The sequence below is a fragment of the Arctopsyche grandis genome, chromosome 6 (genome assembly GCF_051622035.1).
Source record: "Arctopsyche grandis isolate Sample6627 chromosome 6, ASM5162203v2, whole genome shotgun sequence".
In the NCBI taxonomy this organism is placed as follows: domain Eukaryota; kingdom Metazoa; phylum Arthropoda; class Insecta; order Trichoptera; family Hydropsychidae; genus Arctopsyche; species Arctopsyche grandis.
Genome location: NC_135360.1, coordinates 11,772,087 through 12,060,444, shown reverse-complemented (window position 1 = coordinate 12,060,444; position 288,358 = coordinate 11,772,087). Strand labels below are relative to the sequence as shown.

The following is a 288,358-nucleotide window of genomic DNA, read 5'->3' as shown; positions in this document are numbered from 1 at the left end:
ACCCATCCCACCCCCACGAAATCGGCCGGGGGTCCCACCTATCAGAAAATTTGAGGGTTCAGCATCAACTTTTACTCGTCGCCGCAGATAACCGACGGTGGTGGGAAGATATTCGAGCTTATAGGTGATGTTATCAGCGGGTCCCGTGAGTGCGGGTGCCCCATAAAAACCAGAAGAAACACGCCACCCTCACTTTCGTCCCATATCTTGCGTAGGTGTACGTGTATTTTATAACGGAAATACCTTCGGTGAAAGGTCCTTCCTTCGTGGACGCCCGCGGCCATGTCCTCTCGACCAATCTACCCGAGAAATTGAGTCACTCCGGTTAATAAAATGAGAAAATACATAAGGCGCACCGCGTGACGCCCCTGGCACCAAAGAAAATATCGGCCAAATTCCAACCACACCGGCACTTCATATGTGTACATGCGACGTCACTGTTATATTACTTCATTTCTATTTTTTGCATATTAAATTAAATTATATTAAAATACATATCTACATATGTACATATATTGAGATTTGAAGTACGGATTTAGAGTCGTATCTGTCTGTATATTTGCTTTTCGATCGTAGGGGTGTAGGTGAATGGGTGGTTTTTCTCCAACCCCACAGCTTCCCCATCTACAACTGACCGCTACCTGAGGCTATTTGTGGAGACCTTCACAACGTACGTACCCACCGGAAACGATAGCCCCGGTGAAAAATAAATATACTTTATCGACGGAATTCAACTGTATTTTGTATAGGTATATATAGAAAATATGGAAGAGTATTGATTTATTATTAGAAAGGTTGTTCTGTAAACTAAAGAGGTGAAAAGGGGCATATTTGTGAAAATATATTATTATGGTGGAAATTTAAGCTTCATAATATACATGTACGATTATATTATGATTAAATTCAATTATTTTTCTAAAATTTAAAACGTGATAGGAAATTACTGAAATACTTAAATCCAAGCACTCCACTAAATAAAATAAATCCTGATTATATAACGTTACTAATTTTTACTTCTCTTATAAATATATGTACATCAAACCCTTATATTGTAAAGATAATAACCTCATAATACCTAGGGCAGCGTTTAAAAATTGTGATAAATCATGATTCACTCCAGTTTACTTTCTATCAATTGCCAATTTCTTTGACTTTATTATATTTTTATTTTATTGCAATTTCAATATCTTTCCATAATGCGATTAGGGTTTGCCCCTGAGCGGCACATGTGGTATTAAGCTTGTTCATATATAAATTTATAGATTATAAATTAGAATTCATATTAAAATAGTGGTGACATAGTGGGTAGTCAATCTAATGAGGAACCATTTCAACAATGAAATCAGATAAATTGACAAACTCTGATATTGGTGACTTGGATATTTGTCCAAGTCGATCGTTTCCGATCGACTTGGAGTCACAAATATCCAAGTCTGACCAGCAGCACTACAGAAATATTCCGAATAAATTCTCTTAAAATCGAAGTCAACCCAGGGCTCGAACTCGGCAAACTCTCGTTGGTTAACATTAATGCAACCACCGAGTTATACTGCGGGATTATTCTTTTATTTATTTCTTCTACGTTTTGCTTGTTACCATTTCAATGGTTGGTTTTGCAGTTTTATTCCTGTTTTCGTATTCTATAAGAGCACATTGCTAACTGTTCAAAGTTATCAATAATATCCTTTTTTCCGGCAGTATAATTTACATTAGTTACGACTCAATTCAGCCAAATTATATGTACATATATAACGCTTTTGCGCTCTAAATAAACGATATATGTAATGTAGGTATATAAATTTGATCCAAAAACGCCAAGCTCTCGAATAAAATTTAACTATAACCGTCGAATAATTATAATAGTAATGGTTGAGAAAATTATACCAAAACTAAATTACATTTATGTTATAAAAAGCGGCAATCTTCGAAAATTACACGAACAATTGCGGAAAATATCGTCGTAGAAAGCACCTGGCGCTGGAGCAATTCAGTACCACGCGCCGTCGTAAAAGGACGAAAAGGGATGCGAACAAGCGGTTGTGGAGCACCTGAAACACGCGGATGATGACCAGGATAACTTGGACCCCTTCCATCTCGTACATCAAGCAGTCAAGTGGCAAGAGAACCCCCCTCCTCCACGTCACCCACCCTCCGATCTTATTGGAATATTTTTCATACAAACACGGACGTGGACGATCTGGCCACCCCCGCATTATATACACGCGCATATGAAAATGTAAATACACACCGGACAATACTTATTTATATACATATACTTTCGTATACGTACTATGTACATAAAAAATTCAAAGTTGTTTAACATTTTATTTAATTTTTTTCGGTAATTAAAACACCTGTTTCATTTTTTATTTCTAATTTTACTTTTCATGTTATTTTAATTTGACAGTTTTTCGAATTTTTTCGTTTTCATTTTGGGCCGTGAATGGAAACGAGGTTCAACGCCAGATAATTTACTAAATTTATATAGATTTTGATATCGGCTAGATAGTTAGATTTCCTAGTTTTTATATAAGAATATGTATGTATGTGTGTACATCAATTATATATGTACTTTTGATTTATCTTCTAAATTCAACCATGAATACATATGAATTGTACAAAGCTCAGATTAGCAAAAAAGTGAAGTAATTAGCATATAGAGCAATTTTGCTAGTAATGCAGTTATAGATTAACCATTATCTTTACCTACATTCTGATAAAAAAAATCTCAACCTCATCCACTGCACCTGTGGAATATTTTGTCATTAAGAATTTATTGAAATTGAAATATGATTTAATTTACTTGTTAGGCTTTTCAACATAATGTGTAATTAGCTATTACCAAAACTTTTCAATATATAATTATTTAATTTAAACTCATTTTCGAACTTCATGCAAATAAAAAGTATTATTTAAAAAAAATTGTTTCAAACTTCCATTCATATGTATTTTATTTTGATTAATCTTCAGAAAATATTTCAAATTCCCAGATATAGAAATTAACTGGTATCGAATTGGAGTCTTTCATTAAAAGAAATAACAAAAAGCTATATAAGATATAAATTTATTGTTTATTACGAGAAAATATATATGTATGTACATATATACATATATAAATTGTATACAAAATGAAATCCAGCAATGACCACATTTTGAGATATACTAATCTGATAATTCATATGATAGAAGACTGTAAAATAGCTGTATTCCAATTTTAATTTAAATAATAGAAAAGGTTAGGAGTTACGTTTAATTTACAAAACCTATTTTTTTACCGTTACTTTACGAAGAATACGCGAATTCTCAAAGAGAATTTTCGATTATCAAAGAGAATCGGGCGGTCCACAATGTGTTACATAAGTGTATTTTATGTGACGTAATTACTTATTAATAGCTAAAAATGTTAATAATTTTAATATATACATAAAATGATTGATATATAATAAATCAATATTGACATAAACTTATTTAACTTTTTTAGTAACTTATTTAACGAAATTGATATGAATGCTGTCTAGTGTTGCATATGTGTGGTTCAGGCTTAATAAAGATGAGCTTGTACGTATAGGTGTATACGAATTAGTCTCGTTTGGTAGAGTACGTACGTGGCACACATGTATGACGGTCATAAAACTGGCCAATATCTTTTTACCTTACGGCGGGAGCTGTTATGTATTTTTTGGTCAGGCTGTCCGTCCACCCCCTCGCACCCTTATGGCGAGGTTATTTTTATAGGTGCGACCAAGTCCTGTAAAGGGGGAGAAAGACGTGGAGGCTGAGGAAATGTAGAGACGCGCACCGTAATATGACCGAATCCCGTATTAAAGTTTTTTGATTGCCGTTTTATATTTGCCTCTGGCACATGCCATCTTTGATGGCCAGAAGTGGCCCACCCGTCCAAAATTCTTATTACACCAGATCGCCAATAAAAATCTTATTAAGTGCGATTGGATCTGGCGACCTTCGAATTGAGACCTAACCCCCTATATTTAGTCCGCGATTGACATTTTGATATGAATTCATTCTTGTGTAATAATAAAATAATTTTTTTTTCGTATTTGTTGATCATACGCTATTTCTTGACGGACGCAACGGTGTTGGTACACCGCAGATTCCAATTTCAAATTAATAATCTGGGGTGTCCTTTGATCTGGATTCTGATATATGTAGTCTTGCGTGACGGTCAACAGCGAGTATTTCCCCGTGTTCAAAATAAGATATTCCCTTCGGCGCAAAATTCTGAAATATGGTCACCAAAAGAACGCACTCTAAAGGTCAACATTTTTATAGTACATATGTACATATATCGTCGAGGTTTGACATATGAATCGAATAATAATGATTTGTTTTAGATGAGTTATTCCATTTTGAACTGTTACTAGGTGCGATTCAGTGTTTTAAATACTAAACTTATTTTTTTATTTGATTTGACTTGTAGATTGTGTAGATTTTATTAATATTGTGTGCATATATATTTTTTTTATATAGTTTTGCACATGTTAAAGAAACGCTAGCACGCCTGATCTATGCTATGGAAATCCAGGCCAAAACTCACCCCCTGGAGTGTTTTCGGTGATATTTTATCCTTGTATTGACATAAGTTCGACGGTGTTCGATAACGATGATTCTTATATTTGAAGAAATGTAGAAGAAACTTGTCGAAATAATAAAATCGTACGAAATAGCAATGGAATCGGGATACGCCACCGATTCCATTGCTATTTCGTTACGTTAGGATCAAAATATTATATTTAATGTTTTGCGAAATATTTATCGAAATGAAGACTTACGCCACTTTCAAATGTAACGGCTCATATTTCGATCATTCAACTTATTTAAAAAATATGTTTACTATCGCGGTTATGATATATTTATTTTACATTTTAATGTTTTTTTTTTTTATTAATTTATTATATATTTTATACTTTTATTTTATTTATTAAATTACATTTTTGTATTTTATCTTATTCTTTTATACACAGAATTTTAATATCAAAATTATAAGTCGTTCTTCGTATTTTGTAGTCTACTTCCTATCTGAATACCGTAAATACAGACAAGATATTTATTTATTTGTTTGGAAAAATTCAAGTTTTCAACGAAAATTTCTTGTTCAATAAGCGAGTGCAAATTTTACTGCCCTTCTTTTATTTTTGTATTATACTTAATAAGAACTGAATTTTGAAGAAAATGAGCATATTTTATTGTTTGCCATATGGACGTATGTACATTCATAGGTATTATACATATGTACATAGATAGTTCTATAAAAAGATCTATCTAAAAGAAATCTAATATGTGGATTGAAAGACGAGAACATTATTTTTGTATCGTATAAATGCAAACTATTATATTACCTTTATATTTTAAAGTAATTATATGTAAATATATTGTTATTATTTTTCGTCAAATTGTGGATAACAATCTCTTTGCAGACCTCTGTACACATGTTTGCATAATGAAGTGCTCGTATCTACATACACATAGTATCTTGGCAATGAAGTCTCCAAAGATTTTTCCGTTGTGTTCTATAGTCAATTATATAATATATTAAATTAATTAATTAAATTAATTATTTTATTTTCAATGCATGCACGATTTGTAGGTGTATAATTTTTATGTACAAAATATAACGAATTCAAACATTTCCAATGTACTAAGTCATACTCCCTCGAAAGTCAGTATATTCGGCGGTTTCCCCGGGCAATGACAAAATTTTCACCTATTAAACCTAACGTACACCGACCGAACGTTATCTAAATTGCTCCCTCAGTGTATTTTGTTCGTACTTTCGTTTTTCGCTTTGCAATCCGCACAAAATGAGCGCATACACATAAAAACTTAAATATCGAACACGTATGTACATACATACAAAATAATTCGAACTTCAATAAATATTTATATATTCTCTCGATATGAATGCGTAAAGTTGCATAGTTACACACACGTACCACTAGTGGAATATAGGGGAAGATTTTCCTGGAAAATGCACCGGCGAGATAACGAGAACGTCTCGCACGGCGCACGTACGTCAGTGGTGTCCAACCGCCGCCAGGGGTAAACAACACCGCGAGTGAGAGACGAAAGTGCGGACAAAGGAGCACATCGCGAGAGCCACTTGCGCATAAAATGCAATTTCCTTTTATGTCCCCTGCACCGGAGCCGGTATGCTCTCTCTCTCCTTTCCCGTCTCTCATCCCTGGCTGGGATATTGTGTGATACGTGTATAAATAATACCCGACGCGGCTGACCATTGGCCTTTTCATATTGCGAGACGGCCATTTGCATGCCACCTTGCTGAATTTTTGCCCGGTTCTTCCCCTCCGGCCGGCTTGTATCGCGCGAGCCACACTTTTTATTCCGCATCTATCTATGTGTGTGTGTGTGTGTGTGTGTGTGTGTGTGTGTATAATATGTATATGGGGTGTATGTAAAGTAATGCGACTTTTCGCTGTACGTTCGGTTTAGTGTGTCTACCTTGTATAAAGAATGTTGGAAATTTGAATTTGAACGTTTCAGTTTTGTATGTATGTATGTGCCTTTGATGGTTTTTTGGTCTTTGAATAATTCAATACTGTCTTTTTCGTTTGTTATGACTTTTATATGAATTATTATTAAATTAAGAATACAATTTGATTGAGTTATATTTTATATGATGAGTTGATTGTTATTTTTATTAGAAAATTTGTATGGAATTTTGCCACCAATTTTCTTTCTGTTGTAAAAGATATTTTCCAAATGCTTTCAAATGTGATTTTTTTCCATATAAGAATAAGTTTTATATAAAAGCGAATTTTAATTTTTCTATTAATTTATATCAATGTATTCAAAGACTGAATGAGCTTAAAACAATTTAATTATGATTATAAAATTAAACGATGACTTTGAGACTTTTATTTGAATCGTAACAGTTCTCAACCTCTACCTTTTAAATATGTTTTCTTAATAGTTTTTGAATTAATTTACCAATACATTTTCCTATCATAAATTGGTCTAAATCCTAACTTGATCTTAATAATTAATTTCTATAGGTTCTAGTTCAAAAGAAAAATTCGAAAACTTTGCTGATTATTTACTCATTTATATGTTCTTATAGGCGAAAAATTGTCTATATACATATATCAGAAAGGCCTAGCAGGTAAACCCAATGCGCCTTTCTGGCCAAATGAGGGTAGGTTGCCAATTTGTTTGGAACCGTTTCAACAATGAAATCAGATAATTGTCAAACTGTAATACGAAATTATCGACCTGGAGTTACATATATCTAAGATCAGGCCAGCAATACCGAGCCAGGGATTGAGCACATGACCCCTCAGTTGATAGCATTATACGCTATCAACCACAAACCACTGAGCTACGTCGCTGAATTTTAAATCTCATTTTATTTAATAAATCTCAAGAGTATATTTTTCTAGAGTCAGTACGATTGCGATGATTAATTGACAAGTGAGATGTAACTTGGATCAATATTTATTATATGGAAAATTTATCCCAAGCAGCGCTGGGCTTTGGCGCCATAATTCATACATCGTGTGTACTTTTATGAATCATATTTTTTTTAATTTACTACAACTATTTCACAATATTATGTATACACATATATATATATATATATATATATATATATATATATATATATATATATATATATATATATATATATATATATATATATATATATATACATATTTAACTGATTTTATCAATGTTTCATCTCTTTCAACGAAAATGTTCTCATAGTATAATTTTGTATATTCATGCTTTAATATAACAGACTTTTCTTTTTTGTTTTAGGTGAGTCAAACCAAGTACACACAATATGAGCGCATACGTACATATTTCATTTTTGTACAAAATCCAGCCAAGCTCATCTCATAGATAATAAAGTAACAAGGAGTAGCAAGTAAGTGTTGTTAAACGCGCAAATACATATTTTATTCGACTCGATTCTCCCGAAACAAAAACGCATCTGTAAACACACACACACATACACACGTATAATATATTACACATATACATACATTACGGCCAATTTTTCCGACGAATCCGTTCATTTTAGTGTACACGTTTCTCGTCCTTATCCGATATTAAATCTTCTTTATTGCCCCGGCTCTTTTAAGTCCCCAGGGCGTATTATGATACCTAATAGATCATCCGCGCAGATAGCGGCGGTCTATTGCGACTTCGGTCAAATAAATGAGCACTTACTCCGGGCCCGGTTTACAAATCGACCTCGAAACGCGCCCTTTAAATGGCCGCGATGCACTTCGCGGACTCTCCTCCCCTTCCGGTTGCATTTGTTTGCAAGTTAACAAATCACTAGTCGGGACCCCCGCCGGCTCGTGTACTTGCTCGTGTGCAAGATGTAGTGTGTTCGAGATCGCGTTGCATCCCTCGCGGCTCGTCCCCAACTTGATTTGTTTATCAGTGTGTTGCGTGTGGACGAACTTGTGTGCGCGCCACGTATGACGAGTGCACCCTAATATCGAGACCACCCTCTTCTCAGAATTGCACTAAGTAATTGCCGAGGTTCACTTTTCTGGAAGAAATGAAATTTGAGCCAGATCCGGACTGTTCGTTTGATTGCATAATAGAATATTTGATTCATATGTGTAATTAAAAAATTTATTGATTAATTGTATGAACTTCGGAGTTCGGAGATACTATTTTGTATTACTTTTGAATATGTATAAACTATTTTAATTCGTAGATGATATATGTAATTGAAAGAGTAAAAATATTGAAATGGCAATGGGCGGGTAACGTAGCTATATGAATGGATGATAGAAGTGCTCGAATGTTACCCGAGATAAGTAAAAGGGAGGTCTCATATGGGCGGATGAAATTAGGAAAATGCGTGGAATAAATATGAACAAGGACTTTATCTTGCGATGGGTGCTGATGGTGAATGGTAGATGATTTGAATTTAGGAGAAGGTTTATGATTTCTTCATATGGTATTTGAAATACTCTTCATATTGAAGTATGACATGAAAATCTGTAAATATGTATGCTTACAAGTGAACTATGATGAAAAATCAGAAAGACGTCAAGTATTTTTAAGATTTTCTAGGAGACGATCACATAGGACAAATATCACATAGCTAATATCACATAGCAAAGGACGTATGTATGTGAAACTTGAACATTGAACGCCAAGATGCTATAAAAAGTCCAATGCACTCAAAGAAGTATGGCAGTAACGCAGTATGCTTTATGAAAGACAGGAAGCGGAATATGTGGTTGAGAAGTAGGACAAGGGTAGTGGATAGAACGAATATTTAAATGGCAATGGATGGGCCACGTGGCTGGAAGAATGGACGATATGTGGACAAAAGAAGTGCTAGAATGGTACCCAAGAGAATGCAAAATACTAAAAAGAGACGCAGGTAAGAAGGCAGACGAAATTAGGAAAATATGTAGGGTGAGTTGGATGAGAGTTGCACAAAACAGAGACGAAAGGAAGAGTGTTGAAGAAGGAGACGAAAGGAAGCGTGTGGATGTAGGCCTTTATCCAACGGTAGATGGTGAATGATGGCTGTGGCTGTAAATGATGATATTTACTTATTGTATTGTATCAAATTGAAAGTATTTAAAAATTAATTTCTAGAATTTCCTAAAAATATAGATCTGTTCCAAACTATATACTTTTTAGTTATTCTATTACTTAAAATATTCTGAAATAATTACATAGATGATTAGCACATACCTACTTAAAATAGCTTACTAAAAAAACGCTACATTGTATATAGTATAGGTATAATGCCACAATGACATTTTGTTTTTGAATGACCTTTTACCTACTTTTTTTTCTATTTCGACATCTCTAGCCTAATGCATAATTTCAATAATAGACAGGTAAATTTGATCATTTTACTTTGAATCATATAAATTATAAGCCTTTATATATTAATTATGAAGCTCTATGTATGTATGTATTTGCAAAACAGTAAAGTTCCTTGTATGCGAAATTTAATAACAGAGTATCTGTCTCGCGACTAGATTATATTAAATCGATCACGCAGACAACGTTCAAAATAAAGTTCTCTGCAAGTTGGTACGTTCAAATAGAATAATTCCAATAGGAAAGCGTACCTAGGATTGCGAGCAAACTAGCGATTTTCGAAATATCCAATATCGAAATGCGGTCCTGTGCAACTCTCGCTCAAGTGGTAATAGTGTATATCGGTTCGTTTTACCTTTCGGGCAATTTGACGTATCGGCACAGCAGACAGACAATACACCCAGAGTGCATCCAACGTTCGACCGACCGAGGGTGACTGGGGTGACCCGACTCTTCGGTGGGTGGTCGGGTGGGTGGGGTGCCGGATGGGTGGTAGGCCGCAGATTGAGCTCGCTCGCGTACCTACGTATCTCTGTGTATCGGCGGATGTATTGTGTGTGATGGAATCATTTCATAACTCAAGTGATGCGATCGGTTTTATGGGCGAGTGAACCATTGTCGGCTCCATCTACCTTGCAACAATAAATTTTTTCATCAATCTAATGCACTTTTGCGCTCACAGTACAAATTCACAAGGGTACTTACTCTGTATCTGCTGCAGGAAGGGTATATAGTATAAATTACAAAAGTTTTTAATGGAATTCAATACGGGAGGTTAGTTATTAGTATTAAAAATTATCGATTAATATAATTTTGGATGTGCCACATTAAATTTTTAGACTTTTTGAATAGTTCTCGATCACGCATATGTATATTTCGTTGAATTTGTCTTTTTTTTCATCTGATATATAATTTCGAAAGAGTCTTTGTAAGGTTTAATGTACATATGTAAGGTTTAATTGAATTTAATTTATGTTATCTTCAACATATTAGCCACAGTGACATTACAGACAGCTCTAACGCGTCACTGTGGCCAGCCATACAATCATAACATCATAATAATAACAACCTGTTATATCTTGATGGGAAAATCAACCACTGGCGTTGCTCAACAATCACTCGACCAGCTTAACACAGTTTACATTGAAGAGGTCAATTTCACCAGCAACCCGGTTGAGCAGATACATATTTGTTTGGCTCTAGACATTGAAGACGTTGCAAACATATTTGTGCGAACCACAGGAAGAGAAAACAAATCATGATTCCTCGGGTCCCTAAACTTACTAGGTGCATAAAACATAAATTCATTAAGAACCTGAGAATTTTGTACAATCCCATTTAATAGCTTAAAATAATGCTTTCCCAGAAACATAACACGACGAGACTCCAATGAGTTGAAGCCTAACACCCCTAATATGAATAGCCAATAGGATTTAGCCAAGGATAATAACCATACAATTTAATATAAAGATATATGAGAAACCGTTTTTGGATTCTCTCTATCTTCAATGAATGGGTCATATGAGTAGGACTCCATATAATGGAAGAAAATTCTAGAATGCTACGTATGTACTTGAGATTCATAAAGAATTTTAAGCACCAACGCACTCTGGAAAGGTTTACTAACTCGTAGTAAGCATTCCAAATATTATGTAGACTGTTGATAATTTACGAGCAACCAAAGGTATCTCAACCTGATTTTCACGACAATTTCATTTCATTTCCTTAGTCTGCATCACTGAGAACTATTCTTCGATTCCTCACCAAATTGGCCACCTACCCTTTCTTCGATCCTTTTGGAGTACACACATATGTACAATTTTGACCATAAGTATCGCCTTAAGGCAACCAGTAATGGTAAAAATAAAAATAAATGATTTAAGGTACAAATATATAAAGTTAGAACGATGAATTCCTATCGAAGAATTGCACTGTGCTTGCTATGGGGGGTCGACCAGGCTGAGTCGGTCGGAGTGCACGTATACATGCAAGCATGGGAATAATGTCACACCGACATCCATCATTCATATTTCTGTATAAATAGAAAATATAAAAAACGCAGCGGAAAGCCATCAACGTCCTTCGACGTCCAACTTATGTGTTTATACACCCGCCAAAGGCTTATAAAAAAACTATGCATAATGTACACTGCTAGCTAACCAGCAGCATAGATAATTGTTACATGTGATGCTTTCAATTGTGTGGTAACAGGTTCTATCCCTGGCTTTGTTGCTGACTAGACCTTGGATATGTGACCTCAAGGTCGACCAGTTCCTTTCATAGTTTGACAATTTATTTGATTTCATTGGAAACGATTCTAACAAATTGGCAATCCTGTCCTATTTCTCCCAGGATTTGAGTTTACAGCATCTCAAAATTTGTTGGTATTTAAAATACTGCAAAAATTAAATGATTAATAATAGATGATTATAATTGTCCTTGAATAATACTTACAATGTTTGACCATACATATGTAGATTTATTTATTTATTTATACCTGTATAAATAAATAAATAAATATTTGTGCTTTTATTATTTTCTTTTGGAAGAGGTAGGTTACACCTTGTCGTTAGACGATAAAATTCTTTCTGTTTAAACTGTCATTTCTACTATATCTATATAACTAATAGACAACTTCCTGTTAAATTACTAATTGAAATATCTATTGTAATAACTGGATTATATGTACATCGATACTTAATACAATTGTTAAGCCCAACTGTTTCACATATGTACATTATTGATATATTATATCTGCCTAAACGTATTAGTATGCAATTTTAGATTCCATTAGGCGAATTTGCTTTGGTATAAATGGAGCACTTTGAAAAATCGCTTTGGTATAAAATGGAGCACTTTTATACGTACGTGAACTTTCAACCCCCATACACATTTTTAATAAGCAGAACGGGAGCTCATAAGCCATCGTCGATCAAGATAAGCCCGGTGGCTCGATCGCAACCCCCATTGTGCGGAAACGGAAGGCACACGTCCTCTTTTATACGATATCGCGACTCTCGCATTATGTCAGAATTGTAATGAGGCATCAATTAAGATTATGGGGTACCCTGTTCTTCCGCTTCCTTTACATAGTCGTGTCTTTTGAGACATTGAATCGCTACCACCTACCTACCCACCTACCCTACCGTTAAAGCTACGCTACACATTTTTAATCATATAAAGTTTCTACGCGGTTATGTTTATGCGTGCGTAAGTTAACTACAGTAGTTTTATCCCTGAGAGTGCGACACTAAACAAAAGGAAACTTCTTGTTATTATGTACTTAGTATGGAATAGTAGGATACGTCCGGAACGAAGCCGGGAAAGTCCATTTATGTGTGTAATGTTTCATAATCAACTCGCACGAAATTTATATGTGTATTTAACGCACTCCCCCATCGTGTCGGTTTGTTTGAGTGGGATGAGGGGGTGGGGGTGGCCGGGGGAGGCGAGCCAGAACCCGAGTCGTATTATAAACTCGAAGAACAAAGATCACAAAAGACGTCGGCAATAATCTTAAATGTTTCTTGTTACGGGCGCAGTGTGTGCGCGCAACATTTGGGGTTAACGGGACAAAAGGTGGGATTGTTAGCCGGAGGTGGAAGAACAACAAGAACTCGAAGAAGAGCCCTCCGGGTGGAGGGCGAACCCATCCCCCTCCTCTCTGTGACATTAATTCTACCTCTGCATGGCCATATTGTATATGTTCGTAGCGTTTGGAATCGTCCTTTGTGCTTAGGTATCTTGTGAACAATTTTAATTATTCATTTACATGTATTGTAAATTTACCTATTAATTATTGTTTCCACCTATCAAATAGAAGTTCATTTTATCTTAAACCTACTTTTGTTTAGTATTGTTGCGTAGGGGTGGGTGGAGGATCCAAGTAAAAGGCCAACAGTCGTTTCACAGCATTTATTGATGATTAAGGAGATACACGCAGTGTCACGGCTAAGTCCAGAATGAATTATATCGCCTACGTACCGCCTTATAAAGGGTAGATCTCTCAGGACGCCGAATCTGTTTACCTGTTGTATAGTCACGTATTCGGATATGTATTTCCAAGACATTGGGTCTTCCCGTACCGATTCTGAGAAAAAACTAATAACGGTCATTGTTTAGCCTAAATGCACTTAGAGTCCAGATATAATCTTTGGAAGTAAGTGCATGCATTTAGTTAATCCGATAACAGATATCCGTTGGTCTAAGTGCAATTCGCTCAATCCGCAGCGTACGTAACAGTATCTTCCTGAAATTTTTACTTTCTTCTTTCTCATTTGCTCAACGCTTTGCGTCATGGTCATTGTTGTCGTCTTAAATTTGATGGACGATCCGGCTCCTCTTTTCCCGGTTCTGTGCCAAATTAAAGACAGCGTTAAGGAACGATCCCGCCAGTTCTTGAATTTGGTCAGACCATCTCTTGGGAGACTGTCCTTTTGCTCACCTTCCCTCCAGCGTTCCGGTGATTACCAGCCCCTTCAGACTCTCCACATTCTTCCTGGCCATATGGCCAAAGTATGAAAGAACCCATTTCCTACATATTGTGGAGAATCCTTCTGAGACAGCCAGCTCTTTGAGAATGAAGATGTTCGTGCGACTTCCATGGTATACGCAGCATCCTTTTTACCTACTAAACGTGTTTATGAGGTATCGGAAGTCTACAAATTTTATAAAAACCTCCCTACATAGACTTGATTTTTAGTAATTTTATTTAATTTTTTTGATACATACATGTGTATTGTAAAAGACAATCAAACCGCAATTCACTCTGAATTAAATAGGTTTTTGAGCTCAAGCATTTAAAAATCAAAAAATTTCTTAATTATATATATGTACATCAAAAATTCAACTTATTTATACCCATACATTTGTATTATATGTACATACATCTCGGTTAAATATTAAGCTGTTCTTATGCAATATATGTATATTCTATTTTACGTATTTTATATAAAAATATTGGATAAAATAAGGATAAAGTTATAGAAATAGGATAAATATACAATTATTTTATAGAAATAGGATAAATATACTTATACATATGTACATGTATATGTATATACATTTTTTATTTATATTTTCCATGATACCATTACGGGTTGCCCCTTAGTGAAACCTTTGGTATTAAATTTGTACACATACAAATTTATCATATTCAAATAGTCCTGATATAGTGGGTAAGATAATTATGCCAATTTGATGAGGAACCGTTTCAACAGTGAAATCAGATAAATTAGCAAATTCTGATAGGAAACGATCGACTTGGAGTCACAAATATTCAAGTCTCACTGCATCTCTGCATAAGTACTTCGGAATAAATTCATTTCAATCGAGGTCAACCCAGTTAGCATTAACCCAACCACCGAGCTGTTGGCTATGTATAGGTATACATGTATGTACAAGTTTATTTCTAATCAGTTTATCTCATCACGAGATCTTTTTTTTTATATCAAAATGCCATGACAGATTATACCAATCACTACTTATTAAAAACTTGTTAGCTTTTAACAGCTTCCCTCCTTCTTGTGACATGTAATTTTATATAATATACTCAGTTCTATGTATTATTATATTCACAAAACTACAACATTTTTCGTGCTTTTTAAAATATATGAAATGGTTGGTGGGATAAATCTTTTATGATGTATATTTTAAATAAAACTATTTTATCATTTAAGTCATTGAAATTCAATCAGAATCTAACCTAAACCTGTCAGTCTACATATATACTCTTATAGCTCAATACCACTACGCAACACTGTTACTACCTATATATATGTACATAGTACATACATATATTAACCGTAAGATATTCTTCGCCATAAATTGAATTTGATTGACGTATATAAGAAGACGCCGCGTTCAATTCGAAGGGGTCATAAAAGTCACCCCACTCCCACCCCATCCACAAACATCCAGCTACTCGTGCTCTTGCATTATCTGAACTCACTCCCCCCACCCCCTGGATTACCTCCATTATTGAAGCCGAACTGAAATCACTTAATTATTGTTTTCAAGTTTTGGCGGCGGGTTCACTTCGGCGTAGTCTCGGCGGTGAAAGTGGGAGGGGGTGGAATATTTGGGGTTGAGGTAAGAAGATATAGGGTGGAGGACTGTGGGGCAGTCACGCATCTCTAGTCGTGAATCAACCTTCTCAATTAGGGATCTCTTACCTTAATGTACACATCGTTATGATGGCGCGTTAAAGCCTCATGAGATTATATTCATTACGCGACTGCTACAAGGGGGCCCGCTTTGATATCGGCGTATCGGGTAATTAATTAATGCAATACGCTAATTATCGACTGGTGAATGCTGAAAGCGTTATATTAGATATATAAAGATTATTTTATTTATTCATATATGTATGTATGTATGTATGTACCTACGAAGTATTGATAGATAATGATTTTTATTCGTGAGAAAATTCGATCTTTAGATTCTGACTGAATTGTTCTATCGTTTCTTTCTATTAAATGTGTTTGTATATAGAATTATTATGTGAAAATTAATCGCGTTATGGATTCCGTTCTAACGCTGATGGTATTACGTGTAGTTGAAGTGAAACTTTCGCCGGACTCGCGACTGTTTTCGTCGTAAAGCTTCGCACACTTACTTACACAGATTATATTTTCAATGGAAACCTTTTCACTTGGTAAAATTTAACCCCTTTCCCGTCTCCCCCTCATCGTCTGAAACTCCGGTGGCTGTAGTAGTCGAGGAAGGCTTAGCCGTCTCTGTGGAACTTTATGTCGCTAATTTGTTTGTTTTCTCCGTCGGGTAGTTTGAGATGTTTACTAATAAAAATTATCATGTTTCATTCGTAGACAAGTTTCAGGGTTGAAATTGTACGCACAACGTGTTTATTCGTCTCTGCTGTAACCGCGAATGAGGCTTAACGCACATAGCCACGTACATATTATCCCACACGAAAGTGTTGATCAACTTTTCTATCATAAAATATAATTACATATTTATTTATTTATTATTAAGTTTGTACCATTGTGGCATTTCAGGAATTCCTAATGTGCTACAATGGTCGAAAATATAACAGAGATAAATATATAATTATACAGATAGAAAATAATAGAAGTAGTCACAAAACATAATAATAGTTAAATATGAGAAAAAAAATTGGCAATATCTTGCATCAACAGTCAGCACCAATATACATACGTAGATACATATGTATGTACACGAACCAGCCATGAATACAAACCATCCCCGTAAGACCAGAATGGAAGAGAGAAGTTCAAAATTTACTCACAAATCACATCCGATTATGAAAATAATGATGAGCGCAGGCTACCAGACAAATAATTTTAAATGATCACTGATAACCTACGCTCATTGAGGTGGAAATATCACATTCAGGCACGGCAGCAACGATTTTATTAAGAAGTCGGATAGCTCTTGGAATAGGAGCCACCCTATAAAGCACTGTGCGGGCAGGAGGTACAAGCATCAAATGAATATGTCTACCACGCACACACATACTTATTAGGGACACAAAGTCCCAACTGTTTCGGTAACAACGGGCATGACGTGCTACCACGTAGAAGCTGGAGTACGAAACAAATTAATAAGAAGTTTTTCCGAAGTTCAAGGGAATTATACCCAAGCATGCCCAAAAGGAACGTAGTAGGCAGAGCCGCGCTTACCATATGTACAAATGTGTGCAACGCACATAGGCGGCTGAAATATAAAGGCGGCCGAAAAAAATAAGAGTCGAAAATATTATATTCCTTAAAATATACGAAACAAGACATTGTACTTTTTTAAATGCACTTAGGTTGTCTTGTTGTATTCTTGTGAATTAATGTTGCAAGTTACAACTTGTAACACACCTGAACTACATATGTATGTATAATTCAGGGATTTAACGGGATAGCAGGTATAGCTTCGGTCCGCATAGAGTTATGTATTTTATGTTCTATTATCTTTACGACTGCCAGATGCATTCCTTCGAGGATTTTGAGTATTGGTTGTTCATCGAAAGAACAATGTCCTAGTTGTGGGATTGGGGGTAAAAACACTATATTTTCATGAATGAACTTGAAAACGTCCAGTCTCTCTTGTCAACTGGTCCTGTTCAGAACTAAGCGTTTTGGTTTTCTTTGTTAATTTTTATTGTGATTCATATTTTCAATATTATATTTCTCATACAATATACATACATATATCTCAAGGTAAGATTTTTGCACTACTCGCATGCACTTAATTTTCATTTTTTTTTTAATACGATTTATACAAATGCTGATAAGATTAAAAAGCGACCGATTTAACAACACACGTGGCAGAACTCCTAAGCGCGGCCCTGGGAGTAGGATAGAGATATGTATGTGTAATACCCATACTCTTTCCTATATAGGAAACGAAGAAATGCTTTTTGCAGTTTTTCAATCACTTTAATTATACAACTTAGTCTATTTTTATTGATAAACTAAACGTCGATGAAATTTGGGTAAAAATCTTCTACGGTTTAAGTTTGGGTGAGATAGTATACATACTTACATATATGTACATAAAAAGGTGCCTAGTTTATTATACTAAAAACTTTATGGATTGGATGAAAGTTCGGAATGATGAATCGTAAAAATAAATCGAAATAAAAATTATTCCGAGCAACCCTCTCACGTTGTGTATACGGATACGTGTATAGATTTTTTTTTGCGTTCTCACCGCCGCCGATACATGCCGAATTTGGGCTTTATCGTGATCAACATCGACCCTCAGCCGGGAGAGAGAAAGAGAGTCGTAAAAATTTAGTACACAATTATAGATATGAACAAAACACACCCCTTAATATAGAAACTTGCGGTCTGATACGGTGTCTCGCAGCGAGCAGGTCGACGGTAAGGTAAACAACACAATGTGCCCTTTGCGAATTTTCCGCGATCGTAATAGCGATCAATGATGATGACTTTCATCCACCGATCTCTTCTTCGACATTATTATGCTTCGCAAACAACTCAGAGTGTGCTATGTGTTTACTCAGCCTGATTAAATATTTTGGTGTGTAACAGGTATTTTCTTTTTTCTGGCCTCTCATGCTATCGAATCGATACGACTAATAAAGTTTATTATTATATCAACCACTTATATTAAATATTATACTTGTACGATGATACATACATATTTTGCGATGAATTTTGGTGAAATTTATACATAATATATGCTTAAAAAGAGTGATAAGAGGTGGGAAGAGGTACGACGAATGTCAACGGTAGTAAACACGGTGGAACGAATGTAGAGATTGGAATGAAAATGAACACGACATGTGGCTTAAATATTGGGCGGGAGATGGATGAGGCAGATACTCGAATGGTACCCAAGAGATTTAAGGAGTAAAATTAAGTAAGATCGTATGTGAATTGTTATGTTTATATACCATGTAATTAATATTATTTTTAATTACATGTGAACTAGTGGTTAGCATATATGGTCGCGAGTTTGAGTCTCACTGCTTGAGTTGCTGCTGGCCAGCTCTTGGTTTGTGACTCCAGGTCGATCGTTTCCTTTGAGAGTTTGCCAATTTATCTGTTTTTCATTCAAACGGTTCCAACAAATTAGCAACCTTTACCAATTTCTCGCAATTTCCGAGTTTTCAACATCTCGAATTTTGCTGATTCGTATAAAAATGCTGCAAATTTTGAGTTTTTCAGCATCTCAAAATTTGACGATTTTTATAAAAATGCTCTGAAAATGCATAAAAAAAAATTTCAAAATTTATCCATAGATGGCTTTTAAAATTATTCAAAAAATTGTATATCGATGTTTGTAATTGCGGAAACTTTACACAATTTACTATTTACAAGGTTTTTATTAGTTTCAATTTAAAGTAGACTTACATATATTTTCTATTCATATGGGTATTTATATTATATAAAAATTTAGATGGGTTTTTGATTGTGTGATCCCATCTGATTGTGAGGCTTATTTATGTCGGAAAAGAAGGCACGCATAATTTAATTGAGATTTTTGTTTCGATAAGGCAATAAGGACGCACTCGCGGCGTGATTGAAAAATAATCAGTCCCCCGGGAACCACCTTTATTTAAACGAGAAAATCCTCCTTTGTTTTTGCACCCGCCTCGGTTTGATGGCAGTGGGGATCTTCTGGAAATAATTTCATCACGAATTTACAGGGAAGCGGGGCAACTTTCTATTTCATTACGTTTTGTTTCGACGGTCGAATATCGCTTCCGAGATCGGGCAAGGTGGTGGAAGGAAAGCCCACGAATATATTTCAATTTTGCCGGTTGATTTTGATTATAAGCCCGTCTTGTTCTTTTGCGAATCGGTGGCGGAACGAATTGCGAAGGTAGTTCCTCTTTCTCCCTCCGAACCGAACCCCGAAACAGACTAAAATCGTCCCACCCCTCATCGAAGATGTTGGAAGAGGGAAGTACTACCGGTAATAAGAATGTTTTTAGATGGGGTGGGAATCGGTGTTAAGTTCGATAATTGGGTTTTATTGGAATTTCAAAGATATTTTAATTTCGTCCTCGTATACATACATTTGTACACGCACACATACCTATAAGCTGTTTCTAATAATTTACATCATTTTCATTTTAAAAAATAATCTTAATTTAATACAATTTTTTAAATATTATTTTTTCATACACATGAACGGGTTGGGTCAATGAGAAGGCAGAAATTTCTACACACAACATTGTTTAAAAAACTTATGTTACATTTTCTTCATATACATATAATTCATCATCATCATCATCATCGTCGTTTACAGCCATTCGCCCACCGCTGGATGGCCTTCATCCACTGCTGGGTGAAGACCTATCCAAGTCGTTTCTGTTTTTGGGCAACTCTCATCCATATCATGCCATACATTTTTCTGATTTTATCCATCCATCTGCCCTGTGGCCTTTATTGACCATATGCAGTATTTCAGCGTTTAATTGCAAATTTTGCATCTTAAATGAAGTCAACCAGTAAAGCCCTCTACATTTACCTACCAGAACAACAAATATATACACAAATAAATAAAAATTTAGAAAGAAAAAATAAGGAAAATATGTATATGAACACGCGTAGCACACATACATGCATGCGTACGAAAATTCCTTATAAAACTGCAAAGGTTTAACATCTTAAACCGCATAACATGATTTTATATATAATATAATATTTGTCCTTTTCTTTGAAAGCTCCAACTGAAGTTCCTCTCAAATAGATGTTTCAAAGTCTCCGTAATGAATTATACTCCTGTATTTGAATGCTAATCGGGTAAAAATATTTGCAGGTGGTGCTAGCGGTTTAACTATCACTTTATTATGTTTATAAAACATCAACTGAGAATATGTATTTGAGAGATCGCAAAACTACATTCGGAACGTAGCGATTTTAAATATGCCGGATTATATCGAAAATTGATTAATTTTATTATTGGTCGATGAGAAGGCAGGGGGAAGGGGTTGGTGGAGTTGAGGAAATCAGCGGCGGCGCACGCATCTGATTATTATTACAGGCGACAATAAATTATTGCGAAACTCTGGGCCGGTTTATGCTACAACTTTACATTTGGGCGCCCTCGTAAAACGAAAGTTCGACGGTGACAGCCGCTCGGAAATTGCGTTAAGTAAGGATTACGCGACGGGGGACCTCGAGCCCCTGACTCAACACCCCTGCCTACCTACTTGACAGCCCTCTGGTCAAATGCATTAAACTTACTTTTATTAGCGGTTGCGATTTTTTCATTTTACATAATTGCAAAACTATGTATGTATAAACACGTCTTGTGAAACTTAGTACTAAAACAAACTGCCACTTTCAGTTGATGGACCATCACCAAATACTAAACCAACAAATACATATATATGAAATTTTAGGTAGATTGATTTAACAGTTATGTAATATAAAATAGAGGTTACCCTTGTATAAGAAGACGTACCACTTCCAGACTTTTAATTACATAAAACCAGCAGCGTGGACTAGTGCTTAGCATATATGCTTTTGAATATAGTGGTCACGGGCTCGAGTCCCACTGGTTGCTGCTGGCCAAGCCGTGGTTTGTGATTTCACGTAGATCGTTTCCTATCAGAGAGTACCAATTTATTTGATTTCATTGAAACGGTTTCAACAATTTGGCAACCTTTACACATTTCTCGCAATTTTCGAATTTTCAGCATCTCGAATTTCACTGATTCGTATAAAATTTGTCCATAAATATTTCGAAAATTTTCGAGTTTTGACGATTTATATAAAAAAATGCTCCGAAAATGTAAGTTTATCAAAAATTTATCCATATATGTCTCTATGATGCTTTGTTAAAATTATTCTAAAATTGTATATCGATGTTTGTAATTGGCTTGGAAGGCGCATTGGGGTTTACCTGTTAGGCCTTTCTGGTATATATGTATGTAAAAAATATATATATAAAAAATATATATCCAAAATACACACACGCACACATTTTTATAAAAATATAAACAGTTTGTTCAATTTTTATGTGTTTCCGAACAATTACAGTGCGTTTATTTAAAAGTGTGTGCTGTTGCGCAATGGGGTAGTATTTAATCCAAAGATTTGTGAATATCCACGTTCGCCTAAATATTAACTTCGGATTTATATTTAATTACTTTTTTAATAATCTATCGTTTTGTAGCCGGTGGCTTGAATTTATAGGCAAAATTCGAAATAATAAAAAAGGGTAAGGTGGAATTGAAACGAACAAAAGGGAGCGAAAGAGGTAGAGAGTTCGCAAGCAGTAGGAAACATCTGGCAATTAAATTTGTAAAGAGAATTAATCCATTTCCCCCACTGCTTTTTATTTACTTTTTCTGGTCGCTGAATTCCGGATACAGAGGTTGCCCATCATCATTTTCCGATTGCGATTATTTATATTTTTCAATGAAATCAAGTACCACGTAAAATTCTCAAAAGAAAAAAAAATATTATTATTTAATTACGCACGCTATCGTCAAGATCGTTTGCCGTATGTTGTTATAGCTTTAACGTACAGCTTATTTTTCCATAATGTTCAATGCATCTCGGTAATACGATTTAACAGGAAAATAGGTCAAAACTGGAAAAGCCATTATAAAAATCTATCGATGACAACTGCAACATCATGCACACGTGTATAAATCATGCATTGAATTATATAATGTTTAATTATTTTTTTTATTAATAAAAGGTTTTGCGCTTCTATTGAGCTCTGGGTTAGGTAAGCAATAGGGGTGAAAAACCGCGAAAAAGGTGGAAAATGCTCGGCGTTCATAAATCAAGCGACTTTCAGATAGCAAAACGTTTGCTTTTAATATTCCCACTTTATTGGAATTACATATGTACACGTATGTAACGCGGATTATCGTTCGGAATCGTTGTTATTGAGTTTCCCGCTCATTGCCCCGTATTTTCCATATGTGTTTACGTGTTTGTGAATGTATGCATGTTTTTTTTTAAGTTTATCGAGATGAAATAAAAATTAAACGAACGAGGGTGCGCCAGGTGGTTGCCTGCGAAAATATATATATTTATATTCGACCCGAAAATAAAAACGCCGCTTTATTATTTCTCACAGTTTCTCGATTTTTAATAATCTCCCGTAATAAATATTATTCGTTAAACGGCAGTACGCCGTTGTGCGTTAATAAACCGATTTTGAAATTTATTTAGCGGTCGCTAATCCTCTTATTTGAGTATTGAGGCCAAAACCGCGTTCGTGGATTATATGTACAATTACACTTTTTACATAAATACCATATGGACTTTCCCATTAACGCTTGGACAATGTCTATTTCGTCTGTATATATGTACATACATACATATAACAGTCGAACCATGGACATTGTTTTGAAAAACTAACCTATGTGATTTTGAATATGTTAACATCTGCCTAATTATTTTTGTACGACATATGTTCATAATAAAATCTACATATGTTAGTCAAAATAAATAATTAATTTTGACAAAATATTGCTATTGTTGCCTACTAAAATATTATTATTTATTTATTTTATTTAAGTTTAAGTTTGGACCATTGTGGCATTACAGAGAGATGAGAGAAATAAAAATATATCCATATATCCACAAACAAAAATACATTTATACATTGTCATAAAAAAACAATAGCATTATAATAGAGCAATAGAGCGCAGGCTACCAGAAAATATGTTAAAATTAATTGTATATAAATATTAATTATATAAAATCATCATCATTCACCATCCACTGCACATGACCACTTCATCGCGGTGGCTTTTCATCGTGGTGACAAGTCACTGACAGATTTCACGCAGATATTTTTTATCTTAAATATTAATCTTTAATTTTTATGTTGATTCTTTATACTCTTTGTATACTTTTTGAAATGTATATTTAAATCTGTCAATATACATACATATGTACATTTCAATCTCTCCAATATACGCTACCTTATTATAATTCGCACCCACCAATTCCTTTTCCACGTATTCTCTTTGTTATTCTTAGCATACAGCGGTCCATAATTCTATAATTGCATTGGATTTTTTGTATTTTTTTTCATTCTACATATGTATGTCCAAGTTTCAAATAAATACATACTTCATTACTGTCAAAACACATTGATCGAAAATCTTTTTTTCTGTTTTAAATCGGTGTTCATTCGTCGTTATTTCATAAATACGTAAAAAATTGTATTAAAGTATCTATGTATGTATGAAAAATGATGGCCAATAGGAATTGCATATTTTTCTCCATACTGCATACATCTATGAAATAGAACATGATATATTCTTAACTAAAATTTCGTCACATCATCAATGCTTCTTTATTTCATTTTCATATTGTGCGCTGAAATTGAAGTATTTGGTTGAGTGATATTAATGGTTTATTTTCTTGATGAAGTAATACGACTCCAAGCTAAAAACGCATTAAGATTTACCAGATGTTACTGCGCTTGGCGCAATAAGAGCGAAAAGAATGACAGTATGCTTAAACATATGTACATATTAATACAAAAATTTTGTATACCTAAAGGTATACAAAATTCGTCTACCAAATAATGCCGTAGAACATCGTTGAAAACATGCTATAATAATCACATTTATTAGCTTGATTGTGAAGAAGCGACGAGTGAGACTACCGTTGCGTTGAACTTTCGATGGGCTTATAGCGTGAATGGATTTATTCAAAACAAAGGTATGGAAAAACAATAATAGTGGAACCATAATATTATTTATTTGCGTGTTCAACCTGTGCGATATGAGAAGTTTTGTGTGACACGTCTTTATCTCGTGCGTCACACGCTGTGCTCGTCCACTTCATGAAAAGTTTCTTCACACGGTTGATACTCCTGCTCGTGAAGCGACGATTTTTATTTCTGTTTCTTCTTTTTTTTATTTATTTTGTCGTTCGTGTACATATCAAGGACATAAAAAGTGTATAATAAACGGTCGGCCATGGCTTGTGATTGTCTTTAGGTGGCAACGAGCAGTCAGATACCGTCCCGTGGGAAAATCACCACCTGTTTGTTCAACTCACTTGCACTGGGGAACACTTATTGCTCACTGCATACCCAGCATATTAGTAGTAGAAGACGACCAAGTCGCAGGCAATGTCCCAAAATAGATTTGAATGGTTTTGGTATAAACTTTTGAGATAGATTTTGCTTTGGAATTTCGACCAATTTGCCTCGAATGCACAGTGCAGTAGCGCACCGAGTCACCTTTTCTTCCAAGCCCTAAGATAATTAACTTTTTACACATATGTATATATGTAAACAGGTTCAATCAGATTTTGTTCTTCTTCTTGATTGTATACTCGAAATGTTTACTTAATTATGTGAAACATATTTACTATTTGTCATGTAGTTTTATATGTATATGTATTCGAATGGGTTATTCTCATATTCTCATTAGCCAGCAGTATGGCTCAGTAGCCAGCAGTATGGTTCAGTAGTAGCGTGTATTTTTAGAACCAAGTGATTATTGGGTTCGATCCCGCTATACTGCTGGTTAGACTTGGATATTTGTGACCCCAAGTCGATCGTTTCTTATCAGAGTTTGCCAATTTTATCTGATCATTGTTTAAACAGTTCCTCAAAATTGGGAAAAAACTCATCCTACCTGCTGTCACAAATGTACTTAATGTACGTGCAGTTTATAAAAATTATGTACAAATCGAAATCTATAGATGTCTCAATGGATTAATTATTTAATTAATTAATTAATTGTTAATTTCGTGTTCTTCAGCTTCTAGAAATACAGTGATTTATGTAATAAAAAATGCTACATTGTTTATAATAAATTATCTATGAAGGCGCATCGGGGTCTTCCTATGAAGCCTTCCTGATATACATATATATCTATGTAAAATAACAATAAAAAATAATATTGTTTTTCATTGCCTTGTTTAGAAAACAATGCAATATTTTTTATATGTACTTTATATGCAAAATTCCGATTACATCGGTAGAAATATATAAATCGATTTTGTTCATCTGTAAAATAAATTTTACTGTAACAAATGATGACTTATAAATACTTTTAGAAAATTGTATTTATCAAAAATTGCTTATTTATGTCCATTATAGTAATAATATAAATAAAACATCTAAGCGTGTATGCGTGAATAATATTTAGAAGAAATTAAAAGAGGAAAATGTGAATGGGAAAATTGTTTGAGTCGGAAAACATAACACGATTAACAAAATTACAGGTAGTGAACAGATGATTTGATTTATTTAGGAATATGTATACTGAAATAATATTCAAAAGTCGGACGAGACTAAAAACAATAGGATAGGAATGATAATGTTTTGTTCCAAAAGTTCGATGTGATGATGAAAAAGTATTCATATCATATTCAATGGTAATGGAGTGTCTGTTAAATGCATTGATTTATTTGAGTTCAAGTAGACTCCCTTTACCTGGGGTTTCGAGTTCAATGTATTTACTTTATGAATTTATGGCCACCCATTTACTTAATAAATTTATGGTTGTAATCGTTTTGCAGCTCTCCCATCAATCGATTCTAATATCGCAATTTACAATTTGACTGTAACGCGGATGATGGAGAGATGTCGGGACGTTGACGTCACCTCGGCGCCCATTGCTGATGAGTGATTTACTTTTTTTTTTGTCATGACCGAGTTGAGCAAAGCCGTGTTTATTAGCGTGCGATCAAATTGTACTGTTTGCTTACATTTTAGGTGAGATGGTGGTGTTTCAAGGTGTCGAGACGACATGGCAGATATTGTAGTGAACGGTGACCATAGGCAGATGTTGACGCCTCGAATAAACACCGCCATTATAACAAACACCAAACATCTGCGCTGTGTACTACATATAGTTTTATTGGCAATAATAATAATCAACATGATTTAAATAACTATGTACGATACAACTTTATTTGATAATGTGTCGAACGATTGATAATACCATTTTAATGTATTGTATTATGTATGTATGTATATTGATTTGCTTGTAAATTTTTTGTCAGTTCCAATCTATTCTTTTGAGTGATGTGTTTTTCAAAGACATCAGTAATCTATCCAGAGGCGGCTCGTCCTAAGGAGCACTGGTGCGGTGAACCCCCAATCAAAATGAACAAATTTATATTATTTATTTACATATTAGCCACAGTGACATTACAGAATAGTCTAATGCGTCACTGTGACCAGACATATAAGCATAATATAAACACTATATATAAAAAAATAGTGAGACATCTACATATGTTATAGATAATAAATTTTTGAAATCATATTCAAATACATAGTGATGACATAGTGGGTAGGATGTTTTTTTACCAATTTGATGGAGGAACCGTTGAAAAAATGAAATCAGATAAGTTGGCCAACTCTGATAGGAAACGATCGACTTTGACCACAAATATCCGTCTGACCAGCGGCATTAAAGATTATAACTCAGAAGTACAATCGCACGTATATGCCGTTTAAAGCGTTCTCGGCACATGAAACATATATTTCCATACATCAAGATATAACAGGTTGTTATTATTATGATTAAAGTTATTATTATTATGATGTTATGATTGTATGACTGGCCACAGTGACGCGTTAGAGCTCTTTGTAATGTCACTGTGGCTAATATGTTGAAAATAAAATAAAAATAAAAAATAAAAGACTAAATGGGTCAGCGCTCCAAAGTCACTAAAGGGTGTGAAAGGATCTTTATTTTCGTTTTAATTTTTGGAACTAGGGAACTCCCATTGAAATTATTCACCAGCCGCCACTGAATCTATCGACTAGTAACTGTGTCGATAATATGAACTATTTTTGAAAAGGGATGACATTCTCCGGCCATAAATTAGTTGCGTAATAAATTTGGCCTGTTGTAGGTTTTACTTCGAAATGTTTCAATAATTTTCTATTTTTCTTAACATGCTCGAGGTTTCTTTTAATTTTTTGAAAAAACTTTGTTTTTGAAATGTTTGTAACTACATATATTTATTTATTTAGGTAAAAACAGTCATATACAATTATTGAATAAAACACATATAAACAAACAGACCTAAATTACCAATCTTATGAATAAACGGCAGTCGAAATTAAACAATATACTTAATAACTATGAAATAATAACAATATACTCAATAACTATGAAATAATAACAATACTTAATAACTATGAAATAATACAATATACATATGTATGTACTTAATAACTATGAAATAATAACAATATACTTGAAACTAAGAAACTAATGCAACAGCAAATCTATACTATCAACTATGAAACTAATGCAACAACAAATCACCTAATCTTTTCCTGAAAACAAATGTATCGGAAAATATATCAAGGTCATTCAAAACTTTATTAAAATGTAAACAAGACCGTCCGAAAAATGTATTTTTCGCGTAGTTCGTATGAAAAGAGGGGATATAGAATGTATCTTACATATATGTATGTACGTCTCACAACTAAATGATAACATTCAATTCCTACTAGTAATGCTAGATATGTACTTACATAAATAGATATGTATATGTATACATAGGTATTTATATAAATATTACCAATTTGAAATTTTTCAATGTGAAAGTTTATATAAAAAAACCTTGCTTTGTTTATAGTAATTTAAAATTCATCAACGTGTTTCTCATCTTACGTAAAAATCGTTAATACGAATATTGAAAGCGATCCAAATTTTTTTGATACGTTCCGTGCATAAAATTTGTATGAAAAAATATGTTTTAATGATGTACGCGCGTTGATTACATGTCACACGTCAACGAAACGTCAGCCATACATATGTACATATTTGCCAAAGAATAATGTTTTCCATCGAAGAATTACACATCATAATCAAAAGCACAATTACCAAATTATACATACGTACTGGCTATCTGAATAATGTTTATATTTTCCCACCGCATACGAGAAAATGCGTCGCATTTCAAACGGAATTTCTATTTTTTTATAGTCATAGTCGTTCAGATAAAACGCATATGTAACGTTTTTACCGTATAGTCGTTTAACGAAAGTGACTGATAAAAGTGTACACGGCAATAGACTGTGTACGGAGCAATTAATAACGATGTTAAATGTTAATGCACTGTGACCCAGACCTCACAAGTGTTCCGAGAAATGTTTACAATTACGCTATTGAAATAACGTGCCCGTGTACATATAATATAATGCTAATTAAAATTCTAATTTTATTATATTATAATACATACATACGTCTGTTCCAATTCCGACGGCGTCAAATTAATGGCAAACAATTTAAGTTATCTAATTATTACTTTCGTTTTGTTCGCATTTAACGTTTGACGTATTACATTATGTATTTTGACATTTTCTCTTCTTCGCGGCGACACTGTGTCGCCCATCGCTGTGAAGTTTCCTCGGTGAATTTTTACCGAAATAACATAATTGAGTGCACAATAATAAAATAAAGGAAAGAGCGGGGGTATCTGCGCGTCGAAATCAGAAGTGCAAGAAGACCGTATGCGCTTTCACAAATTGAATGCATTTCGAAGCGTGATGCATAAAAAGCTCTGGAGCTTTGCTCGATTGCAAAAAGTCTTCGGTAATAAGATTATGCAATAAACTTACACTGGTAAATGAAATATTTTACTCCATATGTACATATGTACATACATACATATGTGAGGTATAATTAGCAACTATGCAGTTACAATAACACTAGTAGCGAAGGAATTGGTTTTTGGAATCCAAAATTTTGATTTCAATTTTTTTTTGTATTTATTTCATATCAACCAACAGCGTGGACTAGTGGTTAGCATATTATAATTTCAAGCGGAGTGGTCACGGTTCGAATCCCACTAGTAGCTCCGCTTTATACCCACAAGCTATGTATATGCATTTCAATTATAATTGATAGTACATAATTTCTAGTGGCCATTACTTTTTATCATTCATTCTTTACACTGTAACAACTCCTGTGAAATGCGCCAAATTTAAATTTGAGCAAATTCTATCTGTGACGGTGGGAAAAGTTGAAAAAATTGTTAAAATTTTGAATAATAATTTATATCATGTAAAAATTATTTACTATGTATGAACACACAGTCAGTTCCATTGTATTTTTGTGTAAAAGAAACAATAAAAGCCCAAAAAACTATTAATAGTGACTTATTGTTTAAATTTAAGGTACATTTTTAGCCCATTCTCAAAGAGTGTTTGTCTGTAATAGTCCCCTGTCCAAACAATGTTCGTATTTTAGGTTAAACCAATGAGTGAGAGGTGACTACGAGATTGTTAAAATACAAAGTGTTCCAAAGCCCAAGTCACGCAGGGTTGTTTTGGTCCTCCGGACAAATGCATCTCCGGACTCCGGAGAAATGTATGCAGATAGATACAGCGTTTCACACCGGGTGATTTCTTAGTCGCTCACATTTTCATACATTTGGTCTGGTCGGTGTAGCCTAGAGCTACATATGTTCTGGGACATGTGTAATGAAATTAAATATTTATAATATAATACTGATTCTTCACAAGGTATAAAATTCCGACTGTTAAAATATTGATCAAAATGTATAAAAATAGCATTAATTTATGTATAAGTTATATGAGATGATCGAAACATATGTATGTAGTCATATTATACATAATAATATGTAAATTAAACTAAATTCAACATCCTTATTCAGCTGTCACTTTGACACTTGGTTATAATATAACACGCTGTCCAGTTCACGCATTCGGCAAAGAATTTGCCGAATCTGTGAACTGGGCAACGAGCTTGCATTTTTCATGCATTCGGCAATTCTCTTCCCGAATGCTTGTAATAGACAATTTCACGGATTCGGTGTAACAGATATATGTAAATATTAGGCGGTTTTGGTCCGTGTTTTAATCGGAGTTGTCAGACCGACGGATCAAGAACAATAAATTACCTCAACCACTACTACACGTTCACGCTACAGTCTATTTATATAGATATATATTTTTATTTTGACCATTTCTATTCATAGTGTCCGATTTCTTTTCAAAATAATGAATGAAGATTATCAAATAAAAAAAACGTGCTTTCGAAGGCTATATTTTCAAGTATGTACATATGATATTCCGAGGATTAAACCTACCATGAATAGAGCGAAGAGATTCAAATGGCAATGGGCGAGTTACGTGGCTAGAAGAATCGGCGAAAGGTAGACAAAAAACGTGCTGATATGGTATCCGAGAGAATGTAAAAGGATAAAAGGAAAGCCGCAAAGTAGATGGAGGATAAAATCAAAAAAAAAATGTGTGGAGTAAGATGGATGCGAGTTGCGCAAAACAAAGATGAATGAAAACGTGTTGAAGAGGCCTTCATCCAGCAATGAATGGTGAATGGCTGTAAGTGTAGATGATGATAATGAGAAATAAATCAATTACAATCAACCCTCCTATAAAATTTTGGATTGATTCAGCCAAAAGGTAAAAAATAATAAAAATAAAATGAAGATGATATAAGGCGTTATATCTTGTATCAAGTTTTCTTGTAACTGTTTCCCCTTCATACTTATTTTTTCGTTTTTTGTGAAACATGTCTAACCCACTATAAGAGAGTTGACTGTACTTTTGATACAAATAATGAAATTCAAATAAAATTCATTTAATATCTAACATCTCATCCTAATCTGGTCCTAAACACAATCTGCTTTAGATAGTCTTTAGTTAATATTATGGAAGAAAGCAAGCTGATACGAGACTTGTAAAAATGTATTATGAGCACTTATATGAATTTTAAATAGGTTTTTGAGCTCTTTTTTTCTATTATACTGTACATTAACAATATAATACTAATTACGAACATAAAAAATTAAAATAAAAAATGATCAGTAGATCAGTAGCTATTAAAATAGATATATGATGTATTGTGAACAATTATTTAGTAATAATAAAAAGCATCTAAAAATCAAAATATTAAAATCCTACTCTGGTTGATATTATTTTACCAAAATTTATTAAAAATCTTAACTATTCAATTTTCTGTACATATGTATATTCATATGACTAATGCGTGTCAGGTATCACAAATATGCATGTGTATACGTATTTACGCATTTATGTGTTTAAGTTAGGTCACATGTTAGCCAGACCACATTTTTATATGTAACAGTGACGCACCTCTTTGAAGAATTTAGTGTTGCCGCTCTATTATACTTTCATAGCTGTATATAGAGTCTTGAGTCTGATGATGGTCACCTTTGGCATTAGCAGTCGAAACAAAGAGGCTCTGGTTGGTTAGGACGAAGACGGGCGTTATCGGCCGTGGACCTGCCCTCGATCCATCAACTGTTTCCTCTTTTTTTTTTCTCATTCACCGTCAGCAATCACACAATGATCCCCGTTGATGGCCCCCTCCTCGTATTCCATCTTCGGGCCGATTTTAATTATAACACCAGTCGTATATCAATGCCAAAGGTTGACCTGACCGTTAAAGGTTAAACAATCATTCCCCGCGTTTTATTTATACACAGATCGCTTTTTCTAAGCGGTAAAACGTTTGCCTTTTTTACTGACATTTTTTTCTTTGAATTTATTAATTAGTTGGTAGGTAGGATGCTGTGATGACTCATTCTCAGAATATATGATTTTTGGAATCCATAGGACTGCCTACGAAACTTGATCGGAATATGTTGCCACACACACACGCACACCTATACAATAAAGAAGAAGATTATGTAAAACTACTGGCCTGTGTGCACTCGATGATATATGGCAATTCGGATCAACGGAATTAATAAATTATAATTTAATTTATTTTTTTGAAAAAAAATCTTATGTTTTTGTCGGCCACTCATGTGAACGAAGCGATATGCCGCGTCTCTTTCCCCTATATATGATTCCAAGGAGAGAGAGAGAGAGAGAGAGAAATGGAGCATGGTGTTAACAGCGAGTACTTCGTACACACGCACGCACGCACGCATTAGACAATTATTATATAAGATGAGCGGTTTTTATCATCATCATCCCCTTTTCATGAGAGTGTGATATGGACCCGCCATCGTCCCCTTTTTCACACTCCTCTGGCTAGAACTGTGACATTTAGTTATTCTCCCATTCCTCGCGGCCTCTGTTTCTTAAATTCACTGGATGGTGCCATTGACATTAGTCACGTCTCTCTTCATTCTCTGCACCACTTTCTAAGTTATGGAGGTCGCGACCATTTAGAAAGGTTGAGTTAGTGTTTTTAATTATGATTTTATTATGATTTCATGTTTTATTTAGTTATCTTTTCCTTATTTAATTTGTATATTTGTATATATAATTTGTTTATTTAACTTGTATTTTTTCCTTTTGTACTTCTTAATCTTTTTAGCACACTTGTCGCTTTGGAGCAATCTGTTAGACGAGTGTGCTTGATTAATTGATTTTGTAAAATAAAATGAAAAATTCATCAATTAGAGCCATTCATCATCCACTGGATGAAAGACTCTCCATCACGCTTTTATTCGTCTCTGCATTGAGCAACTCCCATCCATCTCACGCCACATACTTTTCTAACTTCATCAACTCATCTCCTTTGTGGCATTTTTTGCATCCTTTTACATATATACATATGTACATTTTCTCGAGTTTAAGCACTTGTATTTTGTCCATTCTTCTAGCTATATGATCCGTTCATTTCTTTTTAAATCTCTTCATTCGTTAATCGTTATACTATGTCAACTACCCTTACGGTAAGAATACACAGAATCGTACGGATCGACATGCCTAGGTAGACTCCAGCCATGATAGGCATGTCTTCGTGTCATGGTTAATTCGTACAATCTTATTATTTCGACAAGTTTCTCCTAAAATTCTTCAAATATGGCAATCTCTGTTATTTATCACTAAAGAGCGGACCAACTTTGCGCAGTCCATTGTTCATTGTTCGCCATGCTTTGTTTTATGATGAACCTTATTTTTATGCTCTCTAGCTTTGTAGTTTGCCCTGTTTCCTGGAAAATAGACCCAAAACGCCCTGTTTCCCTGAAAAAGCACGCTTCCGGTCCTACCTCTATTTATCACTGTCAAACCTATGTATATATTATATTATACAAGGATAACATATCAACGAAAACACTACAGGAGGCGAGTTTTGCCAAGGATCGCAACGGCAGAGATATCTAAAAACACTAAATAAAACACGTGCCGCGTACCTTTCTATATGTATGTCTCCACCTTTATAGACCCCTTTAAATCACAAGCTAATATTTATTTATTTGTTTATATAGACACCCATTTTTACATACCTCTTCTTATTATCAATTCGACATCTATAGTCAACATTGTACATAAGTATTATTATTCAAGACCAATTACAATCATCGATCAAAAAACATTACAGTCATCATAGACATTTATAGGCAAATTTTTAAATATTAACAAATTATGAGATACTGTAAACTTAAATTTTACGAGAGATAGGACAGGATTGTCAATTTGTTAAAACCGTTTCCAATGAAATCAGATAAATTGGCAAACTCTGAAAGGAAACGATCGACCTTGGAGTCACATATTCAAGGTTGGGCCAGCAACAAAGTTAGGAATAGAACCCTTGACCATATAATCGAAAGCATCACATGCTAAACACTGAGCTACATATGTTGCTGATTAATACATACAATATGCGAAGACAATTTTGTTATATTTATACAATTAATTTTCCAATATTTATGCAATTTCAATAATTGAAAAAAATGGTAGAAAATTTTCACGGATGAAATTTCACACATTAAAATTTGGCAATCAAAACATCTTCAGCGTGCGAAATAGCTTCAAACCGTTAAAACAAAATCCGCGATTTTGTCACGTCTCATAAAAAGTAAACAACATCTCACGTAAATATTTCCACATCACCTTTAAAACAAAGCAGTCCCAATCCGTGCATTATATCATCACGAAATGAGTCCAACAAATTGATGTCATGTATGGAAACCTCATAGGCAGAGATCTCGCGAGGTGCCGGAACCAGGGCTGGTCAACGCAGTTCTCTCACCTTACGGTCAACTGCGTCGAATCTGTTATTGACGCGAGCCGATATCGGACCCCGTTTTGATATGTGTCAACATGTCACAGATGATGATGAACAACAATTTTAATTGGTCGAGAGACGACGTCTCACTCCAATTATGCGCATGTGTCCACAAACACACCGACCGGACCGGGCCTCGTACTTTATTATATTATATTACACATCCAGCATTATGTTATAATACATATGATGTATGTACGTATGTATATCGGTGTGCTCCTTTGTTTTGTGAAGATAACGATTGTGAAGTTGCGGTTGACACGGTGTCGTTTTAATATTGATATCAGCCTCTATTGACATCGTGTATTGCGCATTTCGCCTTTATTGCACTGCCGTGTTCCGTTTACGGGTTTTTATTTATTGTATTGTTATACCATCACGTTGAACTTTGCTTTCGCTTTAGATTACATTAAATTCTTCGACAGATGCGTAGTACGTCTTATTTTACACGTGATGCTGTTTCAACGTTTGTACCTAGCTAAAAAAGGATATTAGACAACTGTGAGGTCGCACTGGCGTCGGTACGATTTTTTTTTCTTTTTCTCGTTTTGTCTTTGCAGGAGGCAATCGCACTGCTTCATATGAAATAATTCGTTTGCTTAGTATGGGTGTACTGTGAAGCACTTAGCCCACTCTTGATTTTTATTTAGTTCAGACTGAATCGTGATAAGTTCCCATCGTATCGTTACGAAACGTGCAGTACATCAATGTCGTCACTTCTCTACATATTCGATGCAATATCACTTGTCTCACAAATGTATATACATACGTACTCATTTTAAACACGTCACACCAAAATACCTTTTATATTTATATTAAAATTTGATTTTTAATCATATTGCTATATATATATTTAAATTTCGTACCTCAATTCATATAGATGATTTCATGGATTCTATCAATTAACTGATAGTTAGACAGTGCTCACTATGAAGGGCAAGAATGCGTGCATCAGGATACTAGTAATAGACAATGAATGATTCTATGATGTAAATTTCCATCGAACTTTTCTCCTAGTAGTATTCTTTGTGATTGAGATATCATTGATTTTTCTCATTATGTATATATGTATGTATGTACTATTTATCAAGCATACATAATATAAAAGTTAGCTCATCTATCCGAGTAGGAGATCTTTGACATCTGAATATTATATTTGTTACAGTGAATCTGTATTCCCCAGTGAAATTACACTTCACAATTTCACTACTAGAAGTACACTTTCGCCAACTCAATCGGTAAAAGCATATAACACAAATCAGGACATTCAATTTGGACGCTAGATCATGAGAGCACCAATTAGAAAAAAAGGACTGAGGACTACCCAATTTATGTAAAATAGGGCATTCCATCCAGGTATAAAACGGTCCCCATATGAAGCTGTATTTGGAAAAACTGCAAAATTTGCTTTCTGGTGTAATTAAACTTTTATACACTGAAGAAGTTATCGAAACACTTTTGTAAATACTTAATGAACTTTTTGTAAGAGGTAAAAGAAGAAGACATTCATATTAATAGAAGTTACACAAGTAAATGTAAAGTTTTCAGAATATGAATGCCCTAAAATGACAGTGGAAAGTACGAGTATACTTTCACTGCTTGTTTGAAATCACTGTAACATTATGTAAATGTTAAAGTCGAAGTCTATTTTCAGTTGTAATATATTCCAACTGGCGTTATAAGCGCAATACACTTTCAACAATGTGCACCAGTTGTAATTTGGCAATGCAGTTTTGACGGCTCTGATGTTTTTACGAAAGTATTAGAATTCAATAATGCGTTAATATTTGATAGGTATTACGAATAAACGTAATGAGTACCGTCTAAGAATGTGTCCAAACCAAAAATGTGACTTTCAAACTCAATTTACTAGTTTACTAAATCAATTACTCAATTAACTTCTCCATATAACCTGGTACCAACTTATAGTTGAACTGTATTTTCAGTTCTGATATATTTTGACCAGTTGGAATGTAATTCGCCATATGAACTTACATATACATATATTCCAACTATTCAAAATATATTACAACTGAAATACACTTCAACTATAACGGTAGTTAGTATCAGGAGAGATGGAATATATAAAATTACAACTAGTCAAAATATATTACAACTGGAAGATTCAATTGAATTGTAACGTATGTGTATACTACATTTAAATTTTATAATCTGTTGTTTAAATTATAATTTTCTTACTGCATTGAAACAAATAGAGAATATTCAAATCATCAAAGTAATACGGATCTTGACTTTGAATGCTATGGCTGAATTCTTCAAACCATGTAGATTCTTATTGGTTCGAATATTCTTATTGGTGGATTCTTATATTCTTATGTACTTCTTGGATTCTTATATAATTCTTACATACTTCTTATGGAATAAGTCACTGATTTATTTTCGATGATATTTTTACTCATAAAGAGTACCTTGTCAAAAAGATTTGTCAATATTCGATTTGATCTTATTCATATTACTTTATTACCAAGTAGAATACTCCTTAACTAAGTATTGATTTTTTATTAAATTAAAATTGTCGTAAGTGGTAAAGGGTTCCAACTTGGCATACCTTATTCAAATATAAATGTGTAACCGTTGATTGCTACCAAATAAAGTGGTTTCGTGACGATAAAAGATGAGCTTACACATGTGGGTTTCTTGTACGTGTTGAGAAAAAATCGTCGTGTGATGTTTTATTACACTGTGAAAGGTCACAAGAGCAATGACATGTGCTTCCAAGTTTTCCAATCCAAACTCGCATTATAAGCACTCATATTAATTCAAATTCAGCAAATAACTTCAAAACACACTTTCAACGCAGGTGAGATGAATGACCCGTCGCGTCGCTATCCACTATCTCGGCACGGGTCACAAACTGCGACGCGGTTTTTAACCTGTGTAATTACCCACGTTCGATGTTTTTATTTGTTTCGTTTTTTTAGTCTTCCTTTTTGCACGGCGAAGGTTCACGACCTCTGGCCGGCATTTATCATCTCGTGCGCGCGTGGTAATTAAAGTGCAGGCGTTCATTACTTTTTGTGGCCGGCTAATGTTCATTGTAAAAACAGGCATCGGTGCATCATGTGTGTACCAACCGTGGGACACGACACTCGGGCATCTGTACATCACACCTAAAGATCATTCACACAGGGACGAATCAGCAGACAAGTGGCTCTCAAAAGACACCCTCACATACTGCAGACGTCTCTAAAGATACCGTGAATTTCATCATTAACATTTAAATATAAATATGTATATACATATATAGATATGCATATATTTAAAATCAATTAAATACATATAAGATAAATTTAAATAATTGTGTTCAATTCTAATTAGTAATTACTCATAAACATACATATTTACATTCATACATATCTTCATTTATGATTAAAAGTATGTTTATAAAAGCAATCGATTAAATAAAAATTAAAAATTAAACATCACAAAAAGGTGGCCAGATTAATACAAAATGTTAAAAAAATTAATACATATATAATTTTCTTGCATTTGATCTGTCGTAACTTTACCTCTTTGATTAACAATATGTTCTCCAACAAATTTGGTTCACGACAAAATACAATCAATTGGGTGGTCCTAGGCAGGCCGTTCTTTGGGCATAGGCAAGTAGGGCTAGGGGCGCCATGCCATACCTATGATGGAAAAATATCAAAAATAACACCTTTTACACGGCTTCGCTCGGTATTTGTAATATAAATCGTTTAAACACTTAATAGTAAACATTTTATTAAATTTATTTGAATACTCATTTGTTTTTTTTTATTAAATTGACCGTCACGAACAAACAAACATAAATACTAAGTCTCTTTCGAAATCATATGTATACCAGAATCCGGCGCCTGCGCCCCGGTTCCTTCGCCCCCGGGAACTTCGAATCCTTTGAATCGAAAAAAATCGAATCGGTGCCTATGAATCTACGAACCAACCAACCAAGGTTACATATATGCAAAGTCTTTCGAAATTATATATTAGATTAAAAATAATTTGCCACTCATGAATGTACCGCCAATCTTCAACTGATATAAATGAGTGTATTCAATTTTTTTCATTATATGAGCCTTATATTTGAAAGTGGCGGAAGACCAATTTTCAGTTCTAAAAACACTTATTCTGTTTGACTTAATTCACAAATTGTTTTCACTTCTTTGAATTTGATATGTCCAGAATCTCTGAAAAGCAGAATAAACGTATTACAGGCCACCAGTATTTTTAAATATTGCTAAACGCAAAACATTATATTTAATGTTTTGCGAGATATTTCTCAAAATAATGACAGTGGACTTATGTTGCTTTCAATTATAACGGCTCATATAATATGTATTTTTAAATATCTATTCTTTAAATTATGATATATTTCGTCAAGATAATGAAGTTCATTTCGAACTTCATCTTAGCCATAGTCTCGGGATTGTTATATTTGTGTTCATCGCTATCTTTCAAAAACTCACAATATTACTCAGCAGTAGACCGAATATTATAATCGCAATATTTTCATTGTAATTTTTTTTTATAAAAATTTATACTCTCCCATGATGCCATTATGGATTGTCCCTGCGCGACACCTATGGTATTAAACTTGTGTATATATTATATAAATGTATAGATTATAAATTTGAAACCATATTCAAATAGTCGTGACAAATATTAGGTATGATGATTTTGCCAATTTTTATGAGGAACCGTTTCAACAGTGAAATCAGATAAATTGCCCAAACTCTGGTAGGAAACGATCGATTTTGCATCACAAATATCAGTATGACCAGCAATACTACAGGAATACTTACGAATAAATTATTTTCGACCGAGGTCAACTTCAGATTTGAACCTGGGAACCTCTCGGTGGTTAGCATTAACGCAACAACCGAGCAGTATTGCTATAATATGTAACGACAAAGTTAAATGATTTAGATATTAGATTTAGATATGTAACGACAAAGTTAAAGTTAAAAAATTTCAATTGATTCGCTCTCAAAAAGGAATTTGAGAAAATGTCTCTCGTAGAGTCTTTCAAGCGATAGATGTCGTAACTAAAAACAACCCTACGATATGGTCTTCAGTATACCGTCATATATTTATTTTTCGTCGTCACATACTTTAAATAGAGATCAATGATTTAATTGAAACTTTTTGCGACTTTTTGCTATAGCGTATTCATCTTACACAATATACTTTCGATGATACAACTTTTATTTTCCGATCCATCCCTGCCGTGAAACACATCCAGAACTCAAGCTGCTAAACAAATGACCATTACCGATATAGCTATGACCAGAGATGAGATCATCTCTAATAGGAAAAAATTACAGGATGACGACACGCACCTGTCGCCGAAAGCAGCGCGGCGTCTCGTTTCATTCGAAATGACGCCACCGTGCACTGAATAAACTATACATATTTTTATAACTTACAATCAAGCATACGACAAGTTCGCAGTCTGAATAAATCTACCTAATTTAACGTACAGAGTTGTACGTATAAATAGTTGGGCGAAAGTCCACGTCCACGTGAAACTGCAGTAGTTGCAGCTGCAGTTGCGCTCGTCTACCTACCTCTATCTACCCTCGCACTTGAATCCCGGTGGTGGGTGAGGTTGTAGGTAAACGTCAGTCCTGTGCAAAACTAATTATAAGAGTTGCAACGGGGGATTTTGCATTTGGAATGCACAATGCAATCTCGTTGCGCCAGCATCAGCACTGCCAACTGCACCGGTGCATTCAAACCGGCGCGCGCTAACCCAAAGTACGAATGCACCTCCACTCCGATACAACCAACAAAACATCTTTCAATCAGCAACCGCTTCGTCTTCTGTGTATTTTACGTGTAAATATTTATACGTAGGTTAGTTTCAATAAACTGTACGATTTCTATGTTCGTTTCCATAATAAGAACACCACAGAAGTACATAACTACATAATGTATTGAAAAGATTTGTCGATTGATTCTTTCATTGCAACTTATCTAATCATGTGTACACGTCGTAAAACGGTCATATATTATACATATTATGCATATGTATATCATTATGATTATTCATGCATATGGCTTTTTTTATAATCCATGACCAACGTGACATTTAATTTATTATTTTTAAAATAGCAGTTGAGACGGTGTTCGTATAATAAAGCAGTGGTGGGAAACTGGCGGCTCTGGATCCCTATTAGATTGTATGACAGTGCGGCTCTCAACATGATCCTAATTATTACCTAATCGTCACCCTAATAAGTGGTCATAGATGTCATAAAATTTAAATTATTAAACTGTATTGCAATTTTTGTGCAGAGATGATCAATAAATTCGAAAATATTTTGCGATAAATTTCAAAATAATCTGATATTATAAGGATATTCTAAAAATAATATTAAAACCGAATAAAAATCTAAAAATAATATTAAAACCGAATAAGTAGCAGCAGCTTAAAGAATTTTACCAATTTGTCGAACTTTTTCCAATTTTAAATCTATGCTTGAAAAAATGTACTCTTAAAGCTGTTGGTTGACTTAATAATTTGATATAAAAAAATAAAATTTTCATAAATATATTAAATTTAAATTTGTGTTACGAATTTAATGACAAATAATTCTAACTGGATTTGAAAGCTCCCGAATCAAGCTTTCAATTCTGAGATTAAATTATGTACTTGAAATTCGAATTTATGCATATTACCCAACTTTAAATTACGCAAGCTAAGCAATTACGCATTACTAAGATAAATTACATATACAATTTGTTAAGAGCTAACTGCTGACTGTTAACATTTCGTTTACATCATCAGTGCGGGTGGTCCCTCTGTAAACCCTTCAATTCTCCTTTGTCTAACGACAAGTAAACACGAAAATAACGCACGTACCTACACGTTCTTTATAGGTACCTAAACGTAATATTGTATTCTTTCACGAAATAAATTACAGCAGATACCTTCGTACAACGTGGTACATTTCCCTTCTTCCTCGGCGAATATTCATAGGACGAGATCGGAGGGCAAAAAAACGTGCGAATCCGGTACGTGTGTGCGAAATGTGTCCCCGTTTGCAGTGCCAAGACTTAATTTCTCATGGGGCGTCGTAATTTATGCTCTTGTTACACGTGTCCTATGCCGAGGTGATAAACTGACTGCTTTTTATCCGTTGCTTATTATAAATAAGCCCTCGCGTATCGTCCATGGACGCTCGATATCCATAATTCTTCATAGGTAATGATGCGACTCCGAGAAAAATGAGTACAGATATCGTTTCAAGTTAATATTATACGTTGTGCGCATCGTTACGTATATTACGTGATTTTATATAATACAATATCGTCTTGCGAATTGACTTATTGCTTTGAATAATTTGTCATTTATTATTTGCAGAAAGGTTGGCTTTTACGTCGATCGAAAGGTGAGCTTTTAAGTCATTTAGTAATTATAAATATTGTATAATATATTAAGGTTATTATCTTATTATACCATTATCTATTATCAATAAAAATATTGAATTAATATTTGAATATTATACATACATAGGTAGTCAGTTTTAACTAAAAAAAACTAACCTACATGCATACTTTTAAGAACATTTTTTTCGTGAAATTTAAAATTTGGTACATACAATACATATATTATTGTCAATTTTTTTTATTTCAAATGCGAATAAACTTTTTTTTTTAATTTTCATTTAAAACATTTTAAACAAAAAGCATTTGCCCCCCCCCTAGACTTGACATGAACATGCATTTCTGATATGAATGAATGAATCTTTCTAGACTGATATGAATTTTTCTCGACTTAGTTAACAACTCGAAGAGGTGGGTAGGAAGTATTTCTTTATGTGTAAAAAAAACTTTTAATATATTTATGTTTATTTTATAACTCCTCTGAACTATCAAAAAATTATTAACTACCATCGAAAAAAACAACACAACTTTTGTCCCTGGTTTTAGGATCATTTATGTAAGTTCAATGTGTATATCGCACACGGAGACTCATACAGGAACGTGACGATCATTTTGGCCTTTAATGACGGGGTTATGAACATTCCTACTTTAAATTGATTTACAAAAACACATTTAAAATATGATAATAATTTCTGCAGATGCTTCCATACAGATTGCTAGAATTTTTTTTTTTGTTTTATGAAATTTGCCTTAATCTGAAGAAGACTGCGACCGTTAACTAATATGTATACTTACTTTAACGTTATACAAAAAAAATCATGAGATTACAGCATACGTACGCATACAGTATATGTATGCATGTACGTATAAGATCAATTTTCAAGTATTGTATAATTTCATAGTTAAAAAAAGTTTCTAGAAGTGCATTATCTTAGTTATATCTACTATTATTATAGTTATTAGTTTTCTCTACGCGGTTGAAACTAGTCAAATTTATCTTTGGTTCAAATGTCAATATTTTTGACACACTGACAGTTTTCGTATCTAATCTACCTTATCTACATCCATGTGTAGGTACGTTTATATTTTCCTTAATTTTTGTCATGGGAATATTCGAGATTACGAGAACACATTTCGTCTAAAATAATCAACGTTGTTTTTTTAGAAGAACAATTCGACACATCGGTAAATCGGCTCCAAATTTGAATTTAAAGTTTAGTTATGTATGTCGGTGACGTGTCGCGATGAATTCGTGTAAATCACGTCACTAGATGAGTACAGGGTTGTACTCTGGATCAGATAAGTAGGGAGAGGGTGGGCAAGGTGGCAAGATGAAATCGTAAACATTTAACGAGTTGCGAGAGGTCCGCGACGCCCCGGAAACATAAATATTTTAAGGTGTTCGCTGGATCGTTCCTATGATTAAATTGCTCGCGGCGACGATACGGTTGAAGCGATTCGATTGTGGGAATTGCGCAATATTATTTTACGCACTTTTGATGCTTGAGGTGTATTTTTTAAGATTTTGTATGTGAATAAAATTGTTCTTTAAGATTTTTCTAGTTTATGCGCACTTTCAGGTATCGTAATGGTAATACACATATCCATTATGGGCTATTTTATAATATCGTATATGTGTTATAAATGATTTGATTGAATTTAACCAAAGATTCAACCCGTTTGTGTTATTTTCTTATGAGGAAACTGCGCCAACCCTTACAAAACGTTCAACTACACCCCGATAGATATCGCTCGAAGTTCTTAACAGTGCCTTCTTGGATTTTTGAGCTAAGATTTATAAGTTTTTAATTTTGCTCATTATATCTGCCGAAAAATCTTGGCATCTTATCTGTTAAAAATTTTCACTTTTTATCCCGTTATAAAAACCATAATGTTTGAACGTAACAGTATGAATTATTAGAAATTAATTGGACATATTTTCTTTTCAATTTTAGTACGTCATTATAGTACATATTTTATTCCAAAAATTGTACTGTTATCTATTTAAACGTAAATTTAAGATATGTCAGATTTATTGACCAACTTTATTGTATTAAATAATAACATTGTTTCTGAATTGTGCTATAGTATATAATATATATATTCTTTCCCAAACCATATTTCTAATATTCAAATTAAAAAACCTTGGTATGTATATTGTAATACTTATTGATTTTTTCCTACATATTTTCAAAAGTAATAAGGCAGGTGCGTTGATAACGTTGAATTTCATATTACTCATGTATAAATTTTGTATAAATTTTGCGAGAAACTAAAAGATTTTTATTTGAACTTAAATATGCTCTTCGGCAAAAAATATCAACTTGTAATATATTTATTTATTACAATTTTGCCATAGTTTGCATTACAGAGTATTTCCAAGTCATTACTATGGTTAAACAAAAAAGGATATAATGAGATTCTTAATGTAATTCTTTGAGTAATGTATGTATTTTCTTATAAATTAAAGTCAAAATACATAGACATCATTTGAAACACAAAAAAATTATAAAGCTTTACTAGTCAAAATATTATTTATATCGGTTAAGCTATTTTTGAAAAACTAACTTTGCCTTTTTTTGTTATAAATAAAATATGAATATTAGAACATTTTTAAATAGGTTCTTATTATTGTATGTAATACATGTGCTATTGAAATTATCAGCACTGTTTGAGAATCGACGATCTTTGCTAAAAGCTTCGTTAATTTCGAAAACGTTTTTCATTAGAAATCTATTGTTGCTTCTCACGGTGATGGCCACAGTCGAAAAAAAAACTGCAATGAAATCCAATGCAGCTGCAAAGGATAAACAGGACGAACAAAAAGGTCATATACATATACAATGGTATACCTTGAATTTTTTGTGTTGTGTCGAGCAGGTAGATTTCTCCAAGACATTCTGAGATCCTTCATCCATCATGTACGTCACAAATGAACACAAAGAAGCGGGCGTATCCTTTGGTGCCTGTCCCGCTGGGCGATCCCTTGCCCTTCCATCTTCCCTCCTGGCTCCCTTCGCCGATTTCGTGTGAGCCGTCTCTCTAAATAACTGGTCGTAAAAAATAATAGCGTCCCTGAACGAGAAAAAAAAGGTGGTTTTTGAGGTGGGTCTCTCGCAAGATGGCCGCCACGGACAGGCGTAGAGAATTCGAGATATTTACCGTCGCCATCGATGATTCCGGTGAAGTCCTCAGGTAGAAACGACTTTACAACAAGTCCAAACCATAAAGTTTCTGTCAACAAGTGAAGTGAAAATATTTTTAAATTTCATTCCGAATCAAAATCAAACGTCAAAAACGTTAGCAGACATAATATAATAAAACAATGACTAAATATATACATATACATATATCACGTCCGGTAATTTTCGAGATATCAGAGGTCAAATATATTTTTTTATATATACAGAGATGCGATAGTATACACGGCGATAGTTTACGATAACCTCTATTTCCTTTTTTTAGACATTTAAAAAAATATATGTACGGTTTAATTAATTCATTATCAGTTCATTGTCCTCTGTTATGAATGATCTCTTCTCGAGTCAAAATATTTATTTGTATTATTAAATTGATTTGTAGAGCACCTAATGTTGAAGTTTGACTTGAAGCGACATCCTCTCCAGGTAGGCTTCTTCAAAGGTGCTTATTTTGAAGAAGACGTAGAAAAAACGAACTATAAAATCTTGAGTCGTAAAACAGATTTTTTCTCTCGCTTAAATATGTTCCAAGGGCAAACTTTTTGTATAGATACAATTTCAACGAAATATCTTGTATTCAAAACAGTCTTGATTTACCGAAATAAGCTTATCTAAAAACAATTACGAAATCCAACATATGTATGCAATTTCTATTAACGACAGTATGTACACGAATTATACAAATGCATGTTGTATGCGATATTTATATACGAACTGTTCAATATACTGTGAATTTTTATTACATGATAAAATAGTAGAAACAGTCAGTAATTTTTTTTATTTAAGACAAATATTATACATTTCCGGTAGTAAAGAAGAAGAAATAAAGAGACTTACGATTAAGTGCATTTGGACGAATGAACGTTATTTTTAAATCAAAAATGTCACTTTGCGTGAAGAAAGAGATCTTCGATCAATGTGTTTTGCCAGTGATGAATCATCACTGGCAAAACACATTGATCGAAGATCTGATGATGTATGGATGTGATAGTTGGACGTTGAACGCCAAGATTTTATACAAATTTCAATGCACTCATACAAAGAAGTATGAAACGCTGTATGCTCAGTATAACGATAAGAGATAGGAAGAGGAATATGTGAGTGAGAAGTATGACAAGGGCAATGGATATCGTGGAGGGAGTGAAAAGATTGAAATGACAATGGGCAGGTCACGTAGCTAGAAGAATGGACAAAAGAAGTGCTAGAATGGTAGCCGAGAGAATGTAAAAGGGTAAAGGGAAGACTGCAAGGAAGATGAGTAGAAGAGATTTGCTCAAAACAGAGATATTACCGGGATATTTTGAGAATATATTATATTTATTTATTGAAAAATCAACAGGCCTCAGTTGTTAAAATTCATAAAAATAAAGAATAAATATAACAAAATAAGATCTGAGCCCAATTATAGATTTTTACAAAATACATATATCTAGTACATATAATATAGACAAACAAATGAAAAAGAAAAGAATAAAAACTAAACTATGACTAAATAGGACAATGCCTAATTAAACATAAAGTGATATAATATAATTGGATAAAGAATATATAATAGAAATAGAAATAGATCAATCAATCAAGACTCTCTTGATGGCAGTCCTGTATGATGTAAGGAAATACCGAATAGATCAACTTCATTCAGCTCCTCGTTAAGCATACGATAAATAATAGATATATAACTACATATACGAGTTTAAGTTCCTTATAAATAATTTCATTTTAAAATGCGCCACAATAATCTTTCATTTTATAGTTATTTTTTTTTTATGAAATACATGTTTTCAATTCTGTGCGCACACAATTTATTTACATACATAGAAACCTCCAAGATACACAGAGTTTGAGGAAAAAATAGTTAAATATATATATGTGTGTATGTATGTGTATACTTGTTGATTGATCGTTGGGAAAATAGGTATAAGTTCGGCGTACCTTGATTAGAATGATTCGACAGGAAATTAATCTTAGTTACGTGTTCGAAGCCATACTAATTCACACTGTGTGGATGTGAATATACGGTGTAGGTATAGGACGAATAAAAAATAATAATATTCATGGGAAGTGTTTTATTAAAAAAAAAAGAAGAAAATAACAATATACGTGCATTTTATATTTATTTTGGAATATCGATAGGAGTGGTGTCCACTTTAATATTTTGCATGTGTCGTGGGGAACCTCGAGGGTGCGGTACTGGAAAGGTTACCAAACTGTCCCGGGTTACATTTATTGGAAAAACATTCCGATACAACCAAAACAAAATTCAATTCCATTTTCATCTCGACATGAGGACGGACCCTCTCCTTCGCTGCCCGACCGCCATTCTTCCCTCCCGTCCGTCCGTCCGTCCGTCCGTTCGTTCGCTCGTCGGTTCGCTTGACTTGCTTACTTTACACATGCACACGTATGTAGACAACTCCGGCTGGCACATTTGCCTGTGTGTTATTTTTTTTCCAACGCTCTTAACACGACGATGATAATACATAAAAGGTGGCTTTTGTCCGTCGTGACGTATAAGTGCGTGCGGTGCGTGTTATTTTTTTCCTATGCGCGAAAAATGCTCCAGCGTCAAACAATAGGGCCGTAAATCGCCAAGAATAACAATCGGATTCCCTGCGGTGGTCGCTCGGGCAAAAAATATTATTGTTGCCTTGTGCCGGCCCTGCCAACCTACCCTCCTCCCGATCCCTCCCTCCATTTTCCGGTGTCCGTCACTTCGCCCGTCACTCCCGATTCTTGGAATCTATACACGCAAACAAATCTAAAAAAAATAGTACAGGTATTCAACTTACAGGTAGAAGATCACTCTCGCGCCAATCACCTGTTCAGGTGAGCGTCCAATGCATTGTTCAATCGCGCCAATCACCTGTTCAGGTGAGCGTCGACCAATCACACTCAGGTTTCTTTACAACCGGGTACAGGTGCGCTTGTGTACCTGTCTCCCCACCTGTGGTGTGGGTGTTTCCCAGCCGTGGGCCAATCAGATAAAGCCGGGTCTGCACCTGGAAAGGTGTGCGCCGACGCCTGACCTAGTTTCACCTGGCCGCGCCCAAAACCCGCCTCTTAGAGAAGGACAGGTGCAAAACGTCGAGAGAATACCCAATTTGTGTCTTCTTTGATGTGATTCGTCGACTGTGGTTACGTAATACCATACAAGGTGTGGTCATAATATATAACGAATATGATAATTAACCCACTTCCAAACGTACGCAATCATCTGTTTATTTATACTCGATTCAATATACATAATGTAAATGCAAATTTTTATCGTTCTCGAGCGTGATCTGTAACTTCTTATTTCAAGGTGTATTTGGACAGGCGTTATATATAATATATAGTATGTATGTACTAGGTAGCAAATACTTGTAAGTTGACAAATAATATAGTGACCAATTACTATGAAATTCGAGGTCATATTTCACATAGTGTTTATATTTAAACACGTCAAATATAGCAAAATTAATTGGCTGGGTAATTTATAGTAATTCTGTATTATAGCGTCAAAGTTATTCGAAATTTTGTACGATGTACCATAAATGATCGTAATCAAAGCACATACAATGATGATAACAATACATTAAATGAAATTCATATTAACCTTTCCGAATAAGTTATATTCATAAGCATTTACAGTCATTCGCCATCCACTGCTATGTAGATGAAGGCCTCTTCCATAAGCTTCCATTCGTTTCTGTTTTGGGCAACTCTCATCCATCTCATCCCAGACAATTTTTTAACTAATTTCATCCACCCATTTCCTCTGTGGCTTTACTTGCATCAATTTACATTATCTTGGGTACCATTCGAGCACTTATTTCGTTCATTTAATGTACGTTCTTCTAGTTAACTAACTCTTCTAGTTACGTAACTCATTCTTTGCCATTTCAATTTCTATTCTCTCCATCATAGCAACTTTATTTTACATACGTGAAAAAAGTAGTCTGAATTTTTGACTAACTTTCACTTAAATATAAATTCCTATTCACAATTTCAAAAATATGTGTCCCGTGTATTTTGGAGCTAATTTGAACACCATTAATTATAATTTGTAACACACTCAAATTGTATTGATCAATGAAATGATATTGTAATTTTAGTGGTATATTCCCTTGTAGGTCTGCTCTTTTTACTAGTTTTACAAGACTATTCTATGTTTCAATCATACATTATTACATGGTTTGACATACTGATTCTGATACTGATTCGATAGAGCACGTGTCTATTATTTTATAACCAAATCTACTCTTGCATACAAATAATATTTCTTACGGTATACATGTGTACATATACTTTATGTAGATTCGCGGTATTTTTTGATCGCACCTCGCATGCTCAGATAGATAATATATAAGAGAGGCCACACACAAAGGAGTCAAAAAGTTGAGTAATATATGTATCCACGTAAGCGACCCGGCCGACAATAACTCAGCATTCACACAGTGACCACGGAGTCCCTGGGCCGTGGTTCCTCCACTTTTTGTCGACCGAACTTTAGAATTTTCTCCTTTTGTGCTCGCTCCCCGGCCAGAATCAAAACTTTTCAATATTCAAGAGTTTTCTATGGACACGTTCCACCTAAGCAACTTTACATCGAAAAAAGTTGCTACCAAACCGTCTATGAATTTATATTTTTCGGACGACGTTCGACAACAGCGATTCTGTATCTGCGTCTGTATACGCATATACACTCGGACATGAATTTCGAATCGCGCTATTTTCGGCCATTTCAAATCTATACCTATTTATGTATAATGCGATGGATGTCCTCTTAGTAAAAGGTAGGTATTTCGTTTGTAAAGACGTCACCATTTCTCTGGCATTATATATTGTGTGCGACATTCGTCATAAATCATTTAGGTGAACTAGCGTTGTGTTCGGCACAAAACAGATAGTTCCACACACAGAAAAACAAAGAAACTTTCAAAGGTAGACGAAGCAGATATCAACCGTACAGCACGGATGATTTATTATGGAACGAGAGCTGCAAACTCGCTGAATGCAAATGCAACTACTCTAGCGAATGAAACGACATGGTTTAATTTTGCACGTTGAAAAATCATCAACGGATTTCGAGATAGAAATATATTGATTTTATGTAGTAATTCTGGGTCAGTTTACAGTTTATTCCTCTTTGAATACTTTAAGTACTATTTCACTCATCCATATTTTGTACCCGCTTAATTACATAAAACCTCTCATACAAGAGATTCAACGGAATGTTTCTTATTATTATTACTCCTAATTTTATCTTTGCTGCCTGCACTATCGGTCGTATTCAATAAGATTCAGAGTCAATTTTTATTTCAGGTAATCCCGAAACTCGCGTATATATGTACGTTTCCGAATTCAACTCACACCAGTGACATAATTTTAACAAATCAAATCTGTAACTTATCCAATTTATTTTAAAACACGACTGAAATTCACTACGCAATCTCAATTTTAAAGCCGATAAATTGTTTAGTTTGTACATATGGTACTTTTAAAATTCATTTTTGTGTCATACATCACCAGTAGTGCATCGTAATAAATCAATTTGCATCTTCTCAGAGGCGCTCTCCCGATTGTCAAAACATACACGAGGAATTTGAAAATTCCAACAGCACGTCCACACGCTCAAGCACGCGTCATCCGAGTTGAAATAAACGAGTGATTTTCACTTTGCAAAATGCGTGCTGCACCAATTTTTCGATCCATGCGAAGCAACGGCAATAACTCTTCGTCGGTCGGTGGTGGGTCCTCTTCTCGGCGTCACCGGCTAATTTGCGCGACTTTGATGTGATTTCTGATTAAATCCAAACCAGAAATGTCCACTACTAGTTCCTCTTTCGTGTGTACCTTCACCGCTCGCGTTTGATTTACGAGGCATTTTAATACGAACGCGCGTTTATTAGCGTTTTGCAACGCGCGCCATGCCAAATTCACCGGGAATTCCTAAGCACACTACAAGCACTTCAATCTACGCGTACATTGCCATAAAATGCGCCACTGGATTAAAATAAAAGCCGTACAAGATGATTCAAATGTATTATATGTATAATGAGTCACATTTTCGTGTCCGTTTCGAGCGTTGCCGATATTTGACAGAAACTCTTGATAGTTCGGTACAATTTAAACTGAACAGTCTAATATAATAATACTTATAATATGAAATGCGTATACTAATGAGCATTTCTTCATCCAATATACATATTTCGAAGATTCAATGAACATTATATATCAAAATCAGTTACGTAAATCATTACGCCATATGTATATTGCTATGTCTTTAGATTATTTGGGTATCATTCAGGTGCATATACGTCTTTCAAACAACTTCTTCATTTGCTAGTTAAATATCTAATATCAGCTTCTTCCCTTTACATATTTACATATGTAATTTTGTCTTACTCTCACTCAAGTGTTTCGATTATTTAAACTCTTACTGCATACTCATACTTTCGTTGCATTCGGTATTTTGCAGCACTCAATAATCATACTTTTTATTTGGCTTTTTGAGTTTTATTATTGTTACTTCATCTCCTTGTTTGAATGAACACGTTATGAATATGTTCGTATGAACACGTTTAAAATAAGTTTAAATTAATATATATATTTTTTTATATTATAATTAATAATTTTTTTGAATATTCTTAAATTATAATAATTTGTTTGAAAACTACATATGTATGTACATATCATAGTGACGACTTGGAGATAATCTGTAATGTCACAATGGCGAAATTGTAAATTAATAAATAACTAAATATCGTCATCATCATCATTTATAGACATAAGTCAATTATTGTTGGATGAAGGCCTCTCAAACACGCTTTCAATCGTCTCTGTTTTGGGCAACTCTCATCTGTATCATCCCACACATTTTTCTAATTCCATCAATCCATCTCCCCTTGCTCCCTTTTACGGTACAATTCGAGCACATCGATTTTTCTCAGGTACGATTCGAGCACATTCTTTCATCTATCTATCATCCGTTCTTCTAGTTACGTGACCAGCACACTGCCATTTCAATACCTTTATCCTCACCATTACATCAACCACCTTTGACATACCTCTAATGTGCGTATGTACATATATATACATATGCGAGTTCAATTATTAGATTTTTCTTTAATATTGATCATGATGTTTGTGGGAATGGATTTTTTCGATCAATTTTTAACCCACTTTACTAAACTGGTTTATTTTAAAATTTGCAGACTTACTTATATAATACATACATATTTCCGATTATAATACAATTTTTTGTCTAAATTTGATCTCCCTACCACCTTAAATTATTTACAAAGTCTTTGAATTGTTAACAAAAGTGGTAGAAGCTACGTTGGAAAATAATATTTGTTTACTTGGTTACCATGTATGTAAATTAATCAACATTTAATACTTGTATTTATAATAGTGTATGAATATGCAGTATTTTCTAGTAGTCGAGGGATGAAAAATGAAGCATTTAAAGCCGTGTAGTATTTTTACACGATATTATTTTCTTTGTTCTGCTTATAAAAATTAATTAAAATATTCGAGCGCGGCCTCGGTGTATATTCTTCATTCACATTCGCAACATAACGGGAACGTTCTTCTTTTATTGTTGCGAAACGTATCTGGCGGGATTAGGCGGGACTCAACGACGTCAGGACGACATCAAAAACATTATTATCCTTCATCGGGAGCCGGCGCGAAATCGGCAAGTGTTTGCGGTGTCAAAGCAATATCAATTTAATTTCATCCCCCCTTCTGGGCCACAATAACACGAGGGGGTGCGAAAAAAGGCTAAATGGGGACGAGGGGGAGCGCGTCTTTCGCCTTCGCTCTTTTTTTCTTCGTCTCTCCTTTCGCCGCTATGATTACAAACAAAATAGGCGAGAGGCGTAAACAATGCACCGTGAAAAATTGCCAAGAATAATTCCGTCATCGCTTCAATTATCATTAATATCCGCGCAGAAGGGTTCCCTTATATCTGCCCGGCCGCTCCTTACATAATGACGGGATATAACCGGGAATAATGCGACACTGGGTGAGACAAAGCGCGCTTCCGCCGCGGACGCCTACCTACAAAGCCTCCATTGTCGCGACAATAAAACGTATAAAAAAAGTTCAAGAAAAAACGAATAAAATATACCGTGGAATGGTACGAATAAGAGTGGAACCAAAGAAGGCATTAAAGATGAGAAAAATTGCACGCCCGACGGAATGAAAACGAAACAATAGAACCAAGGGGCCGAAACGCACCACCCCCCACGTCCACCTGATGTACCAAATTAATTCTAGATTTATATTATATGTATACGAATATCCTCAATTTATTTTTTATTTCATTTATAATTTTTAAATAATATCATAATTTTGATTAAAAATCAATTCAATAGATACTGAACTATATCTTGTACACTCATGATTTATTTGTAAGCAATTTTATAAAGCCGTAGAGTCACAGAAAAATCCGTGCTCATAGTTTTTGTAACCGGTTATATCATAGAACAAGTAAACGTCATACATATGTACATATGTAGTTCATCTATTAGTTTGGTCAGTATTGGATTCATCAAATATCTATTCTATAAAATTGATAAAAATTCATATGTTTTCGGTTTCAAAAATTGCCAATTACCAATTTTATATAAACTAAATCAAATACATTTTCGACATCGAAAAAGCAAAAAAATGTTTTTTTTGTCATTAATTTCCAAATCATTGATATAAAAATTGAACGTGTATTGAAAAATTGGGATTTTTATCTGACACTATTGTTATATAGGTACAACTGTCAATTACCAACAATTACTTTTACAAGTAATTGAAGTAACAATTACAAGTAACAATTACTTTTACAATAACTTTTAAAGTACAATTACCAACTGTCAAAATAAACTAACCATTTAAAAGTATTGACCATTAAAAATAAAATACTGAGAAATCCATGTACATAATTGTCCATTCATAACGATAACTAATCAAAAGCATTTACTGATCAATTAAATACAGTTCATTTATTTTTTTATAATAGTCCTACTGGCAATTTTTCGTCAGTTGAAATTTCTTTATTGCTAAAAAAAGATGCATATAATGCAATGTAATAGATATCTGTGGAAAGAATTTTAAGTGGCTTTTTGAATTGAATAACAAAAACTTTACCTGATTTCTGTATCTACTTCGTATTTGAAAAGACCCTTCCAAAAATATTTTTACACAAATAAACTTTTAGCGGTTCGAGATGAGTTTGGGGTGGTATAATACGAAACACGTGTTAAAACAATTGTTCCATCCGAATCCGAAGATTCAGGTATAGTGTTACAAAGTTTCCCAACCAGTCAATTTTAGCCAATTATTATACACTTTATAGGCATATAAATTTGTCGCCGGATCGGCGATTAAGATTCGTTATTGTCAACATTTAATAATATAACGATGCTATTGTTTTATGAGAGCATAATTCAACTTTTATGCGACATATTTTATATTGAAGATTTTGTATGAGAATAGATTTTACGATTGTACGAAATCCCTGTTGAACTTAAACATGTACGATAAAAAAAATTAATCTCAAAATTAGATATTTTTATTGTCCTCGTATTAAACAAATAGCAACGTGGTCATTTTAACGATCGAATTAAGTTTTCGCTTGTTTTTATGAAACCTTGTTTAACTAACTGTCAGTCACTTATAGCTGTTTATTTGGCAATACGAATGTGTTTTTAAATATTTTACCAGCAATTTATATAACATATACATAGTACCTTTATATAAAAGTTCTATAGTTTTATGAAATATGTACGTTTGAAGCTGATATTTTTAATAACTTTATTGTTTTGACGATTATACCTATATATGTACATATGTACCTACACTTACTATCGCTAATTTACTCTTTTTGCTTCCCTTTTATTTATTTATCTATGTATATGTATATATTACTAGTGTTTTTACCCGGCTTCGCTCGGTATTTGTAATATATGTACATAAATAAACCGCTTAAACATGGCCAATCTAATAGTAAACATTATATTAAATTTATTTGAATAGTTTTATTTTATTTAAATTTATTTGAATATTCGTTTGCTCGATGACGTAACGGATTTACGAATCAACAATAGTTACATATGTACATACATACATACATAATTACTAGAGGTAGGATAGTCACAGTGCTATCCATTGTTCGGCAAACCTTTAACAATGCATTTACAACCTTTGAACAATACACGGCCCCCTCAGGCTCCGATGACTAATAATTAAATACAAAGTCTCTTTCGAAATACGTAATATATTAGATATACGAAGTATCAATAGATTTGTGATACTAAAAAAAATATGTAATATTGTTTTATTTACATATCTTGACGATTTTGTATATGGACAAGGACTCTTGCAATCAACTGTTTGCCCACCTACACCTAATCGAATTTACTTGAAATTTTGCATACCTACATAGAAATTTCCCATTCGAATCCCCCTCCCCTCTCCACATGCTTACATAAAGGTATTTACAAATGTTGGAAAATACTGCATTTACTTGGTTCCTACATAAAGTAATCAATATTTAGTACTTGCATTATATTATAGTATGTGTTTTTTGATAGTTGAGAGGTAAAAAATAAATTAAATTGTAATGTAAAATGCTTTTGTACGATATTATTCAGTATCAATTTCAACTATTAAATAAGTATTCTTATTGGAATGTAAAATAATGATTACCTTATCCATCATATGGTGTACATATAGCAACATGTTAATTAAAGCAAAACGTTTATGTGCTGCTTAAAGTAATAATTTATAGTTTGCAATGTTTTAACAGTAATATAATATTAAACACGTGTGTGCGAATAGTCGTAGGTGGCTCATCGTCTATCTTCTATGGGGAGCGGCTTAAACCGATGTTTGAAAAGCGGAATATGTAATGAAGGCCTTCCCGTAATTAAGGTTTATAAGATAAGCCTCTTTTGGAAGTTTTCAAGGGCGTGTGCGCGGGCTTATGATGATTTAAATCTGAGAGTTTCACGTCCAAACACTGGCGAACGGCCAGAAACGAAATTCAGTACAATTTTGATGCTCCAATAATTTATGCGCGTCTCCTCCTCACTTCTCGGACCCGAAACCCGAAAACCCGACCGCCAAAATCTCGAACAAAGGAGCCCGAAAAACTAAATAGCCGGCGCCGCGTTCAAATCTCCGGATACATTCCGCTAATAGGCCGCGGCGGCTCTTCTCTCTCCCCTCCCACCCCACCCCCCCTCTCTCTCCCTCACCAGGCCGAATCGATAAACAGGCCAATTCGCTTTTACGATCACCTTGTTAAATGCGAATAGTGATTGCTCAATATAAAATTTAATCATCGCGTCTCGATTGCTCATAAAGGCGATTAAGTTCATCCCCCTTTATTACTGACGAGGTTGTAAGGACACGCGGAAATCGCGTCGCTGAAAATGTCGCGCTTACTTCAAATTTAAAAAAAATACACGATAAGAAGATACTAGTACCTACTTAATGAACTTTTTTAAATATCCTATCCTATACTATTAAACGAGCTAATCTTTTAGTACATTTGTATATATTATTTCAATTGAACATGTATGTACACTCGCCTTTACAGATCGCTCCAAAGCAACGAGTGCACTAATACAAATACAATATAATAATACAAACAATACAATCATTTTATACAATGCGAATTTAAGAATTGTAAATAGGTTTTTGAGCTCTTTTTCCTATTATGCTGTACATTAACATTAGAACATTATAATACTATGATTACTAACAAAATTAAATTAAAATAGAAAATGATCAGTAGATCAGTAGCTATGTATTAATATAGATAGAGATGTATTGTGAACATAATTTCAATAATTCAATGCGTTCGACTGGATAACTCAACCAAATTTCTGAATGGGAAAAAATATATAAAGTCCTATTGCATATTTATAATAATTAAACATCGATATTGCTAATACTGAGATTTTATGTCAACTCAATGGTCCAATGATTCTAATGTCAACTCAATGGTCGGACGAAAGAAACAGGTGGTCGGTCAGTGGAGACAATTGAAGCAATTTTGATTTGTCATTATATTTTGAAAATTACTTAAAATACTTAAGAATTTTGGTATAAGTATATTTTTTAAAACAAACTTAATTTATAAAGACAATTTAATAATCTTGTGCTAACTCGAATTTCATATATGGTAAACACTATCTGACCAAATATTGGCAAGTTTTTCCGTTAATATAATACACATTAACATGGTTTTTTTGTAGTGTATGTATTATAATTGCATCAACAATATGATTATAAAACCGCAAGAGAAAATACCTGAAGCTGATAAACAAAACCATGATAAATATAACAAAGGATCGCACATTTGCGGTCGCGTATAGCATATGTATGTACAATGTCGTATCATGTCAACGCACGTTAAAAAGATAACACAAATTTGAACCTATGTACATATTTATATGTATTTTACGATAACTTTAATTATTACCTTTTTATTTAACATATACATATATAATTATATATAATATATAATTCATTAGAATAGTACATACATCGTTCTTGTGTATACAAACATTTTATTATGATACTATGTTTTATTATATACGAAATCAATTGATCATTATAAAAATAGATGTTTGATACCTTTTGAATATTTTTTATCGTTAGGGGTGATTCGCAAGGAAAAAGAGAACGTATTCTTTGTCTTTGAATCTTGAATCGTTAACAGAAACCTAGAGCTAGGCTAGAGGGATCTCAACGTAACTAATACATATACGTCATTGGTCGGAAACCTATCGGATCTCAGAATTGGAATATAAAACGATCATGAAACATAATTTTGTTTCCGTTTCAAAATATGTATACTTTAGTACATATACACATATAATACAAATGTATGTACATTCACTTGTATACGTATTGTTTTTATGGATGTCAGATATATGGAACGCTGTACGAGTGTACGCTTTTTGCACGGCATAACGAATAAAGACAAGAAACGGAATACGTGGATGAGAAGAATGAAAAGTTTAGTTGATATAGTGAAGAGAATGAATAGATTGAAATGATAATGGAAGGATTATGTAGCAAGAAGAGCGGACGAAAGAAGTTATAGAATGGTACCCGAGAGATGTATGCTCAGCATAACGATAACAGATAGGAAGCCGAATACGTGGGTGAGAAGTAGAGGCAGGACTGGAAGCCTGATTTTTCCAGGAAAAAGGGCATGTTGGGTCTATTTTCCAGGAAATAGAGCAAACTACAAAGCTTCATCATAAAGAAAGCAAAAAAAAAGATTGCAAAAAAAAAGGTTCATCATAAAAATGAACAATGCACGGCGAACAATAAACTTCCGGTCCTACCTCTAGTGAGAAGTATAAAAAGGCAAGTGGATATAGTGGTACGTGGCGCGTGTTATTTTTTATAGATAGTTTCATATTTTTTAGATAGATATAGCACGCCTAATTTAGGCCAAAACTCACCCCTGAAGTGTATTTTATCCTTGTATTCCAATAGGTTTGACAGTGATCGATAACGTTCAATCCCATATTTGAAGATATATAGGAGAAATTTGTTGAAATAATAAGATCGTACGAATTAACAATGACATGAAAACACGCTCATTTTACCTAGACATGCCGTGCTGTACGATTCCGTATGTCTGCGCCTTTAGTTAAATTTCAAATGTATTGTATTTTAGAATGTTCCAAAAATCAGGTTAAATTTAAATTGGCATATGTATGTGTTTATTAATTAAAATTAATTTTACACATTCAACAAGTGCACTATTGATAGCGGTAAGTTATTGCGTAGTTTGCGTCGTTGGACTTTATATGAATTTTTGATCGCCATGATTTTTTGCCTGCTTCGACAGAGCGCGTCGACGGTTTCGCAAAAAGCTTCATCAACCCATGAATGCTGAAAGCTGAAAGCGAAATATAATCCGCTTTTTTTTCTCTTCTACATTCCGCGTTAAAAAAACTCTTTTCGGAGCTTGTACCTGCGACAGATGGCGCCACCGGCTTTCGACAAAAGTTAGCCGTAGGTGAATACTTTATGAGAGCGACACTCAAAACGGATTCAGTCATCATTATGTGTATGAACAAAAAAAAAGTATGGAAAAAAAACTCGTCGGGGAGGGATTGCGTAATTGAAATAACATTTACATATTTTGAAAAGGGATTTTTCCCGTCGCCGCACTGGAAAAAATATCGTTTTTCTCAAAAAATGTATCAAAACTCCATTTAAAACCTGCCTGGTTGTCGGCGCTCTAACGGAGCAGGTGTTCCATCGTACGTTTTTACAGAGCCGTGTGAAATATTCGAAATTCATCATAACGTGAATATTCGGGATCGTTTATCAAAATGAGTCAAGCTTTAATCCTGGGAGATACACACTTTGGCTGCTGCTGCTTCACCATGACAAACATTTTTGATGTAGTGAAGTGTTTTGGAAGCGTTAATTGGTTTTCCGTTGTCTTCTGTGGGGGATTGAAAAGAACAATGATTTGGTGATTAGGAAATGTATACCCTTATATGTATATGTATATTTAGGAATATTAATTTTGTATGAATTTAATAACAAACTTCTTACGGAAGACCTTCTCCAATGTATCAATAAATTCTCAATGAAATTGTTTTCATAAATCAGCTTTTACAATTGGCAATTATGTCAGTAGAACAGGATTGCAATACATTTGACCAATTCAGTATTCTTGAAATCATAAAGCATTCCAATGAAATTACAACACTGTATTAAAATTTGACATAGCCCCCCTTCCCTCCTCGAAAATACTATTTACAAAGTCCTGATTTGAATCGTCAGCTAACTGAGAGTTAATAGAATATATGTTCGATAAATTGTATCTATAATATTTAATTGGTTACTATATAAATAATTCAACTTTCACTATACATACATATATGTATGTACTATGGACTGGCAGAGCTATTGTATACCAGTACGGAGGTCGTGGGTTCAAGTCTCAGCCAAATACGCTGCTGGTGAGATCTTGTGGTTACGAAAAAACACAGATCAACCGTATCCTGTTAGAATTTTCCAATTTTTCTAGGTTAACTGTATCAATAAATCGGTATCCTCCCCCTAAGTTTCTTGCAAATTCAAGCTATTAGCATCTCAAAAATGTTGAATCTTATAAAATGCTATCCACATCGCCTTGGGGTAATTTCTGCCATGGCACATAATGATTTACTATGTATGTATGTAATAAAATAAATATAATAGTGGGTGAATATGTCGTTTTTCCAATAATTGAAGGATGAAAAATGAAAATTTTTAAAACTACAGACTTATATAAAAAGAGATTAAACGACTGATTTTGTATTTACATACATATGGGCCATTATATTTGTGGTATAAATGGTTGAAGTTCAATTTTCTGTTCCAAAAACACTAAAGGTGCTAATTCTGTTTGTTGACTTAATTCACAAATTGTTATCACTTCTTTTAATTCCAGATTTCCATAATCTCGGAAAAGCAGAATAAACAGTATTATAGGCCACTAGTATTTTTAAATATTGTTAAAGCTATATATAGCGGCCCATATATAAAGGTGTATATATAAAGTAATTTAATTTTAGACCAAATTTTGTAGAAGCTGATTCAAACAAACGGTTGAACTGTAGTTCAATAATATCAATCTCTTCAAAATAAGATAATAATACACATAAATATGTGTATAATCTTTCATATACCTATAAAAAGCAAACCATGCGGGTATTCTACGGTATTATAACATTTGTGGCAGCCGTCATAAAGGACCGTGCTACGTCATAATAAAGAGTGCACTAGCGAAAGCTTTCCCAGCTACACGAATGTGCAATATTTTTAATCCGGCTTACCCGATGCACCGCACAACTCTCCTGGATCCTGGAAACAGTCGAGACGACCACCTTTCAACCTTGCGATTTGAAATTCCAAACGGGATCTCTATCATTTTTTTTATTCCAATTGAAATTTTATATACGTTGATACTATATGCATCTATATTGTATGAATTTTTCAATTTGCACGGTTCGAAGTCGTCCCTGTTTTAATATCCCTGTGTGGCGGATTACGTGCCGTCAGTGTCACCCTAGCGGCGCTCATTAAACGCGGATTAAAAAAGGTGCTAATTCCGGAAATGTTCCGCACATTCATACGGAATATACTCTCCGTCACCCCACACACTAATTACTTCTTACAAACAATGGAAGGTAATATAGCTGCCGAGCGTAATCTTTTTGTCGCTTATTGCTAATTTTTAACGCGCCAAATCTACCCCTGGGTGTATGAAATGTTTTGTAAATGAAAATTATTTTTAATATGTATTTTTTTTGTTCTAGGTATGTGCGGAAAAATCATTTCAAGTTTTCTAAGAAAGTAAACAGTAAGCATGCAGGTACAACTTGGAAAGCATAACAAAGGTAATATGTATGTAAATATAGTGGAAGGAGTTAAATGCCAATAGGCGGGTTACGTAGCCAGAAGAATGGACAAAAATACTGGATTGTTAAAGGTGCAAGAAAATAATGATTAGTTCAAATAAATGTGTGCGATGAGATGAATGAGAGTTACTTAAAACAGAGGCGAATGGAAACATGTCGGAGAGGCTATTTATTTTTAATTTATAATAGAAAGGCCTAACAGGTAGCACCAATGCGCCTTCCTGGTCAGAAACATTGTGCATTTGATACAAGTATTATTAGTATTATACAAAGCACATCTACAGATACATATTTAGTTAAATTTGCAAAATTTTTTAACAATTCAGCGAAATTCAGTAAATACATATCTATCAATTAACATCCATAGAGACATTTATGGTCAGATTTGTAAATTTGTAGCATTTTATACAATTCAGCGTAATTCAAGATTGCGGAAAACTCGAGATTCGAAAACTGAGAGTTTCAATAAAAATCAGATTAATTAGCAAACTTTGATTGATCTGAAATGATCGACTTGGTGTCACAAATCCAAGGTCTGGCTAGTAGAAACCAGTGGGATTTTAACCCGAGACCACTTTGTTCAAAGCATTATATGCTAACCACTAGTCTATTTTGCTGGTTTTATCATGCAGTGAATAGTGAACGACTATGTACATACATACATAGATATGTAAATGATGAAATGAAATAGAACTACATATGTATAATATAATAAAATTTGAATGAAAGTCTGAATCTAATACGTTTTTTATTTGAAATGAATTCCTTCTTAATATTGATTTGTATATATTTTTAAATATTATTTTAGATTTGAAAATTATCATTTGTTTTTTATTCGAATAAAATTCAGTGTAGTGAAAAAAATTAACGGGGATCGTCCATTGCCTTAATGTGGTGGATAATTTGCGTTTATATTCGCATACAGATTTAATTTCTTAGTACATAAAGTGAATATGCATTTTCCGCATTCGTATACATATACGGTTTTCATATTTTTGCGTGAGTGCCAATGACGGTGATCTTCCACGGCTTCTCTGCACGCGATCATATTAAAGGTACATATTTTATAATCATTACATATGCATTAAACTAAATGTTGATGAAAATTATTTGCATATATACATATGTATATGTAGATCGATGAAGATGCTAAGTATTTTCATTTAATCATTAAATGTGTTTTGATATGCTAATATAATTTTATTTAAAAAAGAAATCGGCGCTGTTCATTTGTTTGGTTTCTGCATATTTGAATAAAAAATGAAAAGCTTGATTGGTTACCAACACAATAATTGAATATTAATTGATATTTGCCTACATCCAAATTGCAATTTGTGGGAATGCTATAATTTGATTGTTAACAGTTTTTTCGTTTTTTGTTTTGACATTGCTATCATATGCTTAAATTTTATTTTATTGGGAGAGGATTTTTTTTACCATCTTTTCAACGTGCTGTACAAGAGGAACTTTTAATTTTTATATTACGTTTCTGTATTGTACTATAGGTATGTACGACGTACTTGTAAAGAAAAATTGTTTATCACTACAAATATTGTAAGAATGCAGTACTTCATACCTTTCAATATATATTTTTTCACAACGATAGTGCCATATAATTAGGTAGACGTAATATCTGTTTACGCTTAAGTATCTCTTTTACGTAAAAATTATTTGTAATTTGAGGAAAACATTTCAAGTACAATCTTGAATTTACTCAGACATGGAAAACTGCTATAGGTCAAATGAAGGCCAAACCATATTATGTCGGAATTATTATCAAATAATTATAGTGAAATCAAAATATGAATTGATATTTAATTCTTTTATTTATTAATAAGTATGTAGAGAGTTTTTACTTTATACATATATATTTATGTATATATGTATATATATTTTATATACCAATATTCATATGTACAGTCTTACGAAAGCTTGAAAAACGACCAAATTTTTTCAATAAATTTTGTCTTGATAGAGGAGATATGTTTTAATAAGATCAGTACGCATTAATATGAAAATCATCATATACATATATATAATATCGCTATTATGTGTGTCTGTGTGTGTATCTTTATATCTGCGATAATGCTCGTCGTATTATAATAGTCGATTCGACTCGACATACATAAATATGTACATCACAGCTAAAACACAATATTCAACAAAATGTACGAATACAATAGCGAAAGAAAAAAAATTATATATATACTGTTTGCTACCAATGTTTCCTCTAGACAAGTCTCTGAGCATCAATTGAGAATTTATTTAATTAATTAATTAATTTTTCTATTGGTGTTTCATTGTTTATACATACATATGTAGGTAGGTTGGTAGTTTTTACCATTTTTTACCATTAAACAATTAAATATAAATATCAATTAAATATATTTAAAAAAATTCGACCGCGTGCGGATCGAACACAGGACCGACACATTTCTTTTATTTTTTTTTATTTAATAACTTAATATGGCAACACCCATGCGATGATATTTCATCGGGTACAACACTAGTAAGGATATGATTGCGATATAAGCTAAGAAGAAAATCATCAAGAAGTACCAATAAGGTATGTGAGTGGCTGACATTGCAAGATTTCATAAGAAATTTACGTTGACAATTTGCACAATTTGATGTACATATGTATGTATGTATTTTATTAAAATAAATAAAAAATCAGCACTACAATGTATGTATGTATACATATAATATTGACACTAAAAAGTTTCTAAAAATTAATAACAACAATGAAAATATAACAAAGAAGAAAACCATTGAAATTTGGAATATATGTACATACATATGTATGTATATATTACTAAGAAAAATGATCGACCAATAGAAATTTAAAGCAAGAAAAATAACAATAAAAATAGGATAGGAGATATTGTTGAAATAATAGCAAGATCTACATATATAACAAGGAATTACAGGAATAGTTGGTAGAAATGGGCTTAATTTGAAATAATTAACTGATTGGATATTGAAACAGGATCTTATTTAATAAATAAAAACTATAAATTGTATCATTGAGAAGCTTAAACAAAAAAAAAAAATCATAAATTTTCTTTCTAGATTGTAAGAAAACAAAACGATCATTGTGAAGAAATCTGGAATTGCAGTAGGAATCAATTTTTTATTTATGAGTGTATTACTTGCAGGTTTCTGAAACGAATTATGCTCGTAAATCGAGGTTCCACTATATGTATGTATGTACATATGTATAATCTTATGATTATGATTACCGAAAGTTAAAAGTGTTATATAATACATTGAGAAACTTTCGCGTAATAATATAGTAACATATGCATACATACAAACAGAATTTGTTTAACTTCAAATTAAGATATAATATAATTTGATTAATTCTTTGCGGTACCTGCCGTTGCGGTATCGCGTCCGAGTCGCAACAAACTTTACTGATATCCTCGCAGAATCCGGCCACGACGTTTGCCAGGGCGGTGGAGGTACAAGAAGGGAGGTCCAGAGGGTAGGAGGCAGGGAGAAAAGTGGAGGACGACCCCTAATTTCGAAATAGATTTCCATTAGAGTGGAGGTAATTACGAGTGCGGGGCCCGTTAAGAGCACACTTCGCCCCGAAATTAAATTTCAGATATCCGCGCGCCGAGCGAGTTTTCCAAGTTTTACTTTCGCAGCGGCTTCCAGTTCTTATCTACCTCCGATGCCACTTAGTATCTCTAGGTACCGTCGGTTGGTAGCCAGCGACACAGCCTCCCGTCGCCGAGACGATCCAGTATGTCTGTACATACATATGTATGTATGTAATCTACTCACCTTTGCCAACGACGAGCGCGGCAGATGTGCGGAGATTCGATTAGATCTCGGTCGAAATCTCGTTAAAACTCGATTCATCACCTCGATTTTTAACAGCTAGCGTATTTTACGGTGATTTGTCTGCGACGAAAATCTAGGTTGTTTTCCTTTTTTTTAATGATTAAATGTTGTAATTCGTATGAGCAGGCGGCCGTGTATTTAAATTATGTCCGTACATACATATTATAGGTGCGTATTAGGATTTGTGTGTGTGTGTGTAGGTATATGTTGTTGCTCTTGATTCGAAGTTTTCCGGAATTAATTTAGATCAGAGTCACAGATAGAGGTGGTTTATATTTAATTTGTTGGCAGTAAAAGTGTTCAAGATTCATAAATTACGCGATATCTGATTGAGAATATTGAATATACGATACCGACTCACCGATTTTGCACTAGAGCAGCGGTGTTATACAATTTGAGAGAATTTTACAATATATCAGAGATCTGTAATAAATATATTTTTACTTTTTTTCTTTGTTACTTTAGTCATTCTTTAGAGAAATTTAATTCATCAACCAACCCCCCTTTTAATTGCATTCAAATCATTACTTGACTATATATGTACATACATACATACATGTATGTACATACATATGTACGTTAATTTTTGTACACACATTGTAATTTATATTCAATTTAATTCGAACTACATTAGTGTGTATGTACATATGTCATGATCATTATCATTTAGAGTCATTTACTACCCAACACGCTTTCGGGCAACTTTCATCCACTCATCTCCCTCTTGGGCTTCCTTGTACCCTTTCACATTATTTCAGATACCATTCGAGCACACCTTTCGTCCGTTCTTCTAGCTATGTGTGTATATGCAAAATATTGATAAATACAGTATCGTGATTGTGAAAAAATTTGAACTTAAGTTTTGTCTGATATATGTACATATGTATTTGATATCGATCATTTTAGTGGTTTCTTGCTTTTCTTTAAATAAATGTTTATAAAGTTTCACTTTGTGATTGTTTTTTTTATCACAAATGTTGTATGGCAATGTTTTTGAAGGCGAAATTTATAAATCCTTTTATAAAATAAATTGTATTGGGAAATTTTTTCAAAATTAATAATTATTATGTACCATAAATTTTGTTCTGTGGTACACAAAGATGTATGTATGTATCAGTGGCGTATCGTGAAAATCTCCCTGTTTTTGTCTCACAGCCTTACTTTTGTGTGTGAGCAGGATACAAGGATGTTATACCGAGTTCCCTTGTATCCTGCTCGCGCACACGTAAGTAATGCTTTGCGACAAACATGGGCAGATTTTCACGGAACGTCATTGGACTTTATATTTAGGTGTTTAGACAAAACTAAAACTAAGTCAATGCTTCGATGATCACTAGCCAAGTATCAAATACTACCTACAAAAAAGTGTAATAAAATAACGTAAAATTACTATTAGTGTTTAATTTTAGGTCGCTTTGGTTGTTTTGATTTGTTTGTGTGTGTGTGTGTGTCGGCATCTACCGCGATATGATATTGGTGGTGATAAATTTGGTAAAATGTTTATTTACCGGACAGTGTAGTAGGCAGGCCGGAGGGTTAGGTCAGGGGTGGCGTTGGTATCGGCGGGTGGAAAGGGGGTGGGATGGTGTGCGGTCCACGCGGAAGCTTTGTTTGTCCAAGCTTATATTGTTAGTTTAAGATTACGGGTGGGCTTACCAGCCGGCCAGATGTCGAAAGGGTTATCTAAGACCGGAGTGACTAACTCGTTTGGCCACCTGCTGCCGACCGGATATCCCGTTACGGTCAAACTGACCCAACAAAAAGCGGGTCGCGCTCTAAACGACAATTCAAACAATCTTCCTGTGGACTCTCCTACCGATTTTCCTGCATCTCTACGTACCTATGTATGTACATATGTATGTATGCACATAGACACATACCTCAGTCTGCGCGAATCCTAGCCCTGCCCCCTCCCGCCTCATTTATTTGAAGAATTTGAATTGTTTTGTAATAATCGTCGGTGCTATTCGTGTGTATTTTCTTTGTTATATCGAATCACGCGGCCGTAGTAATATCGAATCTGACTCACAAACGGTAAAGTTTCCCAATAAATTTTTCGCGAGTATCCACCGAAAGCGCGGACGATTCATTTGCGTTAGCAAATCGCGAAAGCTTTTAATTTTAATTAAACCTGCTTCGAAGGGGGCGAGGAACGATGGGGGGGGGGGGGGAAGGTCGAGGATGATGGGTGGTAGTGGGTCGAACGAGGGCGGTGGGCCCCAGTACAAAGTTGTTCGCTTTTGTAAATATTTTCAAGGTATTTTCTTTGATATAAAATGATTAATTAAATTACGCAACGGCCCCGAACTCCGATACCTAATATTTATTTACTGCTCGATCGTCTTGTTTCCAATTATCGCGAATTTAATAATGAATGAATAAAAAAAAGTCAGTGCGGCCTGACTTTGTAATAAGACAATTATTTTGTAATATGCGAAACTTAATTCAATATAAACTTTATTAAACATATAATAACAGATTCAAATTATATCGATGAAAACCTTTTTCATGAAATTAAATTCAATATTCTTCAAATATTATTATCAAACGTGTAATAACATTGATATTATTGTAAATGGCAATTATTTATTCTACGAATTTATAACCATTTGTGTGTGATGTGTGTAAAATTTGTATGTTATACTGTCGATATTACAATTTTTGTATTATGGTTTGTATGAATATAACATTACTGAATTAAAAATCAAGAATCGTATTTTCTCAAATGGTTGTTTTAAGATATGTACATACATACATATGTCTCGCGGATAATTTACGTATATATCGAATATTCAATACATTCCGTTTCTGATTTACATTACAATATACATATTGATTTGAATTTTAAAATTCAATTTATTATTCCTTGAAGAACGTTGAGCATTATTTTATCGCACATGTACGTTACATATGTATATGTACATATATCTACATATTTTTCTTTACCCTTTATTCTTTGAAAGAGGCATTTTGACAGCGTTGACGTGTGAAAGTTAGACATACGAGTACGTGGTATTTGAATGTGAGAAAAATTCAACGAATTATGTACATATGTATGTATATATGTACATATGTATGTATATATGTACATATGTATGTATGCTGTAACTGGAAAATTACATTCGTACATATTATTTACTAGTGGTTTTACCCGGCTTCGCTTGGTATTTGTTATATTAACCGCTTAAACATGACTAATCTAATAGTATTTAGTAACATTTTATTAAATTTATTTGAGTAGTTTTATTTTATATAAATTTATTTGAATATTCGTTTGTTTTTTTTATTAAATTGACTGTCACGAACAAACAAACATATACTAAGTCTCTTTCGAAATTATATGTATACCAGAATCCGGTGGACCCCCGGCGCCTTCGCCCCCGGGGCTTTCGAATCCTTTGAATCGAAAAAAACATCGAATCGGCTCCTATGAATCGAAAAAAAATTAAATCGAATGTGTTGTGTACGAACCAACCAACCAACCAACGTTACATATATATGTACATATGTATATGAAAAGTCTCTTTCGAAATTATATATGTATTTGATTTAAATTGTTTGAATATAAATTTTATGTATGTCGATCGAATGAAGCGGTGGAGAGATCCGTGCGGTACTTACGTAGTTTTCCACGTGAAAATTTGACCATCCCCTCGCATTTGCACGCGGCTGACTTCTTTTAGTCGCTTCTTAATACGTACGCCGATCGGGCAAATTGTTTTACAAGACGTTTCGTTTGCCGGCAAATTGCCCCATTACACTCGCTGCACACGAATTTTCCACCTTAATTCCTCGGCTCTCGGTCGGTTTGCTCGCGCAAAAATTTCCCCGCGATGTTATTAATGCCCCGCCGTGTGGAACTAATGTTTAATATTCTCTTCTTCTTCGTCTGTTTCGGGACCTCTCTACCTCTCGCTCTCTGGGACCCCCTCCCCACCCCCCCCCCATCTGCACCTACATACTACCCACTATTACATATTACATGCCGTGTAACTGCTGAATTTCACGTCGCATAAAGACGTCGTGATTTATAAACCGGCGATCTTATTGCGATTTCGTCGGCTACTCTATTGCACTTCCGCGTATTTTCACGTTAGAGGCTGCGACGACGTCTAATGGAATATACGTCGTCGTATGTATGTATGTATGTATCGCAATTTTGAATGGACGGTTTTCATATCTCTATTTGAGCTGAGTTCGCATTATAGTTTTCTGAAATGTTAAATAACAGATTTTTGGCTAATATTATATACATATTTACGTAATTTCGACTGAAATTCATCTATTTGTCCTTACGTGGTCCAAACCATATCTATGTATGTATGTATGTATGTTGTTAATTGAATGTATCCCATCATGTGTAGGTATAATATGTTATGTACATATGTACATACATACATTGAAAGGCTTTACGTGTATATAAGTATACGTGTGTGTGTGTGTGTGTATGTATGAGGTGTGCGCAATTTTCCGGAACTGCATTTACATGATGAAAAATTAGTGAAAGTGTCATTCGCACGTCGGTTCCGGTGATCTTTATGCATTTTTTCCCCGTCGTCTCGATCTGAACAAGACGGGCAGATTTTCTTGACAAAGCTCTCAGCGAGGAAAGCCGCGGACACGAAACTCGTTATCCGTTTTTGTATACATTCTCGCTAATAGAAAAACTGGGATTTTATTAGTGTGTCGAAACACGTACGATATTTATGTGATTTAAAAAATATTTTTCCATCACAATTTCAACACTGTATGTACGTAGGTACAAACATATATTACATATACTTTGTTACACATGCAATACGATCACAGAAGTCGTTTAATTAGAAAATTTAATTTTAATTAATTTATATTGTACGGTATGTATGTGATGGTTTGCATTTGAATTGTTCGCTTTTGGGGTGAGTCAATTTTATATTAAAATTATTAATAAAATTTGTTAAATAAATACTTGCACAGTGATAAATTCCCAGGCAAAGGGCATTACATTATTGCGGGTAAAAATAATTTGATACAGCTCAGGCGCAGAATAAATTTGTCATCATTTTTCCGTGATAGCTTCCATAATGTAACGTTGTAACGAATTATACGCCGACAAACCTTTCGCGGAAAACTAACGGGGGGGGGGGGGGGATACTGAAAACTATCCGAATAATGTCTCAACGGCGTTTTTCAATTTAGTGCTGTTTAGGTGTATATATGCTATTTAATGAAAAGCGTAACAATATCAGGAGACAAAGAGTACACAACAGGATTTGGCTAATTATTGCGAGAGAAGAAAGAGGAGTGACCCATTTTTCTCACATCAGCATTCAGCCGCCACGCCGCTTATCGCGTAATTAAATTCGCCGAAGAACACACTGTAGACCGGCTCCGTCTTTCTTTTTTTTCTTCTCTTTTTTATTTTCGTTTTGTGTAATGTATATACATAATGGTTAGGTATATAGGTGTTTATTTTTTGCGAGGCTGGGGTAGATCTAATTAAAATTCAATTAATCTGCATAGGACGAGGCCACGTAGCGAGTTGTTAAGGCAGTCGGTCGGTCGGTGTCACGGCCGCGATACCTTGTTACTTGGACCCCCAAGAAGTTATTAATTCGAACTAACTGGATACGTCAAATACAAACATTGGGCGCTCTGTTAAGTTTTATTTCGAGCTTGGGCTCGGGCACAACGGGGGTGGCTCGCGTTTCAATCGACTAGAAAGTTTCGATTTAAATTTTCGCAATTCAACTGGTCTATTCGATGCGAGCATTTTTAATGGGAGAAGTACTTTAATTTGCACTGTGAAGTACTGTGATTAAGTAGTATATTTTTTATGCAACATTGCATTCTTATAATTTGATGTGGGATGTGACTAATACGATTAAAATACTTACGTGCAAACAAATCAACATTAGTCAATAAATGAGGCGATATAATCAGTTGGTTGATTCTAGCCAGCAGTATAATTCGGTGGTTGCGTTAGTGCTAACCAACGAAAGATTGACGAGTTAGAGCCTTGGGTTGAACTCGATTGAAAAAAAAATATATTCCGAGTATTTCTGCAATACTGCTGGTCAGACTTGGATATTTTTTGCAAATTTATCTCACTTATTTATAATCATATTACTTTCTTAAGCAATGAGCTTCACAAATATTTTGAATGTTTTACCTTTTTCCTGGCAGAGGGAGTAAATCTAGACCGGGTGTGAAGTGAAAGGCTTTTGATTTGCAATGGGGATGCTTATTGGTTTCACAATTTATGTTTCGCCGCTGACGTTACTATACACATTTGGTATTATTTTGTCGCTCGCTTATGTCTGCGGAGTGGTGTGAAAAGCGCGAATTCGTCTCTCTCATCTCGTGTCACGACAAAAGTTACACGGACTACAAACTCTCTTTCACAGTTCAATTTATTTTCATATTTTATATCGACATATAATAAAATGTATTTTTTTATTTCGGAACATTGTTGTATTTGTCATTAAAAATGAACAGTAAATTTAAATTTCGCGGATAATTTTAGGTATCAATTATCTAAAAATTATGCGCAATTCATTTATCTCTTTTAAAAAAAAACTTTTTGAAATTTTGACTATGGCCGTTATGTTGTTGGATCTAATGGCGTGTGGATCAATGGTCGCCTGGATTTTTGCCGTGGATGTTTAATCGTTAAACGATATATCCGTGGAGCTTTTATCGTGGAACCCTCTTTTCTATAGCTATGAAAAATTTCGTAGTCAGAATTTCTACGAAAGTCTCATTTTTATTGTTGTATTGTCGCTGAATATGAAATTATTATTATGTTTTTATGGATGTGACATTACGTAAACGTACTCTCATCTCGTTATTTGTGTTTAAATATTGTAGATTTAAATTTCGCAATATAGAAAATAAGCGAACGTTTGTAGTGAGTCGTGTTTGATATTACCGCGAGTAATGTTCCTGTTTGGTGTCCTGGCTTTGGTTTGACATCGGCGCGCCTGAGCCCGAATACTGATGAGGTCGAACGCTGGAAAACCTCACCATCCCTATCTCCCGCCCGTCCACCCCACAACAATCCGGAAAGAAGATGAAGCCACCCTCCCCCCTCCGCCTCCCGCGACCCAAGACTTCATCATAACTTCACTTGCGAACGACGACGACGACTCTGCTATGCTGCTGTTTCTTCTTCGTCTGTTAAAAGCGACGACGTGCACGGATGCACCCTCGATTCAATTGCAATTAAATATAACACTCACGGATCGACTTAGATGTCGTCATTGTTATGTTGGTTATTTTTATTGTATTTTATCTAAACATGTGTATGTATGTATCAAACACATGTACATATGTAATGAAAATGTTGTATTTTCCGTCTTTAAAGATTTCATTGATGGTTGTCATTCTCAATGTTTCATTAATTCTTATATATGTAAGTAAATATAATATATCCATTCCACATTAAACCCGAAATATATTTAGTATTTATTTACGCAATCTCAATTAATTGCTCTCCTAATATCAATTTTAATCTTGATTATTGATACTATGTATTTATGTTCATTTAAGAAAGTTATTAAAGGAAACCAATTTTATTTTATTAATAGAATCTCATTTTGGGATAATATTAACATCTATTATTAATAATTTTGACTCGAATTGGAATACTTTTTTCTTTTTTTTTTGAAAAATTGTTTTTACTTCGTCATATTTTTACTTTATTTTTTCTTGGGAAGGGGGAGTTCATATATTAATTTAATAGTATTTTCAGTGGGCACAGTGAACTTTTACAAACGAAAGCCTAAAAATATGCGATTGTTATTGTGCAGAGCATCTTAGCTGACCAACAAGAATTGAGTATTTTTTTTAATTCGTGAAATAAAATTCAAGCAGCCTTGTTTTTTCTGCCCATTAAATGGAATGAATATGTATGTATATATTGATATACATATATGTACTTTGTATATTAAATATTGTTTTTGAAATCTGAGTAACTTTTAACTTCATGTTATAATAAAAAAGGCTACATATTAAAGTCTTATCCAATTAAGTTAGATGAACCACGAATGTGTTTAAAATGATTTAAGGGTAAATAAATTTCTAATCTAATAGTAAACATTTAATTTATTTGAATATCCATTTGTTTTTTTTTATTAAATTTAACGTTACGGATTCTCTCACCCAAACCTTACATACAAAGCCTCTTTCGAAGGTACTTATTTATATTATAGTTGTCACTAAATAGAATGCTTTATACCAATGACTTTTAATATATGTACATACATAGTACATACATATGTAGGTATTGGGATTATTAGACCTGTTTGTTTAATTCAATTGTTGAAATGATTTTCAATTGTGAGTGTAATATCATATAATTTTTAAAGATCGGTACAAACTTCGATCGACGAGTCACGTAATTTCATTTCCGTTTTGTCGATCCCGTGTCAATTTTATTCGTTGTTGTGAACTTGTCTGATAATGCGACCGTGCGATGTTTCGTAGGAGGGCTTTCACCGCGTCGAAATAATTAAAAGCCCGAAAGTGGAGGAAGCTTTTCGCGAGTTTTCCAACGACCGAACGACGGCTCGCTTTGTTATGCGAGAAAAACTGTGCTCGCAAAGATTGAGCAGAGCTAACACGTTCTGACATGTGCCAATATCCTCAGAGAAGCAATTTATAATGTGCCCATTGGCAGCAAACAAGTTTCAACCTCTTACCGACCAACTCTCGCACCCCCTGCCCCTCCCCCATCGCCCCACCTCCGTCTGCAATCTTATTAAGCTAAACGATTTTTTTATTCATCCCATTTCACGAGTCTCGTGCTGATTGAAAATTATTAATAGACATGTATATATGTACATACATACAGATGTACGTATGTATGTATATGAGGGGATGTATAAGAAAATAAATAAAAATTTTACAACTGGGATAGAACCGACGTAAAATTGTCGATTTAATTTAAGCGTGCGTTCCGTTTGTCATCTCTCGGTTGCAATCCGCAGATTGAAGTCAAACCTTCGATCTGTTCGGCTGCTGCTCAGGTCGTATCGGCCATATCTATTTACGGTACGGTCATTCGATGATATAACATCTGGGTTTAGTGCCCGTCGCTGGTTTTATTCGCGGGTCGTCTTCTTCTTCCTCTTCTTCTTCTTCTTCGTCGTCCTCGTCTTCCTCCTCTCCTCCGTCGTCGTCGTCGTCTCCTCATCGTGCTTCTTCTAAATTCAGGACCGGTCGAATTGAACAGTCGGCAGGGGCGGCCGTTAAGTTTTTGTGCCGTCGTAATTTCTCGAATTTATTGTGCCGCATAAAATACATAAGTTTATTACGGCCTTATTTCCCTTAACGAAAGGGGAGAGCTTCCGGTGCAGGTCTCAAATATTACGCAGAATTATGTATACAATTTGATCGTATGTGCGTATGTACATATGTATGTATGTTCCCGAGATAAAATCAAAATTGTCGGCATCGTGTTTTACTGTCGCTTGATAGGTATTAAAAGTTTCTTTTTTTTATTTATTTGCATTGGCCTGTCAATATATTTGGGCCAATGCGGCAAACGTATGAAAGAAATTATTGCACTATTTGTGTGTATTTGCATATGTATCCTATGTATGTATATGTATGATCATAAACAAAAGGGAAGTGTCTATTAAATATGTAAATTTAAGGTGGGTATTTCCGCAAACTTCTATGCAATATTTTATAAATTAAGAAAAATGATTATCAATAGTAATTATATGTATATTAAAACTGTGGCGCGGCAAAATCAAAATTTTAACAGTTTAAATTTTAATTGTTGAATCAAAGTTAATAATAATTTACTATAATAATTAAGCAACATCACTAAAATTAGCTGTCAAATTAATATTAATGTATTTAGTTTTATAATAGGTGAGTTCTAATATAATTATATAACTCTTAATGTTTGTATGTATACATATGTATGTGGTGCCTATATTTTAAAAATGTATTACATTTAAGTTTTGCGAAATGGATTAAACTCCAACTTATGTATGTACAAATGTATGTAGTATCATTTTTGAGTATTTAGTTTTTTGACCATGATAACTCTTCATTCTTTTGTAAGAAGTCATCTGGAATTTGCTAATTCTGTTTGGAATCCTTTCTATCAAGTGTACTTATATTAAATACCTTATCTAGAACGAATAAACAAAAAATCACATTCTAACCACAATTCCAGATTTCTTCACAATGATCGTTTTGTTTCCTTACAATCTAGGTCTCTTCCTCCTAGATTCTAGGAGGAAAATTTATGATTTATGTTTTTTTGTTTGATTTTTTTAATAATATAATTGATAGTATAATTATAGTTGATATGCAACCAGATCCCTCCGTGATCCTTCATTATTTTAAATTAATCCTTGTTCTACCAACTATTCTTGTATTTTTATACATCCATATATGTAGATCTCACTCTTCTCTTAACATTATTTCCCATCATATGATCCATTTTGTCGTTCCTTTTCATTATTCTTCGTATAACAAATGTACATAATATCTATCACTATTTAATGCTTTCTTCTTTGTTTTTATTTTATTTTATTTTTGTAATTTATTTTTAAAAACTTTTTTGGTATATGTTGTAATGCTGTTTGTTTCTGATTAAAAAAAAATAAAACGAATCAATAAATAATATGGTTTGTAGTACAGCTGCCTACTATTAAGTGCTGTAATTAAGTTATAGGTTACATATTCTGCACTCAAATTGAGTTTCTCAACTTAAAGCGGCCCAGTAAACATGAAGCAAGTAAATGAAATAAATCAATTTTGCATCGGGAGCTCTTTAATTGTGTGTTTTTGATGAAAATATTCATATGATGTAAAATAGATTTTAATTCATTTTAAGTACATACACACATATATAAATATGTTCTTGTTACCATTGTTCGACAACTAAAATTGATTCGAAAGTCAATTTCAGTATCTATGCACAAGTGTACATATATGTATAGGTATAAAGTTTATTAATACCTATTTAAGATTACGTTATGTTACTATATTTTCATGACTTCAAGTCACATGCTATCTGCACGCAATGTCCAGTCAGGTTAGTCACTGCGGTTAAACAGATAAACCATTTTTATCATTAGGCAACCGCGATTCTCTTCAGTGTTACTCATATGTATGCACATACGTACAAACATGCATACGTCTCACGTGCAACGCATAGAACACAGTATATGTATGTATATTTTATGTATGGATATATGTGTGTAGTTAAAATGGTTTGCGATACCGCAACGTAACGGATACGATAATGAACTCTATACTTATTCGTATTATAATTCAATTTTCTTTTGCGTCAATAACTCGGAGGGCTATGAATAATTCACGCAAAATGTCACGATGCAAATAGAAATCTTACGTGTCGATTCGTTGTAATGTTTTTAAATGACATTTTCGATACAGAATCGAAATAGATATCGGTTGCGGTTTTACGTCATACATGTTTTGATTAATGTTTTTGCTCATTCGACCGCACAAATGTATGTATGCCCGTCAGATTAGGCTCATATGTAAGAATGTACCTAATCTGACGGGCATAAATTTTGATTTTAAAAGATTAAAAGTGAATATGTGTGTATAAGTTGACATTGATTCGCTGAAATTAATTTAAAATATTATTTTTAATCGTTCTGTCAGTCAATCGTAAATTCATAATTTCTCGTAATTTATCATATCAGCGGTTTCTATGCTTTTTTGACTGGAACTCATTTTCAAAAATTGTTCTCCTCATATTTAATAAGCCCTTAAATGCCCAGCTCCCGTTCTGCTGTTCATAATCATCATCATCAACATTCACAGCCATTTGCCATCCATTGTTGGATGGAGGCTCCTCCAACACGCTTCCATTCGTCTCATTCTACATATTTTTCTGATTTCATCCATTCATCTCCCCTGTGGCCTTCTTTGCACCTTTGTACATTCTCTCGGATACCATTCGAGCACTAATTTCTTCCATCCATCGTCCCTTTTTCTAGCTACGTGACCATTGCCATTTCAATTTCTTTACTATCACCATTACATCAACCATCGTTGTCATACTTCTAACCCACATATTTGGTTTTTATCTCTCCTTGTTATGCTAATTATACAGCGTTCCATAGTTTTTTGAATGCACTGGAACTCGTGCAGTTTTGCATCCATACACCATCACATCATATGGATCTGTGCCATGCATACTTAATAAAACAAATCTGCAGTCGATTTTTGTAAATTTGCAACACCACAGATACAGAAAAAAATATATAGAAAGTTTTCATATATTCATGCCGCCAATCTATTTGATGCGATACATTGTCAAAATTCTGTTAATTTTCAGTTTAAATAAATCTTCAGTTGACATAGTTTCTTCATTGTCATCTTGCAATCTCCCGGTTGAGAAATACTACATAAAATTATAGATGTGAATGCACTTCATCGAAATTTTGAGTGTCAAGTCTTCCGGCAATAAAGTGAGAATCGTAAATTGCAAATTTTATAAAGCCGGTTAAAATTTTGCCCACGATTGCAGTATTTAAGCAATAAAATAGGCTATTTTATGCGAGTAGGTAGCTACTGTGCACTGATGCGTGCATCCATTATTCGTTCTGAAGTATGTTTGTTTTGTATAATTTGTACATGGATAGTTGGCCGACGATAAAAATGGATAGCCGTAAACGCGCGCGCGGTATCTTTTTATGCGAGTTATTTACACACGAGAGAAGTAGATTTTAGGTATACGCAGAATCCGTATACGCGTAATCCACGCAACAGTCGATCCGGTCGAAACGAACAGGCGAAAGAAAACGGGCAATAGGAAGTGGGTATAGTATGTATGTAGAAAGAAGCGCGCGTTCTCACTCGAGAGGAGAGTCCTCGGCTTTTAACCGGTCTGCGAACTGCTGATGCTGCGAGTCTTGAAATCACTCTAAGGCTAAATATGCCTTCGACGGCGGACTGCTGAGCCGGCTGATTTTTAGATGTTTTGCAAATGTGGGACGATCGTTGTTATAAATTTTGGGCATGTCGAAATAAAATAACGACAAAAAGAGATAATCTTCGGATACGTCGATTTCGAGTGCCGACAATCTCGAAATGGCCCCCCTCTCTCCCTCGGTCTCTGTCTCCGTTGCTTGTTTGTACATATGTATGTATATACATAGATCGGTCGGAAAAGTTAATGGAAAGGAAGTCACAGATCTTATATTGTAAAAAAATATTTTTTTTTTATCTGGTGTCTACGATTCAATAAACCCAATTGCATCCGTATGAATGCAAAAGTGTATTAGACATCCGTGAGTAGTTAACCGTTTTACGAGCTAGCGATTTCCCTGGGTAGAGATGCACACAAGATGGCAGATATAAGACAGATACTACCTACACAGTAACGTCGTTTGTTTCGGAGACGGTTTATTACGCACTTTTCCGTTTTTTTTTCTTCGTTCTTTTGCTTTTTCTGTCAGTCGTCACAGTTTTGTGTATGCCTCTCATTTAGTTACCTATAAAACGTTTCGTTTTATGGCCACCTCCGACCAGTGAGAAAGCAAGAAGGAACAAACTTCTCGATTGTTGTGTGTGTGTGTTTCTTCTTCTTGGGCTACGAGCCGACGGAGACCGCATACTCTCTCTTTGCCCCAATATAAAAGCGATAGATCGTAAAGTTTTACGAGATGCGCGACTGATACATTCCCGCGTGTGTATGTATTATTTTTAATGCCGGTGTAGGTACCCATCGCGTATCTCGCGGTTTGCCGTTCAACGAAGCTGGAGGTTTTACCTATAGACAAACATACATGCATGTGTAGATATGTACAGGCTTCCACTCGATATCTACAACAATGGTTCGTTTTCGATTTAATGAATTAGAAATGTATAAATCTTGGTTTATATAATTTCAGTATATAAACCAACTAAGTGGTAGAACTCAAGTTAATGTACATAAAAGGATGCTAAAAAGGTCACAAGGAAGATGAGTGGATGAAGTTTGTGAAGAAAAGTATATGGAGTGACATGGATGAGAGTTGCCTAAAGCAAATATAAATGGAAGCTCTTCTTGGAAGGGTCTTCATATTATATATCAGTGGATGGCGAATGACTGTAAATGATGATGATGATGATGATTAGTTGCTAGAAATATCTTTATTCTCAAGATTTGGCGTGTCGATTTATGTTTTGGAATCAGGAAATATTTCTTATTAGTCCATATGTTCCGAAATATAATTAATACCTAATAACAGAAAATAATCGGGGCTCTTTTATCAATAATAAATTGTAAATTTTTTCGTTACATGTGTGTTTAATCAATTTCTGTGTTATATATATATTATTATACCTACTTAAAAACTCAAACTCACGTAACCTTTTCATGAAAAAAATCTAAATTTTCCGTGAAATTTCTATGTATGTACATACATACGTAAAACGATTATTATTTTTTAGGAAGTTGTTGTCTTGTCGTGTAATATAAAAACAATGTTCATCTCTTTTGTTACGTACATGCGTAAAAATCGTATTCAACTGGGGTGTACGTTTTGCATTTTACGTTTTCTGGGATCAGCAAGATTCTGTAACCCTAAATAACAACATATCCACCGACGTGCATATGTACGTCATTTCGCCGTTTTTTGTACATTTTCAAATACATACATATGTACATATGTATGTACATATAAAACATAATTGAATTTGGCATTTCATGAATGTATTGAATTCTATTTGGAGTTATTATAGAGTAGTACTCGAAAGGAAAATATCTCACATATTTTATAAACATGGATTTATTGTTGTTAACCGGTGCTCGCATTAGCTCCGGCGACGTGTTTTGTTTGTTGTTATACACGCGATGTTTTACATTGATTTGTTGGCCATAAATTAGGGGTGGACATTGCGGCGTGCTTCTTCTTCTACTTCTCGGTTGGTATTCGGATATTTCAGCGAACACGCTCTGAAAGGAACTCGCAGCATGAAATACATACCTTGGACTCTCCGTCCCTCTCGCTCCTCCTTTCCGTCGGTCGACGTAATAAAATAAAATCCGTGAATAAGTAAAGAAAGGGAACGGCTGTCGGACGGTGGGTGGGCGGGCGTGGGCGGTTTTGTACTCCGCAGAGTTCGGCGGGAGGGTATGAGTGAGGGGGGAGGGGGTGGCGAAATGTATTTTGTTTATACCACCTAGAACCTCTTGCCCTCGCGATACTGCTCAGCTACACCTCCTTCTCGTCGCTCAGGAGCCACAACCCCGACTCGGGGTCGGTCCTAGGGGTTGGGGGTGTCAGCGAGCAAGTTTAAGGTGTGGGGGGTGGGATTGCCGGGGGGGGTTTTGCTCCCCAACTCGGATCTCATAAAACTTCTGTCGCGATAAACTCGATTGAATTCCAGATACACACGGGAGAACAATGTCTTATTTAAATTTTCCCCGGAAAAAGTGAAAATTCATTGCGCCTTTTATACGCACCGGGCGCGGCGACGTTTTAACCCTTTGCATACGCCAGCTGTTTCCGTTCGTTTCGTTCGATTCAAAGCGTCCGAATTTTAAATAATAATTTATGTATGGAGGTGTTTTTGTGTAATGTAATTGATTTCATTCCAGTTCCATTAACTTTATATGTAGATATGTGAATCTAATGGCTCTGCAAAAAGGACTCGACACTTCTGATTATGTTTTGTTTTAAAGTACATACATAGGTGCATAAGTAAGTAGTAGGCGATAGTTATTATGTACATATACAAACATGTATAATATATACAAATGAACATATGTTATTGCTACTGTTTCCAACTACATACATACATACATCGAGTTTTCAAAATTTTACAAATTTAATTAAAGTTATTTTTTAATTAAAAATATTTTTTGTTAAAATTAAGTTGGTTTACTTTTTGAGAAGTACTTCCGTCGAGTTTAATGATGTGAAGATTCGGTTGACTCGATCTCATTCGCGGTATATTTTTATTTATTGCATGTAAACAAAAATATTTGATGAAGTTTTTCGTGCTGCTGGAAAGTTTTGATTGTATTGCGTATTTGATTTGACGTTGTAAATGAGAGCCTTTCGGCGATGCTACGGTGTTGAGGGTACGCCTCCACATTTAAATCTATAATATATGTATATATATATATATATATATATATATATATATATATATATATATATATATATATATATACATATATAAGACGGCAGTGAAACAAAATTATAATGAATAAGCGGAAAACTGCTCCTGGCGTAGCGCAAATAAAACTTTTGCATCTCAACGAGGATATTGTAGGGAGACGAGAGGTGGCCTACCTACACCTACCTACCACCTACCCAACTCTCCTTGTTAGACCTGAAGATGTTGGCGATACATCTTCACCGCGAATGTACGCGGTTGAATCATATATTCCATGAATTAAATTAATCTGTTTGAACTCTGGGTGTAACGTTTCGAATAGAACACGCGGATACGTCTTATTTTATACGTGATGGTTATTGTAAATAGGTTTTTGAGCTCTTTTTCCTATTATGCTGTACATTAACATTAGAATAATATAATACTATGATTACTAACTAAATTAAATAAAATTGTAAAATAGAAAATGATCACTAGATCAGTAGCTATTAAAATAGATATAAGATGTATTGTGAACATAATTTCGTAATAATGAAAAGCATTAAAAAAAAAAAAAAAAACGCGATGGTTATGTATTCTACATGTAATATAATAATTTTTTTTTATATTGTTTCAGGTGAGGGCAAATTTCAAAGATCTCCATCCAAATCAATATTTTTCGAACAGTCGGAATTCACTTATCAAGTATGATATGATCAACTGTGATTTTTATTAAACAAATTTGTAGAAGTTCCGACCATTTCTACAAACCTCCTTTTTATTGGAATTCATTTGATCCAAAGCAATGTATTCGAATAGACATTCTATCATTTGATTTTTTCTGCTCCATGCAAAAAGCAATGGGAGCTTATTAGATATGTATAAACATCATCATCGTCTACAGCCGCTCTCTGTTTTGCGCAACCATCATCCACTCACCGACACATTTTCTTAATTTCGTCTACCCATCTTCCCCGTGGTCTTCCTTTTACCCTTTTACATTCTCTCGGGTACCATTCTAGTACTTCTTTTGCCTACCTTTCTTCCATTCTCCTAGCCATGTGGTCCGCCTATTGCCATTTCAATTTCTTTACTCTATCTATCCACTATGTCAACCTTATCATACTTCTGACCGACGTGTTCCTCTTCATGTGTTTCCTCGTTATGCCAAAAATACAGCGTTCCATACTTATTATATTGCATTGGACTTTATGTAGCATCTTGGCGCTTCACATTCATACGTCATCACTGTCAAAATACATTGATCGAAGATCTTTTTCTTCAGGCAGAGTGGCATTTTTGATTTAAAAACAACATTCATTCGTCAAAATGCACTCCATCCTAATTTCATACGTCTCTTTATTTCTTCTTCTTTACTATCGGACATGTCAATTATTTGACCTAAATATAAATCTTCTATATATACTTCTACTATTTTATCATCTGATGAATTGCTATATATATTTAAAATTATACATATGTAAAATTTGCGAAAAAATGTACGTACCTACTCATAGTTTAAACTAGACTTCACATAAATGAAATTATATCTATTCAAAAATATAATTGGTAGCGTTGGATGCGAACAGAGTATACGGCAAACGTAGGTATCCGTTGAGAGGCTGTTGTTTCACATAGCTGAGTTTGCATAGCTTTGCGCAATACTTTTGATGTAAGCAAAAGTTTCCCACTCTCCGTGCCGTTGTTTGGTTGTTTATGTTACTCGATGAAAGCCCTCTGAAAAACGAAGGTGTCCAATTTTGGGAGGCACTTTAAATCTTATATTAACAGACAATTTTAAATCTTATATTAACTTTTAATTTGGACATTGCTCTTCTGGGTGTTGCGCAGTGCGCCGTCTCACCAGTGGTGGCCAATAGAGTTGTGGGTGCCTCGGCCCACCTGCGCGGCTCACCTGCGCACCTGCCATTGGCTCACCTGGCGCACAGGTGCGCACCTGTTATTGGACGCGGTGTTGTCGACACGCCCACGCTTATCGATCTGCAGGTGAAACGTCTTCTCATTGGTCGTTTGCCGTGTCGTCAGGTGAATTCGGACCAATTGCGGCGATGAAAGGTGTCTCGTTGAATCATCCCGTGGAAAACACACGGTTTTAGATTCATTTTTCATGTGGAACTACGTCTATTATCATCATTTGGGTACATATTAATCTCTCGCATAACAATAACATTTGTATCGTTTGATAAACGCCAGATTTAAATGGCCTAGTGGCCAATAGTCAGTCCGCAGTAGTCCTCTCTAGAATATAGTGCCTATATATACACATATATATGTACATATCTAGGTAGGATCGAACTGCATAATTCGTAAATAATACATACATAATTAATTGCTAGCTAATCGATCTCATGTTTTAAATCTGCTAGCAAACGAACGACTATACTCGAGAGCAGACCCAGTCCGTTGGAGTGGGTTCAAGCTGTGTGGAAGATATTGTATGACGTACTGTATAAAATGAACCTAATAAACGAAACTATTGTTAATTCACAAAGCTAATTTACAAGAAAATGGATATGTTTTTATTTTATTTTATTTTAATACACATATACCAGTGTCTACAGGTTACCCCAATATGACACTGTGGCCAGAAAATACAGAAAAAACAATATATAGGTACATCATTATCACCATTATCTACAGCCATTCACCATCCACTACTGGAAGAAGGCCTCTACCCATCTTCCCTGCGGTCTTCCTTTTACCCTTTTGCATTTTCACGGGTACCATTATAGTACTTCTTTTGTCCACCTTTCGTCCATTCTTCTAGCCAAGTGGCCCACCCTTTGGCATTTCAATCTCTTCATTCTATCCACTATATATTACTTATACTTCTCACCCACATATTCCGTTTCCTGTCTTTCCCCGTTATGCCAAGTCAATAGCGTTCCATACTTCTTTGAATGGATTGGACTTGGTGTAGTATCTTGATTTCAATCCAATTTTCACATCTATACGGTTATCAATGTCCAAGTTTCACATCCATATGTCATCACTGGCAAAATGCATTGATCGAAGATCTTTTTCTTCAGACAGAGTGGCATTTTTGATTTTAAAACAACATTCATTCATCCAAATGCACTTCACCCTAATTTCATACGTCTCTTTATTTATTCTTCTTTACTACCGGACATGTCAATTATTCGACCTAAATATAAATAATTATTTACCATTTCTACTATTTTATTATACATAGATGAAATTAAATCTTTGTGAAACAGCAACTTCGGTATTTATTGTATTGCAAATATTTAGTATATTGTTTTTAGGCACGTGTGCTTGTTTACATCAAAGTGGCGCGAAAACGTAAAGATGAAACGATTTTACCTAGAAATGAGCAATAAAATCAATATGCCAAGAGAAAATCGAATAATCTTTGCCTCATTAAAATTTAATTGCTTCGACAGTAAAAATTTGTAATAATAATGGACATATGCATAAACCCGGTGATGATTGTATTCATAGAGATTAATGTACATACATATTTTAAATGTCGACTTTCGTCAGTGAGTCAAGTAGCGATGAGGCAATCGAAGCGATTCTAAAGAAACAGAAACGCTTTTTTAAAATTAATTTTAGATTGCACAACGAATTTTGTTGAGGTGAAGAGATGCTGGTAAATTATCAATGGATTCCTGTACATATGTATAAATGTATGTAAGTAGATACCTATGTATGTAAATACATATGTATGATCGAAATAACATTACGTGGGAGAACAAGAAGAGCACTGATACGCCTTCCGAGTACGAGGCACAAAGTAACATTCACAATACGAGTAGGTGTGTTTATTCAGTTGGATCCGATCGGACTTCGTTTCTGGCCCTTCAATTATTCCTGTAACATTTTTGAGAGTCTGTATGTGTGCGTCGGATGTAGGTGTGCATGGTCGGTTATAAAAGGATTCATGATATTGGAGTAACATCCTGTGTCAGTGGCTCGTCTGCATCCTGGCGACTGTAAATAATTAACCTTTTCAACCGAGCGTTACCTTCGTTGTATATCGAAGTGCTTTTTGATCGTTCGAATAAAGCACATGTTGTTGTACGTACTTCTTCAGATGACTACATACATATGTAATTGCGATTGAATTTTGAATGGACCTAACAATTATTGCTGCAGGTACACCTACCTGTCCTTCGTTGTCTGTATGATAACTATCATTATTGAAAAAAAATATACTTTTGTCTCGTTGGCTGCTTATATTCAAAATGTGGTGTGTTTCATCTCCGAAGTTATGATAACTTTCCTGAAATTTGATATTATTAGTCTTTATGCGTCGTGCCGCGTGTTATCAAGCGGAAGTGGCAGTTTGACGGTCAGATTTCTGCGTAAGAGAGTATGGCAGCTCGTGGGTCGCGAAGATAATCGCAATTATGCGAATGACCGACCGTTTTGCTCTGTATTTACCCCTCTTTGTTCTGGTACCGACGTGTTTTCACTCCAAATCAAACGACTTCCTGCCGACAAACGTCGCGATAAGAGGACCGTTCTCTCTCCTCTCTCGCTCGTTCATCCCAATTTGCGTTTTGCACTCGGCAAAAAGACTGGCCCCTATCCGGCCATAATCGCGAATCGGCAGTTTTGTTCTTTTCTTATCGCAGGTCAAAATTCATCCGAATTGGGTCTTATATCAAATTTAAATTTTCAAAATACATACATATGTATTTACATATATGGTGGACTAAGCATGTGCATGTACGTACCTATGTCGATTATAAATATGTATGTATTTTGATCTTTGAATCACCTTCGTGTTTGTTTCTATCGCATACAATTGTATGGAGGAAACTTTGTCGTAAAAATTTGAAAGCGCCGAGGGGTGAAAACTTTTCGTACGATTATTCGCGGATTTTGTTTGTTATTTGGGGAATGTATGTACATACATACATAGGTAGGTTGTGACTTTGTGAGGGTCATTATTTGTGAATCAGTGTCCTGGCGACATGTGATCTTTTCTACTCATCGTCGTTGACAGACGATTCGCGTCTAGGGAGGGGGTGGAGACGATCGGACCGACCCTAATGGACGAGACTCATCCCACGCGGGCGGAAACGACGATTTCGACTGAAATGTCGATTAAATACGTCTCATTCAAATGAAAATGTGAGATATATTTATAAATTAGAACGGGGCGTATGTTTTCGGTGAAATTTCAGATGATTTGCAACACGATACGTCGCTCTTCCAATTTTCGATCGCGTCACTTTGGGGTCGTTTCAGTGTTTGCAAAGCGTTTCATCTTATTTGTAGGTGGGCGACGTTCTCTTATACTAAGTGGTTGTTTATGGTTGTCTCCTGTCAGGGGACATGTCAGTAGGTGAAAGGGAGGAGTGGGCGATAAGAGAGGGAGGCTCGAATGGGTCTGGAAGAGTGATGGCCACTTCTTGAAGTCAAGAATTGATCAAATACGCGGACGGGTGTCCAAACGCATTATGTCACACGATAGTAGTTGGGAATAAATACAATATATTCGTATTATATTTTCATGCTTAGGTATTCCATATTTTTGTATTTATTTAATTTAATATGCTAGTTATTGTATTCGGTGTATTTAAATTTAATTTACAAATTACTAGTGGTTTTACCCGGCTTCGCTCGGTATTTGCATGGCTAATCAAATAGTAGACATTTTATTAAATTTATTTGAATTTTCATTTGTTTTTTATTAAATTTAACGTCACGGATTCTACGAACCAAAATTTACATATACATAGGTATGTACATACAAAGTCTCTTTCGAAATTATATATTAGATTTTATTACATTTCCGTATTAACTTTTTAGTATGAAGTTTATTCCTCGTGTGTTTTAAGGAAAGTAATTTTTATATTACTGTTTACTGGAGAATAATGATTTCAGTTTTTAATTTAAAAAATTCAAATTATTTTCTTAAACATATAAAGTATAACTTAATTTTTCTGAGTTACTATTTTTCATGTTATTTTGCTATATTTGTATTTTATATTTGCTATATAATTTAAAATAATCATACATAAAGTGATATCACATAAGCAGTTTGTTTGTAAATTCATATTTACATATGTACATACATACATAAGTACGTACATATATATGATCATATGTGTATTTAGATAGATATATAAATATGTAGATACATTTGTACGTACATATATGGATAAAATCGAATGTTAGCTACACGTGTTTGTTGGAAAATTCATCTTTTTTTTCATTCGCAAAGAAAATTCTATGGCGAATTTGTAACGAATTTATTACCAATCCATTAATACGTGTTGAAAGCGAATATTCTTTCCCGTTTTCTGAAGCTTTTATTCCCGGCTAATAGAGAAAAACAGGCAGACGTCAGACCGTAGACCAAGATGAAAGGTTACCCGCGGCTCCACCTTCCCGTCGTTTTCAATTTTTCATGGATAATTTTCCGGGTATTTTCCTCTCGTTTTTCCACGCGTATATTTTTTCCCTGCTTGACCGCCGGCGTACATCTGGCACCGGCCCGGGCCCGGCTCGCTTGTTTTATTGGAAAACTTTTGCGAAGATGTGCTATTTTCTATACGGTAAACTTGTTTGCGTTGTAGGTACTTTGAAAAGCGATACGTCTTACGCACAGCCTAATTTATATTGTATCGGTGTATCTTTGACACACACGGAGAAAAAAAAAGAAAAATAGAAAAAATACGAGTTTTGCTATTCGGCTTCGTGGCCTCGTGGCGGTCCACTGTCCAAGTCGACAGGGAGGGTGAGCGTCATCAGCCTTGATAAGAGTCTAAGGGGGGGAGGTGGATAGGTGGGTGGGAGGGTCCGTGCCAGTATGGGGGAAAAAACATGTCGGTCGGAAATTACCGCGACATGGGTTTCCTGATTTATTTCGGTTAATTGATGTACGCTTACTCAGTCAGATATCGTTCGTTCGCTACGGAGCCGATCGGTAAAAAGTTCAGTTAAAGTTAATCTAAGCAAAACTGTGTATTCGATTCGACAAGATAAACGTCGAATAAGCAGTTCTTCTCAAATTAACTGGTACATAATATCTATATAAATCACCATCGATTACTTGTTGTGTGTACTTTCAAGTATAAGTTTTACAATCTCCCTCTTTCTCTGTATCTCTCATACTCCACGATGTTTTAAAGGAAAAAGCTTTACTAAGAAGTTTCTTAATACGTAGGTATACTTTCAGTTGGTTGTTACAAAACAAGCTCGAACACTATTGTGCCATAGATATGTAGTAAGTAAGTCAAAAATAGTGAAACCTAATTAATTTTATTGATCATTTGTTTCATTGGTTTGATTAATTATTTGGTTACAATTTTTGTTTGGAGTGTGGTGTTGAATAAAAACAATAATTTAACTATACATCCCGAAATACATATGTATGTTGTATGTAAATACATTAAAGAATTTTACTTTATAGTTGGTACGTGGATATGTACTTAATCATATGTAATATACTCTTGTAGGTATATAAAATGAGTTTAAAAAATTTGATGTTCAAGAACACTAAAAAATATCAAACTGTATATTTTATCAGCATTTGAGCATGCTGCAAATGAATTGCTGGCTTAAGATGTTATTAGTTATTTGTATCTGAAAACACTTATAGTCAGATCGGTGGCCCGGATTCTTTAATGAACAAAAAATGGTTCACTATTGTCAATTCCTATTGTCCTACAAAGCAAGAGAGCAAAAAAAATGGTTGACAATAGTGAATCAGTTTTGATGCATTTAAGAATCCTGGCCACCGATTTCTGATTATAATATAATAAAAACTCAATTGAACGACCTAAAAAGTTTGTCTTGTAATTGTTATGAAATTACCCGTAATTAAAATTAATAAATTTAAAATTTAGTTGAATGCGAATTTCATAGCCAAGTATATTTAATAGAAGCAAAACTTCTTTACAAACAGTATAGATAGTTTATTTGATAGTGACATCAGCATCACGAAAGGTTGTAACGCTGAAACATTGCACAAGACTCTACCGCGCCCCCCCCCCCCTTCTCTAGACTTTGTTCTACGAAGCTTTATTTTTGAAGTAAAATTAATTATAACACAAATTGATATAAATAATATAGATAAATCGTTTATTGACGGCAATAACTGACGTCGGACAGTATTTGTTAAAACATAAAACGAAAATAATATCAACATCAGCTAGTAGATAGCACGGTAGTTGTGTTAATGCTAACCACCGAGAGGCTTCGGGTACGAGGCCTGATTTGACCTGGATTGCAAAAAGTATATTTGTGACTCCAAGTCGATCGTTTCCTATCAAAATTTACCAATTTATCTGATTTTATTGTTGAAAATTGGTAAAAACAATCCTACCTATTTGTCACCACTTATTGAATATGATTTCAAATTTATTATCTATAAGTGTATATATTTACAAGTTTAAAACCATAGGTGTCGCTTTGGGGCAGCCTGCAATAGCACCGTGGTAAAAATATAGCAGACAGCGTATCCTATTGTGCAGTGTCGTATATCTTCGTGTCGATTAAATGCAATTTTCACATCATAAAATAATCTCATTATATAATATATTTCGAAGTGGAAGGCCTCACGCTCACACACTTTTGTACGGCACGTGTCGATATCGGTTGGCTCGGTATTTTGAGTCATCGCCTAATAGGTTGTATATCAGTGAAGCCCACGCGGCCTCGTGATGGATTGATCGGCGGCTTCTTCGGCGATCCGATCTGCGCCGGTGTTTGCCCGCCAACCGCAACATCAATTTATCATTTCAACCCTGAGGGATGTGCTCTGCGAGTCTCGGCTCAGCCTCAACCTCAGCCTCAGCCCTGGCAACGTAGAAACCGAGCCAAAGCCGCAACTTTACGCGATCTCCACCTCGAATCGCGTTCCACAGTATTCCCCTCGTTCGACAGTAATTGGAGCGTAATTTTATTTATTTTTTTAAGTTAAACTTGCTTTACATCGCGTCACGACGCGTCAAGGTCTAACCGCACTAGGCGATACTGCGCTACAGCGACGCAGCACAGCACGTCAGAGTTGGTACAAAAGGCAACTTTGACGCGCCACTCGTAGTGCGTTCTATCTTATACAATTTCATACAAACAATATTTGGCTGAGCTGCCTCGCTGCAGTGCTGTGCTACCTAGTGCGGTCAAACCTTATACTCGCAGTTGAATAATATTAAACAATCGACGCGAGCTAGTGACTATAGCCTAATATTGCTTCCTATTAGGCAACATTTTGACCACGGCCAATGTTTGCATAGGTTAGCATTTACTAGTGTTGTGCTCATTGATTTTTCATTGGATGGTTTCCCAAAAAGAGTTGATAAATGCATTCAAATAATGTATAATAATAATAACAAACAACAACAATCGTCATCGTAATCGTAACTGAAGTCGGAACCGAAGTCTCAACCGGACTGAAATAGGAGTCCGGAATCGAAACTAAAATAGAAATCTGGAACCGGAATTGAAATAGGAATCCGGAACCGGAACTAAAATGGGAGTTCAGGATTGGAACTGAAATAGGAAACCGGAACCGGAATAGAAATCGAAATCGAAATAGCAGTCGAAATCGTTATAATAACTTTTGATAATTCTGAAATTTGTTATTTGAAATATCCGTACACTCCGATGCACTCGCACATACATACATACGTACGTACATAAATCCCGTCCGTTTTTTTATACTTATATGTATATATATACAAATTATTTTATATATGTTTGTTATTATTTTAAAGTTAATTGTAGTACATACAGTCAATCCATAATGCGCCATAGTGTATTATAACTAGAGATCGGACCGGAAGCGTGCCTTCATTGTTAATTGTTCGATTTGCTTTGTCAAATTTTATAAAGAACCTTTTTTTTGCACTCTAGCTTTGTAAATAGACCCAAAACGCCCTGATTCATGGAAAAAGCACGTTTCCTATCGGCCCTTTAAATATAACTATAAACTATATATTTCAATACTTAATTATATCGTAACTATTTCTATATTTATGTATGAATCGATATCAATTTGAAACCATACTGAATAAAACAAAGTAAAATAATGTTATCATAAGACAGTTGTCTCTTTTCTGGAATATGAATCTATGGAAACTTCATTCATGAGATATACTCATTGAGAATTACCACACATACCCAACCAGTTTCTTGCCTGCCATTTATGTAAATTTTCACTTATGTTATGTGTAATTTTCAAAAGCTTTTTTTTAATATTCAACGATATAAAAATAAATAGTATTGCGATTTTTTTATATACATATGTACATATGCACATATACCTAAAAGTTTGTATATTCATATAAGACGTTGATGCGTATTCGAGGTTAAAATTAATTCATATTCGTGATTGATGTTTGACAGCTCGTTGATATTCAATAGCGTTGTAATTTTTCATCGAAACTTTGATCGATTTTTCGATGCAATTAGCGGCGAATTTTTAGCTTTCAGTATGGTACATACATACATACATACATATGTGTGTATGTACATACGTGATTGCATGAGAAAATCGATCTGACTGTTCCTGTGGGACTCATTGAGCGTTTTCGTCTTCGGATGTCGAATCCGATACGCCGAGGTTAAGTCAACACGGAGTGTGCAAAAATAATGGGACGCACAGGATCACAAGCCTTTTGATCACAAGCCGGTTGTGATCAAAAGCAGAGCGACGTTCGCTAATTGTTCTGCGTTTGTTTGCTTTGGGCCAAAAAAGTGATGTTGGAGAGTGATGAAATGAAAAAGCGAGAACAATGTTTGCATGAAATTTTGCGTTCAACAGATGCGCAAAACCACACACACTATAATTATATTGTACTTAAGACTTTTTTTCGCGCGCTTTCAGCTTTCATCGTCGAGTTTCCGAATCTCACTGTGCCCCGACACATCGGACAGGATACGTGGATATAATTAGATAGTGATGAGTGGTTTCCTTTTTCGTTTTGTATATATATATATATATATATATATATATATATACATACATATGTATATGTATGTATAAAATTTTGAGTACCCCGTACAGATCAACCAGATGAAAGTTTTCAATTATGTTTTAAATTGCCGATATATTATAATATACCTCGTTCTTAATAAAATTGATAGTTTTTTGGTTCATCTTTTTTTTTTCTCATTTCGAAACTTTCTTTCTAGAAAATTCTTTGCATTATGCGATACATTTTCTCTATTTAGCATTTAATGATGTGCTCCTGGGATAGCCAAATAAGGAAATAATTGAATCCATTTTAAGTATTTTATGACTTCCTCTGTATCGTAAAAAGTCTAAGTTTAAATGCTCTTTTGCTCTCTTGCTTTGAACACAAATGGAACTGTCTATTGTTATTTGCAAAAGCAACTACGACTATCCGCCCTTTAATGATGATTCGTTTCTAATTTACTTGTGTCTTTGAATATTACACCTGTCCCCTCTTCGTGATCGCCCCACGTAACCGACCACGAAAAGTCACTTATAGCCTCAAAAACCAATACATATTCATGTTTTTATATTGATTGCTGCTATTTATGTTTGTAAGGAACTATTTAGCTCTGTTCAGTCGAGTCTATTATGTTGTTCAGAAATCCGACAAGTACTGTAACAGTACCCCGTCACTATGATTCGTCGAATCTACAATGTCTGAAGTGTTAAAGCACATCGTAAATATTCTTCAAGTTGTCTTCTCGTACGTACATTGTCGTCGAAATTGAATTAATTTTCTCGATAATGACTAAAGAGGAAGATCGTAAGAGAGAGAGAGAGACAGAGAGAGATAGAGAGAGGGAGAGTGCCGGAACAACATCGACATGCCGAGACGGCGCGTAGTACACGCTAACTTGTTTTGTATAAATGTTTTTTTGGCGTATTGGCACGCTGCGTGCTCGTCTTCGGCAAGAGATTGCTTTTACACGATTGCTTAATGACACGTGCCAGACGGGCGTTGATGTTACGCGTTACGGCCTACTATAATTTAGATGGATGAGCCAGTCAGATTTATGACACATTGTTAATCTTACACACGGCTGTCTTGCCCGCTGATGTATTCGGCTGTGCCGCGACCGAATCCGCCGAAAAACTTTCTTCTGAACATCATTAACAAGACCGCCGCCATTGTGCAGGAAAACTCCAAAAAACTCCCCTCGAACCACCTAGCCTCTCGCCCCTCCCTCTCGCCGCCCTCCCTCCCTCCGCGGCCCATAAAAGAATTTTGGCGCGAGTTTCGACGAGCCGCGTATCGCGTTTTCACTAGTGTGAGCTTGTTTTGTGTGTATCATAAGAATATGATATAATAATAATGTACTCGTTGAAACCATTCCATTGATATGTCATTAATTCTAGATTTCGGCTGAAAAATTACGTACTAAAACTTGACCTGCCGTTTCCTGCCGAATACAGTAGATTTTTGGTAATTGTCAAAATCGTTTCAAAGTTGCTTCACTTCGACGAGTTGTCATGCTTACATCCAAGTCGTAAAATTGCATTCAAGTGCCTGTATTATGCTCATTAAAATTCAAATTAAGGCAAATTTGACTTTGATTTGTTAAATTATCAAAATGAAAGTTGATATTTTTTATAAGAATACTACATTCATATGAGCTATTATGTTTGAGTGGTGGAAGTCCAATGTTCAGTTCTCATCTCATATTATATTACCTTTAATTTATGTCCGTACACCCCAAGTCTTTATATTTGGACATATAAAGAAATTATTTTTATACTACTTTTAATATTCAATTTATTTATTTACACTAAAAGCCAGTATACATATGCATGTATTAAGTTCATTACCAATTCGTGTAAACAGACATGCACTGTTTTCACACAGTGTTTTTTCACGATGCGACACAACGGTAATGGTAAGCAGTTCACGGCACGGTGGTTCACGTAAATGACGGAAATCACACGTAAATTCATACCATACAGCAACGAGGATGCGGTGCGTCCGCTCTAAAATCGCCAGACAAATTGAACGACAGATTAACGGACGGCTGCTTTAAATGCAATTCTCATCTTCTCGAATGATAGATTGCACATCAGATGACGGGTAACCTTTCGATGTGCACAGATGCAATTATTAAAATGGTAATTATTAAAATTGAGTTGGATCTTTCAGTCGAGTTTAAAAAGGCAAGATTCGATAAGTTCCGAATCTTGCCTTATTAAACTCGCCAGAAAGATCCAACTCAATTTTAATAATTGCATCTGTGCACATCGAAAGGTTACTCGTCATCTGATGTGCAATCTATCATTCGAGAAAACGAGAATTACGTTTAAAGCTGCCGTTCTGTGAATCTGGCGATTTTAGAGCGGATGCACCAAACCCCGCATTAGATTAATTTATAATATAATTTTTCCATTTTCACCCAAGATCAGTGCGCCGATGATAAATTCAGATTCGTATATGAATACCTGGGTATGAGTAATTTAAAGTTAGCCTAATTATTATGGTATATATGTAATATGTAAGAAATAAATAGAAACGTGTGCTATCGAATGCCACGATTTCTGACGTGGGCTCTACTTGAAAATGAATTGCTGACCGGCGGGAAAAAATGACATTCGGTCGGCAAAGTCCGAAAACAAAACAAATGGCCTAGTTATATGAGAGTTAGTGCCACAAAGCCGACGCGGGTAAATATAAAGGTGGAATGGATTCGGCCGCAAAAAATAACGGTGGCCACCGGAAGTGGGTGGCGGAACCCGTCCGGCTCCACTGTTCGGTGATGGACCAAATATATCAAATACACCTTATTTTTTCGCAGAGGGGGGAGACATTTCATTCCCCATTTCACGTATGTATGTATGTAGGTACGTGCGTACTACTCAATTTTTTAATGCCAAGGTTTATTACATTTACCTATGTATGTATGTATGTGTTGCGTACGTTTAAGTGGAAAGTTTCACGGTGGATTCCTACGGATCCTGGGAAAAATTTGCATTGAAGTGGGAGGCGGGTGGAATCAGTGTAGGGGGTTCGGTCCCTAGGTGTTATTTGTCCCAGGGCGGCCTTCGGTGGACAGCGTCGCGACGCGGACAAATCGGCGTCGTTACGCGACTGCCGACGTCTTGAGAATACTTGATTAGTTCTGCTCCTACCTCCTTCCTCGTGGGGACTTTGTAGGCTACGTGGAGAAAAAATCCTGATCAAGTCCGATATAATACCTTTTAATGACACCGTTAAAAAGTTCTTCCTTTTGAATAAGAAATATTTTAAAATTTTTTTTTTTGGATTAGTATCAAATTAGTTCGATTGTTGTTGATGTACGAAAATTGTTGGTTTTTGAAATATCAAACAAACTTTACACAAATGCGCATCAAGAGTTTCAAGTAAATCAACTTTCCACAACAGCCGATAGGCTTCGTCCAAAGTGTTTCGTTTCACATCCGCTCTAGACTTAACCAAACTGTTTCGTTTCACATCCGGTCTAGGACGAAAACACACTGAGTGGTATGGGACGTCTCGTCCCTGCCCTGGCTTGTAAACATTGGTTGTTCTGTGACCGTAAGCAGTGGGTGTTCCCCAAACCGAATTCGAGTGTAGTTGCACGTGCAGAATGCATACATGTGTTTGGGAGGTCACACGTGTGTGCATATCCATATGCAACCGGCAATTTTCTCATACATTTCTTCAAATATGGGATTCACCATTATCGATCACTGTCAAGCAAGGATAAATACAAAAATAAAATATCACCGAAAACACGCCAGGGGGTGATTTTTGGGACCGTGTACCATGTACATACATACATATGTATATGGGCTAGGGATGTTGCGTTTTTTTTTGCATGTTTGAAAGTATCTAAAAACAATACGTACCATGTATCACTCAGTGTGTTTTCGCTTTTATTCCCATTGTTAAAAAAAATTTTAAAAACACCTAAAATTGCACTCAAATAATCAATTTCATATATATATGAACATACATACCTTCAGGGAAGTTTTGATATAATAGATTAATGCCAGAAATTTAAATTTTATAAATAAAATAAATTTTTTACATTTTATAATCGGCCGGCATGCATTAAAACTGCTGCGGCTATCGCGCAGAAGATTGTTTGCAAACGGTGATTCATACATTCATATGAATCATAATTGACCATTGAGAGATTTAGAGTCTTAGAGATTTAGAATATCTGAAAAGTGGTAATTCGTTCAACGCCAAGTCGTGTGACGTATTTAAATCTAGTACATTAAATGGCGTCATCATAACCCCTCAAACTTTATTAAACAATCATATGTATTTATTTACCAATGTATTAATTAATAAAATTGTGTGGTTAAATAATAAGCCTTGAATTTCATGTATTTGAATCAATTTGTATTTTAATTTCTTGTAATATATAAAATTATTATAATTTCATTGCGTTTTTTCTAGATTCATTTTTGTTTGCCATGTAAAAGTGTCTTTTTTACAGCATCTCTCATACAGTATGTAGAATTTTTTGTAACGCTCCATCCCATATAATCGTTATTTGGGTGTGTATAGATTTTTATATTCATTGATGATACTTCAAACCTCTATGTGTGTATGTTCGCATTTTCTCAAAACATTTCCGTGCGTCCGTGAAGAGGGTATCTCAGACGTCGGGTAGAGAGCGGCTACACTCCTGAGGAAAAATGCATACTATTTATTTTGTAGATTTTTCCTCCAGGAAGGACAATTTTCTACAACATTTCGCCCGTCTATCAAGTCGGCAGGGCCAGGAGGGCTACGTTGAGGGCCCCCTCCACCGGCTCTAATGTAAATTGACCGTCTTTATTACGGCACTGCCAAGACACGCTACTATTTAAATTGATACTGAAATTTTCACCATCAGCTTAAGCTACAATATATAATGTATTACGTAGTAAGATTTTCTGATTCAGTGTGACAAACTATAAGATTATTTAATTATAATGAGAGCGCAGAGGTGATAAAGCGTAATTAGTATCCTTTTGGGGCGGGGCAAGTTGCCAATGGGCCATATTGGTGACACATTATATAAATTAAATAATATCTAAAAGCTAGCGGAAATACAAAAAACAACGTTATCCTCTTCTACTATCAATCTAAACAATCTAAACTTGACACATACACTACTTTTTTTAATAAGTCAGGAGGAGGATTTTGGACCTCGTGGTTCATAGAAAATATTCAACGCTAATGTTTTCCATTGCCAGATGTCTATTGATACGGTATTAATGATTACAATCAATATATCGTCCCCTTCTTTATTATATTTTTTTAAATATTTTATGTGAGCTGCCTATAAGCGACACACCTATGGTATTAAACTTGTACATACATACGAGTATGTACATATATAAATCATAAATTTGAATTTTGTGGTGATAGTGGGTAGGATGTTTCAGGATCAGACAAATTGGAAAACTCTCATAGGAAACATTTGTCTTTTAGTCACAAATATTCAAATCTGATCAGTAGCACTACAAATATACTCGAAATAAATTATTTTTAATCGAGATCAACCCACGAGGCAACCTCCTGGTGGTTAGCATTAACGCAACCACCAAGCTATGCTTCTGGCTAGTTAGTTCTGATGAGAAAAACTAATTATGAAGATTTCAATCAGTTGCTCTGTTGCTCTGTTGCTTTTACAAAGTTCTTTTTGATAGTATAGATTTGTATATGTATATATATACATATATACATAAATTACACCGACTTTTTCTACTAGTATTGTTCCCGTTGGAATTTCAATGAGTGTTTTGGAGATATGATTTGAAATGAAAGCTAAAACTTATTACATGTACCTACTGTTAAAAAATTTGGAATATTCAAGCCGTTTTAAAGTGCAATTTGATCCAAAAACCCTACATTTGAGCCCCCCCCCCTATGAATATAGTTGGCTTTTGACCGTTTGGTAGTTTGGCCCGCGAATATAATATAAGACATTTCCGTCGGAGATTGAGACAGTTTTCCAGATATTTTGCACTAGGTTTCCAATGTGCTATACGAGAAAGTCGTTAGCAACAATTCAAATCAAGGTCGTGGATATTACAATCGTCAAAATCGAAGGAGCGACTATAAATATTTATATTTTGTATGTGGTACTACATTAGCAAGGTATGAATTCTATTTATTAGGTACTTAAATATAAATAAAAAATATATATGAAAGTGAAATAAGCTCATAGATGATCTCATAACATATATATGCATATGTATGTAGTATATGAAAAAAATCGCATTTTTATTCATCGCATATTGTATACCTACGCTTATATTAAAAGGGGAAGCGGCGAAAAGAATAAAATCGCTTTCCGTCGAAATCATACATTTCCACTAAATCTGTATAAATATATACTGGCGTCGTAAGTATGACATAAAAAGTCGATAACATATTTTATGACCTCCTTTGAACGTTTCGACCGGCAAACCACTATATCCTCTATCTGTACGGTTCTCCCGTGCCCGTCTGTGCGAAAGTTAACATCGTCGTAAAGTTCCACCTGAAGTAGTTATTCCGAGGGGGGGTGGGTGTGTATACGTATATAGGGACTCTCCTCCTGGGGATCGGGGTAAAAAGAACCCCGTGGCGTGTCCCTTTGCCGAACAAATGACCCGGTTTATATTTTGGTGCTTGACAAATCGTTTGCGGGAAGTCACGACTTTGCATCAAGATTGCGGCGTGCCCTTCGCCGACGAGGAAGGGGTAGGGGTTTTTTTATACTCAAAACCACCCCTTATTTCGCCCTCTCGCGAAAAACCCTTTTCTCCTCGTCGCACTTCCGCAGCTACCTTCCGATATGACACCTCTCAACCTTCTTTCTTTCTTCCGCTTGCTACTACTTCTACTACTACTACCTTGGGACACCTCTCCCGCTTCCCGACAGATAAATGCTCTGATTCTAGAGCAATCGCTCGGCACAAACTGCTCTGTTCAGGCAAACTCTTCATATTTCCGACTTATTTCCCAATTTTTATTCGCTCCCGCAAGCGCTTTCTCGCATTCTGCGAAAATGCCATTATATGTATATATATACGTATACATATGTACTTTTACGTATATTTTTTATATCTTTGATACGTAGGTATTATCAAAATGGAATTTTTGCAATGTGGCCCTGTCGTAGGACACGTGAACGGGACGTTAGCTCGGATATTTTAATGTTGGGGTAATTTATCACACGTGTTGCTCTCCTCGTGTTGGCCGAGGAAGCGATCCACACGTGTACTTTTATAAAACCATCCACCCACCCCCACACTACCCTCCTGGACGTTCTGACTTTACACGGTAATTTCCTCGCTTTTATTGGACCTAAATCAAAATAAATGTTTGCGAATTTTATATAAAAGCATTTTTTCAAAATAATTTGGTTACGAATTTATTTTATATTACATTTATAAAATAATAGACATGAATTTTACTAATACTAAAATGTATTACCGAGCTACTGAGTATTTTAAATATTATAACATTTATATCTAGACGCCATTTATGAGATATTGAATTACAATGCTGTATGAGGCAGTGAAAATATAAAGATGCTAGAGTGGTATGTTGAGTAGCTTATTATGATATAAAAATTTGAAATTATGATATAAAAAGATAAATGTTGTAGTTCTGTTATGTAAATCTATAGTTTTAACTAAGATCCACCTAATTCGATATACTATTTTATGGTACTTAAACTTATACCTCAACTATCATATATCACACTGGATCGTTTCAAATTAAGAAAAGTTGAGAAAAGCCTATATAAATAATTAAAATCCAAATGTTACATTTTAGCTAAATTGAAAATATTTTTAACGCAAATAAAATCGAACGCTAGCCAAATTTACATTACTCTTTCAAATCAAACCGAAAATGTTGAACAGGGAATGTGTTTTTTTTACACTGAATCGCCACATCGTGGTTGTTTGCTTTGGAATTTGTACCTTTTTTTCATTAGTGGACGTTCGTAATCAAATCCCTCCCCCAAGCGAAGGTATCTATCAGAGCTGAGAACAATGGAAACGAGTACCTGACGAGGTGGCAGTACTGACCGGACGCAAACCACCCTTAGGGGTAAAATTCGAGTTTCCACGTAACGACCGATTTTTCATACCAAAACTCGTCTAATTTTTTCTCAGTGAAAAAAAAATAGCTTTCGATATAATTTTATTCGGTCGTATAGTGAGGTAATTTTATGCGTTCTGTAGTGAATTTGACTCTTTTTTATGTGCTTGCATTGTGTTTATATGGGCATTTCGCGGGGCGATATAGTATTTTGCGAGTTTTCCGTCATTTACGTTTGATAAGCATATCGGATGCTGGGAATGAGCTAGCTCTCGGCGTGCATGAAGCAATAAAAATTCAATGGCGGGAAAATATGATTCCTTAAGTACCGAAGCACGTACGAAAGCTATGCTAGGTGGGAGGTTATTAGAAGCCCACATGCGCGAGGAAATGTGTAAGCTCTAAATATGTACAGTCACGTATCATAAGTGCAATTTCATCGCTCTCGATAAAAATAGATTTAAAACGTATAATGTGATTAGGTATCTTATTTATTATATAATATAATATTAAGTATATAAGAGATAGATTGTGATTTTATATATGGTATCTGGAAATATTTTCATCTCTTCGAATATGTGCTTTCTGTGTTGCAATGTCCTTTGATTTAAGCCGAGGGTTTTTATCTGCACATCGGTAGCTTTGCAACTTTCGCTCTGATTATTTCGCTAAATAAAACCGAAGAGGGAACGTGTGCTTGATTAACACCGGCACACTTTGCCCGCTCGTGCGACTGGAGGTTTCATTAAAAATCGTACGAATTTCGGAGGGTTGATAAAGATGTGAGTATTGATATGTATGTATGGGTGTTTATGTTGTGAAATTTGCATGAAAATTAGTAATAGCAGTACCTCTCTATTTCGCTTGTATTGAATGTTGAGCACTGGCTAGACAAAATTTACACTTCGGATATTCAAATTTATCAGTCCTTTTGAAAAACCACTCGTTGATCTAGCAATGGGCAAAGAAATTATAATATTAAGGTAGCTAAAAAAGGGTAGAAGATAAAGGAAAATAAAAAGAGAAATGTATTTTTAAATATTTCTATATAACTAGTTGTTTTACCCGGCTTCGCTCAGTATTTGTGATATAAACAGCTTAATCATGGCGAATCTAATAGTAAATATATATATTTTTTTTTTATTAAATTTATTTGAATCGAAAAAAATATAATATTCAACCAATTGAATTGTCGTCATAGAAACTTTTTTTTGTGTACGAAGTTCCCAACCAAAGATACTTATAAGTATCTTTGGTTGGGAATTGGTTGGGAAGTTATACATACTTACATACAAAGTTTTTTTCGAAATTATATATTAAACTAGCTGTATTACCCGGCTTCGCTCAGTGTTTATAATATAAACCGCTTAAACATGACTAAGCTAATTTAATTAAAAAAAAAAAAAAATTTAAAAAAAATTTAAAAATTAAAAAAAAAATAAAAAAAAAATAAAAAAAAAATCAAAAAAAAAATTAAAAAAAAAATTAAAAAAAAAATTAAAAAAAAATTAAAAAATTTTTTTTTAAAAAATCAAAAAAAAAAAATCAAAATTTTTTTTTGCCTTCTAGGGCTTCGCCCTCGGCGCCCCCCTGAGCCTTTGCCTTCTAGGGCTTCGCCCCTCCACGCCCCATGAGCAATTGCCGTTTAGGGCTTCGCCCCCCTTAGTTAATGCCTTTTAGGGCTTCGCCCCTCCGCACCCCCATGATTAAATGCCGTCTAGGGCTTCGCCCCCCTTAGTTAATGCCTTTTAGGGCTTCGCCCCCCGCGCCCCCAAGATTAATTGCCGTTTAGGGCTTCGCCCCCCTTAGTTAATGCCTTTTAGGGCTTCGCCCCTCCGCGCCCCCATGATTAAATGCCGTCTAAGGCTTCGCCCCCATGATCAGTTGCCTTTTAGGGCTTCGCCCCCCGCGCCCCCAAGATTAATTGCCGTTTAGGGCTTCGCCCCCCTTAGTTAATGCCTTTTAGGGCTTCGCCCCTCCGCGCCCCCATGATTAAATGCCGTCTAAGGCTTCGCCCCCATGATCAGTTGCCTTTTAGGGCTTCGCCCCCCGCGCCCCCAAGATTAATTGCCGTTTAGGGCTTCGCCCCCCTTAGTTAATGCCTTTTAGGGCTTCGCCCCTCCGCGCCCCCATGATTAATTGCCGTCTAGGGCTTCGCCCCCCCTTAGTTAATGCCTATTAGGGCTTGCGCCCCATGAGGCTGGGCCCCCCGGGCCCCCTTCGGGGCTTCATGGGGCTGCGCCCCTTGTGGCACCCCCTTTTGAGCCCCATGGGGCTGCGCCCCATGAGGCTGGGCCCCCCGGGCCCCCTTCGGGGCCCCACGGGGCTGCGCCCCTTGTGGCGCCCCCTTTTGAGCCCCATGGGGCTGCGCCCCATGAGGCTGGGCCCCCCGGGCCCCCTTCGGGGCCCCACGGGGCTGCGCCCCTTGTGGCGCCCCCTTTTGAGCCTCATGGGGCTGCGCCCCATGAGGCTGGGCCCCCCGGGCCCCCTTCGGGGCCCCACGGGGCTGCGCCCCTTGTGGCGCCCCCTTTTGAGCCCCATGGGGCTGCGCCCCATGAGGCTGGGCCCCCCGCGCCCCCTTCGGGGCTTCACGGGGCTGCGCCCCTTGTGGCACCCCCTTTTGAGCCCCATGAGGCTGGGCCCCCCGGGCCCCCTTCGGGGCCCCACGGGGCTGCGCCCCTTGTGGCGCCCCCTTTTGAGCCCCACGGGGCTGCGCCCCTTGTGGCGCCCCTGGCGGGGCCCCATGAAACTACTCGCTTTGCGCCCCCGCGGGGGTGAATCCATTGAATCGAAAAAAACAAATCGGCGCCCATGGATCGAAAAAAAAAAAAATCGAATCACGTGTTCGATGACGTCACCGATCTACGGACGACGACGACGACGACGAAGACGACGAAGACGACGACGAAGACCAAGGATATTTACATACATACAAAGTCTCTTTCCAAATTATAGATTAGACTAGCTGTATTACCCGGCTTCGCTCAGTGTTTATAATATAAACCGCTTAAACATGACTAAGCTAATTTAATTAAAAAAAAAAAAAAAATTTAAAAATAAAAAAAAAAATTTAAAAAAAAAATTAAAAAAAAAATAAAAAAAAAATAAAAAAAAATCAAAAAAAAAATCAAAAAAAAAAATTTAAAAAAATCAAAAAAAAAATCAATTTTTTTTTTGCCTTCTAGGGCTTCGCCCTCGGCACCCCCCTGAGCCTTTGCCTTCTAGGGCTTCGCCCCTCCACGCCCCATGAGCAATTGCCGTTTAGGGCTTCGCCCCCATGATCAGTTGCCTTTTAGGGCTTCGCCCCTCCGCGCCCCCATGATTAACTGCCGTTTAGGGCTTCGCCCCCCTTAACTAATACCTTTTGGGGCTTCGCCCCTCCGCACCCTCATGATTAAATGCCGTCTAGGGCTTCGCCCCCATGATCAGTTGCCAATAAGGGCTTCGCCCCTCCACGTCCCCATGGTTAAATGCCGTCTAGGGCTTCGCCCCCATGATCAGTTGCCTTTTAGGGCTTCGCCCCTCCACGTCCCCATGGTTAATTGCCGTCTAGGGCTTCGCCCCCATGATCAGTTGCCGATAAGGGCTTCGCCCCTCCACGTCCCCATGGTTAAATGCCGTCTAGGGCTTCGCCCCCATGATCAGTTGCCTTTTAGGGCTTCGCCCCTCCGCGCCCCCATGATTAACTGCCGTTTAGGGCTTCGCCGCCCTTAACTAATGCCTTTTGGGGCTTCGCCCCTCCGCACCCTCATGATTAAATGCCGTCTAGGGCTTCGCCCCCATGATCAGTTGCCGATAAGGGCTTCGCCCCTCCACGTCCCCATGGTTAATTGCCGTCTAGGGCTTCGCCCCCATTATCAGTTGCCTTTTAGGGCTTCGCCCCTCCGCGCCCCCATTATTAAATGCCGTTTAGGGCTTCGCCCCCCTTAGTTAGTGCCTTTTAGGGCTTCGCCCCTCCGCGCCCCCATTATTAAATGCCGTTTAGGGCTTCGCCCCCCTAAACTAATGCCTTTTGGGGCTTCGCCCCTCCGCACCCTCATGATTAAATGCCGCCCAGGGCTTCGCCCCCCTTAGTTAATGCCTATTAGGGCTTCGCCCCTCCGCGCCCCCATGATTAAATGCCGTCAAGGGCTTCGCCCCCATGATCAGTTGCCGTTTAGGGCTTCGCCTCATAAGGCTGCGCCCCATGGGGCTTTGCCCCATGAGGCTGCGCCCCCTTCGGGGCCCCATGCGGCTAAGCTCCATAAGGCGGCGCCCCATAAGGCAGCGCCCCATAAGGCGGCGCCCCATATGGCGGCGCCCCATAAGACAGCGCCCCATAAGACAGCGCCCCATAAGGCTGCGCCCCATAAGGCGGCGCCCCATAAGGCAGCGCCCCATAAGGCGGCGCCCCCCTGCGCCCCCTTCGGGGCCCCATGGGGCTGCGCCCCATGAGGCTCCGCCCCCCTGCGCCCCCTTCGGGGCCCCATGTGGCTAAGCTCCATAAGGCGGCGCCCCATAAGGCAGCGCCCCATAAGGCGGCGCCCCATAAGGCTGCGCCCCTAAGGCTGCGCCCCATAAGACAGCGCCCCATAAGGTTGCGCCCCATAAGGCTGCGGCCGATAAGGCTGTGCCCCATAAAGCTGCGCCCCCTTTTGAGCCCCATGGGGCTGCGCCCCATGAGGCTGGGCCCCCCGGGCCCCCTTCGGGGCCCCACGGGGCTGCGCCCCTTGTGGCGCCCCTGGCGGGGCCCCATGAAACTACTCGCCTTGCGCCCCCGCGGGGGTGAATCCATTGAATCGAAAAAAACAAATCGGCGCCCATGGATCGAAAAAAAAAAAAACGAATCACGTGTTCGATGACGTCACCGATCTACGGACGACGACCAAGGATACATACAAAGTCTCTTTCCAAATTATAGATTAGATTATATTTAAAATTTTGCCATAGTGACATTTTAGAGTATATCCAAATCGTCATTATGGCTGAACAAAAAAATGATACAATAAGAAAATAAAATAAAAAAATAGATACACTAATAGAACTAACTAGTCACCATCTTAAATTAAACAATCCCTTAACTATTTCAGCATATTTTAAATTAAACAAATCCGAGTTAACAGAAATCTGCTTGAAGAACTTAATACCCCTTGCAACGGACGATGAATCCATCGGATTGTCCAAATCGGATTGAGGATTGAAGGGCATCAATAGATTTGAATAGTTTGACATTGTCAGCAAACAATAAGAATTCAGAGTGCTTAATGACCTTAAATATATCATTTATACTGTGGATATTGAAGAGCAAAGGACCTAAATTGTAGCCTTGAGGAACGCCAATATGTGGTTCGTGTCAATATAATGTCTTCCTTTTTAAAACTAAATAACGCACAATTTTTCACCGCCATATGTACATAATAATATCTTCCGCAAGGGAAGATTTGCAAAAAAAAGAACGGATCTCGTGATGGATGTTAATATACGTTTGCGACAGTAGCGCGGAAGGTTTCAACGACCACAGAAAGGTAGACATGATGAGGATGATTATAGGGGGTGGATGAGGGGGCAGTTACCGCTTTCTACCCCTCTGAGTTGCCCATTACCTCATCTCATATGATGCTGCTTTTAAATTCGCATACACGGGGTTCGGTATGTGCCACCAGGCGGTGCCGGCGTTCTTTATTGGATCAAAATGATTCCCTCCACCACGCTGCAGTGCAGGGAGTGGGTGGAAAACGGGAGTTTTACCACTATGGAGGGTGGACGTTGGAGTATGGATATTCACCATACAATTAATCAATATTACGTCTAATGTGATTCTAAAAGTAAATATACAGCCCAAAAATGACATACGATATTAATGTGTTTGTTTATTTTTTGTTACAGGTATGTTCGTGTAGAGTTTGTTTGTTCCGACGCTGTTACTTCCAAGGTAAATTCGTTTACGATAAATAATATTTGTTTCTTAGGCATTGTTGTCCAAGTCGAATAATAGACATGAAAGAAAATAGAGAAATGGCGAACGAACAAGGAATTCAGCGGCAATGGTTTCGGTCAATAGAAAATGAATGATCCGCTTCATTTGGCACATCTTGTGTGTTGACCAACGGCTCTTCTTCTCCCCGATTTCTATACTATTATATGTATGTGTATATCCTTTCACGTGTACTCTGTCATTAGTTTAGTCTTGTTTTATATCCACACGAATGAATGTGATACGTCTGCTTCCTATTGACTTTTTCCCGCTAATTGATCTGTGTTGAATTATTTATGCATTGATCAATATTTACGTATGTATTTAATATGATTTCATACTCCGAATGCACTTTCGCTGAATCACTGAATATATGTATGCCACCTGGAATATTAGATGGTCCCTTCCCCTAATAGATAACATGTCATAATGTTTCAATAACCAAATTTTATTCGAATCATTACCTCTTTTCCTTACTACCTTAACTCTTTCAATCAAATCCATCTACGCAGCTTTTTTGGTTGCATTAATAATAACCACCGGGAGGTTGCCGGGTTCAATCCCGTGGATTGTCCTCGAATGAAAAGAGTGTATTCCGAGTATTATCTGTAGTACTGCTGGTCATACTCGAATATTTGTGAATCCAATTCTTCTTTTTTCCAATATACCTGATTTCAATATTGAAAAGGTTGCTAGTCATATCGGTAAAGACTTAAAAATGTATATATGTATGTACAAGTTTAATACCATAAATGTCGCTCAGGGGCAACTAGTAATAACATCATACATAGATAAATATAATATAAAATTAAAAAAATCTTTATTTTGTGTTTTAGAATGTTCATCATAACGTAATTTTTCTTTGTCGTCAATTTTGACTGTATTTTTTGAAACTGTTTCTCACGTTCTTTCATTGAGTTGTTTAAAGAATTCTTAGGAATATTTGAATAAATAATAGAATTACAATTAAATGCAATATGTGATACGCTTTCCTCGACTAAATTAGCGAAAGTATACTTCTATGTACTAGTGAAAGTATATGTATACTTTCACAGTAGAATACAGATTCACTGTAACATAACATATGTATATTATATAATATATACAGGTAAATTCTTAATTTTTAATAAAAGCAACTTTGTTTTCTTTTCATTATACAAAATTTTCACCAAACTGACTAGTAGCTTGTAGATGTAAATTAGTATTTTTTATAGTTTTTCTTTGGGGTTGATAAGCGCTAAAAAGGAAAATTGCATTTATTTTTATTATTTAACCGTACATTACATATAGATAGATACATATGTACGTATGTATTTCATTATGAAATCGCCTAGTCTAATATCATATTTTATACGTATATTCAGGGGTAGCCAACTGCGCCGCGGGCGTCCCGGTGTGCCGGACGCCGCCCGGTAACGAGCTACCACCCCCCCGTGCTCCTCATTATACCCCTATATCAATACCAACCCCATATACTTCATTTCTCCATCTTTTCATCATTGGTTTTTTTAATATGATTTTTTTTACTATTTTATTGTGACTTTTTTCATCGTGGAAAATGGAAAATATTTAAACTATTAAAACTTTTTTGTCGCATCTTTCTGTACTTTCCCCCTCCGGAAGGCTACAGACAGCAAACCTTTTAAAACTAAGTTAAAGCTACCTATGTACTTATGTATGTACATACATACAATGTGTGTCTACTTCAGTTGGTAGAATAAAAACTGTCATTGCATTATTTGGTACGAACTTTCGATATTTGATTTGAAAACTATAGAACTTTTAAAACTACATACATACTAGACATTGATAGATTCCAAATGAAATATTTTGACATTAATTTATACCTATAATATTGTTTCTATGTTGTCTTTTTTGTCCCTGGTGTATTGAAAGAATTTCTTTCCGAAGACATTTCACTAAAAATCACGATGTCTATCACGGAAAATTCTGTAAATATTTGAAAAATCATACATTATTAATAAAGTTTTAAAAGAATAAAAATTATATTGTTCCTTTGTACATATGTATGTATGTACATACATATACATAACATGTTAAACGAGCACTATGCACTAAAACGGACGTGTGTTGTATAGAGAAGTCGTACTCTTGTACGTATTCCAATGTTTTGGAAAAGGCTGTTTTTATTTATTTTTCATAGACAAGAAGTCCACATTGTTGTCCTACTTTGCTTAACCTCCCGAACGTCGTAATTCATTTTTTCCCTGTAAGGCTTTACTGAGCGTATCCACCGACGACCGGCGCTCTCCAGTTTACAGTCGCCAAATGGAGATAAACACCCCCCCCCCCCCCTCCCCCTACATATACAACACAAACAAACACATGCGCGCGTGTTCTTTCGCTTTTTCCATGCCACATTATTCTCGTGTCCTGCTATGAAAATATTAGAGAGAGCATTAGAGGCGTTTTGGCGAAGGTGGCCCCCGTGCACGGAGCTCTGGTTTAAGGGCGGGCACAATGGCCGCCTCCCTCTAGTGCGTCTTTTATTCCCGGCACTCCGCCACTTCCCGCGATGCCCTGCCTCTTCTATTGTTGTTTATGTCAACAATAACTTTAACTCCATTTCGGTCCGGCAATATTCTTCCTACTGCCCGCCCGCCACCCTCTCCCGGTTTCACTGGACCTTTGAACTAGGGTCACCATATCTTTCGCACCTCGAAAGAGCACACACGGTACAATATACCTCATTAATTACTGCAATACGCGCTATTACTAAGTGTAAGTAAATACAATGGTGGAAAACCTTCACTACATTATCACATTAAAATTGTGTAAAATCGTTTATTTCACAACTGCGCGTAAACAGCAGTAGGAAAAATATATATAGGGTACGTTTTAACGGTGTATTTAAAAAAAATAGCTTTGCTCCTTAGTACGAATCATCTACGCATTAGAATAAAAGAAATTTCACTTTAAATAAATATATTTATGTAAAATAAAATATGTAGCAATATTTTATTTGCAGTAGTGAAATAGAAAAAAATGTTTCGTTCATTTAACAAATAAAAAGTACGCAGTTAAAGGTAGAATTGAAAAACTCCGGTGAGTTTAGTTACAACAAATTTGCAGTTAAATTAACAAATTCTTAACTCGCTTAACTATTAAGATTAAGCACCTATTATACAGAGTGGACCAATTTGGTCGGTTGCCGTTTGAGACGTTGCCGATCCTATATGTGAGTTCTTTAATGGTCAGCATTAATCTGCATTTCATTCATTTTAGGTTGGTTTATATTTTTTCTGTTGTAAAATTAACTTATCAAATGCCCGCGTTTGATATTAAAATGCTGACCTAATTAAAACAGTGAATTTTGAATTTTAATGAATTAGTATTTTTTTAGTCTTATTGCTGATTTAATTTTAAGTGTACATATAATATATTAAAAGCACATAAGACTTTTTATGTATTATTTTATTTTCATAATCAAATTATATATTTTTTAAGATATTATAAATTATTTTTGTAATGTATACGGCGACGCCGTATAGTATGAATAGAAGTAGTCTTTCCCGTGCAGCTGTGCCGAGCTGTTGACGTAAACTGCTGGATGATATTTTACTTACATATATACCAGGAGAACCTAACAAGTAGACCCCAAATATCGACATACAATGTTTAGAATAATTTTAACAAAGCATCATAGACACATCTATAGGTATTTTTTTATAAACTAATAAATCGTCAAATTTCGAGATGCTGAAAAACTCGAAATTCGCGATACATTTTTATGGACAAATTTGCTGCATTTTTATACAAATCAGCGACATTCGAGATGCTGAAAACTTGATAATTGCGAGAAATGGATAAAGGCAGATAATTTTTTTGAACTGTTTCAATGAAAATCAATGAAATTCAATGATGGGAAACGATCAACCAAGGTCTGGCCAGCACCTACCAGTGGGACTAGAACCCATGACCACTATGTTCGAAAGCATATATGCTAACCACTATTCCACGCTGCTGGGTAGGTTAGGCTAGGTTATATTATATAAATATACAAAAGACACAGATATAAATAGGTAAGGACATTTGCTACATTCAAAATCACAAGCCTTTAAAAGGTTCATAAGTGGTTAAAAAAATCCTATTTCGTTTATACAAAATGTGAAATGGTTAGAGTTCATAATTTCCATAGCTCCGAAAAGACTTTATGCGGGTAGTGTTAAAAGAGTAAGGATGGTGACCCCACGTTGAACCCTCACCCTCCTCCTGTCCAGCTACCCTTCCATGGAGCTTTCACGGAGTCCCCCCAGGACCCCACCCGAGGTTCTTCTGCTCGCGGTGGCCATTGTGCGCGTCCGAACTAACCTTGGCACGGCAACCTGGTGTGCTTTTCGCCATATTTCTTCGGTCGGCGAAAGTGAGAAATATCGCGTTACGATCGTATCGATAAGTGCCGTCTAAAAGCCGGGCTCCGTTCTAGGCGGGTCAAGAAGCCAAATATGTAATGTACCATACACGAGTAACCTTTATAATTAATGTACCTATCAATACACTGTGTACATCGAAGACTCTTAACCATTCTGAATATGTATATGTAGACCGCTTTGGCAATCGCATGCAAGTCACGGATCCCTTATCTGAATAAATTATAAATTAAATCAATTATGCATAATCATATTTAATTATCTCCATATATACTATTCTAGTTTAAATTGAATAGAAAGTATGGTGTGCTATTTGACAAGGCAACACATGTTATGTTGGTCATTTAATCAATTTCTAGTTTTCGTTTTTATTATACTGCTAGCGACTGAAAGGTTCGAACCCCCGGTTAGATTTCGATTGAAAAAAATCATACGCTGTATGATTTGAAGTATATATATCTGCGGCACTGCTGGTCTGATTTGGATATTTGTGACTCCAACTGATATACATGTATATAAATTTAAAATTATGTGTATTCAATCAGACAGTGGTAGACATTGTCGAGACTATGAACAAGGCCTAAAAGGAAACGATTGACCTGGAGTCACAAACCAAGGTCTGACCAACAGCTACTAGTGGGAATTGAACCGTGACCGCTCCGCTCGAAAGCATAATATGCTAATCACTAGTCCACGCTGCTGGTTTGAAAAGTTTGAACTACATATATATGAACAAGTTTGGCTATAAGTGTCGATTTTTGATCAGGTTGACAAAACGAGGATAATCTTCTCTTAATAATGCTTATATTAATAAACATGGTCAAAATTCCTAAAAAACTTTTTTTGTTAAATTAATTTAATTTGTTAATGTGATCCCAAAATTGTATTTAACAAAATTCACTTTATTCGAGAAAAGATTATCAGAATCGAAGCCAGGTAATCAGTCGTTTGGTAAATCGCTCGTAGTATTATAGCCTGCTACGATTATTGCCGGAATTTACTGAGCGACTTATCTATCTATGCCTCGCATGTGGTCTCCTTTGTCTATTCCAGGGATTCAAAATCTATGTGTTGTGAATTTTTTTTAACATATATGTTTGAAATAATCAGTTATTTTATACAATCAATACTCCTAAAACACAGTTTTTTTTTAATTAAGTTTTGAGTTAAGTTTTATTGAAGTTGGGCTTATCTCCGTTTTTTTTTAATTATTTAAGATCAATTATTTAATTCTTGGTTAGAGAATTGCAAATCCATAGTTCTCCCCCGGAAAATTTTTCACAAACGCGCAAATAGCCCATGATTAAGAACTCCCCTTATTTTATTTGATTAATAATATGTATGTATATGTATAAAATTATTGTAATACACATTTACGTAAATATAGACGATATTGAAATATTTTCCCGAAAAAAAATGACAACTTCTGACTATATGTATGTATGTATGTATGTATATTCATATGTAAAATGGGTCATGGGTTACCCTCCTCCTGTCCGTTTTTCATTAAATTTTCGCAATTTTCTCGCGTTTTAATTCGGGTCGATTATGTTCAATTTACACGCATCACGTCGCTGTGGTGGTGAGTTGAGACGAGACGGACAGACGGACGCTTCTGGCATATCCAGCTACCTTTTCCACGTTGCGTAATGCTACGTGACGGAGCTCACAATGGTGGGGCCGCGGTCCACGTCCGGTCCTGCATCATCATATCTGACTTTATTTAGGCGTCCCGCTGCGCGTCGGATTCAGCGTCCAGCTGTCCCATATTAAATTTGTATTGCCCTGGGGCGGCGCCTTATCCCGGCACAGTGGCGTGCCGTCCCGATTTCGCTAGGCGTTCTTTTGTGACACCCGAGGTGAGATCCTGGGATTACGACGTCGTCCTGGCCCGCGGTCGAGAATCATAAAAAAGTGTATTTGTGTGCGTGTCGGATTTCATTCATATACGAAAGTAAACATGTATGTATGTATGTTTTCACCCTTGGAATGAATTTTATTAATATGTATGTACACATCACTTGTATGTTTGACAAAGTGTAATGGCAAAGTATGAATGTAGTTGTTACTTATTATCTCAGAATTATAGATATTATACATATATTATACTAGCTGAACCCGGCATGCGTTGCAATGCCACAATAACGCGTGCAATTCCCGTTCCCTAGCACATTCGAGTGCGAGGTAGGCGCGGCGCGATTATTGTCACACTCGCGGCGTGATGCGTTGAAGGCGGAAGGATGGCGTTTCTTTCGCGTCAGTAAAATTGTTATTACAAATATTATTATTAAGAGGTTTTTTCACAGTAATCTTCCCGGACATGCATACAACAAATCCTGAAAGTTCCATCGTAATCGGTTCAGTGGTTTAGGAGCCTATTCGAGACACACGCACACACACACACATTCTTTATATATCATCATCATCATCATCATTTACAGCCATTCGCCATCCACTGCTGGATGAAGGCCTCTCCAACACGCTTCCACTCGTCTCTGTTTTGCGCAACACTCATCCATCTCATTCCGCACATTTTCCTAATTTCGTTCACCCATCTTCCTTGCGGTCTTCCTTTTACTCTTTTGCCTTCTCTCGGGTACCATTCAAGCACTTCTTTTGTCCACCTTTCGTCCATCCTCCTAGCTACGTGACCCGCCCATTGCCATTTCAATCTCTTCACTCTATCCACTATGTCCACTACCCTTGTCATATTTCTCACCCACGTGTTCCGCTTCCTGTCTTTCCTCGTTATGCCAAGCATACAGCGTTCCATACTTCTTTGAGTGCATTGGATTTTATTTTGCATCTTGGCGTTCAGTGTCCAAGTTTCACATCCATACGTCATCACTGGCAAAACGCATTGATCAAAGATCCTTTTCTTCAGGCAGAGTGGCATTTTTGATTTAAAAACAGCATTCATCCGTCCAAATGCACTCCACCCCAATTTCATACGTCTCTTTATCTCTTCATTTTTACTACCAGACATGTCAATTATTTGACCTAAATATAAATAATTATTTACTACTTCTACTGGTTTATCATCTAAGGGGATGCTATCAGGCATGCAATAACTATTGAACATTAGTTTAGTCTTATCTACGTTAATTTTTAATCCTACTTTTCTACTTTCCCTGTCCAGCTGTGTTAGTCTGATAAGTAGGTCAGCTGAATCACGAGCTACTAAAACTATATCGTCTGCGAACCGAAGGTGACTCAAAAAGCGACCATTGATGCTTACTCCGGCTGTATCCCAATCCAATTTCCTGAAAACTCCCTCAAGCACCGCATTGAATAACTTGGGCGAGATTGTATCTCCTTGTCTTACTCCTTTTCCTATGCTAAATCTATCTGTACCTGAAAAAATTTTAACTGAAGCTGTGGCATTCTTATATATTGTAGCTAACAGTCCCACATAGGGTTCCGGCACTCCCTGTGTTTTTAGAGCGTTAAGTACTGCATTATGACTAACTGTATCGAAGGCTTTCTCATAATCGACGAAACCTAGGCACAGTGGCCGTTGATATTCGTTGGCGCGCTCGATTAGTTCGCCAACTACTTGGAGGTGGTCCATTGTGCTGAAATTTGCCCTAAACCCTGCCTGCTCTATAGGTTGGTTCTCGTCGAGGATATTCTTCAGCCTTTCTGTAATAACCTTCGTGAAGAGCTTGTAGACCGCTGAAAGTAGACTAATGGGTCGGTAGTTCTTGATATCGCTTTTGTCGCCTTTTTTGTGTATTAAAATGATAGTTGCGTTATTCCATCCTTCTGGTATAGCTTGGTTCTGGATGCATTTGCTGAAAAGCCTAGCTAAGATATTAATTAGGGGGGGGCCGCCACATTTTAGTAAGTCGATGGGAATATTATCTTCCCCTGGGGTTTTACCATTCTTTGCAGTTTTTAGCGCGGCCTCTACTTCGCTAGGCAATACTGCAGGAACCCTTTGGCCGTGTGTCGATTCCAGAGTGGGGAATTGGCCGTTGTCGTTCTCGTATAGTTTTGCATAGAACGTGTAAACTCTGTCTATGATTTCTTCTCTATTCCTAATTATTACTCCGCTCTCTGATCTGATTGCGATCATTTGGTTTTTGCCTAAGAAAAGATCCTGTTTGCACTTTTTCAGGCTACGGTTATTCTTAATGGTATTTTCTATTAGCTTGCTGTTAAAATCCCTGACATCCCTGACTATTCTCTTCTTAATTTCCTTATTTACTAGATTGTATTCTTGCTTATTATTATCCCTATCTAAATTCCTTTTATGCTTAATTAGGTTTTTTGTTTCCGCTGAAATTTTGCTTAATTTAATCTGTTTCCTGAAACCACCTAATTTCTTACCTGTTGAGGTTAGAACCGAACTAATTACAGTGTTCAATTCCTCGATGTCTGCTTCTGGGTTTAATTTCCCGTATCGATTTCCAAGTTCGAGTTCGAATTCCTTTTTCCTAGACCTTAGTTGAGCGAAATCTGGAGAGTTACTGCATCCTTTTATTAATTTCCTACGTTCGCAATTTATATTAATGGCCATCTTGGCACGGACTAATCTGTGATCGCTGCCTATATCTACTTTACTTAAAACACTAACGTCTTTAACGGAGTGCAGGGCATTTGTTAGGATGAAATCGATCTCGTTTCTGTCTCCTTTAGGACTCTCCCAAGTCCACTTATTGTTGGTGTTTTTCCTGAAAAATGAATTAGTGATGAAGAGCCTGTTGTGTTCTGCGAATTCTATGAGGCGATCGCCTCTGTCGTTTCTTTGGCCGGTACCAAAATTGCCTACTGCTCTTTCTGTGTTTGCCTTTTGTCCTATTTTTGCGTTAAAGTCGCCCATGATTATTTTAAAGTGGTGGCGGCTATTATCGTATGCGCCCTGTAGTTTTTCGTAGAAGTCTTCTATTTCCTCGTCTGGGTGGCTAGATGTGGGGGCGTACACTTGGAAGATTTGACAAGTGTACCTGCTCGAGATTCTTAATACTACATAGCAAATACGTTCCGATATGTCGTTTATTTCTATAATATTTCTTTCTATTCTCTTATTGATAAGAAACCCTACTCCTCCTATTCTACCATTTGGTAGCCCTCTCCAGTAGAGACAGTTACCACTTTTTAGGATTATTTGGTTTTCCTGTTTTCGTCTTACTTCGCTAAGTCCTACTAAATCCCATTTGATACTTTCTAGTTCATTCTCTAATGCAAGCACACTTCCTTCACTCGATAACGTTCTTACATTGTACGTGGCTAAATACAGGTTTCTATTAGCTAAGCTATCATCCATCGTCACTCTTACCTTGTTGGAGGTTTGGATATTATTTTTCTCGCATTTATCCAAGATGTGTTGAGAAAAAGGCGGTACTTGAGAGAGATTTCCATTCAAGGAGTGAGTTCTTACCGCCATAAACTCTTCTCTGTGGTCAGCTTTGACATATAGTCATCCTAGGTATCACTTGGATCACTTATGAGTTATTACATGCCATTTAACAGGGTTACTTTGTAAGTGAAAGTAGTTAGTTATGATAATAATAGATTAGCAATTGTTATACTACTTTTTTACAGATCTTTATCGTGAGACGCCTCTTTGGAGACAACGGATTTATATATGTGAGTGCGGTTTGCAATTTAATATTTTAATAATAACTTTAGTAAAGTATATAAAATTACACGAATTACTTTAATATAATTTAAATATGAAAAAGAACTGATAGACAGTTGGGAAACACCGTTTCTGTTTGCTATTATTCTATTAAGTAAAGTTCGTTAAAGATTTTTGGCTGGAAGCAATTATGTGGAAGATTTATTGCTTCTGTGGGACCGACTTGGCTGGCGAAGGACCCTTTTTTTGTATTCAGGTAGGGAGATGTATCTCGTTTGACACCGATTTGACACAAAAATTAGCACAAAATTTTTCGAAATAACTGATATAAAACCGCTTTTTACGACCGATTTGCTGTTTATTTTTACACTTAAATTATACTAGGATGCAATTAGTAAAATAAGTGATTAGATGGTTAAGTTAAATTTCGTGCAATAGCCGGGTTTAAGCGAGTAATAGCGGGAGGAACGCAGAAGCACGTCCTCCTCACATGACACGAAAGACCGAACTCTTTATATATATATATATATATATATATATATATATATATATATATATATATATATATATATATATAGATATAGATATAGATGTACACAGATAATTATTAAGACATCGATATTAATAAGTACAAATAAATAATGCTTACAATATATCTTTACTAACTAAATACATATGTACATACATTGTATATACTAGTTTATTCATTCTATTATTTTTAATTTTCATACATTTAATATATACATCGACAGTACATTTACATATATTTATTTATTTTTGAAAAAGTTTAAATATAAATGTAATGCTTAAATATATTTTTTTAGAAATAAACCTTCGCATATGTGTATAATAGATACTACATATATGTATATAAACATGATCATGTATATATTTTTACTAATGTCCATCCGTCTGTACAAATCAGATAGCGGTGCATTGGTCGAGTCTTCCGACCATAAATATATTTGTACTAAGGGCTTATAACTTATAATTTTTTTTTTTACTTTTTTAAGCCCATCTAATTCTTATATCTTTTATAATATATTGAAATTCCTTTATAAAAGCACCTGTTGAAATATCAACGGCCACAACAACAATTTATGTTAGTTTCCATAGTTCTTTTATTTAATTCAAATGAATTCATTTTATATTTCATATTTAATTTATAATTGAATATGATGTGTGAGTGGAATTTTGATCTTCTCTCTTCCATTTGAGCCTCGCGGAGATGTTTTTTATTTGCGTGAATAAAGAATTGCAGACGAACGGTTTGAATAAAAAATAATAATTCATTATAATATTCTGTACAAGAGCTGATTACGGACTAACTTTAATTTTAACAATGACGAGTTTATACATACATATAATCTTAACAATGAATGTGTTGAAGACACGTGTTGTACAATTTCGGTTAGTCAGTGCTTAATCGATATTATTATTTATTAAATTAGGTGTGCCACAAATCAATGGTGATATTTATTAAATTAGGTGTGTCTTATCTCTACTGGTTAGTCGTTTTATTGTTAATATTAATTACACATCATGTGACAATGAAGGAGTCATATATGATGGTGTCATATGTATACGTGACGAATTGGTGATATTTGAATATAATGGTAGAGGGTTGTCCTCAGCCCTTAACTCGTGCAAGACATTGCCTAGTTTGTATTTTATTATTGGATATTTTTACTTTATTTACTATTATTTTAATGCTATTGTTTATAATTATGTATTTTTTGTCTGTGTATATATTACATATGTATATATTTTTGTTTTTCTCATTTCTTTTGTATTTTTTTCGATCAATTTTTGACCAACCCAGGTCACCAATAATTTACATTCATTTTACACACGAGTAGCTGTAGACTCAAACTCATTGGAATTGAATCGTGAACTTTTCAGTTATATGCATTAAAGGAAAAAAATGATATTTTTGTAAAACGGTCATAATTTCACTTGGCGTTTTCTTTCTCTGCCGGAAAGAGTATGTCCAGTTGTATCTAAATGCAATTTCCTTTACGCGAAGATATGTACATTGTACAGGGTCAGTTGTTGCATTTATACACGGGCCAAATGGACCTCATAAGTATGGTCTCTAACAAAAACATATGAAGCCGGTGGGTCGCTAAGTGAACCTATAGCTCTTTTCACCCGCCACCACCCCCTCTACCCCACCCGATGCACTTGCAAGCACCCCGGGGCACCGGTGCATTGTGCATTACCGTTGTTCTCGTGCAATATTTATTCATGATATATGACCGAGTGATGCGATCTGTCAATGGCCGAATTTCTCGATTTGATTTATGAACAATTTTTCAATATTCTATATTTTATTTTTCGCTTGGATCGCGTGACGTACGACGTGTGCAATAATATATTATTTTTATTGTTGAATTTGCGAGAGAGAATGTTCGCTTTTTAATCAAATTTTTAGGATTTCCCATCGTTTGTTCGTGCGTTCGGGATGATAATAATTAATTGCCGGTGTATTTTGGGCGATACCGGTCGCTTGTTTTTTCAGTTTTCAGATAAATTAAATGTGACAAACATACGGATAATCGTTCAATGTTTACGTGCGTCAAAACTCGACAAACCTGAAAATGCGCGATCGGGGTACAGAAAGACGCGTGTCGTAAATCTCGAAAAAGTGTGACATTTTCTCGGATTAACAGTTTCGAAAATATCACGAAAATAAATCAAGGTGTACCAAAAGTCGTGATGACTAATTAATAACTATTTAAATACTCGTATCGGAGTTCGTTGTTTCGTTTTGTTTATTTCCACGAAAATATATTCTCCGATACAACTCTGAAATAACATTTGCAATACTTAATATAGGGTGTGTGCGTGACAAAGATCTCTACACGTTGACTCACTTGCCGTCTCATATTCGTGAAATTGTTTCCAGGTAAGTTATTTGGCAATGTCTCATAGGAGTTCGGAACTGACTCACAACACAGCATCACTTAATTTTATTATTCCCTATACGCTGTGTTTTATTTGATTGATCGTATAGGTGGTAAATTTGTTAGTATGTACTATCCCATATAAACTTTTTTTAGTACCAATGTTATGTTATGTACGTTGTAATATATATGTACTTTCGTCACTTCGTACGTTTGTTTCTGTTTTAAAAAAAAAAGTCGACTTCTTCTTGTATGTAAGATCAACTGTCTTAGGTAAAATTTTCAGTATATGATAAGTGATTTATTTGGTTATTTAATTTCTTGCAATCGAAAGATTTCCAACGAAAATGGTTGATCCAATTTTGTAATAATCCACAAAATTTGTATTTATGTACATTCGACATTTTATCATAAAACTTTTATGGTATCAAACCTTTTACGACTGAGAATCGTAATTATGAAGATTCTTAGCCAATTATTCAGAATTTAAAAAAGCATTTAAATAGAGTCTATTGCACGAGTTTTCCGATGATGATTTTCTATTTATGTACATGGTTCATATTTTTCTCTTAGCTCAGCAGTAGGTACAAAGATAAAGCACCAAAGTACAACCTTCGTGAACCTATCTTCTTAGTTCAGTGTTTAGATTGCGATCTGCTTCTTCCTCGTGTTTCCTCGATGCCATCTAATGAGTCGCTAAGTATTCATATAGTATGTCAGGTGGTAATAAAGAAGAAGAAATAAGATTTTTGAAATTATACTGTAGAGCATTTGGTAGAACGAATTCCGAATTCAAATCTAATAAAATCCCACTGTGCCTGAATAAAAAGACATCTTGCCAGTGATGACGTACGGATGCGGAACTAGACGGACAATAGATGGATGAAAGAAGTGCTCGAATGGTAGAGATGGAGGTGGAAGTGCACAGGGAGATGGTTGGATGAAATTAAATAAAATGGGTGGGATGAGATGGATGAAAGTTGTTCAAAACAATGACGAATAGAAGCATGTTGGAGAGACGTGCATCTAGCAGTGGATGTTGAATGGCCGTAAATGATGATTTTAATTTAGGAGAAGGTTTATAATATAAGCACCCTATCATTACAGTGGATTTCGAAAGGTTGTAAATTATGATATAGATGAAGCTAAAAGTGAAAGTAAATAGCAGATTCATTATTGATGATGATATTTTACAATCAATACAGAATCAGCGTCAATATTCTGATTCGGCATACCAATCCAACGTCACAGTGTATCCACCAAACGCTATTGAACAGGACTCCATTCCTGGTATCCCGTCAAATTTACACCTATGACTATTTAAATTGTACGTTTGGTGAGTTTATTTTGTACTTCCCTAGGGTGAATTTATTTCACGGCGATCATTGAAATTCGTCGCGCGCTCGCTCGCGCCACGCTCGATTCTTTTCCGTTCGTTCGTTCGTTTTAAATGTGAACGAATGTCTTTTTTATCCACAAATGACCGTTCCCAATGCACAAAAGAGTAAATCTGGCCAGTAATCCACCCTTTCCCTCCGCCCTAGCCGGTTTTACGATTCGTTCGCAAACATGCATACATATGTATACGTACATACATATAAGCAGGGCTCGGAGAGTCGGAATCGGAGTCGTCGAGTCGTGGCTTCTTGACTGAAGTCGGAGTCGTTAAAAATTTGACTCCGATTTCGCATTTAAATCGTATCTATTTATAATTTAAAATGTGTATGAATATTGAATTACTAACTAAGAGTTACTCAACCAGTTACCAGCTTATGCAGATCTGAGATACATTTTTTCTACATATCTTTGTCTTTTTCTTATGCTTAGGTCAAATTGATATTTGACTGATTTTTATCAGCTACATATACCGATATACGTCACCTTATTTTGTAAAGATTACTGCACCTGTTCTACATAACTGTTAGTTAGAACCTTTTCAAAGTCAGGCAACGATATACATATGCGGCACATTGTATTAATACTCCAGTGATATTCAAAAATTAACCCAATGGAAAACAAATTAATTCTTCCTTTTTCATATTTTTAAAATCTGATCCAGAGTCGTCTTTTTTTCAACGACTCCACAGCCCTGTATACGAGTGTAATAATATACATAAATACGTTACACACCGAGTAAATGGATTACGGGGACGAGCGCGAGCACATGGCCACTCGCGTCGAACGCACGCTGGGAAAGCCAAGCCGAGAGAGCACTGATGAAAAGGTATAATCAATTAACCTTGAATGGACGATTATTGGGATATATGCGACGAGGGGTCGCTCTGCACCCCACCGCGAATGGCCAGGGGTGTATTCCGACGATGCGCGTGTCGGACACGTGCCGCTGCATAGTCGTCTCGTCGTTGTCGCTAAATGCTATCGCTTTTTACTCTGAGAGATTTGCGAGTAAGGGTTGTTGTGTACTAGGGTGAATGGTGTTTTAATGATCGAAGCCGAAGTCGATGCGCATGGATTGACAATAAATTAAATTTTGTTCTCATCGTTTTTATCGTGTTATTCTTTTTCGTTGTGATTTTTTTAGGGTTTTGATTGAATGGCCATTGCTATACATATGTACGTCATAAAAATGTAAAGATTTCCGCGAACAAGTTCTAAGACTTATATTAGGTAGAAATATAATAGTCTAATGTTAGTTCTTATTTTCATAAAGGCCCACCCCCACTTCTTCACCCACCCACTTCATCCACTTCAATCAGCATATTTTTCGTTGGGTGAGGGTAGGCCTTTATAAAGTGGAACAACTAATATCATTTATGTAGTATTACTATTTATACAAAAAGAAAGAAGGAATAGTATATTTATTTATTATTTTAAACAGAAACATACAGTATTTCAAAATTTTTTCACAACATTGACACCGAAAAGGTTCTATATATATTTATATATTTATTTATGTATCCACTATATATTAACCACGACCATAAGTGTCACTACAAGTTGCTGGATCAAACTTTTGTACTTGATTACCAAATACCATAATTACATATAACGATTATGCACAAAACATGAGTTGAAAGCACTATGCGACAACCCCTGCCACTCAACTCTTCCACTGCGGAAGACGCTATAGCGCTCTGTCATATGTATGCTGCTCTTCCCAATTCATTGAGCAAAACTAAATGGTTGATTGTCAAAGGTTATACTTTATATAAAGGTTATATTTATACTTTAGTTTAGTTATGTAATGTGCTATTTAATCATATTATAGCTTTCATTCTTTTCCTTTTCATTTGTTTATTTTGTATTTACCTTTTTAATTTGTTTTTTATATTTGTAAATTTCAATTTCTTCTTATATTCTATCTTATAACCTTTTCCAAATATTTTAATACTATAGTTTAATTATGCAATGTACTACATATTTTGTCATGCCTTTATTCTTTACTTTTTAATTTGTTTTCCTTATATTTATCTTTTTCATTTTTGTAAAAATCTATTATTGGACTCGGATGTTACATATATTATTTATTTACTTTTTGTTTTTTTTATACCTATCTCTGTACATCCTGTCTGTTGATTTTTCAATTAATAAAATAAAAAATAAAAATAAATAAAGGTGCAAATGAAAAATGCAGTTCGACTATCAAACTGCACTTTGCAGCCCTTCTTGCAAAATATTAAGATTATTTATTTGGTGCGAATTAACAATTTCGAAACATGAAAGATTTTATTCAATTTGTTGAACAAACCACTTATTTTTAATACGATACTGTTAAATTATTTAATAAAAATTAAATTCTTTTAAAATTTTGTAGGTGATGAATTCTTTGTTCTATGAAACCATTAAATCTCGCAGGTTGTCTAATTTCTCCAGCAGCTTTTTTCTACTTAACATTGTTGTAAAAGTGTGGATCACCTATGTACATATGTACACACAATACATAGGTGAATGAATATAAAAGCCCTTCCATTAAGGGTACAAATTTTCGTATAAGCTAGAGTTATTGTCCTATCCGCTGCGTATTACTTACTCGGGATAGGTCACGTGTCGGCCCAGTTTTTCCACATTGATTTGTCGCGGAATTTGTACAAAATTAACCCTTGTGAATGTAAACCATAGATTCTGAACGCTTCGAACGATTCAGTACGTTAATGGCCAATCCATTAAAAATGCTAATAGCTTTGCGAGAATTTTATTTTCTATATATTGATTTTTTCCTAAAGATTCCCATTTACTAAATTAGAACGGCGTTCTCATTTTTAGTATAGGTGTATAATATTCACTGATAGTTGAGCATCTCGCCTCTCGACCATGGCTATGAGGGAATTAAATTAATGAAAGCTGCTGCATAAAGCGTCTCACCCACTTGTTATCCCACGTGGGGGTTCCCTGTAATGAAAAAATAAATGCTTACACGAGGGAGTGTATGCTTCAATATATTGGGTGATTTTTTACCGCGCACGAATAATGAACGTTATACCTTTTTCACATCGCCGTTTTGTTTTTTTAGTGAAATTCATTCTGAAGATTTCTGTTCGACTCTATGCGTTTATTTCATTCTCGTTCCTTTGGATTTTTGTGAAAATCAATTGTATATAATTCGCCGCTCCCCTAAGTTTGACCATTCATCTTCGATAACACACCCCTTCAAAACAGACTAACCCCTACCGTTCCAGAATGGAACTTTCAAATCAAAGGCCATCAGGTGCTTTATATTTTGCAATCATCTCGGCAAAATTATGTTTCCATTCTTCTATTATATTCAGATGTCATTTATAAACGTATACTATTTGAAAATGCTTCATATAATTCTTATATATATTTTTTAATTCTTATATTTAGTAGGTAGATAGTAGGGATTGCAATACCGGTATACCGGTAAATCGACAAAATTTCAACATGGGTAAATACCGGTAAATTGAAAAAATTACCGGTGATTACCGGAAACTATTTTATCACGAATTAAGTATATATATACATATATAGAAGCATAATATTACATTAAAAATCGATGCAAATGGCGTATTGTGGATTTGGTTGTCTGGAATTCGTTTATTTTCAGTATTTAATGTGGCTATTTTGAATTGAACCAAATCGTAATAAATGAGATCAGACGGATGTTTCAATTATGATCGAAACTTTCAAATGGTCCAACTTTTAAATAGATAAATATGATTGGTTAAAAATAAAAATCAAAAAAATAAAGTTTATTTATTAAGAATTTATTTAAATGCATTTTTATGTCATAATTCATCTGAGATTTATTTATTATTCAATCTAGAATAAAGTTTTCAGGAAAAGTAACCACATACAGTTATTGAAATCCACGAAAAAAAACTTTTTTTTAATTTACCGGCATATAACGATATTCCGGTATTGGTGAAAATCATTTACCGTTTGCCGGTTTATGAAATTTGACGATAAATTGCAATCCCTACTAGAAAGACAGTCGATGCTTTTTCAAAAATTTGATCTGTATTTACATACATACATACATATACGACTAATCATTATTTAGTAAGATAAAGAACCGTTTTAATATATTTAATCATAATACTAATTTATATTTTATACAAACAGAGTTTGAAAGCTCCTGACATGTCGATTCTCCCTCTTTGGTGGATTTGATTTCCACTCCACGTGTTCTCGTACGTGGAACGAATCATCGAACATCGTACAGGCACGTGTCGTATCGTTATTAGTTTTGTTCGGTTTAATTGTGAATTTCTTTTGTATTATCAGCAAGTGAGTTTATAAATTACATATAAATAATAAATATTAATATTTATTTAATATAAAAACTGATTTTTTCCACCGTAAAGTTTATATCGATCCGCGCCCTGAATAGATCCCTCGCGTAGTAAATTGTTTTCGAATCGTCATTGTTTCGCGCGTGTGGCACTGACGGATCAGGTTACCTCAACATTTATTGTACGGGGAACTCTTTTGTTGTACGACCTGGTTATTTTATTTTTATTATTATTATTTTTTTCGTTCTGTCCTGCCCGAATCTTTTGTGTGAGACGCGCGATTGATTCACATAGGGGTGTACACGAACACATGTATAATACACACGGCGTGTATTGTGTGTGTACGGGATGAATTATTATTTAGGCACGTGATATGGGGGTTGCTTTTTGAATTAAATTTAATTTGAATTATTCTGATTAAGCCCGTAAGCGTGCGCGTTTGCGCAAGCATTTGTGCGAACGCAGCCAAATTGATAAAGAACCGAGACAAAGGTACAGAGGGCGAATCAAATATGTATGCGGATTGTTTGTAGAACGTTGAGGTGAAATTGAAATCTCATCAAAGCCTGCCCCCAAATTATTAAACCAATCGTCGGTGAATGTACTCTACTTAGTTTCTATTTATGGTTCGTTTCATCCGTGTACATGCATTAATGGATTGTATTGATGTACATAAAACGAGGTTGTCATGTATGAGGCCAAATGCAATGTACATATGTACATATATAGGAATTGATGACGAGCAATACCTCAATGTTTTGTGATCGTGTATGAAAATCAATTCGATTTTTTTACCTATATCGATTATCAACCACTGTGCTCTAGATATTTTGACACTAGAGCCTTTTCTTGTTCACCACTTGCTTTATTACCTACAAAATACATATGTTTGCCATACGATTCTACATGTATTACTCAGCTTCGAATTTATATTTTAATTCCTTCTTGATATTTCAAGTAAGTATTCATTTTCCCATTCTTTGGATGTTGCTTTTAAAATATTTATAAGCACATTTCGCATACATATCGTCATATATTATATACATACATATCGTTGTATAGAAAGACTTTTTTAACAATAATAACTACATATGTACCTATATTCATAGTGAATTTCTGAAAGTCACTCCTTTGCATGAAATTTTGTATGAATTACCATAAATGACCGTGATAAGTAAGGAGAGGCGGACAGGATACTTTTGCCCCAAAAAAGATTAACTATTGTCAATTTCTATTGTCAATCTTTTTTTTGCTCTTGCTTTGTAGGACAATAGTAATTAACCATTTTTTTGGGCAAAAGCAACTTGACCGCCTTCCCTTAGTGATAAGTGAAACTATTGTTAATTACAACGATTTTTACAAAGGCAATAGTAAAATCAATGAAATAAATAATCTTTGTAAAATATGATAAAAGGCAAATCCAAGCTAAAGATGTACGTAACTCTATATCATCATCTACGGCCACTCACCATCCACTACTTGATGAAAGTCTCGCAAACACGCCTCTGTTTTGCGCAATTCTCATCCACCTCGCTCCACACACTTCCTTGCGGCCTTGATTTCACCCTATTACATACTCTTAGGTACCATTCTAGCACTTTTTTTTATCCATCTTACACCTACTCTTCTAGATACGTGATCTGCCCATTGCCATTTATTTCATTGCTGGATGAATGACTCCAACATCCTTCCAATTCCAATGACTCCAACATCCTCCAATTCGTCTCCGTTTTGAGCAACTCTCATTCATCTCACTCCACGTATTTTAATAATTTTATCAACTCATTTCTTCGTTCATTCCATATATTAATTTCTTTGCGACCTTCCTTTCACCCCTTTACATTATTTCGGGTACCATTCTGACACTTTTCGTCCATCTTTCGTCCATTCTTCTAGCATGACATTTCAATCTCTTCACTCTCTCCACTACTCTTGTCATATTTCTCATCCACGTATTACGTTTCTTATATCTCCTGGTTATGCCTAGCATACAGCATTCCATACTTATTTGAGTGCATTCGACTTTGTGTAGCATCTTGGCTTTAAATGTCCAAGTGTATATATGTATATTAAAATAATCCATATTTTTCATTATTGATTAGTATTATGTATTGTGCGTATCTAAAAGTCAGTTAGGATGCGAATAAAGCTAGCCAGCGGTGTTCAATTCGGTCCCGCAGTCCTGCGCGATTAGACGCGCGCGTGCGGCACAAGTCAAACCGTAAAAGAGAGGGTTACCGGTCGCGGTTCGACCGATTCAATTCCAAAAAGTCCGAAAGCCACCCCATCGTACGTGGAGGGTGACTTCGCGCTTACTACCTTTCACCTCCGAGTTCGGGGGGCGGTGGGGTGGTCCGTGTGACGTCACCGCGCCGTGACACACATACAGCATCCCCGGAGGGAGATAATTTGACATTGTGTCCGGGTGAGTCACCCTCACCCTCGCTCGAAAGGGCCTCCTACCCCTAGGTGACATTAAGCACACGTATTGTAGGTGATTATGGACGAGCGCAAAGTGAGTCTAATTCTATTTGTGAGAAATGTTACGTCGTTTTTTTTTTTCATTTTACTTTATTTCCTCCCCAAGATGGGAATTTCATTGGAATTTTCGCACTTTTCTTAGACCCTTTATTTTGTTTTGAATTTGAGCTAAGCCTTACCACTTTAATATTGAATATTAGAATGTTGAGATATTCACATTTATCTATTTCGATTGATGACGTTCAAACATTGATACGGTTTCTTTCACTGCGTTCCAGACATTGTATAAAATGGTTTTGAGATCATTTTTTTACGACAGTACCATATAGTTTAACTTTGATAATTCAGTTTAATCTATTCAATCTATTCAGTTTAACTTTGAAAATTCTAAATTCCTGTATTTTCGCTAGTATAGATTACATTTTTCGACACGTCGCGTCATAACGAATATCACATATACACGTATCTAATTATACGTTTGATTGCTTACCTACAGTTTTTAATTTAAAAAAAAACCAATTAGATATACCATCTCACGGCACTCTAGCAAATCGTAGACGATTTTTGGAACTCGGAGTCAATATTCCGTTTTTTAATTTATTATTTCAATTTTTATCATTAAAATCATTTAAAAAAATCACTACCCTGACTCCAACATTTTCCCACAAATATAATTTCAATTTTCAAAATGTATGTAAGTCAGAGTAGAGAAAGCTAATTTTTTATATACATACATATATAAGTAATTTTAATTCTTTCTATGTATAGATACATATGTACATATGTAGACGTAACTAATAATGTGTCTTCATTTGGCGTTACAAATTTGTCAATTATCAGGCCATTCCTCAATTTGACATAAACCTGAAAAAATTCAAATACAGAAATAATGTGACTCGGAACTTCACACATTCAGTAATTGAGTCATTTTTATTTAGCAAATTTAATATTCATATATGTACATTATTAGGTAAAATAAATGCAATTAATACGCGAAATCAGAGTCGGAGTGTGTGTGTGTGTGTGTGTGTGTGTGTGTGTGTGTGTGTGTGTGTGTGTGTGTGTGTGTGTGTGTGTGTGTGTGTGTGTGTGTGCTGTGCTTCTGTGTGTGTGTCTTTGTATGTATTTTGGGGATTTTTTGAACACCGTTAGTCCTATCGAACTAAATCTTAATATCGGGTACTGAAATTCTTATCGAAATTACGTAAATTTTTTTCAAATTTTTAAGTTGACCAGAAATGGTACCTCCCCTTATAGGTGTCCTCTTTTTACTTTATTTTTTAAGTTTTTGAATTCAATTATCTCCCGAACCGCAAATTTTTTTTTTGTATTTTATGTTAATTTTTTACTTTTTGATTTTTGCCTAGCTCAATTTTAATCCAAAGGGTTGCACAAAAGGGGGCCACACGGATACACACATTTTCGAAGCTCACAAACCGTCACAAAGGTCATTGTAGCGCGGCAGTTAGGACGAAAAGGCGACATGTGCGCAACCTTTTTTACTTATTTTTTTTACTTTATTTTATTCGGGTCGGCTCGAAAAAGTGACACACACCGGGGGTAAAAATATGGTGTTTTTATTATTTACCTAGGAATGAAAGAGTGCCACGCTCACGTACGTACACCTACCTACCAACGTAACCCTCCCGAAAGAATAAACCCCGCGTAATGTGAATTATTGTTATGGCGAATAATAAATGTGCACCGGTGTGAGGTAGTAGTTTGTCGCTTTATTGTTGCCCAGTCGGGATTAGGTCGATATAAAAGCGTTGTGGGTCAGCCGATGCTTTCTCACATCCACTACCCTCTCTGGTGACCTCTGCTTCGGTTGACTTTTGTCTGCGTAGTAGATTCGTATTGATTCGAGAAAGTTTGCATACTGTGTCGAGTATCCGAGTATCTTGATCGGCTTTAGTGGTTTGCAAACAATCCACGTTCGAAATAGTCAGCAGTTCAAATTCTAAGTAATTGATATATGTATGTATGTACAAATGTACATATCTACATTCATACATACATATGTACATTATATACATTCATATGTACATAGTATCCAATTCAGATGGGACATGTGGTCTTGATGACAGATTTTTGAGTCATTTTCACAGAAGCAACTTTCCAATAAGACCATACTAATATACAGATATTAATTACAAACCGCAAGCATATATGTATGTACATACATGCTTGCAACGATCAAAAAATTTGAGTTAGCCGAATTCGCTAGAAGAAGGGGATGCTGATTTTATATATGCTAGGCAGCAGCATGTCTCGGTGGTTGGGCTTTTGCCTAGTACCAAGAGGCGCCGGGTTCGATCCCGTGAGTTGACTTCGATTGAAAAGAACTTATTCTGAGTATATCTGCAATGCTGCTGGTCAGACTTGGATATTTGTGACTCCAGGTCGATCGTGTCCCATCAGAGTTTGCCAATTTTACTGATTACATTGTTGAAACGGTTCCTGCATTAAATTGGCTAAAAACCGTCCTACCTACTATGTCACCACTATTTGAGTATGATTAATGTACAATAAAATGTATGTACAGGCTTAAAATTCGTAGATGTCTCGTTAATTTCGAGTTTTTCAGTGTCTCGTATCTCAGCTACTTAAGTAATAAAAATTCTGCATTGCTTGTAATTGGCCAGGAAGGCGCATTGGGGTTTACCTGTTGGGGCTTCCTGGTATACATATATGTACATATATAATAAAAATAAAATATAAACCGACACAACAAGTTAAATAAATTGGCAAACTCTAGCAGGAGATGATCAATCTAGATTTGATAGTCATGCCAGCATCGATAGACGTACTCGTATTCATAGTGAAAATAGAATAATTTTTTTGATTCCGGCCAGGATTTTAACCTATGATCTCTATACACATTGGTAAACAATTGCTAAGCTAGGGAGCTTCGTTGTGGTTTGTGTGTGTTTGTATTGGTAAATTTTTATTATTATTTTTGGTGTGAATCTCAGAGCCATACCTGAGAGTGTTGTAGAGATTGGGGGTGGCTGGGCAGGGGGCGGCAACTAGCGAGTAGTGCGTAATGACACATGGCCCCCCCGGCAATCAGAAGAAAAGGGTGACATCAGAGCAGGGCCTCCAGTGCGGCTCGCACACTTTTTGCATATAATTCTCATTTATCATTGGTAATGCAGCGCACCCCTGGGGTGGCTGTGATAGGTGCCACGCATGCACCAACATCAGGGTCGTACTGAATTAATTTTATCTCGAATTTTTATATGATTTTTTTGACAAAATCATTTGCATGACTGGTTCCAGGAATACAGAAAAATTTAAACGAATGAAATATAAAAGGAGTGAATAGCAAATAGAATAATGGAAAATACAAATAATTACATTTGATTAAAATCATTAGAGTCGACGTATGAATCTGGGACTTGGAAGTCTACAAAGATTTGGCAATAAGTACTGTTTGAAAAAATAAAAAGACATCGACAAGGAGCATCAATTTGGTAAAAGCGCAACCAAATTTTCATAGCTGAAAGTGAAAATAATAAACAAATTTTCCCAAGAGATTAATAAATTTTTATTTATTTTATTAAAAAGTTATATTTTTCCCATGATGCCATTACCTATTTTATTAAACTTATTAAATAAAACATATACATTAAACATATACAAATTTTGAAATCATATTCAAATAGTGGGTAGGATGATTTTGCAAATTTTATGAGGAACCGTTTCAACGATGAAATCAGATAAATATTCAAGTCTGACTTTCTAAGTACTACATAAATACTCTCGAATAAATTATTTTCAATCAAGGTCGACCCAAGGCTTGAACGTGGGAACTTCTCGGTGGTTAGCAGTAACGCTATACTACTGGTTAATGTTTAAAGAAGCTAGATTAACCTATAGAAAATGTATAAAATGCAAAGATTGAGCAAAATAAATAAAAAAAAATGGAATTTTCGTCGAGTAGGTACATGTTGTTAAAGATTTATTTTATGGTTTAGTTTAAAATTAATTTATTTACACATGCAAACTGATTGCAATTCCATGATCGATTAAATATTATTATTTAATCTATTTAAAACTCTAATCTGTATTATATGTCGGATTCAAGTTGTGGTATTGGTGATCATTGGACTCGTTCATCACTATCTTCTTATTTTTTCTCATTTGCTCAATGCTGATCGTCGCCATTATCTGATAACCGGTAAACAATCCACGTCCACTCCTCCCGGTTCTGTCCATTGATTTGATCTGATCATTCAGCGCTTTAAGCTATGCACATATATTTATTTCCCGATACATGAAAACGAAACGTCGTTTGGCCGAGGCATTGCGCAACATTCCAACTTACATAAACAATCATTTGACCCAAGTGTCCCAATTTAATAATTTAAAATTCACTCTTTTGGGTATGGAATCTAGATCCAACGTGTATTAATTATACTTCAATAATTTGTAAATTTAATGCTTTTTACTATTTCACAAATAATTTATTGTTGGTTGGATTTGCATATTATTGCAGTACATATTTTATATATGGGGGGATGTTGACGTGTGAGTTCGCCTCTGGCCGAGGTGGCATTTTGTCACACACGACTAGGTTTAAGTAAAGGACAGTTTATGTTTCGGAATAAGGTGAGGGTGATTTCCCAGCGCAAAATCCGTTGAGATCGACCTACCGCTGCTGCCAGTCCTCATTCAGGGGTTGTCAGTGGGGAGGGTCGCGAACACGGAAGAATCCCCGCCGCTGCTGATGCTGCTCACCTCGCCGTCAACCTCACAAAGGATCGAACCCGGCAGCTTTGCCTTTGACATATTATGTGAAAAATTAATGATGGCACAATCGCGTAAGACAATAAAGACAGCGAACAGCGTCGGATGGGAATATAAGACAAAGGCTATCTCTGTATGAAGTTATATTTTTATGTAGAAGCGTTTATCAAAACATTTTAAATAAATATTATTCCGATAATTTATTCAAAGAATTGTTTAAAAAATTTGATGAATTATCTATGTATGTATGTATACGTATAATAATATAAAACTAGTCGACAAATCTGTACATATACATTATCATCATCATCATCATCTACAGCCGCTCACCATCCACTGATGGATTGTGGCCTCTACAACACGCTTCCTCTCGTCTCTGTTTTGCGCAACTTTCATCCATCTCATCCCACACATTTTATTTATTTCCTCTACCCATCTTCCCTGCGGTTTTTCTTTTACAATTTTGAATTCTCTCGTTTACTATTCTAGCACATATTTTGTCCACCTTTCGTCCATTGTTCTAGCCACCTGGCCCGCCCAATGCCATTTAAATTTCTTTACTCTATCCAATATGTCCACTACAATTGTCATGCTTCTCACCCACATGTTCAGCTTACTGTCTTTCCTCGTTATGCCTAGCATACAGCGTTCCATTCTTCCTTGAGTGCATTAGATTTTGTGTAGCATCTTGGCGTTCATTGTTCAAGTTTCACATCCATACGTCATCACTGGTAAAACGCATTGATCGAAAGTCTTTTTCTTCAGGCAGAATGGCATTTTTGATTTAATAAGATAAAGTGCGAAAAAGAAAAAATTATAGGCGTTTAAACAATTAAAATCTGACGAAGACTAAAACGAGACGGTGGCGGAAAGCAAATATTTGAGGGCACTTCCCATAATACGTCAAGATGGTCAAAATTGTAGTATTTATTAAACGTGTCTATTACGATTATTTTCACCATCGCATTGGCGGAATTGATTTGAATATCTATTGTCGATCAAACCGCGCAAAAATGCAAAGTTTCAAAACGATTGGAAGAATGTAGGATATAATATCCATATGTTGTCAGACCGATGAGCGAAGTGAAACATAGAATAACCTTGTAAAAACAAGATTCATTCGTCCAAATGCACCCTATCCTAATTTCAGACATCTCTTTATTTCTTCCTCTTTACTACCGGACATGTCTATTATTTGGCCTAAATATAAATAATTATTTCCTACTTCTACCATTGTACCATCTAATGAAATGCTATAATCAGGCATGCAATAATTATTGAACATTATGTATAAAATATGTATAATCGTTTAAAACCGGTTGACACATCTGTACACATACATATGCATAGATAATTGAATTAAAATGATCCATGTATACTATGTATGTATGTATGTCTGTATATTGTAAGCACAAAAGCTTTAATACAACACGTGCCCCATTCGATAATGCTGAATATTGAGTTTTATCGCCGACCAGCAAGAGTGGGCGTAAAGGTCTACTGTTTTGTTGTCGTTGATGTTTTTTTTTTCACACGCATCTGTACGATTTATTATCTGTTTAGGCGTACCCCTTTGCCCTTCGGGATCCTTTTAATTTATCCAAATATTGCATTAGGAGAGCTTATGTCACTTGCACACAATCCCGGTGCAGCGTGCACGCGCCATAAATCGTCCCCGGACCGCTGGTTCCGCGCACCACCCACCGCTATAACAACTGTGGACCGCGGCCGCACTAGCGTCACCCCTGCCTCCTCCTTTTTATTTATTATTATTTGCACGTGTAAACAAACGAAGTAGAGAATAATTGCGCATTTTTATTGGATTAAATTTGCACGAGAGTCGCGTCACTTTATTGTTTAATTTAAACCTTTCGAGCGCTTTTCGATTTTTGTTTTGGTGAATATTTAATGTGTATGGTACGGATGGTGATCTATTGTGAGATTTTCTTTTATGTTACATATATGTAATTTGGACAGTTTTGATGATTGATCACATGTATATAATAGTTTCAATATATAAAGGTAACTATTATCGATACGTCAGATATGTGTTGGTCAAATACCGTTTTTATTCGGTTACAATCCAACAAATGTTGAACTCACTTAATTTTATCGAAAATTGTAAGTAATATTAATACTTGAATTAAATATATCTAATATATAATTCCGAAAGAGACTTTGTATGTATGTTAGTATGTAAATAAATATTTAATGTTGGTTGTAACATTGAAAACAATTCGAAGTTTCTATAACGATTTGATATTTTTATTTTCTTTCGATTCAAATAAATTCGCCCGCGGTTCCATGGGGTGCTGGGGAGGCTAGGCGCCAGATTCTGGAATGTATAATATATAATACATCTAAGATATAATTTCGAAAGAGACTTTGTATCTTTGATTGGGAACTTCGTAAACAAAACAGTTTCTATGACTATTCGATATATATTTTTTTCGACTCAAATAAATTTAATAAAAAAACAAATTAATATTTACTATTAGATTCGCCATGTTTAAGATGTTTATATTACAAATACTGAGCGAAGCCGGGTAATTTTTATTTTTAAAAGCTTTTTACGGTTCATTTTTTTGATGCATTTTTTTAAAAACTTTTGTTGCTCAATAGTGTGTTCGGCTCGTCAGATGCTGTATTCTATCGCACAGTACATATATAGTTGCATGTGTGCGAGGACTGTTTTATAGGAGTGCCAGCGCTACTCGGAAACACTGCTCACACGCATGCAACTATGGACTGCGCGATAGAGATACAGCATCTAACGAGCCGCCACTGTTTACAATACATCCTAAATCTACATAAATCAATATCTTCTGATGCAGTGATCATTATCTAATTTACACATTATTTATAATATTATTTTATTTTAAGGTTAGTGTTTTGGGCATAATAAGAAAAAAACTTAAAAATATTATGCATTATAGGAAGTGTTTTGTAATTATATGCTCCATGCTCTATTGCAACATTTTGATATTCATCTCACTTATTTTCGGATTTAGATGACAAACGAATCCATTTATTGATGAACTAAGACTGAACCTGATTTTAATTGAAAACATGTGATAAATCAGAATCAAGCCAACATCTGATTGGTGATAACTAAATGCCGGATAACCAAGGTGCCGTCTTGAAAAAAAAATGGACCCAGAGGGTGCTGTGTATTGTTCATTGCATTGTTAAAGGTTCGCCGAACGTTTTTTTTTTGGTCTCTTCGTTTTTTTTTTGGAGCTTTGTAAATAGAACTAAACCGCCCTGATTCCAAGAAAAAGCACTGTGACTATCCGGTGTCTACTGATAACCAGTCTTCGGCGGACGAATGCGCCAAAACGGGATCCTTTTAGGTTGACAATAGAAATTGACAAAAGGATCCCATTTTTGCAGTTTCTGCTGGCCTTAACGTTTTTGTAACAAATAATCGATTTGATAGTATTTCGTCAAATTACATGCATATTCCTAGCCAACACAAATATTTTTAGGGGAGGAGGGGGGGGGGGGATAAATCTATTTCCCTGACTATATTATGTTAGCTTTTTATTAATCTTATTAGTTCACTATTCACTACAAAATGTTTAACTATTGTCCATTAAATTAAAATATTTAAAATATTTCCGCTCTGTATTTCGTTAGTTAGTTGCCAAGCCCTTTCAGCCGAGTTATGACAATAGTAAAACTATTAAATGAAACAAAAAATAAAAATAAGATATTCCCACAGTTTATAAGTCAGTGATGCGCAAACAGTGTGTTGAGGCGCGAGTATTTGGCGAGTGTTCGTGGACGCGTGCCGATGTCACCGGTCGGCTGTCAACCGCATAAAACTGCATTCAAATGTGAGCCGAGCGCACACGCGCGTAATAAAGTGAATAAAAACTGCACTCAGATAATGCACACACACACACACACACATTGACACAGAGATACGCACAAAATCAAATCCGATTTGCACCGCGTCGCTGACAAAAAACACGTCAAACAGGGGATGCGAGGACTTCCATCATCCCCGCTTCGTTGACTCTAATGAATAATGTGCTAATGCAATTCCTTCAATATCTAGTACCTATGTGTGTACATAGGGCTTCCAAGCCGGGTTATACCAAAATCGAAAAACCGAGTTTTTGACCATTTTTCAAAAAAACGAAAAAACCGGTTTTTTAGCTCGATCAACCGGCTTTTTCAGGTTTCCTTTAAATAATGTTTTTTTCCTCAAAAATAACAATTATGAATTTCAAAAATTCCAATGAAAGATCAAAATAAAATTTGTATATCCAAACTTTCTTAGGGAATAGGCGCATATTTCTTTGAACAACAAAAAAAAGGGTACAGCAATTAGCGGTGTCCCTTTTTTCGAGTTTAGTTTTTTTACGAGGTAAAACATTATTTTTTTAATATAATCTTGATAGTAGCTTATTTAAATCATTTCATTATTTGTGTGTATTTAGGATCTGCCATTTTACGGCTGTGATATATATGTACATAATACAAATTTCATTATTTGTAATATTTGTAATAAAAATATATAATAATGATCCTATATATAACATTGAGTTTATAACTCAATTTAATTTATAATCAAATTTTTTTGCATAATATAATACATATTTACAATTTTTTTTTTCGATATAAAAATTTAAAACTTAATTTTCTGAAACTGGTCAACCGGCTTTTTATTTGTAAAAGAACCGAAAACCGGCATTTTCTTTCGAGTGGTTTTTTGGAACCCCTAGTGTGTACATATGTATGTACATATACATATGTACATGCATATATAAACACACGTACGGTACATGTGGCGAAACATTTGTATGTCTAGCTCAATTAACGTTGATTCGTTTGAATGTTAATTGATAAGAAGTCTCGTAGTAAGTCATGATGATGAATTGCATTCAATGCTGTATCATTTTAAATGTATTTATTTTCGAATAAACTTGCGAAGTCTCGGTGATTACAAGATATACTCTTCAGTACAAACACAAGTTACCTAAATTCAATTAACTTCTGATCGAGTCTTTCATTAAAAATGTTATATATAAAATGTATGATATAGATTTATAAAAAGAAAATTTATTATGCTGTATACACTAACATGAAAATAAGATAATAGTACTATAAATAACTTAATATTTATTGTGAACAATAAAAATTAAATCAAAATTTTATAATGGAAGTCAATTTAGGTTTATAGGTAAGTTCAAATACGTAGGTTTTTAGTTCTAATAGAAACGCATTTTTGATTAAAATTATTATTTTAGGATCCAAAAGTTGAAGTTTTAGTCATAAAATTGATATCCATTGATAATAATCTGCTTTTCAAACTATTTATTTGTTTTATATATAATGTACATTATTTATCACTTGCAAATTCGAGTTTATAAGCATCTCGAATTTGCTGATACATATTATAAAATGCTATGCACTCTGTCTGTCTCTTTGATACTGTATAATTGTTTATAACTATTTGGCCAGGAAAACGCATTGGGGTTAACTTGTTGGGCTTTCCTGGCATATATGTATGTACATACATACATATATGAATAAGATAAATAAATATTTGAAAGTTACAAAAGTCCATTTCTAGAAATATCTCGCAAAAAATTAAATATTTATGCGTTAACAATTTTTAAAAATAGTGGTGGCCTGCAATACGTTTATTCTGCTTTTCCAAAATTCTCGACATACCGAATTAAAAGAAGTAATAACAATTTGTGAGTTAAGTCAAAAATAAATAGTGTTTTTGGAACTGAAAATTGGAATTCCGCCACTTTTAAGCATAATGGCTCATATGTAGGTAATAAAAACATATTTTGGTTCACTTTAAAGTCAATAGTTAAACCAAGAACCGAAATGGTTTTCTCTCAATTCGAGAAATCATACTCAATTTGATCTCAATTCGACAAATATATAAAGAAACTTGCCCGTTTCATAGTATGTACATGTATATTTGATAAAAAATGAAAATATAAAACCTTCATAATGTAAATGAAACATATAGACCTCTAGGTCGGTAAGGCATTTAGCAATCTACCCTATGTTTTTGTGCGTGCACTTATTTCACTTTTGTAATAAAAGTCTCATATCTAGACCGTGGTAATATAACGCTAATTCCGTTGACCCCCCTGATGGTGGTTGGACCCGCAGCTCTCATCCACGATAAAAATCTCCACGGCATCGGTTAATTAAGCACTCACCTACCGTGCTTACCGTCACTATTAAACCATACAGTTGCGTCCCGTCGAGCTTCATCAAGAGTTTCACTATACATTGCCGTTCTGAAGATGCGGGCATCGCATAGGTGGTTTGCCCTATTGACGGGGTTGAGCTTGTATAATATTATATTGTGTATATGTACTCTGTGTGCCCGTATGCTCTGTCAATTAACCACCTTCCTCCTTTTCGGCAATATGTATTCCCACAATAAAAAAAAAACACTGCCAATTAAGACCAAACGATGACGAAGGCCTGTTAACTACCCGCGATCACGACAAGTCGAGAATGCCTTTCATAGTGTATCAATTGTGAAATTTTTTTTTTTTTAATAAAAATAATTTTCGTTTTATTATACTCGTATAAGGGTAGCATTTATCGGCGCGACAAATAAAAAAAATAATGCCCTTCTCTAAAATAGCTCACACGAAAGATTCGGTTTTCACCCGGCAAATCAAACGTCAAATGGGTTGCCAGTAACAAAAATAAAATTTGACCAAAATTAATACCGACCCTAACAACCTAATCTTAAATGAATAGGACCAACCCTAATTTAACCTAATCTAACCTAATCCTTCAATAAATAAGTGTTGGGCTGCTAAGATATTACGATTGAAAATGTAACTGGTTATGATTTCATTGAAACATCAAATTTTATTTTTGTTACTGGCAACCCGTTTGATGTTTGATTTACCGGGCGAACGAAGATTCTGTCTTGCGAGCTATTTTAGAGAGGGCCGTGCGATTCAGTGTGTCTCCGCCCTTACTATATTGTGTCATGTTCAAATTGAGTTTTTGCTTTTATATTTTTGTTACTTTTACATCATCAACCCATGTTTGATCAATATTAAACTCAAAGATTACTATGTGTAAATACATTGTTGTTATTTTATTTTCCAAGAGTTTCTTTTAAGTATTTTCAAAATATGATATGCTGATGTAAATTGTAGTAATAGGTGATAATCTTTCGTCAGTGATAAAATATTTTCAATTTGTTTGAAGTTGCCAAACTAAATTGTCCGACATAGTATATTCGCCCCTTGGCGGTTTTGGCACGCATACGCCATACCCACTATAGGGGCTCTCGTGTTCCCCATTAACCTAGCACCGTTTACCCTCACTTTCATCTCGGTGTGATCCATCACTCAAACGTCTACCTCTACAACGAGGTCCAATTACAGTTAACGCGTGCGTGTGCGTGCGCTTTCGTAGCCATCATACATAGTTCCATACGAGGTCCACCTCGGCGGGTAGCCGCTAAATTAGTTTGAATTGCCTTCAATAAACCCCGATTGGGGATGCTGGGAAGTATTCTTCGCATGGGGGTATGAAAAAAGTGTATGTAAGCCATAGAAAAATATGATAACGGATCGTTAGTCTCTTCTGGTGCGGCCTTTGTTTCTGTTTTCCTTTGCGTCGCTCGTTCAGCGACCGTGTTTCTCATTATTAGAGCTCGCGAAACAATGGCTTTTGTCTGCCTTATGAATTGGGGAAGAAAATGTGTGCCAGGCAAGCAAGCTTTAACAGGTTTCAAGATGTATTGTGCGAAAACGGTTCCCGTGGGGTGGTAGTAGTAGTGGGGAGAGGTGAAAACCAATAGTGGGCACCTCGATTGTCGCGCGAAACAATGGAAAACAACTGTTGCGTCGAACGATGTTCGACGTATCGCCAAAAAGAAATATATAGTCGTTCCAGTCGAAATGTTTTCCGTGGAAAATGGAAATGGGAGAAATTTTCCCCGCAGAACGTCACCACAGTACATACACTGTTTGGCCACGTTTCGACACGCGAATACATCCATACAAACAAATATATATTATTTGTCTTGAGTTTGGGATCAATATTATTTTAATTGAATTGATTAAAAGTTAAATAATAACAACGTTATAAAAAATACATTGATTATTTCAATTTTTCAGTAAGTTTATTTTACCTGTTATTTTTTTGTTTGAAATATAGATAGCATAGGATGAACGACACTGCGTCAACACTGAATCTTCTATATTTAATTGAGATCATTTCGATTAAACTATTTCTATTATCGTTCTCTGTACATCATTCACAGCTATTCGCCATCCACTGCTGGATCAAAGCTTCTCTAACATGATTCATCTCTGTTTTGAGCAACTCTCTTCCATCTCATTCCTCACATTTTTCTGATTTCATCTACCCATCTCCCCTGTGGCCTTCCTTGCTCTCTTTTACATTCTCTCGTATACAATTTGAGCACTTCTTTCGTCCATCTATCATCCGTACTACTAGTTAAGTGATCCATCCAATTTCTTTACTCTTACCGTTAAATCAACCACCTTTGCAATACTTATAACTCACGTACATATTCTGTTTCCTATTTCTCCTTGTTGGAAGCACAACATATTTGATTCATTATTTGATATCCTTCAAAATGCTATTTTTGGACCAACCTGTCTCTTCCTGTAAATTAGTAGCTCCCAACCATTTTAGTTCCCAGATCTCTAAAAGAAATTTAGGAATAGGCAAACATTTGCATCCTGAAATTATAGAAATATAACACATATGTAGTTTTACGTCATGAAAAAAGCTCTTTTTTACATACCTCCTTTGCATTTCATTATTTTTTAACAGTAATTTTGTTTTAGAAAGAGCGTTTAAGAACTCGTCTTCCCTAATTTCGTCTACCCATCTTCCCTGCAGTCTTCTTTTCCCCGTTTTGCATTCTCTCGGGTACCATTCTAGCACTTCTTACACATGACATTAAAATTTATTGAAAGTATATTGAATGAAATAGTCATTATTTAAATATTAAAACTAAATATATGATTTTGATCTCGGATGGACAAACTTTTATGCCTCTACTATTTCTAATACATAATATCCCTGGGTAAGCTTACGAGTATTTATACAAATCTTACATACATATACATATGTTCATATGTTGTATATGTACATATATATGTACAGCAATTGCCAACATCCAAACATTGTTTGACAAGCAAACAATATCGTGCCTACGATCCCACAAGTACGCACATACCTATTTCAAATCTTGACATCGAAGTACACCAATATAAACTGAGTATAATATACTACGTTTAAAAATAATCCCGCATAAGTGAACGAGTATTATAGAAATATAATCGTGTACTGATTTACCCCAACCAATTTCATCCGAATTTACCTTCATTGTAATAAAGCCGTGTTTGATGAGGGCTTCCGTTGTTGCGAATCAATCTAAGCCAACGTCGCTGATATATTAGATCGTCCCCCTTATTCCCCCCATCCCTGGTACAGACAAACTCCACACGGTGTTGTTGCATCCGCCAAGAACCAAACTCGTGGAGTATTGCGCTTACCCCACGTGTGCCGATGCTACCCAGATACAACTACCGTTTGCTATATCGAGTTATATATCAAGTTGTATCTATATAATAAGTTGTATCTACCTAACCCACATGCGAAGGTGGTATCTGTGTACACGTGCACATCCATTCCCAGACTCACCACGTTGGTAGATTTGCCTCGGGCTGTTTACCTCAGTTTCAAATATGGACGAATTCGCTACCTATTTCATATCGCAATCAAGTTTAAACGGGAACATCTCGTCTGAGACGTGCGCCGAGACAAAAGCCCGATATGGGTTTAATTAAGCGCACTAGGGGGATGGTTGTTCAATAGGTGGTAGGATTCGATGTCGTTGTGTTATATAATATAAAGGGTGCTTTTTGGATTGTTCCGAGTAATTAACCAGCAGTATAGCTCGATGATCACTAAGAGAGGTTCCCGGGTTCAAGCCCTGGGTTGACCTCGATTTAAAAGAATTTATTTATTAAGTATTTCTGTAGTGCTGTTGGTCAGATTCGGATATTTGTGACTCAAAGTCGATCGTTTCCTGTCAGAGTTTGCCAATTTATCTGATTTCATTGTTGAATTGGTTCCTCATCAAATCGGCAGAACCATCCTACCTACTATTTGTCAACACTATTTGAATACTAGTGTTGTGGCCGTTGATTTCAACGGGTGGTTTCGGAAAGGAATTGATACACGAATTAAAATAAAGTAATTTATAGGCAATTCATAGTAAAAAGTTGAGTGCGTGATGCACACGTTTGCCGATTTAACCCGTTCACCCATTCGAAATGATGAATGAATGTGTGTATGTGTCTTCGTGGATATGTATATGTGTGTACGCTCCCGCGCAGAGCATTTGACGCTGGCGTCACCCGTTCCATGTCAGTTGCTCAATATCAGGAGCACATGTCACACACCCCCACATTGGTCAGAATGTATCGTCGTTGCTTTAATTTCTCAAACATTTTAGTCCACGTGGACCACTTCACGCTGATTAGATGTGCACCTCGTTCGCGTGTATTTGTTTTATTAAACATCTCTAAGCACAACATATACTCTTGACATTCTAAAATTATTTTTTTTGAAATTTCCATACTGGTTGACGCGTCCGCCACATGCCCACAAACATACCCACAAATACACCCACAAACATACATATGTACATCACGTCCGTTTTTATATATACATACATATTATGATTTCGAATTTATAATTAATAAATTTATATACGTAGTACAAGATAATAATACCAAATGTATCCCTCAGGGGTAACCTGTAATAGCATAATGGGAAAGTATAAATTTATTGTTTAAAAAAATCTGTCGATTTTCATTTTTCACATACATATAAATTAGCTCAGCTGTTTATATGTATGTGAAATTTGCTCGATTTTCCTTTTTTACTTTATCTGTATACGAAGTATTAATAAATTAAATTTTGTTACCTATTAAGTCATATTATCAAAAGAAATTGTCAGGCATGTTTTTTTCAATTCGCGGTCAGATTCTGCGAAACCGCCTGCGGTTTTTCGCGACTCTCGAGCCAAGCCGAGCACTCGTCCTCGTAGAGCACACACACCACGCAAAGACAAGTGACCGTTGGACTAAATAGATTGGTCGTTGTCTGCCAACGACGTAATTTGGCTTACGAGGGCAGAGCAACAACGCCACCTGGCAACTGTCAACAGCCTCAGAGGCGTCGCGGCGCCACCAAGACGTTATCAAGACGCCTGGCGTCTCTCGCTTAATCTTACCACCGGCGCCTGCAAGGTGTATCTCTTTACAACTTGATTGATTACACTACATCAAGTTGATACTTTCGATATATGCCAGGTTTGATAAAAAAATAATAATATACGAGTGCTAATTTTTTTTTTTTTTTGGTCGCTTCTCGTATTTTATCATGTCGGATTAAATGCAGTCGCTTCGCAGACCGATTCTGTAATAAATTTGTCATTATGTGCTTCTCTGAATTTGAACGCGAAGGCCGACCCAGTTTCTCTCAAGTACCAAGTCCGCGAGTTGAGCGCTTCTGCGCGTTATCCAATACCTTTGACAGGAGCGAGGCTTTCTGGCTCTTGTCAGAAGGTAATTAATTGATTCAATTGTCTCCAACGCAAGCGCACGATTACTTCTTTGGCAATATTGAAAATTGCTTTTTGGTCTTCTCTGTAACTACATTTAGCGTTTAGCGGCAGATAAATTGTGAAAGGTATTTTATTTATTTTTTGTATTTTTCGATTCGTTTCTGTCTGTAGGTGAATAAAATAATGGATAGAATTCAGTTTGAAATATATTACTTAAATTTATTTTCTTCAACAAACTGTAATTATGTTTCTTTGAATTGATTGATCGGTTTTATATTGTGAAAAAGTAATAAAATTCAATGATATACAAATACTTAAAAAAATTCATAGAAATTGATAGATTTGAGTGACTGATTTCATTAGCTAAAAACTTTTTGAAAGAAAATCCTCTTATATTTGATTTAATTTTTTTCTTATACGAGTACATACATGCTAGGAATAATTGCAATTGACCGTCAAATTTCATTTACCCGCAAACGGTACCAATTTATACGGGTACATGAATGTGGTTACTTTTCCTAAAAACGATAGCATAAATTGAATAATAAATAATTTAAAAAAGTCAGGTGAAAAATGTCATGTAAATATTATAATTTATAACTAACTATAAAGTCCATTCGTAATAAATAACATTTTTTTTTATTTTTTTATTTATGTTTTAAACAATCACAATTATTTATTAAATGTTTGGATCAATTGCTGGTTTGGATCATAATTGAAACAACCGTCTGATCGCATTAATTACGATTTTGTTGAGTTGCGTTGCTGCTGAAAATAAATAAAGTCCAGACTACCTAATCCACAATGCGTATGTCGGCATATGTGTATTTAATTCGCAGTAAAATAATTAACGGTAATTACCGGTAAATTTTCCAATTTACCAGTAATTACTGATTGTCAAATTTTGAGGATTTACTGGTAAATCAGTAAATTAGTATATCGGTATTGCTATTCCTAGTACTTACATGTATACATTTATTTCTAAAGTTGGATACCACTAACTTTTGAATTATATTATAATTACTTGCTTATTTAAAAAAAGATGAAAGCATAACGAAGACTTGGTGCACAGATATTGTTTGTCCATTTTTTAATTTTTATCGAATTGGAATAATTCAGGTTTTTCCTTTCAAGGTAATACATAATTTTTTTTCTTTTCAAGGTAATACATAATTTTTTTTCTTTTCAAGGTAAATTTTATTGAAAGGAAAAACTTGATTTATTCCAGTATCTACAAACTTAAAATTCGATACGAATTTAAAAATGGACCTACAATATACATATGTGCACCAAGCCATCGATAAGTAAATTAAATGAAATTAGCTTATATTACATTTTGACCATATTTGATCACCTTGGATTTCCAATTATATACGGAAAAGTTCAAGTTTTCCATGAGATAAGAAAACCCTTATTGTACTTAGTATATAAATTTTCCGATATCCCAGATTTCTAATTCTTAATTCCTCATCCTTTGAATTATTCATGGCTTATGCGTAGTGCACTGGTAGAACTATTGCATACCAGTAGAGAGGTCGTAGGTACAAGTCCCAGCCAAATACGCTGCTGGCGAGATCTTCTGGTTATTAAAACACAGATCGACCGTCTCCTGCTAGAATTTTCCGATTTTTCTAGCTTAATTTTTGTGACAGAACCAATAAATCGGTATCCTCCCTCTCAGTTTCTCGCAAATTCGTGCATTAGCATCTAAAATTTGTTGAATCTTATAAAAAATGCTACCTAAGTACATAATGTATTTCTCGAAAATTTGCTGTGTATCAAAAAGTTTATTGATTGTCCATAGATATATCTATTGTATTATACTGTTATGTTCGAATAATTGTTAGTGATTATTTATGAAAATAATCTAGCCTCATACATATGTATGTCGCTTTGGGCTAATTTCTGTCGTGGTACATACATATGATGTATGTAATAAAATAAAATAAATTATAGTTAATCGAATTAGCTTTGAATCATATTGACTCATCTTAGTGTTCCATTTACGATTACAACCGCGATGAATCTAAATAATTAAATATGTAATATACGTATGTACATAATAATTATAGAATATTATACTAGTAGATGTGCCGTCAGATTGTTCTGTGTACGTTGAACCGAAATATTGAGAATTTGATTCAATTTTCGCGGTGGTGAACATTTTAATTTTGCTCGTTAGAGCCGCTGAAAACTCCCCGGCGCGGCCATTGTGGGATAGACTTCCACTTTGCGAAATGTCGCCAATTAGTCTTGCGTGCTTGAAGCTTAACTTTCGCGCAAGTAACATTGAAGATGTCCTCTCCCCTCGAGAAGTAGTCACCGGGCGGGACAATGGATGGCCGAGGGAGGGGTTTCGCAATTCTCGGTCGGCCAAGCCTCTTGGACTATTTCGCTGGAATGTCATTAAGGTGGATTAAACATTCCCGACGGGGAGGGACGTAGATGATACACCTTTGGTTATTATAGCGCAATCATTGTCCACGTGTCTCCACATTAATCTCCGACGTGAAATTTATACCCGACCGGGATGGCCAAACTCGGTCCCAGATGAATATCCATGGCGCTAACTATGCATGTAGGCCTGCTTCAGCTATGTCGGAGGGTCGTCTTATGTCCTACTATCTATCTATCTGCTTCAAATATAATATAATGCTTCAAAACATTATTTTTGTTTGAAACTCTATGTCAATACAATACATTTCTAACCTGTCAGTATTAATACAATATTAAATGGAATGAAAGACTCAATATTATATTATTTATATATATATATATATATATATATATAATAATTAATAATATAATAATGCGATTGTGTGGAATCCGCATGAAGCAAATTACTCTCTGATGATTGAGAAAGTGCAAAAAGCATTTCTTCGTTTCCTATATAGGAAAGAATATGGGTATTACCCATATCTCTACCCCACTCCTTTCCTTTTGGGCATGCTTGGGTATAATTCCCTTGAACTTCGGAGAAACTTCTCATTAATTCGTTTCGTTCTCCTGCTCTTACGTGGTAATACGTCATGCCCGTTTTTGCTGGAGCAGTTGGGGCTTTATGTCCCTATTCACTATGTGCGTGGTAGACATCATCATTTGCTGGCTGTACCTCCTGCCCGCACAGTCCTTTTTCGAATGGCTCCTATTCCAAGAGCTATCCGACTTCTTAATGAAATCGTTGCTGCCGAGACTGAATGTAATATTTTCCACCTTAGTGAGCGTAAATTGTCGGAAATTACTCTAACCCATTTATCTGGTAGTCTGCGCTCATCATTGTTTTCATGATTGATTGTGATTTATGAGTGAAATTTTGATTAACTCTCTTCCATTTGGGCCTTACAGGGATGTTTTGTATTTGTAGTTGTTTCTTACATATTTATTGAAACTGGCTGTAGGTGCAAGGCATTCCTTATGCTATATTTTATTTGATATTTTTACTTTATCTGTTATTATAAATGCTATTTTTTATGTATGTATGGATGTATTTATGTTTATGTTTAATTGTTATTTTGTTTTTTTTCTTTTTTGTGTTATATTTTTTGACCATTGTGGCGCTTTAGGAATTCCTGTTATGCCACAATGGTCTGTTTAAAATAAATAAATAAATAAATAAATAATATAAAAAAATAAATGAATGTCTGTTTATCTCTTTGTCTCGTATAGGCTACTAAACCACTCAACCGATTACGATGGAACTTTCAGGATTTGTTGTATGCATATCAGGATTTGTTGTATGCACTAAGAAATTCAATTATATTCAAAACAATTTGGCTTACGATAAATCACTTTTTTATTTTAATAATACCACAGATGCTTCGGAAACTTCTTTAATATCGTAAAATCTTGAAATTGAAATTTTGGAAAATCTTTATCAATACATAGAAGTAATCATTTTAATACACTTTTACATTTTTAAAATAATATCAGCGGTCATCTTGAGAAAATTAATTGGATTTCTCCGAATTCAAAATAAACTTCTTCAAAAGACGAAAAAAAAATTATTCTGATGCTTACTTTGTACTTACTTTTTAATAACATTTGTTGTTTTAGGTGAGAAAAACTTTCACATGTAAAGCAACTGAATCGTGAATGATATTCGAAAGTTCTGTATGCATGCAAATCACCTGTAGTTATTAATAAGCTATAACCTTAAAACTGAAAATCTTTGATTTTTAACGGGAAGCAAGAGCAGAGGTACGTATAAAAAAGAGATTTTGCAGACGTCGAAACCGCCCCAACCCCCAGCACTGCATAGTGGAGAGTCCGGCGCCAGCCCCCGGCACGGCCCTGGCTCCGCCATTTTTATGCACGAGCCGGCAATAATTTGCCGCCCATCCGTGTGCGGTGGGCGGCATTACGCATTCCGCGAACATATCCCCGTTTTAATATTTTATTATATTTTATCTGATGTTCGTACCCACCTACCTATATGCTCACTATACGTATGGCGTGTTGTGCGGTACGAACGAGGCCTACGGGAATTCCAAAGGAGCGTTTAATGTGTGAAATATCACGGCGAACCTGAGGTGCCCTGTGCCACGTGCCCCGTATACTAATGTTACTACAACCATCCCCTTTACATCTACCCCCCCCCCCCCACTGAACAAATTATTTTACGTGGCCGATAGCCCCATTTAAAAAACCCTTTATTAAGCCGTTTAAACGGACCCCACCGCACGCTCGTTCGGACACTTTTGTGCCGTTTGCACGTGGTTATTCCGGTTGCGTGACCCGCATACAGGTATATTTAATTCAATTTTTGTTTTAGCAGTGCAATGCTGTCCATTTGATTCGGATTTGTAGGTACATATATGTATATTTTTTTCAAATGTGCTTCTTTGCATTAACGTCAATTTCAATTTCAAATATATGTATGTATATGTATAATATATAATTGTACTATCATAGTACTATTGATTATTTAAGTTACAAAATATAGTCCTCCATATCGATATTTAATGGTGTGTTTTTGCTTCATAGCGGGTGATCTAACGGTTGGTGCAGAAGTTTTACTTTACACTTGTCGCACTGTGATAGATAGCGAGTGACCAGGACCAGGACGTATATTTTATTTTATTTTTCCAAATATACTGAATGCAGGGTCTTCATATTTAATGCATTCATCTTATTGAGATAAAATTAATGTACATTATAAAATTAATTAATTTTATTTTGATAGTTACTCTAATTTCTAAAATTTATACATATAATTTTATTTACTTCAAAACAACGCACATTACATTGGTGCATTTATTCTACACACTCGATGTTTCATATAAAATTGAAAAAACAATGACAATTATTTTTCATATATTATATTTTAAATATAGTAAATCAAAAAGACTCCACATACATATGTGGTTTCAATTCATGGAAAATATCACAATAAATGTGCATGTATATACATATGTACGTATGTATAAAAAGTTTGATCTATTTCAAATGGTGCGAAAACGTAATACAAGAGACTATCATTTATTCGGTATTTGATTTAAGTTAATTATTAATTTCAAATTTAATCCTATAGACATATAAATGTAAGCATTTTCAATTGTAAAACATATTATTTCGCCTGCATCCAGATATCGTCAACCATTATTCCAGTACGGCTAACCTGTCTGCGTGGTTTGACAACGGCTGTTCCGTACAACATGCTCACGCTTCGTTACTTGACAGTTTCCACGATCTCAAACTACAATTGTTTATATCATTTGAAATTAACGCCAAAATATCGCATACCTATTAACCCTCCTGCGAACACATAAACGCCCAGAAGAAAATAAAAATGTCTAAGAATCGATATCAGGATGCGCTCTCTCTGTATAAATTTTGATTTGTATGCATTTTTTGCAGGGGATATATTTTCTCCCCTAGCACAAAAAGGCAACGGTGTGGTGTACGTGTCAACAAACGCCACCCATTGCACTCTCTGATGACTGAACTCCGACATGTCATTGTAGTATTTATTAAATTTGCCACACCACTTGCTCTGCAACTGCCATTCGCAGGACATCTAGATGACAACCCTAAACATCTACCTAGCCACGGTACCTTCTTATGCACTTGTCGGTATTGGTAGGCGCAGAAACGTTTTATATTTATTGAATTTGAATAACAAATCAGGATGCAATATTTTTTTATTGCTATGTATGTACATATGTATTTTTCACAAGCGGAATTGCTTGGCGTTACTCGAGTCGGTGAAAGTTGAAAAAAAAATCATCTTTTTCGGAAAATTTTGTACGGCTGTCATTTCAATTTATTTTTACTTTATTTCATATGAGGCCTATGCTAGATTACAATTAGAAAGAACATGTATTAAACTGTGAAGCTCTACATTTAAAACTGTATCTGTATGTGTAGTGGTCAAATAAACACCCATCTTTATGTAGTCAAGTTTCATTAAATAATTAAATAAATATTTTTCTTAATAGCAACAGTATGTTATAATGATAAAGTATAGTATTTTTTACGTAGCATACTATAAGATTTTCCTCATTACTTGTTTATGGGAAAATTATTTTTTTTCGGACTATTCAATTTTCTTCATTATTACAATATTTTTCCGAACTATTGAAAGATTAATTCAATCCTTAATATAATATTTCTATCGCTATTAATAGTCATTCAATGATTGACTTTGTTTTTTGGGGAAAGTTTTCCTCTGATAAAATAATGGTCGGAAATTAGAATTTTTTCATCATAACATATCTATGTAGTATTCGAATTAATAAAATTTGTTGCCAATTTGAATGATTGAGAAATTATTTCAGTTTCCTGTTTTTTTATTTGTACTTAAAGAGCTTAAAAAGACTCATAAAATGATCTACATACATATAATAGCCGTATAAATTGGACCGTACCAAAAATAAAAATTTTATTTCAGAAAAAGAACAGATTATATTTTTTCTATATAACAGATTATATTCTCAAAAATAGAATGTATATAATAAATTCGTCCCTGTTTCTCGCAAGTCAAGGCGGGTTAGTTCGAGTCATACGATGACCAGTCAGTTATGATATGTCTTGCGTTTGACATTATATCACATTACGTTCGATTTGCACACGAAGGGGTGCCTTGCTGGCGCATTCACATCGAGGGTAAAATACCAAGGGTGGTGCATCTATTGTAATCGATTTTTATTATAATCAATGTAATCGAATTTGCTTATACCATATACTGTATATGATATAAATTTGAATCGTATTCGATGTGGTTTCTAATAAAATCATGACGCTTTATACAACATGGTTGAGCAATTGTTTAACAGTTGAGAGAGTCGTGGGTTCAAATCTCTGCTGAAATCACAACATTTATTCCTCGTTCGCTCAATGCTGAGGGTCATGTCATGGTCATTTGTATCATATGGAATCTGGTGGACGATCCGCTTCTACTCCTCCCGATCCTGGGTTAAGTTGAAAACAGCGGTTAGGGACGATCCTGTCAGTTATTTAATTTGGTCTAACTATCTTATAGGAAACCGTCCTCTCGGTCGTCTTACAATAGTGTTCCGGTGACTACCAGCTTCTCTAGACTCTACATTCATCCTGGAAACATGGCCAAAGTAGGAAAGAATCATTTTTCTACATGTTGTGGAGTCTCTCTGAAACTGCCAGATCATTTTGAGGATAGATATCAGTGGCGTGCGTTAAAATTCTCTCTGTTTTTTTTTGTTTTGTTTTTACGTGTGCGCGAGCAGGAGACTCGATATGACGTCACCTACTCCCCTTGAATCGTGCTCGCGCACACGTAAGTAAAGCTGTGCGACAAAAACAAGGAAATTTTCTCGGTACGCCACTGATTGAAATGCTCGTGCGTCTTGCAGTCCATGAACTACAAAGAATCTGCCTCCAGCCCTACAATTGAAAGATATCTAAAATGTACCTGTTTCTCTTTTTAACCACCAATGTCTCGACTCCATACAATGCATTGGAGATAACCCAATATCATACCAGACAGATTTTCCATATCTTTGTCAGAATGATCATCGCCGTTTTCGCCTTTCCTATTCTTCTGCAGATTTTTGACTAGCATTCTCCTTTTCTTGAGATCAAAGCACCTGGGTTTGTTGACTTCCTCGTAGTCTTTTAAAGCATTGAAATTTATGAGAGACTTGAATTTGTCAACGAAGAAGATTTTTATTATGATTATAAATATATTTATCGCTCGTCACATACTTATATTAGGGTTGATCTATCAATAATTATCCCAAATAAAATAGGCACCATTATAAATCATTCTATTCCCTTAGACTCTTTATTTCTATTCAGAACGTACATGAGAAACTACTGTCGACTAAAACTGTTGTTAGGATATGACATACATATGTATGTATGTTTATGTAGCTTATGTAATGTATGTAAAATGTGCATTAAAAATATATATTCTACAGGATGGAAAAACAAAGTTTTCCCTTAAGTCATTAAGTCGCATCCCTCTCATATTTTGCAGCACGTCGATCCATCAGAGTCTCGCAACTCTGCTGGGCTCTTTGATCCGAGAGACAAATTGTGCCGCACGGTTAAGCGGACTCCTAATGGCAGATGACACCCCGTTCCGACGTCCATTACCTATCGAGTCATTTGCACAACCCCCAGCCTCCCCCCGGCCGAACAATATGGCGTGCCCCAGCACCGGAAGGAAGCGCAAATAAGTCACTCGGCGCGGGCCGGTGCGCCGGAAACTGCGCGTCCATCCCCCCCCCCCCCTTCGACCCCTCCGATGCAGCCGCGTCATCGTCATCGTCATCACAAAACCTCGACACACACACACAGATGGAAACCCCTTGTCGATGTGTTGCACTTCAGCGTTTGAATGCAACCCCCATCGTGCAGTTTTGGGGTCCGCGCTGTGCACACCCCAATGCACGTTTTTGTAGACGATTTTTCATGTGAAGCGAGGTCAAGAATCACCCGTTCTTGTGCTATCCGACGTCGTCATCCCGGTAATGTTTTGTTGATTGATTTTTCATTGTTGGTGTAAAACTGTTCTTTACATGCATACATCCATTCATACATATGTATACACATTGTATATAAAGTTTGATGTTGAATAGTTAATCTCTATTAATGTGCAGTGTATGTATATTATGTATACATTAATTGTCTATATTTTGAGTAATTTATTTTTTTCTGGAAACTTTTTAACTATTCTAGTACTTCACAAATTAAAACCAGTATACCCAAATATCTAAAATAAAATAATGTGTGTATTAATGGCGTTCCGTCATTTGACTAGAAGGACTAGACTAGCTCCCTAAAATCTTTTACCTAAAATTGAAAAATATCAACAATTCAATTATAGTAAATTCAAATCGTTGTCCATATTGATATTATTCACTCGGATTAGTGATTCAGATACCGGAATCGGCCCTACCTGAGGTACTGGTATTTTCTATATAGCGATAGTGTTACTCAATTCTGTTCTTTTCGCGCTACTGGAAAACTGTTATCTATACATAACAATTTTCCACAGCGTTCTGTCGAAGACAAAACATTTTTTAATTTACTCTTCAAGCATTTATGAAATTTTCACCAAGAATATTCTGATTTGCGTCTATATTTACACGGATTTTTTCTAGAAAAAATATGGCAAGGGACTCGATTCGCGAAACGATTCCTTGGTAATAAATCAGTGCGGAACACGCGGAAATAAATAACGAGGCCATATAATTGTACATTCTGGATCCGACAAATGATTCAAATTTTAAAGATAAAAAAGATGTTACTAAGAAATGTAGGCTATTTGGGATAGCATAAAAATGAAAAGTTACACTCATCACTTCAAGACCGATTATCGTAATTCAAAAATGATTTTTTTTCCAAACCTAGTCCCCTGTTTAAAAAGTCACGGCACGCTACTGGAATGTATGGAAATTCACAACTTCTAACTATCATGCATAAAAATTGCGTGGCCTCTTTATATACGCGCAATCCTTTCATATATATGTACATACCTACGAGTGTATGCGTAGAAGTAAAATTTGATTTTATTTTTGCCGAATGGTTCCTGAAATTTGCGAACGGTTATAAACAGCGCAAATGGCGACGCGACAAATTCCCTTTTCGCGCCGAAAATTCGCCAAGCAACGTGTATTCTCATATACATATATGTATTTTATATATTCGTATGTATTCTTGGATGGATCGAGAGGGGAGGGGGGGGGTGAAGAGTAGGTTTCGGTTGGGGTTTTGCAGGGCCGGATCAGTGAATTTTCGCCGCGCCGGAAGCGGGTAAACAATTTGAATCCTGCCTTTACGACATGGCTGGTGCTCACGTGCCGGTTTATCTCGAATCGACTCGTCTATTTATTTGTATCGCGGCGGGACCCCCGACGGTCTCCTCCCCTTCCCCCCTCCAGTTCTCCTCTCGGTTCCTCGGAACCAATTTCAGATTGAGAATATATCGGATGATCCACGGAGCGGGAGAGTTATGGCCCAATATGACAGATATCTGCCTCAGCAAGGCGGCAATTCTTCCTAAATGGGATAGAACTGGAAATGATGCCCCGTCGACTTACGTACATACACACACACTCTCGAATAAAAAATTTCGATCACAAAAAAAATTGATGCAACCAACACGCAACTTTATTATATCATTTTTGAGTAATTTTTTATTACATACATATGTATGTATATACGAACTAGTTTGATAATGTTGTTTTGTTATTATAATGCACATAAATATGTACATATGTACATACATACAGACAACTTTCATTATCATTAAGTAAATTTTATTTTTCGTAAAAACTGTACCAACTCGCGTATTACATATAATGAATTATATGTAATTATATGTATTACCAATATTATGAATATTTAACGATGAAAACATACGACATTAAATTTTAAATAGTATGGAGCTTATTTATGTATTTTATTCAAGTACAATTCAAATATGTACATATGTATATATGAAATAATTATATCTGTATACAAAACGGGGAAGATTTGTATTTGCCCAGCACTAGCATCTCCGAAATTAGCTACAAGTACTCCCATGTGCAAGCCAGCAGCATGGCCCGGTGGTTTTGTTGATACTAAGCACCGAGAGATCGCCGGGTTCGATCCCGTGAGCTAACTGCGATTGAAAATAATTTATTCTGAGTATAATCTTTAATGCTGCCAGTCAGACTTGGATATTTGCGGCTCCAAGTCGATCGTTTCCTACCAGAGTTTACCAATTTATCTGATTTCATTGTTGAAGCGGTTTCCCCATCAAATTGGCAAATTCCATCCTACCCACAATGTCACCACTATTTGAAAATGATGTCTCGCTAATTTTCTTATATACATATAGTATTTGTATTATGCTCATATGTTTTTTTTTAGTATTAATTATAGTGACATGTTAATATTTTGTAATTTCACAGTGACTAATATTTAAATCTATATTGTATATAAAATTGAATGTCTGCTTGTCTGTCTGTCTGTCTGTCTCATATAGGCTCCTAAACCACTAAACCGATTACGATGGAAATTTCAGGATTTGTTGTATGCATGTCCGGGAAGCTTACTGTGAAAAAAAACGGGAAAAAAACCTCTTAATAATAATATTCGTAATTACGATTTTACCGACGCGAAAGTTTGAAGCGCCATTGTGTAGTCATGGAAATGTGTTCGTTGGTAACCACGTTACCAGTTGCTTTATGACGACACGGCTTTGAAGAGACGTTAGTTGAGCTCCAACCATCACTTGAAACGGGAACGGGAACGGGAATTGCACGCGTTGACCAGTGCCGGTTTTAGGGGGGGGGCTAGGTCGGGTGACGCCCGAGGGCGCCAAATAAGTTAGGGCGCCGAACGATGCGCCAAAGGTGCTTTACAATTTAAAGTTAGAGCGCCAAAGGCGAAAGTTCTTTCTAAGGGTGTTAAGAAAAAATTGCCCGAGGGCGCCATCGGGTGTAAGGCCGGCACTGACTGTGGCATTGCAACACATGCCGGGCCGGGTTCAGCTAGAAAATAAATAATTAAAAGCTACCACTATAGTCCATCATATCAACCAATGACATTTCGCAAGTTCTATGTTCTATTGTCTGCACGAAATGCTATTAGTCGAGAGGCGTTGTAAGGGTTGCTGAGGCGCTGAGAATTACTACAGCGGATCAACTATAGCAACTCTCAAGATATAACGTCGCATTTAAATTATGCCGAAATCCATTATCAATAAACAGACGATTCACATAGTAGACTACAATTTGAACAAAGCATTCGAAGTTTGCACCTATCAAGTAGCAATAAAAGACAAAATATTTTTATTTTTATTTAATATGGCCCCATCCATTCAGCAGCCGGCACGCACATCTCGCAATAAATATTTTCATAGGTATGTATGTATTTGTGGTGCGTAAGTTTCATGAGGGCATAATCGCGACTAGGTGAGGAGAGCCATCAGCGTATGAGTTACGGTTATGGCGTCGGTGCCCCCCGGGCGCCTAATGGCCGCGGCGGCCCTGCTTGAACTTGACATTTGTTTATGGTAATCTTTTTTATTGCGAGCCGCTTCTTCACCGCGTACACCCTCCGTGGTAAGGCCACCCCCCGTTATTGGAAAAATATTTTATTGCGAGATGAACGCGCCAAATCCGCCGGAAGTGCGTGATTACACCGCCCGTCGACTATTCATTACCTGCTGCTGAGACGAACGTTGCACTACATTATGTATTGTATTACGGTCGATTGTTTTATTTTCCGGAAAAGCACTCACACTCTCTCTATGTCCATTTCGTGTATGACGAATACGAAGCGCATGGGGAAAATGCGGAGGATCGTTCATGGGGTGTGGCGTGTTTTTGGAAATTTTGTGGTTTGGGTGCTCGATTAGTATTTTGATAGTTTCTTATAAATGTTTATCAGTCTTTCTACATATTTGTTATTTTATTTTTTAACATATTAGCCACAGTGACATTACAAAGTACTTTAATGCGTCACTGTGACCAGACATACATATAATCATAACACAAATATATGCAAACAAAACCCCCGTGCTTAACAACATTCACATTTTACAAAACCAACCATGAGCGTTGCTCAACAACCATTCACGTTAAACAAGTCAATTTCACTAGCAACCCACCCGGTTGAGCAGATAAATTGCTCTAGAGATTGGAGACGTTGCCAACATATTATTGCAAGTCACAGGAGGCGAAAACAAATCACGATTCCTCAGGTTCCTGAACTTACTAGGTGTATATAACTTATGTTTATTAAGAACCCATATGATTGTATATTAATCCAGTTAATAGTTTAAAAAAATGCCTACCTAGAAACATTATCTTGCATCAGATCGAAGCGATGACAGCTAGCTATCTAAACACGACTTTCTAACGCCCCTTCATAACCCACCTAAGCAGTGCTTAAAGTTACTTCACTCTCATTCATTCTCATCTCATATAAACTTAATATTACAAGCTTTGCATATATATTTTAATAGTTTTACAAGATGTGTGTTCACGGTGAAAAATTTGTGAGCTTATTTGAACCACTTCTAATTACTTGATATTTTTCCGATATACTGGAGTTAGCTGTTATTATAGTAATCAAATGTCTCCAGCATGACGCTAGAAGAATTAATAATTAACGAAACATCATAGTTTCATCAAAATCTACTGTCAGATCGACGCGATGACAAATGATATCAGATGCACCTTCTCGCCACCCCTACTTAACTTCACAAGCTACATCGCTGAAAAATGATATTTACATTTTTACACTTACATATGTATATAAAATTTATATTAGAAGCATTCACACTTTCTCGTATATTTATACTTTTTTTAATTTACTAATAGACTATTGCTTTTTTTTTTCAAAATTTGACCCAATCGAGGAAAGTCGAGATTTTGTCGAAAAATTTCTATTATTCTATCTAAAAAAATACCACTGTAATTGCATGTAAGATATTGATATTTTCTAAAACTGGTTTTCGTGGCTAAGAAACTCTCAAACTAAAGGAAAGAATTATACTTCTACTTTGGTCTAAAATTCGTATTTCATATTATGAAGGTTAAATGAATAAAATTGTTGTTTTATTTGTATTATGTATTGTGTGAACATATCACTATCCAAGTCATGCGTTCAATAATCGTGTGTTCTCTTGCCAAATGTTCAGTTGTCATGGAACCAAATCTTTTATTCTTACCATATTTACACAAGCACCTGGTATGATGCATTGACTAACAGGCTGGATTTCATCAATAGATTCAACAAATATTATAGGCTGTTTTTGTATATAATAATATTATTCTGTTGTATTAAAAAAATATGAATAGTTTCAAATCTTAAATACAAAATGAATACGGATTTTGATATCACAATCGTACTCTCAGATTGAAGAGACATTACTTGTGTCATTCCTTTATCTCATCGAGGTCTTATATGTATGTTTGTACACCTTTTAGAAAATTCGTATCGATTAAACTTTATGTAAATAAAGATGGCTATCATTAGTGGGGATTCACTTTAAGTTGCTTATGGGAATTTTCGTGAGGGGTGGATTTAAGTTTTGTTGCGTCGTGGGGTGATCTCATCGCACTTTTCCGTTCCCTTCTACGGCTCTTCCTATTTTTTGTCGGTCGTTGTGATGTTGTATCAATATATTCAGATTTGGGGATGAAATGTGGCGTATTGACAAGCGGTGACAGTTATAGCGCGGCTCACCACCCAGCCATCGTATATTTATGAATGGCCACTGTGCTCTGTGCAAAACCGTATCTCAATTTATTTCTATCACCGATGATTGAAAGTCGATGTGAGAAAAAATTTAAATAAAAATCTATAATTCCATTGCATTGCATTTTTGATATGTACCAGTCAATTTAATTTGAATCATGAATATTGCATTTTTTTCAATCTACATATATTTTTCATACAAAACTCGTTTAGGGATGCATTCCTGTCTAAAGCGTAATTTTTCATAATACTTGCCGCACTGTGATGGATCTTTAAATATATGTACTGAATACAGGATCTTCATATTTATATATGTATTCCTCATCAAAACCTCTATGATTCGAATTATGTCATTGCGAAATAAAAACATTAATCAATATCTACAGAAATAATTATTTTCGCGGGAAGCCCCTTAAACGCGTGCCTCACAGATGCGAGAGATGGGGGAGGGGGGGGGGGGGATTTAGTACGCTGCGCTCGAAGGTCAGCGCGAGAATGATATCCACCTTGGAATGACAGCTCTGCCTCAGCCGCTATTTTTTTAATTTCTTTGGCTTATTTTATATTTTGCGACACTTAAATACACGATAAAATGATTTTTATAGCTGATTTAAAATAATTAACCTAGTAGATTTTGTATTCTTTTAATTTAAAACACACATTTTAACTGGTGGCTTGGCGTCCAGCTCAGTAGCTACCGGATTTTTGAGCACAGTAAGGGAGGTGTTAAATTTACAACATTTATATTACGACCTAAGAGAGCATATTTATTAAGCAAGCTAATAACAATAATTACCCTCGCAGATTTTGCACTATTTTAATTTAAAACTCAAATTTTTAACTAGACGCTTGGTGTCCAGTACAGTGGCTAGCGGATTTTTTTTTGCCCAGCAAGGCAAGTGTTAAGCAAATACTGCAAAATAATGAATTAATACTCCCTGAAGACCACGCGAATTAAATTTTTGTATATTAAATACATATGTACATGCGTTAAATGGCATTACAACCAATAAAGTGAAAACCGATTGAGGTCACAAATATACCTATCAAAGGAAATAGTTTCTGATAAATTAACATCCATTCGATTTTATGATTATGAAATTTTTAGTTGTTTTTACTACTATTTAGTGATATTTTAAGTCTTTCAAAGATAGTAACAAACATAACTGGGATGATAGACAAGTTGCTGATCAAAACGACAGAAAAATTACTAGATCGTTAGCAGATAAATCTCTCGGTGAATTACTCCAATTTGATCCATCTTAATAAAGTAACTCAATTGACGAAATTAACTAACGGCTAGACAGGTGAATTAAATGTATATTTTTGATAGTAATATTGATTACAGACGAAAGTATTTCATGCTGAAGATGTATTGTTTAAATTATAAATTACAATACGTAGTCATTTGCATTGTTATCTAGTTGGTGCACGTTCTGGCGATTTATTCGGAAAACTTCGGTTCGATTGGAATGTGCTAGGTGCATTATTGTAAACATACAACGTTACGGTTATTCAGATTGAAAAAGGAAAAGGGACGTAGATGTCAAATCCGTCAGTTCTTTAGATGGAGGTGGTCCCGGGTATTAGAGGCGAAGCTCGCTGATGGAAGCCGTGCCGTCGCATAATCGGATGATATGGGATTTGGATGCTGGAATTGTCCCGGCATGTCCACACGCGCTATCCACAAACACCTAACTGCACCATACACATTTTCTATTCAACGTATGTATATGTATGTATGTAATATGAATTCAATGAGTCTTAGCAATAAATTTCCCCAAAAGTTTCCAGCCCACGTTTATTCACCTGTCATTGAAAAGTGAGCCGGCAAACTTTCCAGACAAAAGTTTCAGAGTGTGACTTTCGAACGAGTCACAAGTGATGCCGAAATTTAAATGGAAGTATACATACATACGTATATATAATGAATTGTATAATCGCATATTGAGTTATGTGTTTTAATACGATGAAAGAGGGCGATAATATCCTTTTATGTGGACGACCATTTGTAAATTTTGAAAAGATGTCCTTCTCGCAATAATCCGCCGGCGGATTTTACGGACTGGAGCGAGACGGCCGCCGGGATGATGCTGGATGCTCGATAGGGATGGAGAGATACGCTGGGTGGTGTATAAATCAATTGTCGCCCAATCTGGCAGTGGGTGCTCAGTCAGTGTGTAGGTGTGGAGATCGGAACATGATAATAATAGGTAACAGGGAGATTAAGTCGCGCGAAGCATGAATAATGGACCGATGGAGTGGTTGTGGAGCACGGGAGAGTAATCCGCACCACTCGTACTCCACCGACAGACGGTTTAATTCCGGCGACGAGGTGATAAATACCCCCCCACCCACCCCACCCACACATTTATGGACGTGTGTATGCTCATAATTGAGCCGAATAAAGTTCTTTTAGATTTGTTTGAGCGTTAGTCTGATGAAATACGTAATGGTGTTGTTCAATGGAATGGTTTTATTGCTACATATACATACATATATATTATTCAAATTTTCTATTTGTTGTATTTAAATTCATATTCTTTTCCATCACCAGTCAGTTTGATTGGTTGATATTCAAAAACATTGTTTGTACGAAACTGTATCGTAACAATGTGTACTAAAAGTGTTGAATATGATTAACTCATTATGAGTTTTTTTAAAACTATCTATGACTGTGAACTTATTTTTCGTAAAGTAACGGTAAAAACAATAGGTTTTGTAATTTAAACATAACTCCTAAACCTTTTTATCAATTAAATTGAAAATTGGAAGACAGATTTTTTATAGTTGTCTTAGACCGTATAATTTATCAAATCAGTATTTCTCACACTGTGGTGATTGCAGTATTCAATTTTGTACAAAATTTATAATCTTTTCAATATATTTTGACGCTACCACTCGTCTCTGTTTTGGGCAACTCTTATCCATCGCATCAGTGATGAGATGGATGAGAGTTGGATGATGGAGATGGAGAGATGGATGATGAGTCATCACTAGAGGTAGAACCGGAAGTGTGCTTTTTACTGGAAACAGGGCATTTTGGGTCTATTTTCCAGGAAATAGAGCATACTACAAAGCTAGAGTGCAAAAAAAAGTTCATCATAAATATGAACAATGCACGGCGAACAATAAACAAAGAGCGGCACGCTTCCGGTCCTACCTCTAGTCATCACTATAGCGCGGACCCAGAGCGCGCCGTCAATTGTTCAATTATTGTAAATGCTTTGTAAAAAAGGTTCGGCAAACCTTAAACAATGCGCTTACAACATGTGAACAATGAACGGCGCGCTCTGGGTCCGCTCTTTAGACTCTTCACACACATTTTTCTAATTTCATCTACCCATCTCTCCTGTAGGCTTAATTGCACCTTTTTACATTCTCTCGAGTACCATTCGAGTACTTCTTTCTTCCATTTTTCTAGTTCTATCATATATTATTGTCTATTTTTCATTTTCGCATTTACATATTTCGAATTTCAATAATTTCATACTATGTACAAATGTACATATGTATGATACATGAAATACTTGAGTTTGAGATCTTACCGTTCACATTTTGGGGTACTTTCCAATCAAAATTGAATATTGATAGTATTTCAACATAAATTTTTCAATGAATTGATTAAAATTGTCTAGCTGACAGTTTGACAGGCGCCACCTCTCATCCATAGTACATACAGTCTAATGAAATTTAGCGTCTAGTTTCGTATGCGCGCTCACCGCACTAATAACATGAATTGTTCGCTCTAACTTGCACGATAACAATCGTCGTGAAAGTGGAGCACGACATTAAAATATATAGTGTCTGCTTTTACGATATGGCAGATTCACCTTTCATGACGTATACTCTCTTGCCGTACGTGAGCAGATTTCCATTTTTCCTCCGACGACTAGACGAGGACGTAAAAGCTTAACGGCTCATCATTTTCGACGGTTTTAATTGCAAATTACAGAATCGGATCATTGATAATGCGTAATGTATTATTATAGTCACGAATTCGCCATGTGTAAACTTTTTCTGATTAATTTTGTACGCATAGCGCTTCGTACACCCGGTTTTATTGTCTCGAAGAAAGACACTCGAGCGCGCTTGTGTGAGTAATATTTTTATAGTATCCATTAAGGGATGATTCTGTAATGCGTAACCAACCATTAGTGAGGAGGGTGTCTTTTCACGAAGTTTGTATTTTTCTTTATTCCCGGGACCCTTCCCCATATATCCTCGTCACGCCAAAGTTGCTAAGCACGACCGTGCCAAATCCGATCATTGTATTCATTCCAACTTCACGATATCACGTCGATCATGTGCATGATCATAATATTTTATCTAGTGGAGCTTATTTCGCTTTCAATTATTACGTTTTAAAATCTGTCGAGAGCAAAAGCACACGCGACAAATATCAAAGCTATTACTTGAAGCTTCAAAGCTTCAGTACTAATTATGTACGTCGCGATGAACCTAATCAATTTAAGTTACTTTTTTGACATATCGATACATTAACTTGTAAGCCTCGTTGGTCCAAAAATAAATTTTATTAATTACTTTTATTATACTTTTTCCATCTTATTTTTATGCTGCATCTTCTCTATCGAATGTGTAGATGGACGCACGAGAGAACTATACACAATAGCCGAATTATTCGGGCGAATTTTCAGCAATGCAATATAGGAACATACTCAAAAGTGCGGCACTGGATGCATACGTGTACTCCAGCTGTGAGAGGCGTATCTTCTTGTCATTATTTATACGTAAAATCTTATTATTTCAACTAATTTCTCCTACATTTATTTAAATACTATCAATAAAATATTCTAGGGGATGAAGCTCGTGAAGTCTAACATTTTTTGCATGTGGAAATCTATCAACTAAAAAAAGGTGTCATGAGGTACCTTTATTTGTAGCGGTACGTGCTTTTCAGGTAGTTTTGCACATGTAAAAAAAACACTAGCACGCCTCATCTATACCAGGCCAAAGCTCACCCCCTGGAGTGTTTTCGGTAGAATTTTTATTGAATAAGAATTAATTACTTTTCAATCCTGTATAATTTTAATAGCTTTTTATTTTCATTAAATATCATTAATATTTCAATTTTTGGTCTTATTTAAGTTTGGATTATTGTGGCAATACAGGAGTCCCTAATGCGCCACAATGGTCGAAAAAATGAATTAATTTCTTCTAATATAATTTTTTTACCTTTGTATTGACATACATAGGTTTGACAGTGATGAATAACAGTGATTCCCATATTTGAAACAATGTATGTAGAAGAAACTTGTCGAAATAATAAAATCGTACGAATGAACAATGACATAAGTCTCGCCCATTCACTGCTTATTTCCATTTAGGCATGCCGTGCCGTACGATTGTGTGTGTCTGCGCCATTACAGTTTTGGTTTCAATATTTACCTAAAAGTGGTTTTAAAATGTGTATGTCAAGATATAACAGTAAAACATTATTTATGACCAAAAATTGATTTGTAATGTTTACAAATTCGGTAACGATATTCAATTTCGTGAGTCTTTTATTTTAAGCCACGACAATTTTGTTTAAGAAAATTTATTATCAAAAAGCAACATCATGAACAATTTTATATTGTACAATAAAAACGATTAAAGTTGTAAATGTCGTAAAATAAATCATGTTGATCAATTCAATTAGCCAAAAACTGTGTTCATATGCAGAAGGGTTAAATGGAATAAAATAGCTAGGCGTATTATGGAGATACCGTTTCGATAATATAGACGTAATGTTTTAGAGTCCCAGGGGCAAACAAACAGATGGCGTAACAAGGATACGCACCGCTCGATGGGCACAGTTTTATCTGGGGCTTTTCGAGTAGGAGTAGACGGTATCTGCCCACACCAGTTGTTCTAATTAGTCATTAGCCCGGCGGACGCGCAGATCCTGGACTAGAAGGAAGGAGGACACGACCGGGGCCCGGGAGAGGTGCAGGAGAAAGTAGATACAGCACAGGATGCGAGTCCTTTATCTCCGCCTCTGAGGCAGTTAGTTATCTGTAGCACGGTTCCTGTGGGGTAAGAAACTAAGACACAAGAAGATAGGAAGTACCGGGCTCCTTCGGTGATATATATTTAGTTGATTCTCCCGAGATTGAGGCTCTTCCTATACACAGTAAGCGGCGTACGGTACCCACCCAACACCCACCTCCTGCCTCGCCATCCCTCGGTGAGCGGCAAATAACGCAGTAAAGTTAGCTTCGGTCGTGGGGTAGGTGGGAGGGTGGATCGGCGTCAGGGGGTGGGTTTCCGCTAAGGACGCCCCGGGTAATAAGTGACCTAATGATATTTTATGGCTGGAGATATGTTATATCATTATTATAAAGCAGCCGTGTAAGTAGGTGTCCTCTTACCAATTATCAGACACGTTTGACGCCTCCGTGACTAGAAACCTTTCAACACATTCAAGACCGTCGATGATACTACATACATACATATATTCAGGTTGATTAAATAATGTATATAATTCTAGTGGCATGTAAATAAAAATATCGCAATTCTCGGTAAAATATCGCAATTCGGATAAACGGAATTAATAATTTATTAATAATTTAAAATTTAATAAAAAATTCCTTTGTTTTTGTCGTGGCACGCATTATTCAAAGTAAAAAAGCTTATTAAATTTTCTTAAAATGAAATTACGACTGGTTTAATTTGTATTTATTTATTTTTACATTCATGTACGTATACCAGGAGGACCTAACAAGTATACCCCAATGCGCAGTTCTAACCAATTACAAACATCGATATACAATTTTTAGAATAATTTTAACAAAGCATCATAGGGACATCAATGGATAAATCTTTGATAAACATACATTTTTGGAGCATTTTTATATATGTAAAACGTCAAATTTCGAATACTGAGAAACTCGTAATTTTCGAGAAATTTATAGATAAATTTGCAGCATTTTTATACGAATCAGCGAAATTTGAGATGCTGAAAACTCGAAAATTGCGAAAAAAGGGTAAAGGTTGCCAATTTGTTGGAACCATTTCAATGAAAATCAGATAAATTCGCAAAATCTGATTGGAAACGATCGACCTGGAGTCACAAACCAAGGTCTGGCCAGCAATAACCAGTGGGACTCGAAACCGTAACCACTATGTTCGAAAGCATATATCCTAACCACTAGTCCACGCTGCTGGTTATTTGTTTATCTCTATTGTATTACGCATTATATATTATGTTATTAATTGTATATCACATTTTATTGTTCTATAATTATATTTATAAATAAATTTGTTACAGAAGTAGCTACGCCTGATGCGGTCGCCGTCAATGAAAATCGTGGCGATGTTATAGTACAAAAGTCAGACGATGCAGAAATGACAGCAGCAGATGATGAAAACCAAATGGAACAAGCAGACAATAATCACAATATATTTAAGAGGAGCAACGAACCTACCGTTCACACCGCTAGGGAACCATTGGGAAAGTCGCACAACAACTCAACACTACCGTCCAAAAGCAACAATGAAAAAACATCAACAAAAACAAAGAGAAAATCCATCGCCGTGCCCGGTTTAGTTAGAATACACATAGTGCGAAACAAGAGCGACGAGAACAAACGGTGTCCAGCGACACCCAGAGTGAACGATGCTGTCACAAGTGCCATATCCTTAGCTTCTAGTATTACAAGTGCCAAAAATGTCGATTTAGTTGATAATGTTAGTTGTGGGGTGGTGAAAAAGGAACCAAACCAAGATCGGATCACGTTGCAGGAGTATCTGGAGACCAACAATGCAGTCATCAGAGTGCCAGCTGCTACAGCAGTAGTACCTCTACAGAAAGTTGAAACAGGTCAGTGCTCATTACTAAACACTGCACATTTTATATTGTGTCTTAAAATTTCTGCTGAAAAGCTTAAAGTTAAAAATCATATGTACAGTGATGATGCAACCAATGTCCAAATGCATATCAGTTACCTACTGAATAACTGAAGGGGAGATGAAATATTAAGTATGCGCGAATAATGGTGCTCACCTATCAGAGAGGTCTTTAATCAGACAGCTTTAATCTTGTTTATGGAGTTGTCCCGCCATTTCATCGTAGGTATATGATACCCCCAGGCGCCACGCGCGGTACAAATCTGCGTGGATGTGTGCAGCGGATGAAGCTTCATTAGCCGCACACTGCACTTCAGATTTAGTGCTGCCCACGTGGAGAGGGAGACGAGGAGATGACAACTTCGAGTTTCGTAGTTGTGTTCTTCTTCGATTAGCCCGGCTGGTTGTGTGTGTTTGCAGACCACCCACCCGTTTCATGCCACGACCCTCCCACCTCCCCCCACCCAACGTCGACCGAATTAGTTTGCGCGTGTGCCCAAACATTGGCGAAATCTATACGCATTGTTCATAAACTAATCCAATATATATCTTTCGGGATAGTTTGATTGAATTTGGCAACTCGGTTAAAATCGATTAATAATAGCTTGCGCCGCGTCGTACCTTTTGGAAGTCATTACTCCCTTAAACATACGCCATACCCACTGTGAAGTAATTGCCTATACCTAGACAGGTATTAATATTGCAACGTTCAATGTGCTCAAAATCGAATTAATCAACGTTGAGAATCAATTCGAGTCTTATATGAATGAGTTGAAAGCTTTAATTTAAATAAAAAGAGAGAAGGTGTTATAAAATATTGATAGGTTTTGTAATTGCATAAGTTTTGTATTAGATGTTTAAGTTCATAATCTTTTAGTTTTTTCAATTGCTCTAAGCTGATTATATTCTGTTCAAATTGTTTTAATATATTATACTAATTACTACATTTATGGATAGCTCTTTAGGCTCAAGCATTTTAATGTTTTGATGGTTCAATTTTATTTGAAAATATTATACAATGTAAGCATACAGGTATTAATTACAAACCGCAAGCATATGTATGCCTGCAACAATCAATTAATTTAGACTAGACAAATTTGTAATTTTATTGATACCATCACATCAATTAAGTTAGATAAAATTGGCAAACTGTAACAGCAGACGGTTGATCTGGTTTAGTGACTTAAGGACGGGAGGTTATTAGGAGACCAAAATACGAAGAAAAAAAATCCTTTCACACCCAATGCGATAACTAACTACCTGTAAAGCAAGGGATATAGAGATCGGCGACCTTCGGAATTTAGCGTAAAAACTTGTGAATTTAGAGCGCTGAGCTACATACATACATATATAAAATACATACATATATACATATAAAAGCTACATACATACATATACAAGCCAGCAGCATAGCTCGGACGTTAAGCTTCTGCTTACCGTCAAGAAGGTGCCGGGTTCTATCCCTGAATGAAAATGAATTTTTCAGAGTATGCTGTTGGTCAGACCTGGATTTGTGACTCCAGGTTGATCGTTTCCTATCAGAGTTTGCCAATTTTCTCTGATTTCATTGTTGAAACGGTTCCCGGAAAAAAAAATTGGCTAAAAATCCTTCCTACCTACTATGTCATCACTATTTGAAATTTGATGGATGTACAATAAAAATTTATGTACAATTCATAGATGTCTCGTTAATTTGCGAGTTTTTTCAGTGTCTCGCAATTCAACGACTTATAATAAAAAAATGCTGCATTTGTATTTGTAATTGGCCAGGAAGGCGCATTGGGATTTACCTGTATTAATTGTTTGTCAGTAATACCTGGCACGCTATTAGTAGTTTTAAAAAAAAATGAATACCCATAGAATTATGTATAGCAGTTTTAATACTCTACGAGATGACTATTGTCGTAACAAGGAACAGTGCGTATTTCATCATTAGTATTAATTCGGAATGTGAACTGCGGCGGGTTCGTCAGTGCACGTGTCTTCTCCTCCGCAAGTGCAGTCGAATTTTCTAATGATCCCGAGGTCAATTGGGCGAAGTGCATCCTCCTCGTCTGGATCATGTAGTCGTGGTGAAAGTGCGTCGAATGTATGTACTCGAAGTCGAATACCGCACCACACTTGACACCAGTTGACTCCGTGGTGACACTGCGTGTCGCAATGTTTGCTCCACAACAGACGCACATTGCCCTGACGCAATCGAATCGCCCGCATCTCTACGCTTCTGAACGTGTAATTAAGTAGGTACACCAAACGGTTCCTAAATTCATCACGTGGAATTTCATCTCATTTTTATTATGTTAGAGCTTGTACACATCAAGGGCTCATTCGTTTATGCTCATATTAGAATATAATATTTGAATGATGGGGCATCACTCGGCTAAAGGGGTCGAGATCATACAATATCTTCTACTGTAAACCATTGTCCGCTATGAAAATCTACATTTTTTACTTTATCTATAGATGATATATCAATTGATGAAATATTGCGATTTTCATATTGAATCATCAACTTTGGTACATATATACTATGTTATTGTATCGTCAAAAAAAAGATCGGAGCATAAGATCAATTCATCTAGTTTCGTAATTAACAATTTCTTTACGATAGGTAGGTACAACTTTTCAGGCAATATACATTCGTTCATTACTGCTGTCATTATAATTTATTTTTAAACTTTAATTCATCGTGTCTACGATTAAAGGTAGCTACAGACTTTTATGACTGATGTGGATTGAACTTTGCACAGTTTATTTACTCCATGAGTGTTGTTGGTTTATTGTGATTGAAATGTTTCATTCTTGATCTATTTGAGATTTGTGACCTCTCTCGAAAAATAATAGAGTTGGAATATTTACTCACATATGTATGTAGGTATCTATGTATATCTAAAAATATATTTTTCGAATAAAATATTCACTTTTAATCAACTTTTGTGAATCAAATGTTTAATCACTGATTTTTTTATGTTTTTTTAACGTAAATATTCAATTTTTATAATGTAGATTGATATCTACTTACATATATGTATAAAAGGATAAAATAAGCATAGTAGCAATGAATTCAAGTTGATACTAAAAATGGTATTTCATTTCAATTGTTATTCAAATGTATTCACAAGTTTATATAATAATTTGAAAGGTGTGAAAATATATAATAGGTATATAAATTGATTATAGCGATCTGCTTAATATGTATCCGATTGCGATCAACCTTATAGACATCATTGATGTATGGGTATTCGTACAGTGCACAGTGGCGGCGCGTACATGTTTGAATTTTCGCTCGGACAGTGCCGAGTTCCCGTTTTTATCGACACTCAACGGATGACGTTATAGGTCGCCGTAATCACCTCGTAAACAATCAACGTAAAATTATACGGCAACGAGTTATTAACTGCCTCCGAGCCGTAATTATAATCAAGTATCGGGCTCGGGGGTGGGGAATGCCACAGGGTTGGGGGCGAGGTCGCGAAAAGGGGCCACGTGGGGGGAAAAGTCTCCTTTATTGCGGGGGGCCCCTTTTATATGCCATCGCCATTTTTAACGACGACTTCACTTTCTGTGTGAGATCGCAGCGCCCGGCTTTCCTCCTGGCACCTCCACCTCCCCTCCCCACAACTAAATTACCAATAAAATTTCAATGAAGATCGTCCGAGTTGGTCGACGTACGGGTCATAATATTCGTCAATAAAATTATTAATTTGCCGGAAGACACGAATGCGGCACTTTTGCTCTATAAAAGGCAATTAGGGTGTCGCAATTCTTTTCTTGCCATATTTTCACTTTTCGTTCGTTTTCTGTGTTGCTGCACTTTTTCAAATTCAGATTAGTGAGTAATTAACTTAAATATATATGTACAATTCATTTGAATTAATTCATGTTTTTCAAAACTGTGAAGTATTAGCATTTCATATGATATTGTTTCTACGGTTTTCAGATGAAATCAGTAAATTCTATCAATACATATGTAATATGCTGTCCTATTTACTATTCACATTGGGTGATATCTGAGAATCAAATACAAATGTACATACATACATACATACTAAAAATATAAACGGTTTTCTGATTTTCCGAGTCGAATTGTTTTATTCGACAAAGTTTCTTTATTTGCTGAAACCGTTAAGTCATAAAACGAGTAGGTAAAGGGTGACGTCCCATGCAACGTTTGGCGAAGGAGTGTCACTAGAAGTTCACGAGTGGAGGTCGTAACATTTTAATTTGTGCGTATCATTCAAAGTTAATATCTATATCTTTTTCTACATTTTTTTTCACGTACACCAAAACGACACCATGATTGGGAATAGTTTCAAAAATATCAGTAGACGAATAATCTGCATACTTCTAAATCTTACCAAAAATTTCATAATTTTAATTTGCTCGCTTTAAAAAAATTACAGACGTACCAGTGGGGTGCCGTCATTGGACTAGTGGGACTAGGTTAAACCCCCAAAATCTTTTGCCTAAAATTTAAAAATATCGACAGTTTCAATTACAATAAATTAAAATTGTTGTCCATTTTGATATTGTTCACTCGGATTAGCAAGGTTCAGAAACCAAAATCGGCCCTATCTGAGGTATTAGTAGCCCTAGTGAATTGTTATGGTATGGTCCGCCGCGTCGTTCGCTTGCACAACCTCACCGTCTCAATTATGTTGCCTTCTCAGTATTGGCGAATTGTTATATATATGCGTTCTGTCGAAGACAAAACCTTTGAAATTCACTTGTTTTTTCAAGCATTGATGGAATTTTCACTAAGAATATTCTGATTTGTGTCCATTAAACATCATTCTGAACTACTTGTTTCGTTAAAGCAGCACATATTTACACAGAACTTCTTGAGTACAAATATGGCAAGGGACTCGCTTCGCGAAACAATCCCCTCAGACCAACATCAGTGCGGAGCGCGCGGAAACAAAAAAGACCTTGAAATGTTGCATTCTACATAGATTATTCGAAAAATCTTTGAAAAAAAGTTTTGAAGACAAACAAGATGTTAGAAAAGTAGGCTACTTAGAATATTTTTGTTAGCACAAAAATGAAAAATTGTAATTTTTCAAGACTTTTATTATATAATTCAAAAATTAAAAAATATATTTTTTGTCCATAATAGTCCTCTGTTTTAAAAGTCACGGCATGCCACTGATACATACATACATACTACGTACTTTTGAGCTAACATAATTCACCTCATTGTTAGTATAAATTTTTATTAATAAATACGTGTGTTCACCTTATTTTTTGTGTTTGGATGTGGTTTTGAATCTTCGTCATTGAATATTTCGAAGCTATTACGCAATCCATGTGTGTGTTTATGCATATGTACGTATGTACACAGAGTGTACTAAGTCGGAGTTAAATGCCCCGGTTAGAACAAACACAAAGTCGCCAATAAACAGCAGAAGCATTCAGTGCTTAATTGCTATTTACCGCTAATAGCGGCGCCTCCCCCATCCGCCATTCCTCTTATATCAGCCACCGCACGGATTCTTTCGCTAAATACCGAAATACATAAAGAAAATACTTTCGGCTCCCCGGCAGGCGGTCCCGACCGAGGGAGAAACGCCAGCTAGGTGAAATGCCTGAGCTTCTTCTTCTGCTTTATTCTTCCGCGAGAGGAGAACTTTCGACTTTACTTCTGTTAATTGTTTTAATTGGACGAGGTTGGGTATTAAAGGATTTGCGGCGGAAGGGAAAAAGAGCGGCGCGCACAGTAACGAGACAGATCTCCCGAGAAAACGAATCGGCGAACGGAAAAGCGGCAAGGGCGCTTTCCTCGCGACAAATTTCATTACACGCCCTAAACGTCACTTTATTTTTTTTAGATTCGATTCTTTGCAAAAACACTAATCGCACGATTGTTAACTATAAACATTAATATACATGTAGTACCATTATATATCTACATATACGTACGTCGCCTACGCATACAAACGTTTCCATTGTAATTTATTTAGATTTAAAGTAAACGTTACATATTGTAATTTATTTAAATTTAAACTATAATACAGAATAAAACTATGTATTTTAGACGTTTGTCTTTTGAATCATGTATCATGCCCTCCCAAAATATCATTAAATTATCCGTACGATTTTTAATTCCTCAATCAATTTAATTATATTTGAATTTTCATATTTAATAATCTTACATTTTATTTTAGAACAAAAGCTAAAAAAGCACAAATATTTTCAATTAATTAGAGTGGCATTCCAAAAAATTACAACTTGGTTTTTTGCAATTTTATACTAATTTGTAACTTCTTTTTATTTTAATGAATTTACATATGATACGTGTGATAAAACGATGTTTTTTATCATTATGTGGTAATAAAAAACCAAAAAAAATTTTAGAAATTTGGTTTTATTTTATATAGATAATATACATATGTACATACGTAGATTGTTTTTTTTTACAAAAATATTGCCTGATCGATTAGCGAAGTGAAACGTATAAAAAGCCTTGTAAAAAAAGATCAATTCAAATCTATTTGTGACGAGACTACGTCATGTGTATAGAAAAATAAATATCACAAAATATCATGTATCATCATTATTCACAGCCATTCGCCATCCACTGCTGGATGAAAGCCTCTCCAATGCGCTTCTATTCGTCTCTGTTGTGAGCACTCCCATCTATCTCATGATTTCATCCATCCATCACCCTTGTGACCCTCTTTGCATGTTTTTACATTCACTCGGGTACCATTCGAGCACTTCTTCTACCTATGTGACCCACCCATTTCCATTTATAATAAATAGCTTTATTCCATATGTTTACTTTTTGTTTGAAAAAATATGATCGATATAAAAACCAAAAAAAAAAACTCGCCCTTAGTGGGTCTCGAACCCGTGAGCTTTCTACTGTAACTTGAGCATTAATCACAGCATTAAATTAGTGATATGAGCAGTATTAAATTAGTAATTGAAAGTGGCATAAGTAGATAAATATTTCGCAAAACATTTAATGTAATTTTTTGCATTTAAAATACTGGTGGCCTGTAAAACATTTATACTGTTTTCCGAGATTCTGGACATATCGAATTAAAATAAGTGATAGCAATTTGTGAATGAAGTCAAAAATAAATAGTGTTTTTGGAACGGACTGCCGCCACTTTCAAATCCAACTACTCATATTTGCTCTATTCGTACATTCGTGTATATGTACATATATTATTAGTAAAACATTTTTCAATTAAAATTTTAAAAAGTTGTTTGTAATATATGTTAATCTTAAAATTTAATTAATAATTTACCCAGGCTTTTCACCAGTGTTATATATTTTCTCATTATTTTTGGATGTCGTAATTGAAGGTGTATAAATTGTTAAAGTTTCTAATGGCAAATTGTCAGGACGCCACTGCTTTGCTCTCTCTCGCATCGCACGACGGGGTAAGTGCGCGTTCAGATGAAACGAAAAGTCAGGAGCGGATCGCAGAGGGCCACGGGGAGGGCATCGGATTTGCGAATTACCAAAGAAAATTTAAAGGAAATGGTTTCGGTGGGAGGGCAGGCCCTCTAGATCCATCTCAGGCCGGGGGATTCCTTTCCGTGCGGTTTAACCGGGCGACATCTGCGGCCCGCGGATAGATAAGTCACACGGCTTACAAAGAACCAACTTTATTCGAGTTAATTAAAGGGCCCACTCTCTTCCCAAATAGCTAACGCAGGTTTTATAAATACGCCGACGACCCGAAACCAAACGGAAAAGATTGAGTAAGTTAAGGCGAGCGGCTTATTTTTATGTGTGTCGCACACTACCATATAATGTAAGTATTATATGTACTATATACTTGCTTGCCTTTGCCATTTGGATTTATATCTAAAAGTTTCGCTATCGCCCTTCGCTTCGTTTACAAATAGACCCAGATTCGTTTTAAATTATGAAATAATAACGCTGAAAGAGAGAGCGAGAGAGATAGAGGGATGTCTTTGAGATTTATTGGGCATTCGATATCATAAAAGGAGAGCCGGACTTTCCCTGTCCGGGTAATTATTGTCAGGCAGTAATCTGACGAAAGCATCGGAAAAGGGGAACGAATTAATTAATTTGCTCCGGCAATAACTCATTTGCATTCATTCGTCTCCCAAAAGAGTATAATAATAAATACGCATTTTGTCGACCCGCACTTTTGGATTAAACCCCCCTCATCCACCCCCATCTCCTTTCATTTTTAATTACCAACAAACCTAGACAAAGTCGCGTCCATGCGATAATGATTAGAACTGCACACTTTTCAATTCAATTTAGATTATATTATAGTGATAAAATTGATTTTTAAATGCTTTTTATTGTTCACAAATTATTTTAGATCTATTCAAATAGCTACCGATCTAATAATCACTGTCTATTTTACACATCACTTAATGATAATAACACTCAAAAGTTGGGCACAGGAAGCGTACGTGAACTCCAGTGTTGAGAGGCGCGTCTTCATGTCATTCTTAATTCGTACGATCTTAATATTTCGACAAGTTCTTCCTACATTTATTCAAATATGGGAATCACCGTTATCGATCACTGTCAAACTTACATATGTGCCGTTATATTTGAAAGTCCAATTTTCAGTTCCAAAAACATTATTTCTGTTTGACTTAATTTACAAATTGTTATCACATATTTTGATTCAATATGTCAATATTTCTTGAAATGAAGAAAAGTGTACTTATAATATAACGAAGAAACGCGATGGTATATATTTGATCGAACAGATATTTTTTAAAACGTGATCAATGACTGATTCTGATTACAAATGAGTCAAATTCTCAAAATCAAATTTTCCTACATTACTTCATCTATTGATATTTCGCATATAACCAACAGCGTGGACTAGTGGTTAGCATATTATGCTTTCGAGCGGAGTGGTCATGGTTTGATTCCCACTAGTAGCTGTTAGCCAGGCCTTGGTTTGTGACCCTAGGTCGATCGTTTCCTTTCAGAGATTTTAGTTTTTCTGATTTTCATTGAAATGGTTTTTGTAAATTGGCATTTCCTTTCCAATCTCTCTTGCAAATCTCAAGTATTCAGATTCGCCAATTTCTATAGTAAAATTCTGCAAAAATGTCTCCATAGATGTCACTGTGAATGATGTTTGTATGTATGAATTCGCATTGTATAAAACTGCTTGTATTAATTGCATTATTGTATTGTATCTGTATTAGTACACTCGTCCCTTTGGAACGATCTGTAAAGGCGATTTTACATGTTCGATTGAAATATAATGAAATAAAATATGTATTTATGTACATATATGTAGATAAAGTAAAAATCTTATATATTATACATAAGTATAAACACATACTTTTGACATAAAAGTACAATAAACTCATTCAAGACGAGATTGGCGACTACCCCACGATGACCAGACATCCCCAGAGAGCAATAATGCGGTAATTGCCAACCCCGGAATATGACCTGGTCAACTGCTTTCCGGTCAGAACGATCTTACTTCGCTTTATCTTACCGTTTATCCCCCTCCATTTGATTAATTGTAAATTATAGTGGCTCGTTTAATTTTATAAATAATTAAATTATTTTCATGCTTTTGAATGCGGCGAAAGATGTATCGGTGGATAAGTGTGGGTTATCCGTGATTTATTGGTATCGGGTGGTGGTAATGTGATGACTCCCGGTGGCTATCTGGAGTGACCACGTCTAGGCTTTCCCTCCTCTCTAATAAGGTTTCCGATTGCCGTTTCTGCATTATTGCGTTTATTACTTAGTGGTCATTCCACGTGGGCCCTCTCCACGTCGACAATAAATAACTTTTAATACGTAGAAATAACTATGGTATAGTAGAAGTCGAACTATGCCTTGGGGTGGAGACTGGCGGTTATTATTTGCTAGGGAATCATCTCATTTGCCGCCCTCTTACACCTAAATCATTTTAATTGGCGCGTGAATGTACTGATTTTTATTTTCCTTGGATGTTGTTTAGGTGTATTACGATATGATCACAGCGTAACTACATTATACACTTGCCTATAGTATTTTACATATTGTCATATAATATTATACCATATTGGCATATCCCAATACGACACCACATATTATGAGTTTTTCTTCAATATTATATCATCTCTAATTCTGCTTATTTTTATGTATGATGTTCTACGTGTTCTTTATATCACAAACAAATAAAGCTAGACTCGTTGATGGCATAACGAATTCTCACTGTGAAGTCGCCAAAAGGGACCGATTTGGTCAGAGCTCACATCCAAAATTTTATTTTTCATCTTTCGACTATTAGAAAATATAATATTTTCACACACTTAAAGTAAGCAGCAGTATAGCTCGATAGTTGCGTTAGTGCTAACCACTGAGAGGTTCCTGGGCGCGAGCCCTGGCTTGACCTCAATTGAAGAGAATTTATTTAGTGTTTCTGCAGTGCTGCTGGTAAAACTTGAATATTTGTGACTCTTTGACGATCGTTTCCTATCACAGTTTGGCTATTTATGTATTTGATTTCATTGTTGAAACTTTTCCTCACCAATTTGGCAGCCAACCAGTGGCGGACTGGCCATACAAGCGAACATGCCCGATGGCATGTGGGCCCCACTATCTGTTCTGTTAGAAAATATGGGCCCTCAGTAAAATTAAATAACTTTTTAACTATTTCACGTGTGTAAAATTTTATACGATATTGCACTTTGGGACCTAAAGTTTGGGTATTTCAACAAAAAAAAATTCTTACGATATACAAAAACAACTAATACCTGCTTTAATAGTCCAAGGATCGGTTAACTTTTTTTATTAGGCTCGAAATGTAAGTTTCAACATTTGCGTGGGCCCTTTTGCCGGGCCTATTTCCAACGTCAATATTATGTATATTCCAATACCTATGTAACAACTACCTACTGAAATAAAAATGGTAATAAACAAATAATAAAAAAATAATATAAACTGAATTGCCTAAAACAATTTTGATAGGACGATTCATCATCAACCAGCGATTTAAATTTACTTCATACTTTCAAAATAACATTTGATTATACTTCGACGATATAGTAAGATTTAAATACACAATTTTAAACAGTTTCCGAATATAAAATCTATTCCTAATCTAGACACATCCATGTAAATAGAAATATAGGATAGGGGCCCCCTCCCCAAAATCCCGATTTTCGAGTAACATTAATTCAAAATATTATGCATTTTTTTTCAGGGATGTAATTTGGGGGGGTGGCATAGGGGGGCACTCGCCTCCCTAAATTAAGGAATAGTGTGAATTTAGAAAATATTATGAATTTAATGATTAATGAGATACTATGGATCTATGAATGGTACGATTATTTCTTATGTATGTTACTTTTGGGTAACTAATAAAATAATCGCTGCTATGTACTTTGAAAAAAAATTATTATTTCAAAGCAAGTATATTTTGGTTTTTAAGTGGTATGCCTTGGGTAAAATTCTTAGAAATTGTTCATCCTATGGAGCGAATCGTTAGAAAAGTCCCCTTTACTTTATTTTGTCTCAAAAACAGATGTGTAACGTTTATTTTTCCGAAAGTTCGTATATTTCTTGTTTTCAAGAAAAGTTTTAAATTAATATTTTACTGAATCGGTTCAATCACAAATGGTTTTATTTCTCGTATTTTTATTTTATTTGCAGACGTCCATTCTCTCACAAAACAAAGAATGAGATGGATTTAAACTTCATGTGTAACGAATTCGGTCCAAAAAAAGTTTTAGTTATTTAATAAAATTGCTTTCTGACCAAAACCTTATCAAATTTAGTACATAAAGAATACAAATATAAATTTTCAGCTTGATACGTTCAGGGGTGTGGTAAAAATTTTTTTTTACTTCTTTAAGAGGAAAAAATCCCACTTCTGGTTAATTAAATTTAATGATTTTTTTAATTATATTTTCATCACATTGATACTAGGAATTATACATAAAATCGTGAAGAGCAGACATATTTAAAGGGTCGATTAAAATAGTGGAAGAAAAATCCGGTAAACTTCCAACAGGAGTAAACTGTCACTTTCGGTTAACGGGTGTTCACGAAATTTTACACACACTCAGACACACAGCCACACACATTTTTCTATATTATGTAAACGTGATCAGTGATCGATTCTGAGTTCGAATTTTCGCAAGATCACAAAACTTTATCTATTGTTATTAGTTATTACGTACATATGTACATAGATAAAGTGAAAAGACAGTCGGTAGAAATTAAGTTAATTGATAGTTTTTTAGTGACTCAGTTTGATTTTTTTTGACCATGTGAAGATATTTGGAAAAAAATTTTCGCCTGCGGCGCTTTTTCCCTTTTTACATAATATATTTTTATAATTATTTTTTCAAAAATTATAAAAAATTTCTTGTACGTGATGGATAGAAGAAAAATTTTGTTATATGGGTGGGGGGGGGGGACAAATTTTTTTAACCCTGGGTGGGCCCCCTTTGACTCCTGGCATGCACTGTTTTCAGTCCCAGTCCGCCACTGCAGCCAACCTACATACTTACTATTTGTCACCACTATTTGAATATAATTTCAAATTTATAAACATATGAATGTAGGTATTTATATAAAAAAAATTTGAAGTATTTCTGCAGTGCTGCTGGTCAGACTTGGATATTTGTGACACCATGTCGATCGTTTTCTATCAGATTTTGCCAATTTTTCTGATATCATTCTTGAATTGTTTCTTCACCAATTTGGCAACCAGCCTATTTTCTATTTGTCACCACTATTTGAATATAATTTCAAATTTATATACATATATGCGCATATAAATTTTAATACAAGTTTAATACCATATGTGTCTCATTAGGGCAATCTGTAATATACATTTTAAAAAATCTAATATATTTATATCCGATATACATATGTACGTACATATATGTATTGTACATGTTTCTGTTGCTTATATATTTCAAATTTGTTTAGTAAAATGATTAAAATACGCCTTCCTGATATGAAAACTATTTCTGTCAGATCAACTTAGATATCAACTTCCATAGATTTCATTATCTAAAAGCAAGTCAATAAGTACCTAAAAATTCACATAGCTCGATAAAGACCCATTTCCTCGTTTATATTTTTCATACTGGTAGTACAAGAAACATTCAAACGTAAGTAAGCTCTGTGATTGTTCCACTTCTTCAAAGAGTTACTATGAAATATTATATGAAACAACCGAACAAACATAAATATATTTACTCTCTGGGGTTCGTGCGGAGGTTGCAGTGTTTCAGAAATACCTATTTTGTTTAAAGTCGTCACTGGCGAGGTAATTCGCTTACGTTTCTTGCGAAGAATGGCGCCGCGGAGCGCGCTTTTCCCAGGGGCGGATTTATCGTGAGCGGATAATGCTCCGGCGGGTACTGATTATTCAATTTCATCTTGGAAAATATTTACACGACCCGCCGACCGGGGGCAGATTACTTTCGCTCGGAGTTTCTCAAATTCAACACGTAATCTGAGCAGTCAAAGCGCCCGCCCGCTCGCCAGATGAAAAACAAAGAGACCGCCTCCTACCCACCGCCCACCACCTTCCCTCTATCTCCCCCTCCCGCCGCTCATTTTCCTTCACAAAGAATCGAAAACGGCGAAAAAGGGAAACACGGGGACGGGCGCCACCGGAAAGGGATGAAAAGATACGGAAACGAGATTAAAAACTTCCACTTATTCGCGAAGACTCTGAGGGGGGGTGGAGATGGGGTGGGAGGTGCGGCCAAAACTGTGGACGGTATTATTGTTCGGCGGTTGGCGATAATTGAAACCGATCGTGACGCATATTTATTTCTGAAATGAATTTTGCAACCCTCCTCCCCCTCCCACCGTTATAGGGACTGACTTTCATTTGAATGCTCCATAGCAATCAACGTATCTTTGCGTTGCATAGTCGTAATACGGATTCAGGACAAATTGCACAAGAACTTACCCGCTACATAAAAATGCGAATCCTCTTCCCCCAGTTAGTCTTTTCTTAATGACAGACGTACATAGAGTATGAGGAAATCTAAACCAATACGAAAAATACCATAGTATACAAAACAGCCTTTTTACAAGTCCTCTTCTTAGGTTTACTTCGCAAACGATTCATTAATATGATTTTAATGTTGGGCAACTAGTAAGTGTGCACTAAAAACCTTAAGCGTGCAACACATCATCAAAACTTCAATCGATTACTCAATCCGTTGGAATCAAAAGTTTAATTACAGACAGTTCGAAAAACTTTTTAGATGATGTTGTATAGATACGGATTCATGCAATCAATTTTTGACCTACTTCCAACAAGCCAATTGAATGCAGATAAATTAGCAAACTCTGGTAGGAAACGCTTTGATTTTGATCCAAGTTTGACCAGCAGCACTGCAGAAATACTCCGAATAAATTATTTTCAATTGAGGTCAAACCAGAGCTCGAACTTGGGATCTCTCGTTGGTTAGCACTAACGCAACCACCGAAATATACTGCTGGTTGGCTATTAGTGACATAAAAATATTGTATTTTATGTAGGTACGTTTCTGGAAACTGTTCGAAGAAAAAAGATCGCTCCATTGATTAGCACGTATCGTGATATCAATAACATCTTCATGGAATGAAATAATAAGTACATATATGTGCTTTAATCGTAAAATTATCACCAATTGAATAATTTACTTTCTTTTCACGAAATATTATCTTAAAATTTGGATTGTAAATTTTTAGTGGAATTTGTTAATGTTTCATAAATAATATAAAAGTTTTTTTGACTTGAATAGGTATTAAATATTAGGTATAGTAAAATTTTCGCAGTTTTTGGATTTTATTGAAATACCAACTGAACGGATTAGGCCATTGACTCTCAGGAATTTCCCAGTGGGCAGTATTCGTCGTTTCTATTCCCTTCGCATTTTATTACTCGGAAAAAAAGTCAAATATTTTCTAATATAATTTTGATATTGCTTGTCAATGACAAATTAGAGTGCTATCATATAGTAAAACATACATGCATATGTAATTTAAAATATACATTCATATCAGTGGCGTGCCGTGTCTATTAAAACAGAGGACTCGGTATTGACAAAAAAATATATTTTTAATTATAATTTTGTGCAAACAGAAATATCCTAAGTAGCCTTCCTTTCTGCATTACATTTTATCTATCTTCAAAATTTCATTTTCTAAATGATAAACTGCCCACTGGGAAATTCTAAATGAGAATGCGAAATTCGAAGACTTCGTTATTTCTTTCCGTGCGCTCCTCACTGATTTCTTATGAAGGAATCGTTTCGTGAACCGAATCTCTTGCCATATTTGCACTCAAGAGGGTTTGTGTATATATTTGTTATTTTAACAAAACAAGTAACGTTCAGAATGATGTTTGATGTACACAAATCACAATATTCTTAACTGAAAATTCCATAAATGCTTGAAGAGACGATTGAATTAAAAAAATGTTTTGTCTTTGATGGAACGCCTTTACATAACAATTTAGCCGCGATAGGAACAGGATTAAAACGACGAGTCCGTGCAAGCGAACGACGCGGAAGACCATACCATAACAATCCACTATCACTATATAGAGAATACCACTACCTCAGGTAGGGCCGATTTCGGTTTCTAAACTTCGCTAATCTGAGCGAAAAATATCAATATGGACAACGATTTTAATTTATTGTCATTGTTAATATTTTTAAATTTTGGATAAAAGCTTTTAGGGGACTAGTCTAGTCCATCTAGTTCAGTGATGGCACGTCACTGACGCATACAAACATACATACAAAAATTTAACATAAACTTTTCTCTTTCATTTAATATTTAATTCTTACGTCTTACGAAAGTAAAATGACTTTTAATATATAATACGTACGACTGACATATATTTATGTAATTGATAAATGATTTGCACTATTTCATATCAATACGGTTATTATTATTATTTGTGTAAATACTCACAATAGTTTTGCAGTTTTAAATTATTTAAATGTATTGTGGGAGAGAAGGGGTGGGGGGCGGGGGGTGCTAAAATTTGTAGACGAAACAAAAGGGATTCGTTCGAAGCGGAATAAAGTCCGCCCCATTAAACAGCGTGTCTGATGTAAAGCCTCGTACGTGTAATATCAAAAAGTAACGTCGACAGCAACGAAACAGTACACACTAACTAATATCTACATATGCATATAGTATTTTTAAAGTGAAAGAGGGACTCCCCGCTGTGATTGCCAACTCAGGCCACGACCCGTAAGCTGGAGGCCTCTGAAGACCCCCGGGGGGCAGGTGGCTGTACCACCCCTGAAACGCTGGATGAAAACCAAATACATTTGTCAAAGCTAATGTCCAATGTACGGCTTCCGTCGCGTCTGTGCATACCCCTTGATAATGTCCAATTCCTTGCGAAAAATTTACATTTATGCAGATTTTGGAGAAACAAAAATCTTCACTATTTACTTCTCTGATGCGATACTCAAACGCTCCATGAGACGTGTGACTAAAAGCACCAACGGATAAACTGGACGCATGGAGGAATTCCGCTGTGGTACGTGAATTATTTCTCACCGGTATTCATCACTATCATCTACCTATCAAAACGGTCATAAAATATCACAAAGATTTTTTATAAACATCTAAAGTATTCGTAAATTCGTATAAACTATCTAAAAATCAGTTTTTTTTTGTTTTTGCCTAAATAAGTAGTACTCCATATACTTATTCGAACAATAGATGATCCCACTAAAATAACAATTCTAATTCATTTAATAATGTAAATATTTACACTAAAAATGGCCAAAACATGGTTACTTAAAATATTATACATTAATGTAAAACCTATTAAATCCATATACGTATGTACATTCTGATTAATTTCAAGCCAGCAACATAGCAACAAATCTTAGTGGTTAGCATATAAGTCACGGATTAGATCCCTGACCAGGTGCTGCTGGCCAGACTTTGGATATATGTGACTCCAGGTCGATTGCTTCAGAGTTTACCAATTTATCTGATTTCATTGTTGAAACGGTTCCTACCAAATTGGCCACCTACCCTTATTTGAATTTAACTTCAAAATTATAATAAATTTATATGCATATGCACAAGGTGTTGCCTTGGGGTAATCCGTAATGACACAATCATATATATATAATAGCGCTAGTATGTGTGTGTGTGTGTGTGTGTGTGTGTGTGTGTGTGTGTGGCTATGTGCGATAACGCTCGCCGTACTATGTATAGTATTCGTTTCGATTCGAAATATGTACGTTACAGCTAAAGCACTGGCAACAAAACGTACGGACATAATAACAGATCAAGAAAAAACTTTTATATATACTGTTTGCTACCAATGTAGGTAGGTAGTTTTTATCCTTTTTTTTCATATTAATAAATTTAAAACCTATTTGAAAAAAATTCGAGCGCGTACAGATCAACACATAACCGACACATTTATTTAATATTTTAATAACCTATATAATATGCCACAACACTAATATCTGATGATCATATTAAAATACTAAATACAAATAAAATTAAATGTAGATGAATTGTTGTCTAAGTTAACAGGTGACTTGATTTGATTTTTGGGAAAATTTTAATAGCATAGTCCACCCTCATGGTGTCATACTCCAGAATCAAGATCATCTAGGCAATTTAATGATGTTATGTGTTCAAAATCTTGTATCCTTATGAGACGCTGTCTCCAAGGGCGGATCAGAAGCGCCTGCCCGATCCGCCCACGGACTGGTGGGGGCGTCGACTCCGCCCACCTCACCTTAACAGCTTCTCACCTTTATCAAATCACCTTTTATCGCGCAGGTAGGAAGAGGGCGGAACACCTGTCGAATGCAGGTACGCACAGGTGTATACCTGAAAGCCGTCTGCTCAACAACCTGTCAAATGACTGGACTAAAAAAAATTGTTCTGAGAAACTTGTTATACCTTTTATTGTTATGATGGCGTCTGAGGCGCCATTAGTCGTATGAGTGCTGGTGTGAGAGGCATGGTTGGATACCAATAAATGTCATCAGAATGTGGGTTGGTTTATTTTGGCGCTTTAGCGAGGCTTTAACTGTTGTGTGTGCCGCGAGCAAGAGTGCAGTCGACGAGTATTCCTCGACAAAAGCATTTGGCAGAGGCTCACATTTAGCCAGGTTTTATTGCTCACGCGATGCGTCCGCGGAAAACCTACGTCGACAGGGGTTTTCAATCCGACTAACGACGTATTTTAACGACTAACTTGTACATATACATATTTATTATACACTTTATGAAGTCTATTCAAAATCCTTAAATGAGGCCATCACCCACTTACAACTAAAAAAATTAATTAGTTTCCATTCTGCAATAATGGTATGCTTTAAATTATTTCAGGTCAAATTGTGAACAATGTATTCCTATTAAAATGTTTGATAATACATATTATAGTACATAATATAGTCAAAAAATGTTGCTTTTGTTTTACATCACATAATAGTGGAGTATTTTCAAACGTGTCTATAACGATTATTTTTCACCATCGCCATGGCGGATTTGATTTCCACATATATTGATGACCAAACCGAGCAAAATGGTAAAGTTTGAAAACGATCAGAAGAGTGTGGATAGGAACCCAAATTTCGTTTGACGAAAAAATCGAAAGTAAGCTAAGAAGAGGCTAGTAAAAAATGATTCGTTAGATTGAAAGTACGAAAAATTACACATGTGGGTTGGTCTCATTTGTCAAATCTACGTGTAACATTTTCAATTTACAATTTTTATTGTTTTTACTTATTTGGTAGCCGCCCCTTTAAATTTTCCACCCTTAGGGGCTGCATTAATTGCCTACATGCTCACGAGACTTGAGCATGAATTATAAATCAACTTTACAGACCGACTATAAGGGCGAAAACAAACTGCGTGGGACGTTTTTTTATATACTTTCAAACATGCAAAAAAAACGCAGCATCCCTAGCCCATATTCATGCTACACAGTCCCAAAAATCGCCCCCTGGAGTATTTTCGATGATATTTTATCCTTGTATTTATCCTTGCTTGACAGTGATGAATCAATAACGGTGAATCCCATATTAGAAGAAATGTAGGAGAAACTTGTCGGTTGTATATGGATATGCATAGATGTGCAATCTCCCAAACTTATTCATTCTGCACGTGCACAGCCGGAAACCGACACATGTCGTATCATACCACTCAGTGTGTTTTCACCCTAAGTCAGCTATTTATTATTGTTACAAAGATATATGTAAATAATAATGAAAGATGTAAATAATATGCGAAAAATCATATCGGATCTATGGCGAATGTTTTTTGTGTTGCGGCTACCGCTGATATTTATCATCATGAATATACATATTTCTATGTCAAATAAACTGAAAATTTACAACAAGTTAACTTTTGCTGAAGAAGACTCACACTTTTCACATACAAAAATTTAATGATATACTAAAAAATACTTTTTTTTCATGCACTTATTATTGGAACTGAAAAGGTTTCTGTAGTGTATAAAAGTGTTTCTGTAGTGAAAAGATGAGTTTGTAGTGTAAAAATGCATGTACTTTGTTTGAAATTTTCCTAAATTTCAGTGAAATTGTACGTTGAATATACTCTAATTTGATTTTATTTGACATTGTCCTATTTTAGATATAAAATTGTCAATTGGTGAGCCCTGATCGGTAGTCGGTGCGAACAAGGCACTTCTTGCTCAGCATCCGTGGAGTGGCCGTGTGCCTAACCGCCTAAAAAGTAGGCGCTGCAAGCAACATTTCCCCAACGGCAAAAATAATATTCTGGCATCGAACAATAATATAAATAAAACTTGCAGCCCCATACAGACTAATTTATTACCCCAATGTTTATTGTAATTTTTGCAGCGTATGTGTTGGTTTATGGCGTACCATTTCGTGTTCACCTCTTTAAGCGGCCATCCCACCCGCCCACCCCCAATCCCATACCACTTCAGACATTCGCATACGCATTACAGTCTCTTTTTTCCTTCAACTTTCAACCCTTAATCATTTACCCTGTGTGCTTACTTTCCATGCCAAATTTATTAACGACATATTGCGTCGCAATCGAATCGAATCTTTCGCTTTCTTACTCACTTTGTCTCCCTATGCGAATTATCTGTGACTTTTGAGCGATATATGGTGATCTGTCGCAACTTTGGTTAATGAGTTTTTTCCTCTTTAAATTAACACGAAATCTTGATAAGCGAACCCTCGCTATTGTTTTCACCTCTGGTTGTGTTGGATGTATTATACATACATATACATAAATACATTCAAGAGCATAAATCTCGAGTGTATCTTCTTTATTTCTAATTTGTTGCTCTGTCAAATGGTACAATATATATGTATGTTTGCCTATGGAGCGGAATGTTTTGCCATACTCTTGTTACTCTCATTGCCAATAAACTCGTATACGGTGAACATTCCCAGAAAATACTATGCATACATAAACATTTTTATACATACATATGTTGTGAAAGTATGATCTCGCGGGTCAAATGTATGCAAATCTGTTATTCACGGAATATAATTCAAATTGTAATTTAAATAGGTATGTAGACATTTTCAATGGAAACTTTTGCATATGATGATTAAAATCGAATACTCATACTTATCGCCAGTTGCATTGTTATTTCTAAATCGGTTACTTTTGTATAATAGTTTGTTAAATATAATATTTACCTTAGATACACAAGTATTCCACCATGTATGCAATCATTTAAATTTACGATAAACGTCAGCAAACACCATTGTATCAAAAGGTGACTTTGAACATTCATTTGCATATACTTTGTACGTATGTATGTATGTGCTTGTTACTATGCACCTAAAAATCAGGGATGTACTCGAACTCACAATCACTTTATTTTTTTTTTATATTTGAGTGTCCGCTAGCAAATCCACATTTTTTTACTCAAGACTACCAGCTTTGGTAGATTACCTCTCGGTATCCTAATTTGGACTATTGGCGTGTTTTATAACAGCAGAGCGCAGGATAGTACTTACAACTCTAATACAAAACACCCAACAATGTCGGGAAAATGTTTTCATCATGTAGACTATCTCAAATTATCTTAAATTCGATTGTTGATATGTTTTAAAAGGATTGAGCAAGGTCAATCTGCTATACAAAAATCCCGGGAAATGCCGGACAACTGTTTTTGTTCGTCATGCAAATCCATAGTTTTCAACTAAGGAACACTAAATTTTGTATACTATCTAATGGACGATTTTATGAAGAGTTCAGAAAGCAGGATCGAAAAATTCACGTACAGGCACAGATAGTGTCTTTGTCCACTATGCAAATCCACAGTTTTCAATATAGGAGCGTCAAATTTTTCATACTATTTTACATTATCTTAACTTCGACCACACAGGTTTTGTCTTTAGCAGTTTTTTTTTTGTAACTTTCTCTCGCCTGAATAAAGCCCGGAAATGCCCGGCTTTGCCACAGCGGTAACTATAGTCGATCCAATGTAGCGTGAGACTTACAAGAACCGAACATGCTGTCGCATTCTTGCAATGTGTTGTAACATTATAAGGACGTAAAATTTTTTTTTTTTTTTTTTAATTATCTCTTATATAACTATATAACATTATTACAATATAATTCAATGCAAGATCTTTAATATTACTGTAAGTTTTTCTGGCCATGACATGATGTTGACAAATGGGAACGGGAACGAGAACGGGAACGGGAACGGGAACGGGAACGGGAACGGGAAAGGGAACGGGAACGGGTATCAATTCCTTTCCGAAACCACCCGTTGAAATCAACAGGCACAACACTAGTAATTGATAAAATTAATTAACATTAAAAGTAATTGATAAAATAAATGACGATTTCGACTCTGTTTGAGACCACACCAGTCGTTTTGAAATGTCAATAAACATTAAAACAATACCGGTGACCCATCGCTACATAATATGTAGGTGGTCAAACCACGCAAGGTATAAACACAATTTCCATAAACGTGTGCAAAAATGTATAGGTTCAAATCTCCGGTAAACATTTAATAACCGGTAAAAGTTGCTCACGGTGATTCAACGTACAAATTCATACGAGATCATTTTACAAAACTTCAAACTAACAGATAATATATCGATATGTACATACTAGTTCATACCGGATAGTATTGACACTGGATATACGATCACACACGTACAAACCCATTCTTTTGGAAGATTACCGAACTAGCATTACAACCCTTGGACGAACTTTTATTGGCATCGGATTAAATGAGATCCGCAGCCGGGATTTACCTAGGCGCATTTTTCATTTTGAGTTTCAGACAGGCGCTCGCTCGAACGAAATACCTATACTCTGGGACAATTTATTAAGGAAAGTAATTTCAAGAAGGCTCTATATTTATATATATAGATCCTTACATGTGTGCGTGTCGACAGAGAGGGCTTCCACTCGCTATAGTCGAATTTATGGGCAGAGACGAAAGCTCGCGGAGCGCACTCAATGCGTTTTCACATTTTCCACCCCCACATTCCACCCCCTACTGCGATGAATGTATTTATTTTTTTCGACTGCTTCAAGTCTGCGAAACGACAATTTGTGTTTCGCGCATGTACATATTCTAATACAGAAACGTTTTGGATGTTTACTTAGAAATTGAACTAAATTTCTACGAGTAATTTATATGCACACTCGCTCAGAGTAACTATCCCATTTTGCAATAATATACTGCAGTACATAGTAGTCTGAGGTGAATTCTGTTATTCTTAGGACACGCTTCGAATGAAATTGGATGTGCAGAAATGTAAAACAGAGAAGAATGTATTGCTTAATAAAATAGAAACACTTAAAATTAAATTTTTACTATCTGAAAACGTTCATATTATATTTAAAGATGATGTTTTTGTATCAAGACTAGTACTAGAAGTGTGTAATATTCAGAACATAGGTCATTTTTACAAAACCCACAAATGCATATTTATGCTTTAAACACATTCGTCTCCTCGTTCAAATAAATATATGGGTAATGAATATTTTTTAATAGTAATTTTTATTTACTACCTATTTATCGTCATGAATAAATATTACCATTAAAAAAATACATTTCAAAATTTGTAATTCAGCATAATCTGTCTAAATGGGTTCTACGATTATTTTACACGAGAAGATTGCCCACAATAATATTATTCGTACATGAATCTTACACAAAAAAAAACTAATAAGAAAATAAAAATAATACTCTTGGAAAACCGCAAGCAATATTCGTGTGGAAAATTCACTTTTGGGGAATAATCCCTTCACCGCTTAAGGACTATTACACTATTTTCTATAGAGTATGAATTGTAAATAGGTTTTTGAGTTTTTTTTTCTATTATGCTGTACATTAAAATAAGAATAATATAATATTATGATTACTAACAAAATTAAATTGAAATTATAAAGTATCCATACATAACTATAAATGCTTGTGATTAGTATTATTGTTTAATGATTTTATCAGTGTAACTTACATATGTAAATGTTTAGTCACGCGCCAAATATTTATTATATGTTCAAATATTATTAGTAATTAAAATTTTAATATTATGCATAGGTACATACAATCGAGTAATACTTGTATTAGAATCAACAACAACATGGAAAAATCAAATAATTACCCAATCACATTCAAAATCGGTAAATACAAATAGGTGTGTTAATTCTTAGTATAATTTCCAGCAACCTGAGGGGTTACAAGTTCGGGCCCTGATACAGACTGTTACTATTTCTGGCCAGACCTTGGATATATGTGACTCCATTTGTTGGCCAATTTATCTGATTTCATTGTTGAAACGGTTCCTAACGAATTCGCCACCTACTTCATTCACTAGCTTCATTTGACGCCATTATTAGAATTTTAATTCAAATTTATAATAAATATTTTAAATTTACATATACATAGTACATATCGATAGCTTGGTGCCCAGATATTGTATGTCCATTTATGAATTTGTATCGAATTTTAAGTTAGTGGATGCTGGGAATACTTCAGGTTTTTCCTTTCAAGGTAATTCATGTGGTATACATTCGATACAAATTCAAAACTGGACATACAGTATCTGTGCACCAAGCCATCGATATATACAAAATTGGCCATATTTGGCACCTTTGGGCAATCCAATCGTAATGAAACCGTGGTAAAAATAAATTAAATTAAATATATATGTATATATATATATTTTTTTTTTTTCTTTGTATGCAATATTTGCTATTTCTATTTGAGTACGCAACAATTTACATTTAGATTTATATCAAAGTACTGTAATTAATTAATCAAACTATTTATATTTTTATATAATAGTTTCCAAAGACTTTATCAAACTAATTAGCCGGCATTGTAGGTCGAGAGTATTTTCCCTGCGTTTGTCGAGTGCCATTTGATGTTTGCCCTACCTACACGTACAACTTACGACTCGTCCTTTTCGCAGTAATCCCATCTCTCTCTCTGTTGGTGACAATCGACATCCTGTCAGCCAGATAAAGGGTCCTCTGGAGCACCGGCCGAACTGCAAACAGTCAAACTAACCGGGTAACTGGTCTCATAGACAAAACCACCGACAACTTGTTTTCCTTTGACCGACGAACGCAAAACCTGACTATGCCCTTTGAGCTTTTGACACCCTGGCAAATGTGGGCAAACTGTAAATAAATGTTTCCGTTTTGAACGGAAACGCCCGCACTCTTTTCCCATCTAACTACTGCCGTACCGACCGAATCTCAGCCTTCCGGCTACCCAAGTTAAACTATCTTCTAATTAAATACCACATCGAACAGTCTATTATTTCACCGCAGAGTACCTATGGTATGAATATGTTAGATGTATGTATGTATATGTAGCTTATTCCCCATACAAAAATGTCTACCTATTCAAAAAGTCGAAATTCATATGCATTATTGGTTAATGACCAATCGATATCACGTACACACACTCATTCTAATGCACTCCTTAGTTTTGAAATATACCCCAAATAGATATGTACAGTACAAGTTATTTATGAATATGGATCGTAATAGTATGAGTAAATATTTGTCAACTGTACTGATCAATAGTGTAATATATGTATATAATATCGCTATTCTGTCTGCCTGTCTGTCTGTCCGTTTGTCTGTCTGAGATAACGCTCGCCATACTATAATTGTCGTTTCGATTCGACATACATCTGTACGTCTCAGCTAAACCACTGCCAAAACGTATATACGAATACAATAACAAAAGAAAAAAACTTCTATATATTTATGTATACTAAATGGTACCAATGTTTCATATTGGCAGAGAATTTACCGTCATCTATTGAAAATTTATTTATTTAATTAATTAATTTTTCTATTTGTGTTTTATATTGTAGGTAGTTTATACCATTTTTTTTATCTTAAACAATAAAAATAGACGTGACGTATGTATGTATACGAGCATATGTGACTATGTGTGTGGGTATATGCCAGACGCGTGGACACACCCAATCAGAGCAAAGTATTCGAGACGCGGGGAAGTGGGGGAGGGGGGTATGGATCGTCATTTATCGACAGGCATGTGCGACGTTGGGCCGAGTCACGGGTGACACATATGTACATACACACACACAATTATTTCATGATTTCGAACGGGTTAGATCGGTGAACGTGTAATGCGCGCACTTTGTATTACGATTAATATTACGTGTGCCCGAGTGCCTATAAATAACCTTACTAAATATTTATATTACAACATATAACTTTATTTTAATTCGTGAATCAATTACTTTCCGAAACCACCCGTTGAAATCAACGGGCAGAACACGAGTTATTTGGTTATTTATAAAAAATTCTACCGCGTGGGGATCGAACAAATGATCGACGACACATTTTTTTTATTTTTTTTATTTAATAACTTAATATGCCAACACCCATGCGATGATACTATGTCATCGGGTACAACACTAGTAGTGTAATATTATCCCTAATGATAAGAACACACACAAAATTCAAGACTCCAGTGGTGAGAGACGTATCTTCATATCATTATTATATCAAACTAGTGGTTTTACCCGGCTTCGCTCGGTATTTGTAATATAAACCACTTAAACATGACTAATCTTATAGTAAACCTTTTATTAAATTTCTTTGAATAGCTTTATTTTATATAAATTTATTTGAATATTCATTTGTTTTTTTTTATTAAATTGACTGTCACGAACAAACAAACATATATACTAAGTCTCTTTCAAAATTATATGTATACCAGAATCCGGTGCCTGCGCCCCCAGCGCCTTCGCCCCCGGAGCCTTCGGTGCCCCCCGGGGCCGGGGGCGAATTTATTTGAATCGAAAAGAAAATGTATCATCATAGAAACTTACCCGTTTACAAAGTTCCCAACGACAGTTACATATATACATATATACAAAGTCTCTTTCAAAGTTATGTATATATTATATTTTATTATATGTATGTTTCTCCTAAATTTCTTCGTACATATGTATATACAAGCGTTGAAAGTTGTACAATATTTTGATTTGTTTGGATGCTTTCGTAACGTTTTGTTCTGAACGTCCGCACGTCTCACTTCAAACGTACTTTATATTAGAAGAAATATAGAAATCACCGGTATCGATCACTATCAAACCTATGTCAATATAAGGATAAAATATCACCGAAAATACTCCAGGGTGTTAGTTTTGGCCTGGCATAGATCCGAAGTGCTTGCGTTTTTTTTTTAAAAGTACAAAACTACCTGAATTAAGACACATGTCACGTACGATTCTATATGTCTGTGCCTATTGGTTGTGTTTAAATAATAAAATCGTACGAATTAGCAATTAAATAAGACACACACATTCACAGCTAGAATCTACCTAATTATGACGTGCTATACGATTCTATGTGTTGCGACTATAGAGTTGCGCTTCAAGTGCATTTCTCACACTACTATGATTTATTTGCATAAATGACTTCCACACTATTTTGTAGAGCACATGTTATAGGAAATCCATTTAAATTTTAATATACTTGTATTTGTTTTCAGGTATGCTAACTTCAATCTCAATCACATCACTCGCTCACAAGGTATATATTGTCGGTCTCTCTCACGGGACTGAAAGTGAAACGCCCGAAAACACAAATATCGGAAGGAAAAGATTGAAAATCGAAAGATCTTAAGTCAAAAGATCAAAATAAAGGGTGTATGGTAAACGGTACTATGTATATATACTATATATGAGTGGCATGCGGTGAAATTATCTCTCTTTTTGTCATACAGCCTTGTTTAATGTGCGCACGCAGAATACGGGAGGAAAAGCCTGTTCCTCTTGTTCCTGTTGTATCCCGCTCGCGCAAATTAAGTGAGGATGTACGACGGGGGGAGAGACCCTTTTTTTATCTTTCGACTTAAGATCTTTCGATTTTCGATCTTTGCCTTCCGATATTTGCGTTTTCGGGCGTTTCACTTTCGGTCCCGTGAGGTAGACCCATATATTGTATGTATTTATGTACCTTCGATTTGAATTGTAAGTTTCACAAATATTTTTTAAGTCGACTAAAAGCGTTCGAGAGTTATCGTCACCGCTTCGATAGCAAACTCTAACTATTGTCACCGTTTTCGTTTTTTAACTGGTGAACACCGCAACTCGATTTGGCGATTTCCCCGCTCGTTTCCCCCCCCCCCTCCCTCAGCATCCTCATTCCCCGCCGGCACTCTCGTACTTCCGTTTCCATCGCCACCTACCACTCAGCGGCTCGCCCCATTAACTCGTGTGTGGAACCGGATGTGGGTGGCGATGGGGGTGGACTTGAAGAGGGGGGGGAGGTCCAGAGTCCGGTCTCCGCCGCAACGTCCGGCTTTAAAGTTACAAGACACAGTTTAAGTCTTCCGATTCGCAGTTTATGACGTCGTCACTTAGTGAGGGGGTGGTGGTTGGAAATGGGTGGGGTGCAAGTCGAAAGGCGAAAACTATCTACTTTTAGACCTGTTTTGTCCAGACCGCAAACTTTCTACGACTTGGTTCCAACTATCTGATATGGGAATTTGGAGCTGATTCGTTTGAATTTTGTTTTAATTAATTTTCGTGTGTTATTTAAGGGGGCTGTCGTCGTTGAGTGAGGGGCGAGTAGAGGCTGTACATATGTGTACGCCACTCTAGAGAGATAAGTCCAGGGAAACTTGAGAAAGACAAGTGGCGAAGGTTGTACGTAGGAAGCTTGCGGCCGCCAACGGCCAAGTATTTCCATTAACTGGTCAAAGTGCTGCGTGTGTTGTACCGCGCCACTTCCTTCCCACCGACAATTAAACCCAAAACTATCTCTAATATATTGTTTGCATCAACGCTAAAGGCCAACCGTGAGGAATCGCCAACCAAACTCAAATAAGTTCCGACGACTAATTTATTTTCCCTATTTCTGAATGCTTTATTTCTAATACGTCTCTGGCGACTGACATTTTTTTTTTTGATTTGTTCGATTAATCTACTAATCAAATAGATACTACCGAGCGTATATGTACATACTTTCTCTTGTTCAAATTCTTCAAATACCCTTCAAATTTCTCTTATATCCTATTTTTTATGATCCGTTGTTATGAACATCTTAGTATTTGTCACTGTGTCTAAGCATGTACAAAATTGTACATGCTTAGACACAGTGATTTTCCGATCGATCGCAACTTAGGTTTACATACATATGCTATCAATTCGAAATATGTAACTACAGACAATATATAAAAAAATTTCGGATGTGACCAACCCATAACTTTATCTATGTATTTGAGGAATATAAGAAGGTCACAAAACAAAATTCGATACTGAACCGTACAGCCACATTCACCCATACCGGCAGCATTATGAAATACTAATAGCTATAACTAGAGGTAGGATAGTCACAGTGCTATCCATTGTTCGGCAAACCTTTAACAATGCATTTACAACCTTTGAACAATACACGGCCCCCTCAGGCTCCGGTGACTAGCTATAACAGCATTTTTAATACAAATTGAGTGCAAATATATGGAAACTTGCACAAGACAAAAGTTATACTTCCGGTTATTGGATTTTGTTCGAATTTATTACTTAAAATCACTATCCGTATTTATACACAATACATATTAAGAAGATTAAAATAATTTAATAAAAGGTCAAAATAAAATAATGAAATATTGTTTTAAAAAAAATACTACTTCCGGTTTACAAATTCTGACCAAAACATTATCAACACTAAGTTAGTACATAAAAAATATAAATATAAATTTTTAGCTTGATACGTTCAGGGGAGTGGACAGAATAGTGGCCACAATATTTTTGGCCTTTCTAAGAGGAAAAAATCCCACTTCCGGTTTATTAAATTTAGTGTTATTTTTTTATTTTCATCACATTAATATAAGTATTATACTTGAATTTTTTGGTGAAGAGCACACATGTTTAAGGGGTCGAAAAAAATAGTGGAATAAAATTCGAACAAGAGTAAACTGCCACTTCCGGTTGACGGATGCTTACCAAATTTTATACATAGCTTGGTATTAAGCTTAAACTTGTGGATTTGAAATTTCAGTTCAATAAAACAAAAATTTTCTGTGAAAAACATAAAAAACCTTGATTCTCTAGAGTAAAATTACTACTTCCGGTTCAGGTAAAAACATTAGGGTATAAAATTTATATTTTCTATTACATGTAAAAAATTTTTAGTCCGATTCAGTTAGCGGTTTGAGAGATAATTGAATTAAAAACTTAAGAAAAAAATAAAACACCTATAAGGGGAGGTACCATTTCCGATCAACTTAAAAATTTGAAAAAAAATTACGTCGTATCGATTAGAATTTCAGTAACCGATACTAAGTTTCAATTCGATAGGACTAACGGTCAAAAATCCACAATAAATCCCCAAAATACACGGACACACACACACACATTTTTTCTAGATCATGAAAACGTAATCAATAATCGATTCTGAGTTCGAATAAGTCAAAATCTCGAGTTCGAATTTTCGCATGATCACAAAACTTCATGTATTGTTACTATGTATAAAATAAAGAGTGGTTAATTTCAAAAGAAACTATCCTGGTTGCTTGCGTACAAGTTTTATACGAATATATGTAAAATTGTGGATACCATCCAATTTATCAATTATACGGTAGAATAGGAAAACTGCGAATGTCTTGTATAATAGATAGGTATAATCCTTTTTGGATTAGAAATCCTATGAGGCTTACATACGACCTTTTCGAAAGATGGTTTTTGTTCCGTAGCCTTGGTTCATTTCCGACTTGGCGCAGTAAGGCGATTCGGTTTAAATAACAATGAAATATGTACGAAACAAAACAAAAGTTCGAATCGGCCTAAACTTTCTATGATTAAGTTGTTATGCTCACTCTCCCTCTCGAACAGTTTCTCACAGTTTGACCAAGGTAAGGAAACAATTAGGGTCGCGTGACCCAAGTCTTATACTCCATTACCGTTTTCTAATGTTTTATCAAGTTGGGTCGTTGTCATTCCCCTCCACCCCATCATAAAGTGTGTTGGAAGGCGCCTCACTAATATGTATAATAACTCGTGCGAACAAAGGAATTTTGTTTATAGTTTGTACACATACTTATTGCGTTCGAGTGTATAAAGACTCATCAAACCTCTTATGAGGTCAAATAGTTGTCACTTTGATCGCCCAGGACACACACAAGACGTACTTACATACATACATAACTAAAATGTGACCGAACCTCTTTTATGAATTTGGAATATTTAAAAATTTTAAAAAATCACTTTTATATAGAAAAATGTACACCAAAAGTTCTGAAGTACTAATACGGATTGCCGCATATGTAGTGAACTGTTAAAATCATAAAATTTTGATCTAACTTGTTTTTATTTGAATATTTTAGTTTTTTACCAATGAATACGTACGTAGGCATAACGAATTTGTCAAATATCAAGCCTTTTTCTCAATTCCTACACATAAGAAAAAGACAAAGATAAAAACACTGTCTCAGATCTGCATACATTATGGTCACCTTTAGAAATACTAATAATTTAATTTAACTCGTAATATGATAACGTCCGAGTAACGAAATTATAGGACTCGTGGTGAATGGACTATTGGTCGAACGGACACTTGGCTGACGGACGCTTAGCCAAACAGTTATTAGGCTGTTGGACATTTGGCCAAATGAAATTTTCATTGTTTAAATTTATCAAAAATATCAATAATGATTTTGATTTCTGAATATTGTCTCTGTTGTTAGTGAGTTTTGAAATATTTCGATACACAATCAACCAAATGTCCGTTCGGCCAAAAGTCCGTTCGGCCAAGCGTCCGTCGGTCTAACGTCCGTCGGCCAACTGTCCATTCAGCCTAAAGTCCGCGCACGGGACTCGGTCTGAGGGCACTCGTATCGTGTCAGCCCGGTATAAGTAATTCAACATTCAATTACATTATTATGTAAAAAATTATTATGCCTTAAACGCGAAATCAAAGTCTGAGTCGCTCAAATTTTCAACGTTTCAATACTCTGATTCTAACTCCACAGCTCTGCAAAACACACAATTCTATATACTCCATATATATGTACATATATACTCCAAAATCAAATATATAAATTTTAATATTACATACGTAATCAATATGTTAAAAATTACTAAAGACCACGTTTTTTCGAAATTTTTTCGAATTATGTAGTGTTTACTCTCCATAGCAACAGTTTTAAATAAAAAGTCGATAGTATTTACATTAAACAATTGAATACCGCAACTGTGAAAATCCGTGCGTCGGTAATAACGACAATTTCACTCCGCGCAAAGTAAAAATTACGCGAATTTTAATCGAATGGTGCAATAATTGCAATGAATCGCACGTCTCGTCCCCCTCGCGCGCGTTTTCGATCGAACGTTCTCGATTCAGATAAAATAAACTGTCAAATTTATCGACCGAATGCATGTTTGTACATACATAAATCTCGTGCATTCTATTTGTCATCGCTTTGTGCTAATTGATTATTATTTTTCGTGATGATTTTAAACATCGAACATGTGCGGATAATTTTGATCGCGGTGACGTTTATCGGCTAAATTCGAATAAAAATGTTAAAGTGTTAAATTGAAACAAGTGAATTGTGTTTGTGTTCATTTTCAAACTTTGAAGCCAACATAATTGATCTACTGGTGATTTCAGGTACATTTTATTATTTTTATGGTACGTACGTAATGTTTTACATCTTCTATTGGGCAGATTTTAAATGTATTTAAATCAATGACCAATAATTATAATATGATTGAGTACATTTAAGGAGACTTTTTTCTAGGACAAAACAACCCCCTGAATATAAAATACACCTAATTGATAGAAATTCATCGTAAATCCATGCCTATTATTTGATATTTTTAAAATATTTCTTTTTTATATTCTTTATCAAACAAACCACTCCGAGGGTTGTACATATATTTGTTTGAAATACAAGCAAATCAAAGTGTGATATGTATATAGACATAAAATTATCATTTTTATGTATAAACTGGTTATAATGGCCTCCTTACATTTCATAAAATTTGTCAAGCTGAAAAATTTGGGAAGCATTCATTGCATTGGGTACATTGAAAACAGCGAACAACTTGACTTGGAAAAGACGTTCTATATCATGAGGAATCTATAAAAATATGTAAAAATTCTTAAAAAAATATTTGCACCCAGCCCATTCAAGTTTGTGAAAATCGTTTCAAGTTTTTTTTATTCAAGCTCCATTTTATGTAGTAGTTTTTTTTAAATAAATGGAATAATTTTACATTACAAGTCTGTTTACATTGCTAGGGTACTAAAAAAAATCTGAAAATTTGTCAGGCGTACCTTATAAATAATAAGTAATATTAGCACGTCTCCAATTCATTACACTGTTCGACAAATGACGACTTTTTTCTTTGTTCAGAGACGAGATATGACTTTTATTATAGATCTATGCCCAGTGAACACGAATCTGGTAATAAAAAATGTTGATTGGCTCGAAATTCGGAGATATTGTGTTTTTTAAATCGCGTAATTTTTCTATATCTTGGTGTTGTTCGGTCGATGTCTCAAAATCTGTCAATTTCCTGTTCAAAATGAATATTGGAATCTTTAATGGTTATTTTATCTTTCATTTGTAGTACTTTTTAGCTTTCAAATCTCTCTAAGTAGTCGTCCAGTTCAAAGATATTTTCCCACTATTAATACTATTTTATATTGAGTATTTTCTATTGAAACATGTTTATTGGGATAGTGTTCTGGCCACACTATTTTTGGTTTTCGTTTAAAAGGGTTAATTGGAAGTGTGCTGAATTGTAAATCGGTAAAATTGCGAGCTAAAAGATCGTACTAGTATTTTCTCGTATTTACACGAATCTTAATTGAATTAATAGGGATAATATATTAAATCGTCTTTATATTAGAATTAAATAAAATTCCACTTAGAAAAATCATATTTCGACTATTCTTGTGGATTAATAATTTAACGTCGTGTATTTTTTCATAATTGATCAAAATATAAAATTGTGAGTGTATAATTATAAAATTTGGTATAACACTATTGTCAAAATAAAATACATACATTCATACATAAGAAATTGTCAACTTTTATGGAATGACTAGACTTCGGCGTTGGCTTGGTGCTGTTTAAATATCAATAAACCTATTCATTAGTTAACAAAGCAAGAGAGCAAAACAGCATGGTTGACAATAGTGAACCTTTTTTTGCAAAACGCATCGTCCAAACCCAGATTTTTGGTTATGACGTGACAATTTGTATAAATGTAAGCTCTTTATAGAGGAGTAGGAACAAAATTTTACATTCATCAATATTGTTCATACTAAATTGAGTAACGAATATTGAAACCTTAGGTTTGTGTCAGAGTGCCAATGTTTTTATTTTTGATCAAATCAAATATAAAAATAAATTTCGACACACTCAAATGAGTAGGTAGTAGTACTCGGAAGTAAACTTAATACTGTTCATTGAATATATTACATACATGTGAGTGAAATGATTAGGGCTCATGTATCCGTGACAGTAATATTACATTGGGGGATTATTCAGAGCTTATATGTACGTGAATACATACATCGGATAGTTTTGGATACATAAATTATTTTCCACCTCTGGTATCCACGGTTTTGCCAGTCAGTTAGCAGCAAGAATGTTGTTGGGATGATGCATTGCCCACTTACAACTTGTTTCGTTCGGCTATGTAGGAAATGGCTTCGAAACTCTCCAAGGTTTCCAACTTTTCTTACTTTGCACAGGAAATTATAAATATATAACCTCCAACGCGTGGTATAATAAATGAAAATTACTCCCCATATAATATATTATAAACTCGCACATATAAATAAACTCTCGAATAAGATTTTATTTAACGGTGAAATACAAAAAAAAAAAAAAACAACTGATACAGTCTCTTTTTTTTCTCTCCCCGGTGCGATATTAACCGTATATTTTATACCTTGAAATATTTCGTATTTCTCTTTCTCCGTAGTCGGTGTTTACACGCGCTATTAGATCGGTTTCAATTTCGCGAACGAGCTGAAACAATCGAGCCGCGCGTGGTAATGGCTTAACCAATTATGAACCAGGCAATGTGCAATTTATTTACCTTCTGGCAAAAACAACCTGAAATATGCGTACATCTATCATGATCTTGTTATGATTTCAAACACACGTTTTCGAGTGGTTAGATCTGTTGGCAGCGCAACACTGGGGAGCGCTAGACTGCAAATAAATTATTTAAAGCTTTTCGCCGGGCCGTCCACGGGATTTTACAACGTTTTCCAAGTTTTCCATCTCCGAATGGATGATTTAGTGGCTCAAAATACCGCTTCAAAAAGGCTTTCATTGTAATCGATAAGTGGACGAATTTTGCCGTTTCGCTGCATGATTTTTTAATTTATCAACTTTGAAGATATAAGATGTACATACATATGTATATAATTTAAAACGTTTAAGATTTATCAATCGTTCAAATTTTAGACATTATTTAAAACTGGATGTTATTATATAATAAAGAATATATTTATAAAGATTCATGAAAATAATCTATTTACTTAAGGTAAATGAGATCGATTATTATGTAAATGAGATTGATTTTTTAGTTGCGTCTATGTATGTATGTACGTATCATCATCATCATCATTCACAGCTATTCGCCATCCACTGCTGGATGAAGGACTCTCCAATACGCTTCCATTGTGTTATGAACAACTCTCATTCGTTTCATCCATTTCTCTTCGTCTCCCCTACAGCCTTGCACCCTCTTATATTCTCTCGGGTACCGTTCGAGCACTTCTTTCGTCCATCTATCATTCGTTCTACTGTGTGACCCGCTCAATGCCCATTCAATTTCTTACTCACGACTACTTCAACTAATCTTGTTAGACGTATCGAGTATTAAATTGGTATTTTATAGCCCATGTGTACATTTCGTTCGTTCATGAACATACTAGTTTGTTCATTCGCGAACCAATCTGAGCAGTTAAAGTGTACACAAAAGTTGACAAACGAACTAGTTTGTTCATGCACAAACTATTAGACATAAGTTTAAGTATTCTCAAACATTCATCCCATCCTCTATGTACATATGTACATATGTATGTATACTAAATAAGAGTTGCAATATTAAAAATAAATAGTGGAAACGAGGATTATAGCAGCGTTGTAATATATGATTTCCATAAGATTTCCCTTTTAAATACAAACTAGTACGTTCATGAACGTATTGGAGTGAACATTTGGACTATAACATATATATAATACTTTGATCCGGAATGGTCTTAAGCAATCGGGATTAATTAGGTTATAATTATTAGAATTTAATTGCAAAACATTTTTGTTTTTTTTGCAAAACATTTTTGTGCAGATACCAAATATAAAACATATATGTATTATCAAGAGATCAAAACATAACAGATACATATTTAGTGGAATAATTGATTTGAACATACTTTTCAACAGACATCAAAAACGTATCGCACTAGATAGAATAGACATTGTATTGGATAATGTCGTGAACGTTTTGGACGAATTTCCCTGGAATGTCTTTACGAAGCTGGCTGTGAAGCTTCCGAGCGCTTGCAATGGCGCCGCGAAAGCACTCGCGAAACCGAAATCGAAATAAGTTTTGCGAAATTGAATTACGCGAAGTAGGCGTCGTTATTATTACAAGTAGAGCTAGTGGAGTATCGCGCACGCACACCTCTCGCGGAAATAGTTCCTCGCAAATCCAACCGACTTTCCCCTTTATAATAATATTCACTTTGTATACCGGAATCGTTCGGCTTCTTGCACGTACACGCACTAGACTCTATTTAATTGACTGTCAACCGAGTGTAGTTGCAGCAAACGTTTATAATAGTAATTTCGATGCGAGCGTACGGAAAACATCGAAGAATACACTCGGGCGTGTGTTTGTATGTGTATGTGTATGTGTATGTTTGGAGAAGGGGTTGTTCTGGGTTAGGCACCCACTGATGCAAATTTCTATTATACGGGCTTTAACAGTTATTGGAGCATTATGGTGAATGGAAGTTGTTCGCCAACCGCAACATTCCCCTGTCTGTTTCGTGAGATGCAAGCCATAGTATGGATACATTCAAAAACTGATTATTTTATACATTATAGTACAACAGACAGGAACTTTGAGTACACACATATACTAATACATATATGAATGCAATGGAACGATTGTGGTAGTAGCAATTAGATTTTCTCGCGTATTACTTTACTTGATGAAAATATTTGAAAATCATTTGAAATTGTCAATTTTATATTGCTTGTTGAAATGGTTCTGATAGTAGATACAATACACTTCCTATCCATCTACATATCTCATCCCACACATTTTTTTTCTAATTTCTGCAGCCTTCCTTTCACCTATTTACATACATTCTCTCGGGTGCCATTCTAGCATTTCTTTCATCCAATTTTCTAACCACGTGACCTGTCTATTGCCATTTCAATTTCTTCACTCTCTTCACTATACATAGCTTATAGCCAGCAGCATGTTCGGTGGTTGCGTAAATTCTAACTACCGATAAGTTCCCGGTATAAGAATTTATTTGGAAGTATTTCTGTAGTGCTGCTGGTTTAATATTTGTGACTCCAAGTCGATCTTTTCCTATCGGAGTTTGCCAATTTATCTGATTTCATTGTTGAAACGGTTCCTCATCAAATTGGCGAAACCATCCTACCCACTATGTCACTACTATTTGAATATAAATTCAAATTTACAATCTATGAATGTATGTACACATGTAGAAGATTAATATTACTAATAATAATAATACCATTGGTGTCGTTCAGAGGCAACCCATCATGGGAAAATATAATTTTTTTAAAATAAATATCAATTTGTGTATATGGAAAGGAAAAATGGTGTTTTCCACTAAATTTGGTTACGTATTCCAGTTACGTATGTTACGTATATTCCAGTTACAAAAATTTTGGGTTATTTTTTCTTTATTTTATGTACGATTATTAAAAAATCCTTAATACTATCGACACAAAATTGATCACCAAATGTATCTTAACTAATTTATTAATTATTTCTTTCCCATTTGAATATATTAGAATCAACCAACTCATTATTAATTTATTAATGGTACATATTTATTTTATACGGGTTCATCGTAGCACTTTTAAACTACGAATCGTTGAATAGAATAATATATTTGTATTGATTAATTTAAAAATACATATTTAGGTTGTTGCTAGTACATACATATGTACGATGTTGGCCAATATCGTACACGTACGTACGTATGTGTGTACTGCTGGGTAGTATTCGGGAGGGGTTAGTTTAATAGGTGGTAAAGTTGTAAAACGCCACGGGCCATACAAGTCCCTAACCAAAGACAGCAACTCCTCGTGGACCTATATTTGCATCTGAAGATTCATTGCTGTCCAGATAAATTTCTAGATACCAATTGATGACGGTCAACAAACTTGTGCTACACACCACACGCCACACCCCACGCCACACGCGCGCACAAACGCTCCAGTTTAATTCGATAATTTGAATATTTTTACAATATCGTCCCGTTCGTATACGACGATAATAACAGTGTATTAAGGACGAGGGTAAACATGTACGTGAAGAATTCGTTTATTATGAGAGCGATGCAGACGTACTGGTGGAGTCCAGCCGTAAGACAACACTCCACCCTCAGTCGACCATCTTATTTGGCCACCCCGACCCTCCTCCCCTCCCCCCGTGGCTAAACTATGCGAAATATTTTTAATCAATCTCAATTAGGTGGGGATATTGTGCCCGCTGGCCATGTTGGCCGCCCGTGACTAGCATTACTCCCCGTCTCTCCCGGACCTTATTTATTATTTGCGTGTATGTGTGTGTGTATCACATTATCATACAACACGTGTTGTAAAAATGGAGATATTTTCATTATTATTCGCTCCGTTTTGTTTTTCATTCCGTAGGAATTTTTTACATGTTTCTTTGACGGTTTAATAATAATTAATTCGATATTGAATTCAAATAATGTCTGATAAAATTCCGATAGAATTACAATATTTTTAAATTATCAACTATACATGGGATGAAAATTGTAAGCATATAATTTTGTAAAATTTTCGTTGTTAAAATTTGCTTACAATTTTCAAAAATGTGTAAGCATATAATTTTCATCCCATTAATTTCATACAATGCTTGAGCTAGATATACATATATGTACGTATGTATGTGGTTGCCTACAGGTTTTTACAGATTTCTACCAGATTGATACCATGCGAGTGGCTTGGACGAGTAACTTGGACGTCGAAAACGCTCAAAAATGGTTAGACCTGTTGCCACTCTGCGAGTAACGTTCAAATTACTCGCCCAAACTACTTGGTCCAAGCTACTCGGAGTATGTCTGCAATTCGGAATGCAAGCTAATTCGGAGTATGTCTGCAATGCTGCTGGTTAGACATGGATATTTGTGACTCCAATTCGATCTTTTCCTATCAGAGTTTGCCAATTTATCTGATTTCATTGTTGAAACTGTTCCTCATCAAATTGGCAAAACCAACCTACTATTTGTCCCCATTATTTGAATATGATTTAAAAATTTATAATCTATAAATTTATATATGTACATATGTACAATATACAAATATAATACCATAAGTGTCGCTCAAGGGTAAAACTCGTAATGGCATCATTTTTTTTATAAATGATAAATATTAATTATCAGGTGTTGCTCGGGCGGGTGGAAGTCTTGTATGGACTCCGGGTTCGAATTTTCAAAAACCGGCCACGGTTTGATTTATAATGCCATAAGATACTAAATTTGGTAGTTCTTTGTTCATTTGCATACACATATACAATAAAATTATATATGTCGAGATCCGAGCCCTTCTAAATCACGTCAACAGTCTGTTGAAGTATGTATGTAGGTACTGTAAGATAGTATAAAACTTAATTTTAATACTGTTGCCGTGAATTGACAAACATTCATTTTTACTTTATTTAATACTAGCTGTATTACCCGGCTTCGCTCAGTGTTTATAATATAAACCGCTTAAACATGACTAAGCTAATTTAATTAAAAAAAAAAAAAATTAAAAAAAAATTTAAAAATTAAAAAAAAAAATAAAAAAAAAATAAAAAAAAATCAAAAAAAAAATAAAAAAAAAATTAAAAAAAAATTAAAAAAAAATTAAAAAAAAATTAAAAAAAAATTAAAAAAAAAAATTTTAAAAAATCAAAAAAAAAAATCAAATTTTTTTTTTGCCTTCTAGGGCTTCGCCCTCGGCGCCCCCCTGAGCCTTTGCCTTCTAGGGCTTCGCCCCTCCACGCCCCATGAGCAATTGCCGTTTAGGGCTTCGCCCCCCTTAGTTAATGCCTTTTAGGGCTTCGCCCCTCCGCACCCCCATGATTAAATGCCGTCTAGGGCTTCGCCCCCCTTAGTTAATGCCTTTTAGGGCTTCGCCCCCCGCGCCCCCAAGATTAATTGCCGTTTAGGGCTTCGCCCCCCTTAGTTAATGCCTTTTAGGGCTTCGCCCCTCCGCGCCCCCATGATTAAATGCCGTCTAAGGCTTCGCTCCCATGATCAGTTGCCTTTTAGGGCTTCGCCCCCCACGCCCCCAAGATTAATTGCCGTTTAGGGCTTCGCCCCCCTTAGTTAATGCCTTTTAGGGCTTCGCCCCTCCGCGCCCCCATGATTAAATGCCGTCTAAGGCTTCGCCCCCATGATCAGTTGCCTTTTAGGGCTTCGCCCCCCGCGCCCCCAAGATTAATTGCCGTTTAGGGCTTCGCCCCCCTTAGTTAATGCCTTTTAGGGCTTCGCCCCTCCGCGCCCCCATGATTAAATGCCGTCTAAGGCTTCGCCCCCATGATCAGTTGCCTTTTAGGGCTTCGCCCCTCCGCGCCCCCATGATTAATTGCCGTCTAGGGCTTCGCCCCCCTTAGTTAATGCCTATTAGGGCTTGCGCCCCATGAGGCTGGGCCCCCCGGGCCCCCTTCGGGGCCCCACGGGGCTGCGCCCCTTGTGGCGCCCCCTTTTGAGCCCCATGGGGCTGCGCCCCATGAGGCTGGGCCCCCCGCGCCCCCTTCGGGGCTTCACGGGGCTGCGCCCCTTGTGGCACCCCCTTTTGAGCCCCATGGGGCTGCGCCCCATGAGGCTGGGCCCCCCGGGCCCCCTTCGGGGCCCCACGGGGCTGCGCCCCTTGTGGCGCCCCCTTTTGAGCCCCATGGGGCTGCGCCCCATGAGGCTGGGCCCCCCGGGCCCCCTTCGGGGCCCCACGGGGCTGCGCCCCTTGTGGCGCCCCCTTTTGAGCCCCATGGGGCTGCGCCCCATGAGGCTGGGCCCCCCGGGCCCCCTTCGGGGCCCCACGGGGCTGCGCCCCTTGTGGCCCCCCCTTTTGAGCCTCATGGGGCTGCGCCCCATGAGGCTGGGCCCCCCGGGCCCCCTTCGGGGCCCCACGGGGCTGCGCCCCTTGTGGCGCCCCCTTTTGAGCCCCATGGGGCTGCGCCCCATGAGGCTGGGCCCCCCGCGCCCCCTTCGGGGCTTCACGGGGCTGCGCCCCTTGTGGCACCCCCTTTTGAGCCCCATGGGGCTGCGCCTCATGAGGCTGGGCCCCACGGGGCTGGGCCCCACGGGGCTGCGCCCCTTGTGGCGCCCCCTTTTGATCCCCATGGGGCTGCGCCCCATGAGGCTGGGGCCCCACGGGGCTGCGCCCCTTGTGGCGCCCCTGGCGGGGCCCCATTAAACTACTCGCCTTGCGCCCCCGCGGGGGTGAATCCATTGAATCGAAAAAAACAAATCGGCGCCCATGGATCGAAAAAAAAAAAATCGAATCACGTGTTCGATGACGTCACCGATCTACGGACGACGACGACGAAAACGAAGGATACATACATATATACAAAGTCTCTTTCCAAATTATAGATTAGATTCATATAATACATAATATACTTTATCCATTGGATCATTATTATTTCTTTGACAAAACTCTTCAATTTTCAGAGCGATATAGAAATGGGGATGTAAAGAGTTGAAGTATCTATGTAGGTATGTTATATTTATATCTTGAAATTTGGGTTCTCTTATTATGTATCGACGAACCTCTTGAATTTAAGTCCTTTCTACCTTTGGTTGAGCCGAATCGGCTTCTTCACAGACTCCATCTTCAGTCGCCCCTCTACCCCTTATCCCCTCCCGCAGGCCAGATTATCCATCCCTGTCGAATTCACGGCATTACGTTTCTAGAAATCCGCCTTAGAAGCAGCGAGTCTTTATACAAATAGAATAATTCAATTAGTCCGAATTGAATCCCGGCTTCACCGGCCACTTGATTGCTTCTAAATGGATTAAATTTTGTTACCGCTCGCCCCCGAAGCGGCTCCGCTACCCTTTCACCACTCCGAGGTGTCGCATCCCCCTGGGTTATCATCGAATCCGGTGAGATTTTACCGCACGTACTCGGAAATTGTGCTCGATTTTTACCTTGACGGTTTGTTCGAATTCGCTTTGAGCACACCCGAGTGACTGTCGCTTATCCGTTAATCAAACCGCTTATGAAACCTTAGCACATGCCATTAATCATTCACCTTGACCAACCACCGTCAGAAGCAGCCAACCGTTCACTCGAGCCGAATTCGCTGGATCTACCGGGCCATGGTTAGATTCGACGACAGGGCTGTTACCCGATACAAAAATTTATTTGGTTTTGTATTTCAAACGTGAATTGCTTAGATTCCAACTTTACAATCAGACACATTGCTATGTATGTAAGTCGGCAGAATGAAGGCTCGTGATTTAAATATTTAAGTACTAGTTGATCCCAACATCTCTTTCCCAAAATCGAAAGCACAAAGCACTTATGTATATTGACATGTTAAATTAAATTAATTTTGCATTTTAAATTCTGGTGTGAAAAATCGTATCAAATGTGAACTCGGTTTTCCCATTTGCGTTACATTCGAATGTGTCCATACAAATTCATTGAATTTGTGAATACATTGTATATTGTATATAATATAATATGTTGTTGTGAGACTTTCGGCTGTGCGTGCGAATTCGAATGCATTGTTCAACCCTTGTATTCTGGGATGAGGCCGGTCGGATGTTTTGGGAGGGGTGTCTTATGCATGGAGTTTACGCCTGGTTTCTTGATTGTGGCACCTTCTCTCCACCAATTTAACGAGGATGCCAAAGGAGGTTTTTGGGTTTTGGGATTACCGCAGAAGGCTGGCGAAATTGCTACCCTTAAGATTACAAGCCGCACACCTCACACATACATCACATACAAGAATTCAATTTTCAGCTGAATTAAAGCGAACCCATATATGTAACTGTGAATTTGCATTCACAAGAATTAAAAATATATATTTGTGTTTGTAAATACATACATACATATATGTATAGAAATTAAGATTTTCATTTAAAATTTAGCTATATGTACATATATGTATGTATATTCATGCATGTTTGAGAGATGCTGATCTTCAGTTTTACGAATCGTCGGACAGTCGGTAGTAGTTAGTCGCTAAGGACGTAATGAAAGGCCGAAGCCTTGGGATGGGGTAGGTACCCACCCGAAAGACCCAAAAGTTACGCCATCTTGTAGCAAGTTGCACTCAGCCTTAAACAATAATACACGAATGGCCCTTCGATGTACCTATGCGAGAAGGTGAAACTATTGCATGTACCCAAAACCACAATGGTTACCTCTGAAATTCGGTAGTTATACACTTTGATTGCATATATTGAGTTCGATCAGTATTCACCGCTTAGAATATTGGTAGGGTAGAAAATTTCACACTATTAGAAAGCATACATATGTAAATGATAGTATTGCCTTAAAAAATGTTATAACCGCATAAAATATATTTTCCTTGATTTTACGTATAAAACCGTTTGTATTATGTACTATTTAAGAGTAACTTTTTCCTTGAAAAATTTGATAAGTAATTCGTGGAAGTACCTAGCTACTAGTTGGTGTGGAAATTTTGTCGGTCCTTCTGTGAAAACTTCAGCTTAGTTCCACACTAAACTTGCCATGATGAAAATTAAACGAACTCTTGGAATTCGCAAGGTCTACGCTCATATATTTCTATTATGCCGGCTACGCATAAAGGATAGCCCTATAATTTCGACCCTCGACCCTCTACCTAGACTCACCGTAGTCCAAAGTATCTACCTTACCATCCCACCGGTTCACAAATGGCGGCTCGCAACATTCGATTTAAGCGCGTATTTATTTCAACGCCCTATTGAATTTAACTTGAAAGTATGTATGTATGTACATATATTCCAGTGTCGTGCCGTCATTGAATTAGAGGAACTAGGCTAGTCCCTTAAAATCTTGTACCTAAAATTTAAAAATATTAACAACTCAATTAAAATAAATACAAATCTTTGCCCATTTTGATATTGTTCACTCAGATTAGAGAATTTCAGAAACTGAAATGGGCCCTACCTGAGGTCGTGGTAGTGGTAGTGAATTGTTATGGAATGGTCCACCGCGTCGTTCACTTGCGCGGACTCGCCATTTAATTTCTGTTCCCTTCATTGCACTCGCAAATTGTGATGTATAGGCGTTTTTTTTTTTAATTTACTCGTCTCTTTAAGCGTTTCACTAAAAATATTGTGATTTGTGTCTATACATATTTACACACAGAACAAATCAGTTCGGAGCGTGCCGAAATAAATAAACGAGGCCTTGAAATGTGTCAAGGCCTCGTTATTTGTTACAAATGAAACAAGATTTTATTAAAAAAAGTAGGCTACTAAGGATATTTCTGCAATTAAAAAAATGAAAAATTATACCCATCGCTTTAAGACAAATTAAATAGATACATATGTACATATGTTATAATTCAAAAATTAAAAAAATATTTTTTGTCCATACATAGTTCCTTGTTTCAAAAATCACAGCACGCCACTGGTATATTCATTTATTTCTTCTTTATGATTATATTAATGTTTATTTGATAGTACAGGTGCTTAAGATTGAATAGCTTGCTTTAGAAGCATTCAATGTTCCAATGTGTTAATGTTGATGATGTTTTATTTAAATTATAGTGATGCAAATATTTAGAAGCATTTTCTTAAGCACCACGCGAATTTCACCCCACTAAGATCCACCTCCACGCCCTCGAGGGTGGATGGAAAGGGGTAAGGGTCCGGCACTTGGAACTGGACTTTGTCGACAACTTCACTTTTAATAGTTACAGTAAACGCTAGTGTGCATACATTTGTACTAATTCGAAGGTTTAACTATTAAATTTGCCCCGGCGACTGTTGGAATAGTAATAAAGGTTGGACAATTACCTATTCAAACTGCGAAAACTTCGCTACCTTGATGAACACGCTCGTGTAAATTTCTCGCCGGCTTTGAATCCCTCGAAATGTCAGACGTCTAATCGTTGGCATTGAAATATTAATTGTTATAACATTATGTATTACATGTGTGGTGTGTGATTTTTTTCTTCGTTTCGTTGAGTTTCGATCGGAATCTCGGAGCGAGTTTATCTTTTGCGAATTCGGTCGGATTCTTGTCGGGTGACCGTGTGAACCGAAGACCTTTTGTAAACATCTTGTAATTATCCTTGGACCTTCCTGTCCATTGTCCTCCCAACTATGCTATCCCTGGTCTGTCCGCCCGAGAAATCATCGAGTTTTACCCCATTCTTATGAATTCTCGCACAACGTTTCGGGAATAGTTTGAACTCCGAAAACTATCCCCGAGAAGGATCGAGGCGTGACGAAATCGGGAAACAATTATTCGAGGGGGAAATTCGTGTCATTCTTTACTTTAGTTTCGGGTACGTTTCGTTAATTGAAACTTTACAATTTCCACTTTCAGTCGTATGTATGTACGTAATACGTACAATGTATGTATTTACATACATCACCGCATAGCGTAGAAATTTTACGTTGTTATGTATTATATACTTGATGATTTTTAATTATTTACAATAAATTACCGTTCATTTATTGAGCGGGGAAATACATTGTGGAAACCTCGAATTTTCCGGGAAAAAATAGCATTAAATTGACCGGAATTGTGAATGTTCCATTGGATTAAGATTACACATAGTTTATTGATCTATTATCATCATCGTCACTAACAGCCATTCAACCTTCACTGTTGGATGAAGACGCTTCCATTCGTCTCTGTTTGGCACAACTCTCATCCATCTCACCCCACTTTTTTTTTTAATTTCATCAACCCAATTTCCTTGCGGCCTGACTTTCCCCCTTTTATATTCGTTCGGGTACTATTCCAGCACTTATTTTGTCCACCATTCATCCATTCATCCATCTAGCCACCCGACCATTACTATTTAAATCTCTTCACTCTGCAATATATCATCTACTCTTGTCATATTTCATTAATGTTCGAATGAAAATAAATAGGTACATATTACAGCAGTATAGTTCCGTGGTTGCTAACCACCTCACCACCGAGAGGTCCCGGATTCGGGCCCTGGTTTGACCTTGACTGAAAATAATTTACTCGGAGTATTTCTGCATTGCTGCTGGTCAGATTTTGTTATTTGTGATTTCAAATCGATTGTTTCCTATCTATTTATCTGATTTCATTGATTTAATGTCACCACTATTTGAATATTATTTCCAATTTCTAATCTATAAATTTATATACATATGTACAAGTTTAAAACCATAGGTGTCGCTTTGGGGCAACTTGTAATGGCAACATGATAAAAATATAAATTTTAAAAAATAATGAAAAAAATGTATGGATGTACATATACATATGTTTTTATTGTATATTGGATGCATTTGGTTTCACATTTCGCTGGTTTTTTAACTATAAATTTGCACTGAATCGCGAAGTCAGTTATTTCATTCGCGTACGGATTAATATATACATAGATATATTTTGTTCGGCTTTTTTTCATTTCTTTTTCCAGAAAAAGTCATCCTTTGTATAATATTATGATATCAAGTGCCAAAACACTAGTATGGTAAATAAAACGCAATTTTTTCAGTTTATTACAACAAGCTATCTGTAATAAATCATGATTCAATATAGTCGGTGCGGTTAACCGGCCGTCCCGACTCCTCCATAATGAGCAATCCTTTCAGTGGAAATTTATCAGTTTCGTAAACCACGATGGGTCCAAATCACCGACCACCACCACTATCGTTTTGGAAATTTATCTTACGTTTCCAATCGCTCCCTCGTACGCATACACACTCACACAGATGTGCACACAAGCTCTTCGGGCACTACTAAAAGGTAAACTGGCAGTCCAATAATCCTAATTGATAACGGCCCCCGCGCGTCTTCCAGATGATATTAACTAATACTGGGGAAATCTCCAAACCCAATATTGGCCGACGTCTTAAGAAGAGTATCCACCGCAGGCCGGACTTGCAGATTCTGCAAATATCCCCCACACTGCCCGCATCTATCAAAGCGAACCTTTTCCGATTATGGCTTACATAAACACTCGATCGCCGAGGGTCACCCCGAGCGGCATCCCCGATTTATTATTATATTAAGAGAAAAACGACTTTATTTCGATTCGATTCTGATTCTTATTGATTTTTGGAGATCTGTTTTTTGCAAGTTTGTAAGTATGCAGTTATTGCATGTATTATGATGAAGCTTACTTTTTTGGATCGGAAAAATTTGCATGAATATGTTTGTAGATTTTTCTCTTCTACTGATATTTAGTTGGAATCATCATTTTTTTTTAAATATATGATAAATATTTCAATTAATTTTAATCTCAGATGACACATTCACCTTTCTTATATTAAAAAAGTTAATTTTCTTATCGATGAATAACATTAATTATACTCCCACAAGGAAAACCTCAAATGTCAAATTATTCCAGTAAAACTGTTTGCTATTGAACTCTTTGAATTTTACCGCAGCCTAGCACGTGATTCAAACACTGCTGAGTTGTGGTTAAAAAAACTTTTGATTTGAGTAAAAACGGTAAAATGTCTTTATTTATTTAAATTCTATTTACAGCATTGTTTATTTTATATATTGTATTTTTTTTTCTAAATAAGTTGTTTTCAACTGTAGTAAAAATTGTAAAGTTTTATCACTATCATTATAATTTTGTATCTGATTAATTTAATTGCCCCTATTTTTCTGTGTCGCTTAAAAGTCCAAAATTTCCATTTTTTATTATATACATACATACATACATATATACCAGGAAGGCCTAACAGGTAAACCCCAATACGCCTTCCTAGCCAATGCAGCATTTTTATTACATAAGTCACTGAATTACGAGACACTGAAAATTCGAAATTAACGAGACATCTATAAATTTCAACTTGTACATAAATTTTATTGTATATTAATCATACTCAAATAGTCGTGATATGGTTGGTAGGAAGGTTTTTAGCCAATTTAATCGAGGAACCGTTTCAACAATGAAATCAGAAAAATTGGCAAGCTCTCATAGGAAGCGATTGACCTGGAGTCGCAAATATACAAGTCTGACCAGGAGCATTACAGATATAATCAGAATAAATTCTTTTCAATCGAGATCAACTCACGGGATTAGGCAAAAGCCCAAACACCGAGCCATGCTGCTGGCTATATTCAGTATATTAGGTATATTTTATGTATATTTTAAAAACACATGTGGTGTTCAATGGTTCACATGTCATTGCGTGAACTTGTCACTGTGTTCAAAAGTCATACGTTCAATTGTAATAGAACTGAACTGAATGCATACATGGTGTAAGTGGCTATAATCTATGTACGTGTGTATGTGCATGATTTTTGAGGAAAGGATGTGGTCTTAAGGTGATAAAAAGTGAGCCTCACATGATGATAATTTGTCAAGACATCAAACAAACAAGCGGTTAGTTAAATTTCAATGTACATGCATACATAAATACGTGCTTTTTGTGGTTTTATTCAAAATGCCATCCTAAAATGAAACAGAAATACCGCTTTACGGTTTTTTAATGAATGATGTAATTTACCGAGGGATTATTATTGTGGCTTTTTTATATTTATATGATATTCGAATGCACCTCAAACGAGCTACTTTGGCCCGGTCCAGATTTCCAAGACACCTAATGCCGATTGGGGAAATCCGTCTTAGAACCACCCCAGCCCACCGCACGCCGGTTAGTTACGTCAAGTTGTTTGAATCAATTCTCGGAATTCGGTTGAGGGCAATCACTACACAATTCGGCAACCCCGAGACCAAAAGGGGTTTGATCGATCGGTATGAAAAAATTCATATAATTCAATAGGAATTCATTTAATACATTTTTGTGTAACCATTCATATTTTCTTCGAACCATTTTATTTGATTTTGTTAAGCGAGAAACTTGTAACATAGTGTTTGACTATTTGCTCGTGAAAATGTGTTGCTTGCTTTGTACATATGTGATAGAAATGAAAGAAAGAAGTTTTCAAAAATATTGTTCGTTAAACCAACGAGGAAAATTTAAATTTTTCTAATACCAATAAATGTAAGAAACAACATAGTGTTTCTTAAACGAACAATTCTACATTATTTATTCGTGTTACTTATAGCCCGACTATAGATTCCAATATTCATTTTGAACAGGAAATTGACAGATTTTGAGACATCCATTGAACAACACCAAGATATAGAAAAATCGCGCGATTTAAAAAACACATACATATGTATATCTCCGAATCTCGATCCAATCAACATTTTTTATTACCAGATTCGTGTTTACTGGGCATAGATCTATAAGAAAAGTCATATCTCGTCTCTAAACCATTTTTAATGTCGAACAGTGCTATCATTTATTTTATCTCAAATATCAGAAATAGTAATAATTTTGTATTTTTTTCCTCATTTATATTTATTATTTTTATCATTGAATCAAATAAAGTGTGACAGAAAATGCATAAAACACAGAATATCATTTTTATAAATGTTATAATAAATATATTAGGTAATTAGTCAAAAAAAGAAATAGTAGAAAGATATTAATAACATATTTTTTCTATAATTGAGTTATTGAAATATTAAAAAGGGAGTGGTTTCATTGTACCCATCTTATCCGGATTAGGGTTAATGATTTCAATATTGTACATAACATTCTATATATTTTATGCTAAATAACATTGATGAATTCCGACATATGGGTTTCCCAGAAACTTTATATGTATGTACGTATGTATGCATATAGCAAACGCGAACCACCATGAAAATGTGAACTTTATATCTATAAGTAGAGTCGGACTCGTATGTACTATGCAGGGCGCTTTTCATATGTTGCTCCAGGTATAAATATGAATACATGTATGTATCTACTACATGCCATAAATTACGGTTATAAAATTTTTGAATTATATCAAGACATAATGGCACGTCGACAAAATAAATATGTATGTTGAAATATGTTTATGTATGCGCAGAATCTAACAGGCTCCGCTACTTTATGTTTTCTTGCTGATTAAGTAATCCAAAAGGCAAACAGCTTCGTTATTATTCATTGGATTCGGTGGAAGTGTTTTTAGCAAAGAAGTAGCAAAAGTGAAAGCCGAAAGGGAAAAAAAGGCCGGCGTTGGCGTTAGTGGCGCTCGGTCGGTTTTCGTGGTCCGGCCTTCAAACGTGGCTTATAACACTTGGTAATCTGCATGAGACTCGCTAAAAGCCTATAAATCGTTACGAAGGAGGACAAAATTTTTCGTGATTTATAGCGCGATCAAACTTCTTCCACTTTATTCGCCTTGCAAAACCTACTTTCGGGTTTGTTTCACTTTTGTCGCCCCCGAAACTCGGCCCGAAATAATAATATGCAAATAACTGAGCGGTTAGTGGAATGAATTTTAATTCGCAGCCCGTATTTTATGTAAATATAAACGTTATAAAGTGTTCGACGTTCCTACATTTTGAGGGTCTCATTATATGAAATTATCGTTATTCATACTATTTATTTCCTGTCTGATCTTTTTTATTTTCGTTTTTTTTTCCCTTCTGTATTATTATTTTATTACGCAATAAAGCAGTAGCAGCAATATAAATACACATATTTCTTCAATATCGTATTGCGACTGAAAATATTTTGATTGCCTAATTTTTCAGTGCGCTCCGTTTTACCAACTTGCAATATCTTGGAGCCTCGTTTTCTTAGCTTTTCGTCTGCTTAAATAGGAGTTTGCATATTGCATTTTTGTATGCGTGTGTGTAATATATTTAATATACGAGACATATTGTAATCATTCATAGATTTTTAAGCTATTAAAATACCTTTGAAATATTTAAAAAAAAAATTTAAAAACCAAGTTTTACTATATATATTTTAATAGTCAGTGTTTATCTCGTAAAATAAGTACATATATTACTATATAAACCATTTTAGTATACGTGTTTTGTATATATACAAACTCGACGAATAAATACACCGAAAAAGTTGAGAAAACATGTCTTGAGATATTGCGAGTTTGTGGAACGAGGTAGACGCATAATTTTTGTTCTAAAAAATATCAACATTTCTATAAAAATACCAGATGAGTTTTAACATCTGTTTTATCATATTAGATTGCCTATTAAATAGTATTTTAATATTTATAATATCAATCCAAATTGTAGTATTTTACCTAATGTGCTCCCAAAATGACTGCCAACTTTTTTATTTGCTAGTCAAAGAATGTATGTATAATAAATGTTACAAATTACAAAAACATCCAAATGTTCACTCCGGTTTGTTCATGAATATACTAATAAGTGCTAACGTAAAAAGTTATCTACATGTAGATTCACCAGAAGATGGGACAAACTTAAACCTATGCCTAACAAACTAGTTCATTTGTCAATAATTTGTTCCTTTGTGCACACTGTAATTGGCCAGATTGATTCGTGTATGAACAAACTAGTATTTGTTCATGAACGAACGAAACGTACGCTTGGACTTGGTATGTTCCTGTAATTTGAGTATGTAAATTACAGGTACATACCAGTGGCGCGCCGTGTGAATCTCTGTATTTTTGTCGGACAGCCTCACTTACGTGTGCGCGAGCAGGACACAAGGGGACTCGGTATGACGTCATCTAATCCCATTGTATCTTGCTCACGCACATGTACATAACTCTGTGCGTTAAAAACGGGGAGATTTCCACAGCATGTCACTGGTACGTACATATGTACGTATATACATGAAGATTCAGTCAAAGAGAAAAACTTTCTTGGAGTTTGTCTCTTCTTTGAGCGTAAAAATAATGACTGCAAAATTTAACTAAATTGAGTTATTATTACAGTTTTCCCGGTTTTTTATAGGAGCCCATCATTCTTTTAGAAATAAAGCTCTATTTTCTTTTGGCAATACATCCATATGTATTGTTGAAATGTTAACAATCAAAATACCAGTAGAAAATAATAAGCTAGACGTATTTAAATTAGAAAATTATTGTTTTTATTTTCAATCCCAACGATGTACTATATAATGTCAAAACTTTGACCTAAAAAATTAGAGTTATCATTACTTTACATTCTTAGAATGCGATGTTTATATACATATGAAGTTTATATGTATGGACATATGTATACTGTTAATTATTCAGCTTTGAAAAATAATCAAAACATTCCGTTGAGTGCCAAAACTTTGATTTTGAAGTAAATGTTTTTACTACGCGTTTCATATACTGTTGATGTGCTAGATGTGTTAGCAACGTAGTAGATATGTACATATGTACTACATTGTTCAACTTTCACAATCGCGTGCGCTTAAACATTGGAAAATGGTCACACCTTCACGCAGCGCGAGCCGTCGATCCTCAAACGGTGGGTCCGGAAAAACCTCTCCTGGCCCTCATCCCACCGCTTCCCGGAACCTCCCTCGCTCGTGTCGCATAAATTATAACGGTATATTAAATCCGCACAAATCTGGGCCGTTTTGTATTCGTCGCGCGGAGACCCAGAGTTTGGGCCGCGTGGGCCGCTCGCGGCTCGTGGCCCGCTTTTTTAAAACGGCAATAATTTATGATTTGCATGTCTCGGCCCTAACTCTGCGGGGATACACGGCTAAAGCCCCGCCAAGAAGTTCATCCACCTTATATTTATTGTCGTTGCCTGCGAGAACGGCAAAACATCCCCCGAAGTCGAAACCTATGTATCTATACCTCATACGTGGGAGCAGTTCAAAAAAAAAATAGCCCACACCGAGTACTACCAGTGTTCTTATAATAGTAGCCACATTTCGTGTAAAAGGATTTAAGAACACTCAACTTCAGTAAAATCTCTCGAATTCAGACACACTGAGTACAAATGTAGTGCAGACACAAACAGTGGTTATTTTTAGATGTACAGTGGTTATTAAGAAATGCTAGCACGCCTAATCTATACCGTCGCGATCCTTGGCCAAACTCACCCCCTGGAGTTTATTCGATGATATTTTATCCTTGTATTAATATTGACATATTTGACATTGATCGATAGCGGTGATTTCCATATTTTAAGAAATGTACATGAGAGAACCTTATCGAGTCAATAGAAGTCGTAGCGTATGTAAAGAAATTGTTGATGCTTCCAAGTATTCTTGTTCAACGATTTATAAAACAAAGTGGAAACAGGTCTAAAGAGCAGCCAGTATAAAATATGTATATTATATCCGCGTTCAAAAAAGTTTAAAAACTGTGCGGAATAGTTTATGGTTGGTATTTTATATATTGGAATCATGATTAAGAGACATCGGTATTAGGAATCCGAGTATAATTGTTGTTGAGTGCCCTTTGCGGTTGTTCGTCCTTGTTAGATTGTTTTTCGCCTAGCATTTGCTGATATAACTTTAATGAGACTGAGTCGTCGGTTGTTCGGTAAAAGTTGTTGGGCGCGTGAAATATGCGCCCGCGGGGTCCTCCCGCTCTCCCCCTACTCCTCCTCCTCCAGAAACCTCTCGCAATTCCCCTTCCTTCCCACCCATCCCGGTTCGTAGGTGTCCGGGGCTCACTCTCTCTCCTATAAAATAATATTTATGACGTTTACGCGGCGAGCACTTGTGGAATCCCTGCCGGATTTTCCGCTCGGAGGGCACCATTGTCGCCGCGCTCCCGTAATACGTCCAAATCCTCCTAACTAAAATCCCTTTTTTGCCATATTTATCTCTATATAGGGGTTTTGTCCTAGACGTGATAGTTTTGACTCATTCGTGTCCATTACCTGAATGCGCCAGCACTAAATTATACTATATTATATTACAAATTTCAAAAGATCATGGTGATCGTCTCTAGTATGATTTTTTCATAATCGAGTTTCTGAACTCAAGTCACCAATTGTGCCCACATATGTATGTACATATGTATATGAGTGTTAGGAGTATTTTTGTTCCTTTTGCACTACTTTTCTAATTTTAACAATTTATTCGGGACCTTTGCCTATTTTTTTTTCTACTCATATAAATCATGTATAGTAATATGGGATTTAGTTTTCTTATCTAGAGGAATGCATGTATGAATGATTAGGTTGGCATGAGTTGAAGAATAGTTAAGTTATCATCTTGTACATGAGAGGGGCGAATGATTAGTTTTTTGTGGCGCTACGTCAAATAAAAAATGCTGTATATCGCTCAACAGTCTTATTTTACTCTACTGCCTATGCCTACGGATCCTACAGATCCTACAGTACATGAAGAACAGTCATAAGTATAGGGCGGATGGTGATTATGGCAATGGCAATTCACAATACACGTTCTAACAGTGCTGAATGCAAGAGAGCACTGTTAGTTAGTTTAAGCACATGTACTTAATATAAATTTATTACATTGTCATTATAAATTTGAAATTATATTCAAATAATGAAATCATATAAATTGGCAAACTCTAGTAGGAAACGATCAACCTGGTGTCACATGGATCTAAGACCTGGCTAGCAACACTGGACCAGGGATTGAACCCATGACCGCTTAGTTGAACTGTGTCGCTAAAATAATATATATATATATATATATATATATATATATATATATATATATATATATATATATATATTTATATATATATATATATATATATATATATATATATATATATATATATATATATATATTTATATAGGATCCGGATGTGAAGGATTCCAAGTGAAACGCAGATTAAGTCAGAACTATGTATTTATTAACACATGTCTTCGGGCTTGTTCTCCAACAAGTGACCATAACAGCACGCATCCGGTCTCTCCCATGCATACCACACACACTTTATCCCTAGCAGTTTGGCAAACCATACATACGGCTCGGCTCGTTTAAAAATCATTCCTACACATATATATATATATATATATATATATATATATATATATATATATATATATATATATATATATATATATATATATATATATATATATATATATATATATATATATATATAAATATATAATATATAATAAATATGTATTTATAAACTATATAAGAATTTTTTGTGCATTGTACTTACATATAATGGGTATTAAGCTTCGTTACTAGAATTAGTTCATTTTCAATATCACTTGAAGATAAGGTGAAAAGGGAAAGTTCTTAATTGTCCTTGGAAATTGAATAACCCACGAGTTGATTCCAACGAGCATTTTAATATAATTAGTACGTGTATTGTATGTACATACATGTGTATGTATATCAGAAAAAATATTTTTATTTAAATTTAAGATATGTATAAGCTTAACGATCATTACATTTGCGCGTTGATCACCTGCGAAGTAGTCTCCTCTCCCCACCGCCGCGCCCCATACGCCGAATCTTAACATTAAAACGCGGCTCGCCGCATTTCAGCCGAAATGGAAGAAAAATGTAAATGTGTTTTGTCTTCTCGCGGAAGAGAGAAAAAAAGCGAGGGAAAGGAGTCGGGCGTCAGAAAAATGACTTTACCAATAAGGCGCGAATATTATGTAAAGTGCAGCAATTACTCGCGAGAACTCGCTAACAGTGCCGCGGTACAACAAAAAGTAATGGCGTTGCTTTTTTTGAGATCCCCCGTCGAAAAGTGAAAGAAGGAGGGAACGTATCGAGGGAAAAAAGGTATGGCGCGCAACCAAAACGTTATTGAATGTCGCGACGTTAAAATTAACATAAATAATAACGTCATTTATATTTCGCAACCCTCACCCCCCCCCCTCCCCCTTAACCACCCTCTCAGCCCGTATTCGCGCACACCTCGATATTCCGGGTCTGAGGAGAGCGTCTGGAGAGGAGGCGCTCTGGCACACTTAGCGAAAATTGCGTGCACTTAAATTCAGCTTTCGTGTTTTTTCCATTTTTCTTTTTTTCACGCTTAGGTCGCGAGTCGTTTCGCAGCCAGGCAGGCACTCCTGTATTTTTTATATCAATTACACACACACACACACACATACCGATTTTATTTATGGTTACTCGTCGTATTTTAGTTTTATTGCACTAATGTGTCTGGAGCACTCCCTCATTACTGTGTCATTATTCTTCAGATATTTTATATACATATGTACATATGCAGATGCATCGATATACAGCTATTGCATGAATATGAAGCCCAAAAAAACAGTTCATTCATTAAAAATTGTCACTATGAGACTTCCCACTCTCGGCGTTCTCCCCATTCATTCACCAAAAATAAAATGCTCTTTATATATGTATGTATGTAAATGTACATATGTAAATTTGTAATCACAGGTGGCATTGATGTTCATCCATTGTATAATTATAATACAGTCAAATTTTGGCGTAGTTCTCTTCGCTATTATGGTGGTAAAAGGTGATTTAATGCGTAAAATTTGGGAATTTTATTTTGAATTTCAAATTAAGACATTACTGGTTAGTGGTTATCATGTAGTCTTCAGCGTTGGCTGGGTGCTTTTCAAATAACAATAGACCGCTCCATTAGTGCACAAAGCAAGAGAGCATGGTTGACTATAGTGAACCATTTTTTGTGTGTGCGAAAAGCATCGACTGAACACCGATCTCAGTGCATCACTATATACGTATATGTATAATATGCATGTATGAATAATTAGGTTGGCATGCATGAGTAGAATGAATGATGAGGCTGGTAACATGTAAATCGACGGACAGGTTATTGTGGCGCTTTGCTGAATACACAATGTTTTAAACCGCCCAACGCTTTACTGTACGGTCTATCTCTCCTGACAACCAGATCCTACATTTATGTAAAACAATTAAAGTAATAAATAATTATATAAAATATGTACAGTAAAAGTTTTAATTATTTTCAATTGAATCGGAATAATTCTGCAAATTTTGACAGATTTGAATTTAATCAATGTGTAGTAATTACCTACATATACATATGTATATATACTAAGGATAGTCATTAGGGCTATTCCAAATAACAATACACGTTCCAACAGTGCTAATAGCAAGATAAAAAAAGTTTTCTACGAAGTGAACAAACCCAAAACACCCTAAAAGTATTTTGCCCTAGTTAGTGTCCGTCCCTTAGTATTAATACGATATATATTGTATGTATGTTCGGTAACTTTGTTATCAAAGATCGGCGTTCAATAGATGCTTTTCGCATAAAAAACTATTGTCATTTATTTAGAAAAACCATGCATTTTGCTTTCTTGCTTTGAACACTAATGGAGCGGTCAATTGTTATTTGCAAATCATCCATCCAACGTCAATCTCTGGTCATTATAATGAACGGTTATATTAATTGCAATAAATGGTCGGTAAATAAAATGTGAGTCGACATCTTATTTACCGATCTGTGATTGTAATAAATGACCATTTTTTGTCAGTTTAATTACAGACCTTTTCGTTTAAAAGCTATTGAGCAAAATTTTAGTTGCCATAATACATATGTATAATCGGTATCTTGTAGAGATAATTTAAAATATTTTTATTTAAATTTTATTATATCATAGCTTTAGGCATTTATAAATACACATGCAATAATATTCTAACGTAGTAACTTTAATAAAATTGAAATGAAAAAATGAGAATGAAAATATTCATTCGTTTTATATACATGTAAGTACAATATGTGTGCAAGCTTTCGCTTTAAAAAAAAATATATATTCAAAAGTGACATTCTGTGACCTTTAACCGTAATTTAATTTGGTAGAGTAGGTGCTGTGATCACGGTGAATGTTTTTTGGGCTGTTTTTTTTTCTCTCCTAGGTACGTATAGTTTAGGTCGAACAATGAGAGTTTAATTAAGCGGCGTCGGGGTTTTCGCAATAAACATAAATCGGCTCATCAAATTTTTCTCTCGCATATTAAATGTTTTATTTGAATAAAACAGCGATTTGTATGCAAAATTATAGCGCGGCAGGAGATAATTAAGGAGGTGCTCGCTAGTGGCCGAATAAAGGAGCTACCGTAGCGATGCGTTATTAAGCTCATTGTCGCTTGATGCATTTTATTGCTTATCTTTGTCCAATTTTCCTTTGTCGAAGTTTTTTCACGACGGCGACTTAGCCCAATAAAAATGTTGAAACAAAGTTTTTTTTACACGCCGTATTTAACTTGCTATTTATTCTTCGGAGGCTTTCTTATATCATATAGTGTTTTGTATATACATATGTATGTACATATAATATTACTCATTTCTACCATGTACCTTCATTATCTTTTTAGACTATAATTTTTTTATGTAAACTTATATATAAACCTATTTTGTTATTTTTCTATATAAATATGTACTATTTACAATGAATATTTCCTATTGTTTCAGGTGAGTGCTGCTTTTTAATGTTCAGCGTTCTCAAATGCCCATCGATCTTTATCAAATTTATATAAACATAAAGGTAATTTCACTAATAAATTTTTTTTATACATATGTACATACATCACATGTGCCATTACAGGAATTACCCAAGGCGTCACATACGGTTAGATAAATTTGTATACTTAAGTACTAACAATTTTTCAATCATAACAGTACATAGAAAAAATAGAGACATCTATGAACAATGAACAATTTTTGATACACGGAAAATTTGCGATAAATAAATTATGTAGGTATCATGTATAAGATTTAACAAATTCGATATGCTAATAACTCGAATCTGTCAAAACAATAAAAATCGGAAAATTCTAGCAGTAGACGGTCGATCTGTGTTATTTTCATAACCACAAGACCTCGCCAGCAGCTTATTTGGCCGCGACTTGAACGCACGTTCTATCTAATATTATGCAATAGGTCTACCGGTGCACTACGCTGTGGCTTTCGATTTTAAAAACTAACCAAGTTTATAATTAAGAAAATACGTACATATAATTAGCAAAAATGTTTTTCAATCGTAGTCATAATTTATACTTTGGATTTGTAAGGAAGAGAACGCCAAACAAATACATAAACGTATTATTTGTATTCTATTTTCGAAGTGATTTTGATTTTTAAATGCTTTTATTATTACGAAATTATGTTAACAATACATCTTATATCTATTTTAATAGCTACTGATCTACTAATCATTTTCTATTTTACAATTTTAATTAATTTGGTTAGTAATCATAGTATTATATTATTCTAATGTTAATGTACAGCATAATAGGAAAAAGAGCTCAAAAACCTATTTAAAATTCTTATAAATGCTCATAATACATCTAATACATAATATTAATTAAAGACTCTCTAAAGTCGATGATCTAAAGCAGATTGTGTTTAGGTAATCTGTGTTCATACATGAAGGGTATAGATATTTTATTGTAATCACCGATACTCATCACAAGTGTGTTAGTATGGTTATTAGTGATTCTTTCATAGAATCTACTGGTTAGTTTGTTAGTAATGTCTGTAACAAACGGAATATTATATATAGCATGCAGTTTTTTCAGGTTAGTATATATGGGTGTATTATAAATTATTTTAAGGGATTTATTTTGTATTACTTGGAGCTTGGAAAGGTTAGTATTCGAGGCGTTATTCCATACAGGTGAAGCATAGGTTAATAATAAGTGTGTTAGTATGTGAAAATGAAAACTTCCTTACGCACGGTAGAGTCAATTAGATACACGCAACTGGATTTGTTACGAAACGTTGCACCCCCACTTCACACTTACTAGATAATTCTCACACACATCTAAACTGAAGTTAGAAGGATTCTAACCTAACCTAACATGTAGTTAGATTTGTATGTTGACTTCACTGTAAGTTTCACTTCTTTAGTGTGTAGTGTAAAATAAACGCTTGATGCTTAGATTATTTTCTCAATTTGGACTTTTCGATATTCTGCGAATCAGTTTTCTCATCGATTCTATAATGATCTCTTTTATCGCGTTGTAAATTTGTCGGCTAAATTTTTGTGAAAATCTTCCGACTTTCTGTAATCTTCAATGTATGAGCCCTTTAGATTCAAATGTATGTCCTATAGTTATACATTATAATATTTATTTTGTATTTGAATTGCATAGTTGATTTGCTTCGCGTATTGTGTACGATTTGTGATTAAAAAAAAGAGCATTCATTTATGTACGTTAAACTTGTATGAAGACTTTGAAGAATATTGAATTACGCTCGGTTTGAATAGAGACGCTCGGCGAAAGGTAAAGAAAAGCCCTTTCGCTCCCAAATGGGAAAAAGCTCCGGGAGCGACGCGGTTCAAATAAATAGCTTTTATCCATTTAAGAATTCGCCGCCATCTCGTCACGCGAGTAGAAGGAGAAGAAGTCACTTTGCGCTTAACCCACATTCATCCGAACCTGAGCGGAGGAGGCACATTCCCGGGGCATAAAACGCAGATTTGCGCGCCGGGGACCACAATTTGACGGGGTGGGGAACCCTATCAATCTACCGGATGGGGTCGGGTGGAAACCCCCCCCCCCAAAATTCACCTCGTTCCCCTCACACCCGGCGTCAGCATCGTCGCCAGCACGTTACTGCACGTTAACGACCGTTTTAAAAAGCCGACTCCTTCGGTCCAACCGAAAGGGGTCGCGACGTCTTCTATTAATTAAACCTTTTAGAGATGAAAAGATCCGAGCTGCCGTATTGTATCAGTTTCTTGGTTTTTATTTTACCTCACTTTGTAATTTTTGTTTTTGATCTCTTAGAGATTTTTTTAATCGGCATTAATTACGCATAGTGCTAAGTCGATCAATCTTTATGTGTGTTTTATTAAATGGTCATGCACTTATGACATTCAACCCGATTTATTAATTAATTATTAATAATAAGAGTTAAAAAAGCAAAAACTGCAGGAGGTGTTTTCCACAGAGGTGTTCAAATATACATACGATGCCCTTCCTGAGAGCATTAGAGGTGCTAGTAACATCGGTGCTTTCTTGAAGGGTGTTAATGGATACCTCTGTGGAAGATGATGTAATTATATATGTAAGTTTAATATAATGCTATGTTTGGTATTATATTATATTATTTTAGGATTACTAATTATAGTTTTGTTAATTTTGTTAACTATGTTATATTATATGTAGTTGTTAGTTTTAGTTTAAAATTGTTAATTGTGAAATTGTGAAATAATTCATTAGCAATTTCCTATTTAATAATAATAATAAATAAATAAAATGATGATATATGTATGTATAGGGGAAGCCAGAAAGAAAAGGTTGAATTTCAGACGGGAAATATTAGAAGTAAAATGTATTTTTTAAATATTTATCATATCTTCATACCAACTTGTATACCTCATATATTTAAAATTACAACTTTTTCAAAAAAAATTAATTATTGCTAGTATTATCGATCAAAAATGTATATAGGTAACTAGTCGTTTTACCCGGCTTCGCTCAGTATTTGTAATATAAACAGCTTAAACATGGCGAATCTAATAGTAAATATTCTTTTTTTTTTTATTAAATTTATTTCAATCGAAAAAAAAATAAAAAATATCAAATCCTCGTCATAGAAACTTTGTTTTGTTTTCGAAGTTTCCAACCAAAAATACTTACATACATATATGCATACAAAGTCTCTTTCGAAATTATATATTAGATATACGTAATATTTGTATTTTAAAAGTTTTATACAGAAGTGGGTTTGTAATGTATTTTTTTATAACAAAAATGCATTAACGAGGTGTACAAGTTAAAATAATGATTAACGGTAAATGTGATGCTGCGTTTAAATATCTTTATTCGGTAAATGCATCTATCTACATATGTAATTAAATTACATTGTTTGTTTGTGTCGTAAATTAGTTAGGTCGGTAGTTTTTGAAACTCGGACATCAATGTCCAATGAACTCAAATAAGTATGCTTGGCATAACGAGGAAAGACAGGAAACGGAATATGTGGATGAGAAATATGACAAGTGTAGTGGATATAGTGTATGAAGTGAAGAGATTGAAATGGAAATGGGTGGACCAAGTGGCTAGAGGAATTTTACAAAAGGTGGAGAAAAGAAGTGCTAGAATAGTATCCGAGAGAATGCAAAATGGTAAAAGGAAGACTGTGGGGAAGATGGCTAGACGAAATTAGGAAAATATGTGGGTTGAGACTATTCATCATCCACTGCTGAATGAATGTTTTGCACAACTCTCATCCATCTAACCCCGTACACTTTTACAATTTTTTTTAGTTTTTCTTCGCTTACTGGTCTGACACTATTTTCTACATTCTTTCAATCGCATTAAAACTTTGCCATTTTGCAAAGTTTGGCCTCTGATAGAGATTTCATCTTTTTTTCTAATTTCATCCATCCATCTTCCTCGCGGCCTTCCTTTCACCCTTTTACATTCTCTCGGGCACCATTCCAACACTTCTTTTGTCCACTCTTCTAGCTAAGTAGTCCGCCCATTGCCATTTCAATCTCTTCACTCTCTTTAGTACATACATATATCAACTACGCCTGTCATACTTCTCACCCACGTATTCTGTTTCCTATCTCTATTATGCCGAGCATATAGCGTTCTTTTACACCATAATTATTTTAGTGCATTGGACTCTGTGTAACATTTTGGCGATCAATGTCCAAGTTTCATATTCATACATCATCACTGACAAAACACATTTATCTAACATCTTTTAATTTCTTAATTTTCTATTCCTTGCTGTCGGACATGTCTATAATTGGCCTTAAATACTTACATATATATGATTACTAACTACTTAAGCTGTTATATTATTCGGTTATATGTATTTATGGATATAAATGTTATCTTACCTCTGCATCTGATTAATATATCTAGGTAAACGAAAACAATCAAACACCACCTGCTTCCTAACTCAGTTTATATTCAATTTCCTTTTGTTCGGTAGTCGTTTAAGAAGGGATTTCCGATGATTCTCAAGGTGTTCCAGAGCGTTGATTGTTTGTGTTGCGTCCAACAGGAACACAAACATGAATATGTGTTTAAACGTAAAACACGCGGAATCTGAAGCGGCGCTTCCCTCTTCGGAACTCACATAAACAACCTACCCTATTTTTTTGCCATCGCGTAAACACATCTCAAATATAACTTAAACGCTTAATTTTATTTAGATATTCAACAACATTTCAATTCGCAATTGTGTACTGCACACGCGTTATTTCTTCCTTTGGTACGAATGCAGAGGTTTAACAAAATAAAGCAGATCGCTTGCCAACACGAGAAAAGATACACGCGGAAAGTAACAATGGGGAAACAACGCCAACAAAGGAACAAACTATCGCGATCACGCTGGATTAACACTGCAAATAACAATGCAGCTTAAATTTTCATTGTAAAGAAAGTTTTCGCCATTGTATCGGAAGCTAATAAGTGCGATTCGTACCTCGGTTTTGAATATTGGCGCCGTCTAAATAAATATTATGCGGTGAAATGTACCAGTGCGGTACGGGACGGCCAACCGAGCGTGCAGCCAGCCATTCACGGCGAGTGCCGCCCCTGAATTATTCATTAGGAGAGCGGGACGTGGGGGGCAACCCTGAACTGGTTGCTTGCTGCCATAGCACTTTGTTCACCGCCAATGAATACGCATACAATATGTATGTACCAACGAACCGTAACAGTCCTCAAGACACCTACGTTCACTTAAGACTCGATCTGTCGATCATTTGATATGTCTCACTTTCGAGTCACTTTTATGGATATATTTTATTTCATTTTATTATTTCAATCAATAGTGCACACTCGTCTTAACAGATTGCTCCAAAGCGACGAGTGTGGTATACAGATTTAAGTTATTAATTATATACACAGGTATAAACCATATCACATTAAACACGATATATATGGTCAAACGTTGTACAGAAGTATTAATACACAAGGCAAATACAAACATCGATTAAACATTAAACATCGATCCACAGAGACATCTATGGATAAATTTGCAGCATTTATACAAATCAGCGGAATTCAAGATGCTGAAAAACTCAAAATTTTGCGAGAAAATGGGTAAAAGTTGACAAATTTTTGCCGTTTCGATTAGAATCTGATAAATTGACGAACTACGATTGATAACAATTTACCTAGAGTCACATATCCAAGGTTTGGCCAGCAGCAACCGGTGAGATTTAAACCGTGACAACTTTGTTTGAAATCGTTATATGCTAACCGCTAGTATATACATATATGCCGCTGCCATTATTTATTTTTTTACTGTTCAGAAATATCATTTGTTCTCAATACATATTTGGTCTTTTTATAGAGCTACTGATCCATTGATGATTTTCTATTTTGCAAATTACTTTTCATGTTAGTATTTATAGAATTATCTTATATTAATTTTCATAATACATTTTATACATTGAAACTAAAAATGCTTTCAAGTCAACGATTTAAATCAAGGGGTGTTAAGGTAAACTGTGTTTATATGTGTACATGAAGGGTATAGACTACTTCTTGTAATCACTAAAGAGTGGCGTTTGGGCGATGCTTCATGCATAAAATGGTTCACTTTTGTCAACTATATTTTTTGCTCACTTGCTTTTTACGGTAATATAAACTATAATAATTTTATAAAAACATGGACAAATTAAGGATGCGTCTTTTTATTACAGGAACAAAATTCATTGCCTGTGAGTTGTGAAGGGGTAGTAGAAAGACGTGTTTGGATATCTAGCTATCATCGTCTCAATCTGACACGAGAAACCGTTGTAATTTTTAATGATTTCGTTGATGATTAAACCCCCCTGGCTTCATGTCGGAGACATTAACTTACTTCAATGGTAGCTAACCCCCGTATGTCGGTAAAATATCAAAGCGACCTGAATAGTGGAAGTGGTTTAAAATCAGATCACAATTTTTTGATCTTTTTATCTTGTAGTTTACTTTTATTGTATTTAGCTAGTGAATATCGGCTTTTCAATTCAAATGTTAATTTTTACGTTATCAATCGTCTATTATTTCCGCTTCGTTGAAGTACACTCAAACTTGAGGTTTAGAAACACTGTCATATGTCATGTGTATATGAATGTTGCATGTATGTATGTATGTATGTAGTATATGCTTTATCAAAGTACGATACGGTTAAAACAATTTGAATGAAAAAGATTTTCACATAAAGTCGACCCTTTGATATTACACACAACTTCTTCATTCGAAAGGACTCCTCCACTCGGTTCCATTTCTACTCTTGATTTTAATACACTTTTCTGGGGGATCAAAGCGGTCAAGTGACCGAGGAAAATCATCAAAGACACAGGACAGACATTTGTTTACGAAAATTTTCGCTGAAAAAAAAACAGAAGCAGGTTATTAAAGGCCACTTACTCAATTTAGAAGAGCACTTGTCGCATAAGTACATATGTATGTATATAGGAAGACTGACTTTGCAATCCCCATACCGTCGATAAAATATTACATCAAGCGCCTTATTAATTCAATTTTATACGCACTCAAAGTATATTATATAACTTATATCTCAGCGAACTGGACGATTAGTTAATGGCGAATAATTCAGGTTGTAATAAAGATGTCCCCAACCCACGATGACATTGAAGTTTATTTCCGTTTCTAAGTCGGCCGATCTCACTGTCATAAACTGTAATAATGTCCGAAGCTACTTTATCGACTTCTATCTCCTATAGCGAGGTCTTGGAAAGTTTCCCATCGATCGTCCATACCTCTCAGTTCGCCCTAATGGAGATTTATAGGGTAGCTACGGAATGCGTCTTTGATAGTGTTACACTTGGCTACGCTATTGCATAAAGAAAAGTCTTAAAGTATGAGAGATCAAGATCTAATTATCCGCCGGTGCATTTTATTGACCGAATTCAATTACAAGTCGCTTTTAAATTTTACGTTCCGGTCTTAGACGACCGGACACGTTGAGATTCGTTCACTTTACCAATATAAAATAATAAAGTGCATCTGTTAGTGCACGCGCTCGCTCGCTATATATTTCAATAACCGATGACCGTTTTAAAACACGTTATGTGATTATAATGGATGAGATTTGTTTAAAAAAGGATGTGAGTTATCATTCCGCCCACGTTGCAATACCTTACCGTAGGATGCACGATGCACATGCACCAGATGCGTCCACGCCGACAACTTTTATTTGTTGTTTCAATACTTCTGCGCCGCTCGGCGACAACGTGTAACGAAAGACGAAACTTTTTTTACGAAAAAATAAATAAAAATAGAACAAGGCGGAAAAAATAACGAAAACACCTTTATGAAACGAAAAGGTAAAGCTTTTTTGAAAAGGGTGAGAAGTGCGTCAAAGGTGGTTGATATAATGATGAGAGCAAAGAGATTGAAATTGCAATGAGCGGGTCATGTAGCTAGAAGAACGGACGATAGGTGGTCGAAAGAAGTGCTCGAAAGGTACCTGAAAGAATGCTAAAGGGTGCAAGGAAGGCCATAGGGGACATGGGTGGATGAAATTAGACAAAAATGCATGATATGAGTTGAATGAGAGTTGGCCAAAACAAAGACGAATGAAAGTATGTAGGAGAGGCCTTCATCCAACAGTGGATGGCGAATAGCTGTTAATGATGATTATGAAATCATTGACTTATATAATAGACTTATGTATATTCAAGTACTTCAATAACATACTATGCATAATTAATTGCATTCAGTTGATCTGAATTTTGCATAAAATAACTTACATATGTAAGACGTGTAAGATGTGTAAGACGTGTAGACGATGTAAACGAATATGTAGACCTAATGCGATGATTTACTCGTAATGATTCATGCATTTTTCATATTATATTACTGTTGTAATTTTTATATTTAATTGAAAGGAAATGTGTAAAATAAAATGTAAGCAGTAATATTATGCCAAGAGAAATAAAATTTAAAATAAATCACAAACACCTATATAAACCTTATATTAGTACTATATGCCACTGAATTCAATTGTGTTCCATGATTTTAGAACATTAGAAATAACAAAAGTAATCAAGATATTTGCGTTTCATACAAACGAATCTAAATATATGTACACTAATTTAATTATTTGTGAGGTTGTTTAATTAATTCGTTGCTAGCAAATCAAGATCTGACTACACATTAATAACTATACGACTTTATTTAACGACTACCGACCGTATATTAATTGTTTTATAAACATTTATATTCCAAAATCTTCAATAATGAATTCTTGTAATAAAAATGAATTCACATTGTAAGCTTTAGCACACACTTAAATGTGATTTATTTTGAACACAAACACAATCAATGCCATATGAAAGACATTCTTTACATTTAGATTCAAATTCGCGATATCAAAAATGGCATGCAAATACATATATCATGATCGATTTCTTTAGCAAATATATTACTCACTAAAGCATACTTTCTATTAATCTTTCAAAAGATTCAACTTTTTATATGTACGTACATATATGTATGTATTACGTAGATTATGACAAAGTACGTATTGTTTTCAATCTTGATAAAGTTTGTGTGTTTATTAATGAATGGTCTTGGAATTATACCTATTGTTTGTTATCAGAATTGCGTGTTTGCTTTGTACATTATTGAAAGAGCTGATAGGAATACGCTTTTTTTCACCTTTGGTGTCGAAGCCCGGTTCTTTTTCTTGATAAGCACGTCCGGCAGAGGTCACCCACGCAGCCACCGACCGGAAGTCGAGACGCGATAACCTTCATCATAACGTTCAACGTACTCCGCTCGTAGGTACTTTCTCTAAAACAACGGACAACGTCTGCCGTTTCACCAGATAGAACATATTATATTTTATAATATTAAATTCTAGATTCGAATCAAGATTGTTTTTCGGCGTCCGTCGGCGACTCCATTTAACCCTTTCGTCTCGATAAATCAGCGTTAAAGCGTCCGTTTTGCAAGACTATTTTCGCCGTAATTAATTTAGCGGATAACTTCGACACGATGTTGGCAAAATGACCTAAAGACGCTCGCCGTTCAGTATTGTCGGCTGGAGTATCACGCCTAATTTATCGTAGGCCGGGAATGCAATAATTTATTGTCAGGACGATGTTTATAATGAGTCATAACCGGGGGATAAGGCCTAAAGGAGCAGCGGGGCACGCTCTAGTTATCTCGTTTTATAGGTAAAAATTTATGTAGCGGAAAATTAAATGCGATCCTTGAGTTTCGCTCATTTGCGCCATATTTCTCGACGGAGGCGACAATAAATTTTTAAAGCAAATTTTATCGAACAGAGTGTTTCGAGACGACAACAAAACTAGACAAGCCGTATTGATCGCATTAAAATCTACTAAACGCCTTTCAACAAACACTTATCTCATATAACAGTCGAAGCTAAGATTGCCATCTCTTCTTTTCGGTGAAAAAAATTGCTCATTTCATTCAATATTGAATTAATTTTGGTATATCATATTGAAGAATTTCAATCGCTTACAAAACTATCGGAACATTTATTTTACAGTTAGTTCAAATATTATAATCCAGCAGTGTGGCCCAGTGGTTAGCATATGCAACTAGCTATTGAAAGGTCCCGGTTCGAGTCCCGATAGATAGACCTCAATTAAAAATAATCATACAACGTAGTATTTCTGCGGTGCTGTTGATCAGATTTGCATATTTTTGACTTTGAATTGATCGTTTCCTTATCAGAGTTTGCCGATTTATCTGATTTAATTTTTGAAGCGGTTCCTCACAAGTTAGTTTCTGCTACTTTTTGAGCGAAATCTGCATTAGGACGCAAACGAATAACATCGGCAGACATTATTGATAGCTATTAAGAAACATTTTTTTGAGTCTGAGTCCCATCCATGATCTGATGTTCCGGAGCCAAGAGAGCTTCTTTCTCTCAAGCCACCGTTTGCCCTCCACTTTCCCCTTCATTATTGTCTGTTGATGGTGATACTTGAGATACTGAAGAACAGTTTCGTTCTTCACATGTTCCTTCCACGAGATCTTTAACATCCTCCGGTTACATCACATTTCAAAGTACTCTATCTTGTTCAAGCTTGCCACTTATTAAATTACAAATTAGCTACCTATCCTTAGGTATTTGTCAGAACTGTATAATTATATATAGTTTAAATTTATAAATATAATACATATCCACTATGTATGTACATATTATATATAAATATGTAGGTGTCGATTTGGCGCATCCTGTAAAATGGCACTAATTATATTGTAAAAATAATATAAACAATATCATAAAGGAAAAACTTAATAAATTAACGAAAATTAGATGCGGTAATTATTTTTTTTTAAATATCGTTTACACAGATGCAAAGTATTTTGATGATTTTCAGAACTCATTTATACATTTAATTTAACATAGACCGAGAATTTTTTGAATTTTTCCATTTACCTATTAGAACAAATAAAAAATAGTTTTCAAATATTCCGTCTTTGAGTTCCAATTAAATAACAAGCTTAGGCATTGTCACCAACGAACGCAAGCATCAAAATTATGAATATCAAAACTTATTCTACTTACATACTATACGTATATCTAACAGTTTCGGTTTATGGTTGTCTAAGTCGGCGCTTATCCTAAATTTTACACGGCTTTACAGTTCTCGTTACATATTTAAGTTGGGAACGGACCGGCGTGTTCTAAGACGGTCAGATCCCAAGTTTAAACTTGGCTAACCCCTCCACCTCCCCCCACCCACTTACCAGTAGTTACCAGTTTGTTTGAGTACAAGTTTGCCCAATTCGGCCTCGGCCAATGGCTACGCTAATGTTAACCTTTCGGTCGCCGGCGGTAAGATTACAGGGCCGAACCGAGTCTGCTGGGGTATGGGAGAAAGGGCTCGTTCATATTTATTTATTCAACGCCATCTGGAGGGCAATCATTCGGCAATAACAACGGACAAACTGCTCTAAACACTCGGACAAAAGCTACGGATGATTGAGCGCCGCAAAACCCCGGACGACACGCCTCCTCTAGAGGAGTTGCTTATTTAATTGAACCGATACGTATACCAACCATACCCATAATTATAAATGTATTATATGTACATATATGTACATGTATGTATGTATCCAGACGTCTGCTAATTAATTAGTCAACCTTTAAATAGTTTGACAGTCTGGGTGTAAAGCTAGTAATCTTTTAGGTCATAGACTTGGCCGTGCTTAAATTGATCGAAGCCCAACTAATAGACAGCTGACATACTCAATTTTGAAAACAAGTCTCTTAGGAATGATAGTTCTCTATTGATTGCACCACGTTATACATATTGTAAGACTATGTGGGTGGTGTAAATTTTTATATAAAATCGTCTCATTAAAATCAAATTTGCTTCTTCAAAATCCATCGTTGAATTTTTCATCCATGTTAAAGTACAAAGACAAGTGGTACTGCACATACAAAAAAAAACGCTAGCACGCCTAATCTAAACCGTGACGATGCTTGGCAAAACTCATCCCATGGAGTATTTTCGGTGATATATTAGCCTTGTATTGATGATTTCCTTGGTTTGAACAGTGATCGAAAACATTGATTTACATGCTTAAATAAAGTGGGAAAAACTCGTCAAAACAATAAGATCGAATGAATTTACATTTACATGAAGATACGCCCATCACAGCAAGATACCACGAGCACGTCTAAAAAATATTCAGGACAAAACTCACACCATGGAATATTTTCAGTGATATTTAATCCTTGTATTATCATAAGTTTGACAGTGGTCGATAACGGTGATTTCCCATATTTGAATACGTGTAGGAAAAACTTATAAGATCTTACGAATTAACAATGACCTGAAGATACGCCCTTCCCAGTTGGAAACAACGAGCACGTCCCGTGCCACACTTTTGAGTGTGTTCTTAACATCAGTGAATGTTTTATTGTTTTCTGGGCACAAAAAATAGTATAGGTACATTCGTTTGCTTCCACTACCTTTTCTATCAACAATTGATTTCGATTTCGATTGTATGTAATATTGTATAATACAGTGATGAGCTGTTATAAAAGAAATTGTTTGAAAATGTCACGGCCGGGCGAGCGTGCGATGATGTAATCGAGTATGGAATTCGGGGGGTGATGATTATTGTCCGCAAGAGCTGTGCATGTTGAAACCGCTAGCGACAATAGCCTCAAGTGTGGTTCACCTATCAATTCCTTTGCAAAACCACTTGTTCAAATGTCATCGGGCATAACACTAGTGTAATAAATAAAAACTTTTAAAAGAATTCTTTGTAACCATATTTTTGTATGGTAAAACCAAATGTTTGTATGAACAAAGTGTATGTATAATATTGAATATTTTCTCAGGTGGTCTTAGTTTACTTTTGTCTCAGAAATGAGCACGTATGGGGAGAGTCCTCGCAATGGCGGAACTAAGAAGGGTGAGGGAGAGTGAGTCGTGAGCAAATTGCACGGGTGTATTTAAAGTTTCAACAGAACTTAAAAGGCAACGTAGGTAAACTAAGCGTGGCTAAGTGGGCAATGGGTCGCTTACTGACCCATCGCCATAGCTTCCAAGTCCTTTTGGTGGAAACTTCGGCGTTTCTCCTTCTAATGAACGCTGGTTCGTCTTCAAACGGGAAAATTGTCACCGGACCGTGGCATCACTAAACTTCAATTACAAATATACATATAATACCCCAATATATGTATGTATACAAGGCTACCTCGGCAAACTTGTTACTCGAAGGGTCGCATTAAAAACTGAAATGCAGAGGAAGTTTTTTTTATACACATGTACATATGTACATAGGTACACACGCCAATTTGAATTTACTTGAAACTATTTATTTATTTACATATTAGCCACAGTGACATTACATAATACTCTAACGCGTCACTGTGACCAGACATATAAGCATAATACAAATACTATATATAAGAAAATTAGCGAAACATCTACATATAATAATAATATATATAAAAACGGACGCCATGTATGTATGTATGTATGTGGGTATGTGTGTATGTGGCAGACGCGTCGACCAGTATGGAGATTTAAAAAAAAATTTGAATATCAGGAATACATATGTGTACGTTATGCATAGAGGAAGCGGGGTAGCAGGGAAGTGGGGACCTGGCGCTAAGCTTCTGACATGTGCTCTTGATATTGAACGCCAAGCGACGTCAGGCCGAGTCAGGGTAGCGTGATCGTCAGATGAGCTACGCGGGAGCGTACACACATCCACGAAGACACACACAAACATTCATTCATCATTTCGAACGGGTGAACGGTGCATTCATACGCCTGTAAATTACCTTACACAGGTTTATATATAACTTTATTTTAATTCGTGTATCAATTATTTTTCGAAGCCACCCGTTGTAAATAAATAAAAACATTTTGAAATCATATTCAAATAGTGGTGACATGGTGGGTAGGATGGTTTTTGCCAATTTGATGTAGGAACCGCTCCAACAATAAAAGCAGATAAATTGGCAAACTCTGACAGGAAACGATCGACTTGAAGTCACAAATATCCAAGTCTGAGTGCATTAAAGATTACACTCAAAATAAATTCTTTTCAATCGCGGTCAGCTCACGGTATCGAACCCGGTGACCTCTCAGTGCTTAGTATCAACGCAACCACCGAGCCATGCTGCTATATTATATTTATGTATGGCATTACGAAATATTTTTGCTCGCTATTATGAAATGCGCAGATCGTAGTTGTCTCAGGTTCAATACATACGCACGAAAATGTATTGTGTGCATTTTTAAGGGTGAGTCTAATGGGGAGGTGGAGGAGTTTAACATCAGATCACGCACAATTAAATGGCCTCCGTATTATATGTATAGTAAGTAGTAGTGCGCGCCACTGCTGCTGTGGAGGTCTAAATTATCGCAGGAAAATGACTTTTGGAAAATATCAGCAATATATTTCATTTTACAGGGTCTATCTCGGCGGGGGGCCGCGCTCCTCTAAATAGTGCTCTTTGTATAAATTACTCCCATACCCGCCACCCCCTTAATACTCGCTCGGTTGTTTTCCAGTTTCACGCACCGTTACTAGTACGAATCTCGTAATCTATGACAAATAATAACGGATGTTTCAAAATGAGACGCGAGGTAGGAATGGGAAGGGTGGGTGGTGCGATCGAGCCCTTGTTCTTCTCCCTACGCATTTTTCCTTAGGTACGTATTATTAGGTATGTACATATGTACCCTCGCTAGCAAATTACGCACTCGATTCATTCTTATAAAGAGGCTCGCATGAATAATTGATGTGTTGTCATTACGTTACAATTGTTGTCTTCTCGATATGTATGTTTGTGTACCGTTTCGATCACATGAAGATAAATTACCTTAACGCAATTGAAGTCGACCAATTGTATGTGGCGAGCAGCATGTCTTCCCGAAGTTCAATGCGAGAGGTCAACTTATCGATGCATACGTCTTGCTCACTACGAATCGTACGTTGCCAGTGGTAGTTCGTTGCCTTTTTAACTAATTGATATGAAACTTTTAGCTAAATCTTTCATATACATATGTGTTATACTTATATGAAACTACCCACTATGACATATTGAGAATTGCCTAGCGCTAATTGTTATATATTATACATTTATATTCGAATTCATCATGATCTACAGCCACTCACCATCCATTGCTGGATGAAGGCCTCTACATCACGCTTCCACACGTCTCCATTTCATCTACCGATCTTCCCTGCGGTTTTCCTTTTACCCTTTTGCATTCTCTCGGGTACCATTCCAGTACTTCTTTTGTCCACCTTTCGTCCATTCTTCTAGCCACGTGGCCCGCCTTTTGCCATTTCAATATTTTAATTCTATCCACTATATCCAGTACTCTTGTCATACTTCTCACCCACGTATTCCGCTTCCTGTTTTTCCTCATTATACCAAGCATACAGCGTTCCATACTTCTTTGAGTGCATTGGACTTTGTGTAGTCTTGAAGTTCAACGTTCAAGTTTCGCATCCATACATCATCACTAGCAAAACGCATTGATTGAAGATCTTTTTATTCAGGCAGAGTTGCATTTTTGATTTAAAAACAACATTCATTCGTCCAAATGCACTCCATCCTAATTTCATACTTCTCTTTATTTCTTCTTATTTACTACCGGACATGTGTATTATTTCTATTATTATTCTATAAATGCTGCAAATTTCTACAAAGATGTCTTTGTTGTTGATTGTATTGGCCTTGTACAATGTTCGTATTTATAATTGATATTTCTTGATCTGTATATTATACTCGTCGCATTGGAGCGATCTTTAATGACGAATGTGCATGATTGATTAAAAATGAAATATAGAAAAAAGTGATCAATTTTCATTACAAATCAGCCAAAATACCGAGATCAAATTTTTTCACAATCTCAAAATTTCCATTTTTACTTATAGATAAAGGAAAAAGCACGCAAACTTCATTGGTTTTTATCGTAGGGAGAGGTTAAAGAGTAGGAAAGTATGTATGTAGTTTCAAACATATACATACATACATATTTTAAACTTATTTCTATTAAAGTTTTCCTTGTAAGACATTCCTGGCCACGCGATTGATGTTTGTTTCATATGAAGCTGTAGTGCGTTCATGAAATTCTTGTCCATTTACACCGTTCCAGCAGACGCGAGGTCGGGTCACACGAAACAGTAATTTAACTCGAGCGAAAGTGGCGAGCCGCCACTGGCACGGTCCAATTCAAAAGTTTCGGTGTCGGTGTGACCCTAGGAAGCGTGGTGCGTGGGACCACCGCTCGAATATTTCAATCTAAATTAGAAATATGACAGACAATGGCAGCTACCTAAAGGCGGCCATGTTGTGCGCCTTTTTATTTATCGACTCGGGGGTCATGGGGTGTCTCCCGGTCCCCCGTCCCTCGCCGTCTTCCATCGGACGACCACCTCCGTCCGATTCAATTAGGTCCAACCAGTCGTCCTTAATTGGCCGAGTGAGTCAACGCGTTTCGCGTGCACACAGAATTATTGTTCTCCTTCGAGCGATTTAATTGATGTTAATGTCGCCAAGTAGCCCGACACGTGTACCAATCCAGTTGACGCTGACCGCACTTCAATCTCCTATCTCAGATCTCATCTTGATTAATCGCAATTCGACTGTTGAATAAAAAATAAAAATACTAATAAACAGGGCTGTGCAGTCGTTGGAAAAACCACGACTTCGACTCCAATATTTTACCACTATGCGACTCCGGTTCTAAATTTCAGCAATCAATGCGATGAATGAACTGATTTTCAAATATATCTGGCATATTACATTTAACAGAATGGCACTATAGTTTTTATATCATTACCTTTTATTTAAAACTAGCTGAACCTGGCATGCGTTGCAATGCCACAATAACGCATGCAATTCCCGTTTCCGTTCCCGAGTAAATGTCGTGGTAATCTGACGTATCCAGCGTTTAACAGCAGAAAAAAGCAGACGGTGAACACATTTGAAATTATTAAATTGTTTGTTTATTTTACCCTAACAATGCAGGTGGCGACGCGAAAATATTTGAAATTATTGCGTTGCAATATCCACTCATTCCCGTCTTTCCCGCTTCCGTTCCCATTTTTGGGCGATTTTTTTTAGAGAAACAATTGTGGACATGCACACAATGTAAGTTTCGTCGCAATCGGTTGAATGGTATAGGAATGCATACGTGACAGACAGACAAACAGACAGATAAACAGACAGAGAAACATTGATTTTTATATACATACATAGAAAAAACTTTTTAAAAACTTAAATGACTTTTTCCGTATCACAATATTTGTGAGCTGATTTTGAACCACTTCGAATCTTCCGATCGCTTTTATACTATACGGAGGTTAGCTCTAATTAAATTAATTAAATGACTCCCATATAATTTTATAAGAATTATTTATCAAATTATCAAAATTAAATCAGAATCGGCTGGCAAATCGATGCAATGACAGCTGGCTATCAAATTCACTAGCTCGCCGCCCCTACTTTTTTAAATAAAATTTTATTTCCATTATGTCATTACGGGTTTTGATTTTCGGCGACATCTATGGTATTAAAATTATACATACATAAATAAATTTATAGATTATAAATTTTTAAAAACATATTCAAAAAGTGGTAGGACATAGTGGGTAGGACGGTTTTTGCCAATTTGATGGAGGAACCATTTCAACAATGAAACCAAATATATTGGCAAACTCTGATAGGAAATGATCGACTTGGAATCACAAATATCCAAGTCTGTCCAGCAGCACCACAGATTATACTCGGAATAAATTATTTTCAATCAAAGTCAGGTCACGGAATCGATCCCAGCGACCATTCATTGCTTAGCATTAACGCAACCACCAAGCTATTCTGCTGGCTGCTACTTAACTTTCAGGTTACATACATATTATAGTTATAATACATATTATAGTTATAAAAATTACTACATGTATAACAATTCAATATACACGGCCACATTATTGCGTAATAAAACAAATAAAATCGGAGTTGGATTCGACTCCGAGTCCGACTCCACAGCCCTGCTAATAAATGACATCGGCTTATGGAATGCATTGATAAGTGGTGCTTATTTCTTGTATCGCCCTGAGTGTTAATGGTCTCGTTAATTTCGTTGTAAATTATGCCATTAAGACGTTGTAAGTTTCTCATTCTCGAAAGTCATCCAGTAACGTGGGTGTCTAGGTAGTGATGCAGGATATGAGTGTGAGATTGTGCATATCCTGTTTTATTATAGACGACATGTATGATATATGTACTGATGAATGCATCACGTTATTAGTGCAAATTAATTATGGGTATGAAAAAACCTTCTCATACTCAATGACTGTTGATATACTTATTTTATCATTTTTATTTGAGCACCAGTTAGTACTGCACCTGAAACAAGACGTGGATACTCACGAGGTATCCAAAGAGATTCTGAACCGTATTTTATATTATAGTCAATTATCTGCTTACCAAAATTTGCCTCAAACATGGTTATGAAATTTGCAACTGAAGAGGTCCATCTAATGATCCATTGAAATATTATACATATTATATATTCCAATAGTGACGGAAGAAAAGGTGTATTTCATTGACATTAGATTAGATATTTCATTGACATTAAGTTAGATAATTTCAAAAACTTAAACAGACAAATCCTGCGGAATTCATTAAATCGATGTTTTTTCCCCCTATATGTAGTCATTCTATAAACAAAAGCGTGATAAATCAATGATCATCCTCCATTAGAATTTTGAATAGCTTTATTTATGATTTTGACACAATTGAGCCGTTAAAAAAGTGTTAAGTGCTTCAGTTGATGTCTTTTATTTGGACTTAAGATTTAATTGTGCAATCGACTTTTATTGAGTTGTTCTAATGGCTCATTTATGGCTATTTCAAGTCGAAGTGGTGGACCTCCTTTTCAAGTGATATTGATATGTCGATGAGTAACAAAACTACCATTGTATATGAGGCTCATTAATTAATCAAAAGTGTTATTATAATGATCATCGAGAACGTCATCAGCGTCGAGTGGTCGACGACCGTAATAGCAGTTATCTCACGCGATGATTCAACTCGCTCTCGTACGCATTATTGTCCATACATATACATCGTACGTATATACATACATACTATTGTATTAGAAAATTCCAACTATTTCCTCTGGTCTTTACGGTCGTTAAATTTAATTTTAATTAGCCGCGACATTAATTGGTCGGGTAGTTTTTCCGGGGAGCTTTTGCAACCCTTGACGAGCTTTCAGTCACCGTCACGACCCTCGACGACCGCGAGAGACGCGCCAGCATCAATTTGACGCGGGGCCTATAATAAATCTGAGGTTGCTCTTCTTTCGGTAAAAAGACTTAGTATTTGATTGTTGTGGTCCCTCAAACTAAATACCCAACACTTAAAAGTGACGCCTCTGGTTTGACTCTCCACGCACCCATTCATTGGTCACGAGTAAACAGTCCACGCAAAAAATACTTTTCGTCCACTTTTATTTACGAGCTGGATTACATTGCCTCATTCCACTCAGACAACTGTTATTATTTATGATTTTTTTTCAAAATTTCATCAATACATACGTATTTTATAAATCTTTATATGGCCTATATTTAAAAATCTATACCTTTTTCTCAATATTATGTAATGAAATTTCGAAGTAATAGTATGTCCCGAAAAATATAATTATCCAGTTGTTTCTCAATTCCTTCTAGAGGATGTAAAACATTTGAAGGGCAATGATTATGATTGTTACAAATATCTAATCGTATGACGATTTTGACCACTCAAAAATTTTTTTTAGTATTCGAATCTTGCCATTGAGAATATTTTTCGAAAAACAGTTAATTTATAAAAATAATAAAATTCATTGTAATAATCAGGTTTTGATTCCTATACTTTTTTTTCAATTAGTTCTGCCCAAGTGCATAATAAGAATTATTTATCTATTTTAATAATACGATCGAATGTCACAAAAAATTCTGTTTAAGCAGAAATGGTTCTAAACTCAAAAAAATTTGAGTATTTTAAATTTTCATTAATACATATTATATTATGGTTCTTATGGATTGATAAATTAAATTTTCGCAAAAATGTAAATTTGAATAATATTATGTAAGAAAATTGAATAAAATATATAAAAATTACTATTTTGTAAGAAGGTTTTTTAAAATTAGTAAAATCTACAAATGGTACCTATATGTATGTATATCACAATGGTATGATATATACCACTTGTATATGAATACGGGTTATAAAATCTATATTATTACTTATGTATATTCCATATTACAATATTTTTTGACTACCGAATTTTCTTAACTCCATTATAAAAATCAAAGATCGTCGTTGACTTGGTCCATTTAAGATGATCTATTTCGTGCCGCATTGTAATTATACATTTATAATTGTGAATTTATCACTTTTCCGGTACTCTACAGTTGAAAGTTGCCGGTTCAGAGGCCATCAATGCTTAAAGCGACTAATGACTCTGAGGGCGTCCAAGAAAAATGAACCCTTTTCTGGTGCGGCAAGCTCGATTTCCTCCGTCCAACTTCGGCTTTTGTTTTTAGGGTCTTAAACCAACGTGACCGTTCGTCATTGGGGGTACAAAACCCCAAACTCGACCACCTCACCCCCCCCCCAGTCATTTCCCACCCCCATCCGTCGGCCTACTCGACCGTACAATCATACTTAACCGGCTCGGTCGGAGCTTTTTCTAAAATTTTCAATTGCCACGCCGAGCAATAAAAATCTCGACTAACGTGTCGGCGATGGACTTATTAAAATGCGAATACGAGCGTGTGCCAAAAACACGGTTTTTATTTAGCAATAACGCTAGCCGAGCACGCTTCCCCCAACCCTTGCAATTATTACGACCTCCGCCTACTCTTCAGCGTCCCCCCCGAGCGATGACAATATAGCTGGAACACGTCCCGCAGATTCCGCGACGTCTCCTGCCTCCATCCTCTCGTAGACGACCTCCTGCCACTTCATTATTATTACCATATCAAAGTTGATTGCACCTAGGAGAAAGCCTAAAGGGCTGTCGGAGCCACTGCAACCTGCGCACCCACTAATAACGCCAATAGGTGACAGGCGTTGTCAACCGACTGCTCTCAATTAAGCTTCATTTGAAAATCTCAAATACTCAAAAGTATACTATGTACAACCACATCAAACAAGTGCATATAATTTACACTCAATTCAGATGAAATATGACAGTTCTTTACATTTTCTCAATAGATGAACTATTTTCAGAATAGTATGATTCTATACTATTTGAATATTTAGTTGGCTTCAAATAGATTCATTATAAAATTTGGAAAAAGCTAATTTTTGTTTATGTGTCGATACGTCCTGAGTAAATAGTCAGTAAAAATACTGTTAAAAAAACACAATGCATATGGAATTTTTTTTAATTTTTTCAATGGTTTAAAGTCGTGAAAATAATCATAAATAATACAATTAAAATATATTTCCAAAATAAAACTATGTATAATTCTTTTATCTTTTTTGTTAGTTGCTTACATATGTATATATGTTTTTCGATAAATCGTGAAGAACTCGTTGGAGCAGGCATACATATACATATATAAATACGTTCGTTGGAGGGGAGAGATGGCCTCATGTTGAGGGTTTGTAGGTTGACTATATTAAACTTTAAAACGTCTTTAATAATAATAATATTTTTAGAAGAGGCGGCATTTTAAACTACGCCCAAAGGCGGCATTTTAAACTACGCCTAAAGGCGGCATTTTAAATGTCTAGGAGCGTCACTGCGTAAATCTTATATATAAAACCGAAACGGCGTCTGTAATTTGATTCTGATTGGCTGATTGAAAGTCGTTTCTGATTGGCTGGATTGGTCAAAGACGTTTGTGATTGGTCATTCGTTAAATAATATAATTTTTTTTCAATTCAAATTAATTTAATAAAAAAACAAATGAAGATTTTTTCACGGTTTTCATATTTATTAAATACTAGCGCCATTAGTATTTAATAAATATTAAATGATGTATAACAATCAAATTATTGAATATATTCAAATTGTACACAGTATATTTCGTATGTGAATAATTTAAAACTTTGATTCATTTAGAATCAATAAAAGATAAAATACAAGTAATACATGAAAATAAAATATGTAATACTTAAAATGAATACATACTGTCTCATATTTTTTAAATATAAAATTCAGCTTTCCGATGATGTCAATATTGAAGTATGTACGTATGGATGTAAACATTTGCGTTTACATATTTTAAATAATTATAAATACTCATGCATACAATTATAAGTCAGGTTTAGCACACCTGATGCTGCTAAATACCGGGTCGCGGCTTTCTCCGCATCGCCTCCATGAAGACAAACTCTCCTTTGAATACAAATTGTCTACAAATTAAGCATTCGCCTACCTCAGTTATGCGAAGCTGTCGTCGCCATGGTGCTATTGGACACCAACTACCCCCTTTGCAAATAAAAAAACTAATATAGTCAAACGACGTGCCGTTATTGCCACCGGGATATTAACGGCCGTGTTAACGGTCTAATCCTCGCGCGATCGCTTTAAAACGAGAGACGTGTGCGCTCAATTAAACAATTTAATAATACATATACGTATTCCCTTTTTGGATAATGTTAAATTATATCACACCATAGAAGGTATACGTGCCTTTCGTTCAAGTATGTATGTATGTATGTATGTAGGTATTTTCCATGCTATACAATTCTTCGGAAAAACCATGTATGCACCACGTACATATGTATATACATACATATGTATATGGAGTGGTGATACTTCACTTATGAAAATTTCTCGTCAGCTATGGTGTGCCCTCTCTCCCTCTCGTTCTGTATTTTATTAAATTTTCCTTGGCATACATTCACGGTATCGTGTCAGATGAGGGCATGGTGGAGTGGTAGGGTCGACATCACGATTTGGTGATGATATGCCATGACCCGTACCTGAGATGTGAGCGTCGCGACGCTTGGCGCCTGCTAGTGCGCGTCGGCATCTCTTCATTTGTCTTCAGACACCTATACACCATCCTCACACTCCGCATTATATAGGCAGACGAATCTCAAACATTTCAACCATTCTATTTAAAGGCAAGATTTTCATTCTCAATATGAGAACTTTGTGGTTTATGGAGAAATAGATTTTTTTTGATTTTTAAATGCTTTTTATTATTACGAAATTATGTTCACATCTTATATCTATTTTAATAGCTACTGATCATTTTCTATTTTATAATTTAATTTAATTTGGTTAGTAATCATAGTATTATATTATTCTAATGTTAATGTACAGCATAATAGGAAAAAGAGCTCAAAAACCTATAATGGAGAAATAGATAGTTTTTATATGTACTATGTAATTTTACAATGACTTCTCCTTGATCTAAATATTATTGATATTTAAAAATACTTGGAAGATGTGGCATAGCTCATTAATTTGTAGATTTTAAAAAAGAAAGATTTTTACTACATGTAAAAGTACTAATGGACTATTCAAAATTGAAAAGAAGAAAAGTTTTTGTAAGAACTTTCTTTTTGGAGTCCGATAGTATGATTTCTGAGATGAGTGTTTTTCCTAAGCATCAGGATGTTAATTATTATGGATATTTATAATTTTGTAAACTTTTATTAGATCGCCTCTCATTCTTCTCATATCCAATGTCGAGAGATTCATTATTTTCAATCTATAATTCATTTAATTTCGCATGGTATTTTTACTAACTCGAATTGAATCTTATCATATTATTTATTTATTTTTAATGTATACTAGGAAGACCTAACAGGTAACCCCAATGCGCCTTCCTGGCCATAAACATTGCACATTTGATACAAGCATTATTAGTATTATATGTATGTACAAAGTAAATACATATCAATCAACACCCACAGAGACATTGTACATGGTCAAATTTGTAAATTTGCAGCATTTTATATATGTATGTACAATTCAGCGAGATTCGAGATTCCTGAAAACTTGAAATTTGCGAGAAAATGGGCAAGGTTGCCAATTTGCTGGAACAGTTTCAACGAAAATCAGATAAATTGGCAAACTTTGATAAGAAGCGATCGACCTGGAGTCACGAATCCAAGATCTGGCCAGCAGAAACCAGTGGATTTGAACCCGTGACCACTTTGTTCAAAGCATTATATGCTAACCACTAGTCTATTCTACTAGATATATCATTTTATCATTCATAGCTAAATTTCATCATCTTGTAACGTGTTTTATGATAATAAAAAAAAAACACACTAAAAAATGTGGCACGGGGCGTGCTCGTCTGTGATGGCGTATCTTCTTAAAATATAGAAATCACGGTTATCTATCACTGTATAAACCTATGTCAATACTAGGATAAAATATAACTGAAAAAATTCCAAAGGGCAAGTTTTGCCAAGTATTGCAATGGTATAAATGAGATGATTTAACGCTTTTTTAATGTGCAAAAACATGTGTTGCGTACCACTTTGTGTGTCTGCACCTTTATCGTCGATTTCTTACATTTTTTTAATATTGTAGTTAAATAATATTTTTGAATAAGGGCTTCATATTCTGATCGTACCACTCCGCTTGCAAAAGTTTCGTAGCCATGTACATACATACGTGTTTCTTTTACCGAAAAATAAATCTTAAATAAAACTAGTATGCAACCCTCGTATTTGAAATCAAAATTATGACAGATTTGAATCAAACGATATTTGCAATTTTTAGTATTCATTCAAAAGTTTGATATTCTTCGTTTTTATTAGCACTTTTGCAGCTCTCTCTCTGTCTTATTGCTCCGTAAGACGACTCAATCTTTACGTGATTCGCCTTTCTAATAAATCTGGTTCATATTTCGTCAAAATATTAGATATAATATCCTTCGTCGTATGTATGTATGTACAGTCTTCTTTGTGCGCTTAGTGATACATCGGTAGGTATTATATTGATAATGTGTGTTTAACAACCGATTACAATGATCTCGAATTAATTGTGTAATGTTTAATGGCACTGTAAGCGGCCCGTCGTAAATGATCACGTCGTATATATTCGCATTACAGCGTCTATAAATTATATTCAAGGGATGATATCAGAGAGTGTCGGTTAATCCGATGGAAGTTTCTCCTAGGTGCAATAACGTCGACTCGCTTCGTTTATTGTTTTATTGTATTTCTTGTTTGTTTCGTACACAGTTCAATACTTTCGTGTATATTGATTTTAAACTGAAAAACCCAAGACTTTTTCTTAAAAGGATCGCTAGATAAATTTAATTTTTTTATTTACAAATAAAGTACCTACATACCAGTGGCGTGCGGTCCATGGATGCGGTGGATGCGGCGCATCCCCTATAACTTTAAAAAGCCAAGAGTATTTTTAATAAATATTTGAATTTCGCTTCGATGTATTCTTAGTGATTTACGTGATTATGATGTAGTATATGATATATATTTCACATATCACGTGTTTTTTGTTACATGATGCATTATATAGGATCTTTTGATAATTTTTATTAAGGATTCGCATAGGCCGCATTCGCATAGGCCGGCCACAGGCGAGTGACGCTGGCGAGTAGACGCTGAGTGAAGTGCGCGCGCGTCATGGATTCGGAGTCGCGACCGATCCCATTTGCGCATGCGCACTATGAGGCTGTCATATTCGCGCGGACGCGTTGACACTTGTTTAACCTCTACGGTGGATTCGGTTTCTCTGTTTGCTTATCTATTGAGTTTCACTTGGAAGCCGCTGTTGATCGATATTTCCGCACGCTACGCCCCAAGTTATTTATCAAAAAGCTAGCCGATTCATTTCTTTAGACGAAGTTAATCATTTATACTGTAAGTTGGTTATTTTTTACTTTTGAATTAAGTTTTCATTTAAATTAGTTTCGTCTAACTTTATTTTTAGTTTACGTTCCACTACTTACGAGTTTTCATTATTGCCTTTAATATGGATATCGAAAATAACAATGAGAGTGGACTTGTCGTCGAGATCAATAATAATTGCAATTGTTTAATTGAAAATGTGCTGAAAAGAAGATTTGCTTCTCTCCCATTTAATGAAAAGGAGATTATTGTTAAGAGCCCCAAACCCACACCAATATTAAATATTCAGTCTAAAACAAAAACATTTAAAAGGTATTTTAACACAGAAACATACGAAAAAATTTCATGGATTTGTGGATGTGCTCACTTAACGAAATTATTCTGTTGGCCATGTATTTTATTTTCTCAAGAAGTGAATGTCTGGAGTAAATTTGGATTTTCTGACCTAAACAATTTAAGTAAATCGCGCAAGAGACATGAATGTTCTCAAGCTCACATATGTTCTGCTGCTCAATTTAAAAAATTTGGAAAGGGACCTCGTATAGAAAATTTTTTAAGTGCTCAATTTAAAGCAAATATTGAAATGTACAACAAAGAAGTTACTGCAAATAGATACATTTTGTCGAAATTAATAAGCGCGATCTATTTTTTAGCAAAACAAGAACAACCTTTACGAGGACATTTTGAGCACCAGGAATCGGAAAATAGAGGGAATTATATTGAATTGCTGTATCTGTTGAGTGAATCAGACATAAAATTGAAAACTCATTTAGATAACTCTACGGTGTTTACTGGACTATCGAACCATATACAAAATGACTTGGTATCCGCAATATCAAAAGTCTTGCTAGATGAGATTAAAACTGAAATACGTGCATCAAAATTTGTTTCCATAATTGTGGACGAATCTACAGATATCAGTCGCAAAGCTCAGCTATCTACTATTTTTAGATATGTAGATGAAAATAATGAAATTCAGGAGAGATTTGTTGGATTTGTCGATGTTAGTCCCAATAGAACAGCTAATGCTCTTTTTCAGCACATACGTGAGACCTTGGAAGAATTTGGTTGTTTGGACAAATTAATTGCACAAACGTACGATGGAGCGGCTGTAATGTCCAGGGAGCATAATGGAGTGCAACGAAAAATTCGAGATATTTGTCCTAATTCTTTATTTGTCCATTGTTACGCTCACAGATTGAATTTAGTTTTGTCGCAATCTGTTAAACATATATCCGGATGCAAACGTTTTTTCAGCCGTATGTTGTCATTTTCAACTTTTTTTTGTAAGTCTTCAAGAAGAATTTCCCTTCTCGATTGTCAAATAAAAAAACGATTTCCCACTGCTGCCCCTACACGATGGAACTACAATAGCAAAATTTTAAATATGATATTAGAATATCAAACAGAATTAATGGAAATATTTAATCAAATAATTAATGACGAAGACGAATGGGATACTGATGCTGTCATAAATGCTGAAGTCCTTCATCGTTATTTAAAAGAGTTTGAATTCAATTTCAATTTGCATTTATTTTCTGCAATATTTAATTCGGCAGATTTTTTATTTGAAATTTTACAAAAAAAAACCTTTGACATATCGTATTGCGTAAGTGAAATTAAAAAATTTGTAAAATATTTAGATAACAAAAAAGACGATTTTGATTCATTGTGGAACAAAGTAATAACTAAAAATTTTAATAGAAAAAGAAAATATGCTGAATGTGAAGAAGATGTGAAAACAACGTATAAACTTCACTATTCTGAAATTTTAGAAACTCTTTCAGTAAATACAACCAATCGATTTCGAGATATCGAAAATTTAAAATTTCTCGAATTTTTTAACGTCAAAAAATTTAAAGAATATGAAAATAATTTTCCAGATTTCCTATTTAAATCACTCCACCTAACTTATGGAAAATACTTTGATTTTATGAAATTAAAAAGCGAATTAATTTACATGTACTCAACGCAAGATTTTCATTTGAAATCTATAAATGACGTAAAGGAATTAATTGTGAAAGATGATCTAATAGAAGTTTTGGAACAAGTATTTAGTTTAATACAATTAATTTGTACGATACCTTCCACGAGCGCATCGGCTGAACGATCATTTTCGACTATGAAAAGAATTAAAACGTTCACCAGAAGTAGTCAAAGTGAAGAAAGACTCTCTGGTCTTGCTTTAATTGCAATCGAAAAGAAAATAATGTCAAATTTAAAAAACAATAAAAAATTCTATGATGCGGTTATCGATGAATTTTGTAAAAAGGAACGAAGAATAAAATTAAATTTTAAAAAATAAATTGGTCGGTTTTTTTTTTCAAACAAGGGACAGCATCCCTTGTTTGAAAAGTCACCGCCCGCCACTGCTACATACATATGTATGTATAAATGTATTACAGACGCATACATACAAACTAATATTTAACTTTATAAAATTAAGTTGATTTTATGTTTCATTCCATTACTTATCCATTATTAACTAGTGCTGTGCCCATTGATATTTCGACGAGTAGTTTTCGAAAGGAATTGATACATGAACGACACCCGAGGCTATTGTCGCTAGCTTGTACAGCCCTTGTGCTCAATTCGCATCGTTCCTTCACTGTCCTCTCATTCTAGCTTAGCACGCTTGCCCGTCCGTTCAGGTACAAATGAGCATGCGTTTGTGTCATTGATCACAGTGCGATCTACTGCATTCTGATGAACTTGTAATATTTATTCCTGAAATTGTTAATTGTAATATTTATTCCTGAAATCTCCATACTTGTTCAATATATACATCAGTAGCGTGCTGTGAAAATCTTAATTTTTTTGTCGCACAGCTTTACTTATATGTGCGCGAGCAGGATAGAAAGGTACTCGGTATGTCATCGCTAGAGACACGTATTTTGGCCATCTATTTTTGTCAATTTTAGCATTTTCATTTTGCATTTTAGCGTTTTAGGGCATTAAAAATGTTCAATTTTAGCATATTTTTTTATGAAGAGTTTAATTTTAAATAATAAAAAACTTCGATGAATTTTAATAAAATTAGTATACATATATAAATGTTTGTATTTAAATTATAAAATGAATATCAATTAATTGACGGCCATTCACATAAAGGCTTTTCTGCAGATAAATCTTAAGTCAAGGCATGCATAGCTTTTTTTTGAGTAATTATCTTCCAGCAGATAAAGCACTACACAATACAATCGGTTGGTTTATATAGGCTTATCTTTTTCTTTTAAGGAATCAAAATATTTTGTATCGATATGATTCCAAAATATGTGTGTAAGTTTTGGTTCGTAGAATCCGTGACGTTGAATTTAATAAAAAAAAAACAAATGACAATATTCAAACAAATTTAAATAAAATAAATTTAATAAAATGGTTACTATTAGATTGGCCATGTTTAAGCGGTTTATATCCCAAATACCGAGCGAAGCCGGGTAAAACCACTAGTATATAATATTTTCAACCTATATATGTATGTACATACTATATATGTATGTACATACTAGTCTTTGTATCTATGTATGTACGTATGTATGTACATATATACCCACATACTTATATAAGAAATGAGTAAAGGAAGAGAGATGTAGGGAGGTCCTTTCGCAGTCGTCCATCAATCGGAAATGCCGAAAATTCGACCCTTTTACATTTTGTTTCGGTCAATCAGTCAACCTGGCTTTCGCCCCAGGGCGACCCTCCTCTTCGAGAGTGGGCGGGTGGGTGGGTGGGGGAGGTGTGGGGCGCTAATCACCCATCGCCCTCCACACCACCACCACAACCTGTGCCGTGTGATGGATTACATCGTCGATTAGAGCAGACCATCGGGGACTAGGTGAAGCCAAGCCGAGCCAGAGCAATGGTGGTGCTCCGCCCCCCGCGAATAAATCATGGCGGAGAGTGTTCAAATGATGCGGAAAACTTACCGTTTTCAATAACACAACCCGTCGCGCGGTGATCTATCGCTTTCGATTGGGTCGTATATGTCAAGTGCTTAATATGTGTCTATTTGTCGACAAACAGGACACACACTCCATTTATGGGTGTATTTCGCTGTGTGTGATTTTCAGGTTGAATACGAAACTCCGGATGCGCTTCTGTGTACAACACTCAAAGACTATCATTCTTTATCCACATATCAATACTATGGGCACTTATTAAAATAATAACAATTTCACAAATTCGTGTTTTTTTAGTATTTGCTTGAATGTTTTTACTTTATTTGTTCGTGTTCACTATAAAAGCAAACCTACAAAAATAGTTGTCAATAGCAGCAACAATGTACATATATACTGTTGTTCGCAATCATCGAATTTTATGAGTTTTCTTTTATATTACACAAAAAACAAGATTCATGTGGACATCGAAAGATCACTCAAGAGGATTTAGCCTATTACGGAAAACAGCGCTATATAATATATGTATGTATGTATCAGTGGGGTGCCGTTATTGAACTAGAAGGACTAGACTAGACCCCTTAAATATTTTACCTAAAATTTAAAAATATCAACAATTCAATAATTATATTAAAATTATAATAAATTCAAATCGTTGACCATATTGATATTGTTCACTCGGATTAGCGAAGTTCAGAAATCGGAATCGGCCCTACTCACTGAGGTAGTGTTAGTGGTATTTGATGGTATGGTCCGCCGTGTCGTTTGCTTGCACAGCCTCTCACGTCTCAATTCTGTTTCCTTCGCGGTACCTACAAAACATATCTCATCAAACATTTATGGAATTTTCGCTAAGAATATTCTGATTTTTGTCTATCAAACATCGTTCTGAACTTTTTTTTTCGTTAAAATACCACATATTTACACAAAACTTTTTGAGTAAAAATATGACTCGGTTTTCGTAACGATTCCCCAAAAACAAATCATTGCACGTGGAAACAAATAACGAAACCTTGAAATGTTGCATTGTCGATCGATTGTCCTATAAATTATTCATAATATTAAGGTTTGAAGATAAACAAAATGTTATTAAGAAAGGTAGACTAATTGGAATATTTTACTCATCACTTCAATAATTATTATTATTGAAGTGATGTATATGTATAATTATTATAATTTAAAAATTAAAAATATATTTTTATATTTATTTTTGTCCATACCTAGTCCCCTGTTTTAAAATTCACGGAACGCCACTGGTATTTATACATTTTGAAATCCGTATGATCAGCCAGCTCAAGTCAAATTTCCGTTTGGAATTTTTTTGCCGATTATATTATCTGTGGTCTATTTCTTATCACCACACGTGCACAAAATATTATTACATATAACATAGTTTTTATTTTTAATTATATCACTCAACTGTCCTCTGCGGTTTTAACAGATAGCAAAACTTACATATACATACATAGATCAATTAAAATTTGAATATTTTCTGCTAATTTTAGCTGTACATTATCATTTATTATTCTTTAGATATAATTTGATAATGTATTATGTGTTTAATATATTTCATCGTGTCAGGTCAAACAAAGGAGCGTTGATCAGAGGTGTTTCGCATTGACTGGCTGAAACAATTAATTTTTAATTAACGATGTTTTTGTACCAATAATCCGAGAAGGGAGATAAACTCTGCAGCTATTTATCAGCATTAACCCCCTCCTACCCCCTTCCAAGTCTCGTTCCACCGGTTCGGCGTATTAAACTGACCCCCCCTTGACGACTCTGAATCATCTATTCTTGTTACAGTTAAGTGCTGATGAGTTAACGTTTTTAGTTTGACGTGAGGCGCCTACGGATCGGTGATCTCTCCCATTTTGTTCAATCGAACGGCTGACTAATTGCTTATTTGAAACAAAAATTAGGCAAAAAAACTGCAAAAAGAAAAATATATAAAGAGAGGCAGATTTCTTTGTGGCTCGGCGTCGAAATGAAATTGTAGCAGTGTATAGAGCAGCAGATTCCTTTGTGGCTGCTCTCTTTTACTTTTGTCTGCGAAGTAATATTGCGGATGTTGAGGGAGAAACGGAAGACACCTCTCGGGTTATTGTTTCGCGATGTTACACACATGCCCTCGGGCCAAGAATATTCTAAAGCCAATGAGAGAGAACCCAGGAATTCATATTACTTATCTGCTGCTTCCTTCGTACACACCAACACTTGTTAAAACGTTAATGTTGCGCAACGAGAGGGCAAATCTGCCGAAAATATAATATACAATATGAAACAATACGCAATATTTCATTTCCGAAATCATGTTCAAATTTCCATACTGAATAAAAAATCAATGAACAAAACTCTATAATAATTCATTATTTATTTTTGATAAATCACAAAGCATTACATATACATTCAATAATTTATTACTTCATCCATGTATGTATGTACGTAGTAACAAAAAAGTTTTGTGATCATGCGAAAATTCTAACTCGAGATTTTGACTGATTCGAAGTCAGAATCGATCACTGATCACATTTTCATGATCTCATGACCGTTAGTTCTATCGAACTGAAAGTTAGTATCAGTTACTGAAATGCCTATCGATACGTCGCAAATTTTTAAGTTTACCAGAAATGGTAATACCCCTTATATATAGGTGTCCTCTTTTTTAAGTTTTTGGATTCAATTATGTCCTGCTGGATGAATGAGACAATTTTTTTTTACTTGTATGTAATAGAAATTATAAATTTTATACCTCTTATATTTTTTAAATACTTTTAGTTCAACCAAAATTTCATATCTATAAATTTAAGCTTAATACCATGTTAATACCATATAAAATTTGTATATAACTTGGTATTATATAGTGGAAGTGGCAATTTACTCGATTTTTCTTCCACTATTTTTTATTATTTCATACGATATATATTTTTTTCTGGTTAATTTCACTTATGTAATCTTCAAATACTTTCTAATATAATTAAAACAATCAATATTAACTCTTGAAGTTTTGTATGTAACATCTCTTATTTATAACAAGTGGTTTGAGAAATTCTGCTTTCGTATTACGCATATGGTCTTATGTATGTATGTATGTATCGATGGTGCTTATTCTGGTATTCGATATTACATTCCTTTAAAAAGGTTAATATTACGGAAAAGAATAGCATGAACTGAGCGCAAAAATGTTTAATAAAGTCAATAAAGCGATCCAATAAGGACCTGCTGAGGATACGGTGTTTCCTGGGAAAGCTCCGGAAAATGTATACCTACACGTGCACGTTTTGCCAAAAGGTTAATATCATAAATATTAAAAAATATATATTAAAACCCATTGAATACTCTATGCAAAAAAAGGAAATTTTCTGCTATTTATAAAATAGTAATATTGATAAAAAACGGATAATTTTACGAAAAGCATCAAGTGTTATTAAATATAAACCTTTTTGGATCCTAGCACCTTACAATCTTCCTGAAATACCAATCTATGGGATCGTAAACTATTTTTCACTGTACACTCACATATGTATGTATGTATCAGCATCATCATTTGCGGCCATTTCCCATCTACTATTGGATGAAGTCTCTGTTTTGCGCAAATTTCATCCATCTCACCCCACACATTTGTTTCTAATTTTGTCCACCCATCTTCCTTGCCACCTTCCTTTCACCTTTTAACATTCTGCCGGGTACCATCCCAGCACTTTGTCTGACCATATTTCGTTCATTCTTCAATATCTTAACTCTCTCTACTATATCCACTACCGTTGTCATAATTCTCACCCACGTATAGCGTTTCCTATCTCTCCTCATTATTTTCAGCATACAGCATTTCATAATTATTCGAATGTATTGGACTTTGTGTAACATTTTGACGATCAATATCTAAGTTTCACACGCATTCGTTATCACTGGCAAAACACTTAATCGATAATGTTTTTCTTCAGCCTAAGTGGTAATTTTGATTTCAAAACGGCGATTTTCCGCCCAAATATAACTCATCCTAATTTAATAATCGAATCTAATCTAATCTAATCTCTTTTCCTATATACATACATACATATTTTAACAATTGGCAGTCCCAAATTATATGTATTCTTCTCATTAGCCGGTGGTTGCGTTAATTCTAAGCACCGGTAGGCTGCCGGGTTTGATCCCGTGAACTGACGATTAAATATAATTGATTCTGAATATAATCTGTAGTGCTGCTGGTCATACTTGGATATTTGCTGCTCCAAGTCGATCAGAGTTTGACCATTAATCGAATTTCATTGTTGAAGCGGCAAATTGGCAAAAACCATTCTACCCACTATGTCACCACTATTTGAATAAGATTTAAAAAAATTTATAACCTATAAATTTATATATATATATATATATATATATATATATATATATATATATATATATATATATATCATCATCATCATCATCATTTACAGCCATTCGCCATCCACTGCTGGATGAAGGCCTCTCCAACACGCTTCCACTCGTCTCTGTTTTGCGCAACACTCATCCATCTCATTCCGCACATTTTCCTAATTTCGTTCACCCATCTTCCTTGCGGTCTTCCTTTTACTCTTTTGCCTTCTCTCGGGTACCATTCAAGCACTTCTTTTGTCCACCTTTCGTCCATCCTCCTAGCTACGTGACCCGCCCATTGCCATTTCAATCTCTTCACTCTATCCACTATGTCCACTACCCTTGTCATATTTCTCACCCACGTGTTCCGCTTCCTGTCTTTCCTCGTTATGCCAAGCATACAGCGTTCCATACTTCTTTGAGTGCATTGGATTTTATTTTGCATCTTGGCGTTCAGTGTCCAAGTTTCACATCCATACGTCATCACTGGCAAAACGCATTGATCAAAGATCCTTTTCTTCAGGCAGAGTGGCATTTTTGATTTAAAAACAGCATTCATCCGTCCAAATGCACTCCACCCCAATTTCATACGTCTCTTTATCTCTTCATTTTTACTACCAGACATGTCAATTATTTGACCTAAATATAAATAATTATTTACTACTTCTACTGGTTTATCATCTAAGGGGATGCTATCAGGCATGCAATAACTATTGAACATTAGTTTAGTCTTATCTACGTTAATTTTTAATCCTACTTTTCTACTTTCCCTGTCCAGCTGTGTTAGTCTGATAAGTAGGTCAGCTGAATCACGAGCTACTAAAACTATATCGTCTGCGAACCGAAGGTGACTCAAAAAGCGACCATTGATGCTTACTCCGGCTGTATCCCAATCCAATTTCCTGAAAACTCCCTCAAGCACCGCATTGAATAACTTGGGCGAGATTGTATCTCCTTGTCTTACTCCTTTTCCTATGCTAAATCTATCTGTACCTGAAAAAATTTTAACTGAAGCTGTGGCATTCTTATATATTGTAGCTAACAGTCCCACATAGGGTTCCGGCACTCCCTGTGTTTTTAGAGCGTTAAGTACTGCATTATGACTAACTGTATCGAAGGCTTTCTCATAATCGACGAAACCTAGGCACAGTGGCCGTTGATATTCGTTGGCGCGCTCGATTAGTTCGCCAACTACTTGGAGGTGGTCCATTGTGCTGAAATTTGCCCTAAACCCTGCCTGCTCTATAGGTTGGTTCTCGTCGAGGATATTCTTCAGCCTTTCTGTAATAACCTTCGTGAAGAGCTTGTAGACCGCTGAAAGTAGACTAATGGGTCGGTAGTTCTTGATATCGCTTTTGTCGCCTTTTTTGTGTATTAAAATGATAGTTGCGTTATTCCATCCTTCTGGTATAGCTTGGTTCTGGATGCATTTGCTGAAAAGCCTAGCTAAGATATTAATTAGGGGGGGGCCGCCACATTTTAGTAAGTCGATGGGAATATTATCTTCCCCTGGGGTTTTACCATTCTTTGCAGTTTTTAGCGCGGCCTCTACTTCGCTAGGCAATACTGCAGGAACCCTTTGGCCGTGTGTCGATTCCAGAGTGGGGAATTGGCCGTTGTCGTTCTCGTATAGTTTTGCATAGAACGTGTAAACTCTGTCTATGATTTCTTCTCTATTCCTAATTATTACTCCGCTCTCTGATCTGATTGCGATCATTTGGTTTTTGCCTAAGAAAAGATCCTGTTTGCACTTTTTCAGGCTACGGTTATTCTTAATGGTATTTTCTATTAGCTTGCTGTTAAAATCCCTGACATCCCTGACTATTCTCTTCTTAATTTCCTTATTTACTAGATTGTATTCTTGCTTATTATTATCCCTATCTAAATTCCTTTTATGCTTAATTAGGTTTTTTGTTTCCGCTGAAATTTTGCTTAATTTAATCTGTTTCCTGAAACCACCTAATTTCTTACCTGTTGAGGTTAGAACCGAACTAATTACAGTGTTCAATTCCTCGATGTCTGCTTCTGGGTTTAATTTCCCGTATCGATTTCCAAGTTCGAGTTCGAATTCCTTTTTCCTAGACCTTAGTTGAGCGAAATCTGGAGAGTTACTGCATCCTTTTATTAATTTCCTACGTTCGCAATTTATATTAATGGCCATCTTGGCACGGACTAATCTGTGATCGCTGCCTATATCTACTTTACTTAAAACACTAACGTCTTTAACGGAGTGCAGGGCATTTGTTAGGATGAAATCGATCTCGTTTCTGTCTCCTTTAGGACTCTCCCAAGTCCACTTATTGTTGGTGTTTTTCCTGAAAAATGAATTAGTGATGAAGAGCCTGTTGTGTTCTGCGAATTCTATGAGGCGATCGCCTCTGTCGTTTCTTTGGCCGGTACCAAAATTGCCTACTGCTCTTTCTGTGTTTGCCTTTTGTCCTATTTTTGCGTTAAAGTCGCCCATGATTATTTTAAAGTGGTGGCGGCTATTATCGTATGCGCCCTGTAGTTTTTCGTAGAAGTCTTCTATTTCCTCGTCTGGGTGGCTAGATGTGGGGGCGTACACTTGGAAGATTTGACAAGTGTACCTGCTCGAGATTCTTAATACTACATAGCATATACGTTCCGATATGTCGTTTATTTCTATAATATTTCTTTCTATTCTCTTATTGATAAGAAACCCTACTCCTCCTATTCTACCATTTGGTAGCCCTCTCCAGTAGAGACAGTTACCACTTTTTAGGATTATTTGGTTTTCCTGTTTTCGTCTTACTTCGCTAAGTCCTACTAAATCCCATTTGATACTTTCTAGTTCATTCTCTAATGCAAGCACACTTCCTTCACTCGATAACGTTCTTACATTGTACGTGGCTAAATACAGGTTTCTATTAGCTAAGCTATCATCCATCGTCACTCTTACCTTGTTGGAGGTTTGGATATTATTTTTCTCGCATTTATCCAAGATGTGTTGAGAAAAAGGCGGTACTTGAGAGAGATTTCCATTCAAGGAGTGAGTTCTTACCGCCATAAACTCTTCTCTGTGGTCAGCTTTGACATATAGTCATCCTAGGTATCACTTGGATCACTTATGAGTTATTACATGCCATTTAACAGGGTTACTTTGTAAGTGAAAGTAGTTAGTTATGATAATAATAGATTAGCAATTGTTATACTACTTTTTTACAGATCTTTATCGTGAGACGCCTCTTTGGAGACAACGGATTTATATATGTGAGTGCGGTTTGCAATTTAATATTTTAATAATAACTTTAGTAAAGTATATAAAATTACACGAATTACTTTAATATAATTTAAATATGAAAAAGAACTGATAGACAGTTGGGAAACACCGTTTCTGTTTGCTATTATTCTATTAAGTAAAGTTCGTTAAAGATTTTTGGCTGGAAGCAATTATGTGGAAGATTTATTGCTTCTGTGGGACCGACTTGGCTGGCGAAGGACCCTTTTTTTGTATTCAGGTAGGGAGATGTATCTCGTTTGACACCGATTTGACACAAAAATTAGCACAAAATTTTTCGAAATAACTGATATAAAACCGCTTTTTACGACCGATTTGCTGTTTATTTTTACACATAAATTATACTAGGATGCAATTAGTAAAATAAGTGATTAGATGGTTAAGTTAAATTTCGTGCAATAGCCGGGTTTAAGCGAGTAATAGCGGGAGGAACGCAGAAGCACGTCCTCCTCACATGACACGAAAGACCGAACTCCATATATATATATATATATATATATATATATATATATAAAATACCATAGATGTTGTTCAGGGATAAAACCTGTTATTTATATTTGAATTAATTCCAGCCAACGTAATTAAAATTCCTCATTTCAATAATGATTGATTATTTCTAAAAATTCTTTGCAAATACATACATATGTAAATACATGTGTATAATTAAAATTCATTTTTAAATTAGCTAATTCTAAAAAAAGTGTCAGATACAAATCCAATGTTAGCATCAGCGAAATATGCATCAATGGGTGAAGATTTACCTTGAAACCGCTGCTCTGCCTTTATTGCACTTTGTACCAGAAAGGTCAGCACGAACAATTGAATTTGATCTATGTACGTCGCTGAAACTTCTCGCGATGCCACTCACACAGGGTAGGTAAATACTGATTTTGCCCTTTTTTAACAGGGTCGGAGATTCTGACGTATGGCCAGCAACGCATACATCCAACGAATGATTTTATTGCCTCTCTTCGCTATGCCCTTTTAGGGGGTGAATGGGTTATTCGTAGGTTGTTTACGCGCGGGCATCGAGAGTGCTTTGTTTTTTATGATGAACCGTCAAGTAGGGGCACTTACGCCCAAATATTAGGGGAGTCCCCCGGTACTGTTTGGCAACACAAAATGGATATGCGCCAAACCTAGCAAACATATTCTAATGCAAATCATTCCGCAGACTGCGCGTACCTATATAGCATATGAGAAAATTCACCTTGCAATCCATAGATGGGATTTTTCCAGCAATTCCCCGGCAGGTTTACGGCATTGACTTTCGTTCATCTCAGTGGCTCGCGAGAAAGCACTTTGATTTTTCCATTTATTCAACCTCAGCGTTGTTGGTTTCGTTGGAAATACACTTCGGGGAGACATAACGCCATTTCGCTCGGGACGTTTTATTTTAATTGGCGAGCTGAAGTTATGACCGCGTTTTAGAGGACAACTTAACGTTCTGCCAGTTTTAACAAGACAACGCATTATATTCAACAGTAAATCGTTTTATGGTGTGCTCGGCCATACTATAACTGACGTTTCGTCGCTTAAAAACGATAATAAACCGACATACTCCCCTTTTCATCAACCCTGCAGCTAGTGCTAAATTTGGACACTCTTATTAACGGGAACTAAGCTTTTATCGGTTACAGAAAATTTGATCCATAATTGATTAATGTTTAATAGGTAATGATTTGATTCAGCGCTCATCGTATTTTAATAGGCATTTTAATATTTTCCATATAGCTGTGTTAGCGTATAATGCTTTCAACTGAGAGGTCATGGATTCATTCCCTGGTCGATCGTTTTCAATTTATCTGATTTAAGTGCTGAAACGGTTCCACCAGTTTCTAGTAAATTCGAGGTTCTAACGTCATTTTCATTATTATAAATATGCACCCATCTACATACATAATTTTGGATGGACAAAATCTTGAAACCGTGCGGGAAATAAAGTACTTGGCACACCTGCTGACAGAAAATCTCTCCGATGACCGTGACATTACAAGACAAAGAAAAGCACTATGTGTAAGATTAAGACGGTTTTACTCCAGTATAGAGTAATTAATCCTGTACTTTTGTACTTGGCTCTATACTAGATAACTATGGACATAACTTTTAGATAACTTTGTCTTACATACATACATACATAATAGTGAAATGGTGTATTTAAAATACATAATAAAATCTTTATGATCTAATTTATTCTAATGCTTTCAAATGATGTTTTGAAATTTGACGATTTTCACGCCCTAGTATGCACTAATCAAGAAAAGCCTCCTTTGTGTGCGATGTGACCGTGTGTTTGAGGTGTTGTATCCGCTTCAGCCAGGACTTGTCGCCCCAGGGCGGCTGCCGCCCTTTGGTGTCTCCGGTGTGTTGTACCCCTACCTCCCTTTCTCACACCACAACACCCCTGGCCACTGGGATCTCTGGGAAATTGGATGTCGGATGTTGGGGAGAGGATGCGTGCTCTTAGCAGAGGAAAGCTACTTAACACCAATAATTATATTTATTTTCACCTATTCAATTTCATTAATACCTAACACGGTTGTGTACACTGTATAGTGATGGTTTCTGTAGATATATTTTTACTATCATAAATCAAAGGATAAATGTTTCAAAAATATTAGATAATACATACGTGTGCATAATTTCGTTTAATATGTTTATGTTTATATAATATGATGAGATTCTTATTATAAAAATACTTATGTATGTATGGGAGTTTTCCTCTGGGTATCCTTACAAATAGCCTGAAGAGAAAGGTAAGAACGGCGCCAAATTGAGGTGTCAGCACAAGACAAGGGCGTCGTGACGCTCAATGGCGAAAAGGTAGTGTGGTGAGGCGTCGTCCTCATCGTAGAGCCCTCACCACGAAGGGCTTCCCCTCACACCGGTCCTCTTCTATAGAAATGGTCCCCAGTTGACAAATTAAAAATCTCAACATTCACACGCGCTGTTGATTGCAAAAATAAGCCCAAAAAGTAGCATATAATTTTTATAACCTTTCAAGTCTAATTTGAAACAAATTCAATGCTACAAAATACATTTATCAACATAAAATGACATTTTCATTGACAAATAAAGAAAGTTACATTTAAATATATGTAAACCACAGTTATTATTTATCTATGATGCTATTTTTTTCTTAATCTAATCTACAAACCGAAAACCGCTTCCGGAATCAAACGAAAACTGTCTAAATTCCACAATGACATGAGATTGTATGCATATTTAAAGCTATGAACAACGTGACGATCAATTCTCACTTCGTCTCAGATGTCGCTCTACTATGCAAACACCAACAATATCTTACATTGATTTAATTTTTCGTATCTCATCGCACCACTAAGTACTTTTTCTCCTCGTTTGCTCAATGCTGAGTTTCGAGGTCATTGATGTTTGGAATTTGATAGACGATCGGCTTCCGCTCTTTGCGGATCTGTGCCAAGTCGAAGGCTTGAGTGGCAATCCCGTCAGTTCTTTGATTAGGTCTGACCATCTCTTCAGATACCGTCCTGTCTCTCGCCTTCCCTACAGCGTTCCGGTGACTAACAGCCTCTCTAGACTCTCCACATTATTCCTGAACATATGGCCAAAGTAGGAAAGTACGATTTTCCTACATGTTATGGAGAGTCTCTATGAAACTGCCAGCTCTTTGAAGATGGAGATCTTCGTGCATCTTGCGGTCCATGGTATGCACAACATCCGTCTCCAACACCACACGTTTAATACATTTAGAATGTTCTTTTCTATCTTTGTCAAAGTCCATGTCTCAACTCCATATAATTCAATGGAAAACAACAGAAATTGTATGTACCAGTAAGTCATACACACATGCAATTCTTAAATATACCTTTTTGTACGGCTTTATCAAGTCCCCTTTTTCTATTCATTATTAGTTCAATTTTATATTGATGCTATCAATGTTTTCATACATACAAACTATACGTGGAAGGTTTTCCGCCAATTTTCCGCAGCGGTAAAAACGACGTGTGAATGGGGGCAAACCTCCGTCCGATCGGAATCTGGTATGTGAACGAGAGGAGCAGTACATTAGTTTTCATAACGTTTATCGGGAGGGCAGTGTGGGGGAAGAGGGGGAGGCAGGTGGGGGCCCCCTCGGCGTCGGGCTGCGCCCCCCGCCTGTTGCTCCGGCCCGACACCGGAGGTGGTGCGCCCCCATTCCCCCGTGCATCGTGGACCCCATCCGGCCCAGGACAAATCCGCGTTATCGTTGATTTTATTTTATTGCCGAACTAGTTTAGGCGATCGGAACTCAATAACGCACGCCCCTGCCAAGGTACGAAGGTGGCGCAAAGGGATTCTGAGCGCTTAAGCGCTAACGAACGATCATCTACGTACAATTTGTACGTATATATGTATATATGTATGTGCAGGGTTGGACTTAGGACGAAGCCAATAAACTCCAATCCCTCTCAAATAAAACGTTGGATCCTTTGGAAACTGCTTTCACAATACCTTCGTTTCAAATGAACATTCTAAAAAAATACATCCGACAAATCCACAACCTTAATACCAAGAACCCATTGGAGGATTGCGCTTCGTCTACTTTCACTTCAGCTATTTTCTTAGTTCAGTCCGATTGATACCATTTTAATAGAAAGGACTAATGCAATTACTTCATTTTGACTATTAAAAGTTTTTATTGTTCATATTGTACGTTCACAATACGTCTCAGGTCTATTCAAAAAAGATTATCTATTTTTTAATTATATTATTCTTTCTTCTTGTTAATGCCTTGTCCGCATCCGGACGTTGGCGACCACCTCGTAGATTATTTGAAGATATCCGTATCGGTCTTCAGCGGCTCGGAATAGCTCTTCGGCGCTCATATCGGTCCATATGCGCATGTTTCGAAGCCAAGATAACTTTTTCCTGCCAATCCATTTTTTCCTTCTATTTTCCCCATGATTATATTATACGGCAATAAAATTTCGAACAAAATATACAATTTATTGTTTTGCTGATAAAAGAAAGTTAGAAAGTTTTCAATTAATTTTATTAAAAAAGAGTAGCTACATATGTTTGATTCAATATATGCATTTCAAAAAGTACAATCAACATTAAAATTAAAGAGTAATATTGTGATTATATAGATTATATAAAAATTAAAGAGTAATATAGTGATTATATACTGTTATTAATAATAAAAACCCAATACGATGAAATGTCCGGACACCGAAATCTTGGGCATTTAATGGCATAATGCTGCATATGGTTCAGTGCAATCAAAGAAGTATGGAACGTAGTATGCTCTGCATAACGAGGAGTCATAGAAAACAGAATACATGGTTAGAATAAAGAGGTTGAAATGGCAATGGGTGGGTTATGTAGCTACATGAACGGATGATAAATAGATGAAAAAATTGCTCGAATGGTACACGAGAGACGGTACAGGGGTGCAAGGAAGGCCACATGGGAGATGGGTGGATGAAATCAGAAAAATGAAAAATGGGCCTTCATCCAATAGTAAATAGCGAATAGTTGGAAATGATGATGGTGATGAATTCAACTACTTAATGTTGATTGATTAATTTGGTTGATTAATTAACGATTTTCCATCACTTTGACTAAAGATTCAAAAAATTTGTATATACATTCTTTAAAATTGGAATGACTCAAATATTGATCAAATATAGTATTATATCGGAAATATTTATGTTCGAAAAATGTAAGAAATTATTTGAAGAGTTCTTGTCTACATAGGTATAGGTACAAATTATATGAAAACAGTAATCGAACTTTTTATCTTTGGTTCTTAAAAAAAAAAACACAGATGAACCGCCTCCTGTTAGAATTTTCCGATTTTCCTTGCTTAATTGTTGTGACAGATTCAATATATCGGTATCTTCCCCCTTAGTTTCTCGTAAATTCAAACTATTATTAGCATCTCGAATTTGCTGAATCCTATAAAAGCTAGCTACATAGTGCATTTCTCGCAAAACGGCTGCACATGAAAAATGTGTTTATTGTCCATAGATGTCTTTATTTATTTGTATTCTATGTACATAGTTATGTTTGCAAAATTATTAGTACATGTACAAATATTAATCTAACCATATGTGATGCCTTTGGGTAATTGCTGTCATAGGTATATATTAAAAATAATAATAATAAAAATAAGTGTCCTTAAAACATGACGATGTACAGCCGTCCGAAAATCGAACGTTGACTGTACTTGAATTGAAAGTGGACATTTTGATAGATAAATGTGACATCAATTCATGTTTGATAGATAGCACAGCATCGTACATTTCAATGCCATTGAAATCCACAGTTTGAAACGGTTTTCGCATAAATGCATGTGCAAGGGTGCATTTCCCACCTTCATAATACCATTAACAATGAACGGATTACCGACATTACATCCCCGATCCGCATTCGCTGTTCAAACTGTTCAAAACCCAATTTCGTTGATTCAAATTAAATTACCATTTAGTACACCCCAGTAAAATGTTTACATACATATGTACCTATACATTCAAACACTTGTACTTGATATTAATTAATTTATGGATTTTTTTATTTATTTTTATTCTTCTGGTGTGGTTTGAGAGCCATTATGACGTTGCAAAAGGTACATAAGGTCGTATACACGGTCCTCTACCCATTCAAACGTCCGATAATACGCCATTTTCAATGCACTCCAGTCGTGATTAATGTCTGTACTGCGTATGGTTGCTCAGATTGGTCGTATCACTTCATAACAGTAATGGTCGTTTAAATTTTAAATTTCTACGAACTCGTTTATAAGGAAATTATGTCGTACATAAATAGGTATTATGTGTATAGCATTCCATAAAAAATATACATACATATGACTTTTCAGTTTTTAATACTTTTCCTTTTTTAACCATGACACAAATAGCCCTTCGAAAATATTGGTTGTATATGTATTTTATATATATTATTTATTTATCTTTTGATTACTGACTTTTAGATTCACGTAATGACTGATTAGACCAATTTGAAAACAGTTTTTTACGAAAAATTTGAAATTTGAAAAAAGTTATGCGAATGAACCTGGGCATCAAGTTCCTATAAGAAAACTTCTGGGTTTGTTTTCAACAATTTTCCAAAATATTTGCTTTTGAAAAGTGAAATAGTTTTTCAGTAACTGCATTCTTTGAAAGCGACTTTTTAGTTGATCGGTTACTTGGTCAATCTAATATATACCTAATTTCAAAAGAGACTTTGTGTGTATGCTTTATGTAAGTTTTGTTTCGTATAATCCGTGACGTTATAGAAAAAAATTTCTATGACGACGACATCGATATCGATTTCGATTCCTTTTTCAGTTCCGAATCCGGATTGCTTTTTTAGTTCCGATTCCCGATTTATTTTTCAGTTCCGGATTCCGATTGTTTTTTCAGTTACGGTTCCGGATTCCTCTTTCAGTTCCAGATCCGGATTCCTTTTACAGTTTCGGATCCGGATTACTGTTTCAGTTCCGGTTCCCGATTTCTTTTTCAGTTCCGGATCAGGTTTATTTTTTCAGTTGTGGTTCCCTTATATATAAAAAAAAAACATTCATTGTGAGTGTAGGTAATTTCTGATTGGCTGTCGTTAAATATCTTTTTTTCTATTCAAATAAATTTAATAAAAAAAAATGAATATTTACTATTTATGTATGTAGATTAGCCATGTTTTAGCGATTTTTATTAGAAATACCGTGCGAAGCTGGGTAAAACCACTAGTAATATTATAAAATACATTAACTCTGGATAGTTGTTCACTATTGTTGAATCGTCGGACGCTAACTCATCAACACGACGTTAAATGACATTTTGACGTTTGTTTCCAAAATAATCATTTCAGCCCCACTAACTGGCCATTTCTTTTGCTTCTGATTTCATTTCTTCGTGTGAATTTCGTAATTTATTTCAATTGTGTATGTTCTTCTTTAACTTTCGTATTTTTAGATTGACAATAACTATTTTTTAATATTAAGTGTTTAGAAATTTGGGCCCCTTGTCGAGCTGGGCCCTCATGCTTTGCATGACACTGCTGTTTGGTAGCTACGCCGATGTATCTACATGCATATATGTATACTCTATATAATCTGCTTTTTTTAAAAAAGGCATTTCAAAATTTAGGAATGATATCTAAAAACTATTGACTGAAAATTAATTCCCTCTGATTAAGATACACATTTGGATAAAGATTTTTTTTTACAATTCTCGCTGTACCATTGTCACGCTGTTGACACAGGGATGGTAAAAGGTAGTGGGCCAAAGAGGCCATTCCAAAATGGAAATAAAGCTGTGCCACTGGTCGTCATTCCTTTTTCGTGTTTCGGCCAGTAAACATTTTTTTCGCGTTTACATTTACCCAACCCCCAACCACCCCACGCCATATAAACACACCGTGCAGGACGCAAAACTTGCCCGGAACCCCTTTGTTTTTGTTTTATTTTATCGCCGTTTACGATTTACTTTCATTTGGCTTTTTTCAGTGTGTCCACCCACACTGCCCTCCCCTCGCCCCCCATGCTATGATGAAGCTTCTCAAACTTTTCACTTAACGAATAGTTTTATTGTCGCCTTCGCATCCACTTTTAATAGTCCGGCACTGCTGTTTGTTTCGTACGCAATACATTCCATATTAGAAATATTATATTGTACCATGCATGTGTTAACAAGTGAAATCGTTGCTCGATTTAATCTTTTTTGTTGCTTATTAACGGTTGATATTGTCTTGCGGCGAGTGCGCTTTATAAGATTACAATCACTTTTACGATGCTGAAATGTTGACTGCTTTCACTTTCTCCGCTTGCAAGATTCTCCATTCGTGTTTAGGGGGAAAAATAAAATAAAATAAAATAAAAAAAACCATTCCACCCCCTAACAAATGCAAATGACATCATTCCACCGTACGCCGTGTAAAAATATAAAACCGGCCAAATAGCTACTTTTCATATGTTCCGAGTTTGTCCTATAAAAGAATATAAAAGTAATGAATAAATTTTGATGTAAAAGAAGTCCGATGTGCTGCATGTGTTTTTATTGTGTATTTTCTTTCTGTCATTTTTAATGAAAAACATAAAAATATATGTATTCTATACATACATATATGTACGTATGTAAATATATACATGTGAATATATTTTTTATATACGCATGTATTAACACATTAATTAATTATAAAAAAAAACACTAATGTTTAAATAACAAATATGTGTATATAAGAATTTTGTTGAACATTTTACGTAAAAGTATATTACATACATACATATGTATATAACACAAAGCCCATAGCTTTTCCAATTTAATCAATCAATCATGTCCTGTTTTTTTTTTAATTGACATTAATATATTATAAAAATATCATTATTTATATATTTATAAATACTTGAGAGTCTGATAAGGAACACCTTTTTGGAGTCTGAGAATATTATGAATATTTTTATTGTAATTTGAATGTTTAATTATAAGTTTGTAAACTCCGATTAGATCACATTCTTTTCGTGTACAATGTGGAGAGATTCATTCATTTTAATCTCATATCATATAAGAATGATTTAAGTTCGGAAAGCCTTTTTGAATCTTTTCATTACATATAATTAATATCCTTTTTAAAATTAAGGTTCCAAATAGTATGGGTCTCAATATACATAGTCTGTTATAGTCTAAATAAATTATAAAATATTGTATAAATATATGAATCGTTATAATTAAAAGTGGCATAAATCCAGTTTTCTTAATTTCTTAATTATATCGCAAAATATTAAATATAATGTTTTGCGTTTAACAATATTTAAAAATACTGCTGGCCTGTGATACGTTTATTCTATTTTTCCGATGTTCTGGACATATCGAATTAAAATAAATGATAACAATTAGTGAATTAAGTCGAGCAGAAATAGTGTTTTTGGAAATTAAAATTGGACTTCCGCCACTTTCAAATATAACAACTCATACATTCTTAATTATATAAATAGCGTTTTTTTTTCTAATAATGAAATATTATTTTATTCGTCAACTTTACGTCTAGAATCTATATTTGATTGACGCATAATTAAAAAATAAATTTGATTTAAAAATTGCTGCAAAAATCACTCTCGGTTTTAATGTCAGCCGAAAGCATTTGACCCAATCTCCTTGAGTGTCTGAAAAATAGTAATAATTTCCGCCGAATAAAAATATACGCTCGAATTCAGCAGACGCGAATATAGGTCCATGACAAAAGCCAAGATATTTATTAAGAGGAATAAACCAAGATGTAACCCACACGTATATTCGAATGAATTATAGATTTCACACATGCCGTTTGCATTATCCGCGGATACGGCGAGGGGGAGGCGGGGGGAGGCCGGAGAAAATTCCTATAAGCGGCGGATATGTAAATCCGGCCCATAAAATCGGCAAAATTTATCACCTAAAGCAATCATAATATTACTTTTCATCTCTCTAAACCGTCGGAATTATCTAGGCCACAACGCATCGCTCCTTTCTGCTCGTTGGCTCAAAGTGGGGAAACACCAAAGATAAAATGGTTGTTTTCGGTGTGCAAAAAATCGCACCATGAAAAGAAAAGTTCCTCGCGTGTAATTTGAACTAAAAGCATAACATACGACCGCACAGACTCACACCCTCCAACACGTTTCATACACGCATATGTACATATGTATGTATATTATAATACGTATATAATTTATATGGCAGATAAAGAGGCATAGATTCTATCAATGCAGAAGAAAAGTTTCATCGTGAAATTAAAGGCGGCCATAAGAAGAGAAATATTCGCGTGTTCGCCTTAAAAAATGATAATAAACATCCGTAATGGCGGCATTGAAACAAAGAACGCTCTCTCGTATAACGTAACCGTTTTTATTCCGGACTCGTGTTGGGGAATGTTTTTCGTATGTAATTTTGGATATTGTCAATCTCTTAAGGACGTACTCGTATGCTAGTCCACGCGTAAAACGAATCCCTCCTCTAATCTGTACGGACGCCACTGTCAAACTTACTCGCGAAACTTTCGCCCCCTTTATAGTATGCGCTCTCGACACCCCTACCCCTGTTCTCAAACATAAAAGAAATTCTACGATATGTCGATCGTTACTGTTTAAATTAATCGACATGCAAATATATTATATGTACATATGTATGTATGTATGTATACATACGGCCTTGATATTCTTTCGGAATTACCGATTACAAACTTTGACTGTATTGTACATACAATACAATGAATAACTTTCCTAAATAATTTGTGAAATTAGCTGTTTTATATCTAGGTATGTACGGTTGTACATATGTAACCAGCGGCGTGGACTAGTGGTTAACATATTATGCTTTCGAGCAGAGTGGTCACAGGTTCGAGTCCAACTAGAGTCGCGCTGCTGGCCAAACCTTGATTTGTGACTCCAGTTAGATCATTTCTTATCAGAGTTGCCAAATTTTCTGATTTTCATTGAAATTTTCCTTTCCTATCTCTCTTGCTAATCTCAAGTTTCTCAGCATCTAGGGGTTCACCAATTTGATTATAAAATGCTGCAAAAATTTCTCCATAAATATCACTGTGGATGTTTGTATGAATTCGCATTGTATAAAAATGCTTATGTATTATTGATTGTATTGTATCTGTTTAAGTGCACTCATCACTTTGGAGTGATCTGTAAAGGCGAGTGATCGTGTTTTATGAAATAAAAACAAAAATATATGGAACGCGGGTCACGTAACTAGAAGAATAGACGAAAGAAGTACTCGAATAGTACCCGAGAGAATGTAAAAGGGTGCAAGGAAAACTACAGGATAGATGGCTGGATGAGATTACGAAAATATGTGAGATGAGATGGATGCGAGTTTCTCAAAACAGAACCTTGTAGATAGACTTTCATTCATCAGTTGATGTTGAATGGATGTAGATAATGATGATGATAATGTACGAATAGAAAAATTAAAAGATACAGATAAAAAATAATTAAAGTTGTCAGTAATAAGTAAATTTAAAACATTATATGAAATTACTTAATTTGTTTTTCTTTTTTTTGTTTATGTTTTTCTTCAAATTTACTAAATAGTTTATTAAACAAATGTTTTTCTTCAAATAAATTTCATTGAAATATTTCTCCAAAACATTACCCACTTATAAAAATTTTTTTTTCAAACTTATCTTCTTTCATTTTTAAGAATATTTTTGTTTAAATATATCTTCTTTAAGACACATCAATAATAATAGCCGTTATGATAATTTTATTCCATTTATTACTATGTCGTAGTTTAGATGTGTCAGATTTAAAATGAATATCATCTGAGGAATTGAATACATATTTAGATACGCCTTGTGCCAAAAACATTATTTCTGTTTGACTTAATTCACAAATTTGTATCACTTATTTTCATTCAATATGTCAAGAATCTCGGAAAAGCAGGATAAAAGTATTACGGGCCACCAGTATTTTTAAATGCAAAAATGGATTTATGCCACTTTCAAATATAACATGATGTATATATGTACATATGTATGTATGTATGTATATACATACGTATGTATATACATATGTGCTAATGCATCGACAAGTATGGAGATAAACATATTTATATTCAAAATAACAAATTTTGGTTATTATATTGATTTCCGATTCCTATTTCATTTCCGATTCCCAATTCCCGATTCCGATTTCAATTCAGATTACCGATTCCTATTTCAGTTTCAATTTTGGATTCCGATTTCAGTTCCGATTCCCGATTACGATTTCAGTTCCGATTTTGGATTTCAATTTCAGTTCCGATTCCCGATTACGATTTCAGTTCCGATTCCCGATTCCTATTTCAGTTCCGATTCCGACAATTATTGTTGTTTGTTATTATTATTATTATACACATATACATAACTAGTCACCGGAGTCTGAGGGGGCCGTGTATTGTTCAAAGGTTGTAAATGCATTGTTAAAGGTTTGCCGAACAATGGATAGCACTGTGACTATCCTACCTCTATACATAACTTTATTTAAATGCATGTATTTTATCTATTTCCGAAACCACCCATTGAAATATCAACAGGCACAACATTAGTATGTTTATATTATTATTAATAAAAAATATTTTTCTTTGCAGGTTGGTGAATGTCTTTACACTGTTTGGGTAGATCTACAAATACACCATATTATCAAAGTATGTATGTAATCTTTTCGCTTTTATATTCATTGTAACGTTTAATACACATAGGCAAGTGCATTGATCGGTGCGTTAAAACACTCGGGTACAAATTGGTGAGATTGCGTTCGGTTAATGGGCTTAGATCACAAGTTGGTAGGAAAATTTGTAAACATAACAGGTCGCCGATAAGTAGAGGGTCCCTCCCTGTGGCGCCAGCATAGCCGACGACCAGAATACCTAATTATTTTACTTGACAAAACTTAGTCTCGCTGTGGAACTCTCAATGGCTTCTCCGCAAACCGATTGTCCCTAAAACAACTTATATCCAAAATAAAAAGTATTCAATTTTCATCGCTTATTGATATTGTGATTAATAACACCGTCGATGCTTATTGATTTAAAAATATAAATATATACAGTCGAATCTTATTCGAACACAAGTTGTTTGGTTGAAATATTATGTGGAGTCACTATATTATAAAAGTATTCACGAATATGGATGAAATATTTGCCTTGTAAAATGATTTTATTTATATCCTGACAAATATGTTATTGAAATCTCGATTTTTTTTTTGCATTGTACGCAATGAAAACCCCTTTCGCGTGTAAAAACCACCTCGTATGTATGCATGTATCTTGTTATACTTTTCGTTTTTTATGCTAGTTCATCTCCTCTACCACTGCTGTTTACCAAAATAAGGGAAGGGGATTAGAGCGTATATTGAGACAATAGAATGGGGACATTCCTATTTTATTTATTTATTTTTTTCGTGCGTAACGCGATCGGCATAGGTATGTTTCATTTTGCGCACTTTATAGTGTTTGCCGAATTTAGTATTCGAAATACACGACTTGTTTTCAGTGAGCGTTCTTACTTTGTTTTATTATTTTTAATGAACGGAATCGATCGTAACGGAAATCCAGAAAAGTTTATTCTCTTCCTCTCGGAGTGGATTTAAATAATATACACGCGGCGGACGAAAAAAAAAACAATCGTATGATAATATGAAAAATTAATAGACCATTTCGGAGAAGGCATTGCGTTTTTTTCGGTGTCTTTTTCTTTATTCCCTCTATCTGCCCATTTCATAGGACAAGAAGGAAAAAAACAAATTTATTTTTACGAGCTTTTTTCCTGCGGTGTGCTTCAATCGAGTGTTTTAATAAATCAGTCTTTCAGTAAAGTAATCGTGTTTGAATTTTTCAGGATATTTTTGCCGAAGCTTCGGCGTTTGAAAAATTTTATTCCCTCTAAGAAAAGCTGCCTTGACGATATCATATCTTTTTAGACGCAAATCCACCCTTTGTCCCATATTCAATAAACATAAAAATAAACTCTATTTTATGTAAATATATCCCTTGATTCGTTTCCTGATTTTTCGCACTAAAAAATATTCACAATTTTACACAGCTATGCATACATACATACATCGAATTTATAGCACTCGCTATTATGTTTTATCGTGGATTATTTTTGATTGACAATAATATCTCATTTCATTCCACCGTATAAACAAACCTACATAAGAGAAAGGAAGTGTATTTGCAAAGAGGCATTCGCATAATGATACGCACTATCAAGCTCTTCGACATATTGTTTCGAACGCCATTGTTGTATCAACTTGGAAAAAGTTGATTGATTTCGCCAGTCAATGTTATATAATTCACATTCAAATTCTTCCTAGAAAATATACATAACTGGCGTGGCGTGTGAGTGTGTAATCTTCTATAGATAATATATTCGTCAGTCATTATCGTTAGCTAACCAGTACATTTACCCTTTGGAAAGTTGGAAGTTTTTCCTCGTTTGCCGTGAAGATATACTACAAACGAATGCTAATCACGTACATATGTATGTAGTGTTCGTATGTGATATGTAACATTATATTATATATATATATATATATATATATATATATATATATATATATATATATATATATATATATATATATATATATATATATATATACATACATTATAATATACACGTTACAAACAAGCGCAACCCGGCAGAGTCAAATATTTCGACCGGCGCTTCTGTATGGTAGCCCTTTAATCCCAGGCTCCGATTCCTTCCAAAAAACATTTACGCTATGTTAGGGTACTGTGATATAATATTCAAGGTAATATACAAGTGCCATTTGATTTAGTGTGTTTGCGCCTTAAGATTCGTCCGTGATGTAATATGACAAATTCGGTATTCCTAATTTGAAAAAAAAGACGGATTTGCATACAGGACAAACAGACATATGTATGTACATGTACAAAACACGTTTTTATATATTAGTATATATGTACTAGGGATTCCAATAAAATATTCAAATATTCAATATTCAAATATTTTCGGTCTTTCTTAGATACTCCAAAAATCGAACATTTAGAATTTTATTCGATTTTTATTTGTTATAATTGAATTGGGCTAGTTTTCGGAAACAATGACCCAATTTGCGAAGATATAATGAACAAAACAAAAAAGTATGTTCAAAGATTCAGACCATTTTAAAAAAATAAGCGAGATGTTAAAAATATATTGAATACTTATTTATTAACTATTAAGTCTACATCGACCGCTACTGAAAGAGTATTTTCTACAGCGGGATCAATCAAAACGAAACTGCGAACAAATCTGAAATTTGAAACTTTTAATGCACTTTTATATTTAAACTATGTATTTTAAAATTTTAAATATTGTTGCTATTAATATGCTCGTTTTTTTTTCTTTTGATAATTTTTTTTCAACATCAAAAAATTTATATAATTTTATCGAATACTCATGATTTTAATATTCGTTATTCGAATAATTCATTTGACGAATATTCCAAATCCCTAATTAGTACATACATATATAATATATAAATAGATTAGTGATTTAAAAGAATGTACATACTAACCTTGTAGCTTACGCTCGACGATGCTGCTATACATATTTTTGTCAAAATTCAAATGACGGCAATAAGAAAGCGACAATTGCCTTGAGGGGGATCCTGGGGGGGTCAACAATTCGTCCAAAGGACTACCTTTTGGTGGGGGCCCACTCTATTCCGACCCTGGAGGGTCCGTGGTGTGGGAGAGGCGCAACCGAGTCTGGCATATTCCGCTCTCAGGCATACAAATTGGCTGATTAGAAAAAAATCTCGGGAGTAAAACGAACCAACTATTTGGGTTAATAGGCGGAACTAAAAATGTTCACTGTATCAGTACATCGCTCACTGCTGTGAGATATTCCACGTGCCATTGGAGTGGGCAGAGGGGTGGGATTTATTCTCATAATTTTCTTTTTGTTGCCCGTGGTCTCCTGGCGTCTTTGCATGTTTTGTTACGCTCATCGCCTTTATTTTCCGTTTTTTGTTCCTAGCATGTAGATCCATGAGAAAGCTATTTGGACAGATTTTATTCGACCCCCTCCCCCTTTTTTGGGATTAAATTGCCCGGTCTCCCTCCTCCTACCCTTCAACTTTATTCTTTATACGCAATGTCACGATCGTGCTTTGCCTCTCCTAGTAGGTAACATTTAATTAACTAAAAAACATATATATGAAAATGAAGATGTTCCGTTCCGCCTCTTTATTCATTTCGCCTGAATATGGTGGCCATTACATCTAACGTTTATTCTTTTATATGATGATTCTTTTTTGTGTTTTTCCCTTTTTTTAGTTGTTGTGTTGTTCAACCGGACGATGGAAAGCCGAATCCATGTTCCATATTGTCATATAGATGCGACTCATTTTACTTTTGTCGCAAAACATCCAATTTTCATACGTGTCTCTGATTTTTTTCTCTGGCTCTTAGATGTTATCAACATGAACATAACTTTTTGTGTATGTATTCAATCAACGAAAATTTTCAAAATAATCCAACCCTTTTATATTCAGCATATATGTATATAAATAGTCGTTTTACGCCAGCTTTGTATGCAATTCCAACAATTCAAGCACTAATAGAGGAGTTGTTCGATTATTTCAAGCAGTGTCTAGAATTCTAGAAAATTTTCGTTTGAAGTGTGCCGCACAAACGACAATACATTACCGTATTGCGCAAATGGAAAAGTCTCGACACAAAAGCACAGAAAAGGTGGCTTCTTTTATTTATTCACTTTTTATTTTATTTTTTTGTAAATCCGCAAACTACACGTTCGTTTCCTTAGTTTTCCGATTTTTCCTTTTCGCTTGCATTTCCGTGCGGTTCGTGTTTTAATTCGCGTAGCGGCGGCCCATAAATAACGTTTTACATGCGATAAATCGCCGAGAACCGAATTTGTTTCACTTTAGCGCTGTTGACCTGCCGTTTGCTTTGGTTTTTTTTTTTGCGCTCATGGTGGTACTCATGATGTTCGCGGTGCAACAGCACAAATTGAATTTCGCGGCTCGTCTGTCGCTTTGGATAGTCTCGCGTGTCGCTTCGGGTGCATCTCCGGTGCCGCCTCTTTGACCGAGTCTGACCGGAAGGATGCGTTTCTGAACACTGTGGATGCATTTAGAACTAATATATTTATGTAATTTATAAAATAGGATTTAACCATATTTATCCTTAATTTAAAATAATACAATTTTATTGATTTCTTAACGTAAATATCATATTATACATTATTTATTTAAATTGCTTTTTATTATTCCCACACAATATTTCAAAGAAGGCTGAAAAAAGTGCCACATTTTTACCATCCGGGCAAGGTGTATAAAATTGAATTAATTTCAATTTTAAAATTGAATTTATTTCTACTTAAATGATATACATACATATATACGTAAATTTTGAAAAACCTTATTTTTTTTAACATTTATTATAAAATTAAATTTATTTTATTTCCAAATTATTTTTAGCAGAATAAAACTTTATGTATGGATAATAAATATAGATTTGTGTACTAACCTCGCTATTATGATATATGTATGTATGTAGTATCTAAATTTATTAGTAGCATTCCAGTTAAAATTTGCTCTTTAAGGTTATCTCATTTTGCTATCGAATTCAGAAAACCAGTTTTAATGCAAAGTCAAAGTGCGTGTGTGTTCCGTTCGTCAACATTTCAAAGTGCAGCTAATTCATTTGATAGTCTGCTTTCCGTTCAGGTCTGATTGCATCTCTGTATTGTTTTCCGCTAGTTTCTAGCTTCGGGCTTTTTCATTGAGAGGAAGATGTTTGGCTGTCTACGACAACAAGCTTCCTACTTCGCAAGTATTTTGTATTTGTTAAGCCTTCGTATTCAAAGCTTTGGAATAAGTTGCTCTTTGTGCGAGATGCTCTTATTCTTCTTCTTCTTCTCCGCTGCAATCTTTCGCTCCTACCCACCCACCGTAAAACTTTGTCAACAAATAGGTATAATACATATATTTATATATATATAATATATCCATGACAATATTCAAATACCGAAATTGAGCACCGCTCGCTGTTGATTGGATTTCAACATTGCACCTACCATACATAGTTTTAATTGCTCACATGCGATACAGGCAAGGGAGGTGGATATCGCAAATTCAATAGGCGCTGCAGCCTCAGAGGCTGGTCGGATTATATCATGACCACAAGTTTTAATCAATTAAAAGTTGGCATCACGACCTCTCCACGCGAATACATTTAATATATACCTATGTACATAGCAAGCAAGTATGTAGTAAAAGCCGACACGGCGAACTCTAGGTGAGCCTAAAGACGCCTGTACTGGTCATCTGTCTCGCTCTAACCAGTACGTATGTACGCTGTGATAGAAAGAGACACACGATAGTTTTGATACTGCGGCCAATTATTCTGGTCGGCTGGATATCGCGTTGAATTACCCTGGACTTGGCCGAATGGCTTTTAGTCCACAAATGGGTAATAAGTTTTCCATTATTATAAAAGCGAGTGAATTAATTGCCTGAGTGAAGAGGCCGCAGAATATTTATCAGTTTTCCTGCCCGCCCACCGACCACCCCTTTCCGAACCCCGAGCCCCCTCCCCCCGACGCTTAAACGGAGTCCACCCCCTTCTATTAATGTTGGCCTTCTTTGAAATTAAGGCCTCGGACCGTTCACGACTGACCGCAACCTTTGTGCGCAAAGTACGTCTCCGAATAAGGACTTTCATAAGTTTGGTCGTATACTTTTGTCCGGCTGTATATCGCGAAGGCCGATTTATGGTATGTTTGCTTTGATACCGTGAAGAGATGCGAATTTTTATTTTGTTTAATTTTAGAAATTGTACTAAGTGCTTGCGTGATTCACTTTCGCTTATAGTAATTTATGTATATATTAAATCATAATCACATATACAAAAAGCAAATCTAAATCATAATCATATATATTAATACTTAAAATAAGAGCGCCTTTCGCATATCGTAAAGCTATACGAAATAAACCGACAGAGCGAGAGAGACCGCACGAGACAGGACGCGAGCTTTGGTGACCATGCGGCCTGCCATGACAGAGAGGCACGAAGCATGCGTGCAGTCGAACGTGCTTTGCTTTATTTATTTGCACCGATCCACTAGCTATTAGCCATCAGATAGCACGGTGGATGCGTGTATGCAAACCACCTAGAGGTTTCCGGGTTCAAGCCCAGTGTTGACCTCGATATAAAAGAAAGAATTAAGATTCAGACTTATAAATTTGTGACTCCAAGTCGTATCGTATGTCAAACCATCTGATTTCATTTTTAAAAACGGTTCCTCGTCGAAATTTGCAAACCATCAGCACCACTATTAGAATGTGATTTAAAATTTACATGTGTATGCTCAAGTTTAATATCATAGGTGTCGCTCAGGGGCAACCCGTAATGGCATAATGATAAAATATCTTCTTCCTCGTTTGCTCAATGCTGTGAATCGTGGTCATTCATATTGTCTGTAATTTAATGAACGATCCATCTCTACTTCTCCCAGTTTTGTGCCAAGTTGAAGGCAGGGTTAAGGGACAATCCCTGCAGTTCTGTGATTTGGTCTGATCATCTCTTGGCAGATCGTCCTCTCGCTCGCCTTCCCTCCAACGTTTCGGTGACTATTCAGAGCTTCTCCAAACTCTCCACATTATTTCTGGTAACATGGCCAAAGCAGGAAAGAACTCTTTTCCTACATGTTGTGGAGAGTCTCTCTGAAACCGTGGTCACTTTGAGAATGATGTTTATGCGTCTTGCAGTCCATGGCATCCGTCTCCAACACCACATTTCGAATGCATATAGCATGTCCCTTTCTCTCTTTTTCAGGGTCCATGTCTCGACTTCATACATACAATGCAATGGGGAACACCAGAGATCGCACCATTTCGATCGCACTATCAAATTTTCGTTCTTCTCATAATCTAATATATAATTTCGAAAGAGACTTTGTATGTATGTATATTTTGGTTCGTAGAATCCATGACGTTAAATTTAAAAAATAAAACTATTCAAATAAATGTAATAAAATGTTTACTATTAGATTAGCCATGTTGAAGCGGTTTATATTACAAATACCGAGCAAAGTCAGGTAAAAACCCTAGTATATGTATAAATTTATAGGAAATATATATTTTTTTTATAATAAATATAAAATATATTTGGTTTGATAAAGCAACTCCATTCAACGAGTAGTCGTCACAACAACAAACTAAATACACGAAATGAAAATTTACCGGATCATTTCCCGGTATTTGAAAGTGGCATAAGTCCACTTTTCTTCATTTCGAGAAATACTTAGCAAAACATTGAATATAATGTTTTCGGTTTAACAATATTTAAAAATACTGATGGCCTGTAATACGTTTATTCTGCTTTCCCAATTTAATGGACATATCGAATTAAAAGAAGTGATAACAATTTTTGAATTAAGTCGAACAGAAATAGTGTTTTTAGAACGGAAAATTGAACTTCCGCCACTTTCAATTGTAACGGCTCATATAATTAAATCGTAGATCTTAGTACGTGGTATTCAAAATGTATAGTACGTGGCATCAATCTGTTAATACTATTGATGTAACATGCACATTTACCGGCGAATGTGCATTATAATGGGTGGCTGCGTGTATGGTTGTGGCAATCGTTTCTGTTCGGATTCCATTAATTTGTATAATAAATGCAGTCTTAAGTAATCGCTCGCCCAGGGACATGGGGCTTCTTGCTCGTGCCCAAATCCACTAACCTCAGATTTATTGCCACCCGGGGTGCTCTCCACCCCCTCTCCGGAGACTGTTCGGGGTGCGCGACCGAGACCTGTGCTGGCGTGATCTTTATTCCGTGCGGGATTTTCACTAAACCCAGTTAACGGTTTATGTGAGTTCAAGTAGGAAAAACTTCTGAAACGCAATTAAGGTTTCGCCCCACCCACACTCATTCCTCTTAGGCCACCTATCTCCCACCCCCTCATTTCCTGGTCTCATCTTCGTCCCGCCGACCGAGCGAGCCCTTAAATTTTTTCAACACACCTCCAAATTTAAATCTCCCATATAAAACTTTGAGCTGAATGGTGTAGTATCCATTTTAATGACCGCATTAAAATGTTCTACTACAGGTATCTATCTACCAGTTATATTGTATACTTTTGCTTTCAACGTAGCATTATCTAAGTACCCTCATAATAATTAATGATTGAACGGTTGACTTTTCCTATCAAAATCTTCTGGACTTTTCACTGACTTGATTAATTTTTAATTTAATATGATTTTTTTTTATTATTAGGTACATGCGCTAGTCTCATGCTCGTCGATATGATATTTCGAGCTGTTTATTCAGAAGTGTTCATGGCTGTAGTCTTGGAATGAAAATTTTACACGAACCACACTCGAGGCTATTGCAGCTATTCTTGCTGATGGTCAACATGTACATTCATCTGGCCATCACCATAGTCCCCTCACTTCACCTCCCCCTCTCCTTTGTGATTCCGCGTAATCCTATTCCCGCATGCTAGCCCGGCCGTCCGTGTACAAATGAGTATATGTCTGAATGTGAGATGCGATATTTTGAATATCGCATATTTGATATCATTATGTACTTCCGATAAATATTTTGTGAGTATGTATTTTTATAACTATTTATGTGATTATTACATTTACAAGCCTTTCATATTTGAAATTGGTCTGTTAATTTCTTCAGAGTGAAACATATACATATTTACATATAAACAATCTCTTGGGTTATAAATAATGACATATTTTTTAAATCTAAAATATGAGCCGTTATATTTGAAATTGGTGGAAGTCCAATTTTCAGTTCCAAAAACGCTATTTCTTTTTGACTTAATTCACAAATTGTTATAGAGAATTTTCGGAAAATTCGGGCTGTCCATAATGAGTCAATTTTGTAATTCATAAAAGTTAACCAATAAACAAAAAGTTTTTCTGCCAAAATTCTTATTTGCAAATAGCATTATTTAATACGTCTTCACCTTTCGTTGCTTACGTTTGGTTTATATGTTTTTATACATTAAATGCGGAAAATAACAACCCGTTCCCGGCGTGTTGTGAAGGTGTTGTGTTGTTGGCCATTAGTCGCATGTCGCCGACCACATGTGTGTCGGCGGCCACATTTCAACTTTCCACTCTCGTATTTTCGCATTTATTTATTTATTTATCTTTTGTCCCCTCCCCCCTGGCCACCACCACTGCGCACCGTGTGACCTTCTCCAGATTGTTTTATGTTTTAATCTTTTCCTTTCGCATATTTCAAACCCAGTGACGCTCCCGAGGTCATCCAATTTTTAAAATAAATAAATAAAAATAATAAAAAAAACACGACTATTTTCGGTTGTGGTGTTTTCTCGTGACGAATGTGACAGGTTTTGTACGAAAATTGATAATAAAAAAATATTATTCAAAAGTAATTTGATGATGCGCGCTCGCTGCGAAATTTATAACTTTCGAACTGATGTCGCTTTACTTTTAATTTAATTATTTATATTTCATAGATGTAGTAATTTGCGGCCGTCGCTGGAAAAGGTCAGAGAGTTTATTTTTCGGTTGTCGGTGTTTAAACCTGTTATATCTAACTACTAGTCCTCATCTCCCCTCGCCCTCGCATTTTTCGACCGTTTTATCCTCACATTTCCCTAACGCTGGCGATATTTACCTTTCACGAGATTAAGATTAAAGGTTTTGCGGGAAAGATTGAATAAATTATTGCGATTTTCTCTTCGGCCGCCCACCCCACCACGGTTTTGTCTGTTTAAATTGAAAACCTTAAAACGTATTTGCTGCACGATTTCCATTTATTTTAATTTAATTCTTTTATCTATCTTTATTTTTAACAAAAAGGTACATACATACATTGAAAAATATATTAACTTTATATTAATATAATTTAGTAAAAGTTATAATATTTTAATATATGTATATGTATGTAAATACATGCATACGTATGTATCATTTATCTATTACTAAATTCCAAACACACATATTAAAAATATTTGCATAAATACATAACAACGTAATTTCGCTTCATATTCACTTACCGGCACTCAAATTCTAGCTTTTAAGGGTTGAATTCAATAGAAAGTGCTTTGAAATCTTTCATTAATATTTTCAATACTTTAAAATCATATATGTACATACATACATATGTAATTGAAATAAACATTTGCTTAATGTAAACCATGAAAAATCTGAAACAGTCATATCGAAAAATTTTACTACATATTAAATCTACGTGTATAATAAATATTTACCAAAATAATTAGCTTAATACAATTTATTTTTTGGTGCGCGTATTTTTTTTTTTTAATAAATTAAATCTAAATTATTATTAATTTATTTGTATAGTATACCACTCTCGCTTTCAAAAGTAGTTAATATACTTTATTTAGTTATTTATTTATTTAAACTTTGGACCATTGTAGCATTACAGGAATTCCTAATGCGCCACAATGGCCAAAAATATAACAGAAAAGAAAAAAAACAAAATAATAACTAAAGAAATTAGACATAACAAAAACAAAACAGATAAATACACAAACATCTAATAATAATAATAATTACAAATTATAAAAAAAAACAACAAAGAAGGTAATAAGATGCTCTGACCAATAAGAATTGCGCATTCTGAGTTTCGCATATTTTTGCGTATAAATCTTTTCGACCAATAGCAATCGAGAGTTTGCCTACTGCAAAGACTACTGAAATAAAGTATATATGTACATATTATTCGTATTTTAATTATTTGCCATATATTGGAGTATCGTGAAAGATGCTTTTCCAATAGTATCAAGTTTTGTCTTCCAAAGAAGATAGATCCGAATTTATTCATGGTGATTTTAATAATTTTCAATTCTCACCAATGTGTACATAAACCAGATATAATAAAATCGAAAAATTCTTAAAAAGACATGTCCGATGTAAATTTGAACCCTGCATCTGTCTATTTATAACACCAATTTAGAGATATAACTAATTATGTATTATATTAAGTAATCAAAACCATTAATTTGATTAAATTTGGTTCTTAATATTACATACGATTCTAATTGTGAAACTTTTTGGACCAACTTTCATTTCATTGTTCCGAACTACAATATAATTAGATAACTATTTATAAAGTACGTACACCGACCATTTGGTAAATTGTCGAAAATGTTTACACACATTTTACCCATCGCAGAAGCCACTTTACCAAATTTACGAACGAACCCCGTCTACATAATCGCAATTCGCCACGGTAACTATAATATTTACATCCGATATTACCTTTGAGCTAATGGAATCACTCGCTATATACATACATACGTACATATATTGTGCATATCGTATATTGCGCATATGTATATCTCACATCCATACAACTCTCAAACCGACAGGTACCTTCAGTTTGCTTTTTACAAATTTTACATACTCAGCTTATTACTGCATAATTTCGTAATATAAATTTGCTTGTGCGTTATTTGTTCTTGTACTTCGAGGGGAGGGGACTCCAGGGTGGATGCAAAGCTTCTCATATCCGGCCGGATGTTTGCCCTTATCCTAAGCTAAAGGGTTCACGTGTCCACACACATCCACAGGTTAACTGACTGTATGGAGCTCTGTGTCTTGTAACAGCTAACGGCATAATGGTCGGTTTAAGATACCTGTTCGCAAACATGACACCGACCGGGGGCCAATTTAATGAAGACTTATATACATATGTACAAGTAATATTATCATCATATATGTACATACGATGAGATTATATTTAGACATTGTTTATTTGGTAGATACAGTAAAATTGGCATAGTACTACACCTATTTGTGAATGTGCATATTTAACGAAAAAGTGTCATATATAAAATCCATGGACGTGCTTGCGTGTACATACGATCCACGTCAGATTTTGTATACATTCTTAACGTCGACCGCTTCTTGTTTGTGCCTTACCAATACTTAATAATAACCACAAAGTGGTATGCTGCACGTTTTTTTAGATAGTTTTGCACAAAAGAACTTAGCACGCCTAGTCTATACTATTGCGATCCAGGGCAAAACTCACCCCCTGAGATGTTTTTGGTGAAATTTTATCCTTGAATTGACATAAGTTTGACAGTAATCGATAACGGTGATTCCCATATTTGAATAAATTTGTCAAAATAATAAAGATCGTACGAATTAACAATTACATGAAGATACGCTTATGCGCTGGAGTCCATGAGTGCATCCTGTGCCGCACTATTGATTGTGTTTTTACCATTATAGCATATCCCGAGAAAGATCCAGTAGTTACCCAATTCCTTCTAAAGAGGATAGAAATAATTTGAATTATGGAGAAATGATGACGATTTATACAAATACGTTTTATTGATGTCGATTTATACAAATACGTTTTATTGATGTCGATTTGACTACTCTAGA

The 288,358-nt window shown here is 35.4% G+C and overlaps 1 protein-coding gene across 1 annotated transcript; it reads left to right on the top strand.

Annotated features, from left to right (window-relative positions):
* Window positions 1-82,466: 82,466 nt before the first annotated feature.
* On the top strand, window positions 82,467-276,692 carry LOC143912591 (uncharacterized). The gene is made up of 5 exons (XM_077431882.1): window positions 82,467-82,494; window positions 82,861-82,928; window positions 107,075-107,120; window positions 166,563-167,114; window positions 275,556-276,692. Exons 1-5 carry the CDS (start codon window positions 82,467-82,469, stop codon window positions 275,561-275,563), a joined length of 702 nt encoding a protein of 233 aa, XP_077288008.1. The 3' UTR covers window positions 275,564-276,692.
* Window positions 276,693-288,358: the final 11,666 nt, after the last annotated feature.

What these genes read in the sequence shown, in the direction of transcription:
- LOC143912591 (XM_077431882.1), top strand. Translation starts at nt 82,467, where the DNA reads ATGTTGGCGATACATCTTCACCGCGAAT. An exon ending in GATACATCTTCACCGCGAAT is followed by an intron (nt 82,495 to 82,860) that starts GTACGCGGTTGA and finishes ATATTGTTTCAG; the next exon opens with GTGAGGGCAAATTTCAAAGA. An exon ending in AGTCGGAATTCACTTATCAA is followed by an intron (nt 82,929 to 107,074) that starts GTATGATATGAT and finishes TTTTTGTTACAG; the next exon opens with GTATGTTCGTGTAGAGTTTG.